Source organism: Castor canadensis, chromosome 10 (assembly GCF_047511655.1).
Source record: "Castor canadensis chromosome 10, mCasCan1.hap1v2, whole genome shotgun sequence".
NCBI classification, from domain to species: domain Eukaryota; kingdom Metazoa; phylum Chordata; class Mammalia; order Rodentia; family Castoridae; genus Castor; species Castor canadensis.
The window spans coordinates 61004490-61292847 of NC_133395.1; the positions used below are offsets into that span (position 1 = coordinate 61004490).

At 39.8% G+C, this 288358-nt stretch overlaps 3 protein-coding genes, 2 long non-coding RNA genes and 1 pseudogene across 7 annotated transcripts; 3 read left to right on the top strand and 3 right to left on the bottom strand.

The window, feature by feature from the left end:
• The first annotated feature begins 50621 nt into the window (after positions 1 to 50621).
• Positions 50622 to 71599, top strand: LOC141411460 (uncharacterized). 2 transcript variants are annotated; one of them, XR_012436226.1, is made up of 4 exons: positions 50622 to 50791; positions 69973 to 70085; positions 70165 to 70236; positions 71175 to 71599. It is a non-coding gene; the product is annotated as an uncharacterized lncRNA (long non-coding RNA). The 2 variants fall into 2 exon arrangements; XR_012436225.1 differs by having other exon boundaries at positions 50625 to 50791; positions 70165 to 71599.
• Positions 71600 to 86513: 14914 nt separating this feature from the next.
• Positions 86514 to 103884, top strand: LOC141411461 (uncharacterized). Its single transcript, XR_012436227.1, has 3 exons — positions 86514 to 88989; positions 90182 to 90276; positions 93391 to 103884. It is a non-coding gene; the product is annotated as an uncharacterized lncRNA (long non-coding RNA).
• Positions 103885 to 112671: 8787 nt separating this feature from the next.
• Sucla2 (succinate-CoA ligase ADP-forming subunit beta) lies at positions 112672 to 157302 on the bottom strand. Its single transcript, XM_020170846.2, has 11 exons — positions 157146 to 157302; positions 153127 to 153307; positions 147966 to 148065; positions 147634 to 147796; positions 131934 to 132062; positions 129063 to 129201; positions 120196 to 120357; positions 119961 to 120103; positions 116919 to 117039; positions 116389 to 116477; positions 112672 to 113451 (listed from the first exon to the last, which is right to left on the bottom strand). Exons 1-11 carry the CDS (start codon positions 157233 to 157235, stop codon positions 113377 to 113379), a joined length of 1392 nt encoding a protein of 463 aa, XP_020026435.1. The 5' UTR covers positions 157236 to 157302; the 3' UTR covers positions 112672 to 113376.
• A 35639-nt stretch (positions 157303 to 192941) lies between these two features.
• On the top strand, positions 192942 to 207618 carry Nudt15 (nudix hydrolase 15). Of its 2 annotated transcripts, XM_074043388.1 has the most exons (4): positions 192942 to 193190; positions 203694 to 203890; positions 205354 to 205473; positions 206458 to 207618. In XM_074043388.1, exons 1-4 carry the CDS (start codon positions 193033 to 193035, stop codon positions 206595 to 206597), a joined length of 615 nt encoding a protein of 204 aa, XP_073899489.1. In that variant the 5' UTR covers positions 192942 to 193032; the 3' UTR covers positions 206598 to 207618. The 2 variants fall into 2 exon arrangements, with proteins under 2 accessions (XP_073899489.1, XP_020026494.1); XM_020170905.2 differs by lacking the exon at positions 205354 to 205473 and having other exon boundaries at positions 192976 to 193190.
• An 8511-nt stretch (positions 207619 to 216129) lies between these two features.
• On the bottom strand, positions 216130 to 241215 carry Med4 (mediator complex subunit 4). The gene is made up of 8 exons (XM_074043386.1): positions 241049 to 241215; positions 233853 to 233919; positions 231066 to 231236; positions 228834 to 228891; positions 226861 to 226947; positions 221792 to 221923; positions 218910 to 220035; positions 216130 to 217963 (listed from the first exon to the last, which is right to left on the bottom strand). Exons 1-7 carry the CDS (start codon positions 241171 to 241173, stop codon positions 219863 to 219865), a joined length of 813 nt encoding a protein of 270 aa, XP_073899487.1. The 5' UTR covers positions 241174 to 241215; the 3' UTR covers positions 216130 to 217963; positions 218910 to 219862.
• LOC109691090 (sentrin-specific protease 2-like) lies at positions 221931 to 226849 on the bottom strand (annotated as a pseudogene).
• Positions 241216 to 288358: the final 47143 nt, after the last annotated feature.

Below are 288358 nucleotides of genomic sequence, written 5' to 3' on the forward strand. Positions count from 1 at the left end.
ATACTTAATGGAGAAAAACTGAAACTATTTCCCCTAAAATCAAGAACGAGACAAGGGAGCCCCCATCCCCACTCCTATTCAACAATCCTGGAATTCCTACCCAGAGGAATTAGGCAAGAAGAAGAAATAAAAGGAATACAAATAGGTAAAGAAACTGTCAAAATATCCCTACTTGCAGATGACATGATCCAATATCTTAAAGAACCAAAAACTCTACCCAAAAACTCCTAGACACCATAAACAGCTACAGCCAGGTGGCAGGATACAAAAATCAACTTACAAAAATCATTAGCTTTTCTATACACCAACAATGAACAAATTGAGATAGAAAATATGGAAACAATTCTATTTACAATACCTCAAGAAAAAAATCAAATACCTAGGAGTAAACTTAACAAAGTATGTGAATGACCTCTATAAGGAGAACTACAAACCCCTGAAGAAAGAGATTGAGGAAGAATACAGAAGGTGAAGAGATCTCCTGTGCTCATGGATTGGTAGAATCAACATAGTAAAAATGGCTATACTACCTCATCACAGAGATTGAAAAATCTACCTTAAAGTTCATGTGGAAACACAAGAGACTGAGTAGCCAAGGAAACACTCAGCAAAAAGAGCAATTCTGGAGGTATCACAATACCCAACTTCAAACTATATTACAAAGCAATAGCAATAAAAACAGCATGGTACTGGCACAAAAACAGACAAGAAGACCTGTGGAACAGAATAGAGGACCCAGATATGAATCCACACAGCTATGCCCATCTTATTTTTGACAAAGTCACCAAAAACATACGATGGAGAAAAGACACCCTCTCCAATGAATGGTGCTGGGAGAAGTGGTTATCTGCCTGCAAAAAACTGAAACTAGATCCATGTTTATCACCTTGTACAGTATCAACTCAAAATGGATCAAGGAACTTATATATGAAGTTAATACAGTAAAAAGCAGGGAATACTCTGGAAGTAATAGGTATAGGCAAGGATTTCCTCAACAGAACCCTAGCAGCTCAGCAACTAAGAGAAAGGATAGACAAATGGGACCTCATAAAATTAAAAAGTTTCTGCAACAACAAAAGAAATGGTCTCTAGACTGAAGAGACCACCCACAGAATGGGAGAAAATATTTGCCAGCTATACATCAGACAAAGGTCTGATAACCAGAATATACAGGGAACTTAAGAAATTAAACTCTCCCAAAATCAATGAGCCAATAAAGAAATGGGCAACTGAACTAAACAGAACTTTCTCAAAAGAAGAAATTCAAATGGCCAAAAAACATCAAAAAATGCTCACCATCTCTAGCCATAAAGGAAATGCAAATCAAAACCACATTAATTTCCGCCTCACCCCTGTTAGAATAGCTGTCATCAAAAACACCAACAACAACAGGTGTTGGCAAGGATGTGGGGGAAAAGGAACCGCCGTACACTGCTGGTGGAAATGCAAGCTAGTGCAACCATTCTGGAAAACAATATGGAGGCTTCTTAAAAATCTAAACACAGATCTCCCATATGATCCAGCAATCCCACTCCTGGGGATGTACCCAAAGGAATGCAACACAGGTTACTCCAGAGGCACCTGCACAACCATGTTTATTGCCACACTATTCACAATAGCCAAGTTATGGAAACAGCCAAGATGTCCCACTACTGATGAATGGATTAAGAAAATGTGGTATTTATACACAATGGAGTTTTATTCATCCATGAAGAAGAATGAAATCTTATCATTCACAAGTAAATGGATGGAACTGAAGAATATCATCCTGAGTGAGATTAGCCAGGTTCAGAAAACCAAAAATCATATGTTCTCCCTCATATGTGAACTTTAGATCTAAGGCAAATGCAGCAATGTTGTTGGACTTGGGTCACATGACAAGGGGAGAGCACATAAGGGAGGAATGGGGATAGGTAGGAAACCCAAAACTTGAAAATATTTGATGTCCCCACTGCAGAGGAGCTAATATAGTAACCTTAAAATGACAGAGGTCAATTTGGGAAGGTGACTGGAAAGTAGTGAAGAGGTCAGTTATAGATGAATCAATTCAGGTTGTATTTTACTTTACATGGAAGCAATGCTAGGAATCTCTCTGTATAGCTATCCTTATCTCAACTAGCAAAAACACTATGTCTTTCTTATTATTGCTTATGTCTTCTCTTCAACAAAATTAGAGAAAAGGGCAGGACGGGTTCTGTGTGGAAAAGAAGGGGTTGAGGGGAGAGGGAGGGTGTGGGGGGCAGGGGGTAGAAATTGCCCAAACCATGTATGGACATACAAATAAATGAATAACAAAAAGAAATAAAAAATCATAATGTCCTGGTGGGTGTCTTCTCATTTGGGAGGCAGCATACGCTACTGGTGTAACCACTGCCCTGGCCTATATTCCAAGTGACATAAAACTGTGTGAACTTTAAGTGGGGCTCAGAGCAGAGAATGCCTTTGCATCGAGAGGTATATAAGTGCAAAGACTTGCCCTAGGATCTGGCAGGGCTAAGGTGATGGGCATTTCCATAGGCAGAAAAGATACCCTATGGAATTTATGGCAACATTCAGTGAGTCACAATGCCTCCCTGGGGGTTCTGAAGCAAGGCCCATGTCATCTGCAGTAGGCACCATATTCCATTTAAAAAATAACTCCTGGCATGCTTCTGGAGCCTGGAAAAAAAGTGGAACACCAGCCATAGAACACCAATGACCATGTTACCAGAAGGACCTATCATAAACTGAGTCTCGTCAGGCTAACAAGTCATAAGTCAGGCACACCTAGCAACAACCCAACTGGATATGAAAATGTCATCAGGGAAATGCAAATCAAAATGGTAATGAGGTGCCACCTTATAGCCACTATAGGATAACAAGTATCAAAACATTGAAAATACCAAGTATTGGCAAGGACATATTGAAATTAAACCTGATATATTGGTGGTGAGTGTATAACATGAATACCCTCTCTGAAAAAGATTATCAGGTTTTTTTTATAAAAATATGCTGGTCTTTCCTTAGTTTCTGAACTTGTTGTTTTAATGATGATATGTCGTGGAGTAGTTCTATTTTGATCTGGTCTATTTGGTGTCCTGGAGGCCTCTTGCATCTGTATGGGAATATCTTTCTCTAGATTTGGGAAATTTTCTGTTATTATTTTGTTGAATATATTACGCATTCCCTTCGCTTGCACCTCTTCTCCTTCTTCGATGCCCATGATTCTCAAGTTTGGTCTTTTGATGGAGTCAGTGAGTTCTTGCATTTTCTTTTCACAGGTCTTGAGTTGTTTAATTAATAGTTCTTCAGTTTTTCCTTTAATTACCATTTCATCTTCACGTTCTGAGATTCTGTCTTCTGTTTGTTCTATTCTGCTGGATTGGCCTTCCGTTTTGTTTTGCAGTTCTGTTTCATTCTTTTTTCTGAGGTTTTCCATATCCTGGCAGTTTTCTTCTTTATTGTTGTCTATTTTTGTCCTGAGTTCATTTATCCATTTATTCATTGTGTTCTCTCTTTCACTTTGGTGTTTATACAGTGCTTCTATGGTTTCCTTTATTTCTTCTTTTGCTTTTTCAAATTCTCTATTTTTATTGTCTTGGAATTTCTTGAGTGTCTCCTGTACATTTTGGTTGACCCTAACCAGTATCATCTCTATAAAATTCTCATTGAGTACTTGTAGTATGTCTTCTTTTAAATTATTCTTGTGGGCTTCATTGGGTCCTTTGGCATAGTTTATCTTCATTTTGTTGGAGTCTGGATCTGAGTTTCTGTTCTCTTCATTCCCCTCTGGTTCCTGTACTAATTTTTTGCTGTGGGGAAACTGGTTTCCCTGTTTTTTCTGTCTTCCCGTCATTGTCCTTGGTGTTGTTACTGTCCCTGTACTGTGTGTAATTAAGTATTTTCTAGCTTGTAATAATAACAATGGTAATATTTAGAATGGAAGAGTGAGCTGAGATGGAAAGCAAGAAGTTAAAGAAAAGGGGAAAACAAATATACAGACAAGAGGGAGAAAGCAGAACAAGGTATCAGACAAGAGAGTTTCAAAGGTATAAACAGGGAGTGTTAGTGTACTAATCGACAGTAAGCTGAACAGACATTAGAGAGACAGAGAGAGGATTGAAAATCAAAGAAAAAAATAAAAAATAAGTAAATGAAAGTAATATCTACATAAAAAAATAACTTCAACCCCAGGATACTCTACCCAGCAAAGCTATCATTCAAAACAGATGGAGCAATAAAAGTCTTCCATGATAAGCAGAAACTAAAACAATATGTGACCACAAAGCCACCATTACAAAAGATTCTGCAAGGGATCCTGCACACAGAAAGTGACACTCAACTTAACCATGAAAAGGCAGGCAGCACCAAACCACAGGATAAGAAAAAGCAAGACAGTAGAGAGTAACATCAAGTTAGGTACACACAATCACACCTTCAAACAACTAAGACAACTAAATGGCAGGAATCACCACATACCTATCAGTACTATCGCTTAATGTTAATGGACTCAATTCACCCATCAAAAGACACCATTTGACAAAATGGATTAAAAAAGAAGATCCAACAATTTGTTGCTTACAGGAGACTCATCTCACCGACAGAAATAAGCATATGCTTAGGATGAAAGGCTGGAAGAAGATTTACCAAGCCAATGGCCCCCAAAAACAAGCAGGAGTAGCAATACTTATCTCTGACAAAGTAGACTTCAAACCTACATTGATCAAATGAGATAAAGAAGGACATTCCATACTAATAAAAGGGGAAATAGACCAAAAGGAAATAATAATCATCAATCTGTACGCACCCAATGTCAATGCACCCAATTTTATCAAACATACTCTGAAAGACCTAAAAGCATATATAAACGCCAACACAGTGGTTGTGGGAGACTTTAACACTCCATTATCATCAATAGATAGGTCATCCAAACAAAAACTCAATAAAGAAATCCAAGATCTAAAATATGCAATAGATCAAGTGGACCTAGTAGATGTCTACAGAACATTTCATCCAACCTCTACACAATATACATTCTTCTCAGCAGCCCATGGAACCTTCTCCAAAGTAGATCATATCCTAGGGCACAAAGCAAGCCTCAGCAAACATAAGAAAATAGAAATAATACCGTGCATACTATCTGACCACAATGCAGTAAAAGTAGAACTCAACAACAAAAGTAAAGACAAAAAACATGCAAACAGCTGGAAACTAAATAACTCATTACTTAATGAAGAGTGGATCATCGATGCAATAAAAGAGGAAATTAAAAGGTTCCTGGAAGTCAATGAAGAAAGAGATTGAGGAAGACTATAGAAAGTGGAGAGATCTCCCATGCTCATGGATTGGTAGAATCAACATAGTAAAAATGTCAATACTCCCAAAAGTAATCTACATGTTTAATGCAATTCCCATCAAAATTCCAATGACATTCATTAAAGAGATTGAAAAATCTACCGTGAAATTTATATGGAAACACAAGAGGCCACGAACAGCCAAGGCAATACTCAGTCAAAAGAACAATGCAGGAGGTATCACAATACCTGACTTCAAACTATATTACAAAGCAATAACAATAAAAACAGCATGGTACTGGCACAAAAACAGACATGAAGACCAGTGGAACAGAATAGAGGATCCAGATATGAAGCCACACAACTATGAGCAACTTATCTTTGACAAAGGAGCTAAAAATATACGATGGAGAAATAGCGGCCTCTTCAACAAAAACTGCTGGGAAAACTGGTTAGCAGTCTGCAAAAAACTGAAACTAGATCCATGTATATCACCCTATACCATGATTAACTCAAAATGGATCAAGGCTCTTAATATCAGACCCCAAACTCTTAAGTTGATACAAGAAAGAGTAGGAAATACTCTGGAGTTAGTAGGTATAGGTAAGAACTTTCTCAATGGAACCCCAGCAGAACAGCAACTAAGAGATAGCATAGATAAATGGGACCTCATAAAACTAAAAAGCTTCTGTTCATCAAAAGAAATGGTCTCTAAACTGAAGAGAACACCCACAGAGTGGGAGAAAATATTTGCCAACTATACATCAGACAAAGGACTGATAACCAGAATATATAGGGAACTTAAAAAACTAAATTCTCCCAAAACTAATGAACCAATAAAGAAATGGGCACGTGAACTAAACAGAACTTTCTCAAAAGAAGAAATTCAAATGGCCAGAAAACACATGAAAAAATGCTCACCATCTCTAGCAATAAAGGAAATGCAAATTAAAACCACACTAAGATTCCACCTCACCCCTGTTATAATAGCCATCATCAGCAACACCACCAACAACAGGTGTTGGCGAGGATGTGGGGAAAAAGGAACCCTCTTACACTGCTGGTGGGAATGTAGACTGGTACAACCACTCTGGAAAACAATTTGGAGGCTACTTAAAAAGCTGGACATCGATCTACCATTTGATCCAGCAATACCACTCTTGGGGATATACTCAAAAGACTGTTACTCCAGAGGCACCTGCACATCCATGTTTATTGCGGCACTATTCACAATAGCCAAGTTATGGAAACAGCCAAGATGCCCCACCACTGACGAATGGATTAAGAAAATGTGGTATCTATACACAATGGAATTTTATGCAGCCATGAAGAAGAACAAAATGTTACCATTCGCTGGTAAATGGATGGAATTGGAGAACATCATTCTGAGTGAGGTTAGCCTGGCTCAAAAAACCAAAAATCGTATGTTCTCCCTCATATGTGGACATTAGATCAAGGGCAAACACAACAAGGGGATTGGGCTATGAGCACATGATAAAAGCGAGAGCACACAAGGGAGGAGTGAGGATAAGTAAGACACCTAAAAAACTAGCTAGCATTTGTTGCCCTCAACGCAGAGAAAACTAAAGCAGATACCTTAAAGCAACTGAGGCCAATAGGGAAAGGGGAACAGGTACTAGAGAAAAGGTTAGATCAAAAAGAATTAACCTAGAAAGTAACACCCACGCACAGGAAATCAATGTGAGTCAATGCCCTGTATAGCTATCCTTATCTCAACCAGCAAAAACCCTTGTTCCTTCCTATTATTGCTTATACTCTCTCTACAACAAAATTGAAATAAGGGCAAAATAGTTTGTGCTGGGTATTGGGGGGGGGGGAGAGGGAGGGGGCGGAGTGGGTAGTAAGGGAGGGGGTGGGGGCAAGGGGGAGAAATGAACCAAGCCTTGTATGCACATATGAATAATAAAAGAAAAATGAAAAAAAAATATGCTTGTCACACATAACCCCTTCATCATTATGAGATATTCTTTTCATTCCTGGTATATTCAAACAAGCCATTACATGCAAATAAATATGACCCTGAAGGAAAGTTTTGGTTAAGCAGTCTGGTTGAAGCCCATACACTCAGGCCCAAGGTGGGTGGGGTAAAGCCACTTAGCCCAGGGTCTCTCTCCAAGGGAAGAGCAGGAAGCAGGCTAACTGGCTAGATTTCAATATCAAGATCTCTATCATAAGACAAGGAAGGCAAGGAAATAAGCTGGCCAGCTAGAGTCCTTAGCCTATGGACCACCTGAGCAGTGTACACATATGTACACATTAAGGAGCTATTTGCCCCTCACCTTCCAAAGGCAACATTCACCAGGAAGCCTATGTAAAAAAAGAAGGGGAAAGCTCATCATGGACAAGCCAGAGTAGTCACTGGACTCCCTGAACAGGCAAAGTGTAGGCTTTGAAAGTGGCAGAGCAATTTCTGACCCTAGCTGTGCTGGGAAACCACAACCCAGCCTCAACTGCTACCTTATATGCTTGGAACTGCCCACTCACCACTGCAGCTAACCTGATCCAGAGCCTCCAAACAGGTTAAACCTGAGCAGTCCAGAACCCAAGGGGGACAAGTAAATAAACACAACAGGAGAACTGTGGACAAAAGCCTGAGGACTACAGCACAGAAGACATTTACTAATATTATCCATTCAAACCCTTCCTTACTCCTTCCTCTCAATAACCTCAGCTATCCAATTGCTGTCTACCCACCATTCATTCCCCTAAGGGCTCTTCATCCTTCACTGGACAATGTAGCATTTCCACTGAGAATCTACCAGATAACAGCCCTTCCAGGTTGGCTCAGCTTCCAGGACAGACTCTTCAGCACATCCACTTATTGACTTTTTCGCTCAATATTTAATTAGCAACTATTAAATGCCAAGAAGTGTAATAGACATTCAATAGATCAAATAGAGGTAATTCTGTATTTATGGAGTTTGTATTCTTTGGGGGAGGCAGATGATAAACAAGTAAACAAATAAGTAAAATAACTCTAGTATGTGAAGGAAATAAGATTTTATGATAGAGAATAACTGGCACCACTGTTAACACTTGATCCTTATGGATTAATTGTGGTCCTTAACCAATAGCAGGACCCACACCTGGAAGGTTGTTACAACTATAAAACCACTCCAGACCTACTGGATAAACATCTATATTTTAACAAAATTTCCCATGTCTGAGAAGCACAACCTAGATGAAATTTACTGCAGACATGCTATTAACCAACACAAAAGACAAAGGGGAAATAAATCTGCAGGAAAAGTCTAGATCTTGACCACTGTTGTGAACGATACATGGGTCCATAATTCAGAAGAGGGTTCAGAATTTAAGCTGTAGAATTGGGACCTCAGGTCTCTAGAATGAAGCAGGGTACTGAGATTGTGGTTTGCTCTAAGTCAGACATTTGCTGGTCAATCTCTAAACCAGTAGTTCCAACTTTAGCTACATGTTCAAACCACCTGTGAAGCACTGAAAAATACTGACACTCGAGTTTCAATCCCCCCACAAAACAATCTGATTTAATTAGTCTTAGGTATAGCTTGGACATCAGGGTGTTTTTTTTTAAAGCCCCTGATACGATTTTAATTTGAAGACAAGTTTGAGAACCACTGTAGATCATCAACAACCAGCATGTGGTGGTGGGGGTGGGTTAGAAGGAGAGAGAGACAGACAGATAGACACACACACACACAGAGAAAGAAAGAGAGACAGAGAGAGAGAGAGAGACAGAGACAGAGACAAAAAGAAACACATTTAGCTTTTGGGACCTGAGTTTAGCTTCTCCTGCTAGGAAATTGTTGTGCACATAATTTTAAGTACTGAACCACACTAACTTTACTAATGTTCTTGAAGTCACATGTAATAATAATTCCAAATTTTATTGAAGAAACGCTTCCAAGCAAAATGGCCATAGGTAGACATGTTTAATCTGTGTTATCCACAAACACAGTCATTAAACAGGAAGTAAATAAGTATTGATAATCCCTTGACATTTGGTGTGCAAAGAACAGTGAAGACATTAAGGGATTTTTACAACTAAAAACTGTGTTGCAATTGCTTTCTTAATCTCCAAGCAGAGTTTATACTTTCATATTAGCGTAAAGAAATAGCATCTTCCAAAAGCCTCATGAAGCCATGGCCCCCCAAGCTCCAATTTCAGTATGAGACTGCAAAAATTAAACCTAGTATTAGTGATTAAGTTGCAAGCTTTTAAAACCTCATGAGAAAAAGAAAGCTAATTTGAAATCTATCTCCAGTTATCTAGTAATAACGTTTATTCATGCTAGTGATGGGCATTTGCCATTCTGGGCTTCTCAGAACTTTCCTAATGTAGATGGTGCAACAGAACAGGATTGAAAGACAGGTTTGGCCTTCTATAGAATGGGAACCATTATTTACTCTCTCGGCAATCTGGCCCAAAGAGCTCAGCAAATTACATAACCCCAGTTGAGTCCTCAATCTTTTTTTTTTTTTTTTTGTAGTTCTAGGTATCACACCCAGGGCCTTGTGCAAGATAGGCAAGTGCTCTACTGCTAAGTTATATCCCCATCTGAGAACTCAATCTTAAGGAAGTAACTCACAACCCTGGGGATGGTCAAATGTAGTAAAGCCATGAGTAACCTAGTCAAAAACAACAAAGAACCTGAATGGAACCATACTTCAAGTTATTTATTCTTTCCTCCTTTATGTCCTTCTGTACCTGCCAAGCACAGACAGAGTGGAGTGACCAGACACACTAGTCTCTTCTGTAGAACCAAGATTTGATTCTATTTATCACTTTTTTAATATTCAGAAATTTCTATTCTCAGCATATCTTTGTCTCAGCTATTTTGAACTCAATATGCAGGTTTTTGATAGTTTATGTATTCTCTTTAAAAATAAGTAAAATTCAAGGAGGCATTCCTTTTCCTCTATCTTCCCATAAAACTATGTTTGTAGGAAACCTTCAATGAATGTTGATAACTATTTCAGTCCAGTTCTTTGAATGGGAAAACAATCTTAGTGAGCCCTTTTGGAGAAAAAAAATGGTAAGCTTTTGCTTAATTTACCAAGTCAGAGGAATTAAACATGGTCCAAAGAAGGACTGACAATTCATTTTCTTGTGTCTTCTATATAATAAAAACCATTTGAAGCAGTGAGCAGGTTGGGTCCACACAGAAGAAATGACACAAATTAAATCTCCTAATTTAAGATTTTCTGTAAACAAGTTTGGGATAATTATCACTTCAAATTTCATTTGGAGGATAAAGACAATGCAAAAGGAAGCATCAAGTACAACATGAATGAATATTGAAGTTCTCATGCTAAGTGAAATAAGCCAGTCACAAAAGGACAAATACTGCATGGTTCCGCTTATATGAGGAATCTTGTGAACTCAAATTCATGGACACAGAAAGTAGAATAGAGGTTACCAGGGACTTTACAGGGGACAGAGAAATTGTTTTTCAATTGAACCAGTTTTTGTTTTGGATGATTAAAAAGTTCTGGGTAAAAATTGTAGTGTTGGTATTGTGAATGAACTAATGACATAAATTGTACATTTAAAGGTGATTAAAATGATAAATATGTATATTTTTGCAAAGCATTAAAGAAAAATAAGAAATGCCTACTTTCACTGTATACTCTTCTGACAATTCCTATATTCCTATATTAATGATATAAACTAGTTTTACTAATGAAGGAATTGAGTTTTATATATTTATAGCATGTCCTTTCACCTGTGTAAAAGAGCTCTTCTATACTTAGAAATGACAAATTACTGAAGAAAAAACACAAGAGCCAATTTTGTATCTGTGTATAAATGTATTGATAAGTATAAATAAATTCATCAATTGCTGCAGTTCCTCCACAAAAAACACCTTTGTCTTCTCTCTTCATATTCTAAACGTAGCTTCCTATCACACATTCAGCAATCTCACAACCAAAAAGGCCTTTGCACACAAGACTCCTTTCCAATGGATGGAATTGGAGAACATCATTCTGAGTGAGGTTAGCCTGGCCCAAAAGACCAAAACTCATATGTTCTCCCTCATATGTGGACATTAGATCAAGGGCAAACACAACAATGGGATTGAACTTTGAGCACATGATAAAAGCGAGAGCACACAGGGAGGGGTGAGGATAGGTAAGACACCTAAAAAATTAGCTAGCATTTGTTGCCCTTAATGCAGAGAAACTAAAGCAGATACCTTAAAAGCAACTGAGGCCAATAGGAAAAGGGGACCAGGAACTAGAGAAAAGGTTAGATCAAAAAGAATTAACCCAGAAGGCAACACCCACGCACAGGAAATCAATGTGAGTCAATGCCCTGTATAGCTATCCTTATCTCAACCAGGAACACTTGTTCCTTCCTATTATTGCCTATACTCTCTCTTCAACAAAATTAGAGATAAGGGCAAAACAGTTTATGCTGGGTATTGAGGGGGTGGGGGGGAGAGGGAGGGGGCAGAGTGGGTGGTAAGGGAGGGAGTGGGGGCAAGGGGGAGAAATGACCCAAGCCTTGTATGCACATTTGAATAATAAAACAATTTTAAAAAATCCTTTTAGCCACATTTGAGCAACAAACAGGTTCAGGAATGGCTCTCCAACTAAGCTTACCAAGACTTCAGTGTTAAGTTCAGTTCCATTTGTTTAGTAAGTGATAGGTATCATCTGAAAGTACTGAGCCAGCATAATCTAATTAGAACAAAGTTTACAAAATAATACATAAAAGCAAACCAAGAAGAGCAAAACAAATCTGGAATCTTTTACAATTTTAAGTCTAACATGTAGCCTTTGGACATCTAGAGTCCCTCTGGAAATGCAAAACTAGTTCTAAACTAATAAAACCAAAGTGATAAAACCTAATCCTCTCACAATTTCCTATTAACTCATTTAAACACAGAATTCAAATTTCAGCTTTGTTACAATATACTTTTCATGGCAATGCTCAGCCTCTAGCAAAACTTATGAGTAATTTTCTCTCCCTTGAACATACATTAAATCTTCCACAAGATGCATTCCTTTCCAAAACCCTTTTTCTAGCTTGAACAGTATGGGGTAGGGGGGAAAGTTTGAGGAAATATTGCGAGATATTCAAGCTGGGAAATGGGACACCAAGGCTTTTTAGAAAGCAATATTTATTAGCAGCTGGCAGTGGCTCAGCAGACTCACATCCAAAGGCTGAGCCCCAAGAACAAAAGGGTCTTGCCTTATATACCCTTGCAAGCAGGTTACCGAAGCAAGAAACAAAGTTTAACCCATATATGGTTCTATGCATCTCTATTGGCTACCTCACCCTGAGTGCTATGTGACCTTCCTCACATTCACTAAGTTTTATCTCCCTGCTATGCCATCTCCTCCCCCCTGCTACATTATTCCACCCTTTGATGCCCGAACCTACCTAGGGTCAAAAAATATCATCCTGATTCAGACGTTTGTATTTCCACAGCATCATTACATGGGCAGTTGTTTTTCTTTCTATAGTGGCCTTCATAATGGTCCTGATTGACTATAATACCAAGGGAACCAAGCAGGGCACTATTAAACATGCTCCCAAGACAAGAATCATCACCCCTCTTAAGGTCTTGAACCCACCCAGGGCAGAGAACCATCCTCCAAACAGGTCATTAGGATTCCATCCTCTCCAAGTCTGGATGGGGACATGGGCGATCTTTCTCATTCTGTTTGTGATTTCCTCCATGACTTTTCCTTCATCATCAATCTGTAGATGGCAGTTACTTAGGTTGAACTTCCCACATACACCTCCTTTGGAGGCAAATATTCCAAAGCTAGGTAGTTTTGATATATTGCATTGCACACCTTGTGTGCTGTTGTTTGACTAGTATGTCAAAGGCCCTTGTAGTTTCATTAGTTATAATTTCAACTACCACCTGGAGACAAATAATGAGGTTGAGCATATAAGTCAGGGTGCGATGGCTCCAGGATCCATCTTCTGCCGAAGTGGCAGGACCATAATACTGATTCACTCAGGAGGCATTCATCTGCCTTCCAATTTTCAATTTGTAAGGCACCTCATTTCTTTCTATTTGTTTTTTTTCCATGTATGGGAACTCACAATTTTTCTCCTTGTGCAAGAAGAAACAAGAAAAAGGATGGCCTAATCAAGCCCAATAAACAAACCCCAAACCAACTTCTGGATAGCATCATATAAGCTAGTTTCCCACAGATCTAATATAGCCCCCAGGTGGCTACCAATCTGTGTTCACAGTAAGATTGTCCCAAGCTGCCCTGAGACCAGAGAAGTTGGCCAGCCGGTGGGGGTTGGGTTCTGCGTGGTTTAGAGTTCCCCACCACTGGGTCTTCTGGGCCATGTCATTGTAAAACTTTTGTCCTAAACAAGTTAAATCCCCCACTGGGGTGGAGAACTGGCCTTTTGGGCAGAAAATACAGTAATTTCCAGTGGTGGAAGTTTTTAGGAACCTGATGCTTTTCCTGTGGCTGGGGAAGGTGGTTTCATTAAAGGGCTCCCGTGGGTATAGTTCCTTAGCTTTCCATGGCCAATGGTCTTCCAGGTTGGTTCCCCCACAAACATAACACAAGGTGACATTGAGTGTCTGGGCTATGCACTCAGCTAGTGAGAGGAACAGGGTTCTGGCCTTGATAGAGATAGAAAATTTATTCTGTGTTTCCTCATAAAAGGAAAAAGAAAAACTTGGTATGAGGAACTATCATGGGTAATAGTTAATAATTTGAGGTACATCAGGGTCCCGGGATCAAGGCCTTTTCCATCTATCCTAATACTAACTATATGCCCTGTTTCCAATTGGAGTCCTTAAGTACAGTAAGTTCATGAGGTTACAGGTACCAGGGGTACAGTCAGGGGCAGCTGTCCCCCTGTGAAGGAGGTCTGCATGATCTGCCTTTTGTCATGTAGCCCATGAAACATAACCCCAATAAGCGCAATAATAGGAGCCCAAAACATCACATGGCCAAGACTTGTCTCCCCAGTACATACACTTATCATTTGACAGATAGTCTCTTTCCTAAGCTAGGCCCCCCAGCCACAGCCTACACCTCCACATCCACCTTGGTCTATGGCTGCACATGCATCAAAGATCATTGATGCATGACCGATGAGGTTCCCAGGATTGTGGTGCTTCGGATCTCTAACCATTGCTCCCAAGGGCAGAATGTGGGGTTGAAGTAGATATGCTGATCACCATGGGAGCACACCAAATAGGTGGTATGGTTGTGGGTGCATGCCCCAATGACAGCGCCTGCACAGTAAGTATGGAAAAGCAAAATCCTGGTGATGACACTTCCTGCCTGGGCAGTATGCAAGCATAAATCACAGATTGAGGTTTGGGAATCCCCGAGCAGAGAACTAATTAAGTTTAACAAGACGAAAACATAGAAAGGACCTATCCTTTAGGAGAGGCAGGTGATTTCTCAATCTTCTGCCATACATAGATTAGTCAGCTACCAAAGTGACTAAAGCAGGGCTGTTGTCCTGTTGTTAGTGGTCCCCTGTTGTTTCCCAGGTAGCAGGGTCCTGCCAAGGAAGGGCACAGGCATTCCAGAGGGTGATCTTACATGGTGAGGCTGGGTGAGGGATGCACTCCCACTTGAGAGGGGCTGGCTTTACTCGGCTGTGGGAGATCCAAGGAGCAATTTCTACTACTTTAACTGTGGTGGGAGTAGACAAAATAACAACAAAAAGGCCTCTCCAATGAGGTTTTAGCAGTTGGACATCCCATTCCTTTACCCAGACGGCATCCCCTGGCCTGTAAGGGTGTGTGGGAGTTGTCAGGCTAACAGGAAGTCTCTCCCAGACCCAGTCATTGAGTTCTGAGAGTCAACCCGATGGACTGCAGTTGCTGTCCCAAGGTGAGGTCACATATTTCTTTGAGGTCCCCGTATGCCCTTGATTAAAAGGGGAGTGGACATCCATAAAGGACTTCAAAGGGTAAAAGCCCTGTCTGCTTCATGGGACCAGACCTAATCCTCAGTAATGCTATGGGTAGTACCTGATCCCATTGCAAATGGGTCTCCTGACATAGTTTTACTAACTGTAATTTTAGTGTTCTATTCATATGTTGCAGTTTTCCTGAACTCTGGGGGCAGTAGGCTGTATGCAATTTCCAGGTGATTCCTAAGACTTTAGCTACTAGCTACACCACCTTGGCCACAAAGTCTGGCCCATTATCTGACCCAATAGACACAGGTATCCCAAACAAAGGAATGATCTCCTTTAGCAGACACCTGGCCACCTCCTAGACTTTCTCAATCTGCATGGGAAAGGTTTCCACCCATCCTGAGGAGGTGTAGATGAATACTAATAGATATTTGCATCCTTGGGCTCATGGCAATTCAGTGAAGTCCATGATCAGGTTTTCTTTTTTTTTTCTTTCTCCTTTTATTTTATTGTTTTTACATTAACTTACATGTGTATACATTGTTTATGCCACCTCCTCCCCAACCCCCCCAAGACAATCAGGTTTTCAAGGGGAGTCCTGTCAATACTTTTCACCTGGGGCAGTGCTCTTGGTCCCTGTTGGAGATTGTTTTTGTCACATAGCTACATCTTTCACATACTGCCTTACTGATGCTGGAGAGCTTGGGGACATAAAAGTGATGGGGCAGCATAGTTTCAAGGGCTGTCTGCCCTGAATGGGTTCCTTCATGGAACTGTTCAACAAATGCAGGAGCTGTGACCCAGGAATGGTGATGTGGCCAATGGCAAACTTCCACCATCCATCTGATAGAAAATTTCCCACCTCAGTATTAAACCAGGCCTGTTCTTGTGATGTGTATCTTGGGTCCCATTCTGTGAAGGGACATGGGAACAAGGCAGTAGTCAGGGCAGTTATGGCTGGTCCCCTCATGAAGGCTTCTTGTTTGGCTTCCCTGTCAGTTTTCCAGTTTCCCTGAGCAACTGTTGTATTTCCCTCTTGATCCCTTCAACAGTATATAACTGCCACCTGTTTAGAGGTCCATACGGCATCTAGCAGTTCAAGGATCTCTTGCCCATACTTAGTATTTTCTCCTCCCGAATGAGGCCTCTTTCTTTATATAGAGCCTCATGGTTGTAAAGGCATATTTAGAGTCAATGTAGGTGTTTACCCATACTCCTGCAGCAAGCTGGAGTGCCTGTGTGAGGGCAAAAAGTTCAGCCTTTTTTGCAGAAGTTCCATCCAGCAGTTGGCAAGCCTCAATGACTGAGTCCAGAGTTACTATTGCATACCCTGTGAAGCGCATACCATCCTGGACAAACCTGCTGCCATCTGTGAAATATTCAATGGCTGGGTGGCCCATAGGCTGATCAGTTAGGTGAATACTTTATCCATAACCTCTAAGCAATCATGTTCTGGGGGACCCAAGTCAACCAACAATAGGGTGGCCATGTTTAGAGTCTTAACAACCTACAGCCAAGCATGTGGATTTTCACATAGCATACTCTGGTATTTGACCATCCATGAGTTGGTCAGCCAATAATTTCCCTTACAGTCCATGACAGTCAGGATGAAGTGGGGAACACAGACAGTGAGTTCTTGCCCGAGGATAAGCTTGTCTGCTTCTTCCACTAGGACAGCAGTGACTGCTAGGGGACACAAGCAAGGTGGCCAGCCTCAGGAAACAGGATCAAGTTGTTTTGATGATGCCAGGAGCCCAGTAGCTGGGTCAGAGTCCTGACAGATGTCTGCTTTTGCTCATGGACGTACAAGAAAAAGGGCCTCATTACATGTGGCAGATCTAGAGCAGGGGCATTTGTGAGTGCCCTCTTAATTTCTCTAAAGGCTTTCTGTTGCTCCTCTCCCCATACCAAAGGTTCCTATTCTCCCCCCTCTTTGGCTTTATAGAGGGGTTTGCCAAGGGAGTACTTAGGGATCCAGATTTGACAGAAACCTGTGGTTCACAGAAACTTCCTGACCTGCCAGCAGGTCTTGGGGACTGGAATGGACAGACAGCTTGTTTCCTCTTAGGGCCAACCCTGCCCTGTCCCTGCAACAGGTGAAAGCCAAGGTATTTGACAGTGTTTTGGCAAATATGGGCTTTTTTCCAAGAGACTTTGTACCCTGCCTCCCAAAAAGAAAAAGAAGGAGGTAAGTCCCTTCTATACACTCCTCCCAAGTTGGTCCAGGCAACAGAAGGTCATCTACATACTGGAAGAGTGTGCAGCCGTGCTGGTCAGCTGAGAAAGCTGTGAGGTCAGATGCCAAGATAGTCCTGAAAATAGTGGGTGAATTTTTGAAACCTTGTGGTGGTCAAGTCCAGGTTAGTTGCTCCTTCTCTCAAGTATTGGGATTTTCCCACCAGAAGACAAAATTAGGCTGGCTCTGCGAGGCCAGGCAGATGCAGAAAAATATGTTCTTAAGATATAGGCAGGTAAAAAAAACTTTGCCTCAGCTGGGACAAAGCTTAAGAGGGATTCAGGACCATGGGGTGCAGAGTAATAGTTGCTGAATTTACCATCCAGAGGTCCTGAACCAGCCTAAAATCCTCAGTCCCTGGTTTCCAGACAGGTAATAAGGGGGTGTTTCATGATGACTGGCACAATCAAAGGATCCCATACTTTAGGAGTCTGTCAAGGTGTTTTTGAATTCTGATCTGGGCCTTTCAGGGAATGAAGTACTGCTTTTGGCTGACAGCGGTGGCCCCTGGCTTTAATTCCACCACTACTGGGGACACATTTTGGGCCAGCCCTGTGGGTTTATCTTCTGCCCACATGCCTGGAATCTTGAAGGGAAGTTTGGTTTCACCTATATTTTAGCAAATTAGAAGGACACAAAATCAATCTATAAAAATCAGTAGCTTTCCTAAATACCAATAATGAATAATTTAAGAAAGAAATTGGGAAAAAACCCATTCATGATAGGTTCAAAAGTAAATAAAAGGCCTAGAACTAAACTTAACCAAGAAGGTAAAAGATACCTATGGTGAAAATCATAAAACAATCAAGAAAGAAATTGAACCTGGCTTATTTTGCTTAATGTGTTGATTTCCATTTCTATCCATTTACCTGCAAATGACACAATTTCATTTTTCTTTCTTTCTGAATGATACTCTATCATGTCTGTGATAGTGGAACTGTTTGGGGGATTAGAGAAAGGAAGGAGAGGAAAGGAAGATGAGACTGAATACTATCAAAATACTTTATATCTGTGCAGAAAGATGGCACAATGAAACACACTGAAAGCTGTTGATTAATATGGAATAGGGGAGAGGATAAGGGAAAGTAGTAGGGGGGCATTAATCTGTTAAAGTACAGTATATTCATGGGTGAAATACCATGGTAAAAACCCTTTGAAGAAAGAGTACACACTTGAAAAAATGAAAGACTGGAATGAAAACAGGTCCTGTTGGGGGTTGTGGTATGTGAGAGGGAGGAGGGAAAATGGAGAGGGTGAAGAAGTGCTGGTAAGGTCAATGTACTTTATGTACTTGTATGAAAATGGAACAATGAAATGTGTTGAGATTATTTTAAGTATGAGAAAGAGTGTGGGAGAATGATGGAGGGGATGAATCTTACCAAGATTCATTATAAACATGTTTGGAAATGTGACAATAAACCCCCCCAGAACTAATGCAAGTTAATAAAAATGCTTTAGAAAAAGAAATTGAAGATGGAACAATATTTTTTGTTCACAGGTTGGTAGAATTAATATTGTGAAAATGGCTATATAACCCAAAGAGAACTACAGATTCAAAAGCAATCCCCCATAAAAATGACAATAATATTTTTCACAGAAATAGAAAAATCAAATCTAAAATTCGTATGGGAAATTGTCAGGGGGGTGGGTATTCTGCATGGAGGGCACAGCATGTCTAGGGAATGAACCATTTAATAACTCAAGAAGGACTCAAAGTGGATCCAAGATGGCAACTGGGGCACAAAAGCAGACAGCGTGAGCTCCATAAATCAAAACTCTTGCTGAAATGCTGGAGCCACACTTGGCAGAAATAAAGCACCAAGAAGAATCAAGACTTCAACACCCTGAACCCCTAACCCATACAAAGCTTCTCCATGCCACGTTACACTGAGAAAACAGGAGGGCTCCCACACTGCAATATGCCGCCTTCAAACCTGCTTGGGAGATATTCAGCATACCAAGCAGGTGAGTGCCAAGCATCATGCAATATTCCCCCAGCCACCCCTGGGATAAACCAGAATAGCCCCCTGGGCAGACTGACCCCCCCACACACACCCGCAAAAAATCCTGAACAATAAAAAGGGAGCTGAAAACCAATACACAGCAGAGGGTGTGGGGTGTTATAAGCGCACCAGAAAAGAGGAGAGGAGCAAGGAGCTGATCTGCATGTGAACTCTCAGTAAACAAAGGATGGAAAGGCAGAAGGGTGGACAGTAGGCAGGTGATATGCCACTGCCTGAAATAGGGCAGGTAGTGGTTCAAAAACCTCATCTCCTGAGCCAGTGAGCAACATCCAAACTCAAAGAAAACTGCAAATTGAAAAACAATCAGCAAACTGTCACAACATGCGGACAGCAGTGGGCCAGCTGACAGATCACTGATCTTGCCCCAGAGAGAGGGGGTGAGGCAAAGAAATAAGCCCCTAGTAGACCAACACAGCAAAAACCCAACTCCAAAGCAGGATGACTGCTGGGCTACAAGCTGATCTCTAGAACCTGACAATAGCATACAAACTTAAACTGCCACACCTCACTGAGGGAGGAGCTGACTAAGCAGCTGCAGCTGAAAGACAGAAGAAAAACTGGTGGGACTCCCTAACCCTGGTGAGACTAACACAGAGCTTCTGCTTAAACACCAACACCAGGACTGGATGCTGAAGGAGTAATACTAAAACTACTAAGACTGAAATTCATTCTATTGTTCCTGAACCTGGAGATTTTTGGGGGCTTGTTTGTTTTGTCTCATATTTGTTCATCTCTCCCTGATGCTTTGTTTTTTGTTGTTGTTGTTTTTGTTTTGTTTTGTTACTTTTACTATTGTGAGTTAGTTAATACTAAGACAGACCAATGGCAGAAATAGCATACATATACTAAACTAACAACCCAATAAACCCACAAAACAAAATTTAACCAAGGGAAAGAAAACAGGTGACTGAAACTACCAATAGCCTATCAAGAACATAGTTGCACAGTACCAAGTGGAGCAATGGGAAGATGAAAAAGGAATGGAAACCATTCTCCCCCAAAAAATAATTTAATACAAGATTGAGAGAAAAATGAAGAAAATGGATACCTACTTCTAGACCCCAACAAAACAAAGATAAGTGACACCAAGGAACCCAATTATGCCCACAAGAACATCCTCAAGGAAGAAATCCTATAAGTAATCACTGAGAATTTCATGGAGATGTTACTAGACATGGTCAACCAAAACATACAAGAGGCACTCAAGAAATTCCAAGACACCAAAAATAAAGAATATGAGAAGACACAGAAAAAATAAATAAATTCATAGGAGACCTAAATAAACAGCAAAGTGAAACAGAGAACACTATAGAGAGATAAAGGAATTAGAGTCAAAAATTGACAATATTAAAGAGGAAGTGACCCATGATATGGAAAATCTCAGAAAAAGAATGAAACAGAAATACAAAACACAATGGAAGGCCACTCCAACAGACTAGAACAAGTAGAAGACAGAATCTCAGAACTTGAAGATAAAATGGAAATTAAACGAAAAACTGAAGAACTATTAGTCAAACAACTCAAGACCTGCAAAAGCAATATGGAAGAGCTCAAAAACTCCATCAATAGACCAAACCTGAGACTCATGGGCATTGAAGAAGGAGAAGAGGTGCAAACAAAAGGGATTCGTAATATATTCACCAAATAATAACAGAAAATTTCCCAAATCTAGAGAAAGCTATGCCCATCCAGGTACAGGAAGCCTCCAGGACACCAAACAGACTAGACCAAAATAGAACTACCCCACAACATATTACCATTAAAACAACTAGCATAGAGTATAGAGAAAGAATATTGAAGGCTGGGAGAAAGAAAAAAATAACTTACAAAGGTAAACCCATCAAAATCACAGATTTCTCAACGGAAACAAAAAGCATGAAAAGCATGGAATGAGGTCTCCCGGGCACTAAATGAAAATAACTTCAACCCTAGGATACTCTACCAGAAAAATATCATTCAAAATAGAATGACTAATAAAAGTGATAAGCAGAAACTAAAACAATGTATGACCACCAAGCCACCACTACAAAAGATTCTTCAAGGAATTCTGCACGCTGAAAATGAAAGCAAACAAAACCATGAGAAGACAGGTAGTACCAAACACAGGAGAAGAAAAGACAAGGAATCAGAGAGTAACATTGATTCAGCTACACACAATCAAACCCTCAACAGAAACTAAATGACAGGAATCACCACATACCTATCAGTACTAACACTGAATGTCAACGGACTTAACTCCCCCATAAAAAGACATCGTTTTACAAACTGGATTAAAAAGGAATATCCAGGGATTCCAAGATGGCGGCTAGAGGTAGGAAGCAGAAAGCGACCCTCCTATAGTGAAATCTTGGAGAGACGCTGGAGACACACTTTGCAGGCATAATCACCGAAAAAAGGCATAACTTTGACCCCTCCACACCTCCAGCCAGTGCAGAGAATCTCCACTTCATGTTAAACAGAGAAACGAGGAGGTCCCCCGGGGCCGCCAGTGGCCGATGCCCATACGGCGTGTGAAGACGCGGACCAGGTGAGCTTCGCGGTACCGTGGTACCCCCACAGACAAGCCTGGGCCAGAGCAGCATAGCCCCCTGGACAGACTGACCTCCACCCGGGAAAAAAGAGAAACTGAGTAATAAGCAATAAGAACAGTTAAGACATGCTGGAAAGAGGGTGGGGCGCCCTGAGCGCTGAAGATTGGGGGAAGGGAATCCTTCCCAGGACTGTAAATAAACAAGCCGGGCGGGCCGGAGAGCCTCTAGCGGGAGCGGGGCGCGTGCCCAGCAACCAGGAGCTGGGAAGCTTGTGAGAGGAGGGAAGACCCACTTCCCACGTGAACTGTAAACAAACATGGTGGCTGGCAGGAGCAGCAGCACTGCCCAGTAAGCAGGAGCAGGAAAGCTTCTGAAAGTGGCAGTGGGAGGAAAACTTCAGAGGAGAGGGGGGAAGACCCACCTCCCACATGAACTGTAAATAAACACGCAGGCCTGACAACGCGGGGACAGTGTCACCTTTCCCAGTGCTTGGAAAGGGGAAAGCCTGTAGTAGAGGATCCCGCATAGGAGAACTCTGAGCAAACAAAGCCTGTGGGACCAGGTGAGTGCTAGCTCACCCCAGAGATCTGCATGAATAACGCAGCCAGCTACAGGCTGAGAGCAGTAGGCAGGCAAGCCACAGTTGCAGATACCACTCTCAGAACTGTCTCCAGACGCTTTTTTTTTCTTTTTCTCCCTACCTTTCATGAGAGAACAACCGAATTACACCTGCAAGCCGAAAAACTTACTGAAACTGTATTGCATTTGAACTGGGGACACTTGATGGGGCTTTGTGTGTGTGTGTGTGTGTGTGTGTGTGTGTGTGTGTGTGAGTGTGTGTGTGAGTGTGTAGTTTTGTTCTACTTTATGCATACCCTTTGATGAGACAACTACAGAACAACATCTGAGGCACCAACTCCAGGACTGGAGATTGAGACGGACACCCAAATTATTAAGACTGAAACTGCATTGCATATAAACTTGGAAGTTTTTTGGGTTTTTTTTTTAATTTTCTATTTTCCATTTTATTTTAATTCGTTTTTACATATAGATATTACTTTCATTCACTTATTTCTTATTTTTTTATCTTTGATTTTCAATCCTCTCTCTGTCTCTCTAATGTCTGTTCAGCTTACTGTCGATTAGTACACTAACACTCCCTGTTTATACCTTTGAAACTCTCTTGTCTGATACCTTGTTCTGCTTTCTCCCTCTTGTCTGTATATTTGTTTTCCCCTTTTCTTTAACTTCTTGCTTTCCATCTCAGCTCACTCTTCCATTCTAAATATTACCATTGTTATTATTACAAGCTAGAAAATACTTAATTACACACAGTACAGGGACAGTAACAACACCAAGGACAATGACGGGAAGAAAGAAAAAACAGGGAAACCAGTTTCCCCACAGCAAAAAATTAGTACAGGAACCAGAGGGGAATGAAGAGAACAGAAACTCAGATCCAGACTCCAACAAAATGAAGATAAACTATGCCAAAGGACCCAATGAAGCCCACAAGAATAATTTAAAAGAAGACATACTACAAGTACTCAATGAGAATTTTATAGAGATGATACTGGTTAGGGTCAACCAAAATGTACAGGAGACACTCAAGAAATTCCAAGACAATAAAAATAGAGAATTTGAAAAAGCAAAAGAAAATTAAAGGAAACCATAGAAGCACTGTATGAACACCAAAGTGAAAGAGAGAACACAATGAATAAATGGATAAATGAACTCAGGACAAAAATAGACAACAATAAAGAAGAAAACTGCCAGGATATGGAAAACCTCAGAAAAAAGAATGAAACAGAACTGCAAAACAAAACGGAAGGCCAATCCAGCAGAATAGAACAAACAGAAGACAGAATCTCAGAACTTGAAGATGAAATGGTAATTAAAGGAAAAACCGAAGAACTATTAATTAAACAACTCAAGACCTGTGAAAAGAAAATGCAAGAACTCACTGACTCCATCAAAAGACCAAACTTGAGAATCAAGGGCATCAAAGAAGGAGAAGAGGTGCAAGCGAAGGGAATGCGTAATATATTCAACAAAATAATAACGGAAAATTTCCCAAATCTAGAGAAAGATATTCCCATACAGATGCAAGAGGCCTCCAGGACACCAAACAGACCAGATCAAAATAGAACTACTCCACGACATATCATCATTAAAACAACAAGTTCAGAAACTAAGGAAAGAATATTGAAGGCTGTAAGAGAGAAAAAACAAGTAACATACAAAGGTAAACCCATCAAAATCACAGCAGACTTCTCAACAGAAACATTAAAAGCAAGAAGAGCATGGGGTGAGATCTTCTGGGCACTGAATGAAAATAACTTCAACCCCAGGATACTCTACCCAGCAAAGCTATCATTCAAAATAGATGGAGCAATAAAAGTCTTCCATGATAAGCAGAAACTAAAACAATATGTGACCACAAAGCCACCATTACAAAAGATTCTGCAAGGGATCCTGCACACAGAAAGTGACACCCAACTTAACCATGAAAAGGCAGGCAGCACCAAACCACAGGATAAGAAAAAGCAAGACAGTAGAGAGTAACATCAAGTTAGGTACACACAATCACACCTTCAAACAACTAAGACAACTAAATGGCAGGAATCACCACATACCTATCAGTACTATCGCTTAATGTTAATGGACTCAATTCACCCATCAAAAGACACCATTTGACAAAATGGATTAAAAAAGAAGATCCAACAATTTGTTGCTTACAGGAGACTCATCTCACCGACAGAAATAAGCATATGCTTAGGATGAAAGGCTGGAAGAAGATTTACCAAGCCAATGGCCCCCGAAAACAAGCAGGAGTAGCAACACTTATCACTGACAAAGTAGACTTCAAACCTACATTGATCAAACGAGATAAAGAAGGACATTCCATACTAATAAAAGGGGAAATAGACCAAAAGGAAATAATAATCATCAATCTGTACGCACCCAATGTCAACGCACCCAATTTCATCAAACATACCCTGAAAGACCTAAAAGCATATATAAACGCCAACACAGTGGTTGTGGGAGACTTTAACACTCCATTATCATCAATAGATAGGTCATCCAAACAAAAACTCAATAAAGAAATCCAAGATCTAAAATATGCAATAGATCAAGTGGACCTAGTAGATGTCTACAGAACATTTCATCCAACCTCTACACAATATACATTCTTCTCAGCAGCCCATGGAACCTTCTCCAAAGTAGATCATATCCTAGGGCACAAAGCAAGCCTCAGCAAACATAAGAAAATAGAAATAATACCGTGCATACTATCTGACCACAATGCAGTAAAAGTAGAACTCAACAACAAAAGTAAAGACAAAAAACATGCAAACAGCTGGAAACTAAATAACTCATTACTTAATGAAGAGTGGATCATCGATGCAATAAAAGAGGAAATTAAAAAGTTCCTGGAAGTCAATGAAAATGAAAACACAACCTACCGGAACCTATGGGACACAGCAAAGGCAGTACTGAGAGGAAAGTTTATAGCCATGAGTGCATATATTAAAAAGACTGAAAGATCCCAAATGATACATCACAATTATACATCACAAACTCCTAGTAAAACAAGAACAAGCAAATCCCAAAACAAACAGAAGGAGAGAAATAATAAAAATAAGAGCCGAAATCAACGAAATAGAAACCAAAAAAACCGTACAAAGAATTAATGAAACAAAAGGTTGGTTCTTTGAAAACATAAACAAAATCGACAGACCCCTGGCAAACCTGACTCAAATGAGGAGAGAAAAAACCCAAATTAGTAGAATCAGGAATGCAAAAGGGAAGATAACAAAAAACACCATGGAAGTCCAGGAAATCATCAGAGACTAATTTGAGAACCTATATTCAAATAAATTTGAAAATCTTAAAGAAATGGACAGATTTCTAGATACATATGATCATCCAAAACTGAACCAAGAGGAAATTAATCACCTGAATAGACCAATAACACATAATGAAATTGAAGCAACAATCAAGAGTCTCCCCCAAAAAAAAAGTACAGGACCTGATGGATTCTCTGCTGAATTCTATCAGACCTTTAAAGAAGAGCTCATACCAACCCTCCTTAAACTGCTCCATGAAATAGAAAGGGAAGGAAAACTGCCTAACACATTTTATAAAGCCAGTATTACATTTATCCCAAACCAGCAAAGACACCTCCAAAAAGGAGAACTATAGGCCAATCTCCTTAATGAACATTGATGCAAAAATCCTCAACAAAATCATGGCAAACCGAATTCAACAACACATCAAAAAGATTATTCACCACGACCAAGTAGGCTTCATCCCAGGAATGCAGGGGTGGATCAACATATGAAAATCAATGAATGTAATAAACCACATTAACAGAAGCAAAGACAAAACCACTTGATCATCTCAATAGATGCAGAAAAAGCCTTTGATAAGATCCAACATCATTTCATGATAAAAGCTCTAAGAAAACTAGGAATAGAAGGAAAGTTCCTCAACATTATAAAAGCTATATATGACAAACCTACAGCCAGCATTATACTTAATGGAGAAAAACTGAAACCATTCCCTCTAAAATCAGGAACCAGACAAGGATGCCCACTATCTCCACTCCTATTCACCATAGTACTGGAATTCCTAGCCAGAGCAATTAGGCAAGAGGAAGGAAAAAAAGGAATACAAATAGGTAAAGAAACTGTCAAAATATCCCTATTTGCAGATGACATGATCCTATACCTTAAAGACCCAAAAAACTCTACTCAAAAGCTCCTAGACACCATCAATAGCTATAGCAAGGTAGCAGGATATAAAATCAAAATAGAAAAATCATTAGCATTTCTATACACTAATAATGACCAAACTGAGAAAGAATATATGAAAACAATTGCATTTACAATAGCCTCAAAAATAATCAAATACCTAGGTGTAAACCTAACAAAGGATGTGAACAACCTCTACAAGGAAAACTATAAACTTCTGAAGAAAGAGATTGAGGAAGACTATAGAAAGTGGAGAGATCTCCCATGCTCATGGACTAGTAGAATCAACATAGTAAAAATGTCTATACTCCCAAAAGTAATCTACATGTTTAATGCAATTCCCATCAAAATTCCAAGGACATTCTTTAAAGAGATTGAAAAATCTACCGTGAAATTTATATGGAAATACAAGGGGCCACGAATAGGCAAGGCAATACTCAGTCAAAAGAACAATGCTGGAGGTATCACGATATCTGACTTCAAACTATATTACAAAGCAGTAACAATAAAAACAGCATGGTACTGGCACAAAAACACACATGAAGACCAGTGGAACAGAATAGAGGACCCAGATATGAAGCCACACAACTATAAACAACTTGTCTTTGACAAAGGCTCTAAACATATACGATGGAGAAAAGACAGCCTCTTCAACAAAAACTGCTGGGAAAACTGGTTAGCAGTCTGCAAAAAACTGAAACTAGATCCATGTATATCACCCTATACCAATATTAACTCAAAATGGATCAAGGATCTTAATGTCAGACCACAATCTCTAAAGTTGATACAGGAAAGAGTAGGAAATACTCTGGAATTAGTAGGTATAGGTAAGAAATTTCTCAATGGAACCCCAGAAGCACAGCAACTAAGAGATAGCATAGATAAATGGGACTTCATAAAACTAAAAAGCTTTTGCTCAACAAAAGAAATGGTCTCTAAACAGAAGAGACCACCCTCAGAGTGGGAGAAAATATTTGCCAGCTACACATCAGACAAAGGACTGATAACCAGAATATATAGGGAACTTAAAAAACTAAATTCTCCCAAAATTAATGAACCAATAAAGAAATGGGCAAGCGAACTAAACAGAACTTTCTCAAAAGAAGAAATTCAAATGGCCAAAAAACTCATGAAAAAATGCTCAACACCTCTAGCAATAAAGGAAATGCAAATAAAAACCACGCTAAGATTCCATTTCACCCCTGTTAGAATAGCCATCATTAGCAACACCACCAACAACAGGTGTTGGTGAGGATGCAGGGAAAAAGGAACCCTCTTACACTGTTGGTGGGAATGTAAACTAGTACAACCACTCTGGAAAAAAATTTGGAGGCTACTTAAAAAGCTAAACATTGATCTACCATTTAATCCAGCAATACCACTCTTGAGGATATACCTAAAAGACTGTGACTCAGGTTACTCCAGAGGCACCTGTACACCCATGTTTATTGCAGCACTATTCACAATAGCCAAGTTATGGAAACAGCCAAGATGCCCCACTACTGACGAACGAATCAAGAAAATGTGGTATCTATACACAATAGAATTTTATGCAGCCATGAAGAAGAATGAAAAGTTATCATTCACTGGTAAATGGATGGAATTGGAGAACATCATTCTGAGTGAGGTTAGCCTGCCCAAAAGACCAAAAATCATATGTTCTCCCTCATATGCAGACATTAGATCAATGGCAAACACAACAAGGGGATTGGACTTTGATCACAAGATAAAAGTGAGAGCACACAAGGGGGATATGAGGATAGGTAAGACACCTAAAAAATTAGTTAGCATTTGTTGCCCTCAACTCAGAGAAACTAAAGCAGATACCTTAAAAGCAACTGAGGCCAACAGGAGAAGGGGACCAGGAACTAGAGAAAAGGTTAGATCAAGAAGAATTAACCTAGAAGGTAACACACATGCACAGGAAATTAATGTGAGTCAACTCCCTGTATAGCTATCCTTATCTCAACTAGCAAAAACCCTTGTTCCTTCCTATTATTGCTTATATTCTCTTTTCAACACAATTAGAGATAAGGGCAAAATAGTTTCTGCCAGGTATCGAGGGGGTGAAGGAAGAGGGAGGGAGCAGGGTGGGTAGTAAGGGAGGTGGGGGCAAGGGGGGAGAAATGACCCAAGCATTGTATGCAAATACAAATAATAAATAAATAAATAAAGTGACATATTAAATGTTTATATAGGCTGCATAATGTGCTTCCCCATTATATATAACTTACTGTGCATACAGGAAGTGCTAAGTGTTATTTCAGTTAAAAGAATTGTAGAATTAGTCAGGTAGGATGATATTACACAATAATAATTCTTAAACTGTTTCTCTTAATTTCATTATATTTAGAAATATTTACTACAATAATTTAAAATTATTAAAGTTTGAATTTTCAGGAATAATTATGATTCCATATGCTATGAAAGCATGGGTTTCTTTCTCTTTTTTGTAATTATCTGAATACTGTGTTCACAGAGTGAAGTGCTGAAGCATGATTGAATGTTTTCCAAAATATAGCTCTCTTAAAGTACTTTCTTACTTCCTGATGAAAGGTTCTTAGTTTGAGCTCTATCTATGAGGGTGCATGGGTAAGCTTTATGAACGGTGGAAGTCTTTGCAGTTTTATATAAGATATTGGGGTTTTTCCCCACCCAGGTCTGCTGAAACCTAACGGGGTTGGATGGCATCAAGAGGGAGCATCACAAGTGTGTTTGGGGTAGACTCTGACTGTGCTACACAGGATGTAAAGACAAGACAGAGGCCAAGGCTATGCTCCTGTACTCAGCTTGAGCCTTTGAGCTTGGTATCACACATCTCCCCTCACAGCCAACTGCACAATGGCTTGCCCCTGTTGCTAGGTGAGTGTTCTGGTTCCAGACTTACATTTCAGGGTTCTAAGTTGCCTTTGTGGCACAGCCAGGCCTTGGCAACAGCCAGAGCTGCCTTAGTGATATGAAGAGAGCCAAGGCTGCCACTCAGTGGTACCTGAGATAGATTCTCAACAAATCCTGCAAGCTTGTGGTAATAAACTCTCAGGAGCTGAGACCAGATCCAAATCCTCATGAGTTCCCTTGGGCACTGGTTATATGTCTGGCTGCCATTGGAAGTTTGGCTCTTCCATTCTTTCTGTGGCTTCACACCATTAGAAAAAAATGTTTGCTATAAGGCTTTGTGAACTAATTCAAGAAAAATGTAAACTGCTTGGAAACTGAGCCTTGCTCAAAAAGAGCTTGAAGATTTAGAGTCATATTTGAAGGATGCCAGCTGTAAGGACTCAACAGAAGAAGTAGAGTGTTTAGAGGCAATCTGTGAAGAGCTGGAGAAATTCAAATCTCAACTAGAGGATGAAATACACTTTCTGGAAAAAGAGCTACAAAAAGAGAAATCTAAATGTTCTGACTAAAACCAACTGAAGGCAGAGATATCAAAAACAGAGCAGTTCCTCAAACATGCAATAAAATCCCTCATATCACAAGTAGATGAAGACAGAGAAACCCACCTAATAGTTCAAAACAGTGAAGGACAACTGAAGAGCTCAATGACAGATGCTTTGAATGAAAACTCCAAACTTTAGGCAAGCCAGAAATAGCTTTTACAAGGAGCTAAAACATGGAAGAAAAAAGTGTGTGAACTTTTTCACACACTTAAAAGTTACTTAAAAGTAACAGTTGAAAACCACATAGCACTTGCAAAAGAAGTTCTCTATGATAAAAAAGGTCACATGTGGACTCTGATTGCAGGCTTGGTAAAGATGAGACACTAGGAGGCTATGTCTAGAGAAGACTTAACAGTTGATGGTGACTTGCAATTAGAAATGAAGAGTGGATCAGAAAATGCAACTCACCTAGAAAATCAGCCATAAGGAGCTTTGAAGAAACTGATGCATGCTGATATTAAATGCTGACTTACAAGCCTTACAAGGTGAGAGAAACTGGACTCACACTCAGTTGTGTGATGTGGATAAAATCAAAGAAGACCTCACAGAGCAGATTAAAATCTGCCAGGATGAACAAGCCTCTTTATAGTCAGCAAATACACAGCTTGCAAGTGCGTATCAGAAGCTTTAGCAGACAGGTAATATAATGATTGAACTGTCTCTATAAAATGGTAGGGAACTAAATAGGAACTTCAGAAAATTGCTGACTACAGACAGAGAAGAAGCTTTCTAAAATGGTGAAGAAGATCAGATATGCAGTTGAAGAGCTGAAGACCTACAAAAAGCCAAAGATCTTGAAGAAAAATTGAATGACGTTCTTTATTATCAAAAGCATATGACTGAGTATGAAAGAAAAGAGTAGCTTTCTTTGATGTTAGCTGAGACTTCTGAGAAACACCTTCATAATTTGAAGGAACAAAATGAACAGAGGAGACAACAATGAATTGAAATGGGGTTTAAAACTGAACTTTCAGATAAACGACCCATGCACCTGATGTTCTACAGACAGCATGTAGTGGAGAGCATTTCCTACAGGGTCCCTCAACACTGGATCATACTTCAACTGCAGAGACTATCTCACTCTGATTTTCTTGGAAGATCCACTCAAACCCTCACCTCTGCTTCTGAAGAGAGGATGTCTTCTGAAATAGAATCCAGTAGAAATGATACCAAAGATGATCTTGGAACTTCAGATGTGCCTGACTTCTCTGTCTGTGGTGAAAGCCAACCAGTGGGCCCTGACTTTGCTCCTTCTCTCACAAGTCCATTGTCCAATGGACCAAAGAAGCCAGTTCATGAGAAGGGGGCATCCTTTCTTTCCACCTCCTTCACAAAACACGCATGGAGCCTCTCGAGATTATTTTCCGCTAAGATATTTCCCTGGAGCACAGGTCCTCTGTTCCTGGTGAGAAGTGTGTATTCACTAGCAACTTTCTTCATTTACTTCTCCCAAGAGTAGATTTTTTTTCTCCAGCTCCACATTCTGAAAGTAGAAGTGACTTCTCTTCATGGTTGATCTTCAAATAAACCTGCTGCTGTACCTCCTGAAATCTAATATGAAACCATTTTTCAAAGTAAAAGATCTTTTCTAGCCTGAGATTTAGATAAACAATTTTCTAGCCAGAGGTGGAAATAAACATTGGTATTATAGAGGGAAGATCATTGCCCCTGAGGAAAAAAAAGGACATGTTACTGGTTGGCAATTCAGACTGCTGGAGTAAACCTCAAAATTTTAGGAAACTACCTACAAGATAGAAAAATTAGCTGAGATAGAGTTTCATTTGAACTGTTAGAAAATATTGTTATTTTGACTCATCTCTCATTTTTAGTTTAAATAACTGGTTACTTACTATTTTACTTATGGGATTATAATTCTCAAGATAGTGTTTTCAAATCGATGATTTAAATATGAATCTTATTTTATTCAGATTGGATGTTTTATTTACATTTTATATTCTAGATCATATAACTTTATTATCTAATACATTATTGCATAAACACTAATAGGACTTTTATATATCTATTCTTAGAGTAGGAATATATATTTTACACTCTAGAGCCTCAGTCTTTTTTTTTTTTTTTTTTTGCAGTACTAGGGTTTGAACTCAACTTGAGCTACTCCACCAGCCCTTTCTTGTGATGGGTTTTTCCAAGATAAGGTCTTGCAAATTATTCACCCAGACTGACTTCAAGCTACAATCCTACTGATCTCTACCTCCTGAGTAACTAGGATTATAGGTGTGAGCCACTGACAAACTCATTAACCAAAGGAATAATAGAACAGAGGACTCAAATACAAACCTACGCAACTACAACTGCCTGATTCTCAATAAATGTGCCAAAAGCACATGTTGGAGACAAGGGAGACTTTTCAATAAATGGTGATGGGAAAACTGGATATCCACATGGAAAAGACTGAAAATAGATCTTTATCTCTCAGCTACACAAAAATCAATTCAAAATGGATCAAAGACCTTAATGTAAGACTTGAAATTACTATAGGAAAAGATAGGCAAAATACTTGAACTTTCTGAATAGGACTGCAATAGTTCAGGAAATAAGATCAAGAATGGAGGCAATATTTCCAGTTAACCATGTGATAGGGAAATAGTGTTCTGAATATACTAAGAGCTCAAATACTTAAATGGCAAAAGAACAAATAATCCAAACAAAAAATGGACAACTTAATTGAATAGACTGTTCTCAAAAGGTGACATGCAAATAACCAATAAATACATGAAAAGATGTTCAACATCTTTATCCATCAGGAAAATGCCAATTCAAACTACACTGAGGGCTGGCAGAGTGGCCCAAGTGGTAGGGTGCCTGCCTAGCAAATGTGATGCCTTGAGTTCAAACACCAGTACTGGGGGAAAAAAAACCAGAAAAACCTGTAGCCAAACTACATTGAGATTCTATTTTAACCCAGTCAGAATGTTTAGCACAAGAGAAAACATAACACCAAATTATGGCAAAAATTCAGGAGGGGAGAACACTTATTCACTGTTGGTGAAATTATAAATTAGTCCAGCCACTATGGAAATCATTATGGAGATTCCTCAAAAAAAAAAACCCTAAAAACATAACTACCATATGATCTATATATACCATTCCTGCACACCCATGTTCATTCACAATAGCCAAGGTTTGGAATCAGCATGGGTGCCATTTAACAGATGAATGGATAGAGAATATGTGTCATATATACAAAATGGAGTTTTAGCCACAAGAAAGAATGAAATATGTCATTTGCAGAAAAATGCCAGAAACTCAGCAGTTAAATGAAATAAAGCAGAATCAGAGAAACAAATATTACATGCTTTCTCTTATATAAAGAAAATAGAATTTTAAAAAAGGAAATAAAACTGGAAAGGAGGCTACTTGTGGAGAAGAAGGGAAAAGTAGGAGAGGAGGAAGGACATGAGAGGATAGTGAAAGTTGGACATGACCAAAGTACATAATATAAATGTATGAAAATATCACAAGGAAACAAATTAAATGGATTAAAATTGTTTTTAAAAAACAAACAAGTTATAATAAGCAGTGGTTAAAAATCTGACAAGTCAAAAGAAAACAGAAGAAAAGTGAGCAAAGAGAAGGGAAGAAAGGAAGGGCAGAAAGTGAAATAAAGAACAAAACTATTGGGGATGCGACCAAGAACTACCTCCTTCTCCAGTGCTCGTAACATTTTAGAAAATGAACTTTCTGCACTCAGTTCAAGATTCTTCCAGAAAGGATTATAAGTGGACAGAAAATCCTAAAGCCTATCATCACTTCCACTTTAAAACCAGCAAGGTTATGGAGAAGGTGTGATTATAATAGGGTTATATGAAAAACATGGAATTTGAAGGCAGAGACCTGGCATGGGTTACAGTACTATGAGAACTCAGGCAAGTCACTTAAACTCTCCTCAGTGTCCACAACTGTTAAGAGGGGATAATAACCCTGGCTCAGGGATTGTGATCAGCTCCAAATGATGACACACATGAAAGTGTATGTTTATATATCAACCATGGGTGAAGAGAGAAGTTCACATGCCTGTACTGAGAGATTCTGAGAAAAGAAGAATATACCAAAAGCGCAATCAAAGTGCCATTGCTTTACATGATTAAATTATATCCATGTACTCCTGTGTCTGCATATATTTCTACATGTAAAATAACAAAATTTGGAGCTTAAAAAGAACACAGTAATTTTTAAAATATTTCAAGGGCTGCCATCTAAAAGATGATTTAGCTATATCTAGAGTGTTCAAGATAGAACTTCAGTAAGCCTATTGGGTAAAAGCTATGGGCAAGATTGATGTAATCAGGATTTTTCAATGCTTTAGGGCTGTTTGCAAGTGGGATGACTCCCAGTAAGAAAATGAGCTCCCTGGCAGTGAAAATGTTGAAGCTGAAAGAAATGATCAACTTTCAGGGTCAGAACATGATTTCCACAAAGTCAAATACATGTCTGTTTTGTTCACTGATATGACTGTCTTCCTAGAACAATGTCAGGCATGTAGAAGGCACCAAGTTGTGGTGAATAAAGAGATGAATAAACATTAGGATTGCTTTGATCTAAGATGACAGTTTCACAATGGATATTCAACAATTATTCTCAATTCTGCTGAGTCATTGTCAGCAGCTCAGTTGATGTCCACAAGGCCACTACCAAAGTTACTCAAGTCAAATTCGCAAACACACAAGATGATTCTTCATGCTCAAATGGGTCGGCCTCACTGACACACTCAAAGAGGGTAAGATGAACACAGGTGAAATAGCCAAACCTACACAAATCAACCTAAAAAATCAAATGGGAATTGAGAAGTGTGGCTGTTATTAAGGTGCAGTTCCAAGTGGATTTGAAGACTAGAATGTTCTCACATTTGTCTCTGGGTCTCTAATACTGACAGTGCCTGATTCAAAGCCAATGCTCCAAACCATTTGCTAAATTCAATTAAAGTGAATTTATACCTGATCATTGTAAAAATACTTGCCTTTTCTTTTATTATGCATACGTACATTTATGCATAGACTTATTTTCATCTAATTGATTAGTGCCTATCTCCCTCACTAAGTCATAAACACCCTGAGGGATTGCATTTCATCAATCACTGGTGCATTATGAGGCACATAGGAGGCAGTTAAATAATATTTGTTGAAAGAATTGAACTAATTCTGGAACAGAATCTCTGAAATATTGTATACTTGGAAGTAATCTAGAGTCATAGACTCTTTCATTAGAAGATACCTTAGCAAGGCTAGACTTGGTAGGGCACACCAGTAAGCCCAGTACTCAGGAAGCTGAGGCAGGAAAATCTAGAGATTGAGGCCAGCCTGGGATATATAGTAGCCTCTGTATCAAAAAAGCAAAGAAAAAATGAAAAAGAGAGAGAAACCTTAGCAATCCTTTTAGCTATGCTGCGTTTATTTTCAAGTCTGCCCATTAAATTGAACAATTAACAAATAGAGGCATTTTAATCCACACAAAGTAACTGAAGCTACACTACCAAAACCAGTCCTTCTAAATTTATGCCAAAAGTTCTCAAAAGTCCCCAGAAAGACTGAGTCAAGTTCTTTAAGGGAAACATTTTGCTGGCCTGCAACCCCCTCAGGAAACAGACTTCATAGTCAATACAAAGGCTGCAAACTAAAATGGTTAGATCCTCTTCTCTGGGATATCTAACTGACATGTTCCTTTATGCACTGTTGGGCAGGCTTGGCAGAGAAAAGAAATCAAACTATGAGAATGAAATTTGGCAGCTTCTATAAAAGCCAGGCCTGGTGAACAGACTTGGTATTTGGTGGCTCCAGTGTTGTCTTTCTGGAGCTTTCCCACCCAGGGTCAAAGAGAGGCAGCTCTCTAACCAAAGCTGCTATGTTGCACCCTCAAAGGGACAAATATCTGTTGGGGAAGGGCCATTCAAAGTCTGTTCCCTGAATTCATTTGCCACCAGTGGGCAACAAAGAACTTATACCAGTACATAAACAAAAGCGCTGAAGTTGCCTTCACCTGCTTAAGTCTTCCTATCAAGAGAAAAATATATACATCAAATAAACTAAAGTGCTTAAGAATGTAACTGAGTTACATTCTGGTGAAAGACTCTTAACCTGGTTGCAAATTATGAACAAACAGCCTCAAAGACTGGCACTCTGAATGACGTGGTTCTAAAGCATAATGTACCATCTGCATTATAAAAGACAGTAAAAAGCAGGCAATGTCATACATTCCTGTAATTCCAGTACTCTAGAGGCTGGCAGACAAAGGACATGAGTTCTGGCTGGCTTGGGCTGCACAGTGAAACTTATCTCATAAAAAGAAAAAAAAAAAGGAAGAAAAGGGCTTGCATGAGGCCCTGGGTTCGCTCTTCAGTGCATACATACATACATACAGTAACAAGCTTTGAACCTAAGGAGCAATTCCCTAATTTTGGGTGCTTAGACACACCTGAAATATTATGCCTAGAGAAGGTGGACACAGTATTTGAGGTTTAGAGAGAACCACTGAAATGAGATACCTCAGCATGACCAGGTATGGTGCATAAAACAATATCAATTGATTTTCTCTAAGCTCCTGTACTAATCTTTTGTTTTTCAAAAGACCACCTGCATAGACTCACTTAAGGAGAATATTTAATATACATATTGCCAACCCAGCTGAAGCAGAATCTGTGTATGGACAAAGGAAGCAGGCATCTAGATTTTTATGTACCCTGGAATCTCACCACCACTGGACTAGGTGAGTTGAGAATGCAGAAAAGACTTAAGGTTTATGTTCTTTGCAGTTGAAAAGGAAACAAAAGAAAAAGTCAAAGTGGACATTGAGTAAAACTCTTGGTCCTTGCCATAGATGCTTCTGGAAGCATGTGAGTACAAGTATAGCTGATAGTCTGATGCCAACAGTACTTCTACCATGAGCAGACTCTACCCTGCAATATGTTCACTGTTTATTGCTTAAGCAAACCAAAAGCATGGTCATTTCCAGGCATGTGTTCAGGTGCCATTGATCACATAGAATTCCTGACACTGAGTAACCCATTTCTCAATAAGATACTAAATACTTGATGACACTGAATTGAAAGGCAATGGATCCTTTGGTTTTATAATCTGTTTTTAATGGAATTTCCTCCCCTCAGAAGCAGCCTAGAATTCAATTTGCTAAATTTCTAACCAATGCACTTCTTTCACATGCATTTCTTTCGTAAACCTCCTAGATGGATGGCTTTCCAAACAATGCTCAGGAAAGAAAGCATTGTTTTGTTGATAAACAAAAGGTGAATTATTTGACATTGTGGTGAGAACATAAAGTAGACATAGATTTTTAAATATCCTTATAACTCTGTCTTCTCAGCAATGAGATTTGTACAAAATGAGGACCAGACCAAGTACTGTGCCACAAATATAACCTTTTCCTGTGTGATACTGATGCCCAATGAAGCAACTTAAGTTGGCTCACAGTCAAGTGTGCCAGAACAGGCATCAAAGAGCAGAACCTGAACTACAGGGGTCTCATTCCTAAGCACTGAAAGAATCTGTAACAGGCATGGGCCATTGGGAATGCTGAGACAGGAGTCAGATATGGCTCCATGACTTCAATACTACTCTATCACCAATAAATAGGTCATCCAGACAAAGAATCAACAAAGCAACTCTAGAATTGAATGACACCATAAATCTAATGGACTTGACAAATGTCTACAGAGTATTCCATCCTGCAATAGTGCAATATACATTATACTCAGCAGCCCAGGAACTTGCTCCAAAACAAACCATATTTTAGGTCACAAAGCAAGTCTTAACAAATATAAGAAAATTGAAATAACCCCCTGAATACTGTCTGACCACAACACAATAAAACTAGAATTCAATAACAAAAGAAACAGCAGAATACTCAACAAATGAACGCTGAACAACACATTGCTCTGTGATGAGTGGGTCATTGAAGAAATAAGGGAACTTAATGAGAATGAAAGCACAACCTATCAGAACCTATGGAACATATCAAAGGCAGTACTACAGGGAAAGTTTATAGCCAAGAATGCATATATTGAAAACACAAAAAGATCTCAAATAAATGACCTAATGCTACATCTCAAACTCCTGGAAAAACAAGAACAAGCTTAACCCAAAACTAGCAGGAGAGAAATAATAAAAATAAGGGCCAAAATCAACAAAATAGAGACCAAAAAAAAAAAATACAAAGAATCAAACAAACAATAAGCTGGTTCCTTGAAAAGATAAAATGACTAAAACAAGGAGGGAAAAGACCCAAATTAATAAAATTAGAAATAATAAAGGGGAGATAACAACAAATACCAAGGAAATCATCAGGGATTACTTTAAAAACCTATATTCCAATAAACTGGAAAGTCTAGAAGAAATAGACAAATTGCTAGATACATATGATCATCCAAAACTGAACCAAGAAACTATTAATCACTTAAGCAGATCTACAGCATGCAAGAAAGTAGAAGCAGCAATAGTCTCCCATAAAAGTCCAGGGTCTGTTGGATTCACTGCTGAAACCTACCAGACCTTTAAAGAACTAACACCAACACTCTTCCAACTTTTCCATGAAATAGAAAGGGAAGGAGCACTGCCAAACTCATTCTATGAAGCAGTATTACACTCATCCCTAAACTGGACAAGGACACACACAAAAAAAAAAGAATTACAAGGCAATTTTTTTAATGAACATAGACGCAAAAATCTCCAATAAAATATTGGCAAAACGAATTCGCTAGCATATCAAAAGATCATACACCATGATCAAGTTAGTTTCATCACAGGGATGCAGGAAAGGTTCAACATATGCAAATTATAAATGTAATACAACATACTACAGAAGCAAAGACAAAAAACACATGATCATCTCAAAAGACACAGAAAAAGCCTTCGATAAATTCAACATCCTTTCATGATAAAAGCTCTGATTAAACTAGGAATAGAAGGAATGTACCTCAACATAATAAAAACTATATATGATAGGCCTATAGCCAACATTATACTAAATGGGGAAAAAGAGCAAACATTTCCTCTAAAGCCAGGAACCATTCAAGGGTGTCCATTCTCTCCACTTTTATTCAACACAATCTTGGAATTCCTAGCCAGAGCAATAAGACAGGAAGAAGAAATAAAAGGAATACAAATTGGAAAGGAAGTAGTCAAACTATCCCTATTTGTAGATGACATGATCTTATATCTAAGAGATCTGAAAAACTCCAGAAAAAACTCCTAGACACCATAAACAGCTTCAGCAAAGTTGCAGGAGACAAAATAAATCTACTATAATTCATAGCCTTTCTTTACAAAAGCAATGAACAATTGAGAAAGATAGGAAAATCATTCCATTTTACAATAGCCTCAAAAAATATAAAATACCAAGGAATAAACAAAGGATGTGAAAGATCTCTACAAGGAAAACTGTAAACTATAAAGAAAGAGATCAAAGAACCCTACAAAAAATGGAAAAATCTCCCATGTTCATGGATTAGTAGAATCAACATAGTAAAAATGGCTATATTTTCAAAAGCAGTCTACATTTTCAATGCAATTCCCATCAAAATTCCAATGACATTCATCACAGAGATTTAAAAATCAACCCTAAAGTTCATTTGGAAACACAAAAAACTGCAAATAGACAAGACAACACTGAGCAAAAAGAGGCATGTTGGAAGTATCACAATACCAGACTTCAAAATATACTACAGAGCCATAGCAATAAAAACAGCATGGTACTGGCACAAAAACAGATGTGAAGACCAGTGGAACAGAATAGAGGACCTGGATATGAATCCACACATCTATGACCACCTAATTTTTGACAAAGATGCCAAAAACATAGGATGGAGAAAAAGCCTCTTTAACAGATGCTACTGGGAAAACTGGATATCTACATGCAGAAAACTGAAACTAGATTCATGTTACCCTGTACAAATATTAACTCAAAGTGGATTAAGGACCTTAATATATATTAGACCTGAAACTTTGAAGCTAGTGAAGGAAAGTGCAGAGAAAACACTGGAATTAATACACATAGGTAAGAACTTCCTCAATAGAACTCAAATTGCTCAACAACTAAGAGAAAGGGTTGACAAGTGGGACTACATAAAATTAAAAAGCTTCTGCACAACATATGAAATGTTCTCTAAATTGAAGAGTCTACCCACAGAATGGGAGTAAATCTTTGCCACCTATACATCTGACAAAGGTTTTATAACCATAATATGCAGGGAGCTCAAAAAATTAAACTCCCCCAAAACCAGTGATCCAAATGAAGAAAAGGGCAAAAAGAACTGAACAAAGCTTTTTCAAAGGAAGAAGTCCAAATGGCTAAAAAACACATGAAAAAAATGCTCACCATCCCTGGACATAAAGGAAATGCAAATCAAAACCACATAAAGATTCCACCTCACTCCTGTTAGAATGGCTACCATCAAGAACACAAACAACAACAAATGTTGATGAGGAGGTGGAGAAAAAGGAATCCTCATACACCAATGGTGGGGATGTAAATTAGTACAATCACTATGGAAAACAGTATGGAGGCTCCTCAAAAAATTAAAAATAAAACTGTATATTATCCAGCAATTCCACTCTTAGGGATATACTCAAATCAATGTAAGTCAGGTTACAACAAAGGCACCTGCACACCCATGTTTATTGCAGCACTGTTCACAATAGCTAAGCTATGAAAACAGCCAAGATGCCCACTACTGATAAGTGGATTAAGAAAATGTGGCACTTATACACAATGGAATTCTATTCATCCACAAAGAAAAATGAAATTTTGTTCTTTGCAGGTAAATGGATGGAACTTGAGAACATCATCTTAAGTGAAGTTAGCTACATTCATAAGGCCAAAAACCACATGTTTGCTCTCGTATGTGAAATTCAGACCTAACATGTGGAGAATGGAGTATGAGAAGCCTATGAGAATTTGACATAAGCACAACCATGTCTGCAGGCTGGGATTGGCATGGTCCCCAGCTGCAGAAAGGAGTGAGGGCAAAATGCAGCACAGCTGCTTTTCATAAGATGTTTACACGCAGAGAGTAGAGATCACAGGTTCCCCCATTCCCTATAACTACAATGTCATGTCCCCAAAAAACTGTTGCTCTACTTCCTTGTTTGCCACTGTATATAATAAGCTTGCTGGAGGAAGTGAAGGCTGTTGTGTGTCTCCACCAGAGCACCCAGTGCACCTGATCCAAGCTTTTGTGCATGTTTGTCTTTTGTCTTTTCTCAATCTCCCAGTCAGGTTCCTAGTATGAGCTCATGCAGGCCACGAGAGGTGGCACCGAACAGGGTCCTAACTATGGGGGAACTTGAAGCCTGAGATGATGAGGCACTCTCCAAGAAGCACTCATGTAATAAAAAACAAGTAAAGTGAGGGGGAGAGTGAACTGAATACAGTCAGGTGTAAAAACATGGGACAGTACAAGTCTAAGGATTGAGAACTCTATATACAGACTTTAAAAGCTATGCTAAAGATTAGAGGAAGCAGGGTCAGGTCACTTCAGCTTATGCAGTTTCTAGATTTTGTACAGGATACTTGCCATGGTTCCCTGAGGAGGGCACAGTAAATTTAGAAACATGGCACAAGGCAGGAGATGGGTTGAGGGTGCAATATATGGCTGAAGGGCCGGAATACGTGCCCATTTTTATTTTCAGCTTGTGGTCTATGATTAGAGGTTGTTTGGATCCCACTCCCTCACATAAACAAAGATTTTTCTCCTTGGTATGTGAGCCGGGATGTAGGACTCGCCCCTTGCAACCAGTCATACAGGAGTGTGAGAGGCAGTATCCCTTGAAGGAACAGGATGCTGCAGGTGGTAGAGCCACTGAGCCATCAGCCCCACCTTATGAGGATAAGTTTTCACATAAAACTAAAATTCAGTCCAAAGATGATTCTGATTTTGATTCAGTGTCAGATGAGGAGGGTCATGAGGACACTCTGCCCCATCAAGTACTGGGAACCATGCATCTGGGATTACCTCCACTAGCTAAGAGACTTCCTGCTCTTGCTAAGAGTCCCCTACAAGCTGCCTTGCAGGCAGCTCACAGTCAAGGAGAAGGTAGAGCTGGTTTTAGGTTTACCCTGTATTTGAGAGACTGGACCCAAACAACCCTGGCAAGCAACAGAGGTTTCATTAAAATGTTCCATTTAAAACTTTAAAGGAAGTAAAACAAGCCTGTGCAATGTATGACTCTACAGACCCATCTAAGCTGGGGCTATTACAAATTGTGCTATGTCTCCACATGACTAGACAGGGCTAGCTAAAGCATGCCTTTCTCTAGATAATTACTTGCTGTGGAAAACAGGTTTTACAGAGTTATATCAGGAGCAGGCAAACCGTAATTTGGCCGATGGAGTGCATATCACTGCAGATATGCTCATGGGAAGAGGACCTTTTGAAGGCATAGATAATCAATTACAGTATTCCCTTCAGGTTTATCAGATTTCCATCGCAGGCACAAGTGCATGGTGAGATCTATAAAAGGAGAATAGACTTTGGAATTAACTAGCATTCTCCAAGGTTCCAATAAGCCATATCAAGAGTTTGTGGCACACCTGCTGCAAAACATAGGCAAGACGGTGGTGGATATCAAAGCTGGAAACATACTGGTAAAACAGCTATCTTTTGAGAATGCTAACAAATACTGTAAGACAACTCTTTGGCCATATAAAAAAGAGCTACTCTGCAGGAAATGATTAGAATTTGTGCAGATATCAGGCCAAGTCATATCCTGGGTATAGCCTTAGCTGCTACCTTAAAGGAAGTGTTCCACCTGGGGGAAAAAAAAAGGAGCATGTTTTTCCTGTGGAAAAGAGGGATATTTTGCTAGGAAGTGTCAAAATAAACCTCGACTACAGCTAAGTATCTCGGGGCCCATCACTGGGCCACCAACTTGTGTCAATAGGCCCAGGGATCAACTCCCCAGGATATACCCTTGGTGTTAGAGGGAAAAACATTGGACAAACGAATGCCACTCCAAACAGATATAGATGGACAACCTGTTATAGAACAGGGAAACTTCCAATGGGGCCTGCCCCAGCCCTGTCAAACAGTAGGGGCAATCACTACACAGGCTCTTCACCAATACCCACCATTGAAAACCCCTTTCATGCCTCCCCAGGAAGCACAAGCTTGGACCTTAGTCCCACCTCCCAATATGTGTTAACACCTGATTTGGATATGCAATTTATCCCTACGGGGGTCTAGGGGCCTCTGCCCCAGGGCACAGTGGGGTTAATATTAGGGAGAAGTAGTACAGCCATAAGGGGATTACAGGTTTATCCAGATGTGATTGATGAAGACTATACTGGGGAAATTAAGATAATGGCCCAGGCACCAGGTGACTTTGTAATGTATCCCTGGAGAAAAAATAGCTCAACTGGTTATTGTCCCAAATGTGAAGAAAGGCAAGGTGCTAACTCACACCCCATGGAGAGATGGAGGATTTGGTTCCTCTAATCATGCCTACTGGTTACAACAAGTAACAAAAGATAGGACAGAAATTATTTTGTTCTTAAATGAAAAACAATTTGGAGGACTTTTGGATACTGGTGGTGATGTCTCTGTAATTGCTGCTAGACATTGGTCAAAAAGTTGGCCTTGCCAACCCTCTGCTGCTGATCTGCAGTGGGTAGGGGCTGCTCATGGCCCCCTCCAGAGTGCTCAGCAGATCTGTTGAAGGGATGAAGAGGGACACTCAGGACTTTTTACTCCTTATGTCTTAGACAATCTTCCAGTCAATGGAAGAGATGTATTAGAGGGTATGGGAGCTATGCTATGGGGAAGAGATGTATTAGAGGGTATGGGAGCTATACTCTGCAGTCCTAATAGCATGGTCTCTCACCGAATGTTTCAACAAGGCTATAATCCCTTTAGGGGATTGGGAAGATATCAACAAGGTAGGAAGGTAGGTTACATCCTGCACAACCTTTAAGGAAACTAGGAAGGATGGGGCAAGGATGTCAGGTTGTGCAGCATTTTCAGTAGGGGTCCTGGTCCAACAAACTAAATACTCCTCTTTCAAACATGCAGCCCAGATCACTTGGCTCTCAATAGATCCAGTCTGGGTGGACCAGTGGCCCTTGACAGGGGAGAAATTGGCTGCAGCCACAGCTCTGGTGGAGGAACATTAAAGGCAGAGTATATTGAGCCAACCCATAGCCCTTGGAATACTCCAATTTTTGTGATTAGAAAAAAATCAGGAAGATGGAGGCTTTTACAGGATTTAAGAGCTGTCAACAGAGTAATGCAGCCAATGAGAGCACTCCAGCCTGGCCTTCCCTCACCCACAGCTATTCCATTAGATTATTGTCTCTTTATTCTTGATCTTAAAGATGCCTTTTTACCATACCTCTCCATCCAAAAGACAGAGAAAAAATTGCTTTCACTTTATCATAATCAAATGATCAGGTCCCTGGCTGCCAATTTCATTGGACAGTGCTGTCCCATGGCATGGCTAACAGTCCCACTACGTGTCAGGAATTTGTTGTTATAGCAATAGAAACTACATGCTGTAAGTATCTAGAAGCTTATGTCCTTCATTACATGGACAGTATTCTGATAAGTCATCCCAGTGAGTCTATAATTCTACTAATCTTGGCAGATCTTACAAAGGACCTTGAGGCCTGGGGATTTTGCATTGCCCTGGAAAAGTTACAAAAAATGCCTCCTTTTCAATATTTAGGGCAAGTTATCAATGGATGGACGTTTGATCCATCCCCAAAAAGTAGAGATCAGGAAGGACAATTTAAAAAACTTACATGATTTATAAAACTGCTGGGAGATATCAACTGGCTCAGACCCTCTCTAAAACTTACCACTGACACTTTATCTGCTCTTTTTCAACTGCTCAAGGGCAACCCTAATCCTTCACTTAGAGAATTTACAGAGGATGCCCAACAGGCATTGGTTAAGGTAGAGAGAGCAATTACTACAGCCCAGCTTCAGGGCTGGGATCCACAGCAGCCTGTTCAATTACTGATTTTATGCTCTCCATCAATGCTAATGGGAGCACTCTGGCAATTACAGAGGGTGTTGGAATGGTTATATTTGGGTCACTCTTCTGCTAAGGTTCTTGACACCATATCATGAGCTGGTAGCTAGGCTGATTGCTAAGGACACACTCATTGTGAATTGCTGGGGCATGAGCCCAGTAACATTTTTGTCCCTTTTTCAAAAGATCAACAGCATTGGTTATGGCAATTTTCAGACTTATGGCAGTCTGCACTGGCTAATTTTCCAGGACAGGTTGAGGAACATCTCCCACATTCAAAACTGTTTACATTTGTCTTTCCAAAAATTATTCTATCCTCTCCTCTGTCAAAGGATGTCACAATTTTCACTGATGCTTCTGGACGTGGAACTGCTGCCTATTACACCAAAGATTGCCACAAGGTTGAACATACTGTTTTTGCCTCTGCTCAAAGGGCAGAGCTTTATGCTGTAGGCATGGTCCTGGGGGACTTTCCACAACAATCTATCAATCTGTACAGTGATAGTCACTATGTGGTAGATGTTTTACACTGCATTGAAACTGTTTATATTGGCCATACTAGCAGTGAAGAATTATTTAATCTTTTCTTTCAGTTGTGTAGTCTGGTGCTAACCTGCCTCTATCCCTGTTTTGTGAGCCATTTGCGCTCACATTCTAATCTCCCTGTCCCACTCACAACAAATATTGGCCATGCAAAAGGCTTATGATAATGTTTTTCCAGCTAATATTGCAAAAACTATCCTGGATGAACTTGAGGGTTTCAATCCATTTAACTTGCTAAAGCCACTCCTTCTGGCATTTGGCAGGAATAAGTGTGTTATTGTTCATCTGTTTTCTTATTCTTTCAGTCGGATGCCATGTGGTGCAAAGACAGCTCCTTGGATTAAGGGTCATGCTTCATCAGGAGCATTTAAGAAATAAAAAAGGAGGACACGTGGAGAGCAGAATATGAGAAGCCTATGAGAACTTGACATAAGTACAGCCATGTCTGCAGGCTGGATTTGGCACAGCCCCCAGCTGCAGAAGGAAGTGAGGGCAAAATGCAGCACAGTTGCTTTGCATAAGATGTTTACGTGCAGAGAGTAGCAATCACAGGTTCCCCCTGTTCCCAATAACTACAATGTCATGCCCCCCAAGAACTGTTCCTCTGCTTCCTTGTTTGCCACTGTATATTATAAACTTGCTAGAGGAGATGGAGGCTGTTGGTGTGTCTCCACCAGAGCACCCAGCCCACCTGATCCCAGTTTTTTTGCATGCTTGTCTTTTGTCTTTTCTCAATCTCCTGTCACTCCAGTTAGGTTCCTAGGATGAGCTCATGCAGGCCAGGAGACTAATACACATGTAACAATATTATGATAAGCAGGACATGCCAAGGGGAGGTCACACACAAAAGGGGGAGGGTAAAAGAAGGAAGCTGAGTTGAAATGGTTGATATACTCTCTATACAAGAATTAATATAGAATTTTTAACTGTTTGAAACAACCATAAGAATGGAACTCAAGTAGAAAGAAAACAAATAGAGGAAATGAACCAAATCAGGCTATAACACATATACATGAAAGTGCCATGAGGAAACTCCTTGTGTAGCTATCTTAAACAATTGAAAATGTCATTTCTTTTTTCTTTTTCAAAATCAGAGAACAGGAAGGCAGAACAGGCCCTCTGGGTGGGGGCTGGGAGGGAATTTGATACCAGTGAGAAGGGAGAGGAGGTAGGGAAAGGGTTTCAGAGGGTGAATATGGTGCAAATACTATGTACACATTAATGTAAATGGAAAAAAGATACCTGTTGAAACTATTTCTTAAACGGGGGAAGGGGAAAATAAAGGAGAATGTGGGAGGGGGTAAATTCAAGTATGATATATTTGATATACTGTAAAAACCTTTATAAATGCCACAATGTACCCCTACCCAGCACAACAGTAAAAGAAAATAAAATGAAAACTTATAGTCCATTCCATATAATACACATAATTTTATAAATAGTAAACAGAAAAATTCACCAATAAAATTTTGAATTTTTGCAAAAAAATTTCTGATTTTTGCAAAAAATGTGGTCTCTGCAAAGGTCAGGAAAGGCTGGATGTTTTACTCAGACATATGATACCAAATATTAAAACCAACAGGCTGGGTAAATTAAATCTATGGTATAAAAGTTGACACATAATTGAAATGGCTGTTGCAAAATGAAAAATGGTATGTACAAACTGAATCACAATTTGTAAGAAAGCCATGACCAGTTTGCTTAAAATTGCTCCTTTGGCCGTCCTTCTTCAATATTCCTCCCACAGAAAGAAAAACATCAGTTAAAAATATTTTGTTTGGATAGTCTATGCTTGCAATCCCAGATACTTGGGAGGTGGAGATAAGAGGATTGTTTTCAAAACCAGCTCATACAAAAAGTTAGCAATGCCTTTTCTCAAAAAATAAACTAGGTATGCTGGCACACAATTGTAATTCAAGCTACTCAGGAGGTGGAAGTAGGAAGATCACAGTTGGAGGCCAGCCTCAGGCAAGTGAGAGACCCTATCCGAAAAATGAAAATTAAAGAAAAATAGCTGGGGGGAAGGGGCATGGGTTTAAGGGGCAGAGCTCTTACCTAGCAAGCATGAGGCCATGGATTCAAACCACAGTATCTACCCCCCCAAAAAAAAATTCAGGTTGGGCTAGGAGTGCACCTGAATAGTGAATCATTGCATAGTATGTGCAAAACCCTGTATTCAATCCCAAACACCACAAAACAAATTGAGATAAATATTGACCCTCTTTCAAAAAAGCCTGATGCAAAGTAATAAATCACTAGACTAACCAATGTTTCCATTTCCTATCAGCCTACATTGTCTTGTACATCTGATGTCAAATACTATAGCTATGTTTTCTAATTTAATCTGAGTCCTTCAGTTGAAACTTGAAAACTTGGAAAGCATAGTTCAATTTTGTTCAAATAAACAGAGATAATTTTGATTGCTAAATGACTGAACGAAAACAACACTTTGAGAAAAACTGCTGCTAAGTCTCAATACATGACTTTCCTACATCCTAAGTGAAAGCTATGGAAAGTCTCTCTGCAAGCTGGGTTGGTGATGACACCTGTAATCCTATTTCTTGGGAGGCTGACACAGGAAGATCTCAAGCTCAAGATTAATTTGTGCTACGTAGCAGAGTCCAAGGTCAGCCTGGGTTATGTGGTGAGACCCTATTTCACAAAAAGAGTCTCCTGTATATATGAGCTTGATACACTACCAGGACATAGAAAATTAGTGTAGAATGAATGAAATTTTAGGTAATTGATGTTTGGGAAACTGTTCATTTTGGGGGCAAAATCTGCATTCATAGCTCAAGTTTAGACTTCATAGCAAAACAAAGTAAGCCTTTTAAGGTATATTGTGAAAACCAAAGTCCTTAATGACTTCAGATACAATGAGTGCTGAGGCCTGTTCTGTTATCACATGAATTCCTTGCGAGGGAGGGGATGGAAAGGGCCATGGCTCTAGGGTCAGATGGGCACCCACTGCTGCCTTAGCACCTTGAGACTTGCCAGCTGGTCACCCTGGACAAGTTATTTTTCTACTCACTTAGTTCATACATATTTATTGAGGGCCAGGCATGATGTCACATTCTGTCTTCACAGCTATGGGTAGCAGAGGTAGGATGATCAAGATCTGAGGTTGGCCCTGTGGAAAAGGTGCAAGACCCTACCTGAAAAATAAACTAAGGCAAAAAGGGCTGGAGGTGTTGCTCAATGGGCAGTGCACTTGTCAAACAAGCACAAGGTCTTGAGTGCAAACCCCACACTTCCTCTCTCCAAGAAAAATTACAGAATGCTTACTATATACTAAACATTTACTAACATATAGTTTACAGAGACAAAAAGGAATAAAATAAACAAAATAACCAACTTCATAGTAATTGTGGATTTAAAAGCAATAGCATATAAAGGGCCTTACAATTGTTAATAAGCCCACAAAAGTCATTTCATAAGTAATAGCTCTTTCTTCCCCTTCCTTTTCTCTCTGCTCAATATGGCCATTTTTAAAATTATAAAAACTTGCTTCATAACTTTCTGCTAAATTTCTTAGCTAAAACATTATAATTGGAATATAAAAAAAGTCATATGTCCCTTCTATGAACTTGCAGAATATTTTCGATATCACATCTTTTGTTTAAAACTTGACTACTATATTGAGTCACAGTTCCATAGTAAGTATTAATATTCTTTTATTTATTCATTAAATAAAAACCCTTATGGAATGTTCTTCATGTATCAGACCTTGTTCTCATGATATCACTACCACCCTAATGAATAAAAGTAAAAAGGATGGAGGTTGTGAAGTCCTCAGTCCATCATTTTTATACCCAATCCGGCTGCCTTTCCTTTCATGGATAAGTCCCAAACCATAGTCATCTTTTAAAACCATATTGTTAGAGAAGCAATAGATTAGAATCTCCCTGGGGATATGTGAGGACATTTTGTATATAATAAGATAAAATATTTAAATGTTGTAGTATATAAGTTAGGAGAAAATACATGCCTTGTTAAACAAGTACAAGACAAAGTATTATAGATAGTCACTTTAGGCAAAAATAAGGGAAGATAATGCTGACTTCCCTTAAAGCATGCATTCCTGGTTATACCCATGCCTTTTCTTATTATTTTTAGCTACTTTCACTCACTGCTAACTATAAGGCTAGTGTTATGTTAAGAATGTAAAAATATTGATTTATGCTCTCCACACCCCTAAGTGTAGATTTAGCCAAGTTAGAAACGCACATGCATACCAACATACATGTTTTTAACGATGTGCATTCATTTGGAAATACAAGTATTTGAAAATGAGGAACCCATTTTAACTAGCAACCCTGCACCATGGAAGAGGACCAGAACCCACATCTTCAATTTCCTCCCTCTCTCAGACCAAAAGTCATGTGTCTAGGGAGCTGAGCAACCTTCAAATCAAACAGGGGAGAAGCTGCTTCTCTCAGAGAATTCCCCAGTCTTTATCATTCTTTTCTAACCAACATCTCACCTACTGGGTAATGGGGCTTAGTTGATTTACAATAATTATTTCTGGAGAAAAAGGATTCTGTTTTCCAAACGTGGAATTTGTTACCAAGATGGTATGATCCTGCCAGAACAAGAAATAAATTCATTCAATTCACTTGTAAATTCCTCTGAGCCCCTGATCTTCTGCTAGTGGAGATGACTTCAGTCACTTACTTAGTCACAGGCCAAGCATGGCGGGGACTCACTAACTCTTGCCAGTATGTCCCAGGCAGCCCTCCCTTGGAGTGGGAGTAGAAGCAGCATCGTTTAGTGCGAAGGCTGATTTGTAGGAATTAGTGGGGTCAATCTTTGTTTCACCATTAATCTAACTTTCACCTCCCTGAGCCTCAGTCTCCACTGTCCTGCACCTCCAGGAAGGGAGAGGGCGCTCTGGCAGGACCTCTCTTCCCGCGTCTCAGTGATCCTTCCTTCCGCTTCCCGTTCCCCCTGCCCCGGCGACCACCGCTCACTGCGCATGCGCCGTTGTTGACCACCGGGAGTATGGCGGCTTCTTCGAGTGTGGAGAAGGAGAAGGACCGACTGGGAGGCGTCTCGGGATCGGCGAGCGGCAACAGCACGCGAGAGCGGCTGTTGTCGGCGCTTGAGGACCTGGAAGTCCTGTCTAGGTAATACTGCCGGCTGAGAGCCCGTAGAGCCGGTCCTGGGCTGAGCACTGACTCGAGCAGCTGGCCCTGCCTTTGCCTCGGTCCCTGGGGCTCTGCGGGGAGCCTCGAGCCCCGGAATCTGCGGGGCGCAAGTGTCGCGACGTGGGGTCCGAGCCCTCCGGGCTCTGGGCGGTGTTTATCCCTTTAGAGGACAGTGTAGTGACAGTGACCCTGAAATCTCAGTCCAGTCAGCCCTGTGGCCCTTAAGTAAGGGTCCTTAAGAATGGCCCCCTCGTCCGCACTCAGAAGGCGCTGGCTAGACTGCACAGCACGCCAAAGCCCGGGAGCGTGAGCGCGTCGGACTTGGTGCAATTGCAAGTTGTTTGGGATGGCTGGAGTGCAGCACGTGTGGCAGAAATAGGAAATGATTGGATGTCGCTCTCCATATTGTCCCTTTCGTGATAGTCTTTCAAGGTGGAGTCCTCGTTCATGTCTCACATTAACTTGGGTGTTAGTATTGTTATATATTGCCCAAGACCATAGTCTTAAAAGACATCTGATAGGAGTTTTCGTCTGAAAATACATGGTAGGTTCCTGTTGTCCAATGAGGTAATGTTCAAATACCTTAGCTTAGTGTGCAGCAAGGCCATTCTTCATCACCTCTTAATCCATACTGTTATCCTCAATTGCTACCACATCCCTCTGCCTTCCCTTCCCTTACCCGCTCGCCTCTGCCGGTACAGTCATACAGATGGACAGTCCTCCCGACTTCAGTTTCCCAAGTAGCCAGGATTATAATAGTGAGCCACCAGCACCTGGCTCCTGACCCCTTTCATTACAGAATCCCAACAATACAAGCATCTTTCAAATGTGTCCAATCAGCTGGGGTCCATCTGGTTTAGTCAGGTGTTCAGGATGGTTCCCATGCTCATCTCAGAAGCCTTTAATAAACTTTCCAGGCTTCCTGTTAAACTTTCCTGACCTTTCCTACCTGGGGCTCATGATGTCCTAGCTGTTCTTAACCCTGGGCTTTTTAGAAGTTGAGCTGTTAACCCACCAAGGTTGTATGGAAGGATATTGAGAAGTGTAATGGACTTTTCATGAATAAGGTTGTATAGAAGGTTATTGAGAAGTGTAATGGACTTTTCATGAATAAAGGTATTACTGATAGGAGAATAAGGTTTTCAAAAGTGTTAGGGCTAGCCTATAAAGTTAGTTGTTACCCTGGATATCATAGACTGGGGCATCACATCAGAGCTAGTGGCAGGGTCTGTGGGGGCAGCAGAAGCATCTGTGGGTTATCTTGTGGACAGTACAGTTGGCTCTTCTGACCCCAAGGTATACTCAATCAGTCTTGTAGATGGAGAGTTCAGCTGTGAGGCTGCTGCTTACAGAAATGGATCACCACAGCTTCCCAAACCTCAGCCTCTGAACCTAGGGACTGACTTCCAGGGCACTCTAACCTTGGACTCCTGTGTGCTGTGTTTTGCTATGAGTGGCATTTATAAGAGGTGGTTATAAGGAGGCAGGGAGAAAGAGGAGGAGAAGGAGCAATTGGAGGAAAGAGTTCCAGACTCGTGCTGCAACACGGACAAGATGTGAATAGAAATAATTTTCATTCCCAGCCTTTGGAACAAAAGCTGCATTCCCCAGATATTCTCCAAAGACAAAATGGGGAATGTGAAAAAATCACAGGAAGGACTGTTTAAAAAGCTATGGAAACAAGGCCAAGGGCAGCCAGACACCCAGGTCATTTGGCCAGTGGCTCCCCTTCTGCTTCTAGCTATAGTTGTAGAACCATCTACTGCAAGAGGGCTGAGAATGTTCTTAAAGCTCTCTTCACCAGGTGGTCAGGGATTAGAGGACAGAAGTTATCTTGTGGGCCATGCATCTGAATTGGTGATGGTGAGACATAAGTATGGTTTTTGGAACCAGATAATGAAGACAATCTTAAGGGTGCAATGAGCTTGGACTCATTCTTGCTAGTATCTACTTGTACTAAGAGGCATTAACTATTAACTGCCCCTTCCAAGAGGACATAAGCAGGACAGAGGTGAGGGGATAGAAGATGACAAGAGTTAAAATCCTTCCTCTGATCTTTGTTTCTAGCAGTGGACAGCTGTGAACAGCTCAACAGGACAGAGCAAGCTCAGGTTAAACTAAATACAAAGACAGCACCAAGAGATTTGGGGCCTGGTCCAGACCCCACCTCTTCATGTCTTATATTTCAGTTTCACCAGTTATAAGATGAAGCAAGTGACAGTCACTTTGCTTACCTCACAGGTTTTTTGTGAAGATTCAGTGGAATAAATGACCACACATAGGACATTGATAGCGATACTCACACAAGTAATCACTGATAACTAGTAGTCACTTTTCATTTTCATTTGAATCTAGGAATATCTTAATTTCTTTCCTAGTTTCTTCAGTGAACCATTGATCAATGGTTCAAGAGTGTTTTGTTCAATCTCCATGAGTTTGAATGATTTGAGGGTTTTCCTTGCTGCTGATTTCTAATTTTATTCCATTATGGTCTATTAGGATACAGAGAATTATTTCCGTTTTTTTGTATTTATTGAGATTTGCTTCATGATCTATGATGTGGTATATGGAGAAAGTTCCATAGGCTGCTGAGAAAAAAATTTATAATCTGCCTTAGGATGAAATACTCTGCTAAGGTCATTTTGTCTATGGTATTGTTCAATTGTTCAGTTCTAGGATAGCTTCCTTGATTTTTTTTTTTTTAATTTGGTCTGGATGTTGTGTCTGTTGAAGAGAATGGGGTGTTGAGATTTCCCACACTTATTGTATCTGGTTCTATCTGTTCCTTTAAGTTCAGAAGTGTTTGTTTTTTGAATTTGGGGCACCAATGTTCAATGCATGTATATTTAGAATTATTATATCTTCTTGCTGGATTGTTCCCTTTACTCATATGTAATGACCTTTTTCTTTTCTGACTTATTTTTTCATAAAATCTTCTTTGTCAGATATGAGAATAGCTACTCCTGCTTGCCTTCAGATTCATCACTTGTGTTCCAAACTGAGTTTAAAGTAGCTTATTTTAGCAAAAGCTACTGTCCTCAACTGCTGGCTATTTCTCATATCCATTGTGAAGAAAATACAGGGAGCATCTCTTGAAATACTTCTGCAGAACCTGGATTTCCCCACCAATTGGCTGCCATGGACTCCACCATAGCTGAGGCCATTTAAAACAGAGGGGAAAAGGGGGGACATTTATCAGAAAAAAAAATTTTTTTTAAACATTTGTTCTCAGATCAACAAGGGCCATTTTGAAAGTTCATGAGGCCCATTGTAGAAAAATGGTATTAAACAAAACTGGGGGTATCAGGAGTCAAAACACCTACTAATTTATAGTGGGAAGTAAATTAACCTACACCTGCAACATCCTCCTATCAGGTCTTGTTTTACCTTATTCAAGAAAAGAACCATTTAAGGAGTTCTAAAATCTTTCACACCATCAGCTTTGTCTTATATTAAAGAAAGATACATTTTTACTTATATAGAAACTTACGTTACTTTTTAATTTCTATTGAACACACTGATTTGAAAATATTAGTATGATAACTTTGTCTTATAAAATTTAAAATATTGAATATTAGGGCTTAGACAATGATACCTATCTGAAAATATGGTGCCTTGGTATGCTGATTATTTTAAATTAAAGGCACTTGGGGATAACTAGATGCTACATCACTTCTCTGAAGTTACTTCATTTCTTTAACCAGAAGCTGATCTCTTCGCATGTGACTAAAGCACCTTTCCTAAAAAGGGCAAAATGCAAATGACAAACCTACTCTTGGATGCGGTTTTTTAGAGAACTAGTCCAACTCAGTGAATGATCCTTTTTGGGGAAAGGCCTTGTGTAACTCAGGTGAATATCACCGTAGCAACATCTAGGAATTCCAACTCAAAAACACAGTCTTTGAATAATTTGAATAATGAAGGGTCTTTTTACAAATTATGACAGATGACATAAAAATTAACTTTTTCTGCTTTTCCAAGGGATGTTTATTCAAGAGTCTTTCTATAAACCTCAGACTTAGTTATGATAACTTTCCTTACAGTGTTTCAAATTACTTGAGTAGGAAAGCATGCACTGTCAGAAAGCTCTCATTGGCTCTGCCTAGCAAATAATTAGTGCTGATCATTTTCATACATACTTCTTAAGTCTCCCCATAGGACTGAGACATTCTTTTTAAGAAGGATCCTGGCAGGGCCTGAGGAAAGTGATAAGGGCAGTGAGGAACAAAAGTTGGGAACTTCTATCTGTGAAAAAAGAGACTTGAAAGAGAAGATGAAAACTATTTTCACTATCCTAGATTAGCTGTGATTAATGAGAAACTAGACCCATGAATGAAAGTAGGAATCATGTGAGCAAAGTAGATGCATACACACAAAAGAAGAATCATTCCAGAATTCTTTTTTTCTTTTTTTTACAATACTGGGGCTTGAACTCAGGGCCTACACCTTGAGCCACTCTGCCAGCCCTTTTTTATGATGGGCCTTTTTTGTTGGGTTTTTTTTTTTTGTTTTTTGGTTTTTGTTTTTTTAGATAGGTTCTCTCAAACTGTTTGACTGGGCTGGCTTTAAATCGCAGTCCTCCTGATCTTAGCTTCTTGAGTAGCTAGGATTGCAGGCGTGAGCCACTGGTGCCCAGTGTTGTTTTTTTTTTTTTTTTTTTTCGAAGAGGTTATCACTCTGTTGCTGAGACTGGCCTCAAACTCAGATCCTTCTACCTCATTCTCACAAGTGCTGGAATTACAGACATGTGCTACCACATACAGGCAGAATTTTTCATACACCATGTCTTTATTCAGGTTATTGTAACAAAAATGTCATACACTTGCCCAGGTCAACAACAAATTTATACAAAAGAAATTTATTTTTCACAAGTGTAGAGGCTGAAGGCCTAATTTTAAGGTCTCAGTCGGCTCTCTTCCTGTCTGTAGACATCTGCTTTCTCACTGTACCTTCTTAGGGCAAAGAAAGTATGTGGGGACTGTATTTTAAAAATAAAAAATATTTCATAATCTCACCATAATCTCAAGTCTACAAAAGTGCTTTCTAACTTGACAAAATTCATATACACAAACCCAGCCTTCAATTTGGTTGAAACCACTGTTGTTTTATGAGTAATATATTTTATGTATTTAATGATAGGCCCAAATTCTTGGTTGCAACTTTTGAAAATATGATTATTTTTGTGTATATACACTATATACAAGATACCATGCAAACAAAAAGTGCTAAATGTTACTTCAGTTAATAGAATTGTAGGATTACTCAAAGAGCATATTAGACAATACTTAAGTGTTCTTGAACTATTTCTCTTAATTTCACTATCCAAAGCTTTATACAAAATACTTACTATAGTAATTTAAAAATTAATACAAGTTTTAATTATGAGGAATATTGACCATTTCATATGCTATGAAAGCACGATTTCTTTCTCTTTTTTTGCAATACTCTGAATACCTTACTCATAGAGTAAGGTACTGAACCTTGATTGATTCCCATAAAATATGGTTCCCATAGGTACTTTCTTCCTGATGAAAGATCCTTAGTTTGGCCTCTGTCTATGATGGTTCTTGGAAAGCTTTATGAACTGTGGAAATCTTTGCAGTTTTATGTAAGATATTGGGGCTCAGACTGCTGAAATAAACCTCAAAATTTTAGGAAATTAATGCCTACAAGATAGAAAAATTAATTGAAACAGTTTACTTTTGAACTTTTAGAAAAATATATTTTGACTCATCTCTCATTTTCAGTTTAACTACAGCTACTTAAGTAGTTATACTTTTCCTTATGGAATTATAATTCTCAGGATAGTCTTCTAAATCATTTAAATATGAATCTTATTTTATTTAGATACAATGTTCAGTTTCCATTTTATTTTATTCTAGATAGTGTAACTAATCTCACTTCATTACTGTAATTATTGCATAAATAATAATAGCAATTTTATATATGTAATTGTACATAGGAATGTAGGAATATTTTGCACTCCAAAGCCTGTGTCTTTAGGCCAAGAATTGTATTTAGTATACTTATAGACAAATGTGAAAGTAACTTTATGCTTCATCAAATAAATTTTAACTGATTTTAAACTCTTGTTTGCCACTGATAATACAACCACTTTCTTTTCCAACAAAAAAAAGAAAAAACATGAATTTCAACAGGAGAGAATAAACAATCTAGGAAGAGGGCTGCCGGTCAAAACATCTTTCCCTGCCAAAGGATTTCAGAGTCCCTCAAAAAGTTGGGAGGTGCCAGCCAAGCTAGATGTGCTACTTTCCTGAAAGTGAGCTGATTTAAAATAGGAACAATCCCTCATGTCCCTAATATTAAATGTTAGGAGCCCACCCAAAGGATGAAAATGACAGTCTGTCTTCTTCCTTAGCATCTCCAGTAGTGTTTTTGAGCCATTTCCCATTCAACCCATGAAAGGCTAAAATTAGTATTTATATCTATGCAAACAAAAGGGTGATATTTGATATTTCTGTAATCCTTTAGACATGGGTAATCATGTTAATTATGTTAGTTTAGAATATTAAAACAAATATGATTAATAATTAACATCAGTAATTTTGCTCTACAAAAACCTCTTCAGACTAAGTATTTCCATTTGTCAGTTCTAACATGAGTCTGCCTCCTTGCCAATATCTGGGGAATGCCCTTCTACCATCACAGTGCATACCATCCATCTGCAGTCTTGCATGTGATTTCAGTTATCACTTTAACCAACACAGCTGCCCACATCTAACAAGTCAAGCAAAAAAAGTTAGGCAAACCACCCCAAGTCATAGTCAATGAGACATGGTTATTTGCTTTCAATAAACAAATGATACTAGTTTAACAGGAGAAGGAATAAAAGAGAATGTTTGAAAACCAAATCAGAAATTTTAGTCATTAACCAAGGCAGTGACTGCTGAGATGAATCACAGTAATTGTTTTTAGTCTCTTGGTCACTTTTCCTAAGACACTAATTCAAGGCAGGACTCATTCTCAGACATGCTTAGCTAAGAAAGGGCACAACACCCTAATTTGTATTCACTTCAGGATGTTTCCCTAGAGCAGTGAAAAGAGAATGTGTCTGTAGAGGCTGTCAGTGGCACAGAAATGAACCACTTAGCTCTCCTGCTGCAAGGACATGGTGGGCTGACAGTCACAGACTGAGGTCACGCATCCCACAGCTTCACCCTGTTAGTGAATGAGCACAGTATGAACACTCAGTAAGAACTACTGCAGGGCCCTCTAGTGCCTCAAGACAAGGTCTCTACTAGGCATCTTTGGCTTGAAGGTTGTTTCTTTAGCAACCCTAGCCAAACCCTTTTTTGCACAGTGGTTTAAGACTCCCATACAGGGATTCAAGATGGCGCCTAGAGGGAGGAAGCAGAAAGCGTGCCTCCTAAAGTAAAATCTTGGAGAGATGCTGGAGATTCACCTTACAGGGAAAACCACCAAGAAGAGGCAAAACTTTGACCCCTCCACACGTCGAACCTGTACAGAGCATCTCCACTTCACGTTAAATGGAGAAACCAGGAGGGCCCACGGACACCCAGAAGGCTTGGGAAGATGGAGACCACAAGGTGAACTAAGTGGTACGTGGTACTCCCACAGACAACCCTGGGCCAGATCAGCATAGCCCCCTGGACAGAACGACCCCCCCCCAGGGAAAAAAAGAGAAACTGAGTAATAAGCAATAAGAACAATAAAGACACGTAGCAAAGAGGGTGGTGCGTACTGAGCGCCGAAGGGGGGGAGGGGAAATCCTTCCCGGAACTGTAAATAAACACGCTGGGCAGGAGCAGCAGCACACGCCCAGCAACCAGGAGCAGGAAAGCTTGTAAAAGTGGTGGTGGGAGGAAAACTCCACAGGGGAGGGGGGAAGACCCACTTCCCAGTGAACAGTAAATAAACACATCGGCCTCAGAAGCCAGGTGCAGTGTCATCTCCCACACTGTGCTTGGAAAGGGGAAAGCTTTAGCAGCAGCTCATGCACAGGACTCTGAGTAAACAAAGCCTGCGGGGCCAGGTGAGTGCTAAGCTCACTCCTGAGATCTGCATAAATAAAGCCTCCAACAACAGCAGGCTGACAGCAGCAGGCAGGGAAGCCACAGACGCAGATACCATTCACAGAACTGTCTCCAGACTCTTTTTTTCTCTCTCCCTACCTTTGATGAGACAACAACCGAACTATGCCTGCATGCTGAAAAACTTACTGAAACTGTATTGCATTTGAACATGGGACACTTTGAAGGTTTCTTGTTTTGTTTTCTACGGTTTTGTTTTATTTTTCCCCTTTGATGAGACAAGTACAGAACAACATATGAGGCACCATCTCCAGTATTGGAGGCTGAGGGATGAATACCAAAATTATTAAGACTGAAACTTTATTGCATTTGAACTTGGAGTTTTTTAAATATTTTTGTTCACTTATTTTTTATTTTTAATTTTTTAATTTTTTATTTTTCAATCCTCTCTCTGTCTCTCTAATGCCTTTTCAACTTATGGTTGATTAGTACACTGTCTCTCCCTGTTTATATTTTTGAAACTTTTTTTTGTTTCTTTGTTTTGTTTTTTTCTACTTGTTTATTTGTTTTCCCTTTTCCTTTAATTTCTTTGCTTTCCATCTCCTCTCACCCTTCCATTCTAAGTGTCACTAGTGCTATTATTACAAGCCAGAAAATACTTAATTGCACACAATACAGGGACAATAACAACACCAAGGGCAATGACGGGAAGACAGAAAAAACAGGGAAACCAGTTTCCCCACAGCAAAAAAATTAGTACAGTAACCAGAGGAAAATGAATAAAACAGATACTCAGACCCAGACTCCAACAAATGAAGATACACTATTCCAAAGAACCCAATGAAGCCCACAAAAATAATCTAAAAGAAGAAATGCTACAGGTATTCAATGAGAATTTTATAGAGATGATACTGGATATGGTCAACCAAAATGTACAGGAGACACTCAAGAAATTCCAAGACAACAAAAATAGAGAATTTGAAAAAGCAAAAGAAAAAATAAAGGAAAACATACAAACACTGTATAAACAACAAAGTGAAACAAAGAACACGATTAATAAGGAGAAAAATGAACTCAGGACAAAAATAGACAACATTAAAGAGGAAATGACCCAGGATATGGAAAACCTCAGAAAAAAAGAATGAAACAGAATTGCAAAACAAAACAGAAGGCCAATCCAGCAGAATAGAACAAAGAGAAGACAGAATCTCAGAAAGTGAAGATGAAATGGTAATTAAAGGGAAAACTGAAGAACTATTAGTTAAACAACTCAAGACCTGTGAAAACAAAATGCAAGAACTCACCAACTCCATCAAAAGACTAAACCTGAGAATCATGGCCATTGAAGAAGGAGAAGAGGTGCAAGCAAAGGGAATGTGTAATATATTCAAGAAAATAATAACAGAAAATTTCCCAAATCTAGAGAAATCTATTCCTATACAGATGCAAGAGGCCTCTACAACACTAAACAGACCAGATCAAAATAGAACTACCTCATGGCATATCATCATTAAAACAAGTTCAGAAACTAGGGAAAGAATGTTGAAGTCTGTAAGAGAGAAAAAACAAATAACATTCAAAGGTAAACCCATCAAAATCACAGCAGACTTCTCAAAACATTAAAAGCAAGAAGAGCTTGGGGAGAGATCTTCCGGACACTGAATGAAAATTACTTCAACCCCAGGATACTCTACCCAGCAAAACTATCATTCAAAATAGATGGAGCAATAAAAGTCTTCCATGATAAGCAGAAAATAAAACAATATGTGACCACAAAGCCACCACAACAAAAGATTCTTCAAGGGATTCTGCACACACAAAGTGAAATCCAACATAACCATGAAAGGACAGGCAGCACCAAACTACAGGTAAAGAAAAAGCAAGAAAGTAGAGAGTAACCTCAACTTAGGTACACACAATCAAACCTTCAAACAACTAAGACAATTAAATGACAGGAATCACCACATGCCTATAAGTACTAACACTTAATGTTAATGGACTTAATTCATCCACCAAAAGGCACCGTTTGATGAACTGGATTAAAAAGGAAGATCCAACACTTTGTTGCTTACAGGAGACCCATCTCACCGACAGAAATAAGCATAGGCTTAGGATGAAAGACTGGAAGAAGATTTACCAAGCCAATGGCCCCCAAAAACAGGCAGGAGTAGCAATACTTATCTCTGACAAAGTAGACTTCAAACCTACATTGATCAAATGACATAAAGAAGGACATTCCATACTAATAAAAAGGGAAATACACCAAAAGGAAATAACAATTATCAACCTATATGCACCCAATGTCAATGCACCCAATTTCATCAAACATACCCTGAAAGACTTAAAAGCATATATTAACTCCAACACAGTGGTTGTGGGAGATTTTAACACCTCATTATCATCAATAGATAGGTCATCCAAACAAAAAATCAATAAAGAAATTCAAGATCTAAAATATACAATAGATCAAATGGACCTACTTGATATCTATAGAACATTTCATCCAACTTCTATACAATATACATTCTGCTCAGAAGCCCATGGAACCTTCTCCAAAGTAGATCATATCCTAGGCACAAAGCAAGCCTCGGCAAATATAAGAAAATAGAAATTATACCATGTATACTATCTGATCACAATGCAATAAAACTAGAACTCAACAACAAAAGTAAAGACAACAAACATGCAAACAGCTGGAAACTGAATAACTCATTACTTAATGAAAAATGGGTCATTGACGAAATAAAAGAGGAAATTAAAAAGTTCCTGGAAGTCAATGAAAATGAAAACACAACCTACCGGAACCTCTGGGACACAGCAAAGGCAGTACTGAGAGGAAAGTTTATAGCCATGAGTGCATATATTAAGAAGACTGAGAGATCCCAACTCAGTGACATAATGATACATCTCAAACTCCTAGAAAAACAAGAACAAGCAAATCCCAAAACAAATAGAAGAGAAATAATAAAAATAAGAGCCGAAATCAATGAAATAGAAACCAAAAAAACCATACAAAGAATTAATGAAACAAAAAGTTGGTTCTTTCTTTGAAAAAATAAACAAGATTGACAGACCTCTGGCAAACCTGACTAAAATGAGGAGAGAAAAAACCCAAATTACTAGAATCACGAATGCGAAAGGGGAGATAACAACAAACACCATGGAAGTCCAGGAAATCATCAGAGACTACTTTGAGAACCTATATTCAAATAAACTTGAAAATCTTAAAGAAATGGACAGATTTCTAGATACATATGATCATCCAAAACTGAACCAAGAGGAAATTAATCACCTGAATAGATCTATAACACAAAATGAAATTGAAGCAGCAATCAAGAGGCTCCCCAAAAAGAAAAGTCCAGGACCTGGTAGATTCTCTGCTGAATTCTATCAGACCTTTAAAGAAGAACTGATACCAACCCTCCTTAAACTGTTCCACGAAATAGAAAGGGAAGGAAAACTGCCTAACACATTTTATGAAGCCAGTATTACACTTATCCCAAAACCAGGCAAAGACACCTCCAAAAAGGAGAACTATAGGCCAATCTCCTTAATGAACATTGATGCAAAAATCCTCAATAAAATCATGGCAAACTGAATTCAACAACACATCAAAAAGATTATTCACCACTACCAAGTAGGCTTCATCCCAGGATGCAGGGGTGGTTCAATATATGAAAATCAATGAATGTAATAAACCACATTAACAGAAGCAAAGACAAAAACCACTTGATCATCTCAATAGTTGCAGAAAAAGCCTTTGATAAGATCCAACACCATTTCATGATAAAAGCTCTAAGAAAACTAGGAATAGAAGGAAAGTACCTCAACATTATAAAAGCTATATATGACAAACCTACAGCCAGCATTATACTTAACGGAGAAAAACTGAAACCATTCCCTCTAAAATCAGGAACTAGACAAGGATGCCCACTATCTCCACTCCTATTCAACATACTGGAATTCCTAGCCAGAGCAATTAGGCAAGAAGAAGGAATAAAAGGAATACAAATAGGTAAAGAAACTGTCAAAATATCCCTATTTGCAGATGACATGACCTATACCTTCAAGACCCAAAAAACTTTACTCAGAAGCTCTTAGAAGGCTACTTAAAAGCTAAACATTGATCTACCATTTGATCCAGCAATACCACTCTTGGGGATATACCCCAAAAGACTATGGTACAGGTTACTACAGAGGCACCTGCACACCCATGTTTATTGCAGCACTATTCACAATAGCCAAGTTATGGAAACAGCCAAGATGCCCCACTATTGACAAATGGATCAAGAAAATGTATCTATACACAATGGAATTTTATGCAGCCATGAAGAAGAACGAAATGTTATCATTCGCTGGTAAATGGATGGAATTGGAGAACATCATTCTGAGTGAGGTTAGCCTGGCCCAAAAGACCAAAAATCATGTTCTCCCTCATATGTGGACATTAGATCAAGGGCAAACACAACAATGGGGTTGGACTTTGAGCACATGATAAAAGTGAGAGCACACAAGGGAGGGTGAGGATAGGTAAGACACCTAAAAAATTAGCTAGCATTTGTTGCTCTCAACGCAGAGAAACTAAAGCAGATACCTTAAAAGCAACTGGGCCAGTAGGAGAAGGGGACCAGGAACTAGAGAAAAGGTTAGATCAAGAAGAATTAACCTTGAAGGTAACATACATGCACAGGAAATCGATGCAAGTCAACTCCCTGTATAGCTATCCTTATCTCAACTAGCAAAATCCTGTTCCTTCCTATTATTGCTTATACTCTCTCTTCAACAAAATTAGATATAAGGACAAAATAGTTTCTGCCGGGTATCGAGGGGTGGTGGGGAGTAGGGGATGGGTGCTAAGGGAGGGGGTGGGGGCAAGGGGGAGAAATGACCCAAGCATTGTATGCACATATGAATAATAAATAAATAAATAAATAAAAAAGACTCCCATACAATCCCGTACTCTCTTTCTTCAGGTGTCATACCTTCATGAAATCCAATGGCCTGCTCTGTCTCCCCAATAAGTCTCTGTGTTTAATTCTGTCTTATTGTCTGCATCTCAACACACTAGATCCAAGATTTGCAATCCCAAATCTGCATTTTTTCCCCATAATCCTCTCAGGCATAGTGAGATTAGAAAAAGGTGTTACCCTAGTAATTATGATGACTAAAGGGCTGGTGGAGTAGCTCAAGTGGGTAGAGTACCTGCTTAGCAAGTGTGAGGCCCTGAGTTCAAACCCCAGTACCATTAAAAAAAAATAAGCAATGACCAAGACCCCAATATATCTTAGGTGTCAAAAAGCCGATGGAGGGGTGAAGGGTGGCAGGGGGGAGAAATGACCCAAGCAATGTATGCACATGGGGATAAATGAATAATAAATAAAAAGCTGATGGATTTATTCAAAATACTAAAATAGCTGGAAAATGAAAATCTTCTTTAAAAACTCGGTTAAGGAGTGATTGCTATTATTTCCCAATGCATTTAACTCCTTAGAGAGTTGCTTTTAAATACTGAGTTGCACACCATGTATGAAATGTAGAAGGACTTGCCTCTACAGTCCTGGACGGCTGCCCCCTGGCAACTGAATTCCTGTTGGCAACAACAGGAGGCAGCAAAGAGTCCTGTACATTTCCTCACAAGCTCTCCTCGAACTGCACACAGATGTAAGGATCAAATATGATCAACAAGAAGGAAGCCAAATCATGGGTATCAGGTAGCCTCAACCCTTCTGCTGAGTGACAGTACCTACCAAGTTAAATGTGAAAAAAAATGTCTTTTAGATAAATATATATATATATATATATATATATATATATATATATATATATATATCCAACAGTTCAACCAAACCCCAGTGGAACCTGGCTCCAAGAGAGTGGGGAGATAACAGACAGAAAAGTCGCAACCTTGCCACTTAAATCAGCAGTGTTTGAGGCACTCCTGGGATGAGAAAAATTGTAGCAGCCCACTTGGTGCTACATTAAAGTGAGAGGCTTTAATTTATCAATTCTTTCTACCACACCCAATCAAGTCTCTGTCTGTAGCTTTTACCTGCTAGATTGACTGAGGTTCTGTCTTGAACACTCTGAATATAGCTAAATTATCTTTCGGATGTCAGCCCTTGAAACATTTGAAAAATACCTGTGTTCGTTTTAAGGCTCTCCATTCTTGTTATTTTATGTGTAGAAATATGTGCAGATACAGGATTACATGGATATAACTTAATTATGTAAAGCAATGGTATTTTGTGCTTTTGAAACATTTGTTCTTTTCTCAGAATCCTTCAAGTATAGACGTGTGAACTTCTATCTCCAGCTGTGGTTGAAATGTAAACATACCCTTAATGTGTGAAGTTATTTGATATTGACAACAGTCCCTTAGCAAGTGTTATTATCCCCTCTTAACAGATGAGAGGTTGAGTGTCTTGCCCAAGGTCTCACAGTGCTGTGACACATAACAAGCCTCTGCCTTCAAATTCTGTGTTTTTCATACAATCCTATTATAATCATGCCTCCTCCATAACCTTACTGGTTTTAAAGTGAAAGTGATGTTAGGGTTTAGGATCTCCTATCTCCTAGTAATCATTGCTGGAACAATCTTGAACTCAGTGCAGAGGGATCCCTTTCTAAATGGTAGCACCACTGGAGCAGAGGCAATGCCTGGTGGCATCCCAGTGTCTTTGTGGTGTTTCAATTCCTCCCCTTCCCTTTTTCCCTTCTCTTTGTCAACCTTTCCTCTCTCTGTTTTTCCTTTTGTTCTTCTCTTCTGATAATTCATTGGCTTTAATCTTATGGACTAGAAGGGCTGGTGACCTCAGGGCTAAAGATTTTCAGTCATTGGCAGGGTCACCTTTGAACCTGCAGAGGGGGCACAATGATAAGTTTGCCTGCTTAGTCACCAAATTGAAAAGTGTCTGGAGCAAATTGCTCCAGCAAGAAATTTTATGCCCCCAGGTTGGGAAGCAGTGAGAAAAACTCACACAAAAGAAATTATCTACTTGGTAAGCTGCTTCAATGCAGGAGTATTTAGTTAAGGATCCAAATATCACGCATGATGTTTTTAAAATCACATTCCAGAAAGACTATTAACACCACCTAGGAGTAAGAACACCAGACCTCATGAGGAGGAATACGACATGCACTTCCTAAATGTGGCAAAATCAAATAAATTATTTGCAAGGATGAGAAATCCCTTCTGTCTCTAGGTAAAAGTAACTGGAGCCATTCACTGCTATCCACCTTTCATCAATAAAAGAATGCACACCTGGGGAGTAAATAACTGGTGGAGATAGGATTCCTGGTTAAATTTGCTCTTGTGTTACTGTAAGCTGTCACCTTAGATCAGCACTGTTCAATATACTGCTTTTCCCACTTCTAGACAAGACAGCACTCAAGATAGCTGGAACCCTGTAGCTCATTACCTATTAAAGGACCTTTCCTGAGTTTCTAATGTGACACCTATGATCCACCAAAAGGGCATTTGAAGGAAGGATTCTGTTCTGAAGGGAATGAAGAGGAAGATAGCCTTGAAATAGGGCCATAAAACATGGTAAGCTGCCAGAGATGTAAAGCATGAGAAATTGCCCATTAAAGCCATGCAAGAAAGTTCAGGACTGAAATAAGGGCACCATGCAGAGATAAACACTCATTCCCGCTTTCCTTTGTCTCCACTTGTAAGTAAACTTTCCAAAGCAGATCTCCCCTATTGACCTTAACTAAACAACCTTAGGTCTCTAACTCACTGTTAGCCCCAATAAACTGAGCACATTCTTGTAACTTGATGCCCTGCACTGCCTTTTAAATATCCTGTGAATCGTTTGTTCAGATGCTCAGACACAGTATATGTCTGAGCCCGCTGGCATAAAATAAAATCTGAGTTCTGCACTCCGAGTGTTGCTTGGTTTCTCATCTGTCAAAATTCCCACAACAGGGAGAGCCACTGCTTACTACCCTATATATTCGTATTTCAGTTTTTATGTTCTTCATTCAACCTAAGAATTTTTGGTGACTTAGAGTAAAAGACATGCAGTTCTGTTTAGTTGAACAAAGCCCTAAACATGACAGGAGAATCTAGTGGTGCTAAGGTGACTGAGGTATGGTCTCTGCCCTTTGTTAGCTGAGAGGGGAAAACAGGAAAAAAACATGTGCTGTTACCAGACTGGTTTCCACACCATAAGAACAGGATGAGAGTGCTGGGGGAGAAGGGAGAGTGCCAATAGAGGGGCAGTGCTTAACCATGCTGGGAGACCAGGAAAGGCTTTTGTAGCAGATCTTAAAAGACAAGAGGACTCCAGGTGAGAGGCCTTCCTGGTGAGGACTGGCCTGGGTGCATGTGGAGACAGGAGGCCCTGCCAAGTTTGTACAGGTCTCACACTAGCACTGTCAACCAACATGGAAGTAAAACATGGGAAGGCAGCACCTAGCTTGAAATGAGAAGGCAGTTGTGCTCCTGGATTTGTTTCTTCTTTTTTTCTTTTATTCATATGTGCATACAATGTCCTAGATTTGTTCCTGAGCAGCCAGGTAGGCCCAGGCCTCTAAGGAGCTCAAAGGAGCTTTATGGTATGAGTAGCAGATTGAATTTTTTTCCAAATGGTTGTCCAGTTCTCCAACACTACTTACTACAAATGCCTACCTCCTTCAGTGATTTGACAGAGGGCCTTTATTATCTGCTTGATCTTCATATGCATTGGGTCTGTTTTTGCACTTTTCCTTCGGTTTGTTTGATCTGGTAGTCTAGTCTTATGACAATACCACACTGTTCTAATTATAGAGACCTCATAGTATTTTTTTTTCACTTTTTTTAAATTTTATCATTTTTACATTTACTCACATGTGTATACATTGTCTGGGCCTCTTCCCAATTATAATAATTCCCCCGATTATAGTATGTTTTAATATCTGGTTGGACTAGTTACCCCAGAACTCTCCTGTGTCATAACTTTCTTAATTAGTCATGTGTGTTTATTTTTCCATATGACATTAAGGATCATCTTCTTTAATCAGAGGTTTTTTTGTTTGGTTTGGTTTTTTGGTAGTAGTTCTGGGGTTTGAACTCTGGGCCTATACATGGAAGGCAGGCACTCTACCACTTGAGTCACATCCCCAGACTTATTTTGCTCTAGTTTTTTTTTAGATACTAATACCTGGGAGAGAAAATTATGAGAAAGAGATGATACTGGCTTTCAAGGTTGCTCAAGAATTCCTAGTGTAGCTATAGAACATAAACATACTTGCTATTTTTGCCAAATAATATGCAAACTAGTTTCACTTCTAGAAATTATTCAGGGTGCACAGGAAAGAGTAGGAAATACTCTGGAATTAGTAGGTATAGATAAGAACTTTCTCAATGGAACCCCAGCAGCACAACAACTAAGAGATAGCATAGATAAATGGGACTACATAAAACTAAAAAGCTTCTGCTCAACAAAAGAAATGGTCTCTAAACTGAAGAGAACACCCACAGAGTGGGAGAAAATATTTGCCAGCTACACATCAGACAAAGAACTGATAACCAGAATATATAGGGAACTTAAAAAACTAAATTCTCCCAAAACTAATGAACCAATAAAGAAATGGGCAAATGAACTAAAACAGAACTTTCTCAAAAGAAGAAATTCAAATGGCCAAAAAACTCATGAAAAAATGCTCACCATATCTAGCAATAAAGGAAATGCAAATTAAAACCACATTAAGATTCCACCTCACCCCTGTTAGAACACCAATAACAGGTGTTGGTGAGAATGCAAGGAAAAAGGAACCCTCTTACACTGTTGGTGGGAATGTAAACTAGTACAACCACTCTGGAAAAAAATTTGGAGGCTACTTAAAAAGCTAAACACTGATCTACCACTTGATCCAGCAATACCATTCTTGGGGATATACCCAAAAGACTGTGACACAGGTTACTCCAGAGGCACCTGCACACCCATGTTTATTGCAGCACTATTCACAATAGCCAAGTTATGGAAACAGCCATGATGCCCCACTACTGATGAATGGATTAAGAAAATGTGGTATCTATACACAATGGAATTTTATGCAGCCATGAAGAAGAACGAAATGTTATCATTCGCTGGTAAATGGATGGAATTGGAGAACATCATTCTGAGTGAGGTTAGCCTGGCCCAAAAGACCAAAAATCATGTTCTCCCTCATATGTGGACCATAGATCAAGGGCAAACACAACAATGGGATTGGACTTTCATCACAAGATAAAAGTGAGAGCACAAAAGGGAGATATGAGGATAGGTAAGACACCTAAAAAATTAGCTAGCATTTGTTGCTCTCAACACAGAGAAACTAAAGCAGATACCTTAAAAGCAACTGAGGCCAATAGGAAAAGGGGACCAGGAACTACAGAAAAGGTTAGATCAAGAAGAATTAACCTAGAAGGTAACACACATGCACAGGAAATTAATGTGAGTCAACTCCCTGTATAGCTATCCTTATCTCAACTAGCAAAATCCCTTGTTCCTTCCTATTATTGCTTATACTCTCTCTTCAACAAAATTATTTTAGAGATAAGGGCAAAATAGTTACTGCTGGGTATCAAGGGGGTGGGGGAGAGAGGGAGGGGGTAGGGTGGGTGGTAAGGGAGGGGGTGGGGGCAGGGGGGAGAAATGACCCAAGCATTGTATGCACATATGAATAATAAAAAAATAATAAATAAAAAACCTCAAATAGTCCCTATTTGATGTGCTAAAAAGACATTTTTGCCTGTGTGGCGGGACATGCCAAAGATATTTCTCCAAATAAATTGAGGGAATTCACATGAGATTATACTAGCTAGCTAAGAGCTGCTCTCACAATGCAAGAAACTGTATTAATTTCTGAGGGCGGGACTGTGATGAGAACTCAAGCTTCCAGGTTCTCTTCTGGGACATTTCCACAGAAATCTAGGTTATCACTGTTGGAAGTCCATAGCATCTGACCCACAAATAACATCAGTCTGATTTTCATGCCACACACTTATTTTGTCAGGTCCCTTTTGAAAAGTAGTTCTTGCCTTTCATCTAGGATAATTGGCACCAGTTGTGACAAGCAATATAGTTAAGAATAAATAGAAAAAAGAAATGGGAATGTTTGAATTTTTTTTTTAATTGCAGAGCAATTCACAGGAGCATGCATCTCACTGTAAATCTTTTGCAGGATGGTGTGTACTACACTGACAAAAGAATGAATAGTAAACCAGTCTACACCTTTCTTTGAAGTGCATCCTCTGGCTGAGCAAGTGACTGCATTGTTCCTAGCCTTCCAATCAGGTAAGCTGCAGAAGTGGGTTGGTTTTGTTGAAGGAGATGGAAATGCTAATTACCCTTATTTGATTATTGTTCACTGCAGATGTATATCAAACTATCAGACACCCCACAAATATGTGCAATTTTAGTATACCAATTATGAAGAAAGCAAATGGTATGTTTCTTTTCCTTCCTATTTTATTCAACCTTGGGTGCACAACAAATGTAATTTTATGGAACTTTAGCTCTTTTCATAGCTCACTATTTTTCCACCAGTGTAGGAAGTTGCTGTCCACATCATTTCTTATTCTCCCCTTTTCTCTAAGAAAATATCCAAATTTGAAAGACATTTTCTTTAGTTTGCTTCCATAAAAACCCTCTTGTGGCATTTCTCTTTGCTAACAAAAGAACCATTTCCTGACCTATAGGAGCAATCAATTCCTTTATGGTCAATACTGTTTAAGGTCAATACTGGCCCATAATGTAGCAACTTAAATGGATGTAACTTTAAAAAATGGAAACAGTATGTACTCTTGAGCAAAATAACACATCTTAGATAAAATAGTTCCCTTTCTGAGGTTTTTAAAGCAGTAGCCAACAGTGGGATGTGGTTTATAAGTCTCACACTACATCCCACCACCAGAAAGTTCCTCCATATTTATGCTGAATCCAGCTCCACTGCCCATATAGAGTTTCAAGAGAGATCCTCACAAATTAGAGGAAGGTGTACAAGATGTTGGGGGTCCTAGAAAAAAATCTTTTGGGGGTTATCACAAAAGTTTAGTTTGATGTAAAGAAGATATAGCAGGCACAATGATCATTGTCATACATTTGAAAGGCTATTTTATTATGAAAGGCAGGCTTGTTCTATTTGGCTTTAGGAGCATAAAATGTAGCAAGGAGTAGACATAGGAATAAGTCAAGTGATGGCACTTCACCTCTTAGGTTAGTGAGTTGCACTCTGTCATCTGAAAGTGTAAGAGGCACTCAAATTTCTTCTGCTGAAAAGCACTAACTCCTTACTTGGGCACACGAATTACCTAATAGCAGGAGAAGCTGGCATTCCTGCCTCCATTTTGTATCTGTCTTTGCTCTAAGCCATTCTCTTTACAGTCACTTTGCAATCACCTTGGATTCCAGAAAGAACAGAACTGATAACATGTTTATGACATGGAATCAGAGCCACCTGGAGCTGCCACTCTTCCAGGGAGAACAACCCACATCCAGAGTAATCCTCTCAAACAGGAACCAGATCACTCCCTCCAGGTGATAACTTCCCAAAACTGGACCAGACCACCAGACCACCTGCCTGACCAAGATTGCCAGCTCCGCCAATCACAAGACCAACCAGACCACCCCTGTGACTGAGACTGTTTAACTGTGCATCACTTTGTCCCCTGTCTCCAGTTCTTTTTGTCTACTCAAACCTATTGCTCATGTCTGTACCCTAAAGATGGCTGAAGATGAGTTGCATGCCTATTCTGCCCCTTCCCACAATATGTCCTGAGCCATGTGATAAAACTCCTTTCTCTGCCTTCGCCATGCCTCTGTATTTGGTATTTAAGGGCAGGTGGCCAGATCTAGCATAAAGAATCTCAGGAGTTTGGGTCTTGGGTCCAAAACTGGCTTCAAAAGGATCAAGTTGGAAGGTAAAGAATTTTGCAGGATTGCTCTAAAGGGGTTTCCTATGTTAGGTGGATTTCTATGATTCTTATATGCGCACAGTGTTTTTCATGATGCATAGGAGGGGATGCCTACTTTGACAATTTAAAATGGTTGACAATAACACTAAAGACAAATTATGTATTTTTTAAACAATTTTCTGTATTTTAATAGGTTTCATTATATTTTCAGACATTTATATTATGTACTTTGATCATATTCACCCCCTACTACCCTCACTTGTTCTTCCTCCCACACCCAACTGGTCCCCTTCCTGTTCCCAAATAACCTTCCTTCTAATTTCATGTAATTTTTTAGTCTAGATTCTGCATGCCATATTTGTCTTTCTGAGTCTTGCTTAAATCATTTAATATGATGATCTCCATTTCATCCATTTTCCTGCAAATGACATAATTCCATATTTCTTTATGGCTGCATAAAACTCCATTGTGTATATATACCACATTTTCTTTATTCATTCATCTGTTGATGGATACCTATGCTGATTCCATAACTTGGCTACTGTGAATAGTGCTATGCTAAACATGGTTATGCAGATATCTCTATTGTACGCTGACTTAGATTCCTTTGGGTATATACCCAGAAGTAGTATAGCTGGATCATATGATAGTTCTGCTTTTGAGAAACTTCCATACTGATTTCCATAGTGACTGGACCATCCCGGCCTCCCCTGGCTCATGAGCATTTGTTGTTTTTTGTTTTCTTATGATAGTCATTCTGAGGTGAGATAGTTTCTCAGTGTAGTTTTGATTTGCATTTCCCTGATAACTGAAGGTTGAACATCTTTTCATATTTATTGGCCATTTGTACTTCTTTTGAGGAGTGACTGTTCAATTCATTTATTGATTGCCCATTTATTGATTGAATTATTGATTGTTTTGGTGTTTAAGGTTTTGATCTCTTTATATATTCTGGTTATTAATTCCCTGTCAGATGGATATTTGACAAAGATTTCCTCCATTCCTTCACTCTGATAATTGTTTCTTTTGATGTGCAGAAACTTTGTAATCTGATACAATCCTACTTGCCAATTCTTGCTCTTATTCCCTGGGCAATTGGAGTCCTATTCAGAAAGTCCTTGCTTATATCTGTATCTTCAAGTGTTTTTCCTTTAATAGTTTCAAAGTTGCAGGTCTTACATTAAGGTCTTTGATCCATTTTGAATTTATTTTTGTACAAGGTGAGAAATAATCTAATAATAATAATAATAATCTAATTTCAGTCTTCTTCATGTGGATATCCAATTTTCCCAGCAGGATTTACTGAAAAGGCTATCTTTTCTCCAACACATGTTTTTGGTACCTTTATTAAGAGTCAGGCAACCTCCTGAGATCCCCTGCTCAGCCTTCTCAAGATCTCAGTCCCTTTCCCAGGCAAACCCTCACTGACAGCCTCTGCTCTGGGCTCCACCTCTGGGTTCCACCTCTGCTGCAGCCTTGGGCCCAGAGCCTCTGACATCCTCTCAGGGGTCTGCCTCCATTGCTGCTGGCCAGCGCCCCTGGAGTGACTGGGCTGGCTTTTGCCATTACTATTTATTTCATATAGTAAGCAATGGCCTTGAACCTTCCAGGATCACATAGTTTGTCTGACTGGGGAAAGAAGGCCATGAGGGGAGGGGTAAGGAGGGGAATTGAAGCGTCGCTCCCCCTCCTCCCAGCCCTCATTTTGGCCAGACCCCCAGGCTGGGCTTGTCTCCCCACTAGGCATCTGCCTTGCCCCTGCCTATAGCCACTGCTCACAGGTGGTGCCTCCCCACATAGGGTTCAAACATTGCCATCAAGGATTTAAGCAGCTGTAAATCTCATCCGGCACATGGGTATTCTGATTAACTATAGCCTGCCGCATACCCAGTTCTTGCAGGGTCTGGATCAGATCCATGTATGACTGCTATTTGCTAAGGACTGCAGATAAATCTCCTGCTCCCACAGAGTCCGGGCAGCAGCCATAACCCAATTTAACACAGAATGGTTCCTTTGTCCATACTGACAATTACTCAGTAGCCTCTGTCCCAGGATCCTTGTAGGGTGACTCTAGCAAACGTTTTTATCTCCTGAGTCGAAAACTCCGTCCACCCCCGCATTCCTCAAGCACAGCAACCATGCTGCTAATAGCTCTCCCGCTCTCTGCCAAAACTCTTCATTTATTTTTTTTTTCCTGCCTCATCCTTCTTAGTAGCTAGGATTACAGGCATGGCAGTACATGCCTAGCTCTGTTGTGTGCCTCTTTCATTTTTGCCATCTTGGTAGGACATGAAGCACTATTGCATTGTGGTTTGATTTGCATTTCCATGTTGACTAATGAAGTTGAGTATTCTTTTTACTTGCTCACTGGCTATCTGTATGTTTATCTGGAGAATGTCTATACTTGGCTTGCTTTCGGGTTTTTTTGGCAGTACTGAAGTTTGAACTTGGGACTTCACCCTTGCAAGGCAGGCGTTCTACCACTTGAGCCAGTACTCCAGACCCTTGGCTTGCTTTTTAGTTGAGTTAGTTGTCTTCTATTGTTAAGTTGTAAACATTCTTTACATACGCTGGACAGAAGTCCCCCACCATATATACACACCTGCTTTGCAAATATTTTCTCCCTCCCAAGAATTGTCTTCATTTTCTTGATGGTGTTCTCTGAAGCACGAAAGTTGGTTTTCTGTTTGTTTGTTTTGGGGTTCTGTTTTGTTTTAAGACAGAATCCTGCTATGTAGTCCAGACTGGCCTCAAACTTGCAATTCTCCTGCCTCTGTGTTCTGAGTGCTTAGCTATCACACCAAAAGCACACATGATGAAAGAAAAAATATATTGCTTCAAAATAAAAAACATTTGCCAGAACTCTTTATCCAACTCCACTAATTTCCACCTATGCCTACGGCCATCGGTCATAAATTCTGTCATCTACAGGGGCCCAGCCACTTGATTCCCAGGGGCCATTAGCTAAGGCTGCTTTATTTTTTTATTTATTACCAGCTGGGCACGGAATGTGACATCAGGCATCTCCTCTTCATCAGATTCATGGACCACCACCAGAGCGGCAGACACTGCTGGGAGACTGGCACTTACCACTTGTAAATCTGCGTGCAGAGCCTGGACATGCAGTTTTGGGGTATCTTCCTTATCCCGTAGCTCACGCAGTCCAGTCGTCTCAGTGGCAGCCTTCTCTGTGGCATTTATTAACCCTGAAAGAAACACCAAACCTACCATGCACTGCTTGGGCCCTGCTTTCTCTAATTTCTTTCTTGAGTGTTTTGTAGTTTTCATTGTGGAGGTCTTTTACCTTCTTGGTTAGGTTTATTGCTAGGCCTTTTATTTATTCTTTGAAGCTATTATGGATGGGATTATTTTCCTGATTTCGCTCTTAAATGTTCGGCATTGGTATATAGAAAAGCTATTGATTTTTGTAGATTGACTTTGTACTCTACTTTGCTCTTATTTGGCAGGGATTTCTTTTTTATGTAAATTGACTTTGGAGATTATATATTATATATATAACCTACATGTTATATACACATATATATGTTAACATCTAAGAGTTTGCAAGAAATTTTTTTAAAGCATGGGATGCCATAGTGAAATGCCATTTGTTGGCAGTCTGCAATGGCATAGGAAAACCTACACTTCAACAAAACATTCATTTTTGAAATTGAAGGAAAACATGAAAAACCTTTGAAATTTAACTCACCTCACCTGCTCTTGGTTCTGGACTAAACCCTCTGACTTAACATGTTTCACCTGCTCTTGGTTACCCTCCAATCACCTTGCCTCTGCCTCCCATAGCTATCCCCACATCCTCCCCTCAGTGAGGTGGGTTGAGACTTGAATGTCCTATCTCCTTATACTTGTCTGCCTCCTGAATGAACTTTGCTCTTTTGCAAAACTCATCATTTTAGTGATTGGCATATTGTATAGTGGGGGGAAATGGGCCTGGTTAAGTAACACAATAAGCAAAGCTCTCTTAGTTCAACCATGATTGATCTGACAATCAAAATCATGCTAGCAGGTTCAGAAAGACAAAGGCCACATGTTTTTCTCATATGTGGAAGATAGATCCAAAATATAAACATACACATGAAAACAAACATGATCATATACAAACTTACATGTAGAACATATTTATAATAGTGGAACTACTCTATGGAATTTGGGAGAGGAGGGAAAGGAAAAGAAAATGATAGAGCATCAACAATATTGAAATGCGTAACATCTGTGAAAGCAGAGGATATAGCAATATGTATTGAAAACCATTGAATAATGAGGGGTGGAAGGGAAGGAATAAGGGAGTTGAACTGACAAAAGTAAAGTATACTCACAGTGGGGATACATCGAGACACCCCTTTTGAACATTGATTTAAGAATGAATAATGAAAGACAGGACTACCAAATAGGTACAGCATGTGGAAAGTACTTTTGTAAGGGGTAGGGTGAACAAAGGAGATAAAGGTGAAGGAATATGGTTGTTGGACTACATATACTTATGCAAAACAGAACAATGAAACCTCTCACAACTGCTTTAAGAGAGACTTGGAGAGGGCCGAGGGGGAGAGATGGTGGGAGTGATCTACCCAATGTACAATTCCTTATTAGGAATTCATTGTGACAATGAATTCCTCTTGTACAACAAATATACCCTAATTTAAAAAGAATCAGGCTAGAAGGATTTGTCATTTAGGTGGGTCAGGTACCATGATAGGTATTATACAGATCTTTTTTATTTTTCTCAGTGTTATCATGAGCAGGTGTTGTACCCTCACTTTGTAGCTGAGGAAGCAGAGGTGTGGGAAAGTCAAATAACTTTCCAACAATACAGCTGGTAGCCGATGGAGCTAGTCATGATAATTGCAAAGTTGATACATTTCCCATTGTCAATGATTGGTTAAATTGGGCCATGTTGTAGAGGCCCATCAGTTGATTGTCCACCATCTTCTTTCCACTAGTTTCTTCTTCCCCCATCTACCCACACAATTGTAGTAGGAGCTGCCATGTTTCTATATGACCTTTAGCCAATACAGCATTTGTTTGATCTGGTATATTTGATCAAGCTCAGAGATCCTGTCCCTTCACTGATAATTCAGAATTTGGAGTAAGAGCTGGAGATAGGCTTCTTGTTGGGTTCATGAGCTAGAATGTATGAATCCTTGGAACAGTGTTGGCCGTGTCCCTTCATATGGATGGAGTGAAGGAGAATGATATGTATGATCCAGAAGGGCAGAGCAAATCCCTAGGGAGAAATGGAGTGATGCAGAGAGGCCACCAGGGTCCTCTAGCCATAGTTCCTTCCTGAGGCCCACTGCATCCCTCTCTGTGAATTTTGTCAGACATCCCGGATATTTATAATGAATTTGTCTTTTTACTTGAAACGGTTCAAATTGAGTTCCATTTACTATAACCAAGAGCCCTAACTGTTAATAATACAGGATGTATTGAAAATATATTGGTGCCATTCACAAAAGAGTGAAAAAGTTAAGTAAGGTAAAAAAGTAGGGAGCAGATGGCCTAGAGGCCTCAGCTACTGGCCCTGTGCAATGACTTGACCCAGTCTCCTCTACATTCATGTCAGTGCTAGAGCTTCACAGTCCTCAAGAAAGCCCCTTCTGAGCCACTGTCCATCCCTGTTGTCTGTGGGTTGTGTGGGAACTTTTCCAGAGAAAGGAGAGGAAAAGTGCTAGCTGATAAAAGCAGAAGCCAGTCTGTTCCTGGACTCAATTTGTTCCCTCAGAGCATTCTTCACCTGAATGTATTCATTCCTTGCTTGCTAACCGTATTTACAGTTTTGGTTAATACATTACCAAGAAATATAAATCCCAGAGTAGAAGACACCAGAAAAATTCATTCCCCACCTCCTTGATACCATGACATCCCTCCATTTTAGACAGGTCTACTTCAGTTTCCTGACCCCTACTCACAAGTGTGCTTGCTGACGAAGACAAGTAGTTATTCTATAAAATGGAAAGAATAGCAGTAACTGCCTTATGAAGTTGTCAGTATTCAGTGAGGCCATGTTTATAAAATGCTTTGTCTGGAACCTGGCATTTAGAAAGTATAGTGATTATTGTTCACTTGTAAATATTTTAGTCATGGCCTCAAAATTCTGATCAGGTTTGACTACTGAGCATTTGAGACCTGAGAAGTCTCTGCTGGGAGATTCTTGATTGGAATCTCCCTTACTCATCAGGATTTTGAAGCTACTGTCTTGAGCTCCCAAAATACCTACCTTAAAAAATTTTAATAATATACAAGCAGAAACCAAATCTTTTTAATTTTTACCTATGTATACACCCATGAAATCACTATCAGGACGGATATCTTGGATAATCCTAGCATCTCAGAAGGTTCCTTAATGTCCCCTCCTAGTCAGTGTCTACCCTCTGTCCCAGAGGTATCTTATCCTCTGACCACTTTCACCGTTCTCGAACTTAACAGAATCATAGAGTATATACCGTGGTGTTTATCTTGTTTCACACATGTCTATCAATATTGTTGAATATCAAAGTAGTTTATTCTTTTACTGCTATGGCCATAATAAGAGAATATGAAATCATTTATCTTAGGAACTGTTATGCACATTTCGGTTGTATCCAGTTTTTGCCTGTTACAAGCACAGGTCTTCAGGAGAATGTATGCATGTTTCTCTCAAATACATACATTGAAGTAGAATTGCTAAGTCATGGGGATGGGAGTGGGACTTCATGTTTAGCTTTAATAGATTTAATCTATTTCTCTGGATCTCAGTTGAACCTTGTACACTAAGCCTTTGCCTCAGCAAGCAGTGGAACCCTCAGCTTTGTCACAATATTTGGGTGTCCAGGGACTGGAGAGAAGATAGGAAGGGAAGTCACTAGAAGCTAAATACAGCTTAGCTGGAAGGTCCGTGGGAATTCACAGGGATTTCAGGAGCAACCACAGCCTCCACTGACAGCTACCAAAGGTCAGACAAGGTAAGGCAGGTGGCCTTTGGACTTTGTAAGAATGCCAAGGCCCAGAGTGTAAGGTGTCCTATTCAGGCCAGGCCAGGAAAGAGTTCCTGTGGCTCCATCCCAAGCTGTGTGTTTGTGTGTGTTGTGGGATGAAGCAATGGAACTTGATCTGAGCTTGGATAGACCTGAGGGAAAGTACCTGGTTTCAGCAGTAGAAGAAGGGATTCCTACCCAAGACTGGGAAGACTCCTTACAATGACCCAGTTGATCCTAGTTTTAGAAGCTCCACAGAAACTTAGCTACTGTCACCTTCATGGGTTCCCTTCCACATTTTTCCAAAATGATGCTTTAATTCTGATGGTGATATCTCTGCTTAACTTAATGATGGACATTTTTCTGACACTTAGCTTTCATAATTACCATTGTTTCCTTTTTTAAAAAGATATTTTAGCTTTTTTTCATTTTACATATTTTTCCCAATTGTTCTCATTTGCCAAAGAGAAACTTTACAAAGTGTTTAGAATTTATAATGGCTAACAGTTTAAAGAATGAATTTGATTGTATAAGATAAACTTACACCACACAATTTCACAAATAATTTAAGTCCCCAATTTGCTGTTGCCCGGATAATTTGTTCCCTAAATTATGTATCTGTTTCCATCAATTTCCTTTTGGGCTATTACCAGGCTACAGGAATCATAGTCTAGTCTCTTCTTTCATAGAAGGACTCTTATAGCTTTATCTCAACAAATGGACATAAAAGCAAATTTAAAGTATTGTCTTCTGAGTAGCTCATTCTTTATACTAGTGTCATTTTTAAGAAATGTATTTCCAGTATTGTGCCAAAAAGCTCTGTTCACTTATTAAGTCAGAATGCCTTGCTTCACATCCTATATTTGACACCTGCTCCTCCTGATCTCCAAACACAGATTTCTCTATCTGTGAACATCAGGATACTAGGAAAGCCTATCCAAGGCACTGTGTATTGAGGTGGCAATCTCTACAAGAATCTGTGCTATTGAGTGTTAATAATTGTCATTTTGATGGTCACAGAATATGCACATTAAATTGGAATTACCTTAAAATTTGTGTGGTTTATGTAATACCACTTGTGACAGTTCAGGCTTTTCTCTGCATTGACAAACACTAAGAACCCACTGTGTGTCAGTTGTTCTAGGTAAGCAATGGAAGTTGCCTTTGATGGAAGCAAGAAGGAAATTGAGGAGAAATAATTAGTAACTTATGGAATCTTTGGGGCTAGAACCCAGGACCGTGCAAAGGCTAGGCAAGGCTCTGCTACTGAGCTACATCCCCAGTTCAATCTATAGAATCTCAGAAGGCCCAGGCACAGCGTGAACTCGAGGGCTGGCTCTAGGACCAGAACGGAAACACTCTTGTGCTTGATGTTAGCACAGGCCCCACTGAGGGCACTGCTAACCGTCTGATGATTCTGTTGGCTGCTGCAATCTGGTGCAGCTGATTTGAGAGCTGTGTGGAGCAGCTGCTGCAGTGCTATAAATCATCTGAATGGATTCCTTCAGCCCCTGCTGCTCTGGACTGCAAGCCTCTACAGATGTGTCTGATCTGTAGAGATAAGGCCTTATTTCCTGCCTTATCCTCAGGAAAACTGGGGTAGTGAGGAGCTTGTGGTATCACTTGCCAGTGATAAGTGGACATTGTCTCCTGTGTCAGTTTGCTAGCACTTCTGAAACAAAGTACCACAAATGGGACTTCTCCAAAAGACATTTGTTCTGTAACAGATCTGGAGGCAGAAGTCTGAGATCGGGGTGGTGGCAGATCTTGTCCCTCTGAGATGCCAAGGAGGATCTGTTCCAGGCCGTTCTGGCATTTCCTTGGCTTGTGGCAGCATCACTTCACTCTTCACGTGGTGTTTTCTCTGTGTGAGTATTTTTCTTGTGTCTGTCTCCACATTCTATTTATTTATTTGTTTCTTTGTTTAATACAGACTCACCCTGTAGCCCAGGATGGCCTTGAACTCCTGATCCCCCTGATTCAGCCTTCTGAGTACTGGGATTACAGGTCTGTGCCACCATGCCTGCCTAAGTTTCCCCTTTTATAAGTCTGCTATTTTATTCTATCATGGCCACTCTACTCTAGTATAACGTCATTTTAACTAATTGCTTCTGAAAACACCCTTTTTCCAAGTATTCTGACTTCTCTGTATGAGGTTTTGAGGGGATACACTTCAACTCATAAATTCCTTCTAACATGGGAGACTCCTCAAATTGCAGGAAAAGCAGCCAAAACAGAATGAGAAATATCCACTATAAATTCAGAAAATTGTATTTCCAGTTTGTGGCACTTCAAGAATTTATTGTCGATAATTGTCACAGTCTTAAAATGGGTTAAAGTTTTCTTGAGTACTAACCAGGATGAATCAAGGAAACAGAAGGCATAACACTTTTAGAGCAAGAAAGAACCTTAGAGATTGACTCGAGACTTTCTTTTCTCCAGAAAAAGAGCCAGAGGTCCAGGGAAGCTATGTAACTTGTCTAGGGTCACACAGCAAATAAATGAGGACACAAAGAATCCTTGTCCAGTGTCCTTCCCTATACAACACAAAGTCTTTTATGTTGTCCTTTAACCATTCAAGTACTAGTGACAACTTCACATTACATAAATCCCAAGCCATTTCTAATTTTCTAAGAGCTTGTCCCAAGAGAACCTGAAACCCATTAGCCATAGCCTTGGGCTCCAGCCAGATGGTGGTTGGCAGGCAGATGTTTGACCTGACATGCCTCTGAGAACTGGGCACAGTCCTTGCCCTGGCTGTGGTTCAAGGGTGAATTATGGGACCTGCAGAGTTGACTCCTGGAAGCAACTGCCAGCTTTTCCAGAGAAAGAAGAAAGAACCCTGGAAGGATCTGCTATTGGCTTTCTCCACTGGAGATGGACATAAATAAAGAGAGCATTTTAGAAGGGATACTTAAGGGAAAAAATCTTCATGCTCTACCCTCCTGCTAGGGCTATCCTTTTAGCATCAAGCATAGATCTTTGTCACTGGGATCCCCTAAGAGAAGATTACCTTCCCAGGAAGGCTAGCAATGTTTCATTCAGTTCCCGGTGTATAGATTTGTGACTTTGGTTTTGAATGTATCGAGATAGATATTTAGTCTATATTTTTCCATCTTTTTTCATTGAATGTCTTCTGAAGCTGTTCATCTCTGACATGACATTAATTAGAAAAATACAAGACTCAGATCTTTCTTTTTGCCATTTCCCTGTTTCCTTCTCTCTGTGTTTCTTATTTTTATCAAGGGACAGAACTTAGATTTGGCTTGCTTTCTTCTCCATGCTTTTGTGGGTATATCCAAGAATATTATCCAAATTCTTAGCAACCTGTTCTTTTTCATTTAGCTAAGACCCTTGTGAAGGAAGTATTCTAAGACAAACTCTGGGAAGTTTTTATAAAGCTTCCTTCTTCTCAGTTTTCTTCTTTGAGTTGGCCAATTCCTCACAAAGAAACCCTCAGTTTCTCCTCTGTAGGGACAGCTAATCCAAGTGTGTGAATTTCTGCAAGCTATCCTTCCTTCTTGTGCCCAGTGGTGACTTACAGGACTCTCTATGAGGACTGAAGTGGTCCTGATCAAGGCAAACCCATCAGATATTTGAGGCTTTTACCCAGTGCTTCTGCCTGTGGTTGGCTTCAGTCAATATTTGTTATGCTTAATTGCATCTGATTAGTCACAGCACAGAGCCCAGGTAACTGGCTGAACATCAGAAGAACCAAGGGTATCCTGTGGCCTCCTGTTGAGGATGTCCTCTTCCTGGATCATTTAAGTTCTTAACAATTGGTCTGTTAGAATATATATTATTTTTTAGGGCTGTTGTAGCACAGCATTCTAATTAAACACAGCCTGCCGCATACCCAGTTCTTGCAGTCTTTGAGTCAGGTGCCATTTACTAGGACCTTGTATAAATCTCCTGCTCCCACACAGTCCAAACAGAAGCCATAACCCAATTTAACAGAAAATGGTTCCCTTGCCCGTACTGAGAGTTATTCGGTAGCTTCTGTCTCAGGGCCAGCTGCAGGGTGACTCTGGCTAACTTTTTCTATCTCCTGAGTTGAAAACATTCCATTTATCCCACATCCCACAAGCATAGCAACCACACTGCCAATGGCTCTTCAGCCCTTTGCCAGAACTGTTTATCCACTAATTCCACCTGTGTGTAGGGGCAGCAGATCATAAATTTTGTCATTGGCAGGGGTCCAGCCGCCTGACCCCCACGTGCCATTGGCTGATACTGCTTTATTTTTTGAATTATTATATCCCAGAATGTGACATCAGACATCTCCTGCCCATCAGATGCATTGAGCACTATCAGAGTAGGAGACACTACTGGGATACAGGCACTCACCGCTGGTAAATCTGCCTCCAGAGCCTGGACATGCAGTTCCAAGGCATCCTCCTTGTCCTTCAGTTTCCCTGGCCCAGCTGACTTATCAGCAGCCTTCTCTGTGGCATTTCTTAACGCTGTAAGAAATATCTAGGCCCCCACCTCTGGGGCTGTTTGGTACTTTGCTTTTCTTTAGTTTCTCACCACCAATGTTATAAAAATAGTTTTGGAAAGGAATGGATCTTGTGGAAGATTGATCCAGGTTTTGCTAGAAGCAGAGCATTGCCATTGAAGGTATTGTTGTTGTAGGGTGGCTCAGACAGAGAGACAGGGCACCAAGCTTTCAGGAAGCAAGTTTATTTAGCAGACTGGCAGCGACTCAGTGGACTCGAGTCCAAATGCTGAGCCCCAAAAACAAAGGGGGATTTCCTTATATACCATTTAGAGCAGGTTCAGAAATGGGGGGTACAGCTTGTCCCCTACATGGTCACATGCTACTTCATTGGCCATTTTAACCCAGAGGGCAAGGTAACACTTCTCTGGTTTTACCCCAGGTGACATTCCCCAAATCCGGTTTTTCTTTGTTTCACTGTAGCACTCATTATCACTTATTATCTCCCTCCCCCCTCCCTGCCTTCCTGCCGCATTCTCCCCTTTGATGCTCTGACCCTCTTCTGGGTCATAGAGCATCATCTTTATCTAGGGGTTTATGTTTCCAAAACACCATCACATGAGCAGCTGTCTTTCTTTCTATGGTGGCTTCTATAATGGTCCTGAAGGACCAGCACCAGTGGGATTAGGCAGGGTAACATCAGGCAGGCTCCTAAGACAAGGAACGTTGCCCCTATTAAGGTCTTGAACCCACCTAGGGTTGAGAACCAGCCCCCGAACAGGTCATCGGGACTCCATCCCTTCCAGGTCTGCACAAGAACATGGGCACGTTTTTTCATCTTTTCGGTAATCTCTTCAATTACCTTCCCCTCATCATCAACCTGTAAACAGCAGTTACTCAGATTGAATTTTCCACACACTCCACCCTCCAAGGCTAGCAAATAGTCCAAAGCCAAATGGTTTTGGTAGATGGCATTGTGTCTCTTTGTTGTTTGGCTAATATGTTGAGGGCTTTGGCTGTTTCATTAGTTATAATTTCAACCACTGCCTGAAGCCAAATGATGCGGTTGAGCATATAGATTGGGGTGTGATAGCCCCAGGAACCACCTTCCGTCCATGTAGCAGAACCATAATGTTGAATGATCTTCTCTGGAGGCTATTCATTGTCCTTCCAATCCCCTATTTGTAGGGCATCTCGCTTTTTCCTGTTTACTCTTTCATCATAATGGAGACTTCTAATTTTTCACCTTATCTGAGGGAAAGCAAGAAGAAAGAAGGCCAGATGGTGCCCAGCACACAGGATCCAAACCAGTCGTTGGGAAGGATTGTGTAAGCTCGTTCCCCACAGATCCAATATAGCACTTTAGGCACCTGCCACTCTATGCCCATGGTTAGATTATGCCAGGTTATTGTAAGTTTAAGGAAGTTAGCCAGTTGGTGAGGTCGGGGCTCCGTGTAATTGGGAGACTCCCACCACTAAGTCTCCTGAGCAGTATCATTGTTTTTTTTTTTTATTCATATGTGCATACAAGGTTTGGGTCATTTCTCCCCCCTGCCCCCAGCCCCTCCCTTACCACCCACTCCACCCCTTCCCTCTCCCCTCCACCCCCTCAATACCCAGCAGAAACTATTTTGCCCTTATTTTTAATTTTGTTGAAGAGAGAATATAAGCAATAATAAATAGGAAGGAACAAGGGTTTTTGCTGGTTGAGATAAGAATAGCTATACAGGGCATTGACTCACATTGATTTCCTGTGCGTGTGTGTTACCTTCTAGGTTAATTCTTTTTTATCTCACTTTTTCTCTAGTTCCTGGTCCCCTTTTCCTATAGGACTCAGTTGCTTTTAAGGTATCTGCTTTAGTTTCTCTGCGTTAAGGGCAACAAATGCTAGCTAGTTTTTTAGGTGTCTTATCTATCCTCACCCCTCCCTTGTGTGCTCTCGCTTTTATCATGTGCTCAAAGTCCAATCCCATTGTTGTGTTTGCCCATGATCTAATGTCCACATATGAGGGAGAACATACGATTTTTGATCTTTTGGGCCAGGCTAGCCTCACTCAGAATGATGTTCTCAATTCCATGCATTTACCAGTGAATGATAACATTTCGTTCTTCTTCATGACTGCATAAAATTCCATTGTGTATAGATACCACATTTTCTTAATCCATTCGTCAGTGCTGGGGCATCTTGGCTGTTTCCATAACTTGGCTATTGTGAATAGTGCCACAATAAACATGGGTGTGCAGGTGCCTCTGGAGTAACCTGTGTCACAGTCTTTTGGGTATATCCCCAAGAGTGATATTACTGGGTCAAATGGTAGATCAATGTGTAGTGTTTTAAGTAGCCTCCAAATTTTTTTCCAGAGTGGTTGTACTAGTTTACATTCCCACCAACAGTGTAAGAGGGTTCCTTTTTCCCCGCATCCTCCCCAACACCTGTTGTTGGTGGTGTTGCTAATGATGGGTATTCTAACAGGGGTGAGGTGGAATCTTAGCATGGTTTTAATTTGCATTTCCTTTATTGCTAGAGATGGTGAGCATTTTTTCATGTGTTTTTTGGCCATTTGAATTTCTTCTTTTGAGAAAGTTCTGTTTAGTTCACTTGCCCATTTCTTTATTGGTTCATTAGTTTTGGGAGAATTTAGTTTTTTAAGTTCCCTATATATTCTGGTTATCAGTCCTTTGTCTGATGTATAGTTGGCAAATATTTTCTCCCACTCTGTGGGTGTTCTCTTCAGTTTAGAGACCATTTCTTTTGATGTACAGAAGCTTTTCAGCCAATCTCCTTAATGAACATTGACGCAAAAATCCTCAACAAAATAATGGCAAACCGAATTCAACAACACATCAAAAAGATTATTCACCACTACCAAGTAGGCTTCATCCCAGGGATGCAGGGGTGGTTCAACATACAAAAATCAATAAACATAATAAACCACATTAACAGAAGCAAAGACAAAAACCACTTGATCATCTCAGTAGATGCAGAAAAAGCCTTTGATAAGATCCAACATCATTTCATGATAAAAGCTCTAAGAAAACTAGGAATAGAAGGAACGTTCCTCAACATTATAAAAGCTATATATGACAAACCTACAGCCAGCATTATACTTAATGGAGAAAAACTGAAACCATTCCCTCTAAAATCAGGAACCAGACAAGGATGCCCACTATCTCCACTCCTATTCAACATAGTACTGGAATTCCTAGCCAGAGCAATTAGGCAAGAAGAAGGAATAAAAGGAATACAAACAGGTAAAGAAACTGTCAAAATATCCCTAATGAGCAAACTGAAAAAGAATACATGAAAATAATTCCATTTACAATAGCCTCAAAAAAAATCAAATACCAGTGGGTGGGGGGAGAGGGAGGGGGCGGAGTGGGTGGTAAGGGAGGGGGTGGGGGCATGGGGGGAATGAACCAAGCCACAGTTTCCAGTTGAGCAGTTAGAGGCTACTACTCCTTTTTGAAAGAGGGCGGAGGGTTCTGCCTTTTGCCGGGTAGCCCATGAAACACAACTCCAGTATAGGTAGTACTTCCAGCTTGTGCCAGTACATGGCTAAGTGTCGTCTCCCTGGCATATATACTTATCATTTGACACATAAGTTCTCTCCCAGGCCAGGCCTCCACAGGTGATTCCAAAACCATGAGGTTGATAGTGTTTTTAGCTATTACAGAGCACCCACCAAAGTATGCAGATAGTGGCCTTTTGGGGTTACGCCTATGTCCAGACAATGATCTCCCCAGTGCTAGTGAAGCTTCAGACCTCCTGAGGGCAATAGATGGGGTTAAGACAGATACACTGACCATAAGGAGAGCACACTGAGTCTGTAGTATGGTTGTGGGTGTGTGTCCCAACAACTGTGCCTGCACAAGAATAGTAAGTTTAGAAACCAGAGTTTTGGTAACAGCACTCCCCACTCAGATAGTGTGCATGCATGAGTCACAGTCCAAAACTTGGGTGTCTCCAAGTAGAGAGCTGACCAAGATTAGCAAGAAGAATATGCAGATTAGACTCATCCTCAAAGGTGAGATGGGTGACTCCTCAAGCTTCCACAGTGCATAGACTAGTCAGCTTCCAGAGTGACTAGAGCAAGGCTGATGTCTCATCGTTTGTGGTCTCCTGTTGTCTCCTGGGAAGCAGAGTCCTACTGGGGAAGGGCATGAGTGTTCTGAAGGGTGATCTTGCGTGGTGAGGCTGGGTCAGGGATGCACTCTCACTCAAAGGAAGCTGGCTTCACTCGGCTATGGTGGATCCAGGGAATGATCTCTGCTGCCTTAACTGTGGTGGGGGTGGACAAAAGAACAATAAAAGGGCCCCTCCAGTGGGGCTAGAGCCACAGCAAGGAGGTCCACCTTCCTTTTCATCTTTCTATCAGCCTCCCATTTGGCCTCCGATCTCAATTGACAAAGATTTTTGTGGCCACCTCCAAAAGCTGGCTAGCATTCATTTCAGCAAACCTCTCAAGCTTTTGAAATTTTCACCTTATGTCCCCCTGGGCCTGGCTGTATTAATCATCCTCTGGTTTTTGGCCACCTCTGGGTTGAAAAGGGTGTTTAGGCAGAAGGCTTCACATAGCCTCTCATAAAACTGTCTAGGACTCTCATCTGGCCCTTGGAAGACTTCTGTTATCTTACTCATGTTCATGGCCTTTTCCCCTCCTTCCTTCATGCTGCCTAATAATGCCTCCTGCCACTGTTCAAGCCATTGGTAAGTAATCTCAGTCATCATTAGGGTCCCAGTTGGGGGGTCATCCTCAGGGAACTGGCCCTGACCATAGGCTTGGGCATTTAGTGTGCCTGCTGGGGCATGATCTTCCAACCACTTTAGGGCCACCAAGGTTATACAGCGTCACTCCTCAGTATTAAATAGAGTCAGAAGAAGCTGTCAGCAGTCTGTCCAGGTGGGCTTATGAGTTTGGATGATGGACTACATTAGATCAATCAGAGTCTGAGGCTTTTCATGAAGGATAGGGTGTGATGCTTCCAATTAAGGAGGTCTGTGGTGGTGAAGGGCTGCTAGACAAATGTCCGCCTTCCTCCTTATATCTGACCATGCTGGTCATAATATATTTCGCCTAGGACCTCTCTCAGGGGCATTTACAGGACAGTGGGTCCCAGGGGAGAGGCTAGGCCCATAGTGGTACTGTTCAAATGTTCCTGGTTGAACCTAGGGGCCAGTCTCACAGCTGTGGAGTGAGGACGGGTGCACTCAGAGTAAGCATGAGGTTCATGTGGCCTGAGGAAGGTGGGGTTGTTGCAGACTCAAGGACTCCTGGGCCCAACCTTGTAGGCATATTTGTTGCTGGAGCTTCCCCAGCTGATGCTGCTTCCCCTTCCAAGGGTGGAGGCGAAGAGGCAGACAGTGGTGGCAAAGATGGGTACAGTGGCACATAGGGTGGTGGGGTCTCCTCAGGGTCCCCTGCTAATATGTGTTTCTCTGGCTTTTTATATTTTTCCCTGCTTTTGGAAGCTGCTGCCACCTTGGCTACCATTACACTGCCTGCCTCTTCTAGGTGGATCTTTAGCCACTTGGGCTGACTAAGGACTGCATCCTGCCAGCAATCAATATAATGAAATTGATCTGGGTGTCCAGGTTCCCCTATAACCACTTCAAAAACTCTATCGACTATGACCTTATCTAATGACCTCTCCAAGGGCCATCTACACCAAAATCAGGCAGGTCTATTTCATAGAAGGTCCTACATCTGTCAGGAGTCAGCTTGATTCTGTAATCTTTATTAAATCCCTTTTTAAAGTTCTTAAACATGTACTCTGGGTGGGAGGTGTTCTTACTCTGTCCTCATCCTATTCCTCCCATTACCAGACATCAAGACAGAGACAGAAACGGAAGGGACGAAGATTGTTGAGAGAAGGTAAGGGGTCCTCCTCTACAGCACACAGGAGAAAACAAATTAACACCACTTGCTTCATCCATCTCCAGCTGCTCCCCTCATGGGGATTTAGGCATCTCTTGGCCATAGTGAGTTCGTATAAGCCCCAGACTGGAGGCCCTGTTAGGGCTCACCCTGGACTATATGAGTTTGCCACAGACCTGCAGATTGGGACTCCACATTGGCTATACAGCTGGGCCGCATCTCAGGCTCACACTTTCTTTCACACACTCTCACACAGCACACTACTTCCACCCCACTCCCTGAACCTGGGGGACACAGTTTCACCCCAAAAGGCAGTTACTAGGATGTCTCACTGGGAGTTGATCAGACACCCCTTCTGCCCCTGAGGTAGGCCTGAATTCAAACCCAGGTTCTTATTGGTCTGATGAGCAGTGTTCCCAAGTTGATTCCTGAGCCTTTCCACATTCCTTTGTGTGACAGAAATTCATCTCCTCAGTTTGCCAGTGGAGAGGTTCCCTCCCCTCAGATCAACACAGTCCAGTGGCACCTGGCAGGGGCAGCCCTCTTGGTGGGCCTGGGACACTGAGCTACAACAAGGAGGTGAAAACACTGCACTCCAAATCCCAGATAAGTGTCCCAAAAATGTTGTAGGGCAGCTCAGAGAGAGAGATGGGGCACAAAAGCTTTCAGGAAACAAGTTTATTAAGCAGGTCAGCTGTGTCTCAGTGGACTCCTGTCCAAAGGCTGAGCCCCAAGAAAAGGGAGGGCTTTCTTTATATACCATTTAGAGCAGGTTACAGAAGTGGGGGGTACAGCTTGTCCCATACATTTCATTGGCCACTTTAACCTCTGGGGCAAGGTGACCCTTCTCTGGTCTCACCCAGGTGACATTCCCAAATCCAGTTTTTCTTTGTTTCACTATACAATTCATTATCTCTCATTATCTCCCTTCCCTCCTCCCTGCCTTCCTGCCACAGTGTATTGGTACAAATCTGAAATTTGATCCCTATGTTTAAATGACAGTTTTCTTGGGGAATTAATCTGCTCTTAATAGGAAATTATGAGAGGATTAGGTTTTGTCACTTTGGTTTTATTGGTTTAGAATTAGTTTTCCATTTCCAGAGAGCCTCTACATGTCCAAAGGGTACATATTAGACATATTTGTAAATGATTCTGAAATTGTTCAACTGTTTTCCCTTTGCTTTTCTAGATTACTTCAGAAACTTTGTCCTAGTGGGATAGTGCTTTGAGATGCTACTTATCACCTACTGAACAAATGGAATTTAATTTAACATTGAAGTCTGGGTAAGCTTAGCCTGAGAGCCATTCCTAAACCTCTTTGTTGCTCAAGTGTGGTGAAAAAAGTTTTGATACCACCAATCGTTAGTCAAATACCCTGCTTCAAGCAGATAGGCCCTTTGCTGGAGCAGACTCAGGGTTCAAACAGGGCCAGGAAGAAGTTTATATGCTTTATTTTCCATTGCAGCCATTGGCCAGTCAGCCAACTCCCAGCAGCAGCAGCAGCTCAGTAGCAAGCCCCTCCCACCTGCTCAGTACAGTGGGTTTTGCACCAATATCGACAAAAGTGGCACCCAGCCAAGTTATTACATCTACTGTGCATGCAAATCCAGCCATTAATTACATAATTAACTGACGTTGAGGGGTTACCAAGTAACAGTATACTTATCTCTAGAATGTGCCTGCGTATAGGCAATTAACTTAATAATCACTTTCCTCACACCAATCATCAATTACTTCCCCTCCAATGTATGACCAGATTAGACACCAACCTGGAAAGTTCTATCCTGCCAATGAGGGACAATCAAAACCTAAGTATAAGAGGATTGATCAGTGATATCTAGAAGAGGGGAATGTAAAAGAAGTGTGACTAAAAGAAGTTGCTTTGTCAATCTACCAACAAAGCAGGTCAAGTTAGCAGGCTGTGAAGGAAGAGTTCTTACCACTACTTGCCTGATAGTCTTTAAAACTTGTGTTTCTTGATTCTGTGAGTATCTCAGGAGAAGTAGACACCTGGCTAGACAGGATCACACAAAAAGCTATATAGGTGTAGAATGTAAGAATAGAGGACCACTCCACTCCTCACATGGTGTTTTCCCTGTATGAATGTTCTCCCTGTGTGTTGGTCCCGAGATTTTCCTGCCTTCATTAATTGATTCATTCAAGACAGGGTCTCTCCAGGTAACCCATGCTGGCCTTGAACTCGTGATGCTCTCACTTCAGCCTCCTGAGTACTATATTTACAGATGTATGCCACCATGCCCAGCTTAATTTTCCCAATAAAAGGATGCTAGTAATATTAGACTTGGGCACAGTCTAGTATGACCTCATTTTACTTAACTGCTTTTGAAACAACCCTTTTTCCAAGTATTCTGAACTACTGGGGGTTAGAACTTCTCTGAGTAAGCTTTTGAGGGGACATACTGCAACCTAAAATAACTTCTAACTTAGGAAAATACTCAAATGCAGGAAGGGAAGCCAAAACAGAATGAGAAATATCTGCTATAAATTTAGAAAGTCGGTGCTGGTGGATTGGCTCAAGAGGTGGAGCACCTGCACAGCAAGCTTGAGGACCTGAGTTCAAACCCCACGACCACCACCACCACCAAAAAAAAAAAAAAGAATGTAGTATTTCTAATCTGTGGCACTTAGTAATTCATTGTCAGTAACTGTTACAGTCTTAAATGGATTAAAGATTATTTTTATGAATACTAACCTAGATTGGAGAAACTGAAGCCACAACATTTTAGAGCTACAATGAACATTACAGTTTGACCTGAGATTTTCTTACTTCCCCACGTGGGAAAACCCCAAGGTCTAGAGGAACTATTGTCAGTTGTCTAGTCAGTCAGCACACAAGCATTCCCCAAAGCATCATTGTCTAGTGCTCTTCCCTGCAGGAAATACAGTCTGTTATGTATTTAACCTTTCACGTCCATACACCAGCCTCACATTAAAAATCCCAGTTTCTGATTCTCTAAGAGCTTGTCCCTAGAGGACCTGATGCCCACTTGCTAGAGCCTGGGGTGACAGCCAGATGGTGGTTGGCAGACAGATGTTTGACCTGAGGTGCCTCTGAAGATCTGAGTCTTTTACCTGGCTATGGGGCTAGGTGCTCCTAAAAGTGAGTGCCAACTTTTCAGAAGAAAGGAGGAGGAAAGAACCTTGGAAGAGTCAGCCAATGGCTTTCTGTACTGCAGAAGGACATAAACAAAGAGCATTTCAGAAGGGATGTTAGAAAAATATTCCTTATACTCTTCTCTCCTGCTTATACCTTGCTCCTCATGTCAAGTGTAGGTCTCTGTCATTGGGCTCTCCATTACTGCCTGGGAAGACTGGCAATGCTGCAGTCAGTACACTCTGCATGGATTTTAGGACTTTGATTTTGAAGGTGTTGAGATATATATTTAGTCCATTTTTTCCATCTTAACATTTTTCAATGAATGTCTTTTGAAGCTGTTCATCTCTGACATGACATTAATTAGAAAAAAAACAAGACTCAATGGCCCAGAAAATTGAATGCAACCCCATTGGACCCTGGTTTGTAGGAGTTTTAAATAATTATTCTTTTTATATTTCAATGGCTAGCACATGCTCTAGTTGACAAATGGATCTTTTGTGCAATTCACTGCCTAGAATTTGTGTCTTGGAGAAAGAGACCAAGAGATTAAAAACAACTGATATGATTTATCTCAACGGTCACTGTCTTAGATAATGACTAAAATTTCTGCATCTGGCTCCCAAACACTCTCCTCTGTTCTTAAATTAATTCCACATGTTCTTGCTCCGATTATACAATTATCATTTCTGCTTCTTAAAGCCAAAGAACTGTGACTCACTGAGTATGATTTTGGGTGTTACCTAATCCTTTTGCCCTACTTGTTCATTGTGGGAAGGTGTGATGGTTAAAGAAGGTAGAATATGTAAAGCATTTGATACATGAGTAGTGTCAGCCATCAAAAATGAATTTGTTTTTCACAAATAGATACCTCTGAGATTTCAAAAATGAATTTGTTTTTCACAAATAGATACCTCTGAGATTTGAGTAGGAATAAAATTCCATGCTCACACTCCCATTCTTAACTGATTGTTGTAGGGGCAGCAAAAGTTGATCCCTACCCTCTTGGAATTTCAGATGGGTTGTGAATTAAATTGATATTAGACTAACAGTAGAAAACCATACAAACACATTTGGTACAAGTTTTTAATGACACTGGAGCTCTCATATAGAAATTAAGACCCAAAGAAAAAGTTAGAATCGATTATTCATATGTCGACTTAGACAAAGAATAGTAAGTTGGCAAGAAGAAACTTGGCCTCATGTTGGGAGGCTTGAAAGTTAAGAGCTATTTTAACAAGGCTGATGCAGAATTCTTTCAGCCTTCACTTTTGTCTCTGCAGGTTTTCAAGGACCTTTAGTTCAGAACAGTCCATATATCAGAAGGTGAACTATAACATCTTACTTCAATGTCAACTATGTATGAAGTCGATAAAGAATATTCAAGGTATAGTTCCCAGCCTCTGAAGGAATCACCCACTTGAAAACTTAGCAGGAAGGGAGAAAAAAAGAAGTTACTGTGAATGAATAGGATAAAAAAAAACTATCTATGGCATTATTGAAATGAAATTCCCTTGTACTATTAATATATTCTAATTAAAATTTCTTAACTCTCTGTTTTCCAGAATAAACTTCAAAATACCAATAGGTATTAGGGCCAGTCAGCCTCTGACTCTGTGTTTACTTTCTAGCCTTATTTTCCATCCCTGCCCATCACATTTCCAGAGTTCTCACCAAAATTGAACCCAATTCACCCCTCTGCCTTGAGGTAAAGATCTCAGGATGCTCCCTGTTATGCTTTGGATGTTAAATGTCACCCAAGCTCAGATATTGACATGTGGTCACCAGCCCATGGAGCTTTGGGAGGTGATAAAACCATTATTAGTTAGGGTCTATTGGAAGGAAGTTAGGGCAGTGGGTACATACCATGAAGGAGATACTGGAATTCCAGCCTCTTCCTCCCTCTGCTGCCTGGCCCCTGGGAGGTGAAGATTCCTCCTCCCTGCACTCCGACCATGAGGTACCAGTTGCCTGGGTCCAAAGCTTTGGGGCCAAGCAACCATGGACTGACACATCAGAAACCTAAGCCAAAATATGCCTTTCCTCCATTTAAGTTGATCGGTCATGGGACGAAAAGCTAACCAATACACATCTTCTCCCCATTTGTGATGTTCCCTGTACTCAGTGTTCTGTCAAAATCCTACCTGTCCTCTCCCTGCAATCTCTGTGGTCCCAACCAGTCCTGGCATGTTTGATTCCTGCTTACAGAGTGGTCATGAGAGTCCATACCCAAATTGATCCACTGAACTAAGAGTGGCATTTTCATGGCACTGACACAAATGCTTCCTGAACGACAACTAAAATCACATGGGAGGAATGCAGGTGGATGGAATGCCTTGTGATGTAGGAGGCAGGCCATTCCAGGAGGTTGGCAAGAAGGCAGATTCATGTTAGACCCAACGAATGGGAGTAATTACTCTGAAATGGTTTTGGGGAAGCAAAATTACTGATTTTAATTGTTAATCATGTTTTTTAAGATTCTTAACTAACACAATTATATAAGTCTTATGGCTTACAGAAACACCAAATGTTACCCCTTCGTATGCAAAAATATAAGTAATAATTTTAGTCTCTCATCTGTTGAATGGCAAACCAATGATACTGGTGATGATAAGGGAGAAGATAGACTGTCATTTTAGATCCTTGTGTGTATTGCTGACAATATTGGAGACACGAGGGATTTTTCCTATTTTAAATCAGATCACCTTCAGGAAGAGATCACATCTAACTTGACTACCACCTCCCAACCTCCTGCAGGCACTCTGAAGTCCTTTGGCAGGGACTCTTATTTGCTTGCCAGCCCTCTTCTGGAATTGTCCATTCTCCATCATTAGAATTCCTTTTTTTTTTCTTTCTGGTGTTTTTGGGAGGGAAATAAACAGGTTGTATTATCAATGGCAAGCAAGAGTTTAAAATCAATTAAAATTTATTAGATGAAGCATAAAGTTACTTCCACATTTGTCTATAAGTATAGTAAAAATTCTTGGCATAAAGATACAGACTTTGGAATGTAAAATAGTCCTACTATAAAATTACATATATAAAATTCCCATTATTGTTTATACAATAATGTTTTAAATAATGAAATAAAATTAGTTATACTATCTATAATAATATAAAATGGAAATAAAACGTCCTGTCTAAGCAAAATAAGATTCATATTTAACTCATATAGTTAGAAAAGAATTATTTCAGAATTATAATCCCATAAGGAAAAGTATAATCACTTAAGTAACCATAGTTCTTTAAACTGAAAATGAGAGATGTCAGCATAACAATATTTTTCTAAAAGTTCAAATGTAAACTGTTTCAGTTAACTTTTTCATCTTGTAGGCATTTAGTTTCCTAAAATTTTGATGTTTATTTCAGCTGTCTGAGCTTCTAACCAGTAACATGTCCTTTTTTCTCACTGGAAATATTCTTGCCTCTGTAATACCAATTGTATGTCTAGATCTCTGGCTAGAAAATATCGTAATATTATTTTACTTTGAAAAGAGGTTTCAAGGTGAGGTTTCGTATTGGACTTTGGGAGGTTTAGCAGGAGGTTTATTTGAAGGTGTGATGCACCATGAAGAAAAGTCACTTCTACTTTCAGAATGTGGAGCTGGAGAAAAAAATCCACTCTTGGGGGAGGTAAATGAAGAAAATTGCCTGGTGAGTGCATGTTTCTCACAAGGAATGGAGGATCTTATATACCAGGGAAATATTTTGGTGGAAAATAATCTTGAGAGACTGACTCCATGCATGTTTTGTGGAGGAGGTGGAAGGAAAGGGTGCCCCCTTCTCATGAACTGGCTCCTTAAGTCCATTAGACAAAAGACTTGTGAGAGGAGGAGCAAAGCCAGGGCCCACTGGATGACTTTCACCAGGGAGAGAGGAGTCAGACACATCTGAAGTACCAAGATCATCTTTGGTATCATTTCTACTGGATTCTATTTCAGAAGACACTCCTCCCTGCAGAAGCAGAGGTGAGGGTTTGAGTGGATGCTCCAAGAAAATTGGAGTGAAATAGTCTCTACGGTTGAAGAATGATCCAATGTCGAGGGACCATGTAGGAAATGCTCTCTACCACATGTTGTCTGTAGAACATCAGGTGCATGGGTCGTTTATCTGAAAGTTCAATTTTAAACCCCATTTCAATTCATTGTTGTCGCCTCTGTTCATTTTGTTCCTTCAAATTGTAGAGGTGTTTTTCAGAAGTCTCAGCTAGCATCAAAGAAAGCTACTTTCTTTCTATCATACACAGTCATCTGCTTTTGATAATAAAGAATGTCATTCAATTTTTCTTCAAGATCTTTAGCTTTTTGTAGATCTTCAGCTCTTCAGCTGCATGTCTGACCTTCTCCACCATTTTAGAAAGCTTCTTCTCTGTCTGTAGTGGGCAATTTTCTGAAGTTCCTATTTAGTTCCCTACCATTTTATAGAGACACTTCAATCATTATATTACCTGTCTGCTAAAGCTTCTGTTTCACACTTGCAAGCTGTGTATTTGCTGACTTGTAAGGAGCCTTGTTCATCCTGGAGGATTTTAATCTGCTCTGTGAGGTCTTCCTTGATTTTTATCCATGTCACACAACTTAGTGCGAATCTGGTTTCTCTCACCTTGTAAGGTTTGTAAGTTTACTCACTTTTTTCTTCCGTGTTTTAGCTTCTTGTAAGAGCTGTTTCTGGCTTGCCTGAAGTTTGGGGTTTTCATTCAAAGCATCTGTCATTGAGCTCTTCAGTTTTCCTTCACTGTTTTGAACTATTAGGTGGGTTTCTCTGTCGTCATCTTCTGATGATACAAGGGATTTTATTGCATGTTTTAGGAACTGCTGTTTTTTATAACTCTGCCCTCAGTTGGTTCTGATCAGAACATTTAGATTTCTCTTTTTGTAGCTCTTTGTCCAGAAAGTGTATTTTATCCTCTAGTTGAGATTTGGATTTCTCCAACTCTTCACAGATTGCCTCTAAACACTCTACTACTTCTATTGAGTCCTCACAGCTGGCATCCTTCAAAGATGACTCGAAGACTTCAAGCTCTTTTTGAGCAAGGCTCAGTTTCCAAGAAGTTTACATTTTTCTTGAATCAGTTCACAAAGCTATTTTATAGCAAACTTTTTTATTCTTATGGCATGAAGTCACAAAAAAGAATGGAAGAGTCAGAAGTCCACTGATAGCCACGACTATCACCAGTGCCCAAGGGAACTTATAGGCATTTGGGCCTTATCTCAGCTCTTGAGGGTCTGCCACCTCAAGCCTGCAGAATTTGCTGAGGATCAGCCTTCTAGTACCACTGAGTGGCAGCCTTGGTTCCTCCATGGCGCTAAGGCAGCTGTGGCTGTTGCCAAGGCCTGACTGGGCCACAAAAGACAACTTAGAACATGGAACTCTAGGTCTGAAACCTGAACACTCACCTGGTAACAGGGACAGACCACTGCAGCTGGCTAGGGGGTGTGGAAAGATGGGTGATACCAAGCTCCCAGGCCTCAGACTGAGTACAGAGGTGGAGCCTCAGCCCCTTTCTTACCTTTGCATACTGTGCAGTGCAGGTGAAAGCCCACCCCAGAGTGGTGCTCCCTCTATTAGGTTTCAGCAGACCTGGGTGGAAAGAGGCCCCAGTATCTTAAATAAAACTGCAAAGATTTCCACAGTTCCTAAAGCTTACCCAAGCACCATCATAGATAGAGACCAGACTAAGGATCTTTCATAAGGAAGTAAGAAAGTACCTTATGGGAACCATATTTTGGTAAACATTCAATCAAAGTTCAGTACCTTACTCTACGAGTAAGGTATTCAGAGTATTGCAAAAAAAAGAGAAAGAAACCGTGCTTTCATAGCATATGAAATGGTCAATATTTCTTGCAGTTCAAACTTGTATTAATTTTTAAATTATATAGGTAATATTATATAGGTAATTATATAGGTAATGTTTTATATAAAGCTTTGGATAATGAAACTAAGAGAAATAGTTTAAGATAGCCTCCTCTTTGAATAATCCCACAATTATATTAACTGAAATGACATTCAGCATTTCCTGTATGGATGGTAAATTGTGTATAGTGGGGGAAGCACACAAAAAATAATTCTATTTTCAAAAAATTGCAACCAAGAATTTGGGCCTATCATTAAATATGTATAAAATAATATATTAGGCATAAAACAACATAGGTTTCTACCAAAATGAAGGATAGCTTTTGTGTATATGAAGCTTGTCAAGTTAGAAAGCACTTTTGTAGCCTGTGAGATTATGGTGAGGTTACAATGCTCTTTTTATTTTTTAATGCAAATTCCACTTGATAAAATACAGCCTTTATAGACATTTTAGATCCCATATGTTTATGGTGCTTTTGAGGCTCTGATAGTTATTTCATGTAATCACTTTGCTTCTATGCTATAATGTTAAAAATCAGATCTAAAAAGAGGTTTAACTATATTTAATTGAAATTTAATGAGGAATCAAGGATACAAAGACAATGCCCAGAAGAGGCCTCTTTGGAATTTCTATTCCATCATTGAGAGCTAGGTCAGTGACCTCTATGAAACCCATTCAACAGTTATTTATTCTCTCCTCTAAGCATCTCCAACATTTGCTCAGTGTTATAGTCACTGTATTAGCTAGCTTAAATTATTCTAATGTACTATGTAAGGCAGAATAACATCATAAAGAAGTGAGGTTTATTTTGGCTCATGGTTCTAGAGGCTCAAAAATCTAAGATCAGGGCCCCACTGGCTGGGCTCTGGTGAAAGACTTTTCTTGGCACAGTCCTGAAGATGAGCTGAGCATCACATTGCAGGAGCAGAGAGTGTGCCTGGCTCTGTGTCTCTGTCATTGGGTGTTCTCTCTCTCTTTCCTTATGAAGAAACCAGTATTCTGTCATGTCGGCACTACCTCAGTGACCTACTCTCTACCTGAATACCTCACTCTAAACACTGTACTTGAATGAAATCTTCACATCTTAAATACCATTAATTTATGACTCTGGGGTTTAATGTCCCTCACGAATTCAGATACAAATCTTATTCCAGCCACAGCGGCAATACACTGTATCTTAATGATTGATGCGCCTTGCGTACATAAATGAATTCATCCGCATCTTCTCATTTCAGTTTCTTGCATGTGGCAGGTGACCACAGAATGAATAAGTTCCTGCCACAATGTCACATTGATTAACCTTATAATAATCTCTGAATCTTTGAGACTTTATTTTGGAGTTTGTGAGTTCTGATTCTTTGTGTTCCCCTTTTCTCTGACGCGCTTGGGTTACTTTCCTTTTTACTTGGGTGAAGGCCACAGTGCAACTTTAGTTAGGAAGACTTTGGGGTTACAAAGCAGATACACAGGTTTGGTGGATAGATATGGTGGTAATTCCATTTGGAGGCTATTAGAAAACAGAAACCTGGATGGCTCTGTGAATTCATCTTGTCACCCCAACTTCTCTTTGACTGATGGGTACTTTTCTCATTCTCAAAGACTTCTGAGGATGGCAATTGTTGTGGTCCTAGATAGAAACCTTTATAGTGCCAGAAGTGTGAGGCATGTGAGAAAAGTTAGAAACATCAAGAGGGGTGTCTCTAGACATACTGGCACCAAGTATAGCTTCTCCAAGGCTATGGAGGAAAAGTTCTAGCCACTCTTGAGACCGATTCCCAGTTTGATCTCATCTGGTCCCACCAATGTGTCCTAGGCCCCCTGCCCTGTTCTCTCCAATAATGGAGGTCTGTTCTAGCTCAGGTGACTCACTCATCCTTCTCATCCTTTCAAACTTCTGCTGTTAAGCCACTTTCTCATCAGGTGTCACCCACTGCTCTACTCTTGGCCTATGTCCCAGGCGCTGGAATTCTATCACTACATGGGTGAAATGGATCCTGCAGCTTTACTGCAGTCAGGAAGGCTTTTGGATTACAAAGCTGGTGTGCTAACCTGGTGAGTGAGTAGCGATGGTAATTCCATTTGAAGGTTATGGAAAACAGTAACCTGGCTGGTCTGTGAATTTATCTTGTCACCTCTACTTCTCTTTGTCACAGTAGCAGGGCAAGCTGCAGACTCACTCTCTCTTACTCTCTCATTATTTTAAAAGGTACTTTGTGAACTACTTGTGCCAGAATCACTGAAGGGGAGAAAGTGCTGGGTAAAACACAGATCTCTCAATTCTATGACCTAAGTAATTCAAAATTTCTGGAGAGGGGAACCACATGGACATAGTTAATAAGGAAGCCAGGTCATTCTTAAACACAGTTAATCCTTAAGAATCACTAAGAAAACTTAGAGCCCTGATGAATTTGTGGAAATTGTTCAACATGTTCAAAAAAGTATGTATCAGAGTAGATTCTGAAGTAATTTTCCATATAAAATAATTTTTCTACCAGGTCTTATTAATTTCAGTAATGCTGACAGCATGTTATCATATCAATCCATTGATTCTATTTTACTTCAGGTTCCAAGTACGGAATCTACTCTGGAAACTTGGAAACATTTTCTTTTTTACCTGTGGAAAAACCCAGGGGCTTACCCTCCCCACTCACTGATTATTGGATGGAAATCACCTGGTTCTTCCTTTACCAAAGCACCTGGAGAAGAGAAACACATTCTCTGCTTCCTAGCTTCCACCTAGCTTTTAATAAATTCCTTTCCCTAGCTTTTAATAAATTCCATTTACACCCACCAAAAAAAAAAAAAAGAAAAAGAAAACCTCAGGGGCTTAAACATTCTAGGTAATGCACATCATGCAGTTATACCCCAGTCCACCTGAGTGCATTTAACTGCATCTACAACCATAGCTCTTATAAAACCACTCTTGCTGTCATGCATTATGTTTTATTTATTTATTTTTCTGTACTGGACATGGAAACCAGGGCCTCACACATGCTATAGAAGTACTTCCACCAAGTTATATCCATAGCATCTTCCCCACTTGTAATTTTTTTTTAATTCTTATTGAGAGACAGAGTCTCACTAAGTTGCTAGGTTGGCATTTAATTCTTGATCATCTTGCCTCAACCTCCCAAGTAGCTGGGATTACAGGTGTGTACCACCATGCCAGCTTATCACCCACTATTTCAGTAAATGTTCCCAGAGTCATGAAGTTAATCTCACAGGACCTACTGTCAGTAGTATTTCATCTTTACTACCCGGGCACTGCTCAGAGAGGCAAGGAAGAGTTGTTCATGAAGAAAATGGCTGTTGTACAGCTTTGTGGGGTTATACTTGGAGCATACAAAGGCCTTACATCCCCAGAATATGAAATTTATAAGGACAAATTGTCTGCTAATCTGTTATATGTTTCAAATTTCTAGAACCTCACAGTGCCTCTCATACTTCACTACATAAAGGGACGTGTATTCCTTAAGCAGTTTGGATGTCTATCGGAAGGGCAATCACAACTTTCCTCAGCCGTCTGTACCAGTGTTTGTAAGCCTTAGAATCAGCTAAGTGAGGGCTTTGAGCTACCTTAGACTTTCTTCCTGAAATTAAATGCAGTGTGAAAAAAAATCATTTGATTTTTATAGCTCTATGTACTAGATTGATTGTAATCATTATAAATGTGATATGAAAAGAATTTACAGTTGAGCCAGTAAGTAAAGGAACCACACAATAAGAAGCCACACATGAGAAACCATTAAGGACGTCATCATCACCATGTCTGTTGGGAGACATTGCTTCATGAAGGACGCTACCCCAGGATAGGACTTTTTGGCTGAGTAAAACTCTATTGTGTCTGTAATATAGGGACTGTTTGGGGGACCAGGGAAAGGAAGAAAAGGAAAAAAGAATGACAGAGAATATCAAAATACACTGCACCTGTGTAGGAACATGGCATAAGGAAGCACTCTGAAAGTCACTGATTAACAGGGGGTAGGTGAAGTGGGTAAGGCAGAGAAACAGAGGGTGCTAAAGTACAATATATTCATGGGTGAAATACCAAGGCAAAACCCCTTTGAACAGGGATATACACTTGAAAATGAAAGACTGAAATGAAAAATAGGTCCTCTTGGAAGTGGGTACTAGTGAGAGGGCAAATGGTAAATGGAGAGGATAAAGGAAAGGGAAAGATGTCAATGTACTTTTTGTGCTTGTGTGAAAATAGAACAATGAAATTTGTTGAGATAATTTTAAATATAGGAGTGAGGATGAGGGAGAATGATGGAGGGGATGAATCTAATGAAAGTGCATTGTAAACATACATAGAAATGTGACAATTAAAACAGCTCTGTACAACTAATATATGCTAATGAAATGTTTCAAAAATGAAACTGAATAAGACATGAGAGCATGGGAACATCTCTTGTTGATGCATTGGCAGAATTAATATTGTGAAAATGAGTATACTGCCTAAAGAGACCTACAGACTCGATGTAATCTCACCAAAATGCCAATGACATTCTTCACAGAAATAGAAAAATCAAATCTAAAATACATATAGAAACACAAAAATACCTGAGTAACCAAATCAATCCTGAACAAACACAGCAAGAGACCTACAGACTCGATGTAATCTCACCAAAATGCCAATGACATTCTTCACAGAAATAGAAAAATCAAATCTAAAATACATATAGAAACACAAAAATACCTGAGTAACCAAATCAATCCTGAACAAACACAGCAATGCTTGAGGTATCTCAATGCTTGACTTCACATTATACTCTAGATCTGTAATAACGAAATCAGCTTGGTAGTGAAAAAAGAAAAGCAGGCACGTGGGCCAGCCAAACAGATAGAGGACCCAAAAATGAACCCACACAGCTAAACTGCCTGATTCTCTATGAAAGTGCCAAAAACTTATGTTGGGAGAAAAGACAGGCTTTTCAATCTGTGATGCTAGATTTCCACATGGAGAAGACTGAAACTAGATCCTTATCTCTCACCTTGTACAAAGATCAATTCAAAATGGATCAAAGACCTAAATGTAAGACCTGCAACTTTGAAACTACTATAGGAAAACATAGGGTAAACACCTGAAGACACAGGCATAGGCAAAACTTTCTGAGTAGGACTCCAATAGTTCAGGTAATAAGACCAAGAATGGAGGCAATCTTTGTTAGCTATCCATCTGATAGAGGACTAATGTCCAGAATATATAAAGAACTCAAATACTTAAATGCCAAAAGAAAAATAATTTAATCAATAAATGGACAACTGAATTGAACAGATGGTTCTCAAAAGGAGAAGTGCAAATGGCCAATAAATACATGAAAAGATGTTTAGCATCTTTAGCCATCAGGGAAATGCCAATCCAAACTACACTGAGATTCCATCTCAACCAGTCAGAATAGCTGTCATAAGAAAACACAACAACAAATTCTGGTGAAGATTCAGGGAGGGAAAGGAACCCTTATTCACTGTTGGTAGGATTATAAATTAGTCCACTATGGAGATCAATGTGGAGAGTTCTCTAAAAAAAAAAAAAGACTAAAATCATAACTATCATGTGATCCAGCTATACCACTCCTGAGTACATAGTCAAAGAAATCAAAGTCAGCATAAAATAAAGACACCCGCACACCCACATATTTGTGGCACTATTCACAATAGTCAAGTTACAGGTTCAGTACAGGTGCCCGTTAACAGATGAATGGACAAAGATTGTGTGGTGTCTATACACAATGGAGTTTTAGTCAGCCACAAGGAAGAAAGAAGTATGTCATTTGCAAAAAGATGGAGGAAACTGGAGATCATTATAAAGTGGAGTAAGGCAGAATCAGAAAGACAATATTGCATGCCTTCTCTTATATTCAGAAACTAGAATTAAACAAAAAAAAGCATGAAATTAAAAGGAAGACTATTCAGGGAGAGGAAAGGAAATAGTAGGAAGGGGAGGGGGAACAAATGGGAGTACTGCAAGGTTGGATATGATCAAAATAGATAATACAAATGTATGAAAATATCACAAAATTCATAAAAATGTACAAAATTTTTTTGAAGACAAACATAAGCCAGGAGCTGGTGGCTCACACCTATAATCCTAGCTACTCAGGAGAATCACGGTTCTAAGCCAGCCCAGGCAAATAGTTCGAGAGACCCTATCTCGAAAAAACCCATTACAAAAAAGGGCTGGTGGAATACCTCAAGGTGTAGACCCTGAGGTCAAGCCCCAGTACTGTTAGTGCTGTTGTCAGAAAACTGACAAATCCAAAGGGAAGACAGGGAGAAGAAAGATGGGCAAAGAAAAGGGAAGAAAAGGGCAGGAAGTGAAACAAAGCAAAAAGGTATTGGGGATGCCACCAGGAACTCTTTCCTGCTCCAGTGCTCTTAACATTTAGAAGAGAACTTCCTGCATTCAGTTCAAGATTCCAGCAAAAACTTATCAGGACACAGAAGATCCTAAAGCCTAACATCATTTCCACTTTAAAGCAGGAAGGTTATGGAGGAGGTGTGTAATAAGAGTATATGAAAATCACAGAATTTGAAGGCAGAGCCCTAGCATGGGCACAGCACTATGAGAACTCAGGCAAGTCACTTAACCTCTTGTCTGTGTCCTTGGCTTACTTAAGAGGGGATAATAGCACCTGTCAAGGGACTGTTGTCAGTACTAAATCACTACACACATGAAAGGGTACATTTATAAATTTATAAATTCAACCAGGGGTGGACAGAGAAGTTCACATGCCTGTACTGAAAGATTCTGAGAAAAGAAGAATATACCAAAAACACAAGCAAATGCCATTGCTTTACATGACTAAATTATATCCATGTACTGGGAGCCTTACAATGAACACAGCTATTTTTCAAACATTTCAAGGACTGCTATCTGAAAGATGATTCAGCTATATCCAGGGTGTTCAAGATAGAACCTCAGTGGGTAGCCCGGTGGGTAAAAGCTACAGGCAGAGACTTAGGATCGATATAATCAGAATTTTCCCATGCTTAGAGCTGTTTGAAAATGGAATAACCCTGGTAAGGGAATAAGCTCCCTGACAGAGAAAAATGTTGAAGATGAAAGGAATGACATCTCTGTTTTGTTCACTGATGTGATTATGTGCCTAGAACAGTGTCTGGCATGTAGAAGTCATCAAGCTGTGATGAATAAAGAACTAAACAAACCCTAGGACCACTGTGAATTTAAGGAGACAATTTCACAATGTCCAATGGCACCAACTAGGCAGCTCAGTTGGTGTTTCAAAAAAGGCCACAAATATTTAAAGATCTATCAAGTCAAATTCACAAACACACAAGGTGATTCTACACCTTCATATGGGTCTGCTTCACTGATACACACAAAGAGGGTAAGATGAATAGCAGGTAAAATAGCCAAACCTACACAAATCAACCCACAAAATCAACTGGGAATTGAGGAGAGGCCTAGGTTTTATTCAGGTACAGTTCCAAGTGGATCTGAGCACAAGAATGCTCTCGCATTCATTTCTGTGTTTCCAACACTGGGCATATAGCCTGATTCAAAGCCAATGCTCTAAACCATTTGGTGAATTCAATTGATGAAATTTTTACTTGATGAATATAAGGCGATTTGCCTTTTCTTTTCTCATTAGATTTATAATTCACGGTTATATAATTTATGTATATCCTTTATTTTCATTTAATTGATTAATGTCTATATCCTTCACTAAGTCATAAAGACCATGAGGGATATTTCATTGATCACAGGTATGCTGTGAGGTGCATAGAAGGTGCTCAATATTTTTTGAAGGAATTGAATGAATACTGGAAGTCAATCTCTAAAATAATTGTATACTTGGAAAAAACCAGGAATCATAGACTCTTTCATTGGAAGAGACTTTGGTAGGGCACACTGATAATTCCAGCACTCAGGAAGCTGAGGCAGGACAATTGAGAGTTTGAGGCCAGCCTGGGTTGTGTAGCAAGATCCTGTCTCAAAAAACAAAAACCAAAGAGAAAGAGAGAGAGAGAGAGACCTTAGCAATCCTTTTTGCTATTATTTATTTTCAAGTCTGCCCATTAGATTGAACAATTAACCAAAAGAGGCATTTTAATCCACTCAAAGTAACTGTAGCTGCACTAGAGATAACACTATTATAGTCCTTCTGAATTGATGCCAACTGTGTCCATGAGTTTCCCCAGGAAGACTCAGCTTCAAGTTCTTTGAGGTAAACATTTTGCTGGCCTGCACCCCCTCTAGAAATTAACTTCATAGTCAACACAGGCTGCAAAATAACAAAGTTAGATCTTCTTTTCTGCGATACTGAACTTAGTTTTTCCTTTTTTGCAATTCCACTGTTGAATGGGCTCATCAAAGAAACCAATCAAATCATAAGAATGAATTTCTGCAGCTTCTATAAAGGCTGGGCTTGGTGATTGGTATTTGGTGGCTACAATGTAGTCTTTCAGGAGCTGTTCCACCCATGTACCCACAGAGAGACATCTCTCCAATCAAATTTGCTCTTTTGCACCCTCTAAGGCTCAAATGTCTGTTAGGGCAGTGCTACTCAAACTCTAGCCCCTGAATCCATTTGACACCAATAGGCAACAAGATCTTACACCAGAATATAAGCAAAAGCAATGCAGTTTCCTTCACTGGCTACATCTTCTACCAAGAGAAAAGTATACATCAGATACACTAAACAGCGTGCTTGGTGATGTAACTGACTTATATTTGGGTGAAAGCCCATTAACCTGGTTGCAAATTGTAATAACCAGCTTCAGAGACTGGCATTTTGAATGGCATTGTGTAAAGCATAATCTATCTTCTCCTACATATCCATATTCTAAAAGACAGTAAAAAGCTGGACATGCTCATTCATGCCTGTAATTCCAATACACAAGGAAGCTGAGGTACGAGGATCATGAGTTCAAGCCCAGCCTGGGCTACAACGTGAGACCTTGTCTCAAAAATCAAAATGCCAATGAAGAAAAGGGCCTGCAGTGAGGCGCCCCAGCATATACATGTAAGGGAAGGAGGGGGGAAGAGAAAAGGACAGAGGAAAGAAAAGGAAGGAAGGAAGGGTGTGAGTCTGAGGAATCCTTTCCTCATTATGGGTTCTCACATTTACCTGAAATACTGTATTTAGAGCAGGTGGACACAGTGTTTGAGGTCTGGGAGGGAATCACTGAAATGACATAGACTGGAGTGACCAAGTATGGTGCATAAAACAGTATCAATTCATTTTCTTCCCCCAGCCCCACACTAATTAATTAATTAATCTTGTTGCCAACCCAGCTGAAGCACAATCTGCACATGGACAAAGGAAGCAAGCATCCAGAAGATTTTTATGTACACTGGAATCTCACCACCACTGGACTAGGTTAGCTGAGACTAAGAAAGATCTAAGGTTTATGTCCTTTGCAATTGCAAAGGAAACAAAAATAAAAAACAAAGTGGACAATGAGTAAGACTTCTTGTCCCTGCCACAGATGTTTCTGGAAGCATGCGAGTACAAGTATAGCTCACAGACTGATGCCAGCAGCCCTTCTGTCATGAGCAGGCTCTGCCCTGCAATCTGCTCATGATTTATGGTTAAGCAAACCAAGTGCATGGTCATTCCGAGGCGTGTGTGGGATCAGCTGCCACTGACCACATAGGATTCCTGACATTTATTTATTTATTAGCGTTTCTCAGTAAGATACCTGATGACACGGAGTTGAAAGGCAATGGATCCTTTGGTTGTTAATGGAATCTCCTCCCCTCAGAGGCAGCCTAGGATTCAACTTGCTAAATTTCCAACAGTGCTCTTCTTTCACATGCATTTCACTCACAAATCCCCGTATGACTGGCTTGCTTAAGGCTGCTCAGGTAAGGAAGCTGAGCGACACTAACAAACTCAAATTACTTGGCGCTGTGGTGAGAACATAAAATGGGCATAGATTTTTAAATCCCCTTACAACTCTGCCTTCTCAGCAATGAAATTTGTATAAAATGAGTGCCAGGCCAAGTTTGTGCCACAAATATAACATTTGCCTGTGTGGTACTGATTCCCAGTGAAGCAACTGAGGGTGGCTGGCACAGTCAGGTGTGCCAGAACAGGCATCGAAGAGCAGAACCTGAACTACAGGGGCCATCTCCAGGCACTAAAAGAATCCATAGCAAACACTGACTGCTAGGAAGGCTGGAACAGGAGTCAGATATGGCTCAATAACTGTCCCATGGTCTTTGCAAAAGTCAGCAAAGGTTCATGTTTTACACAGACATACGATACCAAACATGAGAACCAATAGGCTGAGTAAATTAAATTCATGACACATAACTGAAATGGCTCTCACCAGATGCAAAATGGTACAAACCAACTGAATCACATTTAAGAAAGGACAAGTTTGTCTAAAACTGCTCCTTACACTGACTTTCTTCAGTATTCCTCCCAGAGAAAGTAAAAATTTTAGATAAAAAGATTCAGATTGGATAGTGGACACTTGAAATCTCAGCTCTTCAGGAGGTGGAAATAGCAAAATCATTATTTGAAACCAACCCAGACAAAAGTTAGTGAGGCTCCCACCTCAACCAGCAAGCCAAGCATGGGGGTACATACCTGCAATCTCACCTATGCAGGAAGCTGTAAGTAGGAGGATCACAGTCTGAGGCATCTCTGGGCACAAACACGAGACCCTAGCTCAAAAAACACTAAAAGCAAAGGACTGGTGGTGTGCTGAAGTTGTAGAGGGCTTGTCTACCAAGCTCAAGGCCTGAATTAAGCCCCAGTACCACAACAGAAAATTATAGATCATGGATATTATCCTGTTAATATAAGTGTATTCAAATATCTTTGCAACATGTGCTTGCATGTACAGAGGACCACAAGAATATTTACCAAACTGTAAACAGTAGTTATTTCTAGGTTCTGGCATTGCAGCCAATTTTTACTTGTTTTTGTATTTTTTTTATATCTTCCTAGTTTTACAATGGTTGATTTTACAAGGAGTATGTATCATTTTTACTAAAACATAAGTCTCTTTTTCTAAAATGTTGCTTGTTTCATCAAACACTTCATCAAAAACAGAAAAAGATGTTTTGCTTTGGGAATTATCTTAGGAGTAATAATGGCTTTTCACCAGTTTCCCTTTTTACATGTTCATCCTACCACTCTAGAACTGTCACCCTCAATTGCCTGACTACCTGGTGTCAAATGAGGTCACAAGTCTTAGGACATTGATGGATAATAGTGTTTCATTACCAACAGACACCCCTGGCCCCTGTATCCTCCAACCTGCAAAGCTTGTTGACTTCTGTTACTGTGCTGGCAGACTATGGCACAGAATAGTCATGTAGCTTTTTTGACTAATGGCAACTGCTTCCCAGATTTACAAAGCTATATGATAACATTGACTACAAACTACTTGATGTGGAGCCTCTCATTCCCTAGAGATCTGTTTAAAGCATGTGTTTGCATCCTCACAAATTAGATGTGACAGAGGTTTTCTTGGTCCTACTCAAAATGTGATCTGGAGATTGGTGCTGATCCATAAACAGACATGAATCAAAGAGATAAGACTAAGATTTAGAAACTTGTACAGCAATTTGAAAGAGCAATTTTATGTTGTTGATCAAAGATAAATTAGAGCTTAATGTGCATGTTTTTAAATGTTCACTTTTAGTAATTGCTTTGTTTTATAAAAAAAAACTTCGTAAGAATTTTTTAAAGTTCCATTTAAAAATGGTCCTAATTTTTTAAATGATCTTTTCCCCCACTTTGAGAAGAGCTGGTTTATAAAACTTACGTAGAACAGCAATGGATATGAGAATATAGTTTCCTACTACTACCACAACAAATTACCAGCAGCTTTGCAGCTTGAAACCACACAAATGTATGATCTCAGATGTGTGGGTCACACATCTGGATGGGCTTGGCTGGTTTTTCTTCTCAGTCTCACAGAACTAAAATCAAGGTGTCAGCCAGCTATGCTCTCATCCAAATGAGGTAGGATAGATGAGGGGAACAGGCCACGAGAAGCAGAAACCAGGAATTCAGAAATAAATGTTGCATTAAGGTATAACTTGATTAGGCATGCACAAATACTATTCTGTTTTTTTAAGCTTCTGGAATTAACCAACTTATTAGACTTAATGTCTCCAAGCTGAACTGATGTCAAATTACTATACCAATAGGAATGGCTGGGATGTACCAGGTGCCTAGAACAAATGAGACCACTTACTCAAAGGAATGTTTAACAGGACTCCCTACCCAATTCTTCCCAGCATTTATACCCCTGCTAAACCAGCTCTTTTGAATCCTTCCTATATACCCATGCCTTGCCTATGAGGTACATCTGTATTTCTTGCTTTACTTGCTCAATAAATTTGTGTCTTACCCAGCATCTCAATTTTTCTTTTTTCCTGCAGAGAAAGAACCTCAAGGGCCAAGATGAAGTTCCCCCCTCCCTCATCTTCTTTCCTTTCAGAGACTTCCATGAGACCCTCACCAACCCTTGGTGACACAAACATATCCAGATGTTAGCCAAATCCAGCAGCTTCTTGTGACTATAGGACTGACACCCCATTTACTTGCTTCCTGTCAGCTTCACAGTCAGCTAAAGTTTCTCTCTGATTCCCTATGTCCCAAAGATAGCAATGGGGCACTGAATCTTCTCATGCTTGAATTTTTCTAATTCCAACCCCTCACCACATCTCTTATCTCCAGCAGTTAGCATATTCTCTTTTTAAGGGCTCCTAGGATTAGGCAATCTCCCTATTTTAAGGTCCACAGTCTTAATTATATCTGCAAAGTCCGTTCTCATGTAAAGTGACATAAACATAGATTCCTGGAGTTAGGATGTGAGTAAATCCCTGTGAAGGAGCCATTCTGTGGCCTACCAGATAGGGAAGATGAGTCCAGGAGTCCTCACATATTTGCTTCATGTAGGGAACCTAAAGTTTAAAGCCAAAGGAGAGAAGGCTACAATGATGAGACAACAGAGGAGGTAACATCAAGGGCAAATCAAATTCCATGGGCAGCTGGCTGAATGCTGGAAGTCTGTTTCCTTTCAGTATCATTGGCTGTTACTGAATCGAAGAGTTTCCTTTTGATTGCTCCAGTGAGCATATCAAGGAACAGCAGGCAAATGGTGGTGGCCTTTATGGCAGGGCTCTGTCCCACTAACCATGAAAGACAGGCAGAAGACAGGACAACATGCATGTACAAGAGTGAAAGACATGAAAAATGGAAGCTGGTAAAACTTATGAAGAAAAAAGGTGAAGAAACAAGTTAACCATGGTTGTACCCTTAGGAAGCAAAGTTCGGAATTTAAGCAAAAGCCTTTAAATTTCTTCAGTATAGAAGAGGAAGCTAAGCCAGCTGACAAGATGAACAAAGACTGCACCAGTCTGAATCCCCAGAATGTTCAATGGGCCTAATCCTGGCATTCAACGACACATGGCTTAATCATCTCATCTCTTCTGGATGGTCACAGGCACTCCTTCATTTCCCAGCTTTCTCCTCTTCAGCCTGTCACTCTGGATACCAACTTCTAAAGCAACATAATTGTCTTATTCCTTCATTTTCACTTCCTCATTTTAACTCAAACCTCAAACAAAAATTAATTTACCAGCAATAAATCAATCCAGGGTCTTGCTTTTTGCCTAGGCTGACCTGAACCATAATCCTCCCATTTTAAGTTTCCCACCACAGCTGGGATGACAGGTACGCACCACCATGCCCAGCTCTTTTCTATTGAGATGGGGTGTGGTGACCTTTTTTCCTTGGCTGCCTCAAACTTCCAAACACTCGATCTCAGCCTCCCAAGTAGCCAGGATTACAGGCATGAGAATCACTGGCACTGGCTCCAAGTGATTATTTTTAGTTCCTGACTAGATCCAAAGTAATACAAATGCCAATTTTTTGAGGTTATCATTGGCTATCATTCTTTGGGATTAATTTTTAATAACTGAAAGCTAAAGAATTAGGTTTTTATTTACAATTTAATAACAATTTTAAGGGGTTGATGGCATAAGCCAGTCAACTTTCCATTCACTTTCCATTCTCCATAACATGATCTATTACATATATGTAATAGAATAGTATATTTCAACTACCAAATATATTTTCGCTTAAATATATTTTTTATGTTTTCTATATACAAATTACCTCATGTGTTCTGCTCACTCACTTGCTCCCCACACACACTAATCAATTCCACTGGTGAGAAAGGACCTAAGGAAACTGAGATACACTAATTGTAACACACTTTACAAACTCACACTGCTAGTAAGTAGGGAGCCAAGATACAAACCACATAGTCTCAAATTCTGTATTCATAATTACAATGCTATGCTGCCACTCACAGTATATGTATTTGATTCCACTTTAAGATAATAGGCAGAAGTTGCTGACTTCACCACTATTGTTAAATAGTCTACTGCTTGGTCAGTATTTCCTTCCATAGTATCATTTCCACTGTTTTGTACTGAAAAAAAACATGTGTATACCTACATACATATATACATATACACACACACAGAAACAAGGACAATATACTTTCTTTAGAGGTGTACAAGAGCATACCCATGAACAGAAGTCTACTAAACGCTCTACAGGTGGCTTTATAACATGCTCTCTCGTGCTCAGGTGTATGATCTGCAATCAGTGCCTTAGACCTACTTGCTGAAATAATGAACACGTCACCTACTGTTTACTTCAGAAGAAAAACCCTCAAAAGCATCAACAAAAAACATTAATCCAAATGACACTGGGAAATTTTTATTAACTTAAAATTGACATTCTTAATTTTGTCTATCAAGTCCTTAGCAAATATACCTTCATTTGATAACAAACCTGTGGGTATCTTTTAAAACCACAGAACCATGAAGACTTGCAGTTATCAGTGTTTTGTTTTGATTAAAACAATGTTTAATAATTAACATTTACCTCACTGAAATACTTAAAAGAATATTCTAAGGAGTGTTTGAAAGCTCTGTTTATAAATAGTGACTGATACATTTATTACATATTTGGTGATGAAGATAAACTTTTACTTCTTATATAAAACATTTTTAACATACTGCTCTCCAGTGAAGCTAGATATTAGATATATTTTAATACTAAAGAATAAAGCTTTGCTTTTATATTTATTTATTTATAGGACTCGTTTCAATGAAAAACTTTGTATCCAAAACAATAAACAAGCATACTGCAAGTGACATTCTGTAGGAGAAGCAAAAAAGATGTCTGCAACAAAAGAAACTAGAAATTTGCATTATACTTTTTTTTATACAAACTACACATCTGAACAGTAGAATTAAATGCAGACCTAATGCTTTCCAAGGTTCGTGTGCTTACTGGCTATTATATTCTTCACACACTAAAAGAATACGGACAAAAACACAGAACACGGTATTTTTAAGATTATAGCACATTTAACATAGTCCACCATCCACTGGGTTCTTGGATCAGATTGGCAACTGAAATTTCACATCCACATGAGCTTGCTTAGCTAAGGTCACTATTTCAGAGAGCTTCACAACCTGTAAGGAAAGAACAAAATGCCTTTGTCTCTATATTCATAAAAAGATAAATTCACAACTACATATCAATGAAAAATTAATGCACAATCTTTTCCATTTAAAACACCAGAGCTATTGTAAATTATTATAAATCACATTGCATTCTTACAAGGAACTGGCACTCTCAAAGCCCTGTCAAGTCTGATACTCTTCATATCCCACCCTTCAACTAAAAGCTTTCTGAAAAAGACATAGGTAGGTAGATTTCATTTATCTTGAAGACAAAAACAGTGAATATCTTTGTTGGACACCCCACAATTCAAAGTACAGCTAAACAAAATCTATTGTGAAAAAAATATACAACTTTAACTTACAATATTGCAGTAGGAGTTTGAGTATAGGAGTATTACACTTTCTATCAACCAAAATTCCAGTGCCCTCTTTATCTGAGAACATCCACCTGGTTCCATACACAATGTCATACAAATTATAATATGTCTAAACCAAACTTCAGCATTTCTCTTTCCTAGTAGATTAGTTACAAAAAAAAAAAAAAAAGGGAGAGTATAGTATAGCTCAGTGCTAGAAAGCTTGCCTAGCTACCAGGTTCAAACTGGAGGAGAGGGGAGGAACAGGGACAGAGGGGGAAGGGAGGGATGAAAAAAGGAAAAAAGAGTTTGAAGTTAGGCATCTTGGATTCAGATTGCCAGTCTGACACTTTGACATATGACTCTGAATAAGTTAACTTATATAGCCTGTTTCCTCAGCCATATAATGGGAATTTTATCACCAAACTTATGAGAGAATTCTTAGAAAAAATAATTTACCATACTCAAAAAATGGTAGCAGTTACTAACATTATATTTAATATTATTTTTATGACTTCATAAGTAAAACAGCTCTGCCAACATTCTAACTAGTATTACTTCTATAAGCTAAAATAAAGCCAGACATGGTGGTTCACACCTATAATCCCAACTACTTGCTGGGAAAATAACCTATTACCTACCTGTGCATTACCTCGTATCAAATTTTATACTATACAAACTCCTACTATCTTTAAAAATCTTTTTTCTCCAACTTATTCCACATCTCACAGTCAAAACAGGCTCTCTGAAACACTTTTTTGCTCAAAATCTTTAATTGATGATTTAGTATAAATCAGTATCATTCCTAATTTTATTTGCTAATAGGTGCTTTCCCAAAGAAATACCTTTATCATTCTTATGAAATGATACATTAATTTAGCAAGTTCAAAAGTATATTAATTAAACTATATACCCCAAAGAGTATTCAATATCTACAAAGGTAGAAGACAATCAAAGGTTGTCATCTAGAAACACCTCTGTATCTACTATGAAGCATTCTCTGAAATACATTAAGGAATGGAAATAAAGTAAATTATATGCTATTTATCTAAAGTGAGGAAAGGTTTCTCACACATGCACATGTACTTACACACACATAAAATTTGGTAAATTTAAAAATAAGTGGAAGAATAAACCAAACACTAGTTTTAAAAAAAGACAACAGCTACCTGTGAGGAAGAGGAAACAGGAAAGGATATAAAAGCTATATTCTCTGAGTATACCCTACTTTACAGTCTTGACTTTAGACTCACGTAAATATTTATACAATATAAACCATAGCATTTTTTAAAAGTCTCTTAAAAATAAAATTAATATTGAGCTGGGCAAAACACACAGAAATGCTGCACATGAATTTTAAAATCCAGTCAGTTGTGGAAAATGCCCTAAAAGACAGAAAGTACTTCAGCAAAACTCTTAAACTGCTCTCAGAACTTAAGACTGTTGACATTCTGACTGTAAAACTGTCATATTTGTACCAAGGGACAAAGTGAAGGAATGATTATGATAGTATAGCATGGGGAAAAAGAGAAATACAAATCAAATAAGGAAAAACAAAAACAAAAACCTTGTACTCCTGGATTTGCCCTGGAATTATCAGTATGAACTTATGCTTTCTCTTTAAAAAAAAAAATACATATTTTCCTAAGCTTAAAAAGACCCAAAACAATAACCAACTCAGCAGCTGTGAGTACCCAGAAAACCCACAATCTGGTCTCTTGATACTATTTGGCTCATTCCACACCTGGCCAATAACACAGAGATGAACATGAAACATCTCATCATACCAGGAAGTTCAGCAGTGGGCATGTCTGGGCTCAAAAATTAACCTGAAGAGGTTCCCACTGACCAAAGAGGAACAATTTGATCAATAGTAATAACTAAAATGAACTAAATCACACCAAATATATTTAATTTTAATCCTCGAGTTCAAAATAGCATAGCAGCACAGTGGATGTGTGCCTGTACACACACATACACACACCCCTGAGAACAAAAAATAAGGAAACAAAATATAAAAATTAAAAAGCTTAGGTCAACTTTATAGGACATAATGGAAAAAATTACTGCTTTGAAAACTAGTCAATAAAGACAGAGAAAACTATATAAAATGTACTTCTTGGTAACAAATAGTTAATACAGGGAAGTGTCACTTTTTAGAGTATTCTAATGGAATGATAAAATCAGAATGTCATCACTTTGCAACCATAAATGAAACCCAGGATCTATGGTATGAAAATCAACGACTGCTAATACCACTAAAAGAGGAGGCAACACCAAATATTTTTGTTACCTACTCCCCAAAATCTAATAATGGATATAGTCAACACTCTAGACTGAACTGCCAGTTCACAGGAAACACAGAGGAACACGCTACATGAATGACACCCATGGAAGCAATCATTAAAATCCAGATTATGGGAGACTGTACAGGATCATCAACCTGGAGTAGTTCCTTATGTGCACAGTACTTAGCCAAAGCACTAACAATTAGAAATATTAATAATTAGCTGCTTCATGTTAGACTCAAAGTGTTTATAAATCCTTTACACACTATAAACGTATCCATAGACTAACAGGAGCCATTTACCATTCTAGCAGCTTCATCCAAGTCATCACAAGCAAGAATTTTAAGTCCACTGTCTGCTATCAGTGCCTTAGCATCATCAACTCGTGTACCTGGAAATGATTTATACAAATATAAAGAAATGTTTTAAATATATACACAAAAGCATTTAAAACTGCTGGTACAACATACTATAAATTTAAAAGTTCAACACAGGAATACTTCCATCATGTAACAGAAATACTTCTAAAGCAAAGAAAATACTACAAAAGCATAAAGCTACATTGTAAATTGTTTTTTGTCTTACCATATCCACGGTAATTAAGATAAGTCAGAATTTCAGAGAAATCACAATAAATTAAAAATTATACCAAGCAAAACTATGAACAGTTTTGCACCAATGTTTTTTTAAACTAGCTTTAACTTTCATATTATATAATGCTATCATTTAAAAACACAACTATTTGTAAACTATATTTTAAATGAACTAACACCTTTGTAATTAATGAACTTTAAAGCAAGTAGAACAACTACAAGATATCTTTAACACTCACCTTGTAACCGTACCACAACAGGTATTTTAATTTCCAAATCTTTTACTGCTCTGACTATACCCTGTGCAATAACATCACATCGCATGATTCCTCCAAAAATGTTGACCAGAATAGCCTGTACCTGTCAATAAAATGTTTCCAGTTCATTAAAAGGTAAAGAAATGAGTATTTAGCCTTCCCTTCCAAGGAAATAATAGGATCTGTGCTTCCCAAAAATTAACTGCATGGAAACATTTTCAGTTCAAACCACCACCTCCCCCCACTGCCCACCAGAACTAATTTCTACTTTCTTAGGTAATTTCAACACCTGGTTTATATACTATTTTCAACAATATCCCACTTGAATAAGACCTCCTAATTCCACTTACTTTTTCCTATTAAACAGTCATTCACCAAATGACTATCTCAGTTCATATCTTAAGACACAATATCACATGCAAGATATCCATTAGTGTTCATTACCTACCATCTCTTCTTTTATCCACAACAATACAACCAGTTTTTTGATACAACCTGTGAGAATCTCTCAATTTTTCTTGCGTGCCCTCTCCTGGCTGTCCGTCATCTTTAAACCTCAGGGCCTACTTGGGTCAGTCTTTTACCCATCTCACTGTAGTTTTGAATCAGTATTCTTCTATCCTCTCCCCAACAAAAAAAAACCTTTTAAGAGGCTAATTAGGCTGGGCCCACACCACCAGGCAAATAGTTCATGAGACCCTATCTGGGAAAAAACCCATCACAAAAAAGGGCTGGTGGAGTGGCTCAAGGTGTAGGCCCTCAGTGCAAAATGTTAAAATACAAATGTATTACAGTTACACCAAAATACTGTCTCCCTCAATTCTTAGGGCAACTAGGAAAGTTCCAGTATAGCTGGAATCTTTAGGCCAGCAGACTCTTATCACAGACAACCTTGTCCATTTAGACCCCATTTTACTAGTTTGTTTTCTTGTGGTGCTGGGGATCAAACACAGGGCTTTGTACATGTTAGGCAAGCACTCTACCACTGAGCTCTAATCCTGGTCTGAAACATTTTCTGTGAATGCCAATGATGTAAAAATGGCTGAGACACACTGAGCTATATACTACGCATTCCTTTTCTTTACTATTACATCTAGAGCTTCAAGAAATAAAGATATAGGCTGGTGGAGTGGCTCAAGTGGTACAGCATCTGCCTAGCAAGGGTGAGGCTCTGAGTTCAAACCCCAGTGTTGCCAAAAAGAAAAAAGAAAAAGAAATGAAGACAAGGGCTAAGTATGATGGCACACGCTTATAATCCCAACTACTTGTAAAGCAGAAATAGTAGGACGGAAGCTCAAGGCCAGCCTGGCAAAAGTTAGTGAGGCCCTATTCCACAAACAAGCCAGGCATGGAGCATGTGCTTCTCACCTCAGTTACTGGGAAGGTGGAGGAAGAAGGCACTCTCACTTGAGCCACTCTCCCAGCCTTACATAGGTTATTAGTAAGTGTTTATTACTGATGTTGCTGGCACTGTCCATTTCTGTGGTATTAATACTCTAGAATTCTTTAAAAGACAATTCTATTTCATTTCCTTTCCCTTTGATTCTATAGTGTTATTTACTATATTCATTAATTTTGCTAAGAGGATTCAAGTAAACTAAGACATAAAATGTGCATTAGTTCACTGGGTGGTGATGCCTGCTAGAATGCAGAGGCAAAGTAGAAAAATAGGTTATTTCTGAATGAATGTGCTCAGTTTGGGTTATGGTAATATATTTAATAGACAGCTGGTTGTAAAGATACAAGCAATAGTGATTACAGGTATATTTGAGAGTCCTTAGGATATTGAGAAAAGCTGAGGTCTTAGGAGTTGGTGAGATGATCAAACCAAGAATGGAACCAGGCCCCTCAGTATTAAAAGGCTGAATAAAAAAGGAAGACCCAATGCAAGAGAAAGAGAACAAACTGAAAGATAAAAGTAGGTCCTGGGAAGGTAGTAACACTGAATCCAAGGCAGAGTTTGAGAAGCAAGGTGACAGGCAACAGTGTTAAATGCTATACAAGTGGCCAAGCAGAGTAAGTACTGAAAGAGTTGAACCTTACTACAAATAACCTATGTGTACACTAGGCATCATACCAGCTACTGTGAAATGTAACAGTAAGTGAGACATGACCCCTATCCATGAGGAATTCTCAGCTTAAGTTACATACAACTACATCCATGGAGGTCATTATTTTACTTTCCTACAAGCCTTACAATACCCACACCTGTCACACAGGAGATAGCACTTCTTATCTGGTGAGTAATAATAATAATACATGTCTTAAGATTATGATACTTTATATCCCTTAAATTTTGAGAATCATTTGTAAATAAGTAGTTGTAAATTGTGGCACATCTGGAAGGTAGATTATATGAACATCAAGATGAGTGTTTTAGAAGAATAACTTTATTGAACTGCAAAAAAATTCAAGATATGTTAGCAAAAAAAAAATACTAAAAATACACATATTAAAAGATATATAAATGGGTGAAATGCGTAACTGTGAATTAAGCCTTACAAAAGCTGTTTCTAAAAAGATATATATGAGGACTGGGGGTGTGGCTCAAGTGACAGAATACATGCCTAGTTCAAACCCCAATACTGTCAAAAAAAATAGATAATATATATAATGTAATATGTGTGTGTAAAATATATATGCATAACAAGTCTTAAAATAAAAGCAGAATTACAGGTGATTATTTTTTTCTTCTTTGTAGCTTTATATATTATCCTGATTTCTGGACCATTGTGGTCAAATAATATCTCTAGAAATTTTTTCTGGCTCCCATGCCAGAGCATCAACACATTTATAGTATCATACTATGCCATCTAATATTTGTTCACCTTGTTTGCTAAGTCACAAGGTTAACTGTCAACCTGGACAAAAGTTCTCTGGCTAACTTTTATGCACTTGAAAGATCTTAACTCCTGTTTCCAAACAAACTATTGAGATCTTTTGAATTTTAATGGTCATCTAGCATGACACCTACTAAAGTTACTTCTCACAATTCCAATTCTAAAGCACAAGTCCTGCCCTTACCTTTTTGTCTGAAGTGATGAGTTTAAATGCTTCTGTTACTTGATGGACCGTGGCACCACCACCAACATCTAGAAAGTTGGCTGGAGTTCCTCCATGAAGTTTTATTATATCCATTGTGGCCATAGCCAAACCAGCACCATTTACTGTCAAGAGGGAAAGAAGATGTCTATAAGCAACAACAGAGAAAACAAATTAAGCTTAGTGAAGCCAACTGCAACATAAAAACACATGGTACCCAAGCAGCCTATATTTCCATCAAGGCCAATGTAGTTGAGATCTGCCTTAGCTGCTTCTTTGTCCCTTTCATCTTCCTGGGTCCAGTCCTGAAGGTCAAAGATTTTCTTTTGGCGATAGGCTGAATTAGAATCAAAATTGATCTTTGCATCCATACACAGCACTTTAAGAGAAAAAAAAAAGTGATCTTAGCTTCAAGACAGATACAATAAACTATCTAATGACCAACTATTATTTAGTTTAGGGAAAAACATTCTATTTTTCTACTTCTTTAAAATATCTCAATATGTTCACAATGAATTCAACTGTTTTACTGTTGTTGTTGCTTGTTTGTTTTGTTTTTTTGTGAGGTATGGGGACTTGAACTCAGGGCCTACACCTTGAGCCACTCCACCAGTCCTTTTTGTGTTAGGTATTTTCGAGATAGGGTCTCGTGAACTATTTGCCTGGGCTGGCTCAGAACCGTGATTCTCCTGATCTCTGCCTTCTGAGTAGCTAGGATTACAGGTGTGAGCCTCCAGCGCCTGGCTCAAAAAAGAATGGATGGAAATTTAAAATGCCCCAAATTACTGTTTCTACATCCATTCTAGGCACTAGATAAAGAAGAAAGAAAACAGAAAGAATCTTAAGCATTTTAAATCTTTAAAAACTTTCCAAGAATATCCAAGCTCCTATCTAACCCTTCACTTGGGCTCCAGATTGCATCCCCTCATTACTCAAGGGCATTGTTGCAGCAATTCTACATTTTAAGTCCACTCCCCTAACTTTTCTAATGGCTACATCCCACTATCTTATAAAAATACTATTACTTCCCCACCTTATATAAAAAGAAAAAAAACTTACTCAATTCCATGCCCACCCACATTCTTTGCTTCCTAAACAGCAGAATTCCTTAGAACACCTGCCTGAAAATAAGGACTAGCAAACTATGGTCCATGAGCCAGATCTGACATGTGCTTGTTTTTATTATGACCTATGAGCTAAAAATGGGTTTTACATTTTTAAAGGATTGTGAAGAAGAAAAATGAGGAGAAAGAAGAACAAAAATAGGAAGACAGCAGAACCCAACATCTAGGTGACCCAAAAGTTTAAAATATTCATTAACCATCAAGCCCTGTGTTTAACTCCTTATACCAAATTTTTCTCCTGCCATTCTCTTATATCCAGTCCAATCAGCTTCTATCTCCAGCAGAAAGTTATTTTTTCTGAAAGTGATTTCTCTAACTTCATTTTCCAGTACTGTTACCTCTTCCTCACTCCATCTATCTACAACATTCAACTTGCAGTTCCCAAACAGATAAATGGCTGAAAGATGTGGGTACTTTCAGCTGCTTTACAACACCAGGGACAAAGTTTTGAGTCCAGCTAAGTTAACTGCCAATAACAGCAGACATCAATATTCTTTCAGAGAAGGATAGAATTCAGTCTTTATACTATATCTCCCAAAACATACAGTTAAAATGAATAGATCTGAAAAGAAATAGGAAATGAGACTACTAGGCAAGAGAAAAAGCACTGAAATGAAACTAAACCCATCTAGCCACGATCTGGAATTATCACTGGACTGTGAAACACCTATCTTGCATACACTCAAGGATTTAAGGGAAAATATGGTCATAATACATCAACAGAGAGGTAATCTCAGCAGAGAATAAGTCTATAAAAAAGAACCAAATTGAAAACATATGTAATATCTGAAGTGAAAAATTCACTGGATGGGCTTAACAGTAGATTATGATAGTCAATGATCCTAAAGATAAACTATCTGAAAAAGGGAAGCAGACGTCCTCTATTCTGCTGGACAATACCAAGAAGTCTACCACATATGAAACTGAAAGAAGGCATGAAAATGGAGCAGGAAAAAAAAAGTGATAAAAAGAAAAATGTATTAAGCTGGAATTCTATATCCAGTGAAAATATGCTTAAAAAGAAAGGTGAAATAGACATTTGCAGACAAATGGAAACAAAAGTCATCACTAGCAGATTTACACTGAGAAATGCTGCAAGTCCTTCAGACTCAAGGAATATAATGTGTGGGAACTTGGATCCATGGCTGTGGTTCCCAACCATGGAAGTTTTCTCCCACAAATTCTAGAAATGAATTTATCCCCAATTTCATTTCTAGAAGAATTTATGGTTGTTGCAACAAGGGGTATTATGAGCACCCTTTGCTACTAGGTAAATACACTACTAAACATCCTAAAATGCACAGGATAGCCCTCCATAATGGTAACAACAAAAATCATACACCCCAAAATGTCAATAGTGCCATGGTTGGTAAACCTTATCTATGGGTAGAAAGGAAAACCAAAAATATATGAGCAAGTGAACAAATACATTGAACATAATTGAAGCCAAGTTTATAAATATTAGATATGAGAATTACAAATATTCAAACTGGTAAAACTAGAATGAACCTTGAAGAATTAAGAGTGGAATTAGAAGGATCAGTATAAATTTGGAGACTTTTTTAAAAAAGATATTTTAAGTCTCTTGTATATTTTTACATATATGTAGACACACAATTTGGATCTGTTTAATGAAAAATACTAGAAGAAATGACACATTAGGAGCAATAAGTATGGGTAGCATGTTTATCTTGGGGCTTAAATATTATTTTCCAAATGGAACCAAGACCCTATGGAGAAAAGGTAGATCTAGAAGTATGAAAAGGACAATAAAAGATAAGCATGGAATACCCTGTTGCACAAAAAGTACAGAAATACTCAATGATACAAGAATACCAAAATGACAAAGGGAGGACTCACGATCATACAAAATTTATATGCAGATGTCTGCAGCAGCTTATTAGTTACAGCAAAATACTAAAAACAACCCAAATACCCTTCAAAGGGTGAATGGTTGAAAAAATTCAGGTATACCTATACAATAGAATGCTACTCAACAATAAAAAAGAATAAACTATTGGTACATGCAACAAACACATATAGACTTCAAAGGCATTAGGTATTATAAACCTGAAGATTTCAAAAGAAATCTTTTGATTGTGTGTGTTGTATGACTGCATTTATATAACATTCTCAAGATGGCAAAACTATAAATGATAGAGAGAACAGACTAATAGTTTCTAGGGCACAGAGACAGGGTAGGAAAAATAAGAAGAGTATGTGACTATGCAGAGGTTTAAGAGGAAAGTTTTTTGTGATGATGGACATTCTGGGTCTTGACTATGGTGGCAGTTACACAAATCTATGAGTGGGATAACATACATACGCCTACAAATGACTGCAGGTTTAAAAAATGGTGAAAACTAACCAACAATTAACTGGTTAATATACAGGTTTATATCTGATGTCACTACTGGGCAAAGAGGACAAGATCCTTTATACTATTTTTACCATTTCCTGTGAGTCTATATTTATATCAAAATTAAAAGTTAAAAGAAAACTAAGTAAAATTTTAAAAAGAGGCCACAGGAGCCAGCATGAAAGGGACCACTAAGACAGTCTAAGTAATAAAATATAGCAATGATAAAAATGGAAATTTTTTTGAGACAAGGTCTTGCTATGTTGCCCAGGTTGTCCTTGAACTCATGTGTTCAAGCAACTCTCCTGCCTCAGCTCAGAATAAAAATAGATTATAACTTAAAAAAATAAAAATTAAACAGCCCATTCTAAAACAAACAAATGAGGCGGAAAAGGAAAGCTCTTCTTTGTACTCAGGTTATGTAAGAAAAAGTTCTTATTTTTAGGCAATGAAATATTAAAGAGTAATGTCTTCAACTTATTCTCAAATGATTTTAAATATTTATTTTTACATAACTACATAAAATGAAGCAAAATTTAAACAAAGGGCAAAGCTCAGTAAAGTTCTTTTTACTATTTTGTTTCTATCAAAACAAAAATGGAGCAAAAACTCCCATATCACACTGTACTTACAGTAAGCAGTTGTTTAATTCAGCAAAACATGAGTCCTCATATTAAATTGATGCTGATAGGGAAAGAACATTCACGATTCTTATCCTTTCATTTTCCACATGAATTACACAATAATTCATTTTTACATAATTCTTGGACACTTACACTTGTTATTTTTTATGCATTTATTCATATGTGCATACACTGTTTGGGCCATTTCTCCGGCCTACCCCTCCACCCCCTCCCTCTCCCTCCCACTCCTCTCGCTTCCGGGCAGAACCTGTTCTGCCTTATCTCTAATTTTGCTGAAGAGAAAACATAAGCAATAATGAGAAAGACAAAGAGTTTTTGCTAGTTGAGATAAGGATCGCTATACAGAGAGATTCCTAGCATTGCTTCCATGTATAAATGTGTTACAACCCAAGTTGATTCATCTCTACCTGACCTTTTCACTAGATCCTGATCCCCTTCTCATATTGACCTCTGTGGCTTTAAGGTTTCTGTATTAGTTCCTCTGCAGTGGGGACATCAAATACTTTCATGTTTTGGGTTTCTTACCTATCCCCATACCTCCCGTATGTGCTCTCCCCTTATCACGGGACACTTACATTTAAGTCATATATTAACTAAGAAACAACTGACCACTTCTGGCAGTGAGTCCTCCTCACAATGAACACTATTTACCTGCCATGACCTTTGATAAAACTAAGTACAAAGGGCTAGAGATACAGCTTAGTGGTAGATTCCTTGCCTAGCATGTGGAACAAATGCCCTGGTTCAATCCCAGCACCAAAAAAAAGTGCAATGTTCTGGGAACACAAATATGCCTGAGATAAACGATCCTGGCAAATGGCTAGAATTCTGAGGTTTTGTTTTTTTTCAAACGTAACTGAGGGACCAAAGTTGTGAGAAGTTGTATATATTAACATTTTATACTCCTTGAAAAAGCACCTAAGAGGCTTCAAATTCAAACAATGTAACTTCTAAGGCTATAAAGAGACTCTCCCTTCCTATGACAGTTCAAACTGCCATGGCTGAAAGAATGCTGACTCTTCCTAGAACTTGTAAGCCAATCTGCTATGGTTTGGACACAAAGCATTTCCCCTCCCCAACAAAAGATTCATGTTTTGAAGGATTAGTCCCAACTGGTGACACTACTAAGAGTGACTGGATCATGAAGCCAATAATTTCATCAATGAATTAACCTCAATTTTCCCCACACCCAACCTGAGAAGCCCACCCTTCTAATTCTATTTCTGTAAAATTGCACATATATGTGAAATCACACAGTATTTATCTTTACATTATATTAATTGACAAAGGTCAATTAATTGACCTTTGTCAATTAATATAATGTACTCCAGGTTAATTCATGCTGTCAAAAATGGCAGAATTTCCTACTAAAGAAGAAAAATGATTGACCAAAAAAGAACAGTCAGATCTATGAAATCAGATATTTCAATATGATGGGATAGAGTCTTAAACACCAGTAGGCAAAGGGCATTTAATTTAACAATATGAGGAAAAGTTCCTGTTTAGAAAAAAAAAAAAAAGAAGTAAAGCCAAAGTAAAATCTCCACTGACAAAAGACTTAAGAATAAGAAATTAAACAGTAAGAAAAGAAACAATAATAAAAATAGGATGCACTGCAGCTCGACAGTTACTGATCTTAGGACAGGGAAAAAAAATCTCACAGCGTAAAATAGAAGTCAAAAGGAGTTACAACTATATGCAAAACCAAAAAATGTTCCCCCCCAAAAAGTTAAACAAAATTCAACAACAAAGATAAACTAAAAAAAAAAAGTCAAATACCAGAAGAGAAATTAACATAATTAAGGTATAAAGAGCCATATATATACATGGAGAAATCACCAGGACATATCATTAGGTAAATAAAACATGATAGAAAATACATATAATTTGCAATTTTCCCTAGTAGGGGGGGGTCACTAAGAACATATTTTCTAGTTTGTTTTACTTGAAAAATAAAATGCTAAAAGAAAAGCAAATAAGAAGCCCCAAAAAACAAAAATGAGGAAAGAGAATGGGAATAGATGATGGACGGAAAGCAAATTTCCCAAGTAAAGGAGTAAGATGTGTAGAAATAAACTTTTGTTATATTGTTCTGATTTTTTTGATCACATAACTAAATATAAAAATACACAAAGACCTCACACTAGAAAGAAAAACTAACCATGTTTGCTTTGTGTACTATAGTAAGCTGAATAATGATCACCCAAAGGTCTAACCCATAGAAACTTGTAAGAAACATGGAAAAAGTTCTACAGAGGTGATTAAGATTTTGAGATGAGGATTTTTTCTGGATTATCTGAGTTGGCGCTAAGTGACATCATAAGCATCCTTATAAGACGGAGCAGAGGAAGAGTGAATATACATAGAAGAGAAAGAGCCAATGTGACCACAGAGGGAAAGAATGAAATGAGGTGCCTACCAGTCAAAGACTGATACCAGAAACTGGAAGAAGCAAGGAAAGAAATATTCCCTAGAGCCTCCAGAGTGAGCAGAGCCTTGATAAATTCATGTGATACTGATTTTGGACTTCTGACCTCCAGGATGATGAAAAAATAAATCTCTACTGCTATAAGTCACCTAAATTTATAGTAATGTTATAGTAGCCACAGGAATTCACAGAAGGAAAACATGTTCAACAAACCTGAAAAATTCTCAATCAACACTGCTAATAATCACAGAATTGAAAAGTAAAGTAAAACACCATTTCTTCATTGTTAGTTTGGAGATAAAACCCCATACAACACTTCAGGCAAAGTTTCCAGCGAGACAGACACTCTGAATATATATTAGAACAATGGAGGTAGGGAGGAAAGAAGGGAGGAAAAACTATCTGGCAATATTATATCTTAAAATGTTATTACTCATGCAATAATCAAAATATACATGAAAAATATTTTACTTTGACCCCAAAATCCTACTTCTAAGAATCTATAAGAAAGATAATCAGACTTGCAATCAAAGACATAAACTCTTTAAATACTGGCTTATGAAAAAATATTTAATATGAAAAAAATTCTATTGTATAATGTTAACTGCACAGTGTGAAGATACAAACTGAGTAGACAGTATGCTCCCAATTACAGAAAAGGTGGAAATAAACATTAAGAGGGCATTGGGTATTTGGGTTATAGGAGTTCTTTTTTCCTTTATATCTGTATTTCTTGGTGCTTTATAAATTTTCTATAGTAACTATAAATGCCCTTAATCAGGAAAAAAAAAACTCTTCTAAACTTATGCAAATACTTGCAAAGAAAAGAAAACCTGAAAAAACACAGGGAAAAAAGTCATTCAGACTATGATGACATTCCCTTTGTAACAGTTGGAAATTACTCAGTGGGCTTGCTTTCAATGTTAATTGGCCTCTCTCAGTTACAAAATCAGGAAAATAACATCAGAAATTAGTTTTATACGGGTAATTCTTTACTGGATATATTTTTAAAATATGCATCAGCCCTCACTCTTCAAAAGTTTAATTGGATTCAGTTTTATAAACTACTTTTATTATCACAAGAGAATTTACTCATTCTTTACCTTATCATATAAATGACAAACCAAAAGTTGACTTCTTTGATAAAGAACAGAAGTAATTAGAAGTGAAAAATGGACTACAAACGCTGAAGGAGGTTAGAATTGCCCAGACTTCAACCAAAATCAAGTAAGTTATAGCAACAGAAGCAGTTAAAATATCAAGAAAAATTTAAGACAAAGATAAAGTAAATTTAAAATAAAACTACACATAATTCAAATCTGATTTACCTTTTAAGCAAGTGCAAAAGGAGGGTAGTCAAAATAACAAGCTAATCTTCTTACTTCTCTCGTGGCTAAAAAATATTAAAACAACTCTAGTCTCTGAGCACAACAGACATCCATAGTGCCACTAACATCTGAAACTCAGAGAAGTCTAGAAGACTAATTCCCCAAACTACAGCTATTTACTCACCACCACCTTAATACTCTAATCCAGCACTGCCCAAGAAAACCTTCTGCAATTATGGAACGCTCTATATCTGTGCTATCCAATATGGTAATTGATATGACTAAAGAACTGAATTTTCAAATCTTATATATAGTACACCCTTGGTATCCTCAGGTATATAATTCCAAGGATACCAACACTGAGGGAAAACCACAAATGCATAGGATGCATAGAGTTCAGTGCTATACTGCAGATGCTTAATTTTTTTTCCCCTGTGATGCCATGCAACTTCAAGAAATCTAAAATTTTCACTGTCACTTAAATCAGTGTATTATATACCCTTTTTGGATTGGGAGGATTTCATTAACTTTTACCTTGCTTTTGGGGGGTACCATCTGTTTTTTGGAAAACATGTTTTCACAAAATTAAGGGCAGGAAAACACTCAACAGATCACACAACAATTTAAACACAACTGATAACACAATTGAGCAAGAGTATCTCCTCATCAACTGAGCTGCTTAATGAGTATGACAAGAATTTCAAACTTGCCAGGTGCCAGTGGCTCACACCTATAATCCCAGCTACTCAGAAGGCAGAGATCAAGACTTTCAAAGCCAGCCCTGGCAAACAGTTCTGCAAGAGCTTATCTCGAAAAACCCCTCACAAAAATAGGGCTGGTGGAGTGGCTCAAGGTGAAGGCCCTGAGTTCAAGTCCCAGTACCTCAAAAAAAAAATTAAAACTTTTGATTTTGAAATTTCTTTCGATCTTATAGTAAATCTGTGAATATGGTAAACTTATTATAATTTTAATTTAAATAGCCACATGTGGCTGATGGTCACCAAATTGGAGAGCACAACATGAATCTGTGTCTATGCGTGTAAAGTATTCGTTTTAGTGGGTTTCATTCATTTTTATTCACATTCATTATAAAATAAGCTTCTACACAGAAATAAGTTCACTTCCTTATAATTTCAACTTCCTTACTGAAGCACGCAATAGGTAGACAAATGCATAGTCAACATTTGGTAAAATACTTTACCAGCTCCATCTGAATCTTCTACCATTGGATTTATTTCTACCATAGTTGCATCATATTTCAGAAAAAGGTTATAAAGCTTGATCATGTTTTCTGCAGCAGAATCCACAAGATTAGGTGGAAATCCCATCTTCTGTGCAAGCTGAAAGCAATTTGTCTTTTTATTATAAGTAGTAGTTGGGTATGTCAAAACAGCATTAAAGTAGTGTAAATTAAAAGACCTTGTTTATCATTTAAAAGTAGACATGATATACTTGTAGTCAAACACCTATCACTGAAATACCAGATACTACTACTAAATGGTTCAACAAAACCTTCTATTCAAAATCCTCACACAGCAGGTATTATGCCCATTTTACAGAGAAGAAAAAGATTCAGAGGTCAAGTGACTTGTCATTCACCTAGGTTACAGTCCCAGTGCTCATTCCACAGCCACCATACTGCCTCTAAGCCTTATGGCCAACCTAAAAAAAGAGGTTTGTATTTTACTAAAACTACATATAAAAGTGGATTGACAATCAGAATAGTCCAAACAATGGCCAAAATATTAAATTACTCTATTTGACCTTTTAGGTAAGTTGGGAAGAATGTCTGCAAGGTAATGAGGACATATAAAGAATTATTCCATTCATTTGAGAATGTACTGAATGCCTAATATATACCAGGTACTGTGCCAGGCCCCAAAGATAAGGGTATTTTGAGCTTCTAATCTGGTAGAAATGTTTACACTCTTGAGCAGAGATTCCTAATTAGAAATACCTGTAGAGCTTTTCAAACAACAAAATATCAAGATTGCAATCCAGAAGTTCTGTTTCATAAGTTCTGTAGTAGACCAAGCATTTTAACAGTTTTACAGTTCCACAAGCAATTCTGTAACACTGATACGGAGGATAGTGTCTGAATGTTCATTCCTTTGTGTGTGTGTGTGTTTTAGTAGGAATTGAATTCAGGGTCTTGCTAGGCAATCACCATTTGGGCCATGCTCTGTGTGTGTGTGTGTGTGTGTGTGTGCGTGTGTGTGGGTGTTTTAGTAGGAATTGAATTCAGGGTCTTGCTAGGCAATCACCATTTGGGCCATGCTCTGTGTGTGTGTGTGTGTGTGTGTGTGTGTGTGTGTGTGTGTTTTAGTAGGAATTGAATTCAGGGTCTTGCTAGGCAATCACCATTTGGGCCATGCTCCTAGTCCTTTTGCTTTTAGTTTGCTTGCAGGCAAGATTTTATACTTTGTCCAGGCTGTACTCTAACCATGATCCTCCTATATCCACTTCCCAAGAAGCTGGAATTATAAGCATGTGCCACCATGCACAGCTTGTTTTTGAGATAGGATCTGGCCAACTTTTTGACCAGGGTAGCTGGATTACAGGCAAAGTGTCTGTATGCTCAATCTAACAATGCAGCCACTGCTCAGGAACACTAAAGAGAATGATTTCCTCTTTTTTCTACTGCTATTAAAAGCTGCAACACATTCTCCTGATTTTCAACTACAAAGAATCTTAAATTCTTGAAAGTGAATATGATTTTGGAGTCGAGTGCCAATAAATAAAATGGCTGATCAAACAAAGGAATGTAATTTTTAGTTAAGACCGATTTCAAATACAGAATAGAATATAAAGTAAAATATTTTTCATTAAGAAAGATTTTTCTTCTATCACAACTTACTATTTCTATAGGCTAAAACATTTGAGAATCCCAATATAATTCTGGCCAATCCACTATGATATTAATTTACCAAGCACGGCAGCAGGTATCATTTCTGCTCCACATTCAAAATGTTATACTCTTAGCATATTTTTCTTCTTGTGAATAAAATGTTTTCTTCCTCATCTGAATTTCACTCTTCAGTCACCATTCTCATATACCTAATAAATCAAATCTCTGTCCTTTTAAACATTTATGGTATTAATTTGCATAAATTATTTGCTTCACTATTCCCACTCTCCTTTTAAACCTTGTGCCAAACTTTTGCTCTTGCTATACTTCAATAAAATAACCTTACTATGACATCATTTTTTCACTAATAGATGGTTAATTTCTCACTAACCAATGGTTAATTTCAAAGTTTAATATTCAAACTTTTAAAATGAATCACTTATTTTTATAGCCAAACCAAATAATTTAATTACATAACAGCATTACAAATACTACCAAGGAATTCTCACTTTATCTCTTTTTTTTGGAGGAAGCACAGACAGTATGGGCTAGAAGGGAAGGACAGTACTAAAAACAGTGAGGTTATAAGTAAACTTTATTCTGTATGTGTATACACTGAAAAGAAAATCCACAGGATTCATGAGATTCTCATGTGTCCATAAACATCCTCAAAATAAATCTTCTGACCTATCATAGAGATATGTAAGACAGTCTTCTTACCCTTCTATACAATTTACAGTAAATAAAGGAAACCCAGGAACATTTAAAATGACACAAAGGGGATGTAAAATTCAAACTATGAGAAACAATGAATGACAATCATCCCAGTTTCTTCAACAAATAAACTCGAATTTAAAAAAAGATGGAAAGAGTGAGGAAAATGAAAACTATAAATTTGAAAAACACCCATATGAGACATATTAACCAAAAACAGTGCAGGACCTTACATGGATCCTGAGTAAAATAAATTTCAAAAGAAACCGTAATTTGAGAAAATTAGGAAAATTTAGATGAATGGATAAGTGAAGATACTAAAGATCATAGATATTTAAAATACGGCAGATACTCTCAAATATTACAATTTTAAGTAAGGTATTAACTTATCTTGACACTCAAAATTTTTTAAAGTTTGACAATCACTTCATTTGTATGAAGTTAATTATCCTCAGTTAAGTATTACAATTCTGTATTTACAAAGTAAAACTCTTTCAGAATACAACATACCCGGACAGCTTGTTCCTTTCTGATGCCTTCTACAATATCAATAGGTTCTTTAACTATGGCTTCAGGGCTCTCAGCAGCAACATCTTCAATGTTAACACCACCTTGTGAACTTCCTATTAACACAGGACCCTAGCAAGGAGGAAAAGAGACAAAATAGGTAGATTTTATTTTAAACTCATAAAGTTTTAAAACCTATACACACTATCAGACTTAGCATCTACTAATATTTTAAATTTTCCTTGTGAACTTATCCTCATATATCTGTCACAGTACTCCCTTATAAATGTTCAAATGAAGCCACAGAAAAAAAGCAAAAAGAAAACAAAGATGATGGCCTATACATGAGGGAGAAAGTAAAAATATACATGAAAACTTATACCAAGTAAGTAAATATAATCATGTGCATTTAAGATAACCAATGCAGTTTTGTATGAACTTGAGAGACAAAGTATTGCTCAAAGTAGAACCATTAGAAAGTCATGAGAAATTAGTCAAGATGGTGGCTAGAGGGAGGAAGCAGAAAGCGAGCCTCCTATAGTGAAATCTTGGAGAGCTGCTGGAGACACACCTTGCAGGCAAAACCACCGAGAAGAGGCAACACTTTGACCCCTCCACACATCCAGCCGGCACAGAGAATCTCCACTTCACGTTAAACGGAGAAACCAGGAAGGCCCCGGGGCCTCCAGTCGCCTGCGCGCAGACGGCTTAGGAAGACACAGACAAGGTGAGCTTAGCGGTACCGCGGTACTCTCACAGACAACCCTGGGACAGATCAGCATAACCCCCTGGACAGACCGACCTCCCCCCGGAGAAAAGAGAAACTGAGTAATAAGCAATAAGAACAATAAAGACACGTTGGAAAGAGGGTGGGGTGCACTGAGCATCAAAGGGGGTGGAAAGGAATCCTTCCCGGAATTGTAAATAAACAAGCCAGGCCGGGCCAGAGAGGCTCCAGCAGGAGCAGGGGCATGCGCCCAGCAACCAGGAGCGGGAAACTTGTGAGAGTGGCCCAGGGAGGAAAACTCCACAGGAGAGGGGGGAAGACCCACCTCCCACATGAGCTGTAAACAAACAGCAGGCCTGAGAAAGTGGGTGCAGTGTCACCTCCCCCAGTGTGCTTAGAAAGGGGAAAGCTTGTAGCAGAGGCTCACACACAGGAGAACTCTGAGTAAAAAAAGCCTGCGGGGCCAGGTGAGTATTAAGCTCACCCCTGAGATCTGCACAGATAAAACCTCCAGCAACAGCAGGCTGACAGCAGTGGGCAGGCAAGCCACAGCCGCAGATACCATTCACAGAACTGTCTCCAGACTCTTTTTTTTTTTTTTCTCTCGCCCTACCTTTGATGAGAAAACAACCAAACTACACCTGCATGCTGAAAAACTTACTGAAACTATATTGCATTTGAACTTGGGACACTTTGTGGGTTTTGTGTGTGTGTGTGTGTGTTTGTTCTACTTAATGCATTCCCTTTGATGAGACAACTACAGAACAACATCTAAGGCACCATCTCCAGGACTGGAGACTGAGACGGACACCAAAATTATTAAGATTCAAACTTCATTGCACTTGAACATGGAGGGTTTTTTTATTTTTATTTTTTATTTTCTATTTTTCATTTTGTTTTATTTATATATTTTTTCCATTTACTTATTTTTTATTTTTATTTTTATTCTTTTTATTTATTTTTTATTTTCAATCCTCTCTGTCTGTCTAATGCCTGCTCAGCTTACTGTCGAATAGTACACCAACGTTCCCTGTTTATACTTTTGAAACTTTGTTGTTTGATTCCTTGTTTTGTTTTTTCCTACTTGTCTGTTTGTTTTTCCCTTTTTCTTTAACTTCTTGCTTTCCATCTCCTCTCACCCTTCCATTCTAAATATTACCATTGTTATTATTACAAGCTAGAAAATACTTAATTGCACACAGTACAGGGACAGTAACAACACCAAGGACAATGATGGGAAGACAGAAAAAACAGGGAAACCAGTTTCCCCACAGCCAAAAATTACTACAGGAACCAGAGGGAAATGAAGAAAACAGATACTCAGATCCAGACTCCAAAAGATGAAGATAAACTATGCCAAAGAACCCAATGAAGCCCACAAGAATAATTTAAAAGAAGACATACTACAAGTACTCAATGAGAATTTTATAGAGATGATACTGGATAGGGTCAACCAAAATGTACAGGAGAGACTCAAGAAATTCCAAGACAACAAAACAGAGAATTTGAAAAAGCAAAAGAAGAAATAAAGGAAACCATAGAAGCACTGTATAAACACCAAAGTGAAACAGAGAACACGATTAATAAACAGATAAATGAACTCAGGACAAAAACAAACAACATTAAAGAGGAAACCATCCAGGATATGGAAAACCTCAGAAAAAAGAATGAAACGAACTGCAAAACAAAAGGGAAGGCCAATCCAGCAGAACAGAACAAACAGAAGACAGAATCTCAGAACTTGAAGATAAAATGGTAATTAAAGGAAAAACCGAAGAACTATTAATTAAACAACTCAAGACCTGTGAAAAGAACTCACAAACTCCATCAAAAGACCAAACTTGAGAATCATGGGCATCGAAGAAGGAGAAGAGGTGCAAGCGAAGGGAATGTGTAATATATTCAACAAAATAATAACAGAAAATTTCCCAAATCTAAAGAAAGATATTCCCATACAGATGCAAGAGGCCTCCAGGACACCAAACAGACCAGATCAAAATAGAACTAACCCATGACATATCATCATTAAAACAACAAGTTCAGAAACTAGGGAAGGAATATTGAAGGCTGTAAGAGAGAAAAAACAAATAACATGCAAAGGTAAACCCATCAAAATCACAGCAGACTTCTCAACAGAAGCATTAAAAGCAAGAAGAGCATGGGGTGAGATCTTCCGGACACTGAATGGAAATAACTTCAACCCCAGGATACTCTAGCCGGCAAAACTATCATTCAAAATAGATGGAGCAATAAGTCTTCCATGATAAGCAGATACTAAAACAATATGTGAACACAAAGCCAACACTACACAAGATTCTTCAAAGGATTCTGCACACAGAAAGTGAAACCCAACATAACCATGAAAGGACAGGCAGCACCAAACTACAGGAAAAGAAAAAGCAAGAAAGTAGAGAGTAACCTCAACTTAGGTGCACACAATCAAACCTTCAAACAACTAAGACAACTAAATGACAGGAATCACCACATACCTAACAGTACTAACGCTTAACGTTAACAGACTTAATTCACCCATCAAAAGGCACCTCTTGACGAAATGGATTAAAAAGGAAGATCCAACAATTTGTTGCTTACAGGAGACCAATCTCACCAACAGAAATAAGCATAGGCTTAGGATGAAAGGCTGGAAGAATATTTACCAAGCCAATGGCCCCCGAAAACAGGCAGGAGTAACAATATTTGTCTCTAACAAAATAGACTTCAAACCTACACTGATCAAACAAGATAAAGAAGGACATTCCATACTAATAAAAGGGGTAATAGACCAAAAGGATATAACAATCATCAATCTGTACGCACCCAATGTCAAAGCACCCAATTTCATCAAACAAACCCTGAAAGACCTAAAAGCATACATTAACTCCAACACAGTGGTTGTGGGAGACTTTAACACTCCATTATCATCAATGGATAGGTCATCCAAACAAAAAATCAATAAAGAAATCCTAGATCTAGGTAAGACACCTAAAAAACTAGCTAGCATTTGTTGCCCTTAATGCAGAGAAACTAAAGCAGATACCTTAAAGCAACTGAGGCCAATAGGAAAAGGGGACCAGGAACTAGAGAAAAGGTTAGATCAAAAAGAATTAACCTAGAAGGTAACACCCATGCACAGGAAATCAATGTGAGTCAATGCCCTGTATAGCTATCCTTATCTCAACCAGCAAAACCCCTTGTTCCTTCCTATTATTGCTTATACTCTCTCTACAACAAAATTAGAGATAAGGGCAAAATAGTTTCTGCTGGGTATTGGGGGGGGGAGCGGGAGGGGGTGGAGTGGGTGGTAAGGGAGGGGGTGGGGGCAGGGGGGAGAAATGAACCAAGCCTTGTATGCACATATGAATAATAAAAGAAAAATGAAAAAAAACAAAGAAATCCTAGATCTAAAATATACAATAGATCAAATGGACCTACTTGATGTCTACAAATATTTCATCCAATTCTACAAAATATACATTCTTCTCAGCAGCCCATGGAACCTTCTCCAAAATAGATCATATCCTAGGGCACAAGCAAGCCTCAGCAAATATAAAAAAATAGAAATTATACCATGCATACTATCTGATCAGAATGCAGTAAAAGTAGAACTCAACAACAAAAGTAAAGACAAAAAACATGCAAACAGCTGGAAACTAAATAACTCATTACTTAATGAACAATGGATCATTGATGAAATAAAAGAGGAAATTAAAAAGTTCCTGGAAGTCAATGAAAATGAAAACCCAACCTACCGGAACCTCTGGCACACAGCAAAGGCAGTACTGAGAGGAAAGTTTATAGCCATGAGTGCATATATTAAAAAGACTGAAAGATCCCAAATCAATGACCTAATGATACATCTCAAACTCCTAGAAAAACAAGAACAAGCAAATCCCAAAACAAGTAGAAGGAGAGAAATAATACAAATAAGAGCTGAAATCAATGAAATAGAAACCAAAAAAACCATACAAAGAATTAATGAAACAAAAAGTTGGTTCTTTGAAAAAATAAACAAGATTGATAGACCCCTGGCAAACCTGACTAAAATGAGGAGAGAAAAAACCCAAATTACTAGAACCACGAATGCAAAAGGGGAGATAACAACAAACACCATGGAAGTCCAGAAAATCATCAGAGACTACTTTGAGAACCTATATTCAAATAAATTTGGAAATCTTAGATACATACGATCATCCAAAACTGAACCAAGGGGAACTTAATCACCTGAATAGATCTATAACACAAAATGAAATTGAAGCAGCAATCAAGAGGCTCCCCAAAAAGAAAAGTCCAGGACCTGATGGATTCTCTGCTGAATTCTATCAGACCTTTAAAGAAGAACTGATACCAACCCTCCTTAAACTGTTCCACGAAATAGAAAGGGAAGGAAAACTGCCTAACACATTTTATGAAGCCAGTATTACACTTATCCCAAAACCTGGCAAAGACACCTCCAAAAAGGAAAACTATAGGCCAATCTCCTTAATGAACATTGATGCAAAAATCCTCAACAAAATAATAGCAAACCGAATTCAGCAACACATCAAAAAGATTATTCACCACGACCAAGTAGGCTTCATCCCAGAAATGCAGGGGTGGTTCAACATATGAAAATCAATAAACATAATAAACCACATTAACAGAAGCAAAGGCAAAAACTGCTTGATCATCTCAAGAGATGCAGAAAAAGCCTTTGATAAGATCCAACACCATTTCATGATAAAAGCTCTAAGAAAACTAGGAATAGAAGGAAAGTACCTCAACATTATAAAAGCTATATATGACAAACCTACAGCCAGCATTATACTTAACGGAGAAAAATTAAAACCATTCCCTCTAAAATCAGGAACCAGACAAGGATGCCCACTATCTCCACTCCTATTCACATAGTACTGGAATTCCTAGCCAGAGCAATTAGGCAAGAAGAAGGAATAAAAGGAATACAAACAGGTAAAGAAACTGTCAAAATATCCCTATTTGCAGATGATGATCCTATACCTTAAAGACCCAAAAAAACTCTACTCAGAAGCTTCTACACATCATCAATAGCTATAGCAAGGTAGCAGGATATAAAATCAACATAGAAAAATCATTAGCATTTCTATACACTAATAATGACCAAACTGAGAAAGAATATATGAAAACAATTCTATTTACAACAGCCTCAAAAAAAATCAAATACCTAGGTGTAAACCTAACAAAAGATGTGAACAACCTCTACAAGGAAAACTATAAAATTCTGAAGAAAGAGACTGAGGAAGACTATAGAAAGTGGAGAGACCTCCCAGCTCATGGATTGGTAGAATCAACATAGTAAAAATGTCAATACTCCCAAAAGTAATCTACATGTTTAATGCAATTCCCATCAAAATCTCAATGACATTCATTAAAGAGATTGAAAAATCTACCGTGAAATTTATATGGAAACACAAGAGGCCACGAATAGCCAAGGCAATACTCAGTCAAAAGAATAATGCTGGAGGTATCACAATACCTGACTTCAAACTATATTACAAAGCAATAACAATAAAAACAGCATGGTACTGGCACTAAAAGAGACATGAAGACCAGTGGAACAGAATAGAGGACCCAGATATGAAGCCACACAACTATAACCAACTTGTCTTTGACAAAGGAGCTAAAAATATACGATGGAGAAATAGCAGCCTCTTCAACAAAAACTGCTGGGAAAACTGGTTAGCAGTCTGCAAAAAACTGAAACTAGATCCATGTATATCACCCTATACCAATATTAACTCAAAATGGATCAAGGATCTTAATATCAGACCACAAACTCTAAAGTTGATACAGGAAAGAGTAGTAAATACTCTGGAGTTAGTAGGTATAGGTAAGAACTTTCTCAACGAAACCCCAGCAGCACAGCAACTAAGAGACAGCACAGATAAATGGGTCCTCATAAAACTAAAAAGCTTCTGTTCATCAAAAGAAATGGTCTCTAAACTGAAGAGAACACCCACAGAGTGGGAGAAAATATTTGCCAGCTACACATCAGACAAAGGACTGATAACCAGAATATATAGGGAACTTAAAAAACTAAATTCTCCCAAAACTAATGAACCATTAAAGAAATGGGCAAGTGAACTTTCTCAAAAGAAGAAATTCAAATGGCCAAAAAACACATGAAAAAATGCTCACCATCTCTAGCAATAAAGGAAATGCAAATTAAAACCACACTAAGAGTCCACTCACCCCTGGTTTGAATAGCCATCATTAGCAACACCACCACCAACAGCTGTTGGCAAGGATGCGGGGAAAAATGAACCCTCTTACACTGTTGGTGGGAATGTAGACTAGTACAACCACTCTGGAAAAAAATTTGCAGGCTACTTAAAAAGCTAAACATTGACCTACCATTTGATCCAGCAATACCACTCCTGGGGATATACCCAAAAGACTGTTACACAGGTTACTCCAGAGGCACCTGCATGTTTATTGCAGCACTATTCACAATAGCCAAGTTATGGAAACAGCCAAGATGCCCCACCACTGACGAATGGATTAAGAAAATGTGGTATCTATACACAATGGAATTTTATGCAGCCATGAAGAAGAACGAAATGTTATCATTCGCTGGTAAATGGATGGAATTGGAGAACATCATTCTGAGTGAGGTTAGCCTGGACCAAAAGACCAAAAATCGTATGTTCTCCCTCATATGTGGACATTAGATCAAGAGCAAACACAAGAGGATTGGACTTTGAGCACATGATAAAAGCGAGAGCACACAAGGGAGGGGTGAGGATAAGTAAGACACCTAAAAAATTAGCTAGCATTTGTTGCCCTTAACGCAGAGAAACTAAAGCAGATACCTTAAAAGCAACTGAGGCCAGTAGGAAAAGGGGACCAGGAACTAGAGAAAAGGTTAGATCAAAAAGAATTAACCTAGAAGGTAACACACATGCACAGGAAATTAATGTGAGTCAACTCCTTGTATAGCTATCCTTATCTCAACCAGCAAAAACACTTGTTCCTTTCTATTATTGTTTATACTCTCTCTTTAACAAAATTAGAGATAAGGGCAAAGTACTTTCTGCCTGGTATTGAGGGTTGGGGGGAAGAGGGCGGGGGCGGAGTGGGTGGTAAGGGAGGGGATGGGGGCAGGGGGGAGAAATGACCCAAGCCTTGTATGCACATATGTATAATAAAACAATAAAAAAAAAGAAAAAGAAAGTCATGAAAACAGATTATATTGACATCTGAAAGAGGAAGGGGAAAAAGGCTGTAGGTTTTTCTAAGCTCCAGCCCTACTACAAGTCAATAAAAAAGAAAATTGTCTTGAAAAAATAGTCCTGGCTATTATCAAAAACAATAGAAGAAGGTAAGATGTAAATACACAGGTACAGTCTTAGGTTGCCCTGGGCAAAAAGTACAACCCCCAGTAAAGCAAAAAGTGTCAGGAGCATGGCATATAGATGTGTGTGTATACATACACACACATATATATACATATACACATATATATACATATTGTGCTATTAAAGGAAAAAGATACAAAATCCTAACTTGTGTTCTCAATTGTTTTTTTAACATAAAGTATGATACAAACAACAACAATATAGGAAAGAAATAAAACATAAAAAGGTAAGTCTTGCTATTTTAAATATACCTATTTTCCAAAAATAAATTTTCCCATAAACATGCTATTTTTTTTACAGTAACAGAATAAAAGACAAAAACCACAATCACTTCAATTGATTTAAAAAAAAACCATTTGACAAAATTCAACTCTAGACCGGGAATATGGCTCAATGGGAGAGCGCTTATCCAGTATGAACAAGGTCCTGGGTTCAATCCCCAGTATCTCACACACACACACACACACACTCTTCATTCAACTCTAAACACTCAACAAAAAGGACTGAGGGAAAACAATTCAACATAACAAAGGCCCTATATGAAAAGCCCACAGCTAACATTATATTCAGTGGTGAAAAACTGAAAGCTTTTCCTCTAACCTCAAAAAATAAAGCCAACATGCCCACTCTTGCTGTTTCTATTCAACATACTACTGGACACTCTAGCCAGAGCAACTGTTATCAGAATATCAGTAGAAATCAGGCATAATATCAGCAGAAATAAGATTAAGCTACATATTACAAAGAAAACAGGCAAGGCTCCTTGAATGGGACTTCAGTTCATGACCAGAAGGGAGCTAGCACTGACCAAGAGGCAACTGGCTGCTTGTTTAACCAAGGGCACAGCAGGCTTTTATTGATTTGTTGAAGTGGGTTAATCTGGTAACCTTCCATTAATTAAGGTCAAGATTTCAAAAGATGTTCTTGTGCACAAACATACTGACTTTGTACTTGGTGGGCTAATCAGTAGTCAACTTTGCTCAGAACTGAGCATCTTGCTCAGGAACTCAGTATCTTGCATAAATATGCTGGTCTCATGGTTTTTGAGGCAGATAAAATGACCAGTGTCCCCATGGGTATTTGACTATGAGTAGAGTACTGTTAAATAATACTATTAAGCCCTGGTAATGTTAATGATAGGCCTTTATACTAAGCACCCCTTTTAATGTTTTTAATAGCCTGCTACTACCTGCTGGTGCTACTAGAAGGTGAGGATTACAATGGCAGCCATGTACTAGGACCACTGGTGATAAAAGCTCAGCAAAAAGCCTCCAACAGAGTACCTATAACCATCAGTCTCTGGCTTCTAAAGCCTAGAACAATAGGCCCTCGCTCTCATGGCTTAGAGCTATCATCCTCTGTATCTTCAGTCTAGTCCTTAGGCCTTGGGCACTCAAGGGCCTGAGACTGCAAACACTAGAAACGCTTTACTTCACCTATTCACAATTTCTATACAGTATCCTAGCCAACTGATTGGTAATAGTTTTGTCAGAGTCTTATCACAAGCTGAGGGACTACAGGTGTTTGAGTTGCCAAGAAAGCACAAGGGTGAGATAGAAAAAATATATAACAAATCCAACAGGCAATATGCCAACTTAACCCTACATTATAGTACTGGATAAAACATTTCTTAAATGACCAACATGTCTACATGCAGAGCTAAGTAAAATCTGACCCAAGAATTAAGACAGCCAAGGGATGAACACAATATGAAGACAGATGCCAAGTCCTTTATTTCATTTTAGTCCCTCATCAGCTATCTGCAAGATCAGATGAAGAGTCAGTGTTGTTAGCAACAAAAGGCTTTAAGTTTTTGCAAGGTAACCTAAGCAACTGTTATTATAACCCACATATTAGAGGCATTGTCTCCAGTAAGTAGTGGGACGCTAAAAATGTATTGCTTAGCTGTGTGATCTCTAAAATTATTGATTTTTAAGTCAACTAAGAGCAAATACTATGAATCTGCTCTGAAAGATTGTCTGACATCTGAGTTGATTCTGGCAGCTTAGTAAGGACATTTTATGGGGCGAGATTTTTCCTCAAAAACAACTACACCTTGTCTGTGTCATTTGTGTAGCCATGGTAAACCCCACTAGTTTTAGCTTAGTTTAGTCGTAAGTGGCTCTTAGTCTGTAAATATTATGGTCTTGTGGCCTATCTGATGTTTTATGTCAAAGCTATTGAAAGTATGCTTTTAATGGCTAACAGTTTAAGGGCCCAGAGTTTATTTGCCTTTTGCCACTTGTAGTGATCCCTACCTATTTCACAAACAAATAAGAAAAATAAAAACCATCCAAAGAAGAAAGAAAAAGGTAAAATTATCTCTGTTCAGAGATCATATTATACAGAGAAAATTCTACAGATCCCACCAAAAAAAAGTCTGCTAGAATAAACAAGCTTAGAGAAATTGCGGAATACAAAATCAACAAGCAAAGATTAGTTGTATTTCAATACGGTAACAATGAACAGTCTGGAAAGGAAATTAAGGCAACAATCACATTTACCATAGCAAGAAACTACTTAAGAATAAACTTTTTAAAATGAAAAGCACCCCTAAATGCCAATTTTTACTTAAATCAAAATAAAAATAATTTAATTGTAATAAAAATTTTAAAAAGAGTATAGTAGAAACAAAATTTCAGTTGAAAAAAAAAAAAAGAATAAATTTAACCAAAGAAGCTTATGCAATGAAAACTACAAAACACTGCTGAAAGAAATAAAGACAACACAAACAAATGAAAACATATCCTGTGTTCAGGACTGAAAGATGTAATATGGTTTAAAACATGCATGCTACCCTAAACAATCTACAAATTCAAGAAAATCAAATTCCCAATGCCAATTTTTACAAAAATAGAACAAAACCATCCTAACATTCATACATAAGGACTCAGAATAGCTTTTTATTAAGAACTAAAAAGTTGGAAACCTCATACAACATATGGCAAAACTACAGTAATCAAATCGGTATGAAGCCAGGTATGGGAGTGATCCCAACACTCAGAAAGCTAAGACAAGAGGATCTTGAGATAAAGGCCAGTCTGGGCTGGGCTATATAAACTCTCAAAAAACAACAACAACAAATAGATATATGGACCAAGGGAATATAACTGAAGGGCCAAAAACAATCTGTCACATGTATGGTTAAACGATCCTGCATGATAGGAAAAAGATACTCTCTTCAACAAATGATGCTAGAAAAATTAGATATATACATGCAAAGAATGAAGTTGGACCCTTACCTTACAACATATATAAAAATTAACTGAAGAGAATAAAAGACCTAAACATAAGATCTGAAACTGTAAGATCCCTAGAAGAAGACACAGGGGGAAAGTTACACGACAATGGATTTGACAATGATTTCTTACATATGACACCAAAAGCACAGACAACAAAAGCAGTAATAGACAAATGGAATTGTGTCAAACTTCAAACTTTTCAGAGCAAAGGAAACAATCAACAAAGTAAAACAGCAATCCACAAAATGGAATAAAGTGTTTGCAAACCACACAATTCAATTAAAAAATAGGAGGAGGACATTAATAGGCATTCCCCCTCCCCAAAAAGATACACAAATGGCAATAAATATATGAAAATATTTAATATCACTAGTCCTTACAAAATGTAAATCAAAACCACAATGATCTTATGATCTCATCTTACCACTCTTTAGGACTGCCACTATCAAAAAAACAGAAAGCGCTGCTAAGAATATGAAGAAAAACACTACAGGTTCTTCAAAAATAAATTAAAAACAGATTAATTACCTTAAAATCCAGTAATCTCACATCTAGGTATATATCCATAAGAACTGAGAATAAACTGGCAAAAAGATACCTGCATACCCATGTTCACTGCAGCATTACAGCCAAGAAGAGGAAGAAATCCAAATATCCATCAAAAGATGAATAAAGAAAATGCAGTATTCACATACAATGGACAGCCTTTAAAAGCAAACTCCTATGATATGCGACATCATAGATGAACCTTAGCGACATTACACTAAGTGAAATACGCCAGTCACAAAAAGACAAATTCTGTCTGATTCCACTTATATAAAGTATCTAAAACAGTCATACTCTTAGAAAATAGAATGGTGGTTATCAAGACTGGGAGCTTGGGGGAAAGGTGAGTTATTCTATAGACACAGAGTTTCAGTTTTGTGACATGAAAAAGATCTAGATATCTATTGCTCAAAATGTGCATATTAATATTACTGTATATGACTGAGTATACTCAAAAAACAGGTAAGACAGTAAATTCTGCATTGTTTTTGACCACAATAAAACAAAATTTAAGTTAAGAAAACTCTTTGGACACCAGAAGCTTGGTGAGCTTCTATTTGACAGTATTCTGCATGTTGCCAGACATCGAGATGCTGGGAGGGTGACACATTCCGAAAGTAGTGAAAAACACCATATTTAGGACCCTCCCAGGCCTATTTCATGCTTCACCATTTGGTTGGTTGTGATCTGTATCTTTCAACTGTAACAAAACTGTTATCATAAATATAGCACTTTCCTGAGCTCCTGTGTTTTTGAGGTGTTCTAGGAAATTATACACCCAGAAGGGATATCAGGAAACTGAGAATTTGTGGCAGGCTGGTCAGAAGTGAGGGTGACTTGGGGACCCCCCAAACTTGAAGCTGATGTCTGAAATGAAAGCAGATATGTGCCACACTGTGTATGCCCTTGACCTCTAAAGTTTGACCTAACTCTCAGTACATGGTGTCAGAACTCATCCAATACACAACCTCCACTATATTTTTTCTAATAAATTTTTTTCCTCTGAAACTAAAGGAGAAAACACGAGGCGAGTCTAAGTAAAGAAAAATGTATAAAATTAGTCTAATTTTAAGGCCCTCACTAAACTTCAAATGAAAATGTATTTTTCCTTTCCTCTCTAGCAAGGCAGTGCATAACTATAGCTTTTACAAACATCTAAGAGCAAAAAAAGACTTATAAGAGCCTCTTCAATTATTGCCATGCTACTGAAGTAGGATATAAATTAAATCTACAGATAAACACAAAATATATTCAACATAAGAGGCAGGGATTAACAAACCTTTAAAGTATCTGAACATTTTATTTTAGCTTTTCTTTTCTTTTTGTATCAATTGATAAGAGAAATGAAGAGCCACAGAGAAGGAAGCACTACTGGAGAGAGAAAGATAATATTAAAGTCTCACTAAAGTAATAATTAAGTTTCCAATAGGGCTGTAAGTTAGGGAAAAGGCTTTTAAAAAGTACATGTAAAATAATAACACATAAAAGAAAGTGAAGAGCCTTTATAATAATTCCACAACCATTTGCATATATAAATCAATATCTGTTCAAACTAGTTTTGCATTTGAAAATCACTATAGAAGATTAGTTTAACTTTTAAATCTTAGTAATAAATTTTCTGAATAATTTAGTCTAGCAAATAGTTATATTTTCCAATAAATTAATAATGCTACTTTCACCATCTTAACCTGAACTTCTCTTATTGCTCTTGCAAGAATGTTTCCCTTAAAATAGGTTTGAGTTTAAAAGCATATGACAAAGCAGAAACTTAATATAATAAACATACACTTATAAAAAATAAAATTATGGAAAGTTTTGGAATTATTTCAGTACATTTTATATCTACTTCAGGCAAAGCCAAAAACTGACATAATGAAATATGCCACTCATTTTTAAAGCAGATTGTAATGTTTGATTAGAAAAATAAGGTAGCAAAAGATCTCCTAAATTAGATTTGTCTCAAGTCAAAAGTAAGTACTTAGCAGGCACTAGACAAATGTTAATAAATCTGATTTAACAAAAATGCCAAAACAGCGCAGATACTTAAAATTGATTTTTTTTAGCACACCAATCCTATGGTAGATCTCTGCCCAGGTATCCTGATGTGACAGGTACTTAAGAAGACTGGTGGAGCCTATGATTCATCTCCTAAAACAGGTAAGTAACAAAAGCAATTTTTAATATTCAGTTAACTTATATGCATAAGATTTTAACTCAACCAAAAATGTTTCCTTCTTAAGTAGCTAACTGGATTTTGTTGCTTTGCACAAACCTATCTGTGAGAATTCCCCCCAAAAAGTACAACAATCAACTCTACATTGGTCTAATGTAATACATCAAAGAACATTATGCCTCTGATCAAACATTTTACTAGTATTATAGAATTTTGTTTAAGTTATTATAACCATGTTATTACTTTATGCAACAGAAATAAAAAAAATTTTCTTCTGTAAATAAGACCCAAATAGTTCTCTGAAATTCAAGTTCATAAAATGAACTCAAAGTTGATCCTTCTCCTAAAATGCTCTACTAACGTATCTTTAATAACACTATTCAGTTTTCTCTATCTACCACAATCAAAATGAGTTAGTTATTCTGGATAGGACATCTATCTCAATTTGTTTAGGCATGTGCACCTTGCTTCTAACTATTAACAAAATGTAAAAACACAGCTTACACAACGATAGATACTAATATATAACATCAAGAAAATGTAATCATTTTCTTCATGTAAGTAAGCATATGAAACACAGCTTCTGTAAATTTGTGTGATATGTTAGATTAGTGTATATAATTTCTAAAATAAGTTCCAAGAAGCAAATTCTACCATACAGAGAAACCTAAAGAGTTAAGGGTTATCATTTAAGAATGAAACAGTGCTTTCCAGACTTTACATTTTGTGGGTTCTTACTGCCACCTAGTGTTGAACCTTAAGAAATACTTCCTTTTAAGTTACATTTTTTGTTAACATTACTAGAAACTTTAATGTAGGAGAAAAAAAACACAATATAGAAAATACTGCTTTTTTTTTTAAAAGTTGTTCTATTTAAGAAAAGTATTTTTTGCTCTTAAAATTTTCTGTTCTAAATTATACACAATAATGTTTTATATCAAATCTTTTCCAAGGCTCCAAACATGTAGTTTGCTTCAAAAAGCAAGGCTGGTTAACACAGATTCAGCTTATAAAACCTAATTAATGTATTAAAAAAGCCAGATAATTACAGTTAAAATGACTAATTATACTCTCTAAACACCAAGTCTACAGCAGGGTTTTTACTGCTAGAATCTCAGGTTCCATGGGCAGAGCACAACAGGGTGTTACGCTCCTTAAAACCATATTGCATGCTACCTACTGTCACTTTCAACTTACCAAATACCAAATCATGTAGTGTAACAAAAATCAAAACTTAAAATATACTAAGAAGTGGAAAAAGAAAAACATGAAGCAATGGATAGTTTTCTTAGTGGATTCAGAGATTCTTCAGTGAGAATATTTTACTATGGTAGAAATTATTTTCTCAAGAAGTCTATGGAATTCAGAGATGACCCAGATATGAGATAAGCTGTTCTTAGTGAAGTAATAACTTGGAAATCCCATGAAATTTATTACAGCTGCATTTTTCCTATAGCTTTTCTCATCATAACATTATATGCCATATTTTATGGCATTTACCATGCTGTTTTTCAAAAATGACATAAATATTGTGTGTGGATCATGAATCATATTTTTACTCTCTCCCATGTAAACAATAACAATATTTTGAAATCGAATGTTATAAATTCATTCTAAATGTGTCATGTCTACAATTACTCACTTGAAATGCCCTTTCCATCGTTATTGCAAAGTAGTATTCTCTCCTGGGATATTTTCGCTCACAGACCAATACTTGATTGCATATTCTGCCCTTTTCTCCTGTTTGCTTGGTAAATAACTTTTTCCCAATCATCTGTGAGGAAACAGCTTTTGCTTCTTCTGGGCTAAAATAAGGAAAAAAAAAAAAAAACCTCAAACTCTTCTGTGTCCAACTAAGAAAAATCCATGTCAGAATTAAAGTCTTATCTCATTTAATATTCAAATCTCAGTATTTTCATCAATGCAATAATCAATCTTCAATAATGATTTTTCTTTAAAAAAAAAATCACTTACGAGAAAACAATCTTCACTCCTCCTTTGAGGCCACTTTCAAATGTACCTTTTCCTCTACCGCCAGCTAAAACTTGTGCCTTTATCACAACATCTTTTGAACCTAAAAGAAAAACACCATTAGATATGAAGCAGGGAGTCACATGCAAGACAGAGTTTTATTTCACATACACAATAATAGATCTTATTAAAGTACCATGTATCTGCAATGTCAAAAAATGAGGCATTCCATGTACACAGATTTTTCTATTTTCAAAAACTAGAATATTCACCATCTAAAAAAAGCACGACTTTAAAAAGATGCTAGCCACTCATATTAAATCTTTGTGTGTGTGTGTGTTGCCAGAGATCAAACCCAGGGCCTTATGCATTCTAGGAAAGCACTCTACTTCTAAGCTACATCCTTAGCCCTAAATCATTTCAAGTACAGTATACTGAAAATAATTTAACCACTCTTTAACACTTTAAACATCCAATGCTTTGGAAGACATTAAAAGTTCAAAATTGAAATTCAAATGTTTTATTTATACTTCCTAACCTCTCAATTCACACATAAAGTTGCTATCTTGTGAAAATGAGTTTTCTATACTATGAACAGGAATATGCTATGATTTGGAGGGTATTCCCAATACCAATATTGATGCTGATTTATACTCTATTAACAAAGTCCTGTTAATATACAATATTGAGCAGTAATGTTAAGAAGAGCACTTACCAGAGTTAGTAAGGTATCTGTATAAAAAAAATATCAGAATGCTATGCTTTTAAGTCTTATGCATATTTTATATAGAATCTGAACTTTTCTTCTTTAATAGGTAGACTTATCACTATCTCTTTTCCTCTCTAATTCGCTGAAAGAAAAAAAAAAAAACCCTAGCAAACTAGCTGTTTAGCCTAGATACTAGTCACTGTTCATGATCAAGGGTAATCACCTCCTTCTGGTAGAAAAGAACCAATGTGGGTTGCAATATAAGTGCCTGGAAGCAACGATAGGAATCTCTTTGTATGGCTATCTTTATCCCAAACTAGCAAAAACTCTATGTCTTTCTTATTATCTCTTATATTTCCTCTTCAACAAAATCAGAGAAGAGGGCAGAACATAAATCTGCCTGGAAGCAGGGAGACTGGGGGGAGGTGGCACAAACAATGTATACATATGTAAGTAAATGAAAAAACGATAAAATAAAAGGAGAAGCGGGGGAAGTTAAACACCTCTTAGAAAGGCATTCTCTATCTCCCAGACATGCAAAAACTCAGAGCCTCCTCATTTTGACTCCCTTGGCCTTTTGGCCATACTGATACTGCAGCACCCATTACTGTATTATGACAAAATGATTAACCTTTAAGGTTAAGCGCCTCGTGCTATTCAATATATCTCAAGCAAAAGCATATTCATACACATGAATTTGAACAGGCTGAAGATGAGTACTTTACAATGGGAAAAGTCATTTTCTAACGCACGTACCAAGCAGAATGCACCAATAATCGATGAGATAACAAATGCACTTGGTGATCAAGTAAGAAATAACATAAGGCTTACAGTAACCAAATACAAAGGGATGTTTAGAAAATATATGATGTAAATTAGCCTACAATGGAAATATTTATTACTTAAATCAGAAGATGACCCTATGAATTAGTCATGGTAATGTTTAAAACAAAAAACCTCTCTCACACCTCACAACCACTCACTAGATTATACTAGTTCTATGTTCAAACTTTATCCAGAATCTTGGCCACTCCTCACCACCTCCAGTTTGGCCCTGGGCTCAGCCATCATTACCTCTCACCTGGATGATCCTCATCCCCCATGGAGTATTTTCAAAGTCAAAGCAAAGCTGAGCAAATGATGCACTACTTAAAACTTTCCATGGATGCCCGATACACCCACAGTAAAACCAGTGTCTGCAAAGGTCCTACATGACATGGCTGACACCATTCCCTTTTTATCCTGTGCCCTCCTTATTGCTTACTACACTCCAGCTACACAAGTCTCCTCACTGCTCCATGGCACATTCCTGCCTTCAGGATGTGGCTCAAATGTACCCTCTGCTGGAATACTCTCCATACAGGTGTCCTGTCAAGTTTTTTCTTTAAATCTCACATGAAGCTTACTCAGTCTGCCCACCTGTGACCAATTCCCCTTCCCTCATCTGCCTTTTTTCCCCATGGAATTCATCACCTTCTAACATAATACGTAAGTCTCTCATGTATATCACTTCTTGTTTTGCTTGCCCACTAGAATATAGGATCCAAGATGGCAGAATCTTTGTTGTATTAACTGATGTTTACAAGCTTCTGGAAGGGTTCCCAAGACATAATATTCTGAATGTTAAAAAAACAACATTAAAATGAACAGAATTTTTGTGAATCTAGATTATTCCAGTGCTCTTGAAAAACCCCTGAACTGAAAATACTGGGCCCACTAAAGCTGATGAGAAGTGCCTTATTTAGGCAACACTGACCCTTTTCAATATGTCAGTCTCTACCACTCACAAGTATATCACAAAGAGTATTTGCTAAAAATTAGATAAGATTTAAAATTTTCCTTAAAAACCAGCTGGGTATGGTGCCTCACACCTGCAATACTAGCTACTTGGAAGGCAGAGATTGGGATGATAGCAGTGTGAGGCCAGCCCAAACAAAATGTTAGAGACCCCATCTTAACCAGTGGCTAAATGTGGTAGTGTAGGTCTATCATCCCAGCTATGTGGAGGAGCACAAATAGGAGGACAGTGGCCCTCCACAATGACATTAACTAATTATATGTTTATTCAACCAGACAGGGATTCTACCTTAATTACACTAGAATCCAAACTATTTAGTCAATAGGGAAATTATAAAACCACTGCTAAATGCCTTATTGAAATCCTATTTCCTTGAACTAGTAAGGAACTATAAGAGGTAGTAAACTGCTCTAATAATCCATTCCAGAAACTTCATGATCTTTACTCTCACCAATCTTCATTTTGTGGACTCAACAGTCTTTTAAAACATTAGCATTAGATTTCTTTCTACCCTTGATTTCATTTCTAACCTCAATTATTTGTAAAACTTGCTCAGAGACAGTGCTTCCCAACTTTTTCCATCATAGAACATACAGAAAATGAAATCGGGCTCTGGTAACTCACATCTGTAATCCTAGCTACTTTGAAGGCTGAGACTGAGAGGATCACAGTTTGGTTCAAAGTCAGCCCAGGCAAATAGTTCGCAAGACACCTCCCCCACATACCCTCTCCCATCTCTACGTAAAACTTTTTAATGAAAATTGGTGTTTTGTGAATTCTGCAGTAATTCAAAAGCAAAAATAACCCTGAAGTAACCAAAACTCAGCATTGGAAATTGCTGTGTAAATGGATAAAATCAGACCACACCTCATACAATGTGGATTTAATTCATACAAACAATATCTTCTGATATTAAGGAATCAACAAAAACACAAACTGTCCTCAATGTATTCAAAGTTACTAAATATATCTTTAAAAAGTAGCATTTCTGCTCCTTTAAAGGTCTTTATTGATTCCAAATCCCATGCCTACACTATAATACTGCCTATTTACAGTATTTTGTGACAAGAACACACTTTCTCAATGAATAAGATATCCCCATTCCAAAGGGGCTCAAAATCAGAGCTTCTACCTGCTTCTTACTACTTATAAATCCTAGTCCCAAAAAACTTGCCAGAAATATTCATAGTTACAGTTTATACAGCACATATTAACTGTTTTTTCTTCCACACCTAAGAATCATTAGAGGCTATTATAAAGAGTAAAGAAATCAAGAAGACTGGCATCAGAAAAAAAAAATCTTCTCATTTTCTGAAAAAGTTTCTACATTAATTCTTTTTTTCTGACAAAACAAAATTCGATTAAATGAAAAAATATACATAAAACAAGTTAAAGAAAATAAGCTATAAAAATCAGGAAATAAAAAAGGGTTTAATAACTTCGCTATTTATAAATCAGGACCTATTAACATTATCACAAACAAATTCAAACGCCAAGTGACAATTAACAAAAATTTCACTGAAATTAGTATGAACTTTGACAAAGCTTTTGCTGAATAAAAAGAACTTTTTCCTAATCTGAATAAAAAGAATTTTTTTCTAATTAATAACAAAAAAAAGTGTAAATGAAAAATCATGTTTCCAAGTTAAGGAAATCATGGCCCTCACACTCAAAAACTTAGCTTATACAGTAATTCTCTGAACTTGCATCCTCACTCTTAAAACATATGTAAAACAAATACATATAAACCTAGATAAAATGTTTAAATTTTAAGCATTTCTTAAATGTTCCATATTTTTCATGGAGAACTAATAAAAGCAAAGTCTTCACCAAAGCATAAAGTCATATTAACCAAATGTATAAATGAGATATTAACTGTGCCTATCTACATAAAACTGGTGAGATTTCAAATATGATTATATAGAAAAATGCAGTATGGGGCTACTACATTATTTCATTGTACAGCTTTAAAAATGTAAACATATTTTTTTTACTACAGTTGAAATTGTTTTTATAGTTATTAGTACAAATTCAAATTAAGAAAAGTTATTAAGGATCAATAAGAGAATCTACTAATAAACAAGGCCAACTAGTTAATTCTTTAGCAAATATTAATATTCACTGATTACTCAAGTATGGGGCACTCATCTAAGACTGCGGGATATATCAGTAAACAAATGAAGTCAAGGAAACCCTTCTCTCATGGAGCTTACATTCTAAAGCTCAACTTTTACTTCTTGCCTATTTTGCTCCCATACTTTTCACATCAAAAGCAAGGAGGGTACTGGGACTCTCTTTACAACACATAAACAACTAAGATTTTCCTTCATCACTTCTCTGAAAAATCATCAAAGCCACCAATCCTGAAAACTGCAAAGTACCAAATGGAATTTTTTCCCCATAACCTGTTCCAGCTAAAAATAGGACTTTAGCTTCTTAACACCAATGTGTGACCCCTATGTCACTAACACTACAGGGAGTCAAAATCATTTCATACTAATTGTAGAATTTCAACAATCATAAAGCTTCACCTTGTAAGTAAATAAAATTTATTTTTTAAAAGGTAAAAGCAAATTATCATCAAATCAAAAGCAAAGTTCCTATCTTATCTGAAAGTTCCCACATCAAGGTGGTGTAGGTTTTTCTTAATTTACTACCTAATTTTTTGGCGATTGCATAAACTTCATCTGATGACTTTGCCACAAATCCTTTGGGAATAGAGACACCAGCTTCTTGCAACAATTCCATACTCATGTATTCATGTAGTGAGAGATTCCTTTGTTGTTGCTGCTGTACTTGAAGTCCATGGTTATTAAGCAATCCAGAATTTCCCAGAACCTAGAGAAAATTGGAGACATTTTTATATATGACAGTAATGTGGCAATTATTCTTGGTAAAAGCACCTCCTCAAAACACTTTATTTAGAGTACTTAGTTCTTCATAACTATAACAAAACTGTTATATTAAATCATTAAAGATCAGTATTTAGAGTACCTGAATTACAATATAAAACTAAAATCTACCAGGTAAATATCAGGTTACATTTGTAGGTATTTCCTCATCATCTCTAGTCCTTATCTTACATTCGAGTTTTACTATCATACCTCTAATACCTACAGGGTATTTCAACTTGGATGCCAAATTCAGAAGATCTAAAACCAATTTCATCTCTTCCACCAAACCAAAACTTTCCACCATTCCTCTAGCATCTAACAAATCCTCTGGTACTAGATATGTGATGCTTAAATAATCTGATACCCATACCCTTTCATACATTCAAGACTCAAAACTTTGGCTTCATCTGTAGTGGACACTGTGGTGTACTGCCCAGATCTACTCTTCATAACCAAGGCATTCATGGCCTGAGCTGCTGGAAGTGCTGACTGGGACAGCTCTCAGGGGGAGCTTCCTTTTCCAAAGTCCTTCACATTAGCAGCCTGTACCACTGTTATCAGTAGGGAAAGGAGGAGAGATATACATTCAGCACCTCACTTCAATTTGGAACAATTCAAAAGGGCAATCCTAGTTTCAGATTTCTTATAGGAATGATATGATTCTGTTGCCACTACACCACAATTTTACTCCTCCTCTACTCAATTTTCCTACCCTCACTCTCCCACAAGTGTTGATCCAGATCACTTTCCAACAAAGGACTTGCACAGGACTCTCCATTCCATAGTCTACAAATCTCATCTTGGAGAACCACCCTGCAACATCATCTTTAACACATTCTTTCTAAGTGATACCTCTTTTACAAGCCTGTCCTTCACAACTGGAAAATAAAAACTTCCAAGAAAGCACTGCCAACTACAAAGTCTTCCCCTTTTCAATCTACGTGGAGTATCCATTCATCCTATCAAATAGTTATTGAGCATCTAGTTATTGAGCATCTAGGCAGTCAACCAAAAACATAATTTTATCCCCCAAGGCTTACATTCTAGTGTTTATTTGTAGAAGAAGAGGACAGACAATAAACAGGTGACGGAGCTAAGAAAGAGTAATAAAATAAAAATTAGATTATGAGAAAGTATCATTTATGTAGTGGAAGGCAAAACTAAAAAGTCTATGAGTAGAGCTGAATCATAATTACTCCTGTTTTCCTAAGGAAACAGATTATATGTCACTGTAAAACAGGAGAAAAGAGTATGAGGGCTAACCTTTCAGCTTCCGGTATGAGAGCCACAACACTGGGAAAAGCTTACATCAGTAAGACCTCTAGCATCTATTAATCTCAAATCTATTAATCTTAGCAACACTAAGTCAGCCTAGTCTTAGAATATCGTAACATGTTAAAATGCCTGCCTTTTTCAAATTCCACCGTCTTGTGACTTTTACAAGACAATATATAGAACAAATTAAATACTATGAAAGTCTTGGGAGACTGTATGATAATCACACTTTCAATGTAAGATGTACTTACAGCTCCACACAAAATGCAATATATTGAAACACGGTTCCTATCAACCATGCGAATATCACGAGAACTGAATTTAAGGAAATGCTAAGTGATGTCTGTTACTTCAACTGAACTCATAATCTGTCTCTGAAAATGAAGATTCCTGGACCCCATCCTTCTCTACAAAATCACAATCTTTGGACTGGGCTAAGGAAATCTGAACCAGTAACAATGCACTCAGTTGATTCTTCAGGACCCTACAATTTTAGAACCACTAGTCAGTCTAACAAATCAATCACATGTAATAGCAATTTATTTCTAATTCATTTGGCTAAGATCCTGGCTAACATTTCACCAGAGTAACACGATTCTTTGATATAGTGTCATTAATCTTAGTGACATTAATATTAAAAGCCAACAACTCCCAACAGTTCTACATGCCTATCTCCTGACCCAGAAATCCCACTCCTGAGTGCCTATCAACATCTATCAAAAGGCATTTGTAAGAATGTCCATAGCAGACTTACTCAACAACAAAAAATGTAAATGACCTGACTGCACATCAACTGGAGGATGAATAAATTGTGGTACCTAGATATAATATGAGATGATGGGTAAGCTAATCACCCTGATTTGGTCATTATGCAATGTATACATGTATTGAAACACCACATCAAACTCCACTAATAAGTACAATTATTATGTGTCAACTAAAATGAAGACTATTAAAAAGAAAAAAGGAAAAAAAAATAAAGATTCCTACTGCCAAAAAGTCTACCAACTCCAGGTCAAATCCAAGAAAATCTCTTACCTATATGCTCATAACCTGAACTATTTTCAAAGAAGACAAAGAAAAACTGGAAGAGTCAGAGGACTAAACAAAACGTTGAAAAGAATTGCTAAATTGTGTGTGACCCCAACAAGTTTCCTAAGCACCTCTATGTCCCCATCTACAAAAGAAAGGGGTTAGAGTCTCAGCAAGGGCTAAATATGTATTTCTTGATACATCAGGGTGAGGGGGAAAAGAAAAGAAATTTTTAAAAAGACAACATATCAAGAAGTTCCACACGGAGAAACAAAGGGTGTTTTGTTTTAAGAAGGAATTTCCAAACAGATAAAAGTTATGATTAGAGCAAAAACGTATTTGATCACCAAATCCTCATTTCCTCATTTTCTGAATCCTAGACAGCACCCTTTAAAGAAAATTCAGCCCACTCACCCTCCCCCGCCCCCCCGCGCACACACACACACACACACACACACACAAAATATCCTTCTATTAGGAAACTAACTCACTACTTTCATGCTAAGAGTAAAAGCATCTTCATTAAAAAAAAAAAAAAAGGCCAAGTCTATTAATCTATGGCATGCCTGAAGAGTTTGTAACAACCTAAATAAAACTCCGCAAGTGACTTAGGAAGCATTTCCAGTTTCTTGCTTTCAACTTTGGAACAGGCCAATTTTTATGTTCCTGAAATTGTCCAGCAGACTTAAACTCACAGGCTTCGGAAACGGACAGTTCTGCAACTGAGCTTTCACCTCACCTGCTGTTTCCCAGCCCAAAGTACTTGTTCTCTTATCCACACCATCTTCATCAATGGTGCAGGACTTAATGACTCCCCAGCGTTGCTGAAAAGACTGATGAACTTAGGACAGTACCTGCCACACTACAAATACCCAAAAACCAAACAACAAAAAAGTGGGTACTACACTACAGTCTACCCAGAAATGAAGTTACCCAAGATTATTTTCTTACTTCCCCAACTGGTAAGCTGGAACACATCACCCCATTATCACTGCTAAGCGAACAGAACACACAACCGGGGAAGGCAAGCACTGCTGGTCTTCTCAAGTGGTTTCCAACCATGACGGTTCCCAAGAGACATGAACGTACACTTGAAGGACACTCCCCCTACCCAGAAACAGGCCGCGGAAGCCCGGGACGCGGACGGCGACAGAAACTACCCCGACCCCCTCGCCTCCACTCGGAGCCCTCCGGCTCCCCGCCGCCCACTCGGACACTAATGAGGCAGCGGAGGCCGGACGGCCAGTCCGCCCGAAGAACAGAGCGGCGCAAACACCGGTCCGCTCACAGTACTGGCGAGCAACCAGGGTAAGCCGTCCGCCGGCCAGGCAGGACGCTCAGGAAATGTCACCGCCAGCGAAGTGACCCCAAGCCGGGCCCCGGCTCCCCACACCTCACCCACAGGAGCTAAGCGTCCCCCACCTCGCCCTTTCTCCTGCCGACCCTCGACGCGAGAGCAGGCCAGGCAGCAATACCTGGACGGCAGCCCCCAGCGCTATCCGGGGCCGGTGGCTCCTAAGGGCGGCGGCAGCCAACAGCCGGCTGTAGAACATGGAGGCCGCCATTTCTGAGTCCGACCCCGTCCCCTCTGCGCCTCACGCAGGCGCAGCCTCCGGCGCAGCTGCTGCCCTCACGCACGCCGCCACGCCCATAAGGGGCGGAGCCTCAGGTTAACCCCCGCCCTCGCCGGGCGCAGGCCAAGGTGGGGATTCCCAGCTGATGCGGGGCGCCTCACGCAGGCGCAGCTGCTGCCCTCACGCACGCCGCCCCGCCCATAAGGGGCGGAGCCTCAGGTTAACCCCCGCCCTCGCCGGGCGCAGGCCAAGGTGGGGGTTCCCAGCTGATGCGGGGCGGGGCTTGACCGCTGCAGAGCAAACTTTGACCTTTGGAACTTTCACCGCAGTCTCCACGTCTGACCCTTGCCGAGAGGACAACGCGAGCGAACGGCAGCATTGCCGCTTGTGTGGTCTGAACGTCTACGAGCCTCCGTTGTCTCGTCTGTAAAATGGTGTTTATTCACAAAAGATTACTGAATGTCTGTTTTGTGCTAAACACTGCGTTAAGCCTTTGGGATGCGATGGTTAAAAATATTTTTTTTTAAATGCACTCTTCTGACGGTCGAAAACTGTAGGCCACTAGTTACCAAAGCTGATGTCACACTGGAATCACCAGGTCTTCTTTTAAAATGACTCCCCAGACTGCATCCAAGGGGAGTGAGGACACCTGTATTTCTTAAGCATTCTCTAGGTGAATCAGACACCTAAAATGAGCATTCAAAAGGCGTGTGGTGTCATGAAATCGACCTCTGAACAAATGAGTGGGCGCCTATTGGGACTGTCAGCATCATTAAGCTTTAAAATAGGCTTGGGTGTGGCATTTCAATGGGCAGAATCTCAGCCTAGGGACGAGTGGGCATGGCTGACAGACACTAGCAGGCTTCAGCATCTATTTCTGAAGCACAGTGACCAAATTCTTGCAACACTTTAGGGAATAAGAAAGCGTTTTGCAGCTCCCAAAATTCCTGTGTTCTTAAAACAGACAGAAAGGACCTCCTTAATGTCTTCTTAGGTCCTTTGCACTAGTGGAGGACTGACTTAAGGCTCCTTCTGTCACTAAAGAAAAGCAACAAGCAGTGGTAGTTCACATGTCTCTTGCATCCTCCTATTGCCTATTACAGGCAATCAGATAAGATCTGGATAATACTGCTAAAAGAACCACCAGGGACCTATTAGTTTATGTTGGAAACATATATCCCATCAGATATGAAGAGAGTGTACTTACTGTCAAGCCACCTCTCTTTTTTAGTTGATAGTAAAGACAGTAATACAACAAACCACGTGAGTCCAAGATCAGATGTTTTAAGGACCCATGGTTAAACCCAGAATAAGGCTCTTGATAACTCAGTTTAAAAATTAAGGAAAGTAAAAGTAATGATGGGCCTCCCACCTGCCAACTTTGTTATGTCATTAGGTAATCAGCCTTAAAATAAGGCAATAGAGGACACTATGTTAAGCCAAATACTGAAAGACAAGTGCTACATGTTCTGTCTCATGTGACACTAAAAAAGTTGACTTGAAAGTAGAATAATGAGTAGTAGAGATTGAGGAGGGCACGAGGGAGGGAGAATGCAAAAAAGATGCTGGGTCTATTCAGTGCACATTACATAAAAGCAGTATGGAAACATCACACTGAAACCCATTCATATGTTAATAATTTTTTGAACAGAAATTGCTTTACCCAGAAGTTTCTTTTTCACAGCAAAAACTTTGCAATCCTTACATTCAAAGATCTTAGAAACTAGAGTAAACAGTACAGGATAGAATGTGATAAGGAGAGTAGATGCTCAATTTTGTTTTGGATTTTGGTTTAGGAATTCTTGCCTTTGACCTTTATAACCTTCTAGTAGGATAGTAAGTGTGGGAGTGGTATAAAGAAAAAAAGGGGAAAGAAATTTCCTGGGGGAAGAAGACAATCATTTTTCCCAATGATTTAAGTTTTTACTGCCTTCATATTTTCGTGCCCAGAGATACAGCCTTAGTTGATGTGTCCTACTGTTAACTTTAGAATTAACAGAAGTACAAAGTACTATAGAAACAACTCCAATATATTTGGTTACTCAAACTTCTACACAGGGTTGAAATGAATAAAGCTGCTTATTGAAAACTTAGCCAGATTCTTACTTCTTAGTAGTCCTGACAACAATCGCACATTTTACAGATGGGAAAATGGAGCCTTAGAATCAATATGAAAACTTGCCCAATGCACAGCTTTTATTTGATTGCTCCCCAACTCTGGGTAGTAAGATGAGAATTTGAGACTATAATTGAAATTTGTACCCCTCTTGTCATTTTTTCTAACTCTTATTTTTTACTCCATTTCATTAATTGTATTCATCCTTTAAAAAAAGAATGATAGAGTACATTAGTACAGGGCAGGTTTTAAGTTGCAGATAAATGCATGAGCTTTGAATTCCAAGAGACTAAATTTTGATTTTCAAAAACCAAAGCTCTGAAGGACTCAAGGAAAGTTTATGTTTCAGAAGTAAAATTGCCTCACTCTAGGGGATGGGGAGAGTAGAATGAGATGGGGAGCAAGAAACTTAGTGGTGGTTCCTTGAGAAGGATCCCTGTGCTATATATTCCCAGGGCCCATTGTAGCTAGGACAAAGGGCAACTCTGCCCTTAGAGAGATTTGGGGATCTAGAGCAAGGATCATTTGAGGGACATCCAAGATCTTAAAATCCCTTGAGTGCAGGGAAGGAGTGGAAACCTCAGGCAGGCTGGCACATCACTGTAGATGAAGCAAAATCATATTCACAGGATTTATACCTATCACAGCAAAGTTTGGGAAGCCTGGAAGGGCTTCTAGTACCCTTAAGAACTGTGTAGACAAGCATGGAGAGCCAGCAGGTAGAAACAAGGAAGGAGAGACAAGCAATGACACAGAGCAGATAGGAAGGAGGAGGATGTGTCAACATGTTGCTGGAGAAAGGAGATGAACAAGAGTAATCTCCAAAAATGGAGAAAGGCTGAAACCTGGATTCAGCGTCCCAATTCTTGTGCCAATCATCGTCCTTGAAATCCACAACAAAAAGTATTTCAAGGGGCTTCACAAAAAGGAAAATCTCACGAGATGGAAATTTAGCAAGGATTTATTTAACAAAACAGGACAAAATAGGGAGAAACAGAGAAGGAAAAGCAGAGTATCTCCCAAGATATACAGACAGTGGGAGCTTAAGAGGCTCAAAATGGGGTCCCTGTCATGGGTATATTTATTTATACTTTCTGAGCTGGGGGACTTCATCTTGAATCCCCATCTACACATGTAGTTATATTACCTAGCAACCCCTAATAATTTTGCTAAGTTTTCAAGCATGGGCCTTTACCTGAAATATGGCTAATATAAGTCCTATTATTATTCAAAAGACAGAGACAATAGGTATAACATTTAGGGCATCCATTTGCCAAACATGCTTTTAATTCAGTGTCTCCCTACCCATTCAAGGGGATTATAACTTACTTCACATCTGAAAGAAAGTGTAGGGGTAATGAGAGGACAGCTTGCAGTTTGCAATGGTTTTTCAGTCTTTAGTCCCTGGTTCTGTTTTAATGCCTGAATCTGACCTTTTCAATATTTTTATTATTTTTAATTTCCCTGTCACCTCATCTATCAGTCCTGCCTCAAACAGATGCCACCTTTGTTGAACAGCAACACCAAGAACTAGATCTTCTCTTTGATCTACAACTGCGATATAGGAGCTAGGCAAGGAACCTCATTGTTGAGAACCATGGTTTGGATGTTGACTGCTGGCATTAATAGAAGACCATTGTTGTGACATATAACAAGGCCTTGCTGACCCATAGCCCCTGGATCCTACAAAAAATGATAGCCCCAGTCTGACCTCCAAAGGCTGAGAACTACTTACCTGCTTGACATGTGGGAGGAGTTGATGACACATAGCCCAGTTTCTAGAAGTTAAATGACACATAACCCAGCTTTTCAGGACTGACCACCCCCATGTCCACAAATCCCAATAAAAATTTAAGGTCTTTGGAGCTCCACCTTAGTGCTCCCTCTTGAGTCTGCCCACCCTTCTATCTGGAGGGTGCACATTTGCTCTGCTTTCTGTTTGCTTTGCTTTAATGAACCTGCTCCTGTTTAAGTCTCCTCTATGTCCATCCCTAATCCTTTTCTGACAAAGACAAAGAACTTTCTGGCTCCTAGACCCAATGACCTGAATCTGGTGACATATTTTGGCAAACCAAAATAGGTCCCTACTCAGGAGCAGGTGACTTTATTTTCCTCTGGTTCTGGTAAACCTACCTGATTTCTTTGCAATATAGGGGATCACCCTTTCAGTTTTACTCTGTCATTCTGAACTAATACTTGCACAACAGTGGAGATCTTAGTCCTCCTTTCTGTGTTTAGAAAGACCAAATAATTAGCCATAAATTTGCCTTTTTGTATCCTAAACTATAAATACAGGGTTAACATGTAAAGATTCTAGGCTCTTTCTTTCCCTCTGCCTTCCTTTTGCTTTTACTAAGATAGTTTTGTTGTTCAAGGTCATTTGTTATCTTAGCCAGCCTTAGCTGGAATGTAGCATTCTGTAACTCTTAGACTCATATAAGAACAAAGGAAAAAAATGTTTAAAAGGACGCTTTTTAAAAATCTTGTTGGTAGAGTGGCTTAAGCAGTAGGTAGCACATCTGCCTAGCAAGTGTGAGGCCCTGAATTCAAACCCCAGTACTGTCAAAAAAACAAAAACAAAAACAGAAAATCTAAGGGACATTGCTTCTCCACTTTTTGGCTAAGATTAAGTGTAAAAATCTAAAAGCCAATAAAGTCTATATAATATCTATAGCTGTGTGTGGACAGGTGATCTTTATTTGTTTTATTCTGTCATGAATATAGTTTGGATTTTAAAAAAACACAGGTGGGAGTAGGCACTGGTGGGAGAAGGGAGGTGGCAGGGAAAGGGGGTAGGAGGATGAATAAGGTGCAAATAATGTATACAAGTGTATGTAAATGCAAAAATGATACCTGTTAAAACTGTTCCAGGAATCGGGTGAGGAGGGGGGATGAAAGAGAGCAGTATAGGGGATGAATTCAAGTATGATATATTTGATATGTTGTAAGAACCTTTGTAAATGCTACAACGTATCCCCACCCAGCACAGCAATAAAAAAATAATTTAAATAAAATGTTTTATAAATCAGTATTCTTCAAACTTCTTAAATTCTGCAAATTTGCTGGGATGAGAAAAAGTCCGCAGCACATTTCATCGGGCTGCAAAATTATAATTTATGTAAAAGCAAATGACATTAAAATCAAACTTCTATTGGTTTGCACCTGAATTTCCGTGTTAAAGAGAGGCCATGGAATAATTATTAATTAATTAAAAATTAGTAATCATGGATGTTGGGCTATAGGCTATGAAAGTTTCAATAAAATCCTTGTTCCAAAAAAAAACCCACAAGGTAAAAGAGACCAGTAAGTAGGAAATAAATAAATGTAAAAGGTTATAAAAAAAAAAGAATATTTTTGGTTAAAAAAAGATTTTGTATGTAAATAAACTTTTGTCTGAAAAGCCATGGCAAAGGCATCCAGACAAGGGCAAGACTAGAAAACTAAAAGCATGTCACAAAGAATTATGTTAGGATTTCTGCTGAGATACAATTTATGGAATATGATAGGCCATGAAGAGGCATAAGAATATTACATGTAAGAGGACATTTTCTAGATAAAATGGTTTTCACCTGTAAAATAAGGTTTTGTCTTAAAGTAAAAGATTGTTCCAAAATGGAAACAGACAGATAAGGACAAAACCAAGAGGGTAAAAATGTGAGTGAGAAGGATTGTGGTAGGGTTTATCATGAGATATAATTGATTTTTTTAAATGCTGTCTTGATAAGTTTGTAAAAGTTTCTCTAAAACTTCCCCAATGAGACTGGGACACATACAAGTGTGTTGTCTATCTCCTTTCTGAGATGGTGCACTCTCCTCTATGGAAGTATATGCTTCCCTGTCTTCGAAAATTTGATTATTCTTAATATACTTTGCTATTTCGTTTGCTGTGTTTCACATCTTGCTTGAAATCTTTGCAGAAATGCAAGAGAGGAGGACCCCAACCAAAACTCCCAGTAACAACTTCATATATTTACCAGATGTAAGAAAAAGGGAGAGAGCATAGATCCTGGTTTAACAGAGGTTAAGTTTCTGCAAATTGGTGTAAGAAAAATTAATACTGAAGTTCATGTTCATGTGTAAAAACTAAGTTATATTTCCAATATACATGAACATATAGAATGAACTTGGTGTCACTGCATCACTGATTCCCAACCCTGGCTGTACCCAAGAGTCACCTGGAAAGCTGACAAAAAAATACCTTTGCTTAGGTTTCACAACCAGAATATAACTTAATTGTCTGGGTGGACACTCTGGTCGTATTTTCTTAAGGTTTTCCTACTATTCCTAATGAGTACTCATTGAGGACAACTACTCCTGTCTTGCTCTTTCTACTATCCTCACTCTCTCTCATTGAAAGGAAGCAGTCAGAAAAGAGGAGGAAGTCACCATTGATGAACATTGGATTTAGAGTAGATCTGGATTTAAATTCTAACACTGCTATGTGTTAGCTAAGCTACTTATCCTCTTTGAGTTTCAACTTCCACATTTGTAAAAAATGTGTGTATTAATTTTCTGTAGTTGCTGTAACAAACTGCCACAAACTTGGTGATTAAAGAAAAATGTAAGTCCAAAGTCATATGGCTAGGTCCAATTCAAGGTATCAGCAGGGCTATGATCCCTCTGGAAGCTATAAGCTATTCATTCCTTGCCCTTTTCAGTTGCTGGTGGTTGCCAGAATTCCTTACTTTTGATTATTTCATACATCTCTGCCTCCATGTCCACATTACTCCTCTCTTCTCTCTGTGTCACATCTCCTTCTGCCATCCTCTTAATGATTGCATTCAAGGTCATAATACTTAATTTAATCATATCTACAGTCCCTTTTTGGCCATAGATGGTAATATTCACAAGTTCCAGGCATTGTGTCCTGAGTATTGTTCACAAGGTTATTATTAAGTTTGTCACAAAGGGGTTAATAGTGAATACCCTGGCTACCTGACAGGGTCATAGCTAGAAATAAGTAAGATGAGTATGTAAAAGCATGATAAAAATCTTATACAAATGCAAGCTATAATCATTTTATATGTTTCTGCTTTCTATGACTCAGATTTCAAACACCCAGTAGCACATCCTGGGTCCCTGGCAGTCCTGGCAGTCTCCTTTCTGCAATTCTAGAACATCCCCTTAAGTCAGGGTCAGCACCAACTTGAGTCAATGTAGTCACTTCTGAGAATTGAAAGTAATCTCATTCTCAAGACTCTTGTAGCTGTTGGGAAATTGACAACATACATTCTAACATTCTCGAAGACGTATTGTAAGGGAAATTGAGCAAGTAAGTAAAGATACTAAGGGGTTAGGGGTGTGTTTCAAGTAGTAGAGCACCTGCCTAGCAAGTGCAAGACTCTGAGTTCAAACCCCACACCATCACCAAAATAATACACACACACACACACACAGACACACACACATACATATAAAGAATAGTGTAAGCCAGGTTTCTATCAGAGTTAAAAATATGGAAAGAGAGAAAATTAGAATGAACACTGTGTTGTTCAACAGGAATTAAGCATTACTGCAAATTCATGGCCTTCAATATATAGAAGTACATATAGAAAAAAAGATACCATATTAGGATTCTCCAGAGAAACAGAACCAATAGGATGTGAATATACAAAGAGATTTATTTGAAGGATATGTTCCTGAGGTTAGAACCCTACAAGTCCCAAATCTTCAAGGTCACAATGAACAAGAATAACTTCCCAGATCTGCCCCTCCTGAAAGTAAACATCAACTGTAGTTTTCCAGTTGCTCACATCCCATACTTTCTTGCACACCTATCCAATCCATCAGCAAATCCTACTAGGCTTTCTATCTAGAGTCCAACCACTTCGCAATACTTACATTAACGCTACTGCTGTCCAAGCTGCTACCACTGTTCACCTAAATTACTGCAACAATTTTCTAACTGCCTCCCTGTTCTACTCTTGCTCCCAGCAGCCAAAATGACCCCCAGTAAAACATAAGTTAGTTGTGTCACTCCTCTGCAAGTTAGTCAAGGTAATGTTTCACAGACTCCTGGTATCCAACCCTCCCATCTTTTTTCTGACCAGGTCATTTGCCACTGCCTGTGAACATGAATATATATATTCTAACCTTATATTCTACCTTTGGGTTACTTCTTGTCCACACAAAATGGATGGCCAGGTAAGCCATTCAAAGCTTTCTGCCACCCTTGGATAAGGCTGTTCAACAGCCACCATTCATTTTGAGCTTAAGCCACAAGCCAAACTAACCCATTCATAAACTAAGCTTGAAGCCAGGTGTGGTAGTCATGCCTGTATCCCAGTTATTCAGGAGGTGGAGGTAAGAAGATCTCAGTTCAAGCCCAGCCAAACAAAAGCCTATCAGAAGCACAAACTAAAAGCAAAAGGGGTAGGGCATAGCTCAAGTGGTACAGTGCTTGCCTAGCAAACATGAGACTCAGTACTGGAAAAAAAAAAAAGGACTATAGAGGACAAGGGCCAGACCATAAATTATGAAGAGTGGAGTAGAACAACCTTCTCCTTTCTGTCCCTAAGGTATAGTAGAAAGTACAGAGAAAAGAAGTGAATGAAGTGTCAATTTTTCTTCTCTGCAATCTTCAACCTGGAAAAAGAGGTTCATTAGATAAGTGAGGACAATGGTGAAAGCAGAGGAGGAATCTTTGGCCCTGCCTCAGCCTTGTCACCCTTCCATTTGAAACAGAGGAGATCACACAGAAGAGTTCCTTGTGCCAAAACCAACTTGACAACACAATATGGTCAGGTGGCAGGTTAGGAGATAAGAGGGGAAGAAGGAGAGGTTGTGGCTGTCCTTGGTTCCTATGTATTAATTCATCTGATCTCCTTCTTGGTCCACTGATTCATGGGCAGCATGTGGAACCTAAATGAATTCAAGGACACTGTCTTCCCAGAGTATTATGATGTGGCATGAACCACAGCACATATCTGGGAGGAGGAAGCTGACTGACAGACCAGCCATTTAACCAAAACAGACTAAACATGATTTAAAGGCCTGATCAATTAATTAGACCAACATGACCATATTGAACATTCAATTAATTCTACACAGACCCACATCCCAACCAATAGTAAGAAAGACAAAGAGAAAGGAGAGACAGACAGAGAGAGAGAGAGATATCATTTTCTTTGGACATCTGAGTTACAATGTGGTTTAAACTTGTGATTTGGTTACAGTAGTTACCACACAATACTACCTAAGACTGCAAGGTAGGTTTTGAGTTACATGAAGCTTCAAACATAAAACACAGGGAAAATTAACTGAATGAGTCCAAACCAGAGGCTTAGATGTGAGAGACAAACCAAGCACATTCCATCAGAACAAGGTTGCCCATGGTAGGGTACAGTGAAGTAATAGATTCCACGACAGTGAGGTCTTGCTTACAAATTAGCCCCCCAATAAGGAGCTACAAGTGAAGGAAAGAGAAATTGAGCAGTATTACTTCATCTTTTAACTGTCTTAGATATTCTTCAGGAAAATAATATTCATAATTTATCAGTAAGAATATTCTCTGCTTTAGTGTAAACTATGAAGGGAGATCAGATAACTTTCAGGTAAAAAACTGACTTAATAATAATAAGTAGAGAGATATTTAAACTGTTGTTAAAATAAGGACATTATGAGAGCAGAACAAAACAGCCAAATTGGCACCTGCACCAATGGCTCAAGCCTGTAATCCTAGCTACTTGGAAGGTAGAGATCAAGAGGATGGAGATTTGAGGCCAGCACAGGCAAACAGTTCACAAGACCTAACTCCAAAAAAGGCTGGAAGAGTGGCTCAAGTGGTAGAGCACCTGCCTAGCAAGCATGAGGCCCTGAGTTCAAGTCCCAGTACTGAAGGACAGACCACGGGAGGTCAAGGAGGCACTTCTCCCTAGGAAATGCCTGTTTGCATCTGAAAGGCATCTCTGCTATCAGGCAATGCAAAAGGCTATAAAACCCACTCCCCACCCTGACCCACAGGATCACCTGTTTCTGGGTTCCCCTGCATTCCCCAATATGCAATCTTTCTCTTCTCTTTTCTCCAACTGAATTCTCTACAAATAAAATCTTTCTGACCTCTGCTGTTAGAGTATGTGCTTTCAATCTCAGAGCAGGCTCAAGAACCCTGATCACCTGAAATTCCTGCGCATGTCATCTGTGCATCATATTTGATGATGCACAAAGGGACCAGCCATCACCTGAGGCCGGTATAGGTTGTGCCAAACTGGGAAAGGCTGCCTAGGAATGTGACCATCAGCATCTGGCACTCCGGTGGAGTCTATTTTTCAGGAGAGACACCCCCACCATGGCCTAGCTACAGTGGAACTCTCAGGTAGACATTTTCTCTCTCTCTCTGTCTAGTTAAGGAGGGTTTCTCCCTTGGGAAACTGAGGAAAAGCTTTGAGCCCATTACAGCTGTACAGCTGGCAATCTGAGGAAACTCAGACGCCAGGTGGGGGGTTATGCCACACTTCCAATGCTACATGGGAGGAACCTGACTTCAGTGCACCAAGGGTTTTTCTTTTTTCCTCTCCTTAAATGCTAACTCTCTCTTTCAAGATCTGACCAGCTTAAGGGGAGGTCTGAAAACAGCCAGTGGAAAGGAAAGTTTGTCTTCAAGCCACAAAAGGTGTTCTGGCCAGGGCACTCCCCAGTGTCACCCAAAGGCTGAAGACGCAACTTCCTGACCCGCCCTGAGGCTCCAAAGGCAGCTAAGTCTCGGATCTCTCCAGCCATGTCCGTGACAAACAGACAATCAGATCTCTTAGGCTTTCTTCATGGTTTCCGTGGCCCTAGAGTGGAGGTCACTGCTTGCTTCCAGTGCTCCAGTACTGCCTTTGGGAAGGATTGACCTGGACAGCAGTGATAACCAGTAATCCCTCATGCGTTGAGCCTGGAAACTCTCTTTTCCCCCAACCCTCAGCCTCTCCTTCCCCTTTCCCAGGGTGTTCAGGATGAGTGTCCCCCTCCCCCCCTTTGCTCTAAACAGCAGTGAGCTTCTTTCTTCAGGGAGCTTGGGAAAAATCCCTATAGGCACCAGAAAGTGCTAATCTCCAATTTAGTCTTAACTGTCTTTGTCAAGCATCAGGTTAACTGGTTAAACAGGTTCTGCAACCTGCTCTCAGGGAAAGAAAAAAAAAACAGTTAAAAGGCAAAAACTTCAGGTCTTCTCTGTTTTTGCCCCTTACTGGAACAAAAGCCTCCAGATGCTCTCGCTCTCTCTCTTTTCATAAAAAGCATATATGCCTCACAGGATATATAGGGGGACAAAAGTCTACTTCATCAAGAGTCCCCATCCATGCCTCTACAGGGGTCCTCCTTCTGGCCATGCAAGCCCTCTTGGTTACTTTGATAGAGTTATTTTTTAAATACAAGTGTTCAGCTGGTAGAGGAGAACTAGGCCTACTTGGGTCACAGGGCAAACAGGCAATTTGAAATAGATGAGAGATTGGTCAAAGATCATCTCAGGGGGGTGGGTGCAACTGAGATATCTGTAAATCCTCCACGGTTTTACCCACAAGCAGCAGTGGAAGGAGCAAGGGAGAGAGGGACTCCCTTTCCCACTAGAGTTTCTCCTCATCTGGGGACACCTAGATGAAAGGAGAAACCTCTGTTAAGGTGACCAATTTTCCCTTTTTTTAGATGGGAAATCAAGCCTCAAGGGTCCAGGAAGGATCCCCCCTTGCCTCCTTATTAAAACATTGGAAAGATCTTGATCCAGAAAGTCTTCAGCAAAAAGCAACTCAAGTTTTACTGCACCCAGGCTTGGCCACAGTATCCTCTGGGAGATGAGGAAAGATGGCCAGAAGGAGGGAGCATTAATTATAATACCATTCTTCAAATATGTTCTGTAAAAAGGAGGGAAAGTGGACCGAAGTTCCATATGTTCAATTCCTGGAGGGGATAGGGCTCACATTCCTTTCAGAGTGAGTGAACTTAAAGAAATAAAAAAAGGATTTAGGAAATTACACAGAAAACCCAGATCAGTACATCCAGGCATTTAGAGAAGTCAGCCAAAACTTTGAACTGAGCTGGAAAGATGTAATGCTATTGCTATCTCAGACCCTCACTTCTCTGGAGAAACAGCGAGTACTAGATCAAGCAGTGCCTAGGTATGACCGTAAGTGGGACCCTGAAAAGGACAAGGATGAATGGAGTCATAACCATTTCCTCCACTGCATTCTTGAGGGTCTAAGGAGAGCCAAGGTAAAACCTCTTAATTACTCCCAAGTCACAGCTGTACAGCAAGGACCCTTAGAAACCCCAGTAGCTTTCCTACAGAGACTTAAGTATGCTTTACAAAAGCATACCAACATTATAACATTATACCAGAGTCACAGGAAGAGGAAATCATCCTAAAAGATAAATTTCTAACACAGTCAGCACCAGATAACTGTAAAAAGCTTCAGAAATTGGTGGCTGAAGGGAGCAGAGATCTAGACCAATTGGTCCATGTAGTCACATTTGTATACTATAACAGGGACTTAGAAAAAGAAAGGAAGGACCTGGAAAAGGAAAAGAGAAAGGATAAGTGGCAGGAGGCTCTGATCGCAGCACTCAGAGAGGCTCCCCCAGGGCAAAGTCCAAACCTGAGGACTTGCTTTCAATGTGGACAGGCAGGCCATTTTAAGAGGGAGTGCCACCGGAGAAAGCTACCTCTGGGACCCTGCCCCATTTGTAGGGGAAAACATTGGAAGGCACACTGTCCAGGAGGTGAGGCCAGAGCCTCCTACCCAATGACGGGTCTGGAGCTTCCCACCGAATGACGGGTCCCGGGGCCTCCCATACAGGCTCCTGTGACCACCATAAAAGCAGAGGAGCCTCAGGTTTTACTCATGATTGAAAAGTACAAGGTCAGCCTCCTTATCAACACTGGAGCCAGCATCTCAGCTATCCTTTCTCTCCTGGACCCAGGTCCTCCAAGAAAATTACTGTTTGAGGCATATCAGGCCAGCCTCTAGAGTGTTATTTCACTCAGCCTTTAGCCTGCTCCTGGGGAGATTTCCATTTCTGTCACTCCTTTTTAATTATCCCAGAAACCTCTACTCCTGTGCTAGGGCAAGACCTTCTATCTAAGTTGGGGGTACAGCTACATTTATCCCCAGGAGTGTACTTTTGCTTGCCCCTAATAGAGGAACAAGTAGACCTCACAGTGTGGATGGATGGACACACTGTGGGATGTGCACAAACAGCTGCCCCAGTCCTAATTCATCTCAAGGACCCCTCATGGTTTTCCCATCAAAAACAATATCCTTTAAAGCCAGAAGTTAAGAAAGGGCTAATTCCCATAATCAAAGACTTAAAGAGACAGGGACTGCTAACAGAATGTTCCAGCCCATGTAATACTCCTATTCTCATGTTAGGAAGGGACCTAACAAATGGAGGCTAGTCCAGGATCTCTGCCTGATCAGTGAAGCAGTAGTGCCTCTCCACCCTGTAGTTCCAAATCCCTATACGCTTTTAGCCTAAATACCTCCAGGTACTGCTTACTACTCTGTCCTGGATTTAAAAGATGCCTTTTTTGTATTCCCTTACACCCTAAAAGTCAACCTATCTTTGCCTTTGAAGACCCCACAAGAAAGTTGGGACAGGGCCTTTTTAGGGGTGACAGGATACTGTCACCTGGATCCTGGGATATGCAGACCTAGCCAGGCCCTTATATCAAATCCTTAAGGAAGCACAGAAGGATACCTAGCCCTTTATTCAATGGGATGACAAGTCAAAAAATGCATTCTACAGGTTAATGAAAGCCCTTATGACAGCTACTGCCCTGGGTCTCCTAGTACAAGACAAGTTTCAATTATATGTTAAAGTAAAGGGAGGACTGGCCTTGGGCATGGTGACTCAGCTCCAGGGCATCACTCTCCAGCCAGTAGGCTACTTAAGCAAAGAGTTAGATCAGGTAGCCAAAGGATAGCCAGGATGCCTTAGAACAATGACCACAGTAAGCCTTCTAGTGCTTGAAGCTCAGAAACTTATCCTAACCCCCCCCAACAGTGTATACCCTACATGACCTAGGAGGAATTTTGAACTCAAAAGGAGAACTTTGGCTATCTGACAGCCATCTACTTAAATATCAGGCCCAGCTTCTGGGAGGGACAGAAATAACTTTAAGGGCCTGTCAGAGCCTAAATCCTGCATCCCTTCTACCAGAGGCAGAGGGAAATCCTGAGCACTCATGTGAGGATGTACTTATGGAAAATTATGCTGCCTGACCTGACTTAACTGATTGGCGCTTTAAAAACCCAGATCTAGAATTATACACTGATGACAATTCCTTTGTCAAGAATGGTGTCAGACATGCAGGGTTTGCCATTGTGACAGAATTTGGCATCCTCAAATCAGGTCCTCTTCCTCCTAATACAAGTGCTCAACGGGCAGAGTAAGTGGCCTTAACAGAAGCCCTAAGACTCTCAAAAGAACAGAGTCAACATCTATACAGATTCTAAGTATGCCTTCCTGATCCTGCATGCTCATGCAGCCATCTGGAAAGAAAAGAGAGATGCTAACTACAATAGGAACAGCTTCCCATAGAGATAAAAGGGAGATTACTCTAATAGTTTTAGGGATAACTGCATTAATTGCAGCCCTAGCTGGAATCAGTTATGGGGTGATTGCCAATCATGTAACTGCAAAAAACCTAACCAAAGTGATAGAGGACACCTCAGACCAGGTAGGCCTTGCTATTAAGGACACGCAAAGATCTTTGTTGTCCCTTGCTTGTATGGTAATGGACCACCGCCTGGCCCTAGATTTTCTTTTGGCCAAACAAGGAGGGGTATGTGCCATGGCCAATACCTCCTGTTGCACATATGTAAACACTTCAGGCATTGTAGAGGAACGTGCAGATTACATTCTCCAACAGGCTAAATGACTCTGGGAGCAATCTCTTGAAACTCAGGTTTCTACACAGGTATGGGAACAAATAAAATCCTGGCTTCCCTCCAGGACTTGCTTCTTACCCTTACTGGGGCCTATAGTTGCCATTATTCTCTTACTTGTGTTTGGGACTTGCATTTTAAACTTGTCAAGTTTGTTTCTTCTTGCCTAGAATCCATCAAACTACAAATGCCTCTGGAGATGAAAACAACCTACTACTGTGGTCTTCTTGACAACCCCTCTCGTGGTCAGCTCTGATGCTGTGGGCCCCTTCATTGCCCCCTGTCAGCAGGAAGCAGTTACTGAACAGACTTTCTTTGTCCCTATCCCTAACAGCAGTTAGGGTGGTCACTGAGAGGGGGGACTTGAAGGACAGACCGCGGTAGGTCAAGGAGACACTTCATCTCCCTAGGAAAGGCCCATTTGTATCTGAAAGGCATCTCCACCATCAGGCAATGCAAAAAGGCTATAAAACCCACTCCCCACACTGACCCACGGGATCACTGGTTTCCGGGTCCCCCTGCATTCCCCAATATGCAGTCTTTCTCTTCTCTTTTCTCCAACTAAATTCTCTACAAATAAAATCTTTCTGACCTCTGCTGTTAGAGTCTGTCTGGGCTTTGATTCTCAGAGCAGGCTCAAGAACCCTGAGCACCTGAAATTCCTGCGTGTGTCATCCATGCATCAGTACCACCATCCCCTCCCCCCAAAAAAGCCATGTTGGGGAGAATTCCAGCATCTTCCAGGTTGAGAATACAGTATTTCTTTGTGAATGGAAGGGATGAGAAGGGCGCAGCACTCCTGAAAAAGTCCTAGGTCAGGCAGAGGAGGGGCCCCTGTGCCTGAGGCCCCTCCTTTTCAACTGAGAATGTGGATAAACGAGGGATGAGGTATGGCTCTTAGAATATCTGTCAGGTACTAATGCTGCAACAAGGACTGGTATGCCCTGTTCAGCTGGTTGGGAACCCTGCAGAAGGAAACATGATATGTGGATTCTCTGGTTACAGAAAATAACATCTAAGTGGGTTGGTTTGTTCTTCTCTTGCCTGATTCATAAACATCAGCTTGGTGCCTTTTTCCTTTCATAACCATTTGTGCTCTTTGTGATCATTCCACCTTTTTACATACAGGTGGAGATAAAGGTGTTCAGAAAAAAAATGTTTTTCTGGTTTGTGTAAATACACTGAAAGTAATTTGTTACACTTGTATAGAGGAGACTAGCTTCCATTCATGTGTTCTTAATAGGACACTTAAGTGTTAGTCACTGTTCTGGGAACTAGGGATACTGAGATCAAAGACCTCCTCCTTAACCTCAAAGAATTTCTGGGCTGATGCTACACTTCGGTTATGTGCTTGTGTGGAGGTAGATCCATGTCCATTCCTAATTCTTCAAAGCACAGTTAAGACAAGGCTGTAACATATAATGAGACTTCAAAAAGGCCTTAGGATAGTAAAAGGGAATTATAAGGCAATACTGGGAAACTTGAAACTGTCTAATTGTGACTTACCCTGAAAGTCACAGGCTATCTTCCCCATCTACAGACCTCCTCTAAGACTCCAACTTCTTATATTGTTGGGTCTGGAGACCTAAGGCAGAGATAAGTGAGTATCCCATCCTCCATGGAGAGCACTGTGATTCTTGCAACCTGAGGAGGAAATGCAGGGTCTGATAGATCTGCCACAGGGCTGATGAGCAAAATGCTCTCAAGATCATTTCCCCTCTCCCAATAAGGGGCAAACAAACCAGTTCACCTAAGAAAGCTCATGAATCCACAGCCAAATAAAAGAGCCAACCTAACCCAGAGTTAAAAAGTCCATAAAAACCCCAGCCTTCACCTGAGCAATGAGCTACCATTGCTCTAGACGTAGCCTTTCCTTTCTCTCTAATAAATCCTATTTCATATTACTGGCTTTGGCTTTTAAGTCAATCAGCTGCCTCATGAGCCAGCTCTCTGGCCCATGAAGGCAAGGACCCTTGACACAAGCCTGCAACACTTCAAACCAGCACATTTATGGTAGGAGTGTTTAATAGGAATGTCTATGACCATGAATACCTCCAAGTCCTCCAAATCCAGTGAGAGGAGGCCTAAGGCAAGCCTCAGAAGAGACAACTTTAGATACTAAGCAGAGCAGGTTAGTTCTGCCAAAATGCCTCTGACTTTTCCTTTCTGCAAGTACACATGCATTTTTCTATTTTGGCTTTTCAAAAAAATAGTAGATGTAGCTGCAGTTCAATATTCACATTGTAAAGTTCACTCTTTTTAGTACAGAATATTATGAGTTACAGACATGTCATGTTACCACCACCATAACCACCATATAGAACCATTTGTTAGGGTACCTTTGAGGCTTGCAGCCCACTCAACTGGCCAGGACTAACATGACCCAAGCCGTCACTTACTGGAATAAAGGGAGGTGGGATGGTTTCTGGGAACAGGGACTGTTTCTGGTTAATCTTGCTAGAATGGTACATGAGTCAATGAGTTAAGACACCTGGTGTTTATCAAGTTCCTGATAAATAATCTTCAAGTAATCTTGCCCCCCCACCAGGATGTGGGTGATATCAGAAATATGTGACCCCAGGGGCCATAAAAATTGCTGTGTGACCATGGCTAATGTCTAAAAAATATAAAAGCGTCCTGAACTTTGCATTCGGGGTCCTCGTCAAAACCCGCTGCATCAGGCAGATACCCGGACCCCAGCTAGCTGGAAATATAAACCTTGCTTTGTGGCTTACGTTATCATCAGTGTCTTTTGTTCCTCTGAGGTGTGGTCGACCTCAGACCCCAACATCTGGAGGTCCCACCGAGATATTGGCCCCTCCCTGAGAGGAACAAATGGCCTCTGATACCGAGGTTTAGTTGAGAAAGACCGCGGAAGGAGGATTGGCCACCTCTGTTTGGAGGTATTTAGAGTTCCCGTCTGAATTTGGTTGAGAATTCTTGTTGAGTGGAAGGAAGGGGTTACAGCCCTGGAGGCTCCACTATTGGAAGTCGTGGGAGACATCCCCGATGGTCAGGAACTGTGCCGACGTCCTCAGTGGACGCTGTTTGGGCGGTCTTTGGGTAAGGATCCTGAATCTGGTGTGAATGGAATTACGCCTGTGAGAGTAGTCTGGTTGACCAGCTGGTACTTGTGTATGTTAGAGAGTCCTGTGTGAATTTGTTTGTCTGCTGGAATTGTCTCTCTTGTTCTCTGTTGTCTCCTCTGTCCATCTCTCCTGATCATCATGGGACAGGCTCAGGTAACTCCTAAGACCTTTTTCTGAGTCATTTTTCAGAAATCTGTGCTAAGGGACACAATTATGGCATGGAAATTAAGAAAGGTAAATTTGACACCCTTTGCTCAGTGGAATGGCCAACCTTTAATGTAGGCTTCTCCTTGGACACAATTAAGAAGGTCTGAGATGTCATTAATAGACCTGGTCTTCATGGCCACCCTGATCAATATTCCTACGTCTTTATGTGGCAGACTTTAGTAGAGGACCCTCCTTCCTGGCTGCAGCCATTTATCCATGAGGCACCTACAGACTGGCCTGCAATACTGGCCATGTCAGGGAACACCCCCACTCCCATTAATTCCCCTAAGAAGCCTATTCTGCAGGAAGACCCAACTCTCCATCCGTCCTTGATAGACTTAGATTTTGAAGTAAATCCCCCACCATATGCTGCTGCCACGCCGCTCCAGCCAGAGGCAGCTGGCCCCTCTAAGGTTCCCCACTCGTCAGCCTCCCCGTCTGCACCCCCTGCCCCAGTCTCTGGACCGGCGAGGGGACTCAGGCCCTGTAGGCAGTGAGAAGAAGCCCCAGAGGAGGAGCCCTCCTCCACTTCCACTGGGCCCCCGTCCTCCCAGTGCAGGCCCTGGGTGGTGCTGGTCCCGATGGGGGATGCACCTATCAGTATTGGCCTTTTTCAAGTAGTGACCTGTACAACTAGAAAGCCCAGAATCCTCCTTTTTCTGAGGACCCTAGAGGCCTGACTGATCTGTTTGAGTCCATTTTGCATACTCACAGTCCCACATGGGATGACTGTCAGCAGCTCCTTAAGACTCTCTTCACCACCGAGGAATGGGAGCAGATTCTCACTGAAGGCAGAAAGAATGTCCCTGGTGACAATGGGCGACTGACCACCCTGCCGAACCTGATTGATGATCATTTTCCTTTAAAAAGACCCGACTGAGACTATGGGAACGCAGAAGGTAGGGAGTGTGTCTGGGTCTACCACCAGACTCTTATGGTAGGCCTCTGGGCGGCAGCCCACTGCCCTGCCAATTTGGCTAAGGTAAAGGCAATAATGCAGGGGGAAAATGAAAGCCTGGCTGCGTTCCTTGAGTGTCTTTATGATGCATACAGACAGTATACCCCCCTAGACCCACTAGCAGAGGTGAATCAGTCAGCCATGATAATGTCCTTCATAAATCAGGCTGCCTCAGATATCAGGAAGAAACTATATAAACAGGAAGGGCTTGGGGAAATGACTATCTGGGATCTGATGAAAGTAGCCAAAAGGGTTTTTAACACCCGAAAAACCCCAGAAGAATGAGAGGATAGAATCAGGAAGGAGAATCAGGAACTACAAGAAAGGATTCGGAAAGAGAACAGGGAACACCAGAGTAAGGAAAACAGGAAACAGCAAAAGGAGATGACTAAGATATTGCTAGCAGGAGTCCAGAGTCTGGCTGGACCGAGTTCTGGATGGACCGGCCCCACATGTCCCTGAAGAGATCGACCCAGGCTAGACCAGGGACAATGTGCCTATTGTAAGGAATATGGACACTGGAAGAAGGAATGTCCCAAACTCCAGGGTCACCCGGGACCAAATAGCAGGCCCAAAAATGACACCCAGGTCCTGTTAGTCAGAATGGACAGTGACTAGAGGAGACGGGACTCGGATCCCCTCCCCGAGTCTTGGGTAACCATATATGTGGAGGGGAAGCCCATGAGATGCATGGTGGACACAGGGGCCCAATATTCAGTCTTTAATAAACCTACTGAGCCACTGTCCCAGAAAATTAGTCTCATGCAGGGAGCCACTGGGTCCAAGGCATATCAATGGACTAGCAAACGTCAGGTGGATTTGGGCCAACATCAGGTGACCCATTCCTTTCTGGTCATTCCTGAGTGCCCTGCCCCCCTTCTGGGATGCAATCTGCTAACTAAGGTGAGGGCTCACATTCACTTTGAGCCGGATGGTATCAAAGTGACAGATGGACAAGGACAGCCCCTCCAAGTCTTGACCATGTTTCTCGAGGATGAACATCACTTGTTCTCCTTGTGGGACCCTCCCCCAAAACCTATTGAGTGGTCCCCTGAAATGGCTTATTGGATTCAAACCTACCCCCAGGCTTGGGCAGAAATAGCAGGTGTGGACCTGGAGGAACATCAAGCCCCAGTAATAGTAGAAATCAAGGCTTCAGCTCAGCCGATCTGAGTCCATCAGTATCCCATGTCTTCCAAGGCATGGAGGGGGATTGCCCCTCACATTAACTGTCTCCTGGAGGCTGGAATATTATGGCCCTGCCATTCTGCTTGGAACACTCCACTTCTCCCCATTAAGAAACCCAAGGGGAAAAGACTATAGGCCAGTCCAAGATTTAAGGGAAGTAAACAAGAGGGTCAAGGACATCCACCCCACAGTCCCCAACCCCTATACCTTGCTGAGCCATTTGCCCCCCTCCCATGTTTGGTATACCACTTTGGACTTGAAAGATGCTTTTTTTAGCATAGCCCTGGCACCCAATAGTCAACACATTTTTGCCTTCGAATGGCATGATGAAAATACGGGAACCCCCAGACAGCTAACATGGACTAGACTTCCACAAGGTTTCAAAAACTCCCCTACTCTGTTCAATGCGGCTCTTAATCAGGATCTGGACTCATATTGCCGGAGCCACAGTTCATCACACTTTTGCAGTACGTAGATGACTTGCTTCTGGCAGCTGCATCTGAAGCTGAGTGCTGGCAAGCCACTGGAGACCTCCTCCAGGAGCTGGGGAAGTTGGGCTATCGGGCCAGTGCAAAGAAGGCTCAAATTTGTAGACAAACAGTCACCTACTTGGGGTATGAACTGAAAGAGGGAACCAGATGGTTAACGAATGCTATGAAAGAAACTATTCTCAGACTCCCCGTCCCCACCTCGGCTCAAGAAGTCCACGGGTTCCTGGGAACGGCAGGCTACTGCCAGCTGTGGATATTGGGGTATGCTGAACTGGCAAAACCCTTATATGAGGCAACTAAGGACAAGGCCCCTTGGGCCTGGGGGCCAGATCAACAAAAGGCCTTTGAGGAGCTCAAGACTACCCTCCTGAGAGCCCTGGCCCTGGCGCTGCCAGACCCTCTAAAGCCCTTCACCCTCTTAGTAGACGAAAGGAGGGGGATAGTGAAAGGGGTACTAATGCAGCACCCAGGGCCCTAGAATCATCCAGTTGCTTATCTATCCAAAAGGTTAGACCCAGTTGCAGCAGGCTGGCCCCCATGCCTGAGGATCATAGCGGCAGTTGCCCTACTGGTAAAGGACACAGATAAGCTCACTTTTGGGCAACATCTGAAGGTGGTGGTAACCCCCCATGCAGTAGAGGGGGTCCTAAAGCACCCTCCAGGTAGATGGATAACCAACGCCCGACTGACTCATTACCATGGGCTCTTGCTGGATGCTCCCCACATCCTCTTCTCTGAACCAGTTTCTCTGAACCCGGCCACCTTGCTGCCAAATCCGGACCTGGAAGCCCCCCTACATGACTGTCAGGAGATTATAGCTGAAATCACCCAAGTGTGCCCCAATCTCCAGGACTTAGCCCTACCCAACAGCGAGCTGGTATGGTATACAGATGGGAGTAGCTTCATCTCGGATGGGGTGCATAAGGTGGGCGCAGCGGTGGTGGACCAAGGTGGGAGCATAATTTGGAGTGCCCCGCTGCCCCCAGGGACCTCAGCCGAGAAGGCCGAACTGATCGCACTGGCAGAGGCACTCGAGCAGGCTGAGGGGAAACGAGTGACTGTTTATACCGACAGCCGTTACGTTTTTGGCATGGTCCATGTACATGGTGCCATCTACCGGGAAAGGGGTTTCATTACAGAGGAAGGAAAGGAGCTATGTAACCTCCTGGAGATCCAGAAACTACTGACTGTGGTGCAGAAGCCCCAAGCTGTTGTGGTAGTACATGTTCCTGGTCACCAATCTGCCCGGAGCCCAATCAGCAAGGCTGGTATCGTGATATCGAAGGGTGGCTGATCCTTCCTGAAAAGTTAGGACTGTTTCTCCTCTCCAATTTACATTGAGCCAACCATTTAGACAAGAAGAAACTACTCGCCCTCCTTGAGTCGGCCCGCCTCCGGTTCCCGCACCAAACAGCCCAGATTCAAAAGATGTGGACCAATGTGCTGGGTTCCAGGCTATGAAACCCAGCAAAAAGGGACTCCTACATACAGGTACATGGGTATGGGGGAGGGTGCTGGGACGGAGCTGGGAAGTGGATTTTACTGAAGTGAAGCCAGGAAGGTATGGGTATAAGTATTTGTTGGTTCTAATAGACACTTCCTCAGGCTGGGTGGAAGCCTTTCCTACAAAACAAGAGACTGCCCAGGTTGTAGCTAAGGTTTTGCTATACCCAGATATGGCATCCCCGAAACTCTAGGCTCTGATAACAGTCCGGCTTTCATCAGTAATGTCCTACAAGGGCTGGCCTGGGCAGTGGGGACTAATTGGAAACTACATTGTGAATATAACCCCCAGAGCTCAGGGCAGGTAGAAAGAATGAATCGTACCCTGAAGGAGACCTTATCTAAATTAGCCATCGAGACTGGTGGAGACTGGGTGGCCTTCCTACTCTATGCCATCTTCCGGCTTCGAAATACACCATATGTACATGGATTGACACCTTTTGAAATTCTATACGGGGCTCCGCCCCCCATTGTTGTCTGAACCCTACCGGACCAAGACCCCAGTACGGCCCCAAATTACTTGGCCAGCTTAAAAGCCCTACAGGAGGTCCAACGTGAAATCTGGCCCATAGTGTGTGCCTTGTATGAGACAAAGGACACATTGAACCCAGAACATGGCATCGTCCCAGGAGATTGGGTATGGGTAAAGAGGCACAGAGCCTGCACTCTGGAAGAAAGATGGAACGATCCTTACCTGGTCATTCTGGTTACCCCCACTGCTCTTAAGGTTGACGGCGTCAAGCCAATCAGCAAGAACAGAAAGAGGCTAGAGAGTGGACCACACGGCGGCACCCAGATAACACATTGAAGCTGAAGCTTTTGCGATCCCAGGAACATGCAGAGTCTTCAAGAGCAGCCACGGATGGGTTGGCTGGTCGCTCTGATCTTGCTCAATGCCCAGAGCAGAAGCCTCACAGAAACCAACCCTCACCAGCCCTATAAGCAAACCTGGATATTCACCGATGGGGAGACTCATACCACCCTTAACGAGACTACTTGCACTGCCCCCATAGGAATTTGGTGGCCGGAGCTTCAATTCTGCTTTAGAGACATCAATCCTGCCTACAAGTCTACTGCCCTGGAGTCAGCCTGACGTTATGGTTTTTATGCTTGCCCCGGCCACAAAAAGAACAAGGACTGTGGGGGGATACAATACTCTTTCTGTAAGTCATGGGCATGTGTCACATCCAACGATGGTGAATGGAAGTGAGGGATATCAAAACCGGACCTAGTCAAATTTGCCTTTGTAAATGGGGTACCCTGGAGACGCAGAATTCTGTCACCCACCCATGAATGCCAGCCCACAGATACAGATAGAATTAAAGTCACCTTCACTGACAGTGGCAAAGAGGACACCCCCGGGTGGACACAAGGCAAGGTGTGGGGACTTGTGTTTTATAAATATGGTGGACATTCTGGCTCGACCATTGAGCCCATGGGACCACCGTCCAAAATGGTAGACCCCAACAAAGTACTCAAGCCGCCCTATGTAGAGCTGCCTCTCTGACCTCGCACAACCCCAGTCCCTACCCGGCCTCACACAAAGGCTAGTATTAAAACTCCAGGACCATTAGGCACCGGCCCTCCCTTGGTGAAGCCCAGTCTCATGACCGGGTCCACAGACCCCCTCTGGAATTTGGTAAATGCTGCATTCCTAACATTGGACCACACCAACCCTAATATGACTACCTCCTGCTGGCTGTGCTATGATGTGAGGCCCCCATTCTATGAGGCAATAGGGCTAAATGTCACCTACAATATCTCAACTAGTGAAAACCCCACTCAATGTTCCTGGGGAGACCATGAGAGAGGTCTGACCATACAACAAGTGAGCAGCCAAGGAACCTGCTTAGGGAAGGTGCCGGCGGAAAAACAGGACCTATGTGCTACTATAGATAACAACCCCGCCTGGGGCGATGGTATTAAGTGGGTAATTCCAAAAGGCAATGGATGTTGGGTATGCTCACAGTCTGGGCTCACCCCTTGCCTGTCAACTAATGTCTTTAACGACTCTAAAGAATTCTGTGTCCTAGTGACTGTGCTGCCCCGCATCATCTATCATTCCAAGGACAGCCTATATTCATACAGGAGTATAAAGACAGGTGAGAGGAAAAAAAGAGAGCCTATTTCTGCCATAACCATTGCTACCCTACTCAGCTTGGGAGTAGCCAGAGCAGGAGACAGCATAGCCTCCCTGGCCACTCAACATAGCGGGATGTCTTCGCTGCGCACGGCCATAGATGAGGACATAGAGAGAATAGAAGCCTCCATTAGTCACCTAGAAAAATCCCTTACCTCTCTATCTGAGATAGTGCTTCAGAACTGACAGGGCCTACACTTATTGTTCCTCCAGCAGGGGGGACTATGTGCAGCCCTAGGGGAGGAATGTTGTTTTTATGCTGACCATTCAGGGGTAGTTAGGGATTCTATTGGCTAAAGTGAGGGAAGGACTGGCAAAAAGGAAATGGGAAAGGGAAGCCCAAGAAAATTAGTTTGAAGCTTGGTTCAATAGGTCCCCCTGGTTCACTACTTTGGTCTCTACCCTGGTGGGCCCTCTAGTCATACTACTGCTTATCTTAACCTTTGGTCCTTGTATTCTGAATAAGCTAGTGGCCTTCGTGAAAGATCGAATTAGTACAGTCCAACTAATGGTCCTGAAACAGCAATATGAACAGTTACCTAGCCCTGAGGATGTTTACGCTCGTCACCCAGATAAGCATGATTCCTTATTATGAACAACTAAAGGGGGGAATGTTAGGGTACCTTCAAGGCTTGCAGCCCACTCAACTGGCCATGACTAACATGACCCAAGCTGCCACTTACTGGAATAAAGGGAGGTGGGACGGCTGTTTCTGGTTAATCTTGCTAGAATGGTACATGAGTCAATGAGTTAAGACACCTGGTGTTTATCAAGTTCCTGATAAATAATCTTCAAGTAATCTTGCCCCCCAACCAGGATGTGGGTGATATCAGAAATATGTGACCCCAGGGGCCATAAAAATTGCTGTGTGACCATGACTAATGTCTAAAAAATATAAAAGCAGCCTGAACTTTGCATTCGGCATCCTCGTCGAAACCCGCTGCGTCGGGCGGATACCTGGACCCCAGATAGCTGGAAATATAAACCTTGCTTTGTAGCTTACATTATTGTCAGTGTCTTTTGTTCCTCTGAGGGGTGGTCGACCTCGGACCCCAACACATTCAATCATTCAAAAAATCCCCCATGTCTTTTTTAATCATTGCCTCCCCATAACTCAGTCCTAGACAAACACTGACCTGTTTTCTTTGTCAAGAGTTTGGCCTATTTTGGAATGTCATATAATCAGATATCATTCAGTGATTTGAATGATTTATTCAGAACACTGTATTCTTTAACATCTGATTTATTCCACTTAGTGTAATGCAATTCAAATTGCATTATGTTGATATTGTTGAGGGTATCCAAGGTGTATTCCTTTCTGTTTTTTTAGTAATTTTCCATTTATGTACCACAGTTGATGTATTCATTCCTCAGTGGAAGAATATTTGTTTTCAGGGTTTAAAATTTTTTTTTGTTTCTTCATTTGTTTTTTATTTTATCACTTTTACATTTATTCACATGAGCATACATTGGACCACCTCTCCCTCCCTCCCCTCACCCCCACTTCCAGGCAGAATCTGTTCTGCCCTATTGTTCTCTGATTTTGTTGAAGAGAAAACATAAATAAGAAAGACAGCATTTTTTCTAGTTTGGGATAAAGATAGCTATACAGAGAGATTCCTAGCATTATTTCCATGTATGTGTGTATTACAACCCACATTGGTTCATCTCTACCAAACCTCTTTACTACTTCCCAGTCACCTTCCCATTGTGGCCTCTGCCAGTTTAAGATTACTACATTCACTCCTCTACAGTGAGCACATCAACCACAATCAAGTTTAGGTTTCCTTCCCTTTCCCTATTACTCCCATGTGCATTCTCCCCTTAGGGTGTGACCCATGTTCAATAATATTACTGCATTTGTTTTAGGTCTATAATCTGCATATGAGAGAGAACATGCAATTTTTGGCCTTCTGAGCCTGACTAACTTCATTTAAGGTGATGTTCTCCAGTTCCATCCATGTACTTGTGATTGATAAAATTTCATTCTTCTTTGTGGCTGAGAAAAATTCCATTGTGTATAATAGAACCATTATACACAATCCATTCATTATAGTGGGGCATCATGGCTGTTTCCATAACTTAGCTATTGTGAATAGTGCTACAATAAACATGGGTGTACAGGTGACTTTGGAATAACCTGAGCCTCATACTTTCAGGTATGTACTTAGGAGTAGTATTGCTAGATCATATGGCAGATTTATGTTTAGTTTTTGAACAAGACTCCATATTTTTTCCAAAGTGGTTATACTAGCTTACATTCCCACCAGTAATGTTGATGCATGGATGACAGGCACAGGAATTTCAGGTGCTCAGGGTTCTTAAGCCTGCTCTGAGAATAAAAGCACAGACAGACTCTAACCGCAGAGCTCAGAAAGATTTTATTTGCAGAGAATTTAGTTGGACAAAAGAGAAGAGAAAAACTGCATATTGGAGAATGCAGGGGGACCCGGAAACCGGTAATCCCATGGGCCAGGGTGGGGAGTGGGGTTTTATAGCCTATTTTTGCATTGCCTGATGGCAGGAGGTGCCTTTCAGATGCAAACAGGTGTTTCCTAGGGAGGAGAAGTGTCTCCTTGACCTCCTGAGGTCTGTCCTTCAGTCCTTCAGTGTATGAGGGTTCCCTTTTCCCACATCCTCACCAACATTTGTAGTTGGTGGTGTTCTTGATGGTAGCTATTCTAACAGGAGTGAGGTAGAATCTTAGTGTGGTTTGGATTTGCATTTCCTTTATGGCCAGGGATGGTGAGCATTTTTTTACCATTGGCCATTTGGACTTCTTCCTTTGAAAAAATTTTGATTAGTTCAGTTGCCCATTTCTTTATTGGTTCATTGATTTGGGGGCAGTTTTTTTGTTGTTGTTGTTTTGTTTTTTTTGGGCTCCCTACATATTCTGGTTATCAGTCCCTTGTCCAATGTATAGCTAGCAAATATTTTCTCCCACTGTGTAGGTGGTCTCTTCAGTTTACAGACCATTTCTTTTGTTGTGCAGAAGCTTTTTAATTTCGTGTAGTCCCACTTACCCATCCTTTCTCTTAGTTGCTGGGCTGCTGGAGTTCTACTGAGGAAAGTCCTTACCTATACCTATTGCTTCCAGAGTATTCCCTGCTCTTTCCTGTACTAGCTGCTGCAAGGTTTTGGGTCTGATATTAAGGTCCTTAATCCACTTTTTGAATTGATATTAGTACAGGGTGATGGGCATGGATCCAGTTTCCATTTTCTGCAGGCAGATAACCACTTTTCCCAGAAACATTTGTTGAAGTGGCTGTCTTTTCTCCCTTGTATGTTTTTGGTGCTTTTGTCAAAAATAAGGTGGGCATAGCTGCGTGGATTCATAGCCAGGTCCTCTACTCTGTTCCACTGGTCTTTTATGCCAGAACCACACTGTTTTTATTGCTATGCTCTGTAGTATAGTTTGAAGTTGGGCATTGTGATACCTCCAGCATTGCTCTTTTCACAGTCTTTTGTGTTTCCAATTGAACTTTAGGGTATTTTTTTTAATCTCTGTGATGAATGTCATTGGGATTTTGATGGGAATTTCATTGAACATGTAGATTGCTTTTGGTAGTATAGCCATTTTTACTACGCTGATTCTGCCAATCCATGAGCATGAGAGATCTTTCCACCTTCTGTAGTCTTCTTCAATCTCTTTTTTCAGTGGTTTGTAGTTCTACCTGTAGAGGTCATTTACATCCTTTGTTAAGTTTATTCCTAGGTATTTTTTTTTTAGGCTATTGTAAATGGACTTGTTTTCCTGTATTCTTTTTCAATTTGTTCATTGTTGTTGTACAGAAAAGCTACTGCTTTTTGTAAGTTGATTTTGTATCCTGCTACTTTGCTGAAGCTGTTTATGATGTCTTGGAGTTTTTGGGTGGAGTTTTTTGGGTCTTTGAGGTATAGGATCATGCCGTCTGCAAATAGGGATACTTTGACTACTTCTTTTCTTATTTGTATTCCTTTTATTTCTTCTTCTTGCCTTATTGCTCTGGCTATGTTTCCAGTTTTTGATGGTTGTAAACAAAGCCACTATAATAGATCCATACAGATTTTTGTATGAGCAGAAGTTTTCATTTGTCTGAGGTAATTATCTGTGAATGTTGACTTATATATTAAGACTATACCTAGCTGAGCACCAGTGGTTCACTCCTGTAATCCTAGCTACTCCAGAGGCAGAGATCAGGAAGATCATAGTTCAAAGCCAGCCCTGGGCAAATAGTTCATAGGACCCTATTTTGAAAATATTCAACACAAAGCAGGGCTGGCAGAGTGGCTCAAGCAGCAGAATGCCTGCCTAGCAAGTAAGAGGCCCTGAGTTCAAACTTCAGTACCACCTCTAAAAAATAAAAATTTTTAAAAGATTACACTTAACATTTTATGAAATAGCAATTTGTTTTCCAGAGCAGTTGTGTCATTTTGCATTCCAACAAACAATGCATGAGAGTTCTATCTGCTCTGTGTCCTCAGCACTTGGTATTGCCAGGTTTTGAGTGTGTGTGGGGTGGGGGGTAATCTTACCCACTCTAATACATGTGTGTTAGGGTTCCATTGTGGTTTAAATTTCTATTTTCCTATCAACTCATGACGATGAACAACATTTCATGTAATTATTTGCCACCATAATTATTTGGGTGAACTCTTTTGCAGTTTACTTTTCAAGTTGTTTTATTTTTGAGTTTTGAGGATTCTTTATATATTCTTTATTTTAGATCCATTTCTTTGTGCTTTACAAATAGTTTCTCCCAGTCTGTAATTTGCCTTTTCGTTCTCTTAAATGGTGTCTCAGTCATCTTAGGCTGCTACAATGTACCATAGACTTTGTGGCTTAAACAACAGACATTTTTTTCTCATAGTTCTAAAGGCTGGGAAATGCAAGATCAAGGTGCAGGCAGATTCAGTTTTGAGTGAGTGCTTTCTTCCTGGCTTGCAGATGGCAACCTTCTCATTATGTCCTCACAGGGAGGGAAAGATGGAGGAATGGAAGAAGGACAGAAGGGAGAGGGGAGAAAAAGAGAGAGAGAGAGAGGAATTTTTAATAGGAATGATCATAAATACCACCTGCCACCAAATCTTGCAAGGCCCAGTGAGAGGAGTCTGCCTTCCTATAATGCAAGTCAAAAGGGGGGGGGGTTGGGGGGAGAGCCGAGCAGGTGAGGGGAAGGGGAGACACAAAGAGAGAGAGGGGGGGAGAGAGGAGAGTGTTTGACCTTTATGTGTTGTGGGGAGGGGATAGAGTTTGAACTCAGGGCTTCAAGCTTGCAAAGCAGGTGCTCTACTGCTTGAGCCATGCCTCTAGTCCTGATCTTTTCCTACATGTGTGCTAATCCATGAATAACTCAGCCTTGTGACTCATCTAAGCCTAATTATTTCCCAAAGACCCAATCTCTTAATGCTATTATTTGAAGGTTAGAGTTTCAACATGTGAATCTGGAAGAACCACAACTAAATCCATGGCAATTCCTCTCAAAGAAAATAAATTTTTTATTTTGATGAAGACCAAATTATCCATTTTTCTTTTATGCTTTTGGTATCATAGCTAAGAAATCTTTGCCTAACCCTAACTCAAGGCCACAAAGATTTTCTCTAGAAATTTTGTCCTTTTAGGTGGTTTTATTTAGGTCTATAATTCATTTTGAGTTAAATTTTCTTTTTTTTGTGTGATTGTACTAGGGTTTGAACTCAAGTCCTCACGCTTGCTAGGCAGGTGCTTTACCACTTGAACAACCTAGCTAGTCCTTTAAGTTAATTTTTAAAATGGTTGAGGCTCTGTTTTATAATGTGACTCCTTTAATTTTTTTTTTTTAATTAGCATTATTGGGTTAGGGGCATAGCTCAAGGAGTAGAGTGTCTGCCTAACAAGCACAAGGCCCTGAGTTCAACCCCAGTACTACCAAAATTATACATATACATATATATGTGTATATAAAATTTTATATATGTAGGCCCCAAAGTGACCACACGGAGAGGAGTGATCTGGCCAAGAGATTCTTTATTGCCAGCACAGCGAGGAGCGAGCTGCATGGGAGAGAGAGAGAGAGAGCCAAGAGGGAGAGAGAGAGAGAAGGGCAGGGGCTTAAATACCCCTCAGTAAGACTTGGCATGATCTGATTGGTTAAGGTCGTATGATTCATGCTGATTGGAGGAAGGGGCAGAAGGGAAATTTAAGCTAAACACAAGGCAGGACCGTGACCCTGGGAAACAGAAGCTTAAGGGTGCAGTAAGAACTGAAACCTGTCGGCGCCATTATTGCCAACATTCCTCCCTTTTTGTTTGTTTAAGGAAGGGGGGCCTTGTGTTCGCTCTGGCTTCTTCGAGCTGGCAAGGGGCAGTACAGGGGAAGGGAGGGTTAGTTGGCAAACAGCGTTGGGGTGGTGAGTCTCATGATGGCATACACCCAGGCTCTGAAAATGAAAATTTCCTCTTCCCTGAAGTTGATGAAAGTCCCTTGCAGCCACAGGTCATAAAGAGTCTCGAGCCAATCCTTTGGGCTCCATTTGGTGGGTGTTAGCCATCCATCTTCATATAGGGAATTGAGGAATTGTAGCAGGCATTCTGTGAGGGGTTCATGATGCTTATAACCCAGTGTCCTGGTAGGGTCCTTTATAGGTGTCCTCTGGTTGTGCTATCAGGGGTTGGTATCCTTTAAGGAGAAGTTGGTTAAAGGTTTGGTTAGAAATTTTGTTGACCTGGGTTTATAGAAACTTTAACAGACAAGGTAGGAGGGTGCAAAAGGCAATCAGCATGAATATAGGTCTGAGGAGGGGTAAGAGCCAAGCAAGGAGAGGAGAGTGTAGTAGGTCTGTCAAGCTATTTGTTGTGGGCTTTCTTAGGCGATCCTTGGCCAAGTCTGTTAATTTTCACATTTTGTTTCACCAGCCCCGACTCATTGATATAGTAGCAGCATTCCTCCCGGAGGAAGAAGCAGGTGCCCCCTTTCTCAGCCGTTAAGAGGTCTAGGACCCAGCAATTTTGTAGAACCACCTGGGCTAGGGAAGTGAGCTGACATTGAAGGGAGGCCAATGAGGCTGAGGTGGATTCAAGGGTGATCTGTAAGTGAACCTCAAATTCTTTTGCCGAAATGAAACTGTGGCCGAGGGCTCCCTCTGTGAAACCTGCCACAGCAACAGAGGTGGCCAGGCTGACACCAACCATGATCAGTAAGAAGGTGGCCCACCTCTGTCAGGGTGCGTACAACCATGAGAATTCTGCCTCTCCATATAGGGTTAGTTGAGGAACCATGGCCACCAGTATGCAGGGTCCGGGGGTAGTCTGATTTATGCAGGAGTATAAAGAATTATGACACCAGAAATGTAACCCTGGAGGGGAAGCCACGTGTCCTGTAATCATAACATTAGTATGACAGTAGAGGGAAAAGTTGGTCAGGGCTGTTGAGGAATGAACGTAGCAGGTGTGAGAGGGAGGAGGATTTTGTGTGGAGTCAGGAGGTTCCCATAAAGGTACAGAGGGTAAGGAAGGGGCACATATAGAGTGATTCATCTGTTGGACAAGGGAGGCATTAATAGGAACAGCGGCCAACAATGGACGTTGGAGGGAAGCACAGAGGAAGCATCCAGTGACATTTAGGCTGTTGGTAGCATTTAGGAGCCATATAGAAGCATGGATCAGTTTAATCCATTTAGGAAGATCTGTGGATGTTGGGAGTTGTTCCTGAAGTTTCTTTTCTGACTGGAGAATGTTAGAGGTTATTAGTTTCGGTGTCTTAGTGGGCATGGTTTATTCCCTAGATATCTCTATGGTGGTTGAGGGGCGTGAGGAGTCACCCTGGGCATATATTTTTGCCTGTTCCCCTTGTACCCATCTGATGTGCCAGGGGTCGGGGATATGAAGTATGGTAGTCCTATTTTCTCCTACATAAAGGTGAAACTGGTTGTGTGGCCCCCTTGGAGAGCCCAACCCAGCGGATCTTGCCAGACCAGTAGGGGCATCCCCCATAATCCTGGGTATATGGTGCTCCCCGTTTGCAGTAATCTTGGGTTTGGGTGAAGAAGGGACAAGCATAAACAAAGGAGCCACCCTTCAAGGAGGTAGTTGATCTCGGAGTCAGTATGTCAATGGAAGTCTGGCACCCCTTGGGGCTGCAGTCAGAGGTGCCAATGAGACTAGTAATCAAGGTCTGTCCAAGGACATAGGTTTCCCATACCTTAAATCTCCAAAAATATCCTCCGGTGTTGGCCAGTTTCCCAACATGTAAGAGATTGAGAAGGGAGAGCAGGGCAAGAAAGTTATGATGCATCTTCAGGGATAGGGGAGGGGATACGAAAACAAGAGATGCGAATTTTTAAGGGGTTTTCAGGGGACGGGGTGCAGATGAAACTAGGAGAGGAGGCAGGGAGTGGAGATGAGGGACAGGTAGGATCAGTCTGCTGTTCTTCCTGGGAGGGTCTGGCTGGCTTTAGCCTAGAAACTTGAATCCAAGATGTTAGTTTTCCTGGGGTTTCCTCTAACCAGGCTGTGGTAGGAGTACAGAGGATGATTTTTAGGGGCCCTTTCCATTTTGGGGTAAGGGGTTTCTTTTCAGGGAAAGGAGGAGAGAAGTAGACCCAGTCCTCTGGGTTTAGAGGGAAAGAGAGGTGGGAGTGTGAAGGGTCAGGAGACAAGGTGTCATAATGTCTCCATAGTTGGGTTCAAAGGAAAGAGAGAAGGGGGAAGGCGAGGTGTCCTGGGAGGGGGCCCGGGGAGGAGGTGATTCCCGGAGGCAGAGCTGGGCGACCGAACATCACCTCAAAAGGGGATATTTGTGTGGGTTTCTTTGGGAGTACCCATAGACGGAAGAGGGCTAGTGGAAGGAGTTGAACCCAATCCAGGTGTAGTTCAACTACACCAGGTGAGTTTAGTGAGAACCTCCTTTAAAGGAGGAATGTTGGCAATAATGGCGCTGATAGGTTTCGGTTCTTACTGCACCCTTAAGTTTTTTGAGAGGTGCTGCCATTGGGGGAACCCATTGAGCTTGACACCAGTGGGTGTCATGAGAATGACCAGATGAGGGCTGGTCCATCGAAGTCCCAATGGAGAGGGTAGAAGATCCTTTTAGGAGAACAAGATGCCCTGGTTTAACAGAAATTGTTGTAGGGTGGGCAGGATCTGGTCTGCATGCTCTCTGAGAAGTTCCCTGAGAAGGCAGGTAGTCAGCCAGAGGAACAGAGTCTGTTGGAGGCAAGTTTTCTAAGAGAAATGGGTGGCCATACATTAACTAAGACCCAAATAGGAATATTAGGAGGAGCATAAAAAGGTGTCTGCGCAGGGACTACATACCTAGGGTCTAAATTCTGCAAAATCCTATAACTGCCAGGAAAGCTGTAAGCTGTCTTATGGTATGGGGGTTGGGAAATGGAAGATTGGGTTGATACATTTATGACTCAGGGAGTGAATCTGTCCCTTTAAGGCCACACCTAGGTAGGTGACCTATGGGAGGCAGGGGCTGTCAGGATTTAAATGTAACACTCTTGGATAAAAGAGAGCTTTAGCTCATTATTTTATATAAATTGACGCTTTTAACTTTTTAAATAGTTGTACCATATTTAAAGTATAACATAACACTGTTACAAGGTGGTCATTTAAGACACATAAGCAATTATGTAAATGAACTCTGATTTAGTAGTACTTAAAGCTTGACAAGATCAGCAGAAAATACAAATAATTTCTTTGATAAAATCTTTCTCTGTGACAGTTTTTTGTAGATGTTACTCAGAGCAGAACAACAGCACCAAATGTAGGCCCCAAAGTGACCACGTGGAGAGGAGTGATCTGGCCAAGAGATTCATTATTGCCGACCTGGCAAGGAGCAAGCCACATGGGAGAGACAGAGAGCCAAGAGGGAGAGAGAGAGAGAAGGGCAGGGGCTTAAATACCCGAGTGAGACTTGGCACGATCTGATTGGTTAAGGTCGTATGATTCATGCTGATTGGAGGAAGGGGCAGAAGGGAAATTTAAGCTAAATATGAGGCAAGACCCATGACCAAGGGAAACACAAACTTAAGAGTGCAGTAAGAACTGAAAACTATCAGCACCATTATTGCCAACAATATACACGCATGATTATTCTAGTCCTTTGCATTTCCATGTAAATTTTAGAATCAGGCTATTAATTTCTACAGGGAATAAAGCCTTTGGTATTTTGATTGGGATTGCATTGAGTTTCTATAAATCGAGAAAGAATCGATTTCATTAGATGATCACACAGCTTTTGCTAAATTTATCCCTATTTTATATTTTATGTCATTATGAATGTTATTGCTTTTAAAAATTCAATTTCTGATTGCTCATTGCTAGTATATAGGAATATGATTGAGTTTGCATATTAACTTTGAAATCTAGAACCTTGCTAAACTTTCTTGTTCTGTAACTTTTTAATGGATTCCTTAGGATGCAGAATAAGCATATACCTAGAAACATGTACACAAACACCAAAAATAGTTGTTCAAGAGTTCAAACTATCTCTGGAAACAAGACTAGACAGTAGAGTTGTTCTTAGTTTTTATACCATTTGGCTTTTAAAAGTGTGCACATTATTTTAGTAGAAGTAAAAATCAATTCATTCATTCATGTTTACAAAAATAAATCCTCTCACCTAGAGATTAATCATTTATTTGTTTTAGTTACAGCTCTTTGATTCAGCTGGGAATTTTTTTCTTTTGTATTTCCTTTTTTGGTGCATGATGGGCAAACACCTGGAAGTGTCTGTTTTCCTCTCAAATAGGCAACTAACTCATCCTAGCACAATTTATTGATTAGTCCTTATTTACTCCCCAAAATCATTTGAGTACTCTTAAGTCACACTGGGATGTTTCCACACCACCTGCCCTCGCCTTGGGACCTCCCTGATTGGAGCTGCAGGGAGTTCACCTATGGTAAAGGTCATTCAAGTTCACCGTGGTGAGGGTCACTCAGGGAAAACACTGCAATGGGGCCGAGGTTTGTAAAAGCAGGTGGCTTGGCTTGTAAATGCGTGTTCTGGACGGCTCTGGGAGTGGGTAGATGGGTGCTGAAAACGCAACAGTGCCTTAGATAACTCTCGCTGTCCTTTGGGAGGATACGGGACGCTCTGCAAGCTGCCAGCTCACCTGAGACCAACGCCACTCGCGGAGACCAGTGGCAAAGACCGGGTGGCACTCGCTTTGATTTAAGGCCCCGGAGCCAGCACCGGCCGAGATTAGAGGCGGACGCGAGGCCGGGTGCACGTCACTTCCGGCGCCGACGGAGCCGGGCCTCGCCTGCTATGACGGCCAGCGCGGAGCTGCGGGGACGCAGGCCCGGAGTCGGGGTCGGAGTGGTGGTGACCAGCTGCAGGCACCCTCGGTGTGTCCTGCTAGGGAAGAGGAAAGGGTCGATTGGAGCAGGCAGTTTCCAGCTTCCTGGGGGCCATTTGGAGTTCGGGTAAGCAAGTCAACAGGGGCGAACGGCACGTGCACGGGAAACACGCGTCTGCGCCGTTGCGTGCTTGCGCGCGCCCGTGCGTCCTTGCCGACGCGCTTTGCGCGCGTGCTCTTGGTTCTCTGCGGCTGCAGCGGCCTTTCAGTCTCCCGCTCAAGAGGGTGTGCTGTGCTGCCCGGGAAGGATGCCCTCGCCTGGCGGAGCTGGGAGTTGTGAGCAGGAAAGTGGATGTTTCTGAACCTCCGCAGTCCATCTGGCCGCTTACGCCGCTTGCACGCTTCCCGTGCGGTGTAGACGCCCACTGGCCGGGTTGCACTGCCACCAGCAGATGCGCTGGTGAGCGTGCACCAGCTTCTTCCTCTGTAAAACAGGACCGTCAGTAGCACTGCTCTAAAGATTCCTTTCCACTTTTTTTTTTTTTTTTGCAGTACTGGGGCATGCACTCAGGGGCTATACCTTGAGCTATTCCACAGTCCATTTTTATGTTAGGTATTTTCGAGATAGGGTCTCGCGGAATTAATTGCCGGGGGCTGGCTTCCAACCGTGATCCTCCTGGATCTCTGTCTCCTGGGTAGCTAGGATTACAGGTGTGAGCCCCTGGCATCAGGCTCCTTTCCACCTTTTAAAGTGATAGGAATGTTGCAGGAATCTCAAGCTGAGATACAGGACACTGAACTGAGGCAGTTTAGCAAGAAGCATCGTTTTATTGTGCCGGCACAGAATCAGCGGACTCATGTCCAAAGGCTGAGCCTGGAGAACAAAGGGGTCTCACCTTATACACCATTGCAAGCAGGTTACAGAAGCAAAAAGCAAAGCTCAATCCACATATGGCTGCATGTGACTTCACTGGCTATTTCATTTCCCCAGGGCTATGTGACCTTCATGTTTCAGTTCTTTAAGTGTTATCTCTGCTTTGCCATCCTTTCCCCCTGCCTCATTATCAGAACACAACCTGTTTCTCTTTTGGTCTTCCTCCCTGCTACATCATTCCCCCCCCCACCCCCCTTGATGCTTGACCTAGGGTCAAAGAGCATCATCTTGATCTAGGGGTTTGTATTTCCATAGCATCATTGCACATGTGGCCGTTTTCCATAATATAGTGGCCTCCATAATGGTACTGATAGACCACAGTACTAGGAGGACCAGGGAGGTCAATATTAAACATGCTCCCAGGACAAGACCTGTTGCCCCTATCAGGGTTACAGATACGAGAAGTACAGTCAGGGATAGCTGTCCCGTTTTGAAGGAGGGCTGTACGTTTTGACCTTTACCATGTAGCCCATGAAACAAGATCCCAGTAAGGGCAATAAGAACCTACATCATTGCATGGCCATGAGCTGTCTTCCCAGCACATATACTTATTATTGGATGTATAGGCTCTCTCCCAAGCTAGCTCCCCACAACCACAGCTGATGTATGGCTGCACATGCATCAAAGAGCATTGACACTGGTTTATCAGGACTAAACATCTGGGTGCAGCTGACGAGGTTCCCAGTGTGGCGGATGCTCCTGATCTCCAACCATTGCTCCAAGGGCAGTAAGTGGGGTTGAAGCAGATATGCTGGTTACCATGGGAGCACACTAGATAGGTGGTGTGGTTGTGAGTGTATGTCCCGATGACAAAGGCCTGTACAGGAATAGTAAGTATGGAAAAGCAAAGTCCTAGTGACAACATTTCCTGCCTGAGTAGTGTGCATACATAGGTCACAGGAGGGCTCTGGAGCCACAAAAGGAAACAGATCAGTAACAGTAAACAGTAATTATGCATCCTGCCCAAAAGAGGTAAAAAAGAGCAAATAAAAACCTTTCACCATGAGCCCAGTTGGCAGGGGCACTTTCTGCCAAACCTATGAAGAAGACTAGGGTGAGAACTACAGCAACAGATACAGACAAGGGGTGAAAATGCATTACAGTGAAATAACTGGTGTGGAAAACAGTCCATTTGTCCTGTTGGAGAGTTGAGTCCTTAAGCTTCTGCCGTGTCAAGTAGACTAGTCAGCTTCCGAGGGTGACTAGCACAGGGCAGTTGTCCAGCTGTCCTTGGTCCCCTGTTGTTTCCTGGGAAGCAGAGTCCTGCAAAGGGAGGGTGTTCAGGTTCCGGAAGGTGATCTTCTATGGTGATGCCAGATCAAGGATGCACTCCCATTAGAGAGAAGCTGGCTTGACTCAACTGTGGTGGATCCAAGGAACAATTTTTGCTACTTTAACTGCGGTGGAAGTAGACAAAATAACAACAAAAGATCCCCTTCAATGAGGCTTTAACCTTTGGAAATTCCATTCCTTTACCCAGACAGCACCCCCTGGCCTGTAAGGGTGTGTGGGAGTTGTCAGGCTAACAGGAAATCTCTCCTGTACCCAGTCATTAATCTTTGAGAGAGTTCACCGGAGAGCCTGCATCTGTTGCCTCAAGGTGAGGTTATCTATTTCCTTAAGTTCCCCTGTATGCCCTTGATTAAGGGGGGTGGGCATCCACAAAGGACTTTAAAGGGTCAGAGCCCTGTCCATTTTGTGGGGCTAGACCTAATCCTCAGTAATGCTATGGGCAGTAGTTGATCTCACTGTAGATGGGTCTCCTGACACAGGTTTTGCTGTGATTTTAGGGTTCTATTCATATGCTCCACTTTTCCTGAACTCTGAGGGCAGTAGGCCATGTGCAACTTCTAGGTGATTTTTAAGCCTATAGCCATTAGCTGTACTGCCTCTGCCACAAATGCTGGCCCAGTTATCTGACCCAGTAGACACAGGTATTCCAAACCGAGGGATGATTTCCTTTAGTAGATATCTGGTCACTTCCTGGCCTTTTCAGTTTGTGTAGGGAAGACCTCCACCTATCCTGAGAAGGTACAAATAATCACCAACAGATACTTGTATCCTTGAATTCGTGGCATTTCACTGAAGTCCATGATCAAGTTTTTAAGAGGAGCTCCACCAACACTCTGAGCATGAGGGGCGCTCTTGTCTGGGATTATTTTTGGCACATAAACCACATCTTTTACATAGTGTCTTACTTATGCTGGAGAGCCTGGGGGCATAAAAATGTTGGGCCAGGGTGGTCTCAAGGGCTGAATGAGTTCCTTCATGGAACTGCTTGACAAATGTAGGGACCAGCAATTCAGGTATGGCAATGTGCCATCAGCAAATTTCTACCATCTGTTTGGCAGAAAATTACCCTCCTCAGTCTTAAACCAAGCCTGTTTTTGTGGTATGTACCTCAGGTCCCATTTAGCTAAGGGGCATGGGAACAAGGCAGCTGTCAGATCAGTTGAGGTTGGTCCCCTTGTGAGGGCCACTTGTTTGGCCTCCTTATCTGCTTTCCAGTTTCCCTGAGCAATTGTTGTATATCCCTTCTGGTGCCCTCAGCAGTGTATAACTGCCACCTGTTTAGGGGCCCACAGAGCATCTAGCAGTTCGAGGATTTCCTGCCCATACTTGATACTTTTTCCTCTCAAGTTAATGAGCCCCCTCTCTCTCTCTGTAAGGCCTGGTGGACATGAATGTTGTGAAGGCATATTTGAAGTCAGTGTAAATATTTACTTGTATTCCTGCAGTGAGCTGGAGTGCCACATGAGGGCGATAAGCTCAGCCTTTTGTGCAGAAGTCCCTTACCGATAGCAAATGAGCCTCAGTTACTGAGTCCAAAGTAACCACTGCATAACCAGCGAAGTGTGTGCCATCCCAGACAAAGCTGGTGCCATCTGCGAAACATTCAACATCCGGATTGTTGGTTGATCGGTTAAAGCTGGCCAGCTTGAGAAAACCTCAACCATAACTTCTAAGCAGTCATGCTCCAGGGGGCCAGAGAAAATAGGCAATAGAGTGGCCGGGTTGAGAGTCTCAACAACCTCCAGCCGGATGTGCAGATTTTCATATAGCATACTCTGGTATTTGACCATCTGAGAATTAGCCAATAATTTCCCTTATATTCCATGAGTGTCAGGACAGAGTGGGGAACCCGGACAGTGAGTTCTTGCCCTAGGGTGAATTTATCTGTTTCTGTTACCAGGGCAGTGGTAGATGCCAAAGCACGCAGGCACAGCAGCCAGCCTTGGGAAACAGCAACAAGTTGCTTTGATAAATAGGCCACTGAGTAGTGCCAGAAACCTAGCTCACATGCCTACAGCTGTCCCCAGTCTCATGTACATATAGGAAGAAGGGCTTCATCACATCTGGCTGGCCTAGAGCAGGGGCATTCATGAGTGCCTTCTTGATTTTTTTAAAGGCTTCCTCTTGTTCTCTTCCTCATACCAAAAGCTCCCATTCTCCCCACTTTGTGGCTTCATATAGGGATTTGGCCAAGAGCAAGTAGTTAGGTATTCAGATTTGACAGAAACCTGCAGCTCCCAAAAATTCTGTGATTTGCCTGTGGGTCTTAGAGGCTGGGTGGAATATACAGCCTGTTTCCTTTCAGAGCCAAGCCTGCACTGTCCCTGGGACAGGTGAAAGCCAACTTATTTGACAGTGTTTTGGCAAATATGGGCCTTTTTCCTAGAGACTTTGTATCCTGCCTCCGATAAAAGAGAAAGGAGAAGGTGTGTCCCTTCTGTACAGTCCTCCCTAGTTGGTCCAGCCAGCAGGAGGTCATCCACATACTGGAGAAGTGTGCAGCTATGCTGGTCAGCTGAGAATCCTTTTAGGTCAGATGCCAGGGCAGTTCCAGAAATAGTGGGTGAATTTTTGAAACCTTGTGGCAGTTGAGTGCACGTTAGTTGCCCCCTTTCCCCAGTGTTAGGATTTTTCCCATTGGAAGGCAAAAATGGGCTGGCTCGATGGGGCCAGGCAGATGCAGAAGAATGCATCTTTTAGATCTAGGCAAGTAAAAAACTTTGCCTCAGCTGGGACAAGACCAAAAAGCATGTATGGATTTGGGACTATGGGGTGCAAAGTGACAGTTACTGAATTTACTGCCTGGAAGTCCTGAAATCCTCAGTCCCTGGTTTCTGGACTGGTAATAAGGGTGTGTTCCAGGGTGACTGACAAGGTCAGAGGATCCCATATTTTAAGAGTCTGTCAGAGTGCTTTTGAATTCCGACCTGGGCCTTGTGAGGAATGAAGTACTGTTTCGGGCTGATGGGGGTGACTCCCAGCTTTAATTCTACCACTATTGGGGGCACATTTTGGGCCAGATCTAGGGGGTTATCTTCAGCTCATATACCTGGAATCTTGAAGGGAAGTTCTGGAATTTCAGTAGGCCTCCCCTCAGGGGCACAGAGCTACCATTCCTCTTCTTGTGTAACTGTGAGGATTAGAGTCTTTTCTTTAGGTCCTCTCAACTTTAAGGCTGTTGTGTCATCTGAATCAAAAGCTATCTGTGCCCTCAGTTTGCACAACAAGTCCCTGCCTATCAGGCCCACAGGGCAGTCAGGGAGATAGAGGAATTCATGCCTTACTTCATGATTTCCAAGATTACATTGTCTAGCCATTAGGAAGGGGCTGTGGACCCGATCCCTTGTAGCCCCAATAATAGTTGTATGCTTGTTGGAAAGAGTACCCACTGGCTGTGTCACAGCTGAATGTTCAGCACCTGTGTCCACCATGCGGTTGGACATGTTCAGAACTGAGTCTGAACATATGCATGGGCGTTTAGAGTGTTCTCAGGGCCATGATCTTCTAAACACTTTAGAACTGCCAATTATAAGGCGTCACTCTTCAGTATTAAATAGAGTCAGAGGAAGCTGTTCATGTGGGTTTGTAAGTCTGGATGATAGACTGCATCAAGTCAATCAGAGCCTGAGGTTTTCCGTGAAGGAGGGAGTATGGTGTTTTCAGTTGGGGAGGTCTGTGGTGGTAGAGGGCTGATAGACAAATACCTGTCCTCCTTGTATTTGGCTTTCCTGGTCATAATACATAGGGCTCTGAACTTCTCTCAGGGGCATCTGCAGGGCATCTGGAGTCTGAGGAGAGGAGGAGTCCTCACGGAGACTGGTCAGAAGCTCTCAATGGAGTGGGGAATGTGGTTGAGCACTGGTGGACTCAGAGTGGGTATAGAGTCCTTAGGACTCAGGGAGGTCAGGGGAGTTGAGGCCTCAGAAGCATCCAAACCAGATTTTACAGATGTGACTGTCCCTTTAGTTTCCCCATCCAGTGTCAGAGGCAGGGGTGCAGAACTGGGTGCTGGTGGCAGAGGTGGATAAAGTGGCACATAGGGTGGTGGTGTTTCCCCAGGTTCCTCAGCCAGTACAGGAAGTTTTCTCTACACTTGGAAGCTGTGGCCACCCTAGCTACCATAATTCTTCAGGCCTCTTCCAGGTAAGGCCTTAGCCATGTGGGCTGCAGAGGACAGCATCCTGCCAGCAGCTGATACAGGGAAATTGTTCTGAGTATCAAGGCTTCCCTACTATTATTCTATAAACTTCATTAACCACCATTTTATCCAGTGACCCTTCTGGGGGCATCCTACACCAAAAGCAGGCCAGTCTACCTCACAAAGGGCCTTGAGTTTGTTAGGCATTAACTCCATAGTCTCCATTAAGTCCCCTTTAAAAGTTTTTAACCATATACTCCAAGGGAGTGTTTTTAATTCTGATTTCCACCCATCTCTTGCCATTACCAGACAGCAAGACAGACACAGGGGAGGTGGGGATCGAAAGAACACTCACTTTGTCCATCTCCGGCTGCTCCTCTAGCAGGGATTTAGGTGTGTCTCTGGCCCTAGTGAGTTCGTATAAACCCTGGACTGGAGGCCCTGTTGGGGCCCACCCTTCATCTTATTAATCCGCCGTGGACCTGCACATTGGGACTCCTCACTCGCTTTGCAGCTGGGCTGTGTCTCAGGCTCGCACTTTCACACACTTTCACACAGCACAGAACTTCCACCCCACTCCCTGAACCTAAGAGACATGGTTTCACCCCAAAAGGTGGTTACTAGCAGTCTCTGGGAGGTGATCAGTCTCCCCTCCTGACTCCTGAAGCAGGCCTGAATTCGAACCCAGGCTCTTACCAGTTCGATGAGCAGTGCTTCCCTCCCCTCATTGGTCTCTGTGCCTCACTGGGCTCCGTTGTGCATCCAAGGCCTTCACCCTGACTCACTGGGAGGACAGATCCCTCCTCCAGATCAAGCTGTCCATTGGCGCCTGGTGGGATCTTCTCCTGGCGGTCTGGGGGATGCACCCCAGTGACAAGGGAGGTGACAGATCACTGTCTTCACAATCCTGGGTGAGCCCCCAAGAAATGCCGTGGGAGTCTCAAGCTGAGATAGGGGACACTGAGGCCGATTAGCAGGAAGCAACGTTTATTGTGCTGGCACGGACCCAGTGGACTCGTGTCCAAATGTTGAGCCCCAAGAACAAAGGGGTCTCACCTTATATACCCTTGCAAGCAGGTTACAGAAGCAAACGCAAAGCGCAACCCTCCTGTGGCTGCATGTGACTTCATTTCCCCAGTGCTATGTGACCTTCTTCATGTTTTAATTCTGTAAGTTTTATCTCTCTATTATGCCATCCCTGCCTCACTATCAGAACACAGCCTGTCTGTTTCTCTTTTGGTCCTCCTCCCTGCTACAAGAAAAACTTGATTCTATGTGGTATCTATACACAATGGAATTTTATGCAGCCATGAAGAAAAACGAAATGTTATCATTCGCTGGTAAATGGATGGAATTGGAGAACATCATTCTGAGTGAGGTTAGCCTGGCCCAAAAGACCAAAAATCGTATGTTCTCCCTCATATGTGGACATTAGATCAAGGGCAAACACAACAAGGGGATTGGACTTTGAGCACATGATAAAAGCGAGAGCACACAAGGGAGGGGTGAGGATAGGTAAGACACCTAAAAAACTAGCTAGCATTTGTTGCCCTCAACGCAGAGAAACTAAAGCAGATACCTTAAAAGCAACTGAGGCCGATAGGAAAAGGGGAACAGGTACTAGAGAAAAGGTTAGATCAAAAAGAATTAACCTAGAAGGTAACACCCACGCACAGGAAATCAATGTGAGTCAACTCCCTGTATAGCTATCCTTATCTCAACCAGCAAAAACCCTTGTCCCTTCCTGTTATTGCTTATACTCTCTCTACAACAAAATTAGAAATAAGGGCAAAATAGTTTCTGCTGGGTATTGAGGGGAGGGGAGAGGGAAGGGGGGGTGGGTGGTAAGGGAGGGGGTGGGGGCAGGGGGGAGAAATGAACCAAGCCTTGTATGCATATATGAATAATAAAAGAAAAATGAAAAAAAATAAAAATAAAAATAAAATTCAAAAAAAAAAAACTTGATTCTAGTGCCTTTTAATCAGGCTTTTAAAAAAAATTGAGATATGAAATCCATATAATCTTCAGCACATGAAATTTTTTAAATTGTCTTCAGAACTTTAAAAAACATTAGTAAGTTTATCACCTTCAGATTATTAAGATAAGCCATCAGTTAATAAATTTTAAGTTTTTTTGATTAAGAACCAAATTGCCAGTTGGCTGTGGTGGTGCATGCCTGTAATCCCAGCACTCAGGAAGCTGAGTCAGGAGAATCATGAATTCCAGGCCAGCCTGGGCTACACAGTGAGACCCTATCTCAACAAAACAAAACAACAACAAAAAGAATCAAGTTGTCCACACAACGATACATGTACTTTATTGATTATTGTTAGCATTAGCCAACTTAGATCATGAACTAAGCACTAGTTGGAATATATAATTATAGGACAATGGTTAGAGATAGCTATCTAGTTTTTAAAAAATCTTTATTAGTGGTACCGGGGTTTAAACTCAGGGCCTTTCACTTGGTAGGCAGGTGCTCAACCACTTGAGCCCTAGAGATAGCTGTCTTAAGACAGTGTTGGGATCTTGACTTATTGATCGTAGTTAATGTTGAACTTTAACAAGGTTTTTACTAAGTGCTGGATACACACTAACCTGCTCACAGGTTCCTGGTCAATTGGTCTTTCCATAACTGTATAATTAAGCAGGCTAAATTTGATGGGGGAAAACAAGAAATTTTTTTTTGTCCTTTCATTGTCTTCAAACATGTGTGTTTTTCCTTTCTCTGTTCCTCAATGAGATTTCCTATAAATTTTATTGCTGTGTTTATTTTGTAAAAGTAAATGACATTTTGGTCATTGTGATTCACTTCCAAGCGTTTAAAAGTCCAATCCAGTTTAAACCTTCAGTCTCACTTCCTGTTTCTAATCTGGCAAGGAGGTAGGAGCTTTGCTCCTCTCCTCACTCTGCTGTCTGTCCTGCCTTCTGTAGTGAGTAGGGGAAGAAGAACAGGGCAAGTTGTTCATGTGAGTAGCTGCTATAATCCACCAATTGCTGCCCTCTGTGTACATGTGGTACCCACCATCTGGGCATGTGCATTCTAGGGTGTGTTTACTAGTTGTTTGGAAGTCCCATGAGGATTTCTGTATTGCACAGTGCCTGGTCTGTGTATCCCTGACTTTGTGATACTACTTCCCTTCTCCTAGCCCATGCTTCTAACATCCCACCCTGCATTTACTTCCTATTGGGTACCCTATTGGAGTATCTGGTGGTATCTGATTAGCCCACAGGGAATACACAATAGAAATTACGCATCTTCACTGCTGCCCCTTTTCCTTGCACAGCCCTCCAAATTCCCAAGGTGGAAATAAGCATCCATCTCTGTATTCATGTACATCCTGAAACTCCAAGGGACTCATTTCAAATTTATCCAAGAGTTCTTCCTCTTCTCCCATCCCTGCTCTGAGGCACTGAGGTGGGCCTTTGGGTTTCAGCAGCTCAGTATGTCTTTGGCAGGGGAGTCACTCACTTGTGTTTCCTAGCTTCCAAGACTCATTCTCTTAGAGTGCCTCTCACTTGACTTGGCGGGGGGAAAGAGTGGGCCACCCATTGGGAGGAAGAGAAATATTTCTTTGGGTAACTTCTGTCTTTCTTATGTATCCTGGGCAGGCTGAGGGTCAAAGACTAGTCTGGCCTTCTTTAGCAAACCCTGAGGTTCAGATGACATCTGTTTGCTCTTCTATTCTCTTGAGAACTTAGAGGTGCTTATTACCTGTTGTCCTCAATTTTGAGTCTTAAGCTGAAATTCTGAGACTAGAAAAGACATCAGTAGTACACTTCAGTACACTTACAACAACCCCATGAGGAAGTTAATATTTCTTTTTCTACTTGAGGTAGAAAGTAAAGGACTTCAAGCTCCAACCTAGATCTAGTTGACCCCAAAGCCTGTGCTCTTAAACTGACACACTAAACAGCCTTCTAGTTGCATGGCCATAAGGAATGGGTTGGATGGTAATTTTTATTGTTCAATATAAAGTCCTTTTTGGTCTTCAGCTAGATATAAGACATGCAGAATGTCAAGGCAGTTTTTTTTTTTAAATCATTTTAAAGTATAAACTACTGCCCTTTTTTTGCTTTACACTAGAAATTTCTAGACAAGACATGCATATATATATATGTATATATATATATATATATATACATATATATATATATACACACACACAGTCACATATATAACAATAACTGAATAATAATATACAAAATATAGAGGATTGAATAATATATAGAATTGAATACAATCGAATGTTTGTGTTTTCTAGTGAGACCTGGGAAGAATGTGCTCAGAGGGAGACCTGGGAAGAAGCAGCTCTTCGCCTGAAAAACATCCGCTTTGCCTCAGTGGTGAATTCATTTGTTGAGAAAGAGAATTACCATTATGTCACTATATTAATGAAAGGAGAAGTAGATGTGACTCATGACCCAGAACCAAAGAATGTAGAACCTGAAAAAAATGAAAGTAAGAGAATTGTATATAATAACCCATTTTTCTCTTCTTTTTCTTCTTCCTGTGATGCATTTTTCTGCAAAGAGAGCCTGTCATCACTAGGCATATTACATTCTGTTGCCATTTGAAAAGGATCTATCATCATATTTGTGTCCCTCCAAAGTTCATATTTTGAAATCCTAACCCCCCCCAAAGTGATGGTAATAGTAGTGAGAGCTTTAGGGTATGATGAGGTTATAAGGGCATAAGCCCTCATGAATGGGATTAATTCCCCCATGAATGACACCCCAGAGAGACCCCTCACCCTGTGCTCCATATCTGGATTCAGAGAGAAGATGATTGTCTGTGAACGAGGAGATGAGCTGTCACCAGACACCAAATCTGCCAGTGTCTTAAGCCCAAACTCCCAGCGTCCAGAACTGTGAGAAAATAAATACTTGAAATCTATAAGCCACCTTATTTAGGGTATTCTGTTACAGCAGCCCAAACCGACCAAGACAGTGGAGATCAGTAAGTAGACTTAAATCCTGAAGGACAGAAGGAAGCACACTGGTTGGGTTTGTGTCCTAGTTTTTTCACTTTGTGCTCTGGGACCTTGGGCAAGTTATTTTATGCCTGAGCCTCTTTTCTCACTTGTGATAATAGAAACCACCTCAGGGGCTGGAACGTGGCTCAAGGGCCTGAGTTCAAACCCCAGTACCACCAAAACAAAAAAAAAAATACTAACTACCTTGAAAGGATTAAACGAGCTAATACACATAGTGAACATAGAAAGATAGAAAGTATTCTGTCAATGCTCATTCTTTGGGTTAATGTTTAATTTTTTCAGGTTGTGATTTTAAGGAGACTATTTCATGAGCTTTCTTCAGTTTTCTCAACAAGTTGGGAGAGGTAACACCTTCCTTTTACAGAAAACTATTTTGTTGACAGAATGTTGTCTGTCACCCTGTGTTGTACTAAGTGCTCTAAAAGCTTTAAGGACAAAAGCATTGTTCTAAGGGCTTTCCATGTGTCATCTCTCCTCACAACTTCATGAAACTGTGAGAAAAGGAGCTAAAGAAAAAAAAATACCAAAAATTTGAATATTCTTTGCCATCTGAAACTTTATCCAAGTGGTCTAGTAATGTACTGGATTCTACTCCAAACATTTAATTTCTTCTCCAATATGGAAGAATATTTTCAGACAACAGACACTTATTGAGTATTATATGCAAGACTGTTCTAGATAGTAAAGAAATGGTGGTGTGCAGAATAAAGTCCCTGCCTCGGTAAAATGGCCTGGTGTGTATATTTGGTCCATTTTGTGTTTCTACAACAAAATACCCAAGGCTAGCTAATTTATAAAGAAAACAGGTTTATTTGACTCAAGATGCTGGTGGCTGACTGAAGGGCCCACGTAACATGGTGCCAGCATCCTAGCTTGGGTTTTAGAAATTTCTTTTCTTTTTTTTGTTTTTTTGAAATTTCAACCCAAGGTCAGTTGGCTCCATGTTCTTGGCCTGTGGGGAGGCAGAACATCATGGTGGCAGAAGCATCTAGCAGAGACTTCTCACCTCATTGCCTACATGAAAGAGAGAGGACGGAACCAAGGACAGGTATAACCTTCAGAGGTCACCTACTTCCTCCTAAGGTTCCCACCACCTCCCAAAATAGTCCCACCAGCAAGGGACCAGGCAAGCATTCAACACATGAGCTTCTAGGAGAAACATTGCACATTCAGACTATAACATGTGCTTTTATATTATTTACATGTAAATCATCAAAGAAAACATCACTTCATAGAATCCTTTTCTAATATTTCATGCATTTTCCAACAGATAGTTACTGTTAAATCTTTCCTGTTTCAGTGGAATTTTTAAAAACCAGCTACTTCTGTATTTGTTTTCCTGTCTAAAATATACACTTTTTTTCTCTGTGCAGCTTCTATTTTTTTAAGAGATGGAAGACAACTTAGAAATTTTGTAAAACTTTATTTTATAGGTGAGGATACTGATTAAATATAGTGTAGCATATAATATAGAAGGTGCTTTGCATTTTTAAAACAAGTATTTAATAAACACTTAATATTAAATATTGAGACAAATATTTAAATAAACACTAATATTCAGGTTTTCTTGGTATGGCTTTGTAATCTTGGCCTTCTACTGAAGTAACACAATGTTTCAAATGACAGAGATTTTCTTCCTAAGATCTTCATTCTAAATGCAAATGATATTTGTACAGCAAACTAGCAAAAAATATCACTATTGGAATTAGTGGCAGATCATTCCTTTTTTTTTTTTTTTTTTTGCAGTATCGGGGCTTGAACTCAGGGCCTATCTTGAGCCACAACACCAGCCCTTTTTGTGTTACGTATTTTCAAGATAGGGTTTCAAGAACTATTTGCCTGGGCTGACTTCGAACCTCAATCCTTCTGATCTCCGCCTCCTGAGTAGCTAGGATTAGATGTGAACCACTGGTGACTGGCCAGATCACTCTTAAATCAGTTTTTGTTTTTTGTAAATATAGGTTAGCTTACCAAAGTAACTACTCCATGTTCTGACAGCTAAATACACTGACTCAGTCTCTTTCTTTTCCAGGTTGGGAGTGGGTTCTTTGGGAAGAATTTCCTCCTCTAGACCAGCTTTTCTGGGGACTCCGTTGTTTAAAGGAGCAAGGCTATGATCCATTTAAAGAGGAGCTGAACCATCTGGAAGGGTACAAAGGAAATCATCTCTAGGTGCCCAAGCAGATTCTTGCATTTAAAAAAAAAAAAAAAAAAAGAAAGACCAAAATAAGTTCTAGTTAGGGAATGAAAAGTATCTACATTTCAAAACAACTCTGTTTTATCTAAAAAGTTCCATAAGATTGCCAGTTCATTTGTAGTCTCAATAATATAACCAGCACCCTGGAAAAAAATCTTTGTGGACTATGTCACGGAACTGTATTTCAGACACAGAATGTGATGAATAAGGACATTGTGCTTAATCTGCTTGATGTTTTCATCTATGACATTTACTGTGTGACTTACCATTATCTGCTTGCATGGAGTAGGGTGCAGTAGAATTTGACTTGGTATTATAGCTCAAATAGAGACCATAATTCAAATTAAACAGTATGCCCATTGTAGAACTTACCATGTTTGTTGATTTTCCTTTGCACTTTTACTTAAAAAGAATTTTTTTTTGGGGGGGGGGTCACAATTTGTGTAACTAGAGAGAACAGGACAGGCTAGTAGGTCTATTTCCAGATTTCTGACTGAGAACCTAAATTAAAAGAAGTGAGACAAACCCTCTTAAGCTCTGCATACCACCATTAACAAGCCAGGCCATTTGAATTTCTCACTTTCTGTGCCTGAGGTACAGGGTCCTTCTACATTAATGAGATCACACTGTGTGGCACTAGTGCTCAGTGCTCTAGGAGATCCTCCAGAGAATTTCAGGTATTCAAGGCCAAAGCCATTTTGTAATACTAAGACATCATTGAACTTCTCCACTCTCATTCTTTCATGAGTATACAGAGGATTTTCCCAGAGGCTATCTGATGTGTGATATTGTAACAGACTGAGTACAAAAGTAGGTATGAGAAGCCAGCTTTCTTATGTTAAGTCAGACATTAAAGTTGCAAAAATGTAAAACATGACACCCTTCTCACCATTAATTTTTTTTGTTTTAGAAAAAGCCACTTTTCAAAAACATTATTTATGTTAATGTGTTAGATTTTTGTTACTTGGTTAATAAAAAATTAATTTTTCACTGAGATATCTCTTTTTTGTTGTTTGTTTTTCTTAGGGGTACTGAAGTTTGAACTTGGCCTCGTGTGGGATACCTCTTTATGTACTAGTACTTAGCTAAGCAAATGATTTGTTGCTTTGAAAATTTATTACAAATCTGGGGAGTCTCATGATAAAGTGGCTAGGATTACAGTTGTGAGCCACTGGCACCTGGCTCTGCCATTTAAAAATTTTGTAAAAAAAAAATCCATTGGGAGTTTGTGAGGTTTTCTGTTTACTTTTTTTTTCTTTTTTTAACTCACACAGGTTGACATTTCAATGCAAAGAAAATACTCTCCTGGGCTGTTATTTATGGAAAGAAGAAAAGATAAGGGTTTTATGTTAGAGGAGGATTGCATTTACCCTGGCACCCAGGGTGCTCAGATTCACTGAGTATTGCTCTAAAGGAGCAAATGGGGCTGCAGGTAGCTCAAGCAGTAGAGTGCCTGCCTCAAAAGCTCAAAGCTATGAGTTCAAACCCTAGCACCACAAAAAAAAAAAAAAAAGCCAATGGGCTGATGGAGTCACTCAAGCATACTTGCCTATCTAGCAAGCATGAAGCCCTGAGTTCAAACTCCATACCATCAAAATGAATGAATGAATGAATAAGCAAATGGATGAAGCAGGGTTTAGAATTTAGTAAGCAGTTCATTTTTAGTTTGACTTTAAAAGTATTAATGCTGACTAGCAACATTCTTATAAAACTGAAAGTCTGTTTGTCTAGTTGCTAAATCAAGCCCAGAGATGTCAAAAGTTAAAAAAAGAGAGAGAGAGAGATTAAAAAGCCCTGAGGTGTCATCTGCTCCAAGATAGGTAAGTTCTACACTGCTCTGGTAATGTCATAGCAAAAGTCATCCCAGTAGAACAGGATGTGAATTTGGCCACTCTTAGTTTCCCATTGGACAATCACTTGTATATTGTCATGACTGCCAGGTTTCCAAATAAGGCAAATAAATGCTTTTAAGTGAAATATTATTTTCCTTAAGACACCAAGGATCCTAACTAATTGAGATTGTGAAGAAAGAAAGTTCAAGGTGTTGTCCATATGGGAAAAGACATACAAAGTCTTCTACCAACATAACGTCACTTATTGAAGCTCTCTCTCTGTCTCTCTCTTCCCCTTCTTTCCTCCCTCCCTCCCTCCTTCTCTCCCATTAGATTGTTAGATACAGAAGTCAGTGCTGCATTTAAGTAGCTTTTATTTTTAAAATAAAAGTGTTGACTTAGAGGTGTGTATGTTGCTTTCCATTTTATGTACCTCCAGATATTGAAAAATGAAAACATGTACTTAAGGTTCTCCAGAACATTTAATTTTGCATCTACTGTGTGCCTGCTACTGTGGTAGGGACTTAATATTTATACTATAAATTAATTCAACCACACTTAACCCCAAATTCTGACTTCACATTTTTATGTTTAAATATTTGGCTTTTTTCATAACAATATTGCTTAATAGTTTTGTATGCCTCTTTATTAGAACAATTCATGAGCAAAAAGAACAAAGTAGAGTACGCCAGACTATTCATCAACTTCAGTTTCACCTGATATTTCTTTATGGGTTTATTTTATTTGGCTGCCCAAATAAAATTATCTATTACACTTGCTACATCCAACCACCTACTAGGCATCTAAGACTTAACACACCTTCTAGCTTAGCAGGTTCCAAATTGAATTTCTTCTTGTACTCCTCCCAGGGAATGGCTTCCTATATGCTGAAACCCTCAAATTTGATTCCCTTCCCTAGTGCAGCATGTACTCAGTCTTTCACATCCTGATTCTTTGATGTCACCTGAATCCATCACCATCCTGTTATTCCAGTTGCTGGCCCCCTGGTCCAGGTCTTCATCATCTTTTCCCCAGATTCTTTCTGCAGCTTTAACCCTCCAACTGATTATCTGCTTTTTGTTTTTACTCTTTATTGTGGTAAAGCACATATAAAATTTGTCATCTTAATCCTCCAATTTATTTTTGACATCACACCTAAAATGACTTCAAAAACATAAATTTGGCCATGTCTCTTGTCTTCCCAAAACTTTTCTACTTGGATTTGAACTCAGGTCCTCACACTTGCTAGGCAGGTATTCAACCACTTGAGCCACATGTCCAGCTCATCTTCCCAAAATTCTTTAGAAGAATTCTCCGTTGCCTGTAGGATAAAACTCCTAACCTGACATAGGTCTTTCATCATTTTCATACACTTTCTCATCACATCCCTCCTTTCTCACACCCTACACTTAGGCACATTTCTTTGTGCCTCCTTGATTGCACCATGTCATGTATCCCCCGGTCAGGATGCCGACAGCTCCTTCTGAACTGAATACTGCTTCCATATTTTTACCAGTAACTGTCATAACTATTCTAGAGCTCCTTCCTCTGGGAAATCTCTGAACTCAACCAAGTAGACTTTGACCTATCTCACTTTACACTATTTCTACTGTATTTCGGCTTTAGAGGCATGGTTTGATAATTCAAGTTAGTAAGGCTCTAGGCTTAAATAATGTGAAAGTCACTCACTTTCATCCTTTTGTATTACTTGATTTAAATCTCTTTTGGGTTGAATTCACGTATGCATTTATGAAGCAACAGATTCTGCAGATAAGATGCCCCCAGATCAGTCTCCATCTTTAAAATGGCTGCAAATAGGTGCTTATTTATTTATGCTAAGGACCAAACCCATAGCCTAGCATGTGCTAAGCACATGCTCTGCCACTGAGGTACACCCCCAGCCAAGTGCACATTTATATCACATAGTTTACATAAACAGTATTCACACGAGTTACGAGGAAATACGTTCACATTTCAGGGCTACAGTAACTGTCAGAGCACATTTACTGTAGCTGAGCACGGTGATTATTCGAGATATCAGGTTTGGGCCAGTACTTGTACATAGTGGCATGGATTACATTGTATTTTATTGATCACCTGTCTGTCCAGTACAAAGTAAGCTCTGTTAGGCTTACTTACCAGAGACTGTGTCTTTGGTAGAATATATCTAGCAGCCACAGTGGCAACTGTTAATACTAAATGCCCAATAGGAACTGGCTGAATAAAAAAATGATCTAGTATTTCTTTTCATTAACGATTTATCTTCCTGAGCTCAGATTAAACAAGTAGTATTGAGGATAGAACAGGAAATGTAATACTGCATTCTAGTTATTTGCAGGGATGTGAAGGAGAGCTGTTTCTATGTAGGTGCAGGGTGGGAGGAGCTAGAGTGTGAAAATCATAGATGTACTGGCTAGAGATATACAGAAAGTCCACAACTAGGTGGAGAAGCTTGAAATCCAAATGCCAGTTTACTAATGCATTGAGAAATAATGAGGGCAAGTTATTATATTGTAGGGGAACTTATGAGGTAGCACACATGTGAAATTAAGAACCTTACAATGTTTTCGGTATTTTAAAAAGCATATAATCATATGGTCGCATGTGTTTGAGAATACTTTTATGTTGCATTTTATTAGAGTAAACTATGTCAAACCTGTAGAATTAGACACACCTGACTCACATGGGAAGAATACATTTCAATCAACAAGATACTTGGGATTCAGAGAAAGAGGCTGCCAAGGCAAGAGATTCTTGCAACCATAAAAGAGGTAAAAACCAGGAGCACAGTTGGAAATCCTTCAAATGCAAGCCATGCTCTGGATAAGCCTGCCTTGGCCGGGTAGCTGGGTAGACTTTGGACTTGATTATACAAGGGAGGACTTGTCCACAAAAGTGGTGGCGGGGGGGCTTCAGTGGGGGGACACATTAACTCCACAAGGCAGAAAACTGTGGGACACCCCCTCCCTCTCTTGTGATTGCTACCTGTGAAAATAAACCAAATGCTCTTGATCCCACCTTGCTTCATTTGTCTGTCTTATAAGTATTGCTACATAGAAGGAATCCTGGACCAGAAGCTTTCTTTTTTCCTAATGGTTTTTGGCTAGACTGGGTTTATAATATTGATGATAATTGTCTGCCCTAATCACTGTCCCTGCCCAGGTTACCACTAAAGGTTGAATTTAAATGGAAGGAGGAAGAATAGGTGGTCAACAGGTTCAGGAACAAAAGATGCCACATAGGGCAAGGACCAGAGTGAGGATTAAGAGCTGGGTGACAGAGTGAGGAGTTTGGAGCCAGGGAGATAAACTTGGCTCAGCGGATTAGAATGAAGGAATGTTGTGAGATCCAGAAGCTAGACCAGACACAGGCAAGGATTTTTCTAACATGAACCAACTCAAGGAAAGGAGTCTGGCTGACCAGCCGAAAAGTGAGGCAGCCATGAGTAATTGTGAGAACCAATGATTAGAGCCACAGCAGAAACACCATATCAGAAAGTTACTGTAAGAATTTGTTTTATGCAGGATCTAACAAATCAGGCAAGCAATATAACCAATAAGTCTTTTTTTTTTTTTTTGGTGGTACTAGGTTTTGAGCTCAGGGCCTACACCTTGAGCCACTCCACCAGCCCTTTTTGTGATGGACTTTTTTCCAAGATAGAAACTCACAAACTATTTGCCCAGCTGGCTTCGAACTGTGATCCTCCTGATCTCTGCCTCCTAACTAGCTAGGATTACAGTTGTGAGCCATTGGCACCTGGCACCAATAAGTATTTCTTAAGCAATCTGCTGTGCTGTATAAAGAAAGTTCTTTAGGTATCCTTAATACCTAAATACACTACCTGACATATTAATAGGACTACAGAAATAATTAAGTCTATTTGAACACTAAAACTATGGAAACAAGAAGATAAGCTTAAGCAATTTTTAAAGTTTTTAAACTGAATTACAGCATGCAGACAGGATCCAGTGAATTACAAAATGAGCACACCTATGTGACCACCACCTAGACAAAGAAATAGAGCATTACTAGCCCCTAACAGTGCCATCTCCTAAAAGGTAACCTGTTACGTGTCAGAGATCAGTTTGCTTTTGAATTTGCTGTAAGTAGAATCATACAATATGCATTTTTATTCCTGAATCTTTAAATTCAACATTGTTTTTTGAATATTTATCCACATCATGCAGCTATAGATCACTATCATTGCAAATAGTATTCTATTTGTTTAAATACACCAAAATTGGTGGGTGTGGTGGCACATACCTGTAACACCAGCACTAAGGGAGGCTGAGACAGGAAGATCATGAGTTGAAGGGCAGCCTGAGCTACAAAAGTGAGACAGTCTCAAGAAATAAATAAATACAACCAAAAATGTATATAATATTGATGTTCATTTTTTTTTTCTGATTGGAGGGTATTGTAAATAAAGCTGCAATAAGCATTATGTTTTTTGGCGTGTGTGTGCACATATGTATTGACTTTTATTGGATATAAACCTAGGAGTAAAAAAGTCTAAAAAAAGTTAATGTTTTAATATGTTTGATTTATAAGATCCTGCTTCAGACCTTGTTGGGGTATTTATAACATACTTACTAACTTTCTATAACACGCACACATAACAATCTGAATTCTGAAATACATTTAGATTTTGGAGGGTTCATGGGCTGCATATATAATATAAAGTGCACCTGTACCATAATTTGATCTTTTTTCCAACCTACTGCCTTAGTAAGTCTGATTAGAAGGTTATCTACGTATTCACTCATTAATCCTAGCTACTTTTTGAGTGTATTTGTTGGTATATTCTTTGCCTATTTTAGTTTATCGAAGAAAACACCTAGAGAGAAGTGCTACAATGGCAGTGAATGGCAGAGACTGAGGTTTCAAGACACTGGAGAGGTTTCAAGCCACTTACCGGAGAGCTGGTAAGGAGCCATGCTCTTGAATCTGCCTTCTCACAACCACTCAGACTGGTGGCCATACTTTGAGAAATACCGCTTTTAAGGCAGTTTGAAGTTTAACTGACGTGGCTACTGTGCTTTGCACAAGTCTAACATCCTTAATATAGGGTGTGCTTTTTTCCTAAATGCAACTGTAGGTTAACCAAGTACATGATCTTACACTTTGGATACTTTGGAGTGCAATCCAATTATAATAAGTTTGACTAACTATCATTACTATTTACTCTTCAACAACTTTTTGTGTACATAAAACCTGCCCAGGGTTAGAAAAAGATTGGAGAGTACTTGGAAAAATTTCATTCTTCAGACACTAGCAATACCTGAGGATATTTTCACACCATCCTGTAGCAACGAAGTTTTTAATGACAGGAATATGAGTAATGTAGGCATTACTCATTATTTTGTGAGCAAATAAAGGTGCTTTGTTTGTGAATTACAATATTGAACACATTGTTTTTCCTTTCAGATAGACTCTGTTTTTGGAATTCCTGCCCACAATAGAATCAAAGTCAGGGTCAGGAGTGTTCATTTTGATAAACGTACAAAGTCAGTTAGTCTCAGCCTTTTCCTTTAACCAGTCCAGGATCAATGAACTTTTCACTGTGGGAAAAGCAGCACCACAAAGCGTGACAGTTTTTGCTTTTGTTTTAAAATTTTTACTCAGATATCCTGGCTTCTGCCACAACCCTTGGATTTTTTTAAAAATTCCTTTTGAGAAACAAGAGTGTTTCAGTAGTTGTTGAATTTGGAACTTGGCTTGTTATATTTTCTTTTCCTTCTTTATTGTACTTATAACTACTGTATTCATCTTACTTATGCACTTACGATGTCTCTCCCTCTGCTTCATAAATTCCAGAAAGGAGGCTTGCTCTGTCTTATTCAATGCTTATTTAGCACAGAGGTGTTAAAACACAATGAATGAATGAATGAATGAATGAATGAATGAATGATCAGACAAATGAACAAACAAATGAATGGCAGCTTTGCAGGTCCTAAGCTACGCAAGGATGGCAAACACTCTTTCCTCACTCAGTGATCCCAGATTTGGCCCAGGAAGCTTTTTGAACCCAACAGTCGGCATCAGTCATTGGGAAATGGCAAATGATTAAAACCTATCAGCTGGGTGCTGGTGGCTCATGCCTGTAATCCTAGCTACTTAGGAGGAAAGAGCTCAAATAGTCTGCAAGACCCTATCTCGGGAAAAAAAAAAATCACACAAAAAAAAGGGCTGGTAGAGTGGCTCAAGGTGTAGGGCCTGAGTTCAAGCCACAGTACCACAACAAATAAGTAAAATAAAACCTATCTCATAATCTTGGACTACATGAATGCCTTTGCAGTCTCTAATCCTAATATTCTAATTCTGTGCACCAGAAGGTAAAACAGCTAAGACATTTAAAAGGAAGGTTAAACCAAAAGATTTAGGGAGTATGCTTTGTTTAAGGAGTATAAGAATCTACCTGTGACAGCCAAACTTTTCTTTAAATGATCATAAAATCAACTGTTAACAAAGAAAATCATTTCCCCATACAAATACTATACTTAGGGAGATACATCATTGATCAATGACTAGGTCTCCTAAGAACTGCTAAAAACAACTATGGAATTGGATACAACAAAACCCTTTGTTAAATGAAACAATCATTGGCTAAGTTCAGTACAATGGGTTTTGCCTATATTATAAACTGGTTACACAAGGGACCTCGACATGCAAATCTGTATGACAAACCGAATCTAAAATTTAAAAAGCAAACATCTCACTAGGATAAACATTTAACTAATGGTTTGTACAGGCTCTTAGCTGGTGTTATATGCTGAACTGTATCCCACCAAAATTCTGGGTTAAAGCCTGTAACTCTTAGTGCTTTAGAACCTTGATTGTGACTGGACATAGGGCTATGAAAGAAGTGATGTTAAAATGAGGCCATTAAGGTGGGTCCTATTCCAATCTGACTGGTGTCCTAATAAAAAAGGAAATTTGGAGACATATAAGAGACACCAGATGTGTCTGTACAAAGGACCTTGAGAAGACAGCAAGGCCAATTGCAAGCCAAGGGGAACGAAATCAGGGAAGAAACCAACCCTGCAACAAACACCTTGATTTCAGGCTTTTTTCTCTAGAAGTGTGAGAAAACACATTTCTGTTGCTTCAGCCATCCAGCCAGCAGTATTTTGTTATGCCAGCCTCTCACAGTCGTGTTCAACTTACTTCAATAGACCCAACAAATGTTCAGTCTGGCAAGCTCCTACCCACTCCTTCCATGTCTGCCAGCCCTCAACTGGGGTTTTGGAACATCAAAACCACCTTTTAGAAAAGAGGCCAAGCTTTTCTGTTCCTTGGCATTTTAAAAGAGGTGTATGGGAGGGAGGGGGCAGATTTTCAATGTGGAAAACAAAGGAAAAATTTTATGTGAAAAAATTTAAACATGCCAGAAATAAAAACTGACCAATTAACTTCCACATATCCCTTTTCTACCCACCAAGCACTAAAATTTTACCTTAAGTGCATCTGTCTCCTCTCTGTGCCCTCCTCCTTTCCCCTTTGCTGTGGGACCTTTTTTTTATTAGTATTTTATTGACTGCAAAATGACACTATGGAATTAGTATACATTGGTATGCCATTATAAGAATTCATATTGATTAATACAAAGGTAAAGAAATTGAACTCTGAGACAAAATACTTATACTTTTTGGAATCTCACACTCATTTCATGGCATGTGTTTCAATAATCTAGAGAACAATTTTATTCCATGGAAGGTACAGAAGTTGCAAGACAAATATTGTTCTAACTTGTTTACCTATGTTGTCATAACTTTCAAATTCAATTATACTTTTCCATTGAGATAGAATTCATATATGTAAAATTCATCCTTTTAAATTGTACAATTCAGTAGTATTTAGTATACTCAGTTATTCAAGAACCACCATTTAATTTCAGGTGCCAGTGGCTCACTCCTGCAATCCTAGCTACTTGGGAGGTGAAGACTGGGAAGATTATGGTTCAAGGCCAGCCCAGGCAAAAAGATCACCAGGCACCATGTCACCCATTAAAAGCTGGGCATGGTGGCTCACGCTGGTCATCCCAGCTATGTGGGATGAAGCATAAATAGGATTGTGGTCCAGGCCAGCCTGGGCATAGATGTGAGACACTATTCAAAAAACATCTAAAGTAAAAAGGGACGGCGCCTGGTTCAAGTGGTAGAGTGCCGCTTAGCAAGCACAAGGCCCTGTGTTCAAACCCCTGTACCACCAAAACAACAAAACCAACAATGGCAACAAAAAAAACCCCAATATCCATTAGCATTCATCCTCCCTCTCTCTCTCGTTCCCTGGAGATTACTAATCTACTTTCTGGCTCTAAAAATTTGACTACTCCAGACATTTCACCTAAACAGAATTGTACATGTGGTTTTGTGTATCTCACTTTTATAATTTAGTCTCATATTTTCAAGGTTTATCTTTGTTGTAGCATGTATCAATACCTCATGACTTTTTATAGCTGAATACTATTCCATTATATGGATATACCACATTTTATTTACCCACTCATTAGTGGAGACATCATGGGTTATTTCTTTTTCACTATTCTGGACGCTTCCAGAAACACTGATGGACAAATTTTTGTATAGACATGATTTCATTTCTTGGGGATAAACTTAAGAGTACAATTACTGGGTTGACAGGGTTTAACTTGAGGACTGTCAAACAGTTTATGCTCTATTTTATACCAGTAACATATGAAGGCTCCAGTTTCTCCAGATACTTTGACTACAGCTCTATTGGTACAGCCATCACCACCACCCATCTCCAAAATTTTTTGCATCTTCCCATATTGAAACTCTATACCCACTAAAACCTAACTACCCACTACCCCTTCCCCAGCCTCTGATAACTAACCACCTTTCTATTTTGTCTCTATGAATTTGATTACACTTGGCACCTCATATAAGTGGGATCATACAGTGCTTATCCTTTTCCGACTAGCTTATTTCACTTAGCATAATGCTCTCAAGGCTTGTCTATTTGTATAGCGTGTTTCAGAATTTCCTTTATTGTGAAGGCCATATAATATTCCATCGTATGTATATACTACACACTTATTGATGGACACTAGGGTTACTTCCACCCTTGCTATAGTAAATACAGATGCTCCTTGGCTTATAAGGTATGTCCTGGTAAAATCTTTGTAACTTCAAGTACCATAATTGGAAAAATATACTTAATATACTTAACCTACCCAGTATCAGTTTTAACAATACAGTAGCAAATAGAATAGGTTGACAATCAGCTGACTTTAAAAATAAAAAAATTATTTTGGATTATCCTTTCAGTGGGCCCAGTATAATCACAAGGATTCTTCAAACACAGAAAAAGTACAAAGGGTGTTAGGCATGTAGGAGACTCAACTAGCAGTCTGGAGCCCAGCAATAAGGACGACTTCTAACATCTGGAAAAGGGAAAGAAACTGCTTCCCCCAGAACACCCAGGAAAGAAGGCAGCCTTGCCCACACCTTGCTTTAGTTCCTCGAGGCCCACTGTGGACTTCTGACCTATAAAAGAGTAAGGCAGATTTGTGTTAAGTCAACAAATTTATGGTGATTTGTAACAGCATAACTGAAAACTGACAAATATCAAAAAACTTGAAAAACACATTCCAAAAATTGCAACAAGTTTGTACATAAATAGAAAAAAAAATTGTGTAAATCCAGTAGCAAAAAAGCAGATATATACAGCAATTCATATAATGGAACGTTAGCCACTAAAGCAAATCTTTCCAAAAAGAATGTATCCACATGTAAAAAAATATTCCTACTACTGTATGAACAGAACAAGATTTAAAATTAGATATATTATCCATTCACGGCTATAAACCTAGAGAGAAAGACACTCAAGTAGTAAGTGTTCTTAATTCTACATAGTGGAATTCTAAGATTAGCTTCTTTGTTCGTTTCCAATTTTTCTTAAGATCAAAAATAACTAAAAAGGGAAAATAAAGCTGGAAAAAAGAATTCTCAGTTCAAGATATAGAGAGTACTAATGATTAAACAACATACACAATGCCGGGTGCAATGGCTCATGCCTTTAATTCTAGCTACGCATGAAGCAGAGACCAGGAGGATCAAGTGTTCAAAGCCAGTCTGAGTGAACAGTTCAAAAACAACCAACAAAAAGTAGGGGTGGAGGTGTGGCTCAAAGGGTAGAGTGCCTGCCTAGAAAGCGTGAGGCCCTGAGTTCAAATCCCAATACCACAATTAACTCAAGAAATATTCTCATTTTTAAAAAGTACATGTAGATTTTAAAAAAGAATCTATACCAAAAATGTTAACTGGTGTTAACTCTGGGTAGAATGCTAACATTTTGTTTTCTTTGTGCTTTACTATATGTGCTTTCCTAAATGTTCTACAATGGATATTATGGTACATTTGGAATTACTGTCTGAAATTGCTAAATCAGAAACAGCTATATAAGCATCTTATTTAGACAAGGAATACTCACCAGAAATGAAAAGTGGTTACAAGTGACTCCTGAGAAACTGCAATAAGAGGGCAGGTAGTGCTCGGGAGGCTGAGGCAGGCAGACTCCCAAGTTCAAGGCCAGTCTGGGCTATTTAGCAAGACATTGTCTCAAAAAACAAACCAAAAACAAAAAAAGAAAAGGGAAAGTGAGGGCAAGAGATGACTGCCTTCTGTTCTAAAACTTTTCATACAATTTATTCTTGAAAGCAGATTAAGAGTACGGTAAATTTTCAACAATTGATAAAAGTATTTTATTTCTTCTAAGAATAGGAGTGTAGGCATCTGCCTGAGAAACCTACTAGCTGTCATTACTTGTTCAGATACATTCATTACATCATGTACACTCTCACTGCATAATCCAACGAGATTTACAGAAATTATTTTCTAACTACACTGAAAGTATATTTAAATTTAAATTTAAATAAAAGTACCAACAAAAGCAAATTTATTTACACTAATTACAAATGGTACAGCTGAGACGTTCTTCTGAGACTTGCCTTTAAACGAGAAGTTTTACTCTGAAATGTGATTCACATTTCGTAATCTGCCACCTTTTTAAAAAAAAAAAAACTTTAAAAAATAATTCCCAGAAGCCTGCTGATGACAAGTACACAGGTCAGTTCCTTCACATCTATTTCCAGAACTACTATGCACAAATCCAGCACAGCTGGGACAGGGCAGCATGGGGCAGCACTGAACTATTGAACAGTACATTTTAACTAATCCCCAAACATTTGCCTCGCAGATTAAGAGCTAAAACGATTTTTTCTGGCTGTAAAAGAAAATCCACTTTGATTTTTAATGGGCTGCACAATTCCACCATGGCCAGTATTTATGTGGCTGCTCCTCAGAAGAGAGCAGCTTATATTTCCCCACTACTGTTTTAACAAAATTCTATGGTATTCAGTGCTGGGTGCTGCCTCACAGGTGCTTCTAGTCAGAGTCACTGCTGCTGCTTGAGGAGTCTGTTGACATAACCTCCACATCATCTTCATTTTCTTTATTGTGCCCAGGAGGTTCCAGCAAGAAGTCATTGCTGTGATTTGGTGGTAACATGTTCACTGACATGTCATTTGACTGCCATGGATACTGCGGAGCAAGGACATCTGCGGAAAAGAAACCAGCACACATCAGAACCATCCTATTGTGGTTAACCCACTTCTCAATTACTATTCCTTTATACAATTTGAGGGTGTGTGTGTGTGTGTGTGTGTGTGTGTGTTTTGTGTGGTGGGGGTGGTGAGTGCGCATGCTAAGCACATGCTCTATCATGTAGAGCTATATCCCAAGTCACTGAAGTAAGTAAAGCTAAAAAAACAAAAACAAAAACAAATACACATTATGCTAAATTAAGGAAGGTCAAAATAAGAAGATCAAGCATGATGTGTTAGCAAGTAGGAACCTGTTATTTAAAAAAAAATACTACTCTGTAAGAAACTATTCAAATATTTACTTTTTCTTTGGTAAAACATTTATAATTACAAAATCAAACATTTCCTGTGTTCATGAATATATATACATGTAATATATAATTGTCAGGTCATATAATTTATTCTATATATTTGAAATGGGTAATAATATCCACTACTTTAAGTATTATGATAGATTTAAATAACTTCTTAGAAGACAGAGAAGCTGCTATTGAAATAACTGATCGGAGAAGTTGAGTGGCAATGGATGTTAAGAAATACCTTACAAAAAAGTGCCTAAGTCACAAGAAGAAAAGAAAAAGAGCAAAGAAGATGTAGTTTATTATGAAGAGAAAGAAGGAAGATTTAAAAAGAGTCAAAAGACAGTTATATTAATGAGAGGAGTGTGCTTCAATTATTCTTTCTGAACCCTAAAACCATTTCTCCTGGGCTGGCTGTTACAACATCAAGCTTTGAGTAGAGGGCACGGGTGGGACTCTGCAGAACAGGCTTCATGTCTGTACTAAGGGCGGTTTTCCCTTTAGTCCTGCTGGGTTTTGGTTGGTGTGCAGGTCAAGTGACACTCAGCCCTCAGGAACTTTCATGGGCATTGCAAAGGTGGCTTCCTAGTAGGTTTTACCACAATTCCAAAGGGTGGTTTCCCAGTAAGTCTGCCAGAACCCCAGTGTGTAATTTCCTGCTTGTCAATGCTAGCTTCTGAAACTCCATCTAACTTCTCTGTCTTGGAGGCCACAGTTACACCATACCTCCAATGATGGTGCCATGACATAATGCCAGCTTTGGGATGGGGTTGGGGAGGACCTTTCCATGGACCCTGTGCCTTGGTCCCAGATAAAATATGTTGCTATTCCTGTACTTAAAAAAAAAAAAAAGTTCTCTTTACCCCTTAGCAGTACATTGTTACTGGTTAATAATTCTTTCAATTTTCCTGTTCACAGTCTCCGATTGGACTGTGACTGGCATACAATCCAGTACAATCGCAATGAGAAAGATGGGGAATATCAAAGGAAAATAATATGTGCACAGCTAGTTCTCAAGTCTGTACTTAGGAAGCTAATGGAAATAACATGCTGAAGAGACTGCTCAGAACGGGAATGTTTTCCCCTTTTAAAAATGTCGCTTTCTACTTTACACATGTTCTGCCTCATGGAAGTCACAAAATTTGTATTTATTTTGCATAGCATGCCTCACAAACAAATAATAAAAAAGGAAAGGTCCAAAGCTGAGGAAAATGAGAACGTTAACAGATAAGGGAGAGAAAAGCAGGTTGGCCTAATTTCACAACCTCCATCTAGAAAAGTAAACAGCAGAGAGCAGGGTAAACTGCCAGACAACCCAGCTATTAAAATGGTTGGACAATGGAGTTGGGTTTGGACTCTCGGATGTCTGCAGCCAGCTAGCAGCTTGAAAATATTCATTGGGGTAACATTACCTGGCAGCCTGCCTGCTGCGAGTGCATCCCCGGGTAGATGTCCATTCACGCCATTAGTGGAAGGGTTGTTCATCTGACCCAACAACCCACTTCTCATCTCTAAGTCAGTTGGGTATGGTCTTCGTGGGTCTCCTAAACAACAAAGACTGCTTTTAACTCAACCATGTTTAAGAAAAAATAAAAAAGGATCAGTAAGTTCTTTGAAGTACTAATTTGCCATGGTTCACATATAAAAACTCAACGTACATTTTTAGTTTGAGGGTTTTGTTTTTGTTTTTGATCACACTAGGGTTTGAACTCAACTTTGCATCTGCTAGGCAGGTGCTCTACCATTTGAGCCATGTCTCCAGTCCTTTTTCGTCTGGTTATTCTGGAGATAGAGTCTTGCCCAGGATGGCATGGACTACAATCCTATTTTACACTTCCTGCCATAGGTGAGATGACAGGTGCACACCACCCGCCTTTTTCTGTTGAGATGGGGCCTCATGAATTTTTTTGCCCCACTGGCCTCAAATTGCTCCCAAACAGCTAGGATTACAAATGTGAGCCACTGGAGGCCAGCGGCTTTATTTTTCAGATCAGATAGGGTCTCCCTCTCCTTGCCCAGGGCAGGCCTCAGACTGTGATTCTCCTATCTACACCTCCTGCATAGCTGGGATTACAGTGTTGTCTACCATGCCTGGTTTATTTGTTGAGATGAGGTCTTGCTAATTTTTTGCCTGGGGTGGCCTCAAACCTTGATCCTCCTGATCTCCTACTCTTGAACAGCTGCAACTACAGTTGTGTTTTACCACTCTGCCCCAATTTTTTTTGACACAGGAGTCTCCCTAGGATCCTTCTGCCTCAGTCTTTCAAATAGCTGGGATTACAGGAATGAGCCATTATGCACAGCTGAAGCTGCATTTTAGATTTTGGAACATGAAGGTCATCCTACAAGTGTTAAGAGCATTGTATACTGTTTCTCAAAATGCATGCATTTTTATTTCTCTGAATCTTCCCAAAAATATACCATTATCTATAGGAAAAAAGCGAGAAAAGATAGTTGTTGTAGCAAACATTCCAAATGATAATGCCCTCAATTCTTCTAATTCAATTTCATTTTCTATTAAGAGAAATAATGATACATATTCTACAGGAGACCAGATAAGACCACCTATCAGAAAGGACTAGAATGCTTACTGGAAGGACTGTCTAAAGTAAACCCTTTTTCTAGTCAGCCTCTTTAATCTTGTCACCCCTATAGCTTTTGAGTGGAATATCAGCAGCAGGTATTGTCATTTCTATTATGAAAGAAGACTAAATAGTAGTCTGGGTTGATGAAAACAATGCCAGTTTTGGACAACTTTTTGGTGATGATTCTCACCAATTCCACATGCCTTGCCCAAGAATGTAGCTCCCCTTAGTGCTTTCAGCACAGTGAAACTGTACCTTTATGAGTGACTCAAGTTGAGACAACCATCTCTCATTCTTGGGTCTGCATCTTTTATATTTTATCCACTGTCAATACAGTTACAGTCTATTACTCTTTACTATTACTAATTACTCAGCTCTTTCCACACCTGTGTGTTTGCTGTTGGATGCTCATCACTTTGCCTAAATTTAGTACCTAGAGAGTGTTGGGACTGTCTGTTTCTCAGGCTGGATCCTTTGTGGAAATCCTAATGACTCTGGCCAGCTGTTTTTTTTATTTTTTCCCCTGCCAGACAACTTTTTATTACATCAAAAACGCAACACTCAGCACTCAATCTTATTAAATATGTTCTGAGCAACTCTCAATTTTCTGAAATTAAAAATGCATCACCACATTTGTAAGGTTTTTAGAGAACAAAATATTAAATACAAACTTCCATATGCAAAATAGATTATTGTACAGCTGGCAACTCAGAGCCAAGTACTAAATCTTCTTCTAAATTTCAGTGGAGGTGGAGTAGGAGGATGTTAATGAGTACAAAACTTAATTTTGGTTTAATATATAGAAAAAGAAACATTCTGAGGAAAAATAGTAAGTTAAATAGTGTTTTTGTTGTTTGTTTTTGTGGCAGGACTGGGGCTTGAACTCAAGGCCATGAGCTTGCTAGGCAGGTGCTCTACCACTTGAGCCACTCCATCAGCCCTTGAATAGTGTTTTTTGAAATAAACAGCTCAGGCTGTTAATGCTCAACCAGACCTGGAACAAAAATGGAAACTGAGGGTTACAGTTACTTCAATTCAGTTTCAAGAGTAAGCCAAGTCACCTCAATTCCAGAAAAGGAAATCTCTATAAAATGACCATGAGGTTCTTCTGTAGGTACATGGCCATGTTTCACAATACAGTAGTGTCAGACTCCCTCTGAAAGGCAACCAGGCCCTTCCCACAGCATTTTCACTTCTCCTGTCATTTTCAAGCCTCCAAAAAGAAAAAAAGGTCCCTAACTTCAAGATGGTAGCTACTGCTCCAGCATTAAGAGAACTTAATGAAACTTTCTTGCCCTGCGATGTCCTATCTTCAGCAAGAAATGGCAGTTTGATTAATGTTCCTTTCAGAAAGGAACCTGTTCAACAAATAATTTAGAGTTAATTGTGAAAGAGCAGTGGGAAATGGTCACCACCCAATGTTTGCAAATGAATACACGTAAACAAACACACAGAAGTTAACAATTCATAGATTAAATCCTGCATTTCCCATATTTACAGAGAAGTAACTCTTTAAAACAGAAATATGTGAATTCACATTTGTTTTGTATGGGCTTAATAGCCTTATAGACAGTGCTGCAAGCAGCCCTCGCACCCCAAGTCTGAATTACTGTACAGAGGCACCTTTATGCACTTTCGACAGCTCAGTACCTATAAGAGAGGAGAAAGGCCCACAATGCATACGGTTTATGGAAATGTCCACAAAAGAACCACCAGCAGCCAGAAAGACCATGTGGGGCAATGTCACAGCAACTGCTGATGAAAGATTTCCCACACTATCTTATTCTAGAAGAGCAGCATCTGGTGCTGAGTAAATGAGGTAGACTTGTCCCTAGGAATGCAATCTGCGTATGTATCAGTAAACATTCCACGATCACTCCTATTCATCTGTTGAGGATTTTCATGTGGCTTCAGGCTATAGTAGGTCTGCTCTAGAAGATTCAGATCAGTATTTCTTTTGGTCTTACTTTTATCTATAAATACTGAAGGAGAATTTCATAAATGCTGTGGCCCTTTTGTCCCATAGAATTCAGATTTTTTTTTTCTTTATGGTTGTGCTGGGTAGGGGTATACTGTGGCAATTACAGATTCTTACAATGTATCAACTGTATCATACTTGAATTCACCTCCACGCTTTCTCTAAATGTCCATCACCACAAGGCTGTAACGCACCATCTGACAAATATACACCAGAATAAATTCTTGTTCAAAGAGATTTACCCTTTTGGTCCATCTTTTTAGTGCTTGGTAACCCCCAGCCTTAAATTAGGAGAATGAAGTACTGAATGCACGAAGTGCTAAATAGCATTGCTTTTTCTTTCTTTCCAGTAGAAGATTTCATATAAAAATTAATTACCTCATCATTGAGCCAGTGCTAGTTCTTTAAGGTCTGGATATCTCGAGTAATTCATAATTTGAAAGCCTACTTAGGATCTCATCCCGTTGGCTATGGCCTAGGGTATTACTGATTTCCTTTACCATGTCTTCTATAAATTCGAGCAAGAATTTTCAAAGGAAAATTCTTTTCCTTTGCCTCAAGTATTGACATTTTTCCTCCCGAGTAAGACATGATTTCCCCTGCCAGGGTGGAGTTGGGGCAGTACTTCTGATAGGTCAGGTTCCAGCTGGTATTCCCTTTTACTTTCACTTTCAGTTCTGATTCCAGCCATTTTTTTCTATATCACAAATTTCCCCCTTAGAACATCTCTTTTCACTTCTCATTGGACCAAGAGGTCCCCTTGTTTCAACAACTCTATACTGTTTAGGAGCTGTTCTGACTCTGATTCTACTCTTCCACCTAGCCTTGGTCTTTAATGTGTCCACCTGGCTTCTTTGAGAACTCTGAAGTTAGAGGAGGGACAGCGTTTTCATAACCTCCTTCTTTAAGTCACTTCAATAGCCTTCAGTACTTCTCTCTGGCCTCTTCTTGAATAACCTTCTCTATAGCACAAGGGGGATACCTCAGACCCTGCCACTCTCTTCAGAAATCACCTCTGTTATACTTCCTGACGATTCCATGAAAAGGAACTCTCTGGAATAACTTTGCCAAGGCAACAGCTCCCTGGTCTTCTATTATAGCATTCTGATTTCAAAGTGAAACCTCTGCTCCTTGGATAATCTTATTCCACTATGAGATTTATTACCCAGTTTGAGCATGTTGTTCCAGGATCCAGAACCTGTCAGTTCACAAGATGAAGAGTTTGAAAATACTCCCCTGAGGGTAGAACATTTGTGTTCTACTATGAGCAGAAGTTACCATGGACTTGGTGGTCAGCTGGAATAGGAATCCAAATAAACTGACAGCACTGTAGTTTTTTATTTGGTGAATAAAGCAAGCTAACCTAGATGTTTTAGCTGGTATTTCAGTCCACTATAGAAAACAGCACTGTTTGGAGAGCCACCTCTTTAGAAGGGCCTTGACAAGGAAGCATCAGTAGGTCACACAAAAGGACAATGGTGGTGCCATTAATCCTAACCAGCCTGCTGTATATACCAGGACTGAGCAGCAGTGGTGGCCAACAAACTCTGAACACAAACCCCACAGCTACAGCTGCCACTGCTACTTTTGACACCTTGGCCACCCTAGCCTGGGTTTCACAACATATAAATCTACTGTTTTGGAAGCATCACATACAAACCTATACTTTTCAAAATTAGTAACTTATTATTTCAAAAATAGAAAGAAACATAGTGCCCAGTGCCAATGGCTTTGTAGAAAATCAAATTGAACACGCATCTATCTATCTATCTGTGACATTCAACACATGAAAATATCTTTATTAACAGATGGTTTTAATATAGAATAAATACATTCTATATTTAAATCTATTCTTTACACTGATAGCTAAGATTTTTCAAAATCATACATATCTAGTATAACAGAGAAACATTTTTACCTGGAACCCAAGTCAGTGGGGCACACACAGCATTGCTTGCACTAATCCTATGTGCGTATTTAATTATTTCTTCAGAAGAGATAGCACCTAAGAGAGTTAAAGAAACAGTTAATAGTTTAATAAACATGTAAGTTTAGAAGTGCATACATCACAGTTATACACCACACTTATTTTTAAATTATCTGAAAATAGGATAATCTCAGCCACCTACCTTCCATGACCTCACATGATATATACTGTAAACGTAGGTGATAAATATTTCCAAATTAAACAAGACACTCATTCAGCAAAATCAGCTCAATTAAAGAAACAAATGAGAGACTAGCTGGATAATGCTCAATAGTCTCAATAACTACCATCAAATACCATTGCTCTTCTGAAAAGCAACAAAGAATACAAATACAGTAGAGCAAACAGTGCTTTCATTTTCCAATGACAAGCAACCTATGAAGTCAACGGTTCACATTGCTCTATGTGATTAACAAGGCTTAAATAGACCCGAGTAGAAAGATGTACAGTAAGTCCACCTTATGCATGGATTTTTTTATACATGGTTTTGATCAAGAGCAGTACAAGAAAAAATGATAAAGAAATTCCAAAAAACAAAAAATTAAATTCCTGTGTGCAGCTCAGCTGATGCAAAGAAGCTCTCAGTAAGTCCCGTGTTATCGTTAGTTGTGTTTAAACCATTGTGTGATCTACTGAGTGCTTTCCTGCTCTGAATTTTGTGAAAATTTGCCTCTCAAAAGCAGGAGAAAAATTAATGTGCTTAATTTAGGATAAAGTGAAAATATTAGGTTTGTGGAAAGGCAGCATGTCTTCAACGGAAGTTGGGTAGGATTATCGGAAAAATGAATCAGGCACATGCAACTCTGCATCCTGTGCATATGTGGCTTTTTCCTCAAAGGTGGTCACCTAGGAACTATATATCCATGGATACCAAGGGTATACTGTATGCAATGTATTCATTATCAATAGAGTTGCAGATAGAAAGGGTAGGTGAAAAAGCTGCTGAATATGTAGAGCATAACTTGACTTTTGTTTTAAATACATGTACACATTTGTATTTTTATAATACACTTACTCACAGAAAAAATCTGGAGAGACACACACCAAACATTAATAGTAATTATCTCCAAGAAGTGAAAACTCACTTTTCATTCATTCAGTGTCACAAAGTACATGTGTATGTGTGCAAAATTTTTGAGGACTAAAAACAAAACAAAATCATGGTCTAGATTTCAGGTAGCCAGGCTCAGTCGCCTCTTCTGGAGATTTGTTTCCTACCACAAGAAGGTCAATCCACCATCTCTGTTTTTTCATATGTACCAATCAAAAAGTAGATTCCCAAAAAGACAATAAATTTAGGATGATTAAATGTAAATCAAGTTTATAAATCATTAAAGGCAAGCAACCAAACTTTTAATTACAATTCTCTTTTTAGTGTGTGAACTAAAAGATCCAATAAGAGCCATGTCATAAAGCCTTTTAGGCAGGCATCTACCACTTGAGCCATTCCCCCTGCCCTGATGTCAGCCTTTTAGAGGAGGAGAGCAGGGCAGGAAGGAATGCTAGGCCTCCACACCATAAAGTCCTTGCATCCCACAGCTACTTCTAGCTCCCAGTTGAGTTGTTCAATGGATATTCTCTTTCATTCTGTGCCAGTCTTCAAGATCCAATTCAAATCCCACTGTTCTTTCCTATTTCCTACAGTTTTATCAACCATTGCCTTTATTGTACATTGAGTACATAGCCATAAATTACCTTCTGTTATTTTTTTCTTATAACCCAAGAAAGGATGTGAAACTTCTATCTCCCTAAGGATGCCTACCTATAACAAGGCTAAGACATAACAAAATAAAAATTTATTGGGGATCTTTTCAACAGCAGCTAATGATTACCAGTAATATTCTCATCAGGTTCCTGAAAGAAGATGAGTTTTTCAGGTCATCCAGTCTTCCCAAGGTACTAACCTTTTCTTGCTTTTTCTATTGACTTGAGTTTCTCTTTTGCTTGGTAAACAGCTGTTGCCTAATTTAAACAGCATTAAAAAAAGAAATGTGATTTATTCTTAACTCTATCAAGCATGGTGAGCGAAAGATTACTTATTCACAGGAACAATTTCAAAACTTGGAAATCTCTAGAATCTATCTGTAATATGTTGAAACACCATTTAGTACCATTAATACTACAGTTATAGTTAATGAAAGAAATAATTACATTCGTTTATTCAGTCTCCCATTCACAAATACTTGTTAAAAATAAAGTATAAATTGGAGGGTTTACATTTTCTTTTTCCCTTTCAGTCATTTATCATAAACATGCAGAAAAGAGCCAGACTATGTACTATGTATCACTCAAAAGCATCCTATTCTTGCATCTAGGTCAAGGATAAAATACCTAAGAAAAATGTTTTTCTGATTCTGAGCCCAATGCTGCCCCTATTGCCAGCATTTGGGATGCTGGGGAAGGAGGACCACAAGTTTAAGGCAGCTTGGGCTACACAGTGAAACTGTGGCTCAAAAAAACCAAAACAACCAAAATCAAGGCTGGTAGTCTGGGGGAAGGGAGGAAATTGCATTTTCTTTTTCTTTCTCTTCAGTGGTGGGAAATGAACTTAACCCAGGGCCTTGCACATGTTAGGCAAGCATTCTACCACTGAGCTATCTCTCCAGCAAATACATAAATAAATAGAAGTAAAAAGCTTTTCTAGAAACATGCTTGGATTTATCTTTTTATTCATTGGTATATCTCCTAATGCTTAATGATTGCTACCAGCAAAGCATGCGCCTTGCCCCCTAAACTCACTAATGGCAAAGTGAAACCAATTAACCTAGTCTATGTATACCCTCAGTGGTTAGGAGTATGAAGTCACAGAGACCTAGACTTAATTTGCATCTCTCTATTTTTTAACTTCATTAGGCAAGGTAGTTATTTAAAGTCTGGGTTTCTTCATTTTACTAATGGTTCTGATGTTATGTAAGTTGTTATGAAGACTGAGCTAATGTATGTAAAATGCAAAGCATTAGGGCCTGGTCCCTAGGCACTCAATCAAAATTACTTATTACTCTCTACTCAAAAAATCCACTCTTATGGTCTTTATGCTGTCTTTAATTCAATAATTACATTTTTGGAAATCTGATTTAAATATAACCCAAAATGCAGAAGAAAAAAATTTATCTGCAAGAATATTCATTAAAGCATTATTTATGACACAAACTTGGAAAACTAAACAAAGATATTACAATTATATGGAAAATGCTTTATGTTTTAATAAATAGTAATTTATTAAATTATAATTACACAAAGGTAATTATTGTAATTACTGCCTCCTAATTATAATAAAATAAAAAAGGTAAGTAAAAAAAAAAAAAAAAAAAAAACAGCTAAGATTAAAAGGAAACAGACCAAATTGTGAAAAGTGATATTGTATGAGTCATGGAACTTAAGCAATTATTCCTTCTTCTTTCTACTTTCTGAATTTCTTTGTATGCTTTTCATAAGAAAAAATAGATTTTAATATAAATGCATTTTTTAAAAAGCATTTACCTGGGGTTGTCCCTGAAGTAGGAGTGACGAAGTTACTTAGAACCTCTCAGGATCCTACTTATTTTAGTACACTTTGGCACATCTTTGAAGAAACTTATCAGGGATAAGGATGCCAGCAATTCTGATCCATATGAAAATCAAACTCAGCTACATTTGTAATACCTCTATATGAAAATTACATTACAAATAAATTGCCTCTTCAAAAGTCAAGAATGACAAAGTTGAAAAACTAGAGTTGGTCCTTGACACATGTAAATCACTCAGTTTAAGATGGAGGACCAAATAAATTATTGTAAATTAATGCATAAAATTAGTATATATTTTTACCAATTTCAAAATATTTTACAAGCTGAAATCTTAGACTATTAATACTTGAAACATTAGATCATGATAAAAGTAAAACTTCCCATTTCTGTAATTCAGTATTATGAAATCTTTTAAAAATTATGAACTCTTTAAATAATGAAAATGTAGTTCAGTAAGTAAGTGTACAGTAAGTAAGTGAAAAGGAGAACGGCAATAAATAGCCTTTCATTTATGTCACTTTCAGACTTGGAAGCCAAGTTTTCTGCCTTCTGAAATACTGATAACAGAATGATTTTTTAGAAACAGATTAAATAACATCTGTTTCACTGTAAGACCAACCATCAACTCACCAGTATTTGTTCTGCTTCCTTCAGTTGTTTCTGTAGCTGCTGAATATCACTGTCTCTCTTCTCTACTTCTTTTTCTAAAACTTGCATTTCATGATGAATTTTTCCCTGATTAAGGGCCAATTTCATTAGTTCTTGAAATTCCCCATCTCGGTGAATTAACAGCTCCAGGACCTGTCAGATAACAGTCGACTAAATCAGCCAATAGAAGACTATGTTGCAATGAAACAAAGAATATCCAAATTGGTTAGGCTATGAAATTTTAATACCTCCAAAATACTATTCCTAATTTTTGTTAAAAAAAAAAAGAGCCTACCTATCATTACTTTGAGAACCAGACTTAATATCAAGATTTTCTACTTTTTTCCTGTTCTTCTTTCATGCAAAACAAAACAAAACTAGCAATATGGCTGGGGACCAGTGGCTCACACCCGTAATCCTAGCTACGCAGGAGGCAGAAATCAGGAGGATCACAGTCCAAAGCCAGCCAGGCAAATAGTTCATAGGACTCTATCTCAAAATACCCAACACAAAACAGGGCTGACAGACCAGTTCAAATGGTAGAGCGCCTGCCTAGCAAGTATGAGGCCCTGAGTTAAAAAAAACCCTAGCTGTATGCCAAAATCAGCAAGTTTATTCACTTCCAGGTTGTCATGAGGGGTATCATGCATGTTAAGTATTCTCAGAAAGATAAAATTCTAGAAATACAATGTAATGGAAGTCCTCTCAAAATTTGGTAGTTGAGATGATTTTAGGTAACACCAAGAACTTTAAAAAAAACTTTTACAGTTATACATCTGTACTAACATATACTAGAAAAAATAGACCTGGAACACAAAATCTGTGATTTTACATATAGTATTGCTTACAATGAAAATGGTCTAAAAAAAAGTAATTTGAAAACAAATAAACAGGTAGATACTGGGGGGAGGAAAAGCCACAAAAGTTGAAACACAAAAAAGAGAAAGTCTGGGCTTCAATCTCTAGCCCTTCATTTGCTCAAATTATGCCATAGGAAAAGTTACTAGCCTCTCTGAGCTTATTTTCTCCTTAGGAAGAGATATACTAGTAATACCTATTATAGGTTGTCATAATACATGTTACAACATCATATAATGCATGCAAAGTACAATCAGGACAAGCTCAGCAAAGGTTAGTTATCATCATCATCGCCCATTATGAAATTAAGATGAAGTCAGCCTTAAAACACTTCCATTTTCTAAAAAAATCATAAAAGGCAAAACCCACAGGCATACTTCAAGTTCCTTATTTTTGGCTGTAATGGGGCTTGAACTCAGGGCACTTGCTAGATTGGTGCTCTATTACTTGAGTCATGCTCCCTTCATTTTTATAGGACATCTGATACGACAGAAAACTAAGCTACAACCTCTGTCCATGTGTAATGAGTATTCTAACTAACAACAGAAAGCTGTTTTTGAAAAGAAAAAAAAAAAAACCATAGAACTTGTTCAATAGACATATAATCTCCATATTTCTTCCCAAGCCATAGGAGAAGAAAGCCAAATTTTCCTTTCTATAAAAGGTACCCATAGGTCTGGGAGTGTGGCCCATGGTAGAGTACTTGCCCAGCATGTACAGGCCCTAAATTCCACTCCCAGCTCGGGAAAAGAAAAGACAGGTATATTTTAAAGTTCTTATCAAAGCAAATAAGTTCCAAGACAACTTTCAAGAAGTACACACAATTGCTGAGCATGGTGGTACATGCTGGAATTCTAGCACATAGGAATCTGAGGCAGGAGGATTGAGAGTTCAAGGTGAGCAAGACCTGTACTCAAAGAATCCAAAAAAGTATACACATAACACAATACACTGTAATTTGTATACTACTAGAGAGTAAAATTCTCTTTATTGTTCAGCAGGAAAAAAATTATTCAACTAAACAACTAAAAATCAGAAGACTTGAGTTCTAGTTCCACTTATCCATAAGCCTCTAGTCATTTGTTCACTGGAGCTTAATCTTAAAGGAGGCTAAACCGAAGGCCATTAGGATCCATTCTATCTCCAAGATTCTATATGAAATTCTAAATATTCAAATAAAACGAATAGTGGCTAGAAAATTTTCAAATGGGCACATCTCTATCTAAATATTTAACAATTTCAATGAAAATAACACAGCAATCTAAGGTACCAGGTACAAGGTATAATTTGCAGAATTACTACTCCATAACAAGAGTAAGAAGGTTAGTGTTGATGACATGGGCCTCAGTTACTGCCTTCTACACCATGTCCATGTGCCTGGCCTGTAGCAAGCATTTGGTAAATACCTAGGAAACAAAGTCAAGCCTCAAATTTCACTTCTTGCACATTTGAGATAAACTCTTACCTTATTAAGTACTCATGGGTATTTATTAATAGAGTATTTGAGACCAGGTGTTTTCCATTAACATATCTCTAGTCTTTATTTTTCTAAAAACAATACAAAAATCCTAATACTGCATCCCTAAGGCTGAAAGCTTGTTCCACCTTCTGGGCTTATCTGAATTCACCCTCTCTTCTTGAGAGAATTAATCCTTAGAGAAAATAGGCTTCCTAACACTTCTGCATTTGGCTCACGAAACCTCTCTGCCCTCAAAACATGCTGTGGGATAAAAGTAAGATTATGACGAGGCACATGATGAGGAAGTCTATTATATAACGTGTCATCTTCTTTCTTTAAAAAAGGTTTTAAGTAATACCTTCCTGTTCTCTCACAAAGTAAGAATAATTAGGAAACTTGCAGAAATGATCATTTTTTGAATTGCCTTTTAAATTAAAAAAGAAGTCACTTACCTGGTTTTCCTCTCCGGGCTGTAACAACTTTTGGTTTCTTGAAATTGCCAGCATTTCTATAAGTTCCCTAAAAGATAAACAAATCAAGAAATGAAATCCTTTGTGAAATAAATACAATAGGAACTTTCTTATCTGCTCCCTGCCCAACTGACTGTGGGGCTCAAGGTCCTTGTAGCACGCTGGACACTCATGGCTACTGCCCTGCAGTCCACTCTGCACTTCAGTTCCCACCAGCTACAGTGCGCTCTCACCAGAACTCAGCTGCATTTGGCACCAAACTTATTCACACAGTTTTACTTACTGTCACAATTACATAACTATCTATTAAACAACTACCAATGAAATATGACTGTGAACAGAAAGAATTCTCTCTGTAAAAGCCTAAGCTGAATGCTTTGAGACTTGATAAAGGTTTGCAAAAGACAATTGTAAAAAATCAGAGAAAGATCAGACAAACTCAGAAAAGGTCTCCCTTAAGATTGCTTGATGAGAGGATAAGTTTTCATCTCACATCAAAGAAACCCACCTAGAAAATGCAGACAATGCATCGTGAGTGAATTCTACAAGAAAATCTACTTTATCAGAGCTCTACAAGTCAAATCAGCCTATGTGCTGTTTTTGATTTCTTGGAAGACGGTTTGCCCAGTGGTTTGTACATGCTGATGGCTGCTTTCCCTCTGCAAAGGCAGAGTTGGGTAGCTATAGTACAGACCATATTGTTCCCAAAACCCAAAAATACTCACTGTCTGACCCTTACAGAAAAGTCTCCTGACCCCTGTCTCATATGAAAAGAATAGTGAATGACCATAATAAATTTGTTTTAAGGTTAAAAAAAAAAAAATTAAGGAATGCAAAAATGAATCATTCTTAAAGATTCTTCACTTTAACTGAATTTATTAGACAGACTTTCATCAGTTAAGAGAAATACTTATAATAAAATAGAATGCTGATGTAATAAATACACTAATTTTCCTATATGGAAATTCATATCAGGTTAGGAAAATCTGATCAAGAAATAGTATCAGGCAAAATGTATAGCTGGTGATAACTGCATGTTACCTTCAAACTTAGTGACAACCAGGACTTTTTGAAAATTACCCAAGAGCTGGATGCAGGCTCAGTGGTAGAGAACCTGCCTAGCATGCACAAGGCCCTGCACCACAAAAATTACACAAGAGGACAGCTACGCCAAATACTTCTTGCTGGCTGCCATGCTACTTTTACATTCATATTTCCACTTTTCTTCCTGCTAGCCTCATACCATTTTTCTGGATGATGCCAACTGTGCTGAACCCTATCTATTACTACTTTCCCATACTACTGTGTATGAATTATTGAATGAATGAAAAACTGGACATAAGAATGCAGTCTTCATTCCTTTGTTCGTTAAGTGTTTATTGAATACCTATTATGTACAAGGTACTTCTAGATACTTAGGTTATAAAAATGAACAATGGTACTTTAATCCTAATGCAGGAGACAAGAATAACAGAGAAGAAAAAAAAATCAGAGTGAAAAGGGTTGAGGAAAATAATAATAAAACATAGGTGTGTTACATTAGAGACTGCTGGCAAAATGGGTTAGCTACTTAAACTGAGGCCCCTAGAAGTCCATATCTTTGAAGACAAATTAAACAAGAGAAGCCAGTCATGAACTATGGGAGGAAAGAATGCTGGACAGAAAACATAGCAAGATCAGTGGCCCAAAGATGGGTTTGAGGCTGTATAGCTAAAGCAGAGTGAGCACCAAGGAGAGGGACACAAAGTAGGTAGGGAGGTAGCACTTGTAGTCACAGTAAAAGATTAGTGTTTCATTTTAAGTGCAGTAAGAAGTTACTTCACCATTTTAAACAAGGAAATGACATGATCAGATTTATATTTTTAAACAACCACTGAGCTACTTAGTGAACTGACTATAAGAGACCAGAATGGGAAGCAAGTTAGGTGCTTTTTGCAATATTCCATACAAAAGACAGCAATAGCTTTGATCAGGTCCTCGCCGCTGGAATTTAGTGATGGAAACAGGAGAAACATGGATAGATTTAGGATATATTTTAGAGGTAGAACTAGTAGAACTAGCTGATGGACTAAACTGATATTGCATGAAAACAGAATGTAACATGAACCTTTCTTCTAGATTCCATAGATGAGAAGTTGTGGTGATCAGAGTACATATGATGAGAGATGTGTTTTTCTTGTAAATTTGGGAATATACATTCACAGAAAGCCTTACGAGAACTGTCTTATGCATGGGAGTACAGTGAGGAAGAAGTCCTACCCTGCCACAAGAATGAAAGATGTATTTGTGGCATACCAAATTAGAATCCAGCCACATTGTCCCACAGAAATGTAATTTACAAAGGGTAATTAGAGCCTATATTACTGGTGGCCCTATACTTTAGGTGAACTATAGGTAAAGAGAATTAATAGACTGGTACGGAAACCTCAGGACTATCAACATGGTTTCTGTGGGACAGTGGTTCTCAATTACAAACAGGTTAAGAAAAACTTAAAAGCCTGCAATCCATGTTTCTATTTCTTTTAAATACCTCTAGAGACTACCTACTTCTGTTACATCTTACAAAGTAATAAATATACTGAAAGGCTATACAAATTTGATCCTAAATTTCAAACCCACTGTTTTTCTAAAGTCAAGAGAGTCAATATAAAAATATGTAAGGTACATTTGTGAGTTTTTCTTTTCATGTTTTCATAAAATGTAACTAGATAAAATTTCATTCAGGAGGATAATGAATAACTTCACAGGTCACAGGTCACAGAACTATGTCTGAGTAAGCACATACTAGGGCTTTTCTGAAAGCTCCTAAAGCAGCTTCATTCTTCGGAGACATTTCAGTGGCCACTGGTGGCAAACCATAAAGTGCCATGATTTCCACCTCCACTCCCGACCGTCTTCAGGATCACAGAAAAGGTTAATTTTCAATTACGCACTGTTTATCTTTAGGGACAAACAAATAAAATAACATAGTGGATAAATGATTTGAAAAGAAAAGAAAAACAGGGCTGGTGGCATAGCTCAAATAGTAGAGCACCCACCTAGCAAGTGCCAGGCTCTGAGTTCAAACCACATTACCAACTTAAAAAAAAAAAAAAGAAAAAGCCGCCAGGCGTTGGTAGCTCATGCCTGTAATCCTAGCAACTCAAGAGGGAGGATCACAGTTTGAAGCCAGTGCAGACAAATAGTTCATAAGACCCTATCTCCAAAATACTCAACACAAAAAGGGGCTGGTGGATGAAGAAGAATGAAATCTTATCATTCACAAGTAAATGGACAGAACTGGAGAACATCTTCCTAAGCGAGGTTAGCCAGGCTCAGAAGACCAAAAATCATATGTTTTCCCTCATATGTGGACTTTAGATCTAGGACAAAGGCAGTAATGTTGTTGGACTGGGGTCACTCGCTAAGGGGAGAGCACATATGGGAGGAATGGGGCTAGGTAGGAAACCCAAAACTTCAAAGTGTTCGATGTCCCCAGGCAGAGGAGCTCATACAGTAACCTTAAAGCAACAGAGGTCAATATGGGAAGGTGACCAGGAAATAATGAAGAGTCTGGTAGAGATGAATCAATTTGGGTTGTAATACACTTGTGCATGGAAGCAGTGCTAGGAATCTCTCTGTATAGCTATCTTTATCTCAACTAGCAAAACCGCTATGTCTTTCTTATTATTGCTTATGTCTTCTTTTCAACAAAATTGGAGAAAAGGGCAGAACAGGTTCTGCCTGGAAGTGAGGAGGTGGGGGCGGAGTGGAAAGGGGCAGGGGGTAGGGGGAAGAAATTACACAAACAATGTATGCACATATGAATACATGAATAAAGAAAAAACCCAAAAACCAAAAAGGGGCTGGTGGAATGGCTTAAGTAGTAGAGTGCCTGACCAGTAAGTGTGAAGCCCTGAGTTCAAACCCCAGTACCGCCCAAAAAAAAAAAAAAAAAAAAGTAAAGAAGAAGTCTATCGTCTATCACCAACTTGTCAATGATACAGTGAGAGAGACAATAAATGAATGAGAAATGAGAAATCGGTATCTATGGCACTTTTGGAGAAAGGACAACAGAACTACAGCATCTTTCACAGAAAGCAAAAGAGAACTCAGAGCATCAACAGATCACGTATAAGTGACTGAGGGAGTTTCAAAAACACTTGGGTTCTTGAGGAAAATTTAAATGATTCACTAAGTAACTTCCACAGGGAAATAACTCATCAGACAGGAAATGCTATACTCAGTAATGAAAGAAAAAAAATCAAATATAGAGAGTTGTAAACTGGTCACAACCAGGTGTAACATTTCAGTTTACTCTAAAATTTAACATAACTGATACTTAATTATGTTTTCTCATATGAAGAAAACATGACTATCAGTATATGCATTCCTACAGGAATATTTGTACATCAGGAAAACACACTTCAGCCCAGTAGCCAAGTAATCCAAAGGCAAGATCTCAAGCCTGAGTACCCAGTTGTACAAAGTCAAAAGAAATTCCCAAAGACCATTACCCTGAATGGGCAGGCTCAGAAAAATAGTTCCTAAACTTGTTGAGTATGAAATACATACCACGGCCATTCAGCAAAATAAAAAAAAAAATGCTACAACAAGTAAAGTTCAGAAAAGATATTAACTGAGCTCATGAGTAGAAAGGTGAGAAGTATGGCGCAGCAAATACACTAAGTAAAAAATTCAAAATTCTAAGATAAGAATTACTCAGAACAAGACAGCAGATACTTCCTAAATGGAGTGTCATTTCTTCATGAAGACAACATATCTGTAGAAAAATTAATCACTCGAACCTATACCATACAGTTGAGCAAAATAAACAATAAAGAACACTCTAACTTGACTAATTTCACACTAAATTGCACCATCAAGATTCCTTAACAAAGATGTGAAAGCCAACCATTACACCTAGACTTCAGGTGAGAATTCTTCCAAAGAGCTCAAGAGAATACTTCAAACAGAACATAATCCAGAATTCAAAGAACTAGAAAAATTGATTCAGAAGTATTTTCCAATTAATGACAAGCTGTTCTGAATCCAATAAAACACATATTTGTATCAGAAGTACATAGCTACCTCTTCCAGGTATTCTAGACACTGAAACAGGCCAACCAATGATTCTAAAAGCACTGGTTAGGTTGAGCCCACTGAGTTGTTTAAATGAAAGTCAGTCCTATTTAGAAAAGCAGTGTGGTAAGCAACATTTATGGGATTTTAATTTACATTTTAATAACTTACAAAAAATAAGACTTCAACATGAACTAAATGAGACTTCAATTAGTTGTCCCCAAAATAGTCATGCCACATACAACATACATTAATAATTTCATTGAAAACATCATACTAGGAATACTCTATCTTGCTAGACTCTTTTCACTAGTCAATTTGGCACTCATTAAAGAGGATTAGCAATGAGGAAAGTGACAAATTCTCCACCACAAACTACAAACCAGGCAAAGAAGGAAACATAAAAATTGCATGAATCTGTGCAAACATGTACAAAAGAGGCAATACATCACACAGTTGCCTTGTGCCTCAGTTTTTGTTCACTGTATTGACTATTAATTGCTGAGATTTCCCATGTCCAATTTGTCCACATGTTCTTTTTATCAATAGGCAATATTATGCGTATAGTTCAACACAATAGGAAAGATTCTAACACTGTCAAAGAATGTTGACTACTGCCAGGCAGCAGGTAGCTCCTTACTACTCAGGAGGCAGAGATCAGGAGGATCATCTGAAGTCAGCCACAGGGCAAATAATTCACTAGATCTTATCTCAAAACACCCCATCACAAAAAAAGGCTGGTGAGTGACTCAAGCAGTAAGAGCACCTGCCTAGCAAGCACAAGGCCCTGAGTTCAAACCCCGTGCCGCCCCCAAAAAACCAAAAGAATGTTGACTACAGAAAAGGTGACATATGAGCTGAGTTCTGAAGAATGAATTAATCATTCACCAAGTTGGAGGTGGAACAGGAGTAGGAATGGCACTGAAAATGACGTACAACTAGCTTTATTACAGAAGTAGACATGCCTAGCTTAAGGACAGCAAACTTTAAGGAAGTTGTGGGAACTTCATAGAATGTACTCATACAAACGTAGAGGTTACAGGGCAATCACTCAATGTGAGGCAATCAAAGGACACCGTAAGCAAAGGATTTGTATGAGGCTATTGCAGGCATTAACCTGGCAAGATGTTTTACATCAAACTTTTTGCATGAGGAGTATGCGCTAACACGATTAAATGTGTAATAAAATACCCAATCCGATAGCGATAGTGGTTATTATTAAAAAGTATCATGCTCTGCGTGAACTTCAGTGCCATACTTTTCTGCAGCACAGTAGGTTCGCTTACAGCAGCATCACTACAAACACCAAAGATGCACTACTGTGCCAGATGTCATGATCCAATCTCTCAGTTCCATTACAGTCTTAAGGGATCTCCATTGCATATGACCACTTTCTGTGCATCTGTATGACTGTACCGGCAGAGGCGAGCGGGTAAGGGAAGGGAAGGCAGAGGGATGTGGTAGCAATTGAGGATAACAGTATGGATTAAGAGGTGATGAAGAATGGCCTTGCTGCACACTAAGCTAAGGTATTTGAACATTACCTCATTGGACAACAGGAACCTACCATATATTTTCAGACGAAAACTCCTATCAGATGTCTTTTAAGACTATGGTCTTGGGCAATATATAACAATACTAACACCCAAGTTAATGTGAGACATGTACGAGGACTCCACCTTGAAAGACTATCACGAAAGGGACAATATGGAGAGCGACATCCAATCATTTCCTATTTCTGCCACACGTGCTGCACTCCAGCCATCCCAAACAACTTGCAATTGCACCAAGTCCGACGCGCTCACGCTCCCGGGCTTTGGCGTGCTGTGCAGTCTACCCAGCGCCTTCTGAGTGCGGACGAGGGGGCCATTCTTAAGGACCCTTACTTAAGGGCCACAGGGCTGACTGGACTGAGATTTCAGGGTCACTGTCACTACTGAAGTGTCCTCTAAAGGGATAAACACCGCCCAGAGCCCCGGAGGGCTCGGACCCCACGTCGCGACCGGGGCTCGAGGCTCCCCGCAGAGCCCCAGGGACCGAGGCAAAGGCAGGGCCAGCTGCTCGAGTCAGTGCTCGGCCCAGGACCGGCTCTACGGGCTCTCAGCCGGCAGTATTACCTAGACAGGACCTCCAGGTCCTCAAGCGCCGACAACAGCCGCTCTCGCGTGCTGTTGCCGCTCGCCGATCCCGAGACGCCTCCCAGTCGGTCCTTCTCCTTCTCCACACTCGAAGAAGCCGCCATACTCCCGGTGGTCAACAACGGCGCATGCGCAGTGAGCGGTGGTCGCCGGGGCAGGGGGAACGGGAAGCGGAAGGAAGGATCACTGAGACGCGGGAAGAGAGGTCCTGCCAGAGCGCCCTCTCCCTTCCTGGAGGCGCACTAAGGGCGCTGGCGCCACCTGCTGGGACAGGTAGGGATTCCAAGGTCCAAACCAGTAGAACAAGAGGTTCAGTGCGACCGGGTTCTCCTGGGTGATGGGTTTTCCAGCAGCTCTAGGATGCTTCTGACAAATGGGTTTTAAGCATCTGAAGGAATTGCATAAGTCAGTCTTTTCATGAGATCTTCACAATCCCCGCAGTACTAACCTCTCTTACAGGTGTATCCCCATAATTTTAATTTCAACCCTCTTGTTCAGCCTCTGATGGAGGCTATAGTAAGCATCTTAGGGCCAGAACCATAATCGCGTTGTCTATTTTTATTGTAGAAAATACACATAAAATGTACTGTGTTAACCACTGTAAGTGTAGGGTTCTGTGGCAATAAATAATTCACATTGTTAAACAACCATCCATCTCCAAAACTGTTTTCATCTTGTAAAACTGAAATTCTATGCTCAAGAAACATGGACTCCTCATTCGCTCTTTCTAGCCCCTAGCAACCACTATTCTACTTTTATTTCTATGAGTTTGACTACTCTAGGTACTGGGTTTGGGTCCGATCACATCATGGTTGTCTTTTTGTTTCTGACTTATTTCACTAAGCATAATGCCTTCATGATCATCTCCACTGAGACATGTGTCAGAATATCCTGCCTTTTAAAGGCTGAATAATATTCCATTGCATTTGCACACCATATTTTGTTTATTCATTCATCTAGCAATTGTTTCCATGGTTTATATAATTCAACTTTATACCCAGCCATCTTTCAACAAGACATTTTTGTTGGTTGCTTAGATGTTTAACTGAATGTATCAGCATCATATGTGAGTGGCTGTTAAAGAAAATAGTGTAAATAATTGATCCAGTACACATTCCAAATCAGTAATGGGTATCAATGTTGAAGATGTAGCTCAACCCACTTCTTGGGGAGAGCAATGTAGTAAGGAACTATCCCTATGACGAAAACCCAGAGTTACAGCTCTGTTGGGAGTGGGGCTTCTGTCTTGGGCCACATTGCTATTATATGAGATGGAGATGCCATCTACCATCACCCACTGGGAGTAGGGCAGTGAAACCTGTGTTCCCTTCATTTCAGGTCTCATCCTGTCATCTGTCCACTGGAGACTGACTTCTGGGTACCCAGAACAGACTGTTCCCTAATTAAGGACTCATGTTCAACACATTCTGTCATAGCACTCACTAACAGTGAAAAGTAATAGTACTTACACGTTTCCCACACACAAACCTACAGGGAAAGTCAATCATCTTAGAATGTTGGTTGGTGAACTTGAATCAGAACAGATGAAGACAGGTTAAAAAAAAAACAGTGATGCAATCATGACGTTGTGATCACCACAGCGTAGAGATATTTGTGTTAAAGAGATTGGAATATTTAATTCACAGGTCAGGGTGCCATCTCCCAGATGACCCATGGATACCTTTTGCTTCTAACCATCCCTGACTCTTACTAACTTCTTGTTAATGCAGTAAATTCTCAGGCAATGGAGTAAATGAGATTCAAGCTTCCTTAATTACAGTTGCATCCCTGGCATGCCTCCCAGCACCCTAATGAATTCTTTATGTTAAGTTTCCAGACAGCCAAACTCCTACAGTATGTGTTTGTTTTGTTTACTCACCTCTAATAGGGTCATCTTGTGCCACAATTCTAGTGTGGGGCAGGAGAAAATAATAGCGTATCTTCCACATAAATTTCTAGGGTTTCAACAAGTTAAAAACGACTGGTTGCAGGTGCTACTTTCATAGGTTAAGGATTGGTGTAGGAGCATACATGTATTGTGGAGTCTAAATGTCCTCAGATTTTTTGCAAATTCATATGCATATTGAACAATGTCTGTAGACTGATACGTAATAGCACATCCCACGGGTATACCTTCCTGGTGTGGTGAGCAAAATAAGGAATTTTTTGATAAAGTATTTCTGAATTCATGGTAATGTCAAGTGTTAAGTGTTCGCTTAATCTTTAGATTCATGGAGGGCCCTACTTTCTTGTGAAGTTTTATTTATTTAACATGCCAAGCACTGCATCAAGCACTTTAAAAATATTAGCTCATTTAATTTTCAGGACACTCCCATGAGGTGAGCACTGTCATTGTACATATGTTACAGATAATGAAATTGGGGACAGAGATTACAAGATGTGCAGGGTCCTGCAGTAAGTGACAGTGCTTCAATTTGCTCTGAGGCTGGCACTAGTGTTGGTGTGCGCTTCTCCACCGGTTATCCTGACAAAAGATTGGGAGTTTATGACCTGAAATACAAGCACTCTCAAGCACACCTTGAAATTTGGAGCAAAGAAAAAAGGTGGAGATAGGAGGTGGCAGCAGGAAGATCTGGAGTTTGAGTATAGCCTGACAAAGTTAAGTGGAGATCCTATTTGAAAAACAACCTAAAAGCAAAAGGACTAAAGGTTTATATCAAGTGTTACAGCATTTGCCTAACAAGCACAAGGCCCTAGTTCAATCTCCAGAGCTACCAATAAAAGAAAGAAAAGAAAAATGTTTCAGGAGATAGATATGTGTAACATGATTTAAACATTACATACTTTATTCATGTGTCAAAACATTACATTTTATCCCACTAATATGTATAATTTTATGTTTTTATAATGCAGTTAAAAGAAATTTAAATTAAATAAATAAATCTGGGTCAAATAAATAAAATCAAATTGTGTTCAAAAGCTTCTAACAAAAACAAAGAAATAAAAGTTATCTGCCACTGCCTCTCAGAGCCCCACATTCCTCTTCTTAGAGGGAGGCACTCTCAATATTTTTAACTGTTTCTTTTTTACCATTTTCTCCCATATTTTTAAAAATATGCAAATATGCTTTATCTTTATTTGGCTCATAAATATGTATATATATTTTTTAATTAATTAATTTTTTGTGGTACTGAGTAGGTACTCTATCACTTAAGTCACACTACCAGCCTAAATTTACTTCTTTCTAAATATGATGAGCAAGGATTTTATCTCTCATCCATGCCCTGTTCCTCCTCCTCTATCCTCTCAGTAGTTAGGACCCATTTTTTTGCCAAATTAATATTCAGTGCTTATATTACTACACACTATAATTACATATAGCTATGTAATTATTATTTGCTTTAGAGGTTTAGCAGAAAGAGCTCTCTTGCTATATATATGTATATATATGTATATAACTTATATATATATGCATATATACATATATATAATTTTTTGGCAGTACTGGGGTTTGGACTCAGAACCTTGTGCTTCCCAGGGAGGCACTTTACCACTTGAGCTGCACTCTAAGCCCTCTGTAGACATTTTAAAAATAAAAGAGAAGAGAATTGAAAACATCACAGTACATGGCACTGCTCTGTAGGAACTTTTCTCATTTATTTGTATATGTGTGTGTGAGAGAGAGAGAGCAAGAGAGAGAAATGGTCAATTTTTTTTTTTACTGTGAATAAAAAAGTGTGAAAGCTTTAGAAGTAGGACTTCTTAAAAAGTGATTATGTCTGGGAATGTAGCTCAGTGGCAGAGCACTTTCCTAGCATGCACAAAGCCCTGTGTTGATTCCCCAGCACCACACACATACTAAAAAGGAGTGATTAAGTTAAAATGAGGTTTCTGGGGGCTAGGGTCCTAATTCAATATGACTGGTGTCCTTATAAGAAGAGGAGTAGGCATTAGAGATGTGTGTGCACAGAGAAAAGACCCTGTGAGGACACAGGGAGAAGGTAGCCACCTGTAAAGCCAGAGGGACCTCAGAAAAACCAAACCTGCCAACATCCTGATCACAGACTTTGCGTGTGTGTGTGTGAGGACAGGTGTTGCCCATCTGTAGGAACATGAAGTCATTTAATCACTGCCTTGCATACAACTTTCTCCTTGGTGTCCCATCAAGGGGTCTTACTCCCCTGGTGAGACCACCCGCTGGGTTGAATGCAGCTTTGCTACCTCATACCTATACCAATGCAGCTGATTACACAAGCCACATGGTCTTTCTGTTCACTAAACCCCAGATATCTACGGGGGCCTTAATGCTACTGGACCGTTCCCTGTTCTAAGTCCTTTCCACTGTCCTCGACATAATCTCACATCATTGCCTCTCTCCAAATACCCAACATTTTCTTTCCCCTCCCCTCTCTCAACTTAGGATCTTGCTTCACTTGATGCACTGAGAGAAAAATCAGAAGAGAGGACTTCCACAAACTGTCGCCATCATCATGTTTGCCCACACACTCACCCCATTATACCCACAAGGTCTGCTGTCTGCTCTGCACATGACTGTCCACCTCCCCTCTGCCTCAGTGATGAGAGGTGGGACCTTTAGGATGTGGTAGGGAGCCCTCAGAAGTGGATCTTCTGAGGTTTTTGCAAGAGTGGGTTTGTCATGAAGTAGTGACTCCTTCTCTCCAGCAGGTGTACCCTCCACCCTTCTGTCAGCAAGAAGGACCTCACCAGACATAATCCCTTGATCTTGGACTTCCCAGCCTCAAGAACCATAAATCAAATAAATTTATATTTATTATAAATTATTCATCCGCTACAGCAGCAGAAGATGGACTAAGACACCCAAAGAGCGCCAGTCTCAGCCATGACCATGTTTGTGCAAAAATCAGCATTATACTCAGAAATTCTGCTGTTCACTGCACAGGTATGCATGTATGCACCTGAATGAAGAGAAAAAAGTAGGCACTGATAAATATTGAACTTTTTGTTGACTGTGATGCTGAAGTCACCAGAGACAGAGCACAAAAGGAAACAGAGATGCCAAATACAAAGTATAACTATCTAGTCATCTATAGTTTCTCTCTAAATGGAAAAACCTTACTTTTGATGTCTTTTCTTCATATTCTCCTTGAGATCCTTAAAAACAGATTCATAAATGTAAAACAGCCTCACCCCAAAATGGAATATTTCCCAGCCATTGTGGTAGGCACTATTCTGGAAACTTGGAAGTTCTGGAAGCTCCTTTCCCAGCCAGTTCCCAAAACAAGTTTAAAGGCTCACATTCAAGGTCAAGGGTGAGGTGGAGAGTCAGAATCAGGCATTCCTCTCCAGTAGCCAGGCAGTGAGGAAAAGAAAACAAGCTCACTGTATTCATAAACTTCCTTCTCCATGCGACAAAAAACTTTGAGACTCTACCTCAAGGCATGGGCATCATAGCCCCTAATCCCAAGTAAAAATAATATCCGATTCAGGATCAAGCTCCCTTATTAAAAGCCACCATTTATTGTTTCTGAAATCATATACCACCTCTCAAAAAAGCTATTGGGACAAAAGGTGGGATCCCAGCAAGTTGCTCTTAGGGAAGCAAACAATTCTTTAAATCAATTAAAATGTGTCATTTAAACTGCTTTTCGTAAGCCAAATTATCCAATTGGGGCTGTAGTACACTGAGAGATTGACAATCTGAATGAGACCCCTCACCATGTTCATCTTCGCATCCTTACACTATGAAGCCTTCATCATCATTTCCAAAACACAGTATGACAAAAAAGTCCCACTGTCCCAAGGCCCTGCGGTAAGTGTGGCATTTGACTTTAAATCCCTACATTCTTGCACTTTGAGAATTAAAAAAAAAAAAAACAGTTTAAGTTAAACTTTTCATTCCTTTTAAATATTTGTGGTGTGGTGTCAACAGAAAGGTCATCCAAAATTAATCAGACCTAAAAATAAAGTCTCATCTTCCTGAAATTTTCCAGGCATCATTAACAACTTATCATCTGTCAGTAAAGGTGGGTGTCATTATTGGCCTCCTTTGACAGATTCATTTATTCCTTCAACAAATATTTATTAAGCTCTGTGTATGTGCTGCAGACCACTTTAAGTGCTGAGCCTGTGGAAGTGAATAAGGCAACAGGGGTCAAGAAAGGCTTCCTGGAAGCAATGACAGCAGAAAGTCCTCAGAAGTGGGCTGGGCTAAGCATTGGAGAGAGGCTTAAAGATTAACAGGACTAGAGGAAGGAGGACTAGAGCAAGAGAACCAAAATACCTCAATTCTAGGGTTTGAACTTAAGGCTTTGCACTTGTAAAGCAGTCGCTCTACAGCTTGAGCCACACCTCCAGTCCATTTTGCACTTGTTATTTTGGAGATGGGGTCTACCAGAACTATTTTCCTGGGCTGTTCTCGAACTGTGATCCCGCCTATCTCAGACTCCCAAGTAACTAGGATTAGAGGCATAAACCATGGGTGCCTGGCCCTCATCAACTTTTTAATTCAAATGTGTGGTGAGGCCAACCACCAGTGGCTCACATCTGTAATGCTAGCTACTCAAGAGGCAGTGATCTGGAGAATCGCGGTTCGAGCCAGCCCATGCAAACAGTTTGTGAGACCCTATCCTGAAAAAAACCCATCACAAAAAAGGGCTGGTGGAGTGACTCAAGGTATAGGCCCTGAATTCAAACTCCAGTACCACCAAAAAACCAAACGTGTAGTGAGAAATTTCCTGCCAGATGCAGCCCCTTGATCTTGGATTTCCCCGCTTCCAGAATCATGAGCCAATAAATTCCTGCCTATTATAATTATCCAGTCTGTGGTGTTCTGTTGTACCAGCACAAAATGACCTAGATCCCAATAGACTTGATATGTTCCACAACCTTTTGGGTACAGAGGCTTGTGGTGGAGGCAGTGCTGCTGGAGTTCAGCCAACTGACCAATACAAATCCATCTTATTATACTATTGTCTAACCCACATTTCTTTATGTGTTAGGCAGAGAATCCATGACAGACTTTGCCAAATTCAAATTCATGAACTTCAGGTACAATGATATTTTTTATTCTTCTCTAGCTAATAATCCTAAGCAATAGCAAAATAAAAAAAAAGGGGGGGGAAAAGGAAGAAAAAAGTATAAATTGGTCTTCGTGGATGTCGACCCTGTCTTTTAAACTTTGCATAACTAGTACCTACCATTGACTAAGCATTCAGTATTGTATTAAAGTTATTTGATTTATCTAGCATCTTAATGTGAAAGTCAGTTTTACATTCATTTCAACCTTTGTTTTCTTCCAGATCAAAATATTTGCTTTGGCTATATTACGGAGAGTTCCCAGAAAAAAAATTTCCTTTTGGCCATTAGTAAGCTCATTTGCTTCCTGTCTGTAACCCTGCGGAGACTATTCAAAAAAGATTCACTATAATCTCTGTATTACTGGTTTTTCATTTCCTTGCATTTCAAATCTGTTTGGTTTTGCGTGTTAGCTTCTCACATGATAGAGAAATGCTTGATAAATATTTACTGATGTAATTTAATTCAGAAAAACACCTTAGGAGCTAAATAATATAGTTAAATTGGCAAAATTTCTTTCAGATTGCCTTAACCCTATTGCTGGATGTTTATCACAATTCAGAATGTACTATATGACCCTGTGTACAAATGAGTCACTGTGTCCTTCCACAAAAGCATAGAGATAAACATTGTAGTGCCAGGGAATAAAGAATTGAATTCATTTCAAAACCACCACATTCTCTGCCCAATTACTTCGTCTTCTAGATAACGACATCATTGATATTTCCCCCTTTCCCACTTACTTTCAGATGCATACAAACACATGTTATCTGATTCTGACCCTGGCCAGAATTTTACCTTTAGACTTGAAGATGAATTTATTGTTAAACACTTGAGTAAAAGCAATGAGGTTAAAAGAGGCTTCTTGGCACTTGTCAGAGTAGAATAGTAGCTTCTTTGTCCTTTCAGATGGTCTGGAGGTTGGTCCTTGTCTCTTCTTGGATACCATGTTGTTCTTCGACCTACTGGACATCAGCCAGGTCTGGTTCTCAAATGCCCCATAAGTTACTCCCTTCAGGAAGCCCCAGTGCAGCTACTCCCTGTCCTCAATCTCAGGCTTCCAGACGTTGCCTGTCTATTTTGTGAATCCAACACCTGATATAAAATTTCTAATTACAGACATCAAATTCTCTCTCCTAGGAGATCTGCAACTGCATTCTCTGCTCTTTGTTGAGACCTTTCATTTTCATTGGAAAGCTCTTGCCAAATGTTGGCCACATTTCACTCTGTCTGATCCAGGTTTTTTATCTCTTCTTAACCAGACAAATGCAAAATGTTTCATTTCCTGAATGACCAAGCAATCCATTTCCAAGATCTGCTTATACACAAAGCCGCTACCGTGCCAGTGTGCTGTGCAAAGTGCCCCAGAGATATTTCTCAGGTTCTGGCATGGCTACTTTGATGTTCCTCAACAAAGGCCTTACAATTTCAAAGGAACTTTAGACAATTTGATTTCAGAAATGTCAGTGATTCCTTTCTAAGTCTTTACACACCAAAACCACAGAGCATTTATTGCCGGGTTTAGATTAAAGTGGTGGAATACGGAATGCAAACATCATTTGGCAGTGGCCATTCTGACAGAGGCATATTTAAATCTACTAGCAAAACTGTGCTGATTTTTGGCTTGTTTGCATTCAGAAGTGGTGGTCAGTAAAATTTACATCTCCAACATGAGTGAAGATCCTGGCCCATGTCTATCATGAGGTGCAAAAAGCCAGAGATTACAAAATTCTAATTAATCCTCTGCCTTATTCCAAGTAATCCTTGAAATTCTTACAGTTCCTGTTTGCCATGTCCTCTAGAGATCTTGTGGGCCCAGGACATAGGAAGAAAGAAAGGTCACTGGGAGTCGTCTGTCCTGGGACATTACAAGGAAGGGTCAAGGTCAGAGGTGGTTGGGGAGAAATCTACAGCATATTTCACAGAAGCCTCTCTCAGGCAGAATCAGTATACATTTGGAGGGACTGTTTCTCCCTTTCTCTCTCTTTCTCTCTCTTTTCTCTCTCTCTCTCTCTCTCTCTCTCTCTCTCTCTCTCTCTCTCTCTCTCTCGGCAGTACTGAGGCTTGAACTTAGGGCTTTGTACTTGTTAGGCAGCCACTCTCCCACTCAAGCCATGCCTCCAGCCCTTTTTGCTCTGATCATTTTGGAGATAGGGTCTTCCTTTTTACCTAAGCCTGCCAGGACCTTGAACCTCCTATTTTATGCTTCCTGTAGTAACTGGGATGACAGGCATGCACCACCATGCCCAGCTATTTTCTGCTGAGATGGGGGTCTCGCAAAGTATTTGCCAGGGCTGGCCTGGAACCACTATCCTTTCCATCTCAGCTAGGATTACAGGTGTGAACTACCAGCACCTGGCTTGGACTGTTCCTTTTTTCATTTCTCTTAGGAAACTGAATATAATGGTAGAAAATTAAAGAGAGTTTAGGTAGAAAGAAATCTTGTGCCCAACTCAGAGGACAAGTTTTTCTGTTCATTCATTTATTCATCTAGCATATTCATCGAGCAGCTAAGATCCTAAGTATATTATTGTACCTCTGGTGATATACCAGAGTATGATCCAAACAATTCCCCACCTTCCTACAGCCTTCTTTCCAATGGGAAAGGCAGAGCATTAACAGGTAAATATACCACATAAATTTAATTTACGATAAATGTTCTGGAGGGACCTCAGCCCATAGGTTGGCTGCAGAAGGCCTTTCTGGGGAGGGTGATATGAAGAAGGACCTCGCTATGTGTCAATCCAGGGAAGAGAGTTCTGAGCAGAATGAACAGCAGCTACAAAGGCTCTGAAATGGGGATGACCTGAGAGTGTTTAAGAAACCAAGGAAGCCCCAACACAGTGAGTGACAGCAACAGGGACACACTGAGCATCAGACAGAGGCCTCATGGTGGAAGACCTCTCAGATCATGGCAAAGGGTTGGTATTTTATTCTTGCTACAGTGATAGTAGAGAGGGCAATTAGTGTAGGTGGAGCATCACGGGAAGTCAACAATTTCGTAAGTCATTTGCAACCAGGATCCTCTTTCTCAGCTCATAAAAAAAGAAATCAGCTTACAGTGCTGAACGCTTCAATCATGTTGTCTTCCTGGACTACAGTCCCTGCTAAGGGGCACTCTCCTCATGGATCTACTGAAGTGCATCAGTTAGAATGCTCAGGAACTGCCCCATCTTCAGTGTTAGAGTATCAGTGACCTCTAGTGGGCCTTTGCTCATGTATTAAATATTTATTAAGTACCTGTTACATATTAGGGATAAAGTAGTGAGCAAGACAGTTACCATCCTGGCTATTCCTGGACTTCTAATCTACAAAAAGAATGACAATTGAATAGGTAAGACATAAATTATTTTGCTGTGATAGGGAAAATGCAGTGCTATGAAAGCAGATAGCACTATAGTCAGGTAACCTACTAAAGGAAGACTTCCTCGAGGAAGTGATGCTTAAGCTAAGCTGAAGATTAAGTAGAAGAAGGCCATTTGTCAAGGAAAAGAAGAGTTTCCCAAATGAAGAAATGGCACCTCACCAGATGAGAGAATGCACCTGGCATATTTTAAGCAACCTAAGTAATTTCATTATGATGGGAGGCAGAAAGCAACGTTGAGAAGTGAGAAATAGGGCTGGAAATTAGAATGTTCCTAGGCACCAAGTCATAAGATTAGATCCTGAAGTCTTATTGCAGCATTAAAGTATCTGTTCTGTCAAGAGGGCAATGGGAAATCTCTGAAGGATGTGGAAAATGAATTAGGAATAGGAAAGATGAAAGCTGGACTAATAGCAGGCATTGCTGAGAAATTCAGATGAAAAATGATAGTGATTGGATCAAAATATTTGCTATAGAGTTGGAAAAAAGTTGACTAATAACAAATATATTTATGTAGGACCTAGAAAGACATCCTGGAGACATTTCTTACTGTACACAAAATGAAATTGATGCAGAGGAAAAATTAAAGAGGCCATGATAGGCTTTGCAAACCAAACTTATAAAGAAGTAAACCCATGAATATGTAGACACTATAAACAAGAGAAAAGATTGCATTGTGCTGTATAAAGAAAGAGAAAGGTAGTAAGAAGAAAGAGAAAAAATGGCCCATGAGAGAGGAAGGGGAGTGAATGGCAGTTCATAGAGCTGACACAATGCTTGGCAACTTTCTATGTTCAGTTCTCATAAGGTTTAGTTTTATTATATAATGTATTCATGAATTACCATAAGCCCTGTCTACCTTATTGCTCCATATAAGGGAGTCTCTCCCCCTTCACATATAAGGTAACTTGATTTTTTTCTTACAATGTGAAGAATCTAAGTAAGAATCTAAGTATATATTATTTTATATAAATCAATTTCTCAAGAAGTTAATAAAAATAAAATGAAAATTAAGAAAATAAGTGATCTTAGATGCACTGGACCAGTTGCTTTTCAGTATGGTAAGCCCAGTGATGATCAACAAGTGGCTTGGAGAGGCCAAGTGTGGTCAAACATACCTGTAATCACAGCTACTTGGGAAGCAGAGACTAGGGGATCATGGCTCAAGGTAGCCTAGGCAAAATTAGCTGAAAAACCAACAAAAAGCAAAAGGACTAAACATATAGCTAAAGTGGTACAGCACTTGGCTAGCAAGCAGGAGGCCTTTATTTCAACCTCCAGTGCTCCCACACACACACAATGGCTTGGACAATATAGATTCAAAACAAAAAGTATTGACTGGCCATAACATCTCATAGATCCATTTCTTCTCCAGGAAGTGATGTTGATCCACAAGGAACCACTTCTGAGGCAGGAGAACACAAACCCTGAGGCAGTTACTCGAAGAATCAGGAGAAGTTGAATCTTGGCTAAGAAGTGCTCCAATATATTCTGGAGAAATTGGGTCAAACAGCAAGAAGGAAGTGAAGGGATGATGGAAACCCCAGATGGTCAATGACGTTGGACATTAGGAGGATAATTAGTTGTTGTAATTAGTTTAGTTGACTATGGCAAAAAGAGAAGTGAGCAATCTACCACGTTCCAGGTCTCGTGTGGAACAATAAAAAAGATGAGAGTCTGTGTGTATAGCCAAGGCAATGCTCAGCAAAAAGAGCAAAGCTGGAGGTATCACAGTACCCGATTTCAAACTATACTACAAAGCAGTAACAATAAAAACAGCATGGTACTGGCAAAAAAACAGACCTGAAGACCACTGTAACAGAACAGAGGACCCAGATATGAATCCACACAGCTATACCCACCTCATTTTTGACAAAGGTGCCAAAAATATATGATGGAGATAAGACAGCCTCTTCAACAAATGTTGCTAGGAAAAGTGGTTACCCATCTGCAAGAAACTGAAACTAGATCCATGTCTATCACCTTGTACTAGTATCAACTCAAAATGGATCAAGGACCTAAATATCAGACCTGAAACTCTGAAGTTACTACAGGAAGGAGCAGGAAACACTCTGGAACTAATAGGTATAGGCAAAGACTTCCTCAATAGAACCCCAGCAATGCAGAAATTAAGAGAAAGAATGGACAAATGGGACGTCATAAAATTAAAAAACTTCTGCATAACAAAATAAATGGTCTCTAAACTGAAGAGACCACCCACAGAGTGAGAGAAAATATTTGCCAGCCATACATCAGACAAGGGACTGATAACCAGAATATACAGGGAACTTAAGAAACTAAACTCTCCTAAAATCAATGAACCAATAAAGAAATGGGCAACTGAACTAAACAGAACTTTCTCAAAAGAAGAAATTCTAATGGCCAAAAAAACACATGAAAAAATGCTCACCATCTCTAGCAATAAAGGAAATGCAAATTAAAACCACACTAAGATTCCACCTCACCCCTGTTAGAATAGCCATCACTAACAACACCACCAACAACAGGAGTTGGTGAGGATGCAGGGGAAAAGGAACCCTCTTACACTGTTGGTGGGAATGTAAACTAGTACAACCACTCAGAAAAAATTTGGAGGCTACTTAAAAAGCTAAACATTGATCTACCATTTGATCCAGCAATACCACTCCTGGGGATATACCCAAAAGACTGTGACACAGGTTACTCCAGAGGCACCTACAAAAAACCCATGTTTATTGCAGTACTATTCACAATAGCCAAGTTATGGAAACAGCCAAGATGCCCCACTACTGAAGAATGTATCAAGAAAATGTGGTATCTATACACAATGGAATTTTATGCAGCCATGAAGAAGAACGAAATGTTATCATTCGCTAGTAAATGGATGGAATTGGAGAACATCATTCTGAGTGAGGTTAGCCTGGCCCAAAAGACCAAAAATCGTATGTTCTCCCTCATATGTGGACATTAGATCAAGGGAAAACACAACAAGGGGATTGGACTTTCATCACAAGATAAAAGTGAGAGCACACAAGGGAGATATGAGGATAGGTAAGACACCTAAAAAATTAGTTAGCATTTGTTGCCCTCAACGCAGAGAAACTAAAGCAGATACCTTAAAAGCAACTGAGGCCAATAGGAAAAGGGGACCAGGAACTACAGAAAAGGTTAGATCAAGAAGAATTAACCTAGAAGGTAACACACATGTACAGGAAATTAATGTGAGTCAACTCCCTGTATAGCTAACCTTATCTCAACTAGCAAAAACCCTTGTTCCTTCCTATTATTGCTTATACTCTCTCTTCAACAAAATTAGAGATAAGGGCAAAATAGTTTCTGCCAGGTATTGAGGGGGTGGAGAGGAGAGGGAGGGGGCTGAGTGGGTGGTAAGGGAGGGGGTGGAAGCAGGGGGAAGAAATGACCCAAGCATTGTATGCACATATGAATAATAAAAAATAAATAAAAAAAAGAAACTAAACTCTCATAAAATCAATGAACCAATAAAGAAATGGGCAACTGAACTGAACAGAACTTTCTCAAAAGAAGATGTCCAAATGGCCAAAAAACACATGAAAAAAAGCTCACCATCTCTAGCAACAAAGGAAATGCAAATCAAAACCACACTAAGATTCTACCTCACCCGTGTTAGAATAACCATCATCAAAAACATCACCAATCAGACCACAAACTCTAAAGTTGATACAGGAAAGAGTAGGAAATACTCTGGAATTAGTAGGTATAGGTAAGAACTTTCTCAATGAAACCCCAGCAGCACAGCAACTAAGAGATAGCATAGATAAATGGGACCTCGTAAAAGTAAAAAGCTTCTGTTCATCAAAAGAAATGGTCTCTAAACTGAAGAGAACACCCACAGAGTGGGAGAAAATATTTGCCAGCTATACATCAGACAAAGGACTGATAACCAGAATATATAGGGAACTTAAAAAACTAAATTCTCCCAAAACTAATGAGCCAAGAAAGAAATGGGCAAGTGAACTAAACAGAACTTTCTCAAAAGAAGAAATTCAAATGGCCAAAAAACACATGAAAAAATGCTCACCATCTCTAGCAATAAAGGAAATGCAAATTAAAACCACACTAAGATTCCACTTCACCCCTGTTAGAATAGCCATCATTAGCAACACCACTAACAACAGGTGTTGGCGAGGATGCGGGGGAAAAAGGAACCCTCTTACACTGTTGGTGGGAATGTAAACTAATACAACCACTCTGGAAAAAAATTTGGAGGCTACTTAAAAAGCTAAACATTGATCTACCACTTGATCCAGCAATACCACTCCTGGGGATATACCCAAAAGACTGTGACACAGGTTACTCCAGAGGCACCTGCACACCCATGTTTATTGCGGCACTATTCACAATAGCCAAGTTATGAAAACAGCCAAGATGCCCCACCACTGACGAATGGATTAAGAAAATGTGGTATTTATACACAATGGAATTTTATGCAGTCATGAAGAAGAACGAAGTGTTATCATTCGCTAGTAAATGGATGGAATTGGAGAACATCATTCTGAGTGAGGTTAGCCTGGCCCAAAAGACCAAAAATCGTATGTTCTCCCTCATATGTGGACATTAGATCAAGGGAAAACACAACAAGGGGATTGGACTTTCATCACATGATAAAAGCTTTAGCACACAAGGGAGGGATGAGGATAGGTAAGACACATAAAAAATTAGTTAGCATTTGTTGCCCTCAATGCAGAGAAACTAAAGCAGATACCTTAAAAGCAACTGAGGCCAATAGGAGAAGGGGACCAGGAACTAGAGAAAAGGTGAGATCAAAAAGAATTAACCTAGAAGGTAGCACCCACGCACAGGAAATTAATGTGAGTCAACTCCCTGTTTAGCTATCCTTATCTCAACCAGCAAAAACCCTTGTCCCTTCCTGTTACTGCTTATACTCTTTCTACAACAAAATTAGAAATAAGGGCAAAATAGTTTCTGCTGGGTATTGAGGGGGTGGAGAGGAGAGGGAGGGGGCAGAGTGGGTGGTAAGGTAGGGGGTGGGGGCAGGGGGGAGAAATGACCCAAGCCTTGTATGCACATATGAATAATAATAATAATAAAAGAATGTAACCAAAGAACATAAAAAAAAAAGTTAAACACCTGGCACAATTGTGTAAATTAAAATATCCATCTAAAGTTGTAAAAAAAAAAAAAATCACCAACAACACGTGTTGGTGAGGATGTGGGGAAAAAGGAACCCTGGTACACTGCTGGTGGGAATGCAAGCTGGTGCAACCATTCTAGAAAAAAAACTTGGAGTTTCTTAAAAATCTAAACATAGACCTGCCATATGATCCAGCAATCCCACTCCTGGGGATATACCCAAAGGAATGCAACACAGGTTACTCCAGAGGCACCTGCACACTCATGTTTATTCCAGCACTGTTCACAATAGCCAAGTTATGGAAACAACCAAGATGCCCCACTACTGATGAATGGATCAAGAAAATGTGGTATTTATACACAATGGAATTTTACTCAGCCATGAAGAAGAATGAAATCTTATCATTTGCAGGTAAATGGATAGAACTGGAGAATATCATTCTGAGCGAGGTTAGCCAAGCTCAGAAGACCAAAAATCATATGTTCTCCCTCATATGTGGACTTTAGATCTAGGGCAAATGCAGCAATGTGGTTGGACTTGGATCACATGACAAGGGGAGAGCACATATGGGAGATATAGGAATAGGAAGAAAACTCAAAACATAAAAGCATTTGATGTCCCCACTCCAGAGGAACTAATACAGAAACCTTAAAGCGACAGAGGTTAACATGAGAAGAGGATCAGGAACCAGTGTAAAGATCAGTTAGAGATGAATCAACTTGGCTTGTTACACATGTGTACACGAAAGCAATGCTAGGAATATTTCTGTATAGCTATCCTTAACTCAACTAGCAAAAACACTTTGTCTTCTTTATTATGCTTATGTCTTTTCTTCAACAAAATTAGAGATAAGGGCAGAACAGGTTCTGCCTGGAAGTGATGTGGGGGGAGAGGGTGGAGGAGGGGAGAAGGGTTGAGAAATGACCCAAACAATGTATCCACATGTGAATAAATGAATACTTAAAAAAAAGATGAGGGTCTGGACCGTGTTCTTCAGGACTAACAGTCTAGTGAGAAATACAGATAGATACATTGTGTTAAAAGATCAACTTTGGCACATTTAATTTTTACAGTTTATTTAAAATGAAAGATTCATGATTGGGCAGCTATAAACCAGAAGGGCTTTGGGGCTCCACCAAAGAAGCAGGTAGGGAAATCTTTTTGTAAGGTGGATGCAGAAGCAGAAGCAGTTGGAGTGATTGTCTTATTTGGACTATCCCCATTCATGAAAATATAGCTTGGAGCTGGGGGTGTGACTCAATGGTAGAACATTTGGCTGCCTTGCACAAGGCCCTGGCTTTGATCCCTAGCACTGAAAAAAAAGAAAAAGAGAAAATAGAAGACAAAGGAAATGTGACTAATACCCATTTGGACAACTGCAATTGGTTGAGCTAAAATTTCATTTTCTGCTTATAGGAGATGACTAAATTAGGTTTCTTACATAGGAACCCAAAGCTTAAGAGCCACCTCAGTCTATTTTATTAACAACAGACAATATAATGTGGTGAGAAAACAAGTTAGCACAGATGCTAAGGGTTGACAAAGAACTTTTAGCTTAACTTGGGGGTTCAGATCAAGACATAGCACTTGAGCTCAATATAGAGGCTGAGTCATAGTTATGCAGGGAATTTCAGAAGAGTAAATTTTCAGATACATTTGGAAGAGTTGGAGAAGCAGACTATATTATCAGAATGTAACGTTGAAGATAGGGAATAATAGAAGAAAAGACTAGAGAGTTGAAAAGAAGCCATGTCATGAAAGACATTTTAAAAAAAAATTACCAAGATAAAAATGTTAAACTTGGTTTATAAGAAGTTACTGAGAGGTTTCTATATTTTGTTTTTTAGTTTTGGGTTTGTTTTTTGTTTGTTTTGCAGTCAAATGCTCTACCCCTGAGCTATACCCCCACCTTGTTTTTTGTTTGATTTGATGCTGAGAATTAAACCCAGGGCCTCACACATGCTAAGCACATGCTCTACCACTGAGCTACAACCCCCAGCCCTCTGAGAGATTTTTAAGCATGTGGCAATGAGTTAAAGGGGCTTAGGGGAGGATTCCAAGATGGGGGCTGGAGGGAGGAAGCAGAAAGCGAGCCTCCTATAGTGAAATCTTGGAGAGACACTGGAGACACACTTTGCAGGCATAATCACTGAGAAAAGGCATAACTTTGACCCCTCCACACCTCCAGCCAGTGCAGAGAATCTCCACCTCACGTTAAACGGAGAAACGAGGAGGGCCCCCGGGGCCGCCAGTGGCCGGCACCCACCGGGAAGACGCAGACCAGGTGAGCTTCGCAGTACCGTGGTAGCCCCACAGACAAGCCTGGGCCAGAGCAGCATAGCCCCCTGAACAGACTGACCTCCACCCGGGGAAAAAAAGAGAAACTGAGTAATAAGCAATAAGAACAGTTAAGACACACTGGAAAGAGGGTGGGGCGCCCTGAGCGCTGAAGATTAGGGGAAGGGAATCCTTCCCGGGACTGTAAATAAATAAGCAGGGCGGGCTGGAGAGCCTCTGGCAGGAGCGGGATGCGCACCCAGCAACCAGGAGTGGGGAAGCTTGTGAGAGTGGAGGAGGGAGAAAAACTCCACAGGAGAGCAGGGAAGACTCACTTCCCACGTGAACTGTAAATAAACATGGCGGCCGGCAGGAGCAGCAGCACCGCCCAGTAAGCAGGAGCAGGAAAGCTTGTGAAAGTGGCAGTGGGAGGAAAACTGCACAGGAGAGGGGGGAAGACCCACCTCCCACATGAACTGAAAATAAACATGCAGGCCTGACAACGCGGGGGCAGTGTCACCTTTCCCAGTGCTTGGAAAGGGGAAAGCCTGTAGCAGAGGCTCCCGCACAGGAGAACTCTGAGCAAACAAAGCCTGTGGGACCAGGTGAGTGCTAGCTCACCCCAGAGACCTGCATAAATAACGCCGCCAGCTACAGGCTGAGAGCAGCAGGCAGGCAAGCCACAGTTGCAGATACCACTCTCAGAGCTGTCTCCAGACTCTTTTTTTTTCTTTTTCTCCCTACCTTTGATGAGAGAACAACCGAATTACACCTGCAAACTGAAAAACTTACTGAAACTGTATTGCATTTGAACTGGGGACACTTGGTGGGGCTTTTGTGTGTGTGTGTGTGTGTGTGTGTGTGTGTGTGAGTGTAGTTTTGTTTTACTTTATGCATCCCCTTTGATGAGACAACTACAGAACAACATCTGAGGCACCAACTCCAGGACTGGAGATTGAGACGGAAACCCAAATTATTAAGAATGAAACTGCATTGCATATAAACTTGGAAGTTTCTTGGTTTTTTTTTTTAATTTTCTATTTTCCATTTTATTTTAATTCATTTTTATATATAGATATTTCTTTCATTTACTTATTTTTTATTTTTTTATCTTTGATCTTCAATCCTCTCTCTGTCTCTCTAATGTCTGTTCAGCTTACTGTCGATTAGTACAATAACACTCCCTGTTTATACCTTTGAAACTTTCTTGTCTGAAACCTTGTTCTGCTTTCTCCCTCTTCTCTGTATATTTGTTTTCCCCTTTTCTTTAACTTCATGCTTTCCATCTCAGCTCACCCTTCCATTCTAAATATTACCATTGTTATTATTACAAGCTAGAAAATACTTAATTGCACACAGTACAGGGACAGTAACAACACCAAGGACAATGACGGGAAGACAGAAAAAACAGGGAAACCAGTTTCCCCACAGCAAAAAATTAGTTCAGGAACCAGAGGGGAATGAAGAAAACAGAAACTCAGATCCAGACTCCAACAAAATGAAGATAAACTATGCCAAAGGACCCAATGAAGCCCACAAGAATAATTTAAAAGAAGACATACTACAAGTACTCAATGAGAATTTTATAGAGATGATACTGGATAGGGTCAACCAAAATGTACAGGAGACACTCAAGAAATTCCAAGACAACAAAAATAGAGAATTTGAAAAAGAAAAAGAAGAAATAAAGGAAACCATAGAAGCACTGTATAAACACCAAAGTGAAAGAGAGAACACGATGAATAAATGGATAAAGGAACTCAGGACAAAAATAAACAACATTAAAGAGGAAAACAGCCAGGATATGGAAAATCTCAGAAAAAAGAATGAAACAGAACTGCAAAACAAAATGGAAGGCCAATCCAGCAGAATAGAACAAACAGAAGACAGAATCTCAGAACTTGAAGATGAAATGGTAATTAAAGGAAAAACTGAAGAACTATTATTTAAACAACTCAAGACCTGTGAAAAGAAAATGCAAGAACTCACTGACTCCATCAAAAGACCAAACTTGAGAATCATGGGCATCGAAGAAGGAGAAGAGGTACAAGTGAAGGGAATGCGTAATATATTCAACAAAATAATAACGGAAAATTTCCCAAACCTAGAGAAAGATATTCCCATACAGATGCAAGAGGCCTCCAGGACACCAAACAGACCAGATCAAAATAGAACTACTCTATGACATATCATCATTAAAACAACAAGTTCAGAAACTAGGGAAAGAATATTGAAGGCTGTAAGAGAGAAAAAACAAGTAACATACAAAGGTAAACCCATCAAAATCACAGCAGACTTCTCAACAGAAACATTAAAAGCAAGAAGAGCATGGGGTGAGATCTTCCGGGCACTGAATGAAAATAACTTCAACCCCAGTATACTCTACCCAGCAAAACTATCATTCAAAACAGATGGAGCAATAAAAGTCTTCCATGATAAGCAGAAACTAAAACAATATGTGACCACAAAGCCACCACTACAAAGGATTCTGCAAGGGATTCTGCACACAGAAAGTGAAACCCAACTTAACCATGAAAGGACAGGCAGCACCAAACCACAGGAAAAGAAAAAGCAAGACAGTAGAGAATAACCTCAACTTAGGTACACACAATCAAACCTTCAAACAACTAAGAAAACTAAATGACAGGAATCACCACATACCTATCAGTACTAACGCTTAATGTTAACGGACTTAATTCACCCATCAAAAGGTACCGCTTGATGAAATGGATTAAAAAGGAAGATCCAACAATTTGTAGCTTACAGGAGACCCATCTCACCGACAGAAATAAGCATAGGCTTAGGATGAAAGGCTGGAAGAAGGTTTACCAAGCCAATGGCCCCCAAAGACAGGCAGGAGTAGCAATACTTATCTCTGACAAAGTAGACTTCAAACCTACATTGATCAAATGAGATAAAGAAGGACATTCCATACTAATAAAAGGGGAAATAGACCAAAAGGAAATAATAATCATCAATCTGTACGCACCCAATGTCAATGCACCCAATGTCATCAAACATACCCTGAAAGACCTAAAAGCATATATAAATGCCAACACAGTGGTTGTGGGAGACTTTAACACCCCATTATCATCAATAGATAGGTCATCAAACAAAAAATCAATAAAGAAATCCAAGATCTAAAATATGCAATAGATCAAATGGACCTAGTAGATGTCTACAGAACATTTCATCCAACCTCTACACAATACACATTCTTCTCAGCAGCCCTTGGAACCTTCTCCAAAATAGATCATATCCTAGGGCACAAAGCAAGTCTCAGCAAATATAAGAAAATAGAAATTATACCGTGCATACTATCTGATCACAATGCAATAAAAGTAGAACTCAACAACAAAAGTAAAGACAAAAAACATGCAAACAGCTGGAAACTAAATAACTCATTACTTAATGAAGAATGGATCATCGATGAAATAAAAGAGGAAATTAAAAAGTTCCTGGAATTCAATGAAAATGAAACCACAACCTACCGGAACCTATGGGACACAGCTAAGATAGTCTTGAGAGGAAAGTTTATAGCCATGAGTGCATATATTAAAAAGACTGAAAGATCCCAAATCAATGACCTAATGATACATCTCAAACTCCTAGAAAAACAAGAACAAGCAAATCCCAAAACAAATAGAAGGAGATAAATAATAAAAATAAGAGCTGAAATCAATGAAATAGAAACCAAAAAAACCATACAAAGAATTAATGAAACAAAAAGTTGGTTCTTTGAAAAAATAAACAAGATCGATAGACCCCTGGCAAACGTGACTAAAATGAGGAGAGAAAAAACCCAAATTAGTAGAATTAGGAATGCAAAAGGGGAGATAACAACAAACACCATGGAAGTCCAGGAAATCACCAGAGGCTACTTTGAGAACCTATATTCAAATAAATTTGAAAATCTTAAAGAAATGGACAGATTTCTAGATACATATGATCATCCAAAACTGAACCAAGAGGAAATTAATCACCTGAATTGACCTATAACACAAAATGAAATTGAAGCAGCAATCAAGAGTCTCCCCAAAAAGAAAAGTCCAGGACCTGATGGATTCTCTGCTGAATTCTATCAGACCTTTAAAGAAGAACTGATACCAACCCTCTTTAAACTGTTCCATGAAATAGAAAGGGAAGGAAAACTGCCTAACACATTTTGTGAAGCCAGTATTACACTTATCCCAAAACCAGGCAAAGACACCTCCAAAAAGGAGAACTATAGGCCAATCTCCTTAATGAACATTGATGCAAAAATCCTCAACAAAATAATGGCAAACCGAATTCAGCAACACATCAAAAAGATTATTCACCACGACCAAGTAGGCTTCATCCCAGGGATGCAGGGGTGGTTCAACATATGAAAATCAATAAACGTAATAAACCACATTAACAGAAGCAAAGACAGAAACCACTCGATCATCTCAATTGATGCAGAAAAAGCCTTTGATAAGATCCAACATCATTTCATAATAAAAGCTCTAAGAACACTAGGAAAAGAAGGAAAGTTCCTCAACATTATAAAAGCTATATATGACAAACCTACAGCCAGCATTATACTTAACAGAGAAAAACTGAAACCATTCCCTCTAAAATCAGGAACCAGACAAGGATGCCCACTATTTCCTTCCTATTCAACATAGTGCTGGAATTCCTAGCCAGAGCAATTAGACAAGAAGGAGGAATAAAAGGAATACAAATAGGTAAAGAAACTGTCAAAATATCCCTATTTGCAGATGACATGATCCTATACCTTAAAGACCCAAAAAACTCTACTCAGAAGCTTCTAGACATCATCAATAGCTATAGCAAGGTAGCAGGATATAAAATCAACATAGAAAAATCATTAGCATTTCTATACACTAACAATGAGCAAACGGAAAAAGAATGTATGAAAACAATTCCATTTACAATAGCCTAAAAAAAAATCAAATACCTAGGTGTAAACCTAACAAAGGATGTGAAAGACCTCTACAAGGAAAACTATACACTTCTGAAGAAAGAGATTGAGGAAGACTGTACAAAGTGGAGAGATCTCCCATGCTCATGGATTGGTAGAATCAACATAGTAAAAATGTTGATACTCCCCAAAGTAATCTACATGTTTAATGCAATTCCCATCAAAATTCCAATGACATTCATTAAAGAGATTGAAAAATCTACTGTTAAATTTATATGGAAACACAAGAGGCCACGAATAGCCAAGGCAATACTCAGTCAAAAGAACAATGCAGGAGGTATCACAATACCTGACTTCAAACTATATTACAAAGCAATAACAATAAAAACAGCATGGTACTGGCACAAAAACAGACATGAAGACCAGTGGAACAGAATAGAGGACCCAGATATGAAGCCACACAACTATAACCAACTTATCTTTGACAAAGGAGCTAAAAATATATGATGGAGAAATAGCAGCCTCTTCAACAAAAACTGCTGGGAAAACTGGTTAGCAGTCTGCAAAAAACTGAAACTAGATCCATGTATATCACCCTATACCAAGATTAACTCAAAATGGATCAAAGCTCTTAATATCAGACCACAAACTCTTAAGTTGATACAGGAAAGAGTAGGAAATACTCTGGAATTAGTAGGTGTAGGTAAGAACTTTCTCAATGAAACCCCAGCAGCACAGCAACTAAGAGATAGCATAGATAGATGGGACCTCATAAAAGTAAAAAGCTTCTGTTCATCAAAAGAAATGGTCTCTAAACTGAAGAGAACACCCACAGAGTGGGAGAAAATATTTGCCAACTATACATCAGACAAAGGACTGATAACCAGAATATATAGGGAACTTAAAAAACTAAATTCTCCCAAAACTAATGAACCAATAAAGAAATGGGCAAGTGAACTAAACAGAACTTTCTCAAAAGAAGAAATTCAAATGGCCAGAAAACACATGAAAAAATGCTCACCATCTCTAGCAATAAAGGAAATGCAAATTAAAACCACACTAAGATTCCACCTCACCCCTGTTAGAATAGCCATCATTAGCAACACCACCACCAACAGGTGTTGGCGAGGATGCGGGGAAAAAGGAACCCTCTTACACTGTTGGTGGGAATGTAGACTAGTATAACCACTCTGGAAAAAAATTTGGAGGCTACTTAAAAAGCTAGACATCGATCTACCATTTGATCCAGTAATACCACTCTTGGGGATGTACCCAAAAGACTGTGACACAGGTTACTCCAGAGGCACCTACACACCCATGTTTATTGTGGCACTATTCACAATAGCCAAGTTATGGAAACAGCCAAGATGCCCCACTACTGATGAATGTATCAAGAAAATGTGGTATCTATACACAATGGAATTCTATGCGGCCATGAAGAAGAACGAAATGTTATCATTTGCTGGTAAATGGATGGAATTGGAGAACATCATTCTGAGTGAGGTTAGCCTGGCCCAAAAGACCAAAAATCGTATGTTCTCCTTCATATGTGGACATTAGATCAAGGGCAAACACAACAAGGTGATTGGACTTTGATCACATGATAAAAGCTTTAGCACACAAGGAAGGGGTGAGGATAGGTAAGACACCTAAAAACCTAACTAGCATTTGTTGCCCTTAGCGCAGAGAAACTAAAGCAGATACCTTAAAAGCAACTGAGGCCAGTAGGAAAAGGGGACCAGGAACTACAGAAAAGGTTAGATCAAAAAGAATTAACCTAGAAGGTAACACCCACACACAGGAATCAATGTGAGTCAATGTCCTGTATAGCTAACCTTATCTCAACCAGCAAAAACCCTTGTTCCTTCCTATTATTGCTTATACTCTCTCTACAACAAAATTAGAAATAAGGGCAAAATAGTTTCTGCTGGGTATTGGGGGGGAGAGGGAGGGGGCGGAGTGGGAGGTAAGGAAGGGGGTAGGGGCAGGGGGGAGAAACGACCCAAGCCTTGTATGCACATATGAATAATAAAAGAAAAAGGAAAAAAAAGGGGGGGCTTAGGGAAGGACAAGGAGATAATTAAGGATATATTGGAAGAAGTCAAGAAAGCAATATGTGGGTTGAACCACGTAGTGGGAAATGAAAAGAAATAGCCAGTTTGAGAACTATCTAATAGACAAAATAAAGACTGGTTGGCTCATTGAACTTAGGAAGGGAGAGAGGGGGAGAGAATGAGGGAATGGGGAAAGAGTTAAACAATTAGATTAGGTGGTAGAGACAGGGTAGAGGCAGTGCCATAATTTAAGAGAGAAACACAGGAGAACAAGTGTGAGAGTAATGGAAAAAGATCAGCTTGGGTTGCTGGGTTTGAGAAACAAAGCTGTAGTCCTTTTTATGGACAGGAAGAAAGCTATAAGTTGGCATTGCCTGTAAGTCTCTTATTTTTTTGTAGAAGAAATTCTGATCTGAGGTCATGAAAGGTGAGTGAGTGTCAGAGCTGCTCTTTTACATGGTGCAAGCTAGAGGATGGGAGTAGCTTATCAAAAGTATTTAATAGGCGTGTACAGTAACCACCTCTCATATCACAGGTTTGTCTGGGTACAATTAAAACAAGTTTAGGTGTATCCTTAAGATGAGGGCAACGAGGGTCAAATCAAGTTGGGAAGAGAAGACTAAGGTCTATACAACAAGTGCCACAAACCTCCACTAGCGCAGTAGCAATTCAGGAAAAGGAGGCAGAACTATGGGTGATGCCAGAGAGCAGCCTTGATTTTACTGACGTTATGGGAGACACAGTAGTCTTTCAGGTTGCAGGGACAGCTCACAAACGATGGCCCCCAGTTGAGGGGACAGCTGGATGAGAGGAGGGATGGGGAAGGGCTTCAGAGGGGTCCTATACCCAGAAAGGGGCTTGAAATTAAGGCGTCAGACAAAGAGTGATGTGGCAAAGATTAAGCTGGTAAGACATAGTTACTTCATGGGCTCTTACATAACTTACTGTCATTAAAATTAATTTTACCCTCAGAAATTCCCTGAGAGCATCTCTACACTTCTTTTGATAATTGATACCCAGGACAGAGGCGATTAAGGAGACTTTTATCCCACATAACACACAGAGTCTTGCTTTTTGCTTTCACATTTGAGGATTAAGGACCTTGATTATCTGAGGGGCTTGATGAGTGGTGATTGCAATGACTCAGAAAACCTTCAGGGGTACACATGATGATGCAGCTCAATCAAGCCTTCCCCAAGAGTGCATTTAACTTTTACTGCTCCAAGAGAAGGTGAAACAGAGGATGCTGGATGTTTTGATCAAGGAGTCTGCCTTGCAAGCATGCAAACTCCGTGTTAAAACCCCCCGTACCACCAAAAAAAAAAAAAAAAAGGACACTGTAGACTGTAGATATATAGGTACAGAGGGCATATGAACAACAAAGAAACATACCTGCTTTTTTCTTTCTTTCTTTCTTTTTGGTGGTACTAGGGATTGAACTATGGGTCTGGTTCTGGCTAGGCAGGCACTCTGCCTTTTGAGCCATGTCCTCAGGCCTGTATTTGTTGGTTATTTCTAAGACAGGGTCTTGCTTTATGCCCTGGGCTAGCCTGAACCTCAATCTTCCTATTTTATGCTTCCTGCCCTAGCTGGTATAACTGCATGAGCCACTGTGCTCAGCCATTGGTTGAGATGGGGTCTTGTGAACTTTTTGCCCAGGTTGGCCTTGAACCGTGATCCTCCTAATCAACATCTCCCGAATAGCTAGGATTACAGGCATGAGCCACTGGTGCCAAGCCATTGACATGACTTCTTTCACCTGTAATTTTATAGTTTGCAAAATGGGGGTTGTAATTTCAACAAATGTTTAATGAACATCTACTATGTGCTAGGCACTGGTCTACCCACTTTATAGAGTTATATTAGAAGTAAATGAAATAACATAAGTGAAAGTGCATAGCACAGTATCTAGAATCTATCTGGTGCTGATTGTATTAGTTTTTCCCATACACAAGGCTTTTTTGACTGGAACAACATGGCATGCGGGTGACTAGTGAGCTGGGCCATCAATAGGCCAATGCACTCAGAATTTGTTGTAAGTATCAGGGTGTCTTACAGAGGAAAAGAATTGACTAAGTTAGGGATCCAAGAATGAAAAGTTTTTAAGTTTATTTTCTTGCGGGAGGCGAGTCAGAACTAGGGTTAGAACTCAGGGCTTCACTCTACCACTTCAGCCACACCTCCAGCCAACATCTTTAATTTAAAAACACAATTTTGGGGGATGAAAGGCAAACGGTTACCATGGGGGAAAGTAAAGCAGGTCTGTCAAGGTTATTCCAGAAAGTTTGCAAGGGGTGCAATGAGGCAGCAGGTCTTTTCCAAGTTACGACCCAATGAAAACATGAGAGCTACTGAATCTAGAACATTAAGAAAGAACTACAGGGTAGTTTGCTTCTTCATCATATTCAGAGTTGAGGTGCATGCCAAAATAATTGTTCGACTGAAGCATTTTAACTATAAATACTGCAGTGCTCTCTACTGAAACCTGGGGAGAGAATTTGCAATTCAAAGTAAATATTTTGAATTGACTGGATAAGGGCTAGATATAAGCATTTGCCAGTTCTCCAAGTAACTCATTTTAAAATGGAAAGGAAGAAAAGCTGACTCAGGCTAGAAAACGTGTTTTCTCCAAGGATCACTGGTATATTACTTTTGTGCTAAAGTGGTTTCGTTCATTAGCAAAGGGTGTAGCACTTTCCATTTCCTCTTACAAATTGAACTATAGCCCAGAACCTGAAGATTCTAATGACGTTGGTCAGAAGTCACAATAGGATGAGATATGCCCAATCTCCCAAGAGAAAAGGGGAAGGTCAAGGTCATGTGCCTCCACCCCCTTGCTGCTCAGAAAAGCAGTGACATTACTTATTACAATGTGCGATAACTGGAACAGCCTACTCACTTTTCAGTCTTATCCAACAGAGTAAAAGCTCCTCAAGTGCAGAGGATTTATATTATTGTGACTCTCAACTGCTTGAAAAGTCACTTATAGGAAAGGCTCAGTAAATGGTTTTTGTTTTGTTTTGTTTTGCTGTGCTACGGATCAAACCCAGGGCCTGGTGCCTGCCAGGCAAGCGTTCTACACTGAGCCACATCCCCAGCCCTTGGTGTTTTAAGACACATGTATCACATGTAGCCTCAGCTGGCTCCAGACTGGTACTCCTCCTGCCTCCACCTCCACCTCCCCAGTGCTGGGATAATAGACAAATACCACCACACCCAGCTTCAGTAAATGTTTTATAGTAAGTTAGTAGATCAAGGAATAGAGGAATGGATGGTTGATTGGGTAGATGGATGAATGAATCCTAGATTAAAGAAAAATCACCGTGTCATAAAGAAGTGGTGCTCAAGAGTAGGGAGAACAGGACAGATTGATTGACTTGGGGGCCATGAGTCACTGAGGAGAGATTTAACCCTAGAATCATTGAGAAGACAACTTGGATCAGTTTTTTCAATTTCTTCAAATCCATCCTCTGGAGAGGGGCCATACCTCCAGTAGTGAAAGCTGCTATTGGTTAAACAAGACTACCTTATGGAGCTCCAAAATACACAAGAGCCTTTTATCTGCTTCCTGACTGCCATGATATGAACTCCTCTGCTCTGCAACACCCACTCTGCCATGATGGAGTGACACCCCTGAAACCATATTCCAGATGAATATTTTGAATATGATACAGAGGAATTCTTGGTTTCTTTGGCCTTGCTAATAACAAAGGACAAACACCTGAATGTTCTGTGAAAGGCTGAAGGGAAAGTTTCCATTGCCCTATAGCATAGCTATTTTACCCAGTCTACCAAACATGAATGTAGGGACAAGCTGGCTCATCATTGCTAAGCCAGAGGAACCAGGTCCCATTGTTGTGAAAGAATAACCTTCCAGTCAAGGTGGAAGTGATACTACAGACTGCTACTACAGCAATGAGGAGCCCACCACAGTAAGCATTGATCTAAATGATCCTGCAATTAAGTGAGACTCATTGTTAGTAGAAAGATGGATCTTCAGCCAGTTCCTGGACAGAGTGGCAAATGTTTCATCCAAGAGAAGACTCTTCTGTTGGCTGTGTTCTTAGTGAAGTGCTGGCTGAGTGTTTCATGATGCTTTTTCATGAAATAGTCTTTATAGAATCAGTGCTTTCAATATAGACTCACAGTAGAATTTTTCACAGGCTATAATTGAACACATGTTTCCAGTTCCCATTTCTCACATTATAACCTTGAAAGTCAGCACAGAACAATATAGTCTATCTGCACAGTTCATAGCATAAGAATAGCAAACAAACTTGGACCATGGCGCCCAAAAGTATATTACATACAAGATCTTGTTAGGCATAAAACTGCATTCTCCTTCCCTGAGCAAGGCTGACCCATAGGAATGAGGTTGTTCCATAGGAATGGTCACCAGAGAACATAGTCTTTGCCATTCTACTGGCCAGAGCTTGAAAATATAGGCAGGCTCTCAACTAACTGTGTAGAAAACAGCTGCAGGGCTCACCTGCACAAAGGTATCTCTCTAGTATATGACCAACATCATACCTGAAATTCCAAGCTTGGAATTCATATATTTGCAAAAGTGGAATATACTGGAGGAGAAGGGCCAGCTTACTACATACCAGGAAAGTTTGATTTTGTAGAATATTCCACCATAGTTGCCTCTAACTACTTAAAGAGGAAGCAGAGCATGGAGTGAACAGCATGGATTTTGGAGTCAAAAACAAAGACTTCAGTGGTGGCTTAGTTTCTTCCTACTCTGAGATTTTGAGAGAGTTCTTTAACTATCCAAGTCTTTGCCTCTTTATCTATGGAAAGGAATAATAAATGTACATATTTCATAGAGTTGTTAAGAGGGCTAAAATAATCCAAGTAATGCTGCCAATAATAAGTATGCAATAAATATTAGCATACATATAAAATAGGATTTGAATTATAAAATTTGAGTTGTATCACATTTGGGCAAGCATATGCAACTTTCCTACTTAACTGCCAGTAGAATAGTAGTGACTGGGGAGGATGAATTGGGACACAGGTCAAAACATATACTATGATAGATTCTTTTACCCAACCAGAGCCCTTGTTGAACCTCTGATGTGTTTATGGAACACAGTTTGGAAACCATAGTACTATTGGACCTGGACTAAAAGCTATATTGTTCTGATATGATTAAAGTCAGGTCAAGTACTTTACTCCCAGCACACTGAAGCCAAAATAACTTATAGACAACTTATAAAACTGGCTCCAGTGAGGACATTACTTCTAACCTTTTGGTGTCTATGTAAACAGGTATGATCCTGATACTGTTTGAAGAGTAAGGATTGACACTGCCAAAGGAAACAGTTAATAGGAGACACAGTTTGGAGGAAATAAAACCTGTTATTTCGAGGGAAGGGTGTTACAATGAAAAGACAAAGAAGCTTTAAAAACATTTATAATACAGTGTTAGTGAGATAATGAAGACAAATTTAAGTGCCTATGAACTTCACAGATAAATGTAAATTGACTCTAAACTAAGCTGACTAAACAGTCCCACAATGGCAGACCTGACTCAGCATCTCTGTGACTCTCCTGCTTTTCTCTCAGGGTTGCAAAGTGGCTTGCAAAACTCCAAGCATCACAACACCCCACAGCAGGAAACAGGGGTACCAGAGCAGTGACAGAGCCCATCTATTTTTATAGAGAAGAAAATATCTTCCTACAAGCCCCAGCACCTTGCGCCTCAGGTGCCAAGTGATGAGGTCATGGGGTCAGTTCCAGGGATGTTGGAAAGAGGGCTACTGGTTCCCTGGACACTGTGGTTGAAAGTGAGCATAGGACAAGGGGTATAAATGAAAAAAAATTGTAACAATGGGGTTTTAATAAAAGACATAAAAAAAAAAGGTAAGAGCAGGTGATATAGTTCAGAGTCAGAGTATATGCCTAGCATGTATGAGGCCCTGGATTTGATCCTCAGCACCAAAAAAACAAAACAAATAAACAAACAAAAGACCCAGCAGGTCAGAAATCAAAGACTAAGAGATTAACAACCACCTCAAATATTCCTAGACCCGTAAGAAAAACTGCCCAGTGTTTCTGATGAGTCAAGTGATTTATATCATTTAAAACTGCTATATAAGCTCTAATATCTATTTTGTTGGGGAAAAAAAAGCCTTTAAAAGGAGATTGTCATTCATGGATGACTGGAGCTTAAATCTGAGAATCACTACCTTTTAAAGCTTCCTGGTTTAAAAAAATTACCTCTGGATGGAAAAGCTCAGGCACAGGCATGGAGAGGTCATCTCGGGCCTTGGATAAATCTTTTGTTTGAGACAGGGTCTCACTATGTAGCCCAGGCTGGCCTCAAACTCTTGATCCCCCTGCCTCTGCCTCCCAAGTGCTCCCATGAGCACTGTATGGTGCTTGGGGAATCTTTCTATCATATCTGCCCTCCCCACTGGTTGTTCTCCTGCATTCCTTGTCCTACATCTCTGTAGAGCTGGGAGTTGAGGTTCATGTCTTTAATTACACATTTGTGGAAGCAGAAGCACAAGAGGCAAGACTGTGACCAATGGTAATGCTGCAAGAGCAACTGATTATAAACCAGGCCCTGATGTCTCCTTCTTATAATCCTAACTATTCAGAAGGCAGAGATCAGGAAGATGGAGGTTTGAGGCCAGCCTCGGGCAAATAGTTCAAGAGACCCTATCTCAAAAAGACCCATCACAAGAAAGGGCTGGTGGAGTGGCTCATGGTGTAGGTCGTGAGTTCAAACTCCAGCACCACACACACAAAAAAAAAACAAGAGCAACTGATGAAGAAGTTTGAGCATATGAGAACAGAGTTTTGCTATTTCCCAGTAAGGATTAATAAAGTGAGTATCTCATATGTGTGATAATACAGACTATATATTATGAAGTTGATAGGACAATAGGCAGGCAATCACATTTGTAGCTCATGTTACTTTTGTATATGAAAATCATACTTTTACAGCTTCTATTTCCACACTTTCGGTCCACACCACAAGATCATCTTGGCAAAGCAGGGTGGGGTGAAGACAAGGTCAGATGTCCGGGGCAGAGCAGAGGACATATGAAAATGAGCCCTCCATTTCTGGAGACTTGAGGTCTTGGATTACAGAGAAAGGAAAGAAGATAAAATACTAAGGATGAACTGGGTATGGTGGCTCACGCCTGTATTCCCAGCTAATCGGGATGTGGAGGCAGGAAGATGAAGAGTTCAAGGTCAGCCAGAGTAAAGTTAATGAGACCCTATCCCAAAAACAAAATACAAACAAAAGTCCTGGATGCATGGCTCAAGTGGGAGAGAACACTTGCCTACCATGCATGACACCTTGGACTCAATCTCTAGTACTGAAAAAAGTAATAACAAGGACAAGTAGAAGAATGTTGTTCTTGTTTCAGTCAAGAAGAAATAGAATTGGGATGGAGGAGGAATATTTTAAAAAAGAGGAGTCTTCAGGTCAGGTAGTTAGACCTAAGCTTTGGCAAAATAAGAAACTTAATCATGTTTAATCTTGAGGCCCTGGGTTGGAGCCCCAGCACTAAAAAACAAAACAAAACTTAAAACTTCTTAAGCAGATTTTTTTCAGACGGTTTCAAGGGTAACTGAAAATTTTCCTGTTTTCATCTTCTACTTTCCCTACCCTTCAAAACATCTATGGTACCTGAAATTCCTTAAACAGTGAGTAAAAGTTTTTCTCTCTACAATTAGAGACAAAGCTTGACAGGCAAACCAGCTGGCAGAGGCAACATGAAACTCTTTCTCACTAAGTGTTAATGGCTGATACTGGATCCTTTGCTATTTTGATAAGAAGAGGAAGTAAGAAAATGGCCCTGGCTTGGGAAGGCGTTCCAAAGAAGGAAGGGGAGTAAACTAAACAGTAACAGCAAAAACAAACAAAAAAAATCAAGCATTTTTGTGTTATGGTCTAAGTGCTTTACATGAATTAACTCTTGCAATCTCTCTGTCTCTGAAATGTGATAATATAGACTATATATTATGTCTGTATGTAGCCCAGGCTGGCCCTTAACTCATAATCCTCCTGCTTTAGTCTCCTGAATAGCTGGGATTATAAAAGCAGGCTACCATGCCTGGCTCAACTCATTTAATCTCTAGTGCACTCTCTGAGATAGGTACTATTACTCATCTCCATTTTATAGAGAAGGAAATGAAATCACAGAGAGATCACCTGCCCAAGATCATAGTGGTCAGGCCAAGGTTTGAATTCTGGCATTTTTAGTCTAAGAGTCCACATTCTTTACCATAGACTGAAAGAAACTTGGTTCAGAGAGATGACTTAGGAGACCATCCTCCCTACGTGAACAATGTTGGGTCATTTGCTTCCATGTGTTAAGTAAGGCTAAAGAGGTATTTTGTGTTGTGCTACTTAATGGAGCACTGGGACTAGAGTCCCCTGCATTCCATCTATGGTTCCTTTTGATACCTTCTTGGTCTTACATGTGCATGGCTTTGCTGCCTGAATTAATGATCCTGCTGCAGTTTGATTAGCTCTCTGTGTCTCTGAGTCTACATTTGGAAAGTGGGTTATTTCCACTTGTCAGCAACCTGACCCAGAGGAATGTAGGAAGGGCTAAGGTCTGCCATATCTAAAGTGCTTTGGGCCATAAACAAGGACTACCTGAACTTCAGAGAATACCAGGACTTGGCAGTGCTATTTAAATTGACAGAGATGGTAGAATATTCTCTCAGTACCTTCTTTAGAGATTCTTGGTTCTTGGTTTGGAGGTTCTTGGTTGAATTGTACTCATTCCAGAGTACAATTCAAGGGTCTGCTATTGATTATTAGAGTTTGAAAAACTGCTGGCTGGGAATAATGGCTTGGATGTTGGTAAGGAATCTCATCCTAGATCACCGACAACAATAGAATGACTTGTGACATACAACAGGGTCTTGCTTACATGAAGCCCTTGAAGTCCTTGAAAAATGACAGCTCTGGTCTCATCATGAACTGCATCCTCAACATGTGGGAGGAGGTGATCATAATCCAGTCTCCTGGGAAGTTAGTGACATATCAACCCATTTTTCCAGGACTGACCATGTCTGCAGAGCCCAATAAAAGCTTGAGTCTTGGGACCTCCAGTGCAGTGCTCCTCTTGAGCCCCCCATCTGGAGGTCACACTTTTGCTTTGCATTAACAAACCTGCTCTGCTTAAGTCTCTATGTCTTGAATTCTTTCTCTGACCAAGACCAAGATCATTTTGCCCCCCTGGGCCTGGTGACCTGAATCTGGTGACACTGTGGTGGCCCAAATTCTTTTCTAGACTTAAAATGCACAACTCCAATGGAGGACAATTGTCTGACAAACCTGGGAGATACTCATATTATCTGAGACTGTTCAAATATTTAGAGATAAGAATTCCTAATTCAAAATAAGGATCTTTAAGCCAGGACTTTGAAAGTAGCTGTTTATCATAAAATGATTAAAAGAACTGGGCCCTCTCCAAAGAAACCTTTAACCTAATAACAATCACCATACTTAGCATTTAATTCCAATGAAAGTGATCTAACTGATACCACCAAGGGCAAAACCGATTGCAAAGTTTTGTTTTTCTTTTCTTTTTTTAATAATGATTTGCAGAGATGTGGAAAGGGGATGCTGGAGACAAATGGAATGGAATGGGGTGGGGAGGAGTCATCTCAGCTGTGGGCACAATAAGAAATATAAAGCCATTTTTTAAAAAAAGGAGACTGTGTCTGATTAATCCACCCTCACATGATCAAATGGAATTTCCCTCCTACATTGTCAGGCATCAGAATATTAGTTCCCAACCTATGTCTTCAAATAGGACAAACCAACAAAAAGCAGAAGAGTGATCACAATATTTTTTAATATATGCAGTTATTGAACTGAATAGTTTAACCTTGAGTTCATGTCTTCTAAGGGACAGGATCTTTCCTAGTGGCAGTCATGCTTCCCTAAACCTGAGAAAGGAAGTAATCATTGTGAGCTAATAAACAGCCAGCAAGAACCAAGGTGGAAGTTCAAGATCAGAAATAGGGCAGATAAAAATAGTTTACAGAAAGAACTGTGAGAGGAGAAAGGAAACTGGAGGACAAAAAGAAATTGGTAAGTGGTCAAGACCATAGAGTAACACTGGGTACAGTGGTACATGCCTATAAAACCCAGCACTCCAGAGGCTGAGGCAGGACAAACAAGAGCTTGAGGCCATGGGAAGCAATCTGCAGATCGAAAGCTGCTGGGAGAAGTATAAGAACCTTCTGGTGTTCCTTGCAGTCCTCACCGAAGGTGCTTTTTCCTTTTCCTCTGTGTCTTTCTTGGTTCCAGTTATGTTGCTTGTTATCTAGTTTACAAACACATCTTCACATTGTCTTTGCCTGGATTAAAAGAGGTTCCTTTTACTAAAGAATAGCAAGGTGTGTGTGTGTGTGTGTGTGTGTATGCACACATTTTGCTGGCCTCAAACTCATGATCCTCCTGATTTGGCCTCCTGAGTAGCTGAGGTTACAGGTGTGCACCTCCATGCCCAGCCTTCAGAACAGTGATATTCTAATAAGGAAAAGGCCATTTAGGTAAAACCATGCTATGCTATGGTCATTGAAGGCCTGCTTTTGAGAAGTAAAGAGTCAGGTAGGCCAGTAGTCATTTCAAATCCAGTTTCATGTGGAAATATTCATGCGTTTCTGGGAACAAGAATGTGGGAGCTGGTGCTCCAAGTGTCTGCGCCAGTGCTTATTTACAGGAGATGAAGGATGGCTTCCTCATCCATGTTCCTAGGGACACCCCACCCTGCCCTGGGCTCAATAGAAGGAAGGGTGGAGTAGGTACACAGAGTTTTGACAGTGATCCAGTTCTCTGAACCCCAAATACTTACTGAGACAGTTGAGTAATTCATTAGAGAGACCAGGCCTAACCCTATAAAAGCTGGCAGAGGGACAGGAGATGAAAGAAATACTCCTCTGTTTGGTGAGCTGGTGCTCATTGTGCCTATAACACATGCAAGAGCAGCAATGCAGCAATCCAAGATGAGTCTGCACACCCTCTTCAAACTGGTTACCCATTTGAAAATGGAGTTTTGAGGAAGTCAGCTTATGCAGCTTCCACCCAGGCATCCCGGGGCTTTTAGGCAGCTGTTTCCTCTGTTCCAAAGAGCTGCTCTTCTCATTGAAGGCCTACCTTTTCTTCTGATTCCTCTGTGGTCCTCTCCACACCCACTTACTGTGTTAAACCTCTCCAAATTGTCCCAACCCACAGCCATCCCTTTGTTCTTTGGCTTCCTACACTATGTGCTTGGTAATTGTGGTGGCACTTATCTGCTTATCCCTTCAACTCCGCACCATCACCACCTGGTCCTGCATGTAATCATCAACCTTCACTACACAGGCACACTAACAAGCAGAAGCTATTACAGTAGAGCAGTGTAGGCTGGCCTGACTCAAGTTCATGTTTATGTAATTTTTAAACTTAAACAAAAAGGTTTTCATGGTTAACACTTTTGAAATACAGTAAATACTTTATGTGCAATCATTTTTTTTCTTTTTTACATTATTTATTTATGTAATCATTTTCTCAAGTATTGCAGCTTTCACTGGGAGGCATCAAGAACAGCACTTGTCAGACATGAGGTGAAAGGAGGAAAGTCACCTGAGGAGAAGGAGAACACTGTTTCACACAATCCTAGCCCAATTCATCTGGTATGAATCTTCCTGGGTTTAACACTGAAAGTCTCTTGTCCCGGGCAACCCTAAAATCTCAGGCAAACTGAGAGGGTTCTTTATGCTATGAGGTGGACACTGATCATCTTGACAAGAAACCAATGCAAGTTTTAGATCTTGGCCTGAACCCTCTTTATCCTCTCTCACCTCAAATCCCAGTGCCCCTGCCTCACCAAGAGTGTTAGTGCCCCTCTCCAGGGACAAGTGGAGGAGCAGGTAGTGATGCCCAGATGTCAAGCAGAAAACCCAGGTTTATTAATCTCTCCCCACTGCAGCAGCAGTCTTGGGCCTGGGACTACAAATGGTCAAGGGAAAAAGCTTAACTCCAAGTTATCACAAAACAGAAACTAAAAGGAATATTCTGAGCTGGAAACAGTGACATTTCTGGCGTTATTCCCAAAAGGAAAGTCAAAGGCAGAGCCTCAGGAAGGCAAACATCCAGGACCCGCAGGGATGCTGATTTCCACCGAACATTCCATACCAGGCCTGCTAATTGCAGAACTAGAGCGTCTGTTTTGATCATGTTCTGTGCAATCGATCGGCCATCCCTGAGAATTGAGTAGTTAGATTGATAGGAAGACTGGAGTCTATGGCTTTGAATACATTCTGAATGTTAAGCATAGAGCAGAATGCAGTCATATATGATGAGCATTAAAAATTTCATATCATTTTGAAAATCCTATGCTTATGCTATGAAATAAGCATGGCAGTAAGCAAAACATCATTAATAATATGCAAAAACCAATTAGGGCTCTAGCACTTGTGTCGTGATGAAGATCTTTTTCCATAATGAAATGATATAAACAAAGTTAAGAATTTTTAATCTGCATAACATATAACACAGCAACTCAGAAACAAACAAAAACATGATAAGGAAATAGAAATTCTGATGCTTGCATCTCTGTCCATAATTCAAGGTTACAAATGAGTTTCTCTTTCCATTTAGATTTCTATAACTAAAAGTAGGCATATGCACCCTGGTACAAGTGCAGGAAAGTATCTTGGCTGCAAGCTGAAATTTAAGGGAAATGGTGCAGACATATAACTTTACCACCAGAGGGTATTCTTTCCTCTTCTGGATTGTCAGCACAATTATGTAACCATAAAGTAGTCCTGAACCAGCCTCACTAAAAAGAGCCAGACCAGATCCCAGCAAAGTGAATTCATTTTTATTATTTCCACAAATTTCCTCTTGCCCTCTTTAGAGTGTAGAGAGTTCCTTTAGTCAAGAGAACCAGGTTGGCAGTCAACCAACCTACAAAAACCATAGCAGATTACACCCCTCCCGCCCATTAAAAGCACAAGAATGATCACTTAAGAAGTTAGTCAGGAAAGAGGAAGGGAACCAGAGGGAGAGTTGAGAGCTGGACAAGTGAGGATAATGGAGGAGGGGAGATATGACCAAAATACATTATATACATGTATGAAAATATCGTGATGAAACCCATTTAAAAATGTTATTTAAAAAGAGAAGAAGGTGGTCCAGGTAGCCGTTTCTGATTATCTCCAGGGGAACAAGAGTTGCAAGTAAGCAAGAACTCAACAACCACAAGGAAAGAGCAGAAGGGATTTCAGAGGCAGGGAAGACTCCCACTTGAATTTTGAGCTAAACTGATTTACAACTGAAAAAGGCCGATGCCTCATTAGAGACCAGGAAAGACTAGGAAAGTTACCAGAGAAATTTTGACAGCTCCCAGAGTCAGCCAGGGAATCTATCCCAACCCATTAGTGTGCCAAGTTTAGAAAGCAAGGTCCTGGAAAGGTGCCCCAGGGAGATGCCCAGGGTAGTCTGTTTGAATCGGGCCAAATGCTTACTCTTGAAAAGGGAAGACTTTGTCCCCTCTGCATGCCCAGTGGTAGAACCTCTTGTCAGGGAGAAAGCTGTGAAGTTGAGAAATATGGGGTATTAGGTTACCTGCCCAGCTGAAGCAAGTCTTAATGACCAAAAATAATACTTGCTTACTGCTAAAACTTCAAACAATACAGAGCTTAAAGTAATTAGGGAAGGACTGCCTGCCCACAGGTCAGCCCAGGTACCTCAGCTCCATGCACCAGAAACTCAAATAGTAGAGTGGCTGCTTTGCAAGCATGAAGTCCTGAGTTCAAAACTCTAATCCACAAAAAAAAAACCCAAAAGATTCTCCATCTACTCATCCCATGCATCTATCAATCATCCATCTGGTTTAGTCTTTAAAATTTTTTTTATTTTTAGTTTGAGTTTAGTTTTTGAGAAAGGGTTTTGCTATGTAGCAAAGGCTGACCTAGAATTTGGGACCCTACTGCTCCACCTCCAGAGTGCTAGGATTGCAGGTGTGAAACACCATGTCCAGCTGGTTTAGTTTTTTTTTTTTTAAAAATGAGATCCTAAACCACATTCTGCATGACTTTTTCATTCAATACATCATTGAGAGCTGGAGGCGTGGGTAAAGTAAAGTAGAGTGCCTGCTTAGCAAGCACAAGGCCCTGAGTTCAAACACACAAATAAACCAAAAGCCTCATTGAACTCTTCCAAGTCAGCTTCATTCATTTTAGTAATGACATAATATGCCATTGTAGGGATGTTCTGTAACTTTATTTTCTATTAATGGACATTTATGTTGTTCCCGATTTCCTTTTCTATTGCAAAATGCTGCAATAAAATTCTTTATTAAAAGCAGTTATTACTATCCAGTGCTGCCAAAAAGAAAAAGGAGTTATTACTAGGTATGTTGTGTTCAGGAGGAGGCACTGCGCTAAGCCCCTCTATAGGCTATTAAAATGAATAAAAATGTATTTTCTGGCTTCTGGAAGTTTAGTCTCTTATGTGGAAAAACTATAAACATTACTTAATACTAGAAATGACACACATACTAAGTAGTTGGACAAATAACATACCTGCCTAGGGAGGAGAGAGGAAGGTGCTGTCAGTTCTGACAGTTGAGATCAGGATAGATTTCACTGTATTGACTTCGTCTATGTAGGGATTTGCTTCAATATATCTGGTTTGAGTTTTTTGTTTGTTTGTTTGTTTTTGTTTTTGTTTAGGGGTGGTGGTGGTACTGGAGTTTGAACTCAGGGCCTTGTGCTTGCTAGGAAGGCCATGCCCCCATTCGCTTCCATAGGTTTAATGTAAGGAAGTTGATATAGAAGCTTGTAGAAGAACTCTTAACAAAGACACCTGTTCACCATGCACTGGGACAAAGACTTTGCAACTTTTGCCTCTGAATTTCCTTTAAACATATAATTTCAGAAACACCTGGGGATTCTATGTCCTTCTAAGCTTGTTTTGCTGGGTTTAGTCATCTTAAAACTCATCACAAATATTCAAACAGAATGTTACTCTTTGTACTGTAAAAAAGGTTCCAGGTCAAAGTGTGCTTTCCAAATTGAGATAGCTGTAGACTGTTGAATTGTTCTTGTTACATCTGTTGTGACTGTCCACTGAAAGCCATTTTATCAGTACACAAAATCCAACAGTATGTGATTTAAAAAGAAAACATATGAAACAACTTGCCTAGATAGCAAATCCCTGAGTCAGGACCTTCCCAGCAATCATGCTGAAAGGAGAGTTTTTATTTCTAAGTAATCTTAATTAGCAGGTCTTTTTCTTATTAACATCTTCAAAGTGCTTTGAGCTCCTCCCTAGATGAAAGGTCCTGTGTGAGGACAAATTATTATTATGCTCACAAAATGCACACACTAAATGCAGGAAAAGTGTAAATGGTTTAACTGCCCAGCCTGCAATGTGCTCCAGAGACTTTGATCTGCCAGCATAGCCATCAGTCAGTTTATATCCTTACATCGAAGCATTCTCATGTACACACTTGTAAATCGAGCTGTTTATTCCAAAATAGTTCCTTTAAATTAACTCGTTTCCTTTTTCCTCTGTTGAGAGCTGCTGATTCAGCTTTTCTCCCCTCTATCCCCCCACATATACACACACAATTGTGGAGAAGGTATATAGCTTTGGGTTTGGAATGGAAAACCACTTGCTTTTCCTCTCTCTATAAAGATGACCACCACATAAAAAAGTGCATGTCTTTGATGACCTGAGAAATACATATGATGTAATAAATGAAAAAAGTATGAAACAAAAATTAAGAGTATTATCATACGTGTAATACGAATAGTTGCTAACAAGTAAACACGACTATACCTCGTGACCTGATTTCTTTGCCTACGTGATATACTTTAATCTTCACTGTGAGATGAATATTACTGAGGTTCAAAAAGGTTAAGAAACTAGGCCACAGTCACACAGTCAACAGGTGGTGAACCTGATGGGGTGCTGTCTGGTAGGGACTCCAGACTTCATCGTCTTAGTGACAGTCCTGCTGCTTTTTAATAGGACTGTCCCTATGTAGAGAGACTTGGGTGATTTTTCTTCTACTCTTTTATGCTTACACATTTTTAAAAGAATAAACAAAGTTAATGCAGTAACTGCAGGAATTAAATAAAATTAAGAAAGAGGGCTGAGTAGCTCTTTCACAGATGGGTGTGATGTCTTGAGATAACATAGATAACTTGTTATTAAGCTCAGAGTTCTCTGGACCTCTGTTGCCTTATCTTTAAAGTGAGGGGCTTAAGCCGAGTGATCTCAAAGGCACCTTTCAGTTCTCATTTTACTTTAGTTCTTTAGTTTCTGATCAAGCTGCATAGATGTCATTTTTCTTCAGCACTCACTTAGTTCTGGTTCCCTAAATCTGGTCAGAGCTGTAGTACTAAAGGAAAGGCTGCAGAACCGATTGTGATTCTTCCTCCTGAACACCAAAGACTGCTTCTGTTAGTGATGAATATTAATCCATGGACAAGTATTACATGATTGCTAAATTATAATTATAAATACATTTAATTTTTTTGTTTTATTATATTTAAGGTGTTGTACACGTCAAAGTTTATACACAAAGTCAGGCAAATTAACATATCCAGAATCTCAATTACTCATTTCTGTGCATGTTTGTATCAAGAATACCTTAAATCTACTTTTAGCAAAAATCCCCCATACAGTACAATATTATTAACACAGCCTTCATGTTGTATATTCCATCTCTAGATTAGTTCATCCTACATAGCTGCTGCTTTGTTTCCCTTCACCTGTATGTCCCCACTCAGCATATTTTTCTGATCTAATTCTAGAATAAAAGGCAATAGGTTGCATTGGAAATCAGGGCTACCTTTCTTACCAGGGTTTAGTTTGGACATGTCTGGAATGTGAGAGTGAGAATCCCTTTGAGACGATAGGGAGAGTGGGCGTTTCCAGCTGAGAGGAGCATTTGATCTTTTCTTGGAAAATAAGTACCTGTACTACAAAGGAAGGTTGCTCATCCCCAGAAGAGTGAGTTCCTCCACAGGAAGCCTGTGGCCCCAGCCGTGAAGAAAGGACAGAGCTATCTATAATGCTATAAATATTAAGATGTCTGGGAAACACAAAGCATTTTTATTTCTGGCCACTGAGCACTACATTTATTTATTACTTCTATTTCTGAGAGTAGACTAATCTTTATTTGGAACTCCATTCCCAATGTTGTATTTTTCAATGTAGGGAAATGTAATGATCCAGCACATAACAGCTAGCTAATAAATACTAGCTTGGTGAAGGAAGCAAATTCTTATTTTAGCTCTAATTAGAGTATGGGTTTTTTTGTTTTTTTTTTTAAGATAAAGCTTAGGAACAGTACCTTTTCTTTGAATAATTTCTAGCATTTCATCTTCAGATCCAAGAATCTTTCAAATAAACCATCAATGTTTAAAATTTTCCATACCACATGGATCAAAGATTCAAGTATGAAAAATGAAATAATTTAGTATAAAAATACTAAATACTAGTATACTAGAAGACACATGGAAGAATTTCTTTACAATCTTGAAGTGAGGAAGACTTTCCTACTATTACTAAAAACCCAGAAGTTATAAAAGAGAATGTTAGCTGCTAAGTGAGGCAGGCACTGTTGTGGTTGGTAAAAGAATTTACTGAGAAAGAGAGTAGGAGAAAGCAAAGATTTATTAGGATGCATATGCCATTCATTGAAAGTGGAAAGAATGGCAGCAGCTATGCAAAGAAGCTAGCACACCAACATAGGGTTGAGAATAGGTTTTAATACTTCTGGTTAGGATACTTGTGATTGGCTGTCTTCCTTTTTGTGGACTGTACTGATTGGTTGTCTCTTCCTTGGTTTGAACTTCACACACAGGGAAACATCTCTGCCAACTTGGCTTTTACTTCCACATTTCCATCTGGGTCCTCAGCAGGCAGATCCACCACCAACATTCCATCTGTTCCTTGGTATTCCTTTATCTGCCATGTCTCTTTAAAATGGGGGCCTCCACCGTAGGCACATTTAGGGGCAAACTCTTACATTTACTGGGAGAAAGCTGCTACGTCTTTAAAAGACTTTTAACAAGCCTTCAACATTGTTCTTTTTTTCTTTCTTTCAGTTAAAAGCCTTTGTAAAAACTTAAGAAGAATCAATCAAGGTTTTAGAGTCATTCTGAAATGAATCTTTTAAGCAACCTGGAGTAAACTTTGCTGGTCATAATGCTAAATTCTCTGCCCAGAAGCCTTTCCATCTACCATGTTTTCTTTTTGAACATGTGACCTATGACCTTGAACTGAACATGCTCAGACAGGTACACCTGAACTGGAGCATGCTTAAGAATGTGTCTACCCCTACATGTGCTGTCCTATACGAATACGTTGTACAGGCTCCCCAATGTGATGCCCACGCTTTCTTTGTTTGGGGAGACCATTGCTTTGCAAATAACCCCAGTGCTCTCTTTACTTTGTCTCCATAATAAAACCTTCTCCATTCTTTCATTTTCTGGTAGTGCACATTGGTTTTGCACTCATGAACAGGAGAACCGGTTAAATTCAGTTACAAAAAGGGACAAAGTCACTGTATGCATGTATGAAATTATCACAATGAAATCTCCTCATATTATTAATTGCGATAAATCAAAAATAAAAATTTTTCTAAAATTTAAGAAACATAGCTTATATAATAATTAAAGTTTAGTTGGGCAAAACTAAATAGCAAAAATGTAACATAATAAGAAAAAAAAAGATTAATGACAAACAGATAAAAATATTTGCAACAAAATTTCCTGATCAAGATAAAAAAACTCACTATCAATATATAAATAGTTCCTAGCAATCATTAAGAAAAGTACTGATAATATAATAGAAAAAGAGCAAAGAAAATGAACTGGAAGTCCACAGAAAATGAAACATATATGGCTCTATAACCTAATAAAAGTTACTAAGCAACTAATTAGAAACTAAGTTGTTTTACCCACCCATCAAATTGGCAAAAATATGAAAATTTGATAACACTCTATGGTAAAGACCTTGGGAAAGGAAGACTTTACATTATGGGTGGGACAGGAAATTGGTACAACCTATATGGGAAACAATTTAGCAACATCTATCGAAATCACAAATGCACATAGGAAAAGGGATAATTAACAGGAAACCACTACAGCATAAGTTTCATGGCCCCTCACTTAATACAAATCCATTTTAAGCTTCTGTCAGGTGCCCCAACATTTTTTCAACATGCACTTTTGAAAATTTTGCAAAATAAGATACATTTAATCATGATGGGTTAAGAGCACTGCTTTCTTTCTACTCAACTATACTCTCCATCATGTTTTTTTCTTATGCAGTGTGGCAACAGAGTGGCATCAGGCACTTTTGGGATCTGGCTAAAGGTAAGCTGTCTTGGAGAGAAATTACATTTGGGTTCACTAGGATATATTTATATAGTGTGCCATCACCGCAGGTATAGTCAAGTTATTGCTAGGTGTCCTGGTGGAATTAGCAATGCTCTCCAGAAAGACTCCTCACACACAGTGCCAGCCACCTGCCACCTGCCATTCTGACTAGAAGGCGCAGGCCCAGAGGTCATATTGAAATGTGAACGTATGTCCTTTCTTCAACAAAATCAGTGATAAGGGCAGAACAGGGCCTCCCTGAAACTGAGCCGGGGAGGGAAGGGGAGCAGGGTGGAGAAATGACCCAAACAATGTATGCACATGTGAATAAATAAACAAAACAAAAAAAAGCAAAAAAAAAAAAAAAAAAAGAAACAAATATGATTGTGCCCTATAGTGCTTGATACCAGAATTACGTAGGTATGAGAGAAAAAGAAACAAGGCTTGAGCATATGGGGCTAGAAGCCAAGCTGTGGGTAGTTATCTTAACATTAGACATGCAAAATTACAAGCAGAATGCTTTTTACAGATACCTCATCAAAATAGATGTCAGGAATGATGCAGTGATTATAAATGTGCTATATATTTATAATTTTGATGAGAACTATGTGAAATAAAATTTATCAGAATTTCTAGGTTGTAGGACACAAACCCATAGCAGCACTTTAAAGAGCAAACATGTCTACTTGAAATTGAAGGCTTTATGCATTCCAGATGTCAATAATAAAATAATTTCAGTCAATCATGCTAAAAAAGAGACTGAATTATCTTTCCACTTTTTTAAAAGTTGTATTACAAAAGCCAAGTGTGGTGGCACATGCCTGGAATCCCAGCCCCGAGAAGACTGAAGAAGGAGGATCATGAATTCGAGGACAGCCCAGGCTACATAGTGAGACCCTGACTCAGAACATGAAAATTAATTAACTAGTTAATTAATTAAGTGGTATTACAAAGTTGTGGTCACAGGAGCAGGTAATCAAAGTGTACACAGCCAAAAAAGATAAAGGAAAAAGGCACTTTTACTAATTACTTGTGTCAGTCATTACCTATTGTTTTGTCAAGTTTTTTATAGTATTTATTAGCTTTTTAAAATATGAAAAATGTTCAGCATCAATAATCATTGGGGAAATACAAATTGAAACGCAGACATCACCTCACACCTGTTAGTATTATTACCAAAACACAAAAGATAACTAGTGTTGGCGACAGTATGGAGAAAAAGGAATTTTTAGCAACACCTGTCACTGTTAGTGGGAATAGAACTTAGTACAGTCATTATGGAAAACCGTGTGGAGGCTCCTCAAAAATAAAACTGCCTTATGAACCAAATACCTCACTACTGGGTACATAGATCCAAAGGAAGGAAATCTATATGTCAAAGATATATCTACAGTCTCTTGTTTTATATGTTGCAGCACTATTCACAATAGTCAAGGTATGAAATCAACCTAGGTGTCTATCAGTAAATGAATTGACAAAGAAAATAAGTTACATATACAAGGTGGAATACTATTTAGCCTCTAAGAAGATGAAATCCTGCCATCTACAATAACATGGATGAACCTGGAGGACATTTTGTTAAGTGAAATAGGCCAGACACAGAAAGACATCATCTCTCTCATTTGTGAAATCTAAAAAAGTTGAATTCATAAAAGCAGAGAGTAAGAGGATGGCTACAAGTGGCCAAGGGAAGAGAATTGCGAAGGTGTTGGCCAAAGCATACAAAATTTCAGTTAGCCAGGAAGAATGAATTCATGACATTTATTGTATGGTGGCAATAGTTAATAACAATGTATTGTATATTTGAAAATTGCTGAAGAGTAGATTTTGTGTTCTCACTACAAAAAAAATAAAGTATGCATAGCCAAGTGCCAGTGGCTCATGCCTGTAAGCCTAGCTACTTACAAGGCAGAGATCAGAGGATTGCAGTTTGAAGCCAGCTGGATCAAATAGTTTGTAAGACCCCCATCTTGAAAATACCCAACATAAAACAGAGCTGGTAGAGTGGCTCTAGTGGTAGAGCACCTTCCTGGCAATCATGAGGCCCTGAGCTCAAGTTCCAGTACTGCAAAAAAAGTATGTGTATGCTATTTAGACAATGTATTCAATTTCAAAAACATGTTGTACTCCATAAATATTCATAATTTTGTCAATTAAAAAAAGGCTAAGTACCTCCTTGCACTCCCCCTGCTTTCTCACATTGCATTCCCTCCATGGTGGGAACTTTAAAAATTTTAAGTTTTATTTTTGACATTAATTGACACATGATAATTATACACATCTCGAGTATATGGTGTGATATTTCAATAGTATCCTTGCATGATACTATTTATCATGTAATGATCAAATGAGGGTATGAAGACTATCCATCAATCATCTCAAACTATCATTTCTTTGTTGTAGGAGCAAAATCCTCTCTTTTGGTTATTTAGGAAGATACACTGTAATATTATTAATATAGTTTCCCTCTTATGCAATACAACAAAACTTACCTGTCTCACCTGACTGTGATTTTTGTACCTGTTGACTAACCTTTCCTCATCTTTCCCTCCCTCTTCCTCTCTGTAGTCTCTGGTGAATATCATTCTACTTTCAACTTATTTGAGATCAACTTTTTAATTTTTTAAAATTTCTTTATTGCAATGATGCAGATCAAACACAGGGCTTCAAGCACGGTAGGCACACACTCTACCACTGAGCCACTTCTCAGCCCTGAGATCCACATTTTTAGATTCTGTATAAGACTATGTCTGAGGAATTTGGTTTGCGTGGGACTCGTACAGAAATGTTTATAATCCACTGTGTGTGAAGTGGGTGAGGACGGCCTCCCCTAGACTCCATCAAGGCAGGAGTCATCACCATGTTCTGGACACCTGGCACCATGTGTCGGGCACCTGGCACAGCTTCTGCCACCTGGGAGGCCCTTAGTACATATGCATTGAACAAATGAATGAACATAACTTACAATAAAATAAATGGACCTTAGAACAACCAGATACCAATTTGGCCTGTAAAACTGACCAAAAAAAGTTTTTTAAAAGGCCAGTATCCACTTGTCATTAGCAGGCTACAGAAACCTTCTACCTTTTTAAAAATGTGCTGTTTTTTAAAAACGAGGTGAAATTTTCATAACATAAAATTAACCATTTTTAAAATGAACAACTCAGCAGCCATTCACAAGGATGAC

What these genes read in the sequence shown, in the direction of transcription:
- Nudt15 (XM_074043388.1), top strand. Translation starts at nt 193,033, where the DNA reads ATGACGGCCAGCGCGGAGCTGCGGGGACGCAGGCCCGGAGTCGGGGTC. An exon ending in GGGGGCCATTTGGAGTTCGG is followed by an intron (nt 193,191 to 203,693) that starts GTAAGCAAGTCA and finishes TGTGTTTTCTAG; the next exon opens with TGAGACCTGGGAAGAATGTG. An exon ending in AGAACCTGAAAAAAATGAAA is followed by an intron (nt 203,891 to 205,353) that starts GTAAGAGAATTG and finishes TTTCAACCCAAG; the next exon opens with GTCAGTTGGCTCCATGTTCT.
- Sucla2 (XM_020170846.2), bottom strand. Translation starts at nt 157,235, where the DNA reads ATGGCGGCCTCCATGTTCTACAGCCGGCTGTTGGCTGCCGCCGCCCTT. An exon ending in TGGAAATATAGGCTGCTTGG is followed by an intron (nt 120,104 to 120,195) that starts GTACCATGTGTT and finishes CCCTCTTGACAG; the next exon opens with TAAATGGTGCTGGTTTGGCT. An exon ending in TGGATGAAGCTGCTAGAATG is followed by an intron (nt 113,452 to 116,388) that starts GTAAATGGCTCC and finishes CTTTCCTTACAG; the next exon opens with GTTGTGAAGCTCTCTGAAAT.
- Med4 (XM_074043386.1), bottom strand. Translation starts at nt 241,173, where the DNA reads ATGGCGGCTTCTTCGAGTGTGGAGAAGGAGAAGGACCGACTGGGAGGC. An exon ending in AGGAAGCAGAACAAATACTG is followed by an intron (nt 228,892 to 231,065) that starts GTGAGTTGATGG and finishes TGTTTAAATTAG; the next exon opens with GCAACAGCTGTTTACCAAGC. An exon ending in AATAGAAAAAGCAAGAAAAG is followed by an intron (nt 226,948 to 228,833) that starts GTTAGTACCTTG and finishes TAACTCTCTTAG; the next exon opens with GTGCTATCTCTTCTGAAGAA.